The sequence below is a fragment of the Rhinopithecus roxellana genome, chromosome 7 (assembly GCF_007565055.1).
Source record: "Rhinopithecus roxellana isolate Shanxi Qingling chromosome 7, ASM756505v1, whole genome shotgun sequence".
Taxonomy (NCBI): domain Eukaryota; kingdom Metazoa; phylum Chordata; class Mammalia; order Primates; family Cercopithecidae; genus Rhinopithecus; species Rhinopithecus roxellana.
The window spans coordinates 22,469,191-22,757,548 of NC_044555.1; the positions used below are offsets into that span (position 1 = coordinate 22,469,191).

The window sequence follows — 288,358 nt, forward strand, 5'->3', positions numbered from 1 at the left end:
TATTTCCTTTTATTGCTGAGTAATATACAATTGTATGGATATATATACACATTGTGTTTACCCAGTCATCAGTTGGTAGAAATTTGGCGGCTATTGGGAATAATTCTGCTATGAACATTCATGTATAAGTGTGTGAGCCTCAGTTTCTTTCTCTCAGGTATATACTTGGGAGTAGAATTGCTGGATCATGTGATAATTCTATGTTTAACCTGAGAAACCTCCATACTTTTCCAAAGTGGCTGCACCATTTTACATTCCCATAAACAGTATGTGAGGATTCCAGTTTCTCCATACCCTCTCTGACACTTGTTATTATATTTTTACTATAGCCCTCCTAGTGGGTGTAAAGTGATATCTTGTGATTTTGATTTACATTTCCCTGATGGCTAATTATGTTGAGCATATTCTAATGTGCATATTGACCATTTGTGTATACTTTTTAGAGAAATATCTATTCAAATCCTTTGCCCATATATATATTTTTTGAAACAGTCTTTCTCTGTTGCCCAGGCTGGAGTGCAATGGCACAAACATGACTCACTGCAGCCTCAATCTCCTTGGCTCAAGGAATTTTCTTACCTCATTCTTCTGAGTAGCTGGGACTATAGTCACTTGCGACCACATCCAACTAAATTTTTTAATTTTTATTTTTAGTAGAGATGAGGTCTTGCTGTGTTGCCCAGGCTGGTCTCAAGCTCCTGTTTGCACATTTTTAATTGGGTTATTTGTCTCTTCATTATTGAGTGGTAAGAGTTTTTTAATATATATTCTGGGTCATATATATGATTTGGCAATATTTGATTATACCAATTGTCTTGAAAATTTTACCTTCTTCATAGTGTTATTTAAAGCATATAAGTTTCAAATTTTGATGAAATTCAATTTATCCATTTTTAAATGTTTTTACTTTTGGTGTCATAGCTAAGAAACCATCACCTGATCCAAGGTCTTGAAGATTTATCCCTGTTTTATTCTAAGAATTGTATAGGTTTAGCTCTTACGTTTAGGTTTTAAATTCATTTTAAGTTAATTTTTGTATATGGTATGTAGGATTCCAACTTCATTCTTTTGCATATGGATATGTGGTTGCTTCATCACTATTTGTTGAAAAAAACTATGTTTTCCCCACATAATTATTTTGATACCCTTGTTGAAAATTAAATATGAGAGCTTATTTCTGGATTCTCAGTTTTATTCCATTTACTTATGTGATATCTAGCCTTATGCTAGTACTGTAATTTTTCAAAGATTAAAAATAATGACAAATAAAAATTACATTGCTGTAGCTTTGTAGTAAGTTTTAAAATTAAAAAAAGATACGAGTCCTCCAATTTTTTGATCCTTTTCAAGTTTATTTTGGCTATTCTGGGTCCCTTGCATTTCCATATGAATTTTAGCATCAACATGTCAGTTTCTGAAAAGAAGTCCACTGGGATTGTGATAGGGCTTACATTTAACTCATAGGTCAATTTGGGGAGTATTTTCATCTTAACCATCTTAAATCTTCCTGTCTATGAACATGGATATCTCCTTTTATTTGGGTCATGTTTAGTTCGTTTCAACAGTTTTTTGTAGTTTTCAGTATATAAGTTTTGTACTTCTTTTCCTAAGTATATCCTAAGTATTTTTTGATTGACCCATCAGTCTTGAATCAATTTCAGTTTCCTACTTCATTCCCCACAGACATATTTCCCTCTTCACCTATCTCAAGTATCTTTATTTTCTGTTTTAAAGGTTGGACTGACCCACCTGTTGTTCAAAGCAACTCAACTACCTTGGGACTTCTCTCCATCAATTTTTCTCCCTCGTCTTAGCCCTTCCCTTGCTTTTCCCTGCCACCATTTCCTGTACTTTCATCCTCTTCCTCTTTTGTAATCTCCGTTTCTAGCTTAAAAACATGCTCAAGACACTCTTGCCACATGCATACAAAATGAAAAGCAAAAAAAAATAAAACCTTTTATTTTTTTCAAGGTGGAGTCCTACTCTGTCACCCAGGCTGGAGTGCGGTGGCACAATCTCAGCTCACTGCAACCTCCACCTCCTGGGTTCAAGCGATTCTTTTGCCTCAACTTCCTGAGTAGCTGGGATTACAGGCGCATGCCACCACACCCAGCTAATTTTTTTTTTTTTTTTTTTTTTTTTTTTTTTTTTGTATTTTTAGTAGAGACGGGGTTTCCCCATGTTGGCCAGGCTGGTCTCAAACTCCTGACCTCGGGTGATCCACCCACCTCGGGCTCCCAAAGTGCTGGGATTACAGGCGTGAACCACTGTGCCCGGCCAAAATAAAACTATCTGCATCCACCTCCCACCTGCTGTCCAGTTCATCTCTTTTTTGTACTGAACTTCTTTTTAAGTACACTGACTCACTGTTTCTACTTAACTCATGTTCCATTCAGTCCTTTAACCCATTGTAATGTAGCTTTTGTCCCCTAGCACTTCATTGATGGGCCTTTAGCGGAAACATTGTGGTTTGCAAATCTAGTCGACAGTTTTGAGCTTTATCTTACTGGAACCCTTTTGCTACCTTTGACACTGGTGTCTTTTCATTCCTTTTGGCACTCTCTAGCCTCTTGGTTTCTGGGCCATTAGGTTTTTCTAGTTCTCTCATCTTTCTGACCTTTTCTATCGTCTCTGTAGGCTGTTTTTGTACCATCTGCCCTCAAAATTTGGTGTTCTGTTGGTTTCCAGCTTTGGCTCTCTGATTTATCTCCTTGAGTGATCTCAGCTACTCCCATAGTTTCAAGTACCACCAAGCCATTAACTTTTGAGGCTTGGTCTTCAGCTCAAACCTGTGGTCCTAGGTTCAGGCTTATATTTGTCTTCTGTTGGCCATGTCTACCGGAACGTCACACAGTTGCCTCAAACTGAACATGTCCAAAAGTGAATTTTTTCTTTCTGCTAACATGGTTCTATCTTTTATATTCTGTATCTCTATCACCATCCACTTAGTCACCCAAACCAGACACTCAGGAGTTCATCTGGGCTCTCTTTTCCCTCCCTAATAATCTCTTATTCAATCATACTGATTTTTTACCTTCAATTCCTAACTTAAAGGCTGACCACTTATGTCGTAGACTTCCATGTTTCAATTATGGCCTTATAAGAGGGTGCCGTCATTAAGTCTTGCTGATTTTACCTTCCAAATATTTCTTGGATTGGCATTCTCATCATAGAGAATCTCTCCTACTGCTACCCAGGTTTGAGATCTCATTCTACTGCCTGGATTACTGTGGTAGTTTCCTACGTGATCTCCCTATCTTCAATCTTGTTCCTTTCAAATTCACTTTCCATACAAGCACCAGAAAGATTTATTTACAATTCAATTTTAGGATTACAGTTCTGGGTAAGATATTTAAGCATCTGTTACCCTTTGTTTCCCACTGAACACTATCATAAAATCCAGAAAGAATGCATGGCACAGCTATTTGAGAATTCTAAAAAGTAAATAGCAGCAAGCAGACTGGAGAACACCAGAATGTGAAGAAGCAACAAACTCATGGCGAGTTTCCCACATTTTTTTCTCTGGCAACTTAATCCAGTCAGAAACGTTGAAGGGAGCACTATGGTACAGACAGAAAGCTCCAGAAGAAGCTTTCTAGTTCTGGCTTGAGAAGTGAGAGAAGGAATTCCTAAAGCTTGAGGTTGGGGAGGTGGAAATCCCCATCTTTTTATTTCTCTCTTCCTTCACATCCCAACCCTCAGGCAATCATACAGCATCAGCAACAATGATAGCAATGGGAGCCTTCGAAAACCAGTACTCTCAGGGAATGGACCCATGATCTTTATTTGAGGTAGAGATGGGCCCCAAGAGAGCAAAACACATTCTGTTGATTTTTTTCTCTTTCTGTTCTCCCAGTGATTATCTCCAGACGTGGCACAATTGCAGACATGAACAGTTTCTGACTAGTGGGCTGAAATGGAAGTACTAGGAACTGGGGAGTACTGGGGAGAATGTGGAGAAGTAGGAGCTTGGGAAAGTAACCCCATAAAGTTTTTTTAATGTGCTCTTTGGTGTGTATCCTCAACCTGTACGTGTGTTGATCTAGATCCTAATTAGCATACTAAAGAATTTGAGAACTGAGCTGACAGACACCCATCTGGGTTCTAGACTGACCATTTCATGACATACACAGCAGACAGATCCAGATAGCACTGCAAAGGCTTAGAAAACTGAGGTTGAACCCTCAGCCCACGGAAGGCAGATGGAAACCTGTGTCCTGAACCTAATCAAATTGATTGCAAAAGCAAACATACATTTTCCATAAAATTTAAACCAGATCTACAATTTTATAATGTCCATCCAAGATATACTCCAGAATTACTAGGCATACGAAGAACCATTGACATCTCAACTTGCATGGCAAAAGACAACAGCCAAGGACAAAAAGATATAGGTGTTGGAATTATCCAACAAAGCCTTTAAGTCTGCTACCATAAAAACTCAAATGAACAATTACAAACACTTTTGGAACAAATGTTAAAATATAAATGTTAATCCCTTTCTGCCCGTGGACGCCGCCAGAGAAGCATCGTTAAAGTCTCTCTTCTCCCTGCCGTCATGTCTAAGTCAGAGTCTCCTAAAGAGCCCGAACAGCTGAGGAAGCTCTTCATTGGAGGGTTGAGCTTTGAAACAACCGATGAGAGCCTGAGGAGCCATTTTGAGCAATGGGGAATGCTCACGGACTGTGTGGTAATGAGAGATCCAAACACCAAGCGTTCCAGGGGCTTTGGGTTTGTCACATATGCCACTGTGGAGGAGGTGGATGCAGCTATGAATGCAAGGCCACACAAGGTGGACGGAAGAGTTGTGGAACCGAAGAGAACTGTCTCAAGAGAAGATTCTCAAAGACCAGGTGCCCACTTAACTGTGAAAAAGATATTTGTTGGTGGCAGTAAAGAAGACACTGAAGAACATCACTTAAGAGATTATTTTGAACAGTATGGGAAAATTGAAGTGATTGAAATCATGACTGACTGAGGCAGTGGCAAGAAAAGGGGCTTTGCCTTTGTAACTTTTGACGACCATGACTCCGTGGATAAGATTGTCATTCAGAAATACCATACTGTGAATGGCCACAACTGTGAAGTTAGGAAAGCCCTGTCAAAGCAAGAGATGGCTAGTGCTTCATCCAGCCAAAGAGGTCGAAGTGGTTCTGGAAACTTTGGTGGTGGTTGTGTAGGTGGTTTCAGTGGGAATGACAACTTCGGTCGTGGAGGAAACTTCAGTGGTTGTGGTGGCTTTGGTGGCAGCCGTGGTGGTGGTGGATATGGTGGCAGTGGGGATGGCTGTAATGGATTTGGTAATGATGGAAGCAATTTTGGAGGTGGTGGAAGCTACAATGATTTTGGCAATTACAACAATCAGTCTTCAAATTTTGGACCCATGAAGGGAGGAAATTTTGGAGGCAGAAGCTCTGGCCCCTATGGCGGTGGAGGCCAATACTTTGCAAAACCACGAAATCAAGGTGGCTATGGCGGTTCCAGCAGCAGCAGTAGCTATGGCAGTGGCAGAAGATTTTAATTAGGAAACAAAGCTTAGCAGGAGAGGAGAGCCAGATAAGTGACAGGGAAGCTACAGGTTACAACAGATTTGTGAACTCAGCCAAGCCCAGTGGTGGCAGGGCCTAGCTGCTACAAAGAAGACATGTTTTAGACAAATACTCATGTGTATGGGCAAAAAACTCGAGGACTGTATTTGTGACTAATTGTATAACAGGTTATTTTAGTTTCTGTTCTGTGGAAAGTGTAAAGCATTCCAGCAAAGGGTTTTAATGTAGATTTTTTTTTTTTTTGCACCCATGCTGTTGATTGCTAAATGTAATAGTCTGATCGTGACGCTGAATAAATGTCTTTTTTTTAATGTGCTGTGTAAAGTTAGTCTACTCTGAAGCCATCTTGGTAAATTTCCCCGACAGTGTGAAGTTAGAATTCCTTCAGGGTGATGCCAGGTTCTATTTGGAATTTATATACAACCTGCTTGGGTGGAGAAGCCATTGTCTTCGGAAACCTTGGTGTAGTTGAACTGATAGTTACTGTTGTGACCTGAAGTTCACCATTAAAAGGGATTACCCAAGCAAAATCATGGAATTATTGGTTATAAAAGTGATTGTTGGCACATCCTATACAATATATCTAAATTGAATAATGGTACCAGATAAAATTATAGATGGGAATGAAGCTTGTGTATCATCCATTATCATGTGTAATCAATAAACGATTTAATTCTCTTGAAAAAATATATATATAAATGTTAAGCTATAGAGTCTCATCAAATAGGAATTAGAAGAGCCAAATGGACATTTTAGGATTGAAAAATACAGTAACTGAAATTTAAGAACTCACTGGGTGGACTCAACAGAAGAGAGGGGACAAAGGAAAGAGTAAAGTTGAAGGTAGATAAATAGAAGTTATGCAATGTGACAGAAAAAAGATTGCAAAGAAATGAACAGTGCCTCAGGGACTTATAGGACAATAACAAAAGGTCTATCAGTCATGCTATTAGAGCCCTAATAGGAGAGGAGAAAGAGAACAGTGCAGAAAAAATATTTGAAGAAACAATGGCTGAAAAGTTCTCAAGTTTGGTTAAAGACACCAACCTGTAGGTTTAAGAAAACAAGTGAACCTCAAGCAGGATAAATAGATAAATCATAGTCAAACTGCTGAAAAAGACTAAGAAAAACAGAGAAATGATGCATTATGTACTGCATAGGGGAACAACAATTTGAATGACTATAGATTTATCATCAGAAACTCTGTAGACCAGAAGGAAGAAACAAAATTTTTCAAGTATTGAAAGAATGATCAATCCAGAATTCAGTATCTAGCAAAATATAACTTTCAGGAATGAAGGTAAAACTTAAAACACAATTTCAGATGAAGGAAAACTAAGAAAATTCACAGCAAGCATATCTGCTGTAAAATAATTGCTAAAGAAATTTATTCATATAGAAATGAAATGGACATAGAAAGTGGAATGATAGATAGTGGAGACTCGGAAGGATGGGATGATGAAAAAATACTTGGGTACAATGTACGTTATTTGGTCGATGGATACACTAAAAGCCCCAACTTGACCACCGCACTATCTATGCTTGTAATAAAATTGCACTTGCACCCCATAAATTAATACAAATTAAAAAAAGAAATACCAGAAGGGAAATTGGAACATCCAGAATGAGGTAAATATCTGGCTAAATATAATAGACTACTCTTCTCTTAAGTTTTGTAAAACATATTTGTTGATTGAAAGCAAAAATTACATTTTGATGGGATTTTTGATGTATGTAAATGTAATATATAAGACAGTAATAGCATAAAGTGGAGAGAAAAAAGGGCTCAATATGCTGGTAGGGTTTTTACATTGCAATTGAAGTGGTAAAATGTTGATTTTAAGTAGACTGTAAAAAGTATATATTTTGTTATCCCTGGAGCAACTACTAAAAAAATTATACAGAGAGATGTCAAAGCCACAATAGATAAATTAAAATGGAATGCCAAAATTCAAATAATCTTAAAAAAGCAGGAAAAGGGAAACAGAGAAGGAAAAAAACCAGATACCAAACAGAAAATTTTAAAATGGCAAACCCCAATCCGGTCTTACCAGTAATTACATTAAATGGTCTAAACATACAAATGAAAAGACGTATTGTCAGGATGGATTAAAAAAGCATGACCCCATGCTACCTACAAAAACTCATGTCAAATATGATGATATAGGTAAGTTAAAAGTAAAAGGCTGAAAACAAATGCCATTTGAAAACCAAAAGAAGGCTGGAGTGTCTATATTAACATCAGACAAACTTGACTTCACTGCAAAGTGTCAGGAATAAAGAATGATGTTATATATTGATAGTGTCAATTCACCAAGAAGGCGGCAATCCCAAATGTGTTGTAATAACAGTTTCAAAATACTAGAAGCAAAAACTGATAGAATTGAAACAAGAAATGAACAAATCCATAATTATAGTTTCAGTAATTGATGGAAGCTAGCAGACAGAAAATCAGAAAGGATATTGAAGAAATGAACACCATTAGACAACTGAATCCAACTGATGTTTATAGAACACTTCACCAAACAAACGGCAGAATACACATTCTTCTCAAGTGCACATGGGACATTCTCCAAGATAGACCATATCCTAGGTCATAAAACAAGTTTTAACCAATTAAAAACAATAGAAAACACAGAGTATGTTCTTTGGCCACAATGGAATTAAATTAGAAATCAATAACAGATGAATAATAGTAAAATCTCCAAACACTTGGAAATAACATACCTTTAATCCATGGGTCAAAGAAACTAAACCACCCAAAGGACCTCCAGTGGATGAATGGATAAACTGGTGGATCCATGTAATTGAATTCTATTCAGCAATTAAAAGGAACAAACTGTTGATTCACATGACATCTTGAAAGAATATGAAAGGCATTTCGCTGAATTAAAGAAGTCTGTCTCAAAAGGTTGTATCTTCTATGACATTCTTGAAAGCCCAAAACCATAGTGATGTAAAATTGATCAGTGGTTAGAAATAGGGTTAAGGTGTGATTATAAAGAAATAATATAAAGGAGATTTCTGGGGCAGTGGAAACTGTTCTGTATCCTGATAGTGGTGGTGGTTACATGAATGTCTACATGTGTTAAAATTCATGGAACTCTACACCAAAAGAAAAGGGCAATTGTATGATCATTTGAATAATAGACCTAAAATTTAATTCTGATGGTGCTTCACTAGCCTACAGGGTGCAGTACAGACTTCTTAATGTGGCTTACAGGGCCCACCCTGATGGTAGCGCCTCAACAACAAGGCTGTTTCCCTTCATAAAGCCTAAAAATGTAGTTTTTATGGGGGTAGACTGAAATGTGGTCCCGAAGGTCACAGATGTTTTGTCTCTAAGTAAGACACTTTTCAGTTTGAAAAATCAAGGATTTAGAAGACTCAAATTCTCACTCCAGTGTAGCATGTTGTGGAATCCTGGCCTAGTACAGCCTCAGTTCCCTACCTATTAAACATGACTAAGAACTGGCTCCCCTGGGGTCACTATTAGTGTGACAGAAATTAAACTGTATTTAATGCTGAGCCCAACTGATTTTGCATTTGAACAGAATATGCCTTCCCACCTCAAACCCCTCTGGAGAGGAGAGGAGTATGTGATGTATGCATTGGGGGGAATAGATTGTATTGTCAGATTACAAGGTGCCTTATGCATTTTTTTAACAGTCTGGGCTACACTCTATCCCACTTTGCCTCCCCAGTAACTAATGCATTCCACTGAGATTTGTATCTTGCAGAGAATTAGCTCCTGGAACAATTACAGTGGCATGTATTTCCCCACAGGATCATCCAGAGTCGCAGCTAAGTTTTCGAATTCTTCTTGGCAACCCCTTTAGTATCATGATCATCCCTGATGGAGATTCTTGGTTTGCGCTGCTGCTGTCCTCCCTCACCTGCCATCATGACCCGCATGTGGCTTGTTTACAGCTTGGATGACCACCCAAGCCCACCTGCCACCCATTTCCACCACCATCCAACTCCCCTTATGCTGAGGTAAATGATGAGGCACTGGCACTGATTATGTTTATCCATTTATTAAAATATTTCAAGAAGCAATACTTTATTAACTTTGAGGACTGGTGTTCCATTTGGCGGGGGGAGAGGAATAGGCACACTTTGTGGACCTTTTTTTTTTTTTTCCTGCTTTTTCCTGTTACCCTGTAACTACCCCAGCTTCCTCCCCCAACCAGCCCCTGGCCCTGCTGCTTATTTGCAGGGGCCTCTGAGGAAATAAAAAGCACAGAGCAGAAAACAACAATGGATTACAGATTAGCTGACAAATAGACAAATGCAATTCCATAAACTATATACCCAAGTAAGGTCTCATATAGGATGGAATGGTGCTAATGGGTTTGGTTGCTTTGGTATTATTTTCCACCTCTCGTGAAACAAAAATTCTTCCATTTGTGTCCTTAGGGAAGATGACGTTGACCCTGACTGTTTCTTCTGGCCCAGTTTTATTAAGGTAAAAACTCTCTTTCTTATTCTTACCCTGCCCTTATGGACACAGCACGGGGCCTTTCTGGAGAACAGGACCTATAACTGTTTACCTCCTATAGTAATGACACCAGAAGCAGTTGGTGGGAGTTCAAATATATTGGCCTTTACTTCCCCACTATCCTTCTGGTCAGGAATTGCCTACCCAATCAACTCATCAGAAAGTGCTACCAAAGATACAACCAAACCCTAGAGCTTTGGGTCTTAATGATGTCTAACATAATTGAGATGGATATTTGGTGTTTGGTCCCACCACCCAAGCAATTGTATTAATTACTGCAAGCAGTTAACAAAGTCCTTAAAGGAGCTCACACTCCCAGGGCTAAGACAACTCCCTTGAGAGAGGGATCACTTCTTGCTTTGTTTCCAAGTGAGCATATGCAATAACAGGTGCTTGGCAAGCTATCTTCCTTTTTGGGAAACTACTGGTAACTTAGCAATTTAGGAGGTAACTGAGGGATTGAGCAAGCCACACCTGCTCCTGGGCCTTGTCATCTATCAACTCTGCTTCACGAGCTGACTCTAGCCCCAAATACATTTCATTCAATATCATTCTGACTCAGAGTGGGAGGACAGGGTGGGTGAAAGGGAATCCACATGGTACAACAGAGCAACAGCAGCATCACTGTGCACAAAGACCTAACTATTGCAGCAAAGTAAGCACAAGAGATGGAGTCTTATTACAGTTTACTATCATCAGTGATAAAAATAATTACAAGACACTGCCTTGCTTAGTCACTGCCAAGATAAAGCTACCTTCTCCCAGGACTTCCTTCTGTTGTCCTAAATTTTGCTCGTTTGGAAATTTTCCCCTTTGGCAAAAGCTCTTCTGAAGAAAATGCAACTTGGTTCCCACTCTGTGAGTGTGTGTGCAGGTGTTAACACATGCAGCCATGGAGGAGCCAAGTCGGGCTACAATGGTGAGTTTGCTGATTTCATCTAATACCTCCTCCTGGGAAGAAAGACTAATAACAGAGAAAGCCAAAGACACAGCAACAGCACACTCACTACTCAAATATGTACAATAAGCTAACACATTCTGATGCTTAAATAAGTTTTAAATGTTTTCTGTCATCTTTTTCCATTGACTTTCTTCTCTAGTTGTAGAGCTAGGACTTAGTTTGGCACAGCAATCAGACATTTGGGGACTATCCCCTTGTTAATATTTTTCTCCTCACCCCTGCGGAGGTGGGGCACAGGTGGCTGGTTTAAGTGGGTTAGGCTGGTGGAGTTCTAGAGTTGAGAACCAGTGCTTGGAATCTGGATTGTGCACCTCAATGAACCAGCCGTTGGACTGAATTAGGTAATTGAGCACACTAAGTTTGAGAAGTAGGGAGAGGCCAGTTTTCTCTTGATAAGTGGGAAGGGACACTTAACTAAAGGTATGAGTCAAGGGTGGGGTGAAGATGCAAGGCTGACCAGAGAGAACCTCTCTGGGCATTGGGGTTTGATTAGATTTGCCTGACTGGGAGAAGGCTTTTTGAAAAATGTGAATTAGGATTTGGAGCGATTTACGAATAGTTTGTTTTCATGAGAAATTTGCAAGAAGAACCACAGGAAAGTGGAGGCTTCTAGCCTTCATTTCTCCAGGCCCATGTTTTTTCTGATCACTTCAATGCCCCTCTGTACTCAAGGGGAAAGGGCAAGATGGGAGATTTGAAGGTGACTTGAGGACTGACCCAACAGCCTGTCCAGAAGATGAGGCCAAGATGGAGCTTGTGGGGAAGGGCCTAGGCTGTGACTTAATTGTCAGGCAGTCCCTAGTTCAGGCATCTAAGTCACAGAGCTCAAGGCCTGGTTGCTCCATACAGTCTTTTTATTGGGGAAGGGCACAGTTGCTGATGAAGAGTCTAGGACAAATAGAGCAAAAAAAGGCAGCATGCCAGCTTAAACCCCTTCTTCAGGGCATTGGTGTTTTTGTTCCCCTTTCCATGGCCTGGCTCGGAATTTTAAGGGGGCATCAGAATCAGCTGGGCCATAGATCTCAGCCACCTCTAAGATGCTGAAAATGCACCAAAAGATTTAGAAGCTCTACCAAGAAATAGGGCAGTTGGTAGAGGTGTATGTGTTATGTAGAGTAAGGGGGAGTGGGAAGGGATTCCTGGATTAGCACAATAAATTATAGGGTCACTTAGAGGTCGAGTTGTATTTTCAGTTCTTAAAAATATATGTGTGTATGTGTGTATATATATATATATATACATCTTTATGTCTCTATACATAATCTATACTGCAGCACAGCGGCAAAACATTTAGTTAAAAATTCCAGCAAGAATGCAGGCAAACACTCCATGGAGGCATGCAGGCTAGGATCAAGGCAGCAGGAGGGGAGCCTGTATGGTTGCCATGAAGGGTGAGTTCCAACCAATGAGCCCACCCAGCCACCAGAGCACCACCTGGACATATGCAGACATAGAAGCACACATGGAAAAACACAAAGGGTTTGCAGAGAGGGAGAGAGAGAGAGAGAGAGAGAGAGAGAGAGAGAGAGAGAGAGAGAGGTTACCACATCTACAAGAAGAGATTTCACATGGTCATCTTAACAGGAAAGTGGACAAGCCCTCAGGATCTAGTTCTCATTTAAATGAGCCAGCTAGAAGAGATCTGAAGGTGCAAGTTGCAGTTAGCAGGGATTCGGAGAGACACACAACCAAGCCTGGCTGTCCTGCCTGCCCCCTTCTCTTCATCTCCCTGGGAGTCTGTGTGTCTTTTCATTCATTCCTTAGGATTGATAGTTTCTCTGCTGGTCAGAGAAAACCATTCCAAAACTCCCTGAAGAGGTGAACTCCCTTGAATCCTTTATAGATCCCAGGCCATTCATAAAGCGCTTATCCCAATAAATATTATAGTTCCTCAAGATGCACAAAGAGAAGGAGAACTGAACAAGACAACTCGGAACAAGAACCTTTGGCCAATGAGGAAATGTAAACCTCTAAGGCGACCAGATTAAGTCCAGAAAAATGCACTAGTGAAAAGAATTGGAGGGTCTTTCTTGGTGGTGCTCATGTTTGTTCTGAAGTGATTTAGTCTAGCCTGTATTGAGGTTTTGAGAGTTTTTTAAGTAGAATTCTCAATGTTGTGAGTTCTTCCAGCTTTCAAGGGCTACAGTTGAGATCTTGATGGTGTTAGAGGATCATCGCCCTTTGCTTCATCTTCACAATGTCTGCGGTGCCACAGACTTCCTTCAGAGGAAAAAAAATGGTATAGAACTAATGAGGTTAGCACACTGCCAGATGCCTAAGTATGTGGACCCAAAAGAGAGCAAAAAGTCTGTTAGAAGATAGACTGGTTTGTTCCCATTTTACTAACCATCTCTGAATCATCAGAGAAAACCAGCTAAAACCATGTGAGCTAAAGACAAATGGGATGAATTTTCAGAACCTGATAATCTATGGAACTGATATTGACTCCATCAGAGTCTTTAGAAATATTTGCAAACACCATGGTCTCCCAATTGACAGACTCTTAAGGAATCAACCAGTTGGACCATACCTGAGAAAATACAGCTTGATTCAAGAGATTCTCTTGGCATTCATGCAAACTCTTAGTTCCTTGAAAACAAACTGCTACCCTCTGTCCCTTTCTTTGTTTTTTCTTTTTTCTTTCTTTCCTTCTTTCTTTTGTTTCTCTCCCCTTTTTTCTCCTTCCTTCCTTTCTTTCTCCTTCCTTCCTTTCTTTATTCTTTCTTATTCTCCTTCCTTCCTTCCTTCCCTCCTTCCCTCCTTCCATCCTTCCTTCCTTCCTTCCTTCCTTCCTTCCTTCCTTCCTTCCTTCCTTCCTTCCCTCCTTCCTTCCTTCCCTCCTTCCTTCCTTCTTTCCTCCCTCCCTCCTTCCCTCCTTCCTCTTTCTTTCGAGATGAGGTCTCACTTTGTTGCCCAGGCTGAAGAGTAGCGGCACGATGACAGCTCACTGCAATCTCAGCCTCCCAGGCTCAAGCAATCCTCCCACCTCAGCCTCCCAAGTAGCTAGGACTACAAATGCACACCACCATGCCCTATTTTTTTTTATTTTTTGTAGAGACAGGGTCCCACCATGTTGCCCAGGTTGGTCTTGAACTCCTGGGCTCAAACGGTTGGCCTGCCTCGGCCTTCCAAAGTGTTGGGATTATAGGCGTGAGCCTGTTCCTTTTTTTCCATGTCCACTATTACTACATCTCTCAAGCTTCCGGGTTGTCTAGGACCAAAATTTAGGAGGGGCTACCATGGACATCAGAATTGGCACAACTGAAAACTCTAAGAGAACCTTCTTTTGAATCCCACTGATATGTCAATAGTCCTTAAGGCCAATTCTGAAGAAAGAAGAAATGGAACCAAAATTCAAACAATAAAACATACAGATATGTTGCTTTTCTACCACTTACTATAACAGGAACAAAAGTGTTTAGATAGGTCACAGAACCTGTTCCTGACTCTTAAGAGTGAATCAGGCAGAAAAATCACCGCCTGTTAGCATTTTTGTTTTCTGTATATGTCATGGAGACCACACAGGTTCTTCCCTTACCAGTGTCCATATCACTTTCTCTCACCTTGTCCAAGATATGGCTTGGTATCACTTACTGCTGACTCCCAGATGGCCTCCCCCTTCATCATCACTATTCCCACAAACATTTCTAATGGGGGCTTTAAGTTCCTGGGAGGTAGCCAGGCTGTTGGGGGAAGTCTTCATGACCCCTCTGCCTGTAGGGGAGACTTACCAACAAAACTCTGGACACTCTGGCCTGATTTAGGCTTGTGTTCCTCTTCTAGCTTTTTCTTTCCCAATTTGGGGAACTTAATTTTCAGCCTGAGGCTTCTACTGTCAGTGTCCGAAGATTTTTCCTGAGAAACCACAAGAGGAAGGTCAAAATGTTAGTTGCCTAATATTCAAAGATAATTGCTAGCGTCCTGGAAAAGTGGTAAACAAGAATGGCTGCAGAGAACAGGGAGATCTGCTTTCTATCCAGGTATGAGAAACACCCCCATCACTGGTCGCATGCCCTGGGAAAGCAATTGATCCTTACTAAGAGGCTACTTGATGCCAGGTGCCTTGCTAGCATTAATAAATGCTCTCATACAACTCTCAAAGCAACCTTGCAAAGTGGTTATTAACATCCCTGTATCAGAGACGAGGAAGCAGAAGCTTGGAGAGGTTAAATATTTCATCTGAGCTCATGTGGCTAGGGATTAGAAGGATGAGATTGCTAGCGCCACTGCTAGCTCACATGGAATCTCTGCATGAATTAGGAAAAAAACTCCTCTTCCTTCAGGCATATAGTTTGGTGAGCCCTTACTTGCCCTTGGCCAAATACCTTCTTATAGGGAAGACCCTTGCCTGCCAGCCCAGCTGCTTCCCTGTCTGGAATGCAAAGAGGGTTCTCTAAACATAACTCTTAATTATGAATGTGGGCTCTCTGCTGTGCAGATCATGCAGGCTCTGTAATTCCAGCTCAGGCCTGCTAAAGTGTGCTTGTTTTACTACTGGTCTCAGTAAATTACAATTTTGAGATTAACTTTGTTGCCAGAAAACCCAGAGTGGGAGGGATGGAAAGCAGCAGGGAGAGGTAATATTTGGAAGATTTAACCACCAGTATGGCCTGGGCACCAACCATTTAGAACAGGTATTGGCTGTGAACAACTGGCATGGCCATACTGGTATGAACTAGATGAAGTTCTGTCCTGGCAGCAGGTGCTGAGCAGGGAGGGGGAATTTGCAGCCAGGAAAACAACACACGAAAAAACCTATCTTGCTTATTCTTTCTTGATCATCTCTTGTTACAGAATGAGTCTTCTTTCTGGTTATTTTTCCACAGTTGCCTAATTTTTCTACATGTTTTCTGCCTTACCCTATCTATTTATGATGAAGAGATTGGGGGAGGTGGGCAGGGAGGATGCTCCAGTAACCTTCATTTGAAAGCCAGCACTGGACACCCTGTACTACAGTCACCATGTCCTGGCCCACACTGGAAGGGAGGGCACTAAGGAAGAATCCCTCTTTCCCTTTATCTCCCAATTTCCAAGATTACGCACCTCTGGAGCAAAGATTGGATTCATCCAGTCAATCGCAGATAGTTTTTTGAACTCCTTATTCATGGCATCCAGGGTGCTTTGTAGTGCGGTCTCATCCTCAGCACTTCTCAGCTGGTACAGACAGGAAAAAGAGTGAGTGTCCAATGCCTAGCACTTTTGTAGACTCTTACACTCTCCCCACTCCCAGTCCCTGCTAGTGACCAAGAGACCACAAGGTGCCAACTTGCATCCCTTTGGCCCATAGCCAGCTCTTTTCTTTCTCAACAGGAATATCCAGAAAACAACCAAATGATGGGGCTCTCCTTGGGGTGGGGCATGCTTTCAGTTTTGCAAGCAGAGAGGCCTTTTGATTAGTATCAATTAACACTGAACTTCACCCCTACAGTTTAGGGTCCAGGACAAGGGTCCTACTGTTGACCTGAAGTCCCTGGAGACATCCCAGTGTTCCCCTAAGTAAAAGCTACCTAGTTTTGAGCATATACTGTGTGCCAAGCACTGTACATACATAATTTTGTCCCATCTTCCTGGTAGCCTTACAATACCTTACAAGGTACTATTGTTCTCATTCCAAGGGTGAGAAAACAGATTCCAAGAAGTTTGGTGCTCAAGATCACACAGCTAGACAGAATCCAGGTCTGTTTAACTATATAACCTACCCTCTATACAACACTGTCTTAGCAAAGACATGTGGGGAGGCCAGATGCTGAGGGAATCTTTATTACATGCTTACTGTAATTTAAAGGTTGTTTTGTGAAGCAAGGAGAGAGCTACAGAGAGGCTGGCTCAACTTTCTCCTCCTGGAAAAGAGGGTCTGTCTCCCTTGGCCGTGCTTTAGCCCCCAGCTATCACTCTTACTAATTAAGAAATGAGTTCTAGATGGCTTGTCCCACAGGTTTAGGATGCAAATGTAAGTGCTCCCTAGTAACCCCCAGCGCCCACAAGATGAACTCTGTACAGTCCATTAAAGACTTTTGGGACCATCTTCGACTCAGAAGAATCAAGTTCTAGAACATCAACACAGGTGAGATAGTTCACATTCCAGTAAGTAGTGAGCTGGGAGAACAGATGGGCACAGATATCTCCAGCCCTCATATGCTTACAGCCCACCTAACCTGGCCTCACATCTACTCCCCGGTATGCACTTTACTTTCAATCTAGCACTTATGTGGCTTTTTGCTGTGCACGGGCCACTTGCTGCTCCAGCCATAAGTCGAGCCTTGCTGGCTGTCACAAATGGGTGGCATGTGAATGAGAGGAGTACAGGGTAGGAGGTTATGGTCAGTCACGATGGGATACTGAGGGAGGAACAAGTCAGTGCAGATAAATAATTTTTTTTGCTTTTCAACTAGTAACTTAAGAAAACAATTTCCAAGATTACGCACCTCTGGAACAAAGATTGCCCTAGATGGACGGGACATGTGTGTGCCAAGTAAGGGAAGTGGGAATTACTGGGAGGGATTCACTTCGTCATCAATTTACTTCCCTTTGCTAACTCTGAGCTCCTTACTGCCCTCCTTCTTCAAGGGGAGGAATAACACCCAAATGAAACAAGCTGTATCTCCATCTCACCTCTAAGACAGCCTTTCTGGAGATACATGGTCATTCTTAGCTGCTGCCTGCTTCTTGGCCACATTTGGATGTGTGTATGTGTATGTGTGTTGAAGTTCTCACCGGGCCCTATGAGGTGGGAGACTTCTCAAGTGTGGTATGTGCTCAAGTTGCGTTGTTGGTTGGTATGAACCAATTTTCAGGTCATGAGTCTCAGGAAAGTCTGAATGGTGACAAGAGACTAAACTCACCCATTTCCTACTGCCCAAACGGGCAAGGCCATTGAGCTCTGCCTATATATAGAAGGTACTTCTGTTGATGTTGTCTGAGGCTGAAAGACTAGCTTGGGGCTCAGATGTTGGGACAGCCTGACCTGATTGCCTTAGCCACTCTGCCTCCTGTGCAGTGTGCCAATTAGATGAGCAAATGAAAAGAGGAAATAGATGCACTTCTGGCAATATCAACTCAGAAGCCCCTCTTCAAATAAACCTTAATTAGATGAGAGGCAAGCACAGCACCTGCCTTAGGGCCTTACCAGCCAACCCTAAAGTGGGATGATCACAATTAGTCACCTCATCAGAGCACACTCACCAAGTATGCCTATGGGTTTTGCATTCTGAGAAACATGCAACTAGCCTTGTAGTTCAGAAATGGAGCCTCAGTCTGTTCTCCCTGGCAGTAACAAAATGTACCATCTATGAAGCTGCTAGTATGTGCTAGGTGCTGATAGGTACTAATATACAACACCCTGGAGAGGTAGGGATTGTAATTCCTATCTTGTAGATATGGAAACTAGGACCCAGAGAGGTGAAGTCACACAGCTAGTGTTATGGGTTGAATTGTGTCCCTCCAGGAATGATACGTTGAAAACCTAATCCCCAGTACATCAGAATGTGACCTTGTTCGGAAATAGGGTCATTGCAGATGCAATAAGTTGTTGAGATCATATTGGATAGGGTAGGCCCCAATCCAATGTGACCGTGTCCTTATAAGAAGATGGCCTTGTGAAGACAGAGAAACACAGAGAGAACATCATGTGAAGATAGAGGATTGAAGTGATGCATCTACAATCCAAGGAACACCAAAGCTTGCCAGAAAACCACTGGAAGCTAGAAAGAGGCAAAGGACCCCTTACAGGTTTTAGAGAGAGGATGGCCCTGCTGACACCTTGATTTTGGACTTCTTAGCTTCCAGAATTGTGAGAAATGCATTTCTGTTGTTTGAGGACATCTAGTTCTTGATACTTTGTTATGGCAGCCTTAGGAAACTAATATATTAATAGCTAGTAAGTGGCAGATTTGAGATTTGAACCCAGGAATCTCCCAATTTTCCCACTATTCCACACCACCTTCTCATAGGGTGAAAGAGGCATATAGAAACTTGGGAGGCACAGAGCAGTTCAAAAGAGCTCACCTTTTTCTACTGAAGCTGTATCAAGTACGATAACACTCTACTTTTTATTGGCCTGGTCTGAACCCACAAGACATTTACCAAAGGAGAGGTTGAGGCTTTCTCTCAAGAGTATGGTAGTCCCTATGGATTAGCCTAACCCATGAAGTCATACAATCAACAACAATCCTAGGTGACACAGTAGGGAATTCCAGGCAAGCACCTGGTCAAAATGCTCCCATGGGTCTCCAGTGCCCTTGGACCAAGCACAAGACCATGATCATGTTCAGATAGAATACTTTGCCCTCCCGGGTGCCCGCCACTGCTGAGGCTTAGTAGGTAAACAAAGCCGCTGGGAAGCTCGAACTGGGTGGAGCTCACAGCAGCTCAAGGAAACCTGCCTGTCTCTGTAGACTCCACCTCTGGGGACAGGGCACAGCTAAACAACAACAAAAGGGGAAGCAGCAGAGGCCTGTGCAGACGCGAACGACTCTATCGACAGCTTTGAAGAGAGCAGTGGATCTCCCAACACGGAGGTTGAGATCTGAGAATGGACAGACTGCCTGCTCAAGTGGGTCCCTGACCCCTGAGTAGCCTAACTGGGAGACATCCCCCACTAGGGGCAGTCTGACACCCCACACCTCACAGGGTGGAGTACACCCCTGAGAGAAAGCTTCCAAAGTAAGAATCAGACAGGTACACTCGCTGTTCAGCAGTATTCTATCTTCTGCAACCTCTGCTGCTGATACCCAGGCAAACAGGGTCTGGAGTGGACCTCAAGCAATCTCCAACAGACCTACAACTGAGGGTCCTGACTATTAGAAGGAAAACTATCAAACAGGAAGAACACCTATACCAAAACCCCATCAGTATGTCACCATCATCAAAGACCAGAGGCAGATAAAACCACAAAGATGGGGAAGAAGCAGGGCAGAAAAGCTGGAAATTCAAAAAATAAGAGCACATTTCCCCCTGCAAAGGAGCGCAGCTCATCACCAGCAACGGATCAAAGCTGGTCAGAGAATGACTTTGACGAGATGAGAGAAGAAGGCTTCAGTCCATCAAGCTTCTCAGAGCTAAAGGAGGAATTACGTACCCAGCACAAAGAAACTAAAAATCTTGAAAAAAGAGTGGAAGAATTGATAGCTAGAATAATTAATGCAGAGAAGGTCATAAATGAAATGACAGAGATGAAAAGCATGACACGAGAAATACGTGACAAATCCACAAGCTTCAGTAACTGACTTGATGAACTGGAAGAAAGAGTATCAGCAATTGAGGATCAAATGAATGAAATGAAGCGAGAAGAGAAACCAAAAGAAAAAAGAAGAAAAAGAAATGAACAAAGCCTGCAAGAAGTATGGGATTATGTAAAAAGACCAAATCTACGTCTGATTGGGGTGCCTGACAGTGAGGGGGAAAATGGAACCAAATTGGAAAACACTCTTCAGGATATCATCCAGGAGAACTTCCCCAACCTAGTAGGGCAGGCCAACATTCAAATTCAGGAAATACAGAGAACACCACAAAGATACTCCTCGAGAAGAGCAACTCCAAGACACATAATTGCCAGATTCACCAAAGTTGAAATGAAGGAAAAAATCTTAAGGGCAGCCAGAGAGAAAGGTCGGGTTACCCACAAAGGGAAGCCCATCAGACTAACAGCAGAACTCTCGGCAGAAACTCTATAAGCCAGAAGAGTGTAGGGGCCAATATTCAACATTCTTAAAGAAAAGAATTTTCAACCCAGAATTTCATATCCAGCCAAACTAAGTTTCATAAGTGAAGGAGAAATAAAATCCTTTACAGATAAGCAAATGCTTAGAGATTTTGTCACCACCAGGCCTGCCTTACAAGAGACCCTGAAGGAAGCCCTAAACATGGAAAGGAACAACTGGTACCAGCCATTGCAAAAACATGCCAAAATGTAAAGACCATTGAGGCTAGGAAGAAACTGCATCAACTAACGAGCAAAATAACCAGTTAATATCATAATGGCAGGATCAAGTTCACACATAACAATATTAACCTTAAATGTTAATGGACTAAATGCTCCAATTAAAAGACACAGACTGGCAAACTGGATAAAGAGTCAAGACCCATCAGTCTGCTGTATTCAGGAGACCCATCTCACATGCAGAGACATACATAGGCTCAAAATAAAGGGATGGAGGAACATATACCAAACAAATGGAGAACAAAAAAAAAGCAGGGGTTGCAATGCTAGTCTCTGATAAAATAGACTTTAAACCATCAAAGATCAAAAGAGACAAAGAAGGCCATTACATAATGGTAAAGGGATCAATTCAACAGGAAGAGCTAACTATCCTAAATATATATGCACCCAATACAGGAGCACCCAGATTCATAAAGCAAGTCCTTAGAGACTTACAAAGAGACTTAGACTCTCATACAATAATAATGGGAGACTTCTCACTCCACTGTCAACATTAGACAGATCAACAAGACAGAAAGTTAACAAGGATATCCAGGAATTGAACTCATCTCTGCACCAAGCGGACCTAATAGACATCTACAGAACTCTCCACCCCAAATCAACAGAATATACATTCTTCTCAGCACCACATCGCACTTATTCCAAAATTGACCACATAATTGGAAGTAAAGCACTCCTCAGCAAATGGAAAAGAACAGAAATTATAACAAACTGTCTCTCAGACCACAGTGCAATCAAACTAGAACTCAGGACTAAGAAACTCAATCAAAACTGCTCAACTATATGGAAACTGAACAACCTGCTCCTGAATGACTACTGGGTACATAACGAAATGAAGGCAGAAATAAAGATGTTCTTTGAAACCAATGAGAACAAAGATACAACATACCAGAATCTCTGGGACACATTTAAAGCAGTGTGTAGAGGGAAATTTATAGCACTAAATGCCCACAAGAGAAAGCTGGAAAGATCTAAAATTGACACTCTAACATCACAATGAAAAGAACTAGAGAAGCAAGAACAAACACATTCAAAAGCTAGCAGAAGGCAAGAAATAACTAAGATCAGAGTAGAACTGAAGGAGATAGAGACACAAAAAACCCTCCAAAGAATCAATGAATCCAGGAGTTGGTTTTTTGAAAAAATCAACAAAATTGACAGACCGCTAGCAAGACTAATAAAGAAGAAAAGAGAGAAGAATCAAATAGACGCAATAAAAAATGATAAAGGGGATACCACCACCGACCCCACAGAAATACAAACTACCATCAGAAAATACTATAAACACCTCTACGCAAATAAACTAGAAAATCTAGAAGAAATGGATAATTTCCTGGACACTTACACTCTTCCAAGACTAAACCAGGAAGAAATTGAATCCCTGAATAGACCAATAGCAGGCTCTGAAATTGAGGCAATAATTAATAGCCTACCAACCAAAAAAAGTCCAGGACCAGATGGATTCACAGCTGAATTCTACCAGAGGTACAAGGAGGAGCTGGTACCATTCCTTCTGAAACTATTCCAATCAATTGAAAAAGAGGGAATCCTCCCTAACTCATTTTATGAGGCCAACATCATCCTGATACCAAAGCCTGGCAGAGACACAACAAAAAAAGACAATTTTAGACCAATATCCCTGATGAACATCGATGCAAAAATCCTCAATAAAATACCGGCAAACCGGATTCAGCAGCACATCAAAAAGCTTATCCACCATGATCAAGTGGGCTTCATCCCTGGGATGCAAGGCTGGTTCCACATTCGCAAATCAATAAACGTAATCCAGCATATAAACAGAACCAAAGACAAGAACCACATGATTATCTCAATAGATGCAGCAAAGGCTTTTGACAAAATTCAACAGCCCTTCATGCTAAAAACGCTCAATAAATTCGGTATTGATGGAACGTACCTCAAAATAATAAGAGCTATTTATGACAAACCCACAGCCAATATCATACTGAATGGGCAAAAACTGGAAAAATTCCCTTTGAAAACTGGCACAAGACAGGGATGCCCTCTCTCACCACTCCTATTCAACATAGTGTTGGAAGTTCTGGCTAGGGCAATCAGGCAAGAGAAAGAAATCAAGGGTATCCAGTTAGGAAAAGAAGAAGTCAAATTGTCCCTGTTTGCAGATGACATGATTGTATATTTAGAAAACCCCATTGTCTCAGCCCAAAATCTCCTTAAGCTGATAAGCAACTTCAGCAAAGTCTCAGGATACACAATTAATGTGCAAAAATCACAAGCATTCTTATACACCAGTAACAGACAAACAGAGAGCCAAATCAGGAATGAACTTCCATTCACAATTGCTTCAAAGAGAATAAAATACCTAGGAATCCAACTTACAAGGGATGTAAAGGACCTCTTCAAGGAGAACTACAAACCACTGCTCAGTGAAATAAAAGAGGACACTAACAAATGGAAGAACATACCATGCTCATGGATAGGAAGAATCAATATTGTGAAAATGGCCATACTGCCCAAGGTTATTTATAGATTCAATGCCATCCCCATCAAGCTACCAATGAGTTTCTTCACAGAATTGGAAAAAACTGCTTTAAAGTTCATATGGAACCAAAAAAGAGCCCGCATTGCCAAGACAATCCTAAGTCATAAGAACAAAGCTGGAGGCATCACGCTACCTGACTTCAAACTATACTACAAGGCTACAGTAACCAAAACAGCATGGTACTGGTACCAAAACAGAGATATAGACCAATGGAACAGAACAGAGTCCTCAGAAATAATACCACACATCTACAGCCATCTGATCTTTGACAAACCTGAGAGAAACAAGAAATGGGGAAAGGATTCCCTATTGAATAAATGGTGCTGGGAAAACTGGCTAGCCATAAGTAGAAAGCTGAAACTGGATCCTTTCCTTACTCCTTATACGAAAATTAATTCAAGATGGATTAGAGACTTAAATGTTAGACCTAATACCATAAAAACCCTAGAAGAAAACCTAGGTAGTACCATTCAGGACATAGGCATGGGCAAGGACTTCATGTCTAAAACACCAAAAGCAACGGCAGCAAAAGCAAAAATTGATAAATGGGATCGAATTAAACTAAAGAGCTTCTGCACAGCAAAAGAAACTACCATCGGAGTGAACAGGCAACCTACAGAATGGGAGAAAATTTTTGCAATCTACTCATCTGACAAAGGGCTAATATCCAGAATCTACAAAGAACTCAAACAAATTTACAAGAAAAAAACAAACAACCCCATCAAAAAGTGGGCAAAGGATATGAACAGAGATTTCTCAAAAGAAGACATTCATACAGCCAACAGACACATGAAAAAATGCTCATCATCACTGGCCATCAGAGAAATGCAAATCAAAACCACAATGAGATACCATCTCACACCAGTTAGAATGGCAATCATTAAAAAGTTAGGAAACAACAGGTGCTGGAGAGGATGTGGAGAAATAGGAACACTTTTACACTGTTGGTGGGATTGTAAACTAGTTCAACCATTATGGAAAACAGTATGGCAATTCCTCAAGGATCTAGAACTAGATGTACCATATGACCCAGCCATCCCACTACTGGGTATATACCCAAAGGATTATAAAGCATGCTGCTATAAAGACACATGTACACGTATGTTTATTGCGGCACTATTCACAATAGCAAAGACTTGGAATCAACCCAAATGTCCATCAGTGACAGACTGGATTAAGAAAATGTGGCACATATACACCATGGAATATTATGCAGCCATAAAAAAGGATGAGTTTGCGTCCTTTGTAGGGACATGAATGCAGCTGGAAACCATCATTCTTAGCAAACTATCACAAGAACAGAAAACCAAACACCGCATGTTCTCACTTATAGGTGGGAACTGAACAATGAGATCACTTGGACTCGGGAAGGGAATCATCACACACCGGGGCCTATCATGGGGAGGGGGGGGAGGGGGGAGGGATTGCATTGGGAGTTATACCTGATATAAATGACGAATTGATGGGTGCTGACGAGTTGATGGGTGCAGCACACCAACATGGCACAAGTATACATATGTAACAAACCTGCACGTTATGCACATGTACCCTAGAACTTAAAGTATAATAAAAAAATTTAAAAATTAAAAAAAAAAAAGAATACTTTGCCCTCCCATGCTCCAACCCCCTGCACTCACCAGCTTTTCATCCAGGAAAGCTGTGGTGTCATCGTAGAGCCCTTTAAGACTAAATGTGACATCTACAGCATCATTTCTGCTTAGAGTCTGAGAGGAGAAGAACGGAAAAGGAGAGAAAAAGACAAAGACAGGGGAGTTGTTGGTTAGTAAGCATGCAGCTGGCTTCTCCTGGCTTCTCCGTGGGAATGTAGAAGCAGGCTAGTAGGATGTGGCTATAGGTGAAAAAGCAATATTCAAAATATAGCACAACTAGTATAGCATGAGCACCAACCAATCAGAACCAGTGCCAGTTGACAACTGCTGGTACAGTAGTTGTGTAGTACTATGTGAAGTGGCAGAACATGGCTTGGCTTTGGCATCACTGATTCATTGCAGTGGGTATAGGAAAATAGGAAATATGCAAACCAGAGGGTAAATTTAAGGCCACTTGTTGTCCCTAGGCCAAAACAATCATTCCAGGGCAGGTGGAATTAGGGCCTACCATCTCTCTTCTTGCAACTTCAGGACTTGAGTTGCAGGCCTCCTCCAACTGTAATCAGGCCCTGATACAATTATACCTTTTGCCTAGCACTAAAGTTACTTTTTAAAAGCATCAGTTAACAATTCTGGCAGTGGACAAAGCCATGGGGTGACACATTTAACATTAAATGTCCTGCCTAATATGGACCTTTCCCTCAAGAGGAAAACCAAGGCACCCGGAAGTTCTAGTTCCAAAAACAGGTGTCCCCTTATCAGATTATACGGAGATCTACTTGGGATAACGAAGGCCCAAGTACAAGTTTCTTGTCATTCATTGTCCATTTCTCCCTTGAGGCTGGTGGGATGGATGGCAATCAGGGAAGAGGGCTAGCTCTCAGGCTGATGAAATCTGCTGTGGTTTTCCCTCAGCAGCCACCTTGGACCTGTAACAAGTCAAGGAATGCCTGCCTTCCCATCCACTCTATCAATCAGTTTCCTGCCATATTTGCCCAGTTTCTCCATCCAGCCTCTGGCTCCGCTTCTTTCCCTTTCATCCTATTTCCTATCTGGTTTGACGTCTTTCCTTAATTCACTCCTTTTCCACTTACTTCAATGGGAATACAGGAAGCTGCGCCCATCTCATTGCCACTGTCTTGGCCATAAAATATATCATTCAGGATGTTAGCGCTGGCATTCACAGAATCCATGAGGACAGACACATGCTGGTGGACCTTGCTCAGGTCATTAAGTCTGTAATAAAGCAAGGACAAATAGATGAGCTGGGATTTCTGAAGGACTTCTGGCCTGGGGTGCTGGTGAGGGTTTGGGTAAGGGTAGAAGTAAAAGCCCTGGGTACCTGACTTGGACTCATGACTCCCTCCTGTTATTTCTGCTCTTCTGTAGGTAGCCACCTACGCTAGCAAATGTTTCTACTCTTCTCTAGGTATTTACCTTTACCCATCCTTGTCTCACCTGAATTTAGATACTGGGAACTTGGAGAAGGTAGAAGGCTAGAATAGAGGAGGGCAGCTGACTCTAGGAACTCCAAGGCCCTCCTAATATTTAAGGGCAAGGGTAAACAGTCTTAGTTCTGTTGGGTTTGGAGCAGCATCAAAAGATCCAAATTCATCCCTGGTCTAATGAGAGATGTCTAAACTGGCTTATTGCTGAGCACAAAGAATATTTCCTGCCTGGATTGTGAGGGTCCCACTCAATTTTTAGAGCTCTAAGCTAAATTCCTCTCTGAGGCCAGGCTCCCTAGTAGCCAATAGACACAAACTGGCTTCTTCTCCCTATGCCTTCTCGGGATTCTCAACCCTGTATCTAGGCCAGTCCACTTACTTGCTGATGAGGTTTTCTGCAAGCCGAGCTAAGTGCTGCATCTGGGCATACTCCTCATCAGAGAGGCTCTCTTGAGAGTCCTGGGAGTCCAGCTGGGGTTGAGGGGCAGCTTGAATTTCAGTATGCTTGTACTCCCACATTTTCATTGAATTCTCAAAGTCCTGGAGATGAATACAGTGGCATATCCTAATGATTGCTGTAGCTACTAGGGCACATGACAGATCTGTCTGTGAGCCTGAAATTTGTGGGCAATGGGTATGTGGGTGCAGTGGGTAAAGGGGAAGGAGGGTCCCCTGTCCATTCCCCCTGTCATACCCATCTATATACCTATACAAGTATCCATCATTTTATTCCATCTCTTCTAGACTATGCCCTTTTAGTTTTTGTTGTTCTGAGTATGCTGGGTTTTGGGACACCAGGCTTGGATCAGACGCATGTCTGGTTCCTAGAAGCTCCCATATGAAGGCATCATGACTGACAAGAGAGTGGAGCACCTTTCCTGCTCCCTTCTTTGCCAAATGTAGGCAATATGTGGTGATGCAGTTTAGAGCCAGACATATTTAATTGAATTTTGAATCGTGTTTCTGTCATTTACTAGTTGTGTGACCATTAGCAAATTATTTAACCTCTCTGGTTCTCATTTTCCTCATCTGTAAAATGCGAGTAAGTGTATCCACCTCATAGAATTGTGGAGAGAACCTACGTGAGAGAAACGTAAAGTGCCTAGCACAGAATAGGCAGTTTATAAACTGGACTTCTCTTCCCTTCTCTATTGCTGTTTCTATGGACTTTTCACAGGATAGAGTGCAAGATAATCTCCAAGCATTGAATATGTGATCAATAATAGCTCCTTTAAAAGCTTTAGAAAGTTTAGCTGAAGTGGATGACATTTATGAATGCAGCATTTTAAGGAACCTTAGAGACAGCTAAAGACCATATTCAATGCAGAATCTGTTGCTGAAGGAGATTTTTCCATAATCATCTGATGCCTTTAGCTCTCTTTGCAGTGGAGAGAGGAGGATAACCTTGTCCAAAACCAGAGGAGGAAGCTCCTTGTCTCACTCTCTTGGACAGTGTTTGCAAATGTCAGTATATATCAGAATGTCTTGAGGAGCTTGTTGGCAAATTTGGGTTCCTGGAAACTATGCACCCCTATGTGGTTCAGTGGGTCTGGTGTGGGGCCCAAGAATGCATTTATAACCAGCATCTCAAGTGACTCTGATGCCAGAGGCACACAGACCTCCCTTTGAGGAATTCTGCTTGAGTGGAAATATTCAGTACTCAAGTGACTATGGATGAGGCAGTATAGGAGCCCAAGACAAGTTTTTCCCCCTTACCCGATCTCTTGTCAGCATCTGAGCAGCATTCTTGTATCTAATCTTGATAAGGCCTGGTCTCTGAATCCAGGCCTCCCCATCCACCTGCACTGGGATACCTTCTTCACCATCAATGGTTATCATCACCTCATGGCACTGCCAGAGAAAATGAGGAAGAATGGGAGATAAAAATGAGGCAACTGCTCTAACTCTATCTGATAATCTCATAGTTATGGCCTTGAATGTGTATCTGAAGCAGGACTGGAAAGGATGTGAATCAGATCATCCCAGGAAGAAACGCCTGTTTCTTATGGGCTTTTTGCTCCATTGGCTTCTGCCACCTCTACTTCCAACCTCAGTCAGCACTTTAGTGCCCACCAGATAACCTGCTCACTCTACCCTGGCATTCTTATACCCAGTTAATTCCTGGGACTATCCCATATCCTGGGTAGCAGCCAAAAAACTCAGTGCCTTCCTGGTGCCCACCCAGCTCCTGCCTACCTGGGCAATGCGATGATGATGCAGGTTGACGATACGGGACATTGCCATCTGCACAGAGCCAAAGATTGCCACCACCTCCAGCTTCCCATCATCGATTGCAGGAGCCTCATATTCCTGAAGAGGAAGAACTGTGTCACATCTCCCACTCTTGAGAAATCCCACCCTGTCTATAACAAGAAGTCATGTTTAAAGGCTCCTGGTGAGAATTTTTCTAGCTCATGAAGAGAGGAAACACTTCATTATTAAAAGGGAAAAAGATGAGGTCAGGAAACCAATCTGGGAAAAGGGTACTGAACTCTTAGCCAGTTCCCTCATTGTCCAATCCAGCATCATAAACCCCCAAGGCCAGTCTTATTGGCCTTATGACCTTCTTGGGTAAACTCAGAGTAAAGCGGTCGTGGTCAGCTTCCCAGGAGACTTTACTGACAGAATTCCTTGGAGAAAAGAGCATGGCCTTGCCCGGGTGCAGTGGCTCACACCTGTAATCCCAGTACTTTGGGAGGCCGAGGTGGGTGGATCACCTGAGGCCAAAAGTTCATGGTCGACCAGCCTGGCCACCATGGTGAAACCCTGTCTCTACTAAAAATACAAAAGTTAGCTGGGCATGGTGGCTGGTGCCTGTAATGCCAGCTACTTGGGAGGCTGAGACAGGAGAATCACTTGAACCTGGGAGGTGGAGGTTGCAATGAGCTGAGATCATGCCACTCCAGTCTGGATGACAGAGCAAGGCCCCGTCTCAAAAAAAAAAAAAAAAAAAAAAAAAGCATGGTCTAGATAGACTTTAAAGGATCTGTCAGACCTGAGGAATGGAAAATCCAAAGCTCAGGCAACATCTAAGAGTTGACCTTATCCTGCGGTCTTACGGTTGAATTTTCTGCTCTTGGATGGTAATTGCCTAAAAAACTGATCATACAGCTGCTGCTAATAAAGGTTCTCAGCCTCTTCTCCCATTGTCCATTTTTCACTTCAGTTAGCACAATGCTTCCTTCTGAGAGACCTTAGTGGGATCATGCCTTTCTCCCTCCCAATTCCTTGTTCTATACTAACCGTGGTTGCTGTGTTGCTTCCCCAGAAGTTGATACCTCCGGCATAGCTGGTAATGTTGAGCACTACGATGCCTTGCAGGTTTGGCAAGGAGATGGTTTCTCCATCACACTGAAAGAAAAGAGTAGCTCTCATTAGCTGGATCTTTAGATAGCAACATGAAGGAACATTTACAGAGATGGGGAAAGGGCTCTGTCTTCTCTTCCATTACATGGAAATCTATCTTTATGCCTTCCTCCCATGAGCTGTGAGGATCACAGAGTTAAAGCTCAGGAAGAACCAGCATATAGGGTATTCCCAAGGCCATGAGATTTCCTTTCTCCATACCCAGGAAAGACTACCCCCTTTTCCACTAACCTCCAAATGCACTCGTTCTTCCAGTTTCCTGTAAGAGCGCTGTAAAAGTTCCTTGGTTCCCAGAAGGCCATACCACATCTTGTTCTTAAGGCGGCTACTACAGGGAGGTAAGCATTAAGAAAGCAGAGGGTGAATGATATATAGATAAAAGGTGGAGAAAGACAGGAAGGAAAACTATCTTATTTCTCAAATACCTTCTTAGAGAGAGGAGTCATGCTAAATGGTAACTGGACAGCAGTTAATGTAACTGGTATCCCATGCAAACACAGAAATGTGTTCCTGGGCCCCTTTGAAGCCTCAGTATCCTATCAACAGATAAATTTTCCATTTCTCCTTGGTACCAATATTGGTCCAGACTTGGAAGAAACAGGCTATATTCAGACATCAATGCTCATAAAAAGCTATGAGCATAGCTGGCTGGTACACACCAGCTACCCTAGCTGTGCTACTCCAGGAGATTTCAGCTGCTTGGAAACAATTTCATTTGAAACATGTGACTCTGGGGGCGGAGCAAGATGGCCGAATAGGAACAACTCCAGTCTCCAACTCCCAGCGCGAGCGACACAGAAGACCGGTGATTTCTGCATTTTCAACTGAGGTACTGGGGTCATCTCACTAGGGAGTGCCGGACAATCGGTGCTGGTCAGCTGCTGCAGCCTGACCAGCGAGAGCTGAAGCAGGGCGAGGCATCGCCTCACCTGGAAGCGCAAGGGGGAAGGGGATCCGTTTTCCTAGCCAGGGGAACTGAGACACACAACACCTGGAAAATCGGGTAACTCCCACCCCAATACTGCGCTGTAAGCATACAGGCATTCCAGGAGAATATATCCCACACCTGGCCGGGAGGGTCCCACGCCCACGAAGCCTCCCTCACAGCTAACACAGCAGTCTGCCTCGATCTATCCGCAAGGCAGCAGCGAGGCTGGGGGAGGGGCGCCCGCCATTGCTGAGGCTTAAGTAGGTAAACAAAGCCGCTGGGAAGCTCGAACTGGGTGGAGCTCACAGCAGCTCAAGGAAGCCTGCCTGTCTCTGTAGTCTCCACCTCTGGGGACAGCGCACAGCTGAAGACCAACAGGGGAAGTAGCGGGAGCCGGTGCAGACGCGAACGACTCTGTCTGACAGCTTTGGGGAGAGCCGCGGATCTCCCAACGCGGAGGTTGAGATCTGAGAACGGACAGACTGCCTGCTCAGGTGTGTCCCTGACCCCTGAGTAGCCTAGCTGGGAGAAATCCCCCACTAGGGGCAGTCTGACACCCCACACCTCACAGGGTGGAGTACACCCCTGAGAGGACACTTCCAAAGGAAGAATCAGACAGGTACACTCGCTGTTCAGCAATATTCTATCTTCGGCAACCTCTGCTGCTGATACCCAGGCAAACAGGGTCTGGAGTGGACCTCAAGCAATCTCCAAGAGACCAACAGAGAGTCCTTCTGACTGTCAGAAGGAAAACTATCAAACAGGAAGGACACCTATACCAAAACCCCATCAGTTCGTCACCACCATCAAAGACCAGAGACAGATAAAACCACAAAGATGGGGAAGAAGCAGGGCAGAAAAGCTGGAAATTCAAAAAATAAGAGCGCATCTCCCCCTGCAAAGGAGCGCAGCCCATCACCAGCAACGGATCAAAGCTGGTCAGACAATGACTTGGACGAGAGGAGAGAAGAAGGCTTCAGTCCATCAAACTTATCAGAGCTAAAGGAGGAATTACGTACCCAGCGCAAAGAAACTAAAAATCTTGAAAAAAGAGTGGAAGAATTGACAGCTAGACTCATTAATGCAGAGAAGATCATAAACGAAATGACAGAGATGAAAACCATGACACGAGAAATACGTGACAAATGCACAAGCTTCAGTAACCGACTCGATCAACTGGAAGAAAGAGTATCAGCGATTGAAGATCAAATGAATGAAATGAAGCGAGAAGAGAAACCAAAAGAAAAAAGAAGAAAAAGAAATGAGCAAAGCCTGCAAGAAGTATGGGATTACGTAAAAAGACCAAATCTACGTCTGATTGGGGTGCCTGAAAGTGAGGGGGAAAATGGAACCAAGTTGGAAAACACTCTTCAGGATATCATCCAGGAGAACTTCCCCAACCTAGTAGGGCAGGCCAACATTCAAATTCAGGAAATACAGAGAACGCCACAAAGATACTCCTCCAGAAGAGCAACTCCAAGACACATAATTGCCAGATTCACCAAAGTTGAAATGAAGGAAAAAATCTTAAGGGCAGCCAGAGAGAAAGGTCGGGTCACCCACAAAGGGAAGCCCATCAGACTAACAGCAGATCTCTCGGCAGAAACTCTACAAGCCAGAAGAGAGTGGGGGCCAATATTCAACGTTCTTAAAGAAAAGAATTTTAAACCCAGAATTTCATATCCAGCCAAACTAAGTTTCATAAGTGAAGGAGAAATAAAATCCTTTACAGATAAGCAAATGCTTAGAGATTTTGTCACCACCAGGCCTGCCTTACAAGAGACCCTGAAGGAAGCCCTAAACATGGAAAGGAACAACCGGTACCAGCCATTGCAAAAACTTGGCAAAATGTAAAGACCATCGAGGCTAGGAAGAAACTGCATCAACTAACGAGCAAAATAACCAGTTAATATCATAATGGCAGGATCAAGTTCACACATAACAATATTAACCTTAAATGTTAATGGACTAAATGCTCCAATTAAAAGACACAGACTGGCAAACTGGATAAAGAGTCAAGACCCATCAGTCTGCTGTATTCAGGAGACCCATCTCACATGCAGAGACATACATAGGCTCAAAATAAAGGGATGGAGGAAGATCTACCAAGCAAATGGAGAACAAAAAAAAGCAGGGGTTGCAATCCTAGTCTCTGATAAAACAGACTTTAAACCATCAAAGATCAAAAGAGACAAAGAAGGCCATTACATAATGGTAAAGGGATCAATTCAACAGGAAGAGCTAACTCTCCTAAATATATATGCACCCAATACAGGAGCACCCAGATTCATAAAGCAAGTCCTTAGAGACTTACAAAGAGACTTAGACTCCCATACAATAATAATGGGAGACTTCAACACTCCGCTGTCAACATTAGACAGATCAACGAGACAGAAAGTTAACAAGGATATCCAGGAATTGAACTCATCTCTGCACCAAGCGGACCTAATAGACATCTATAGAACTCTCCACCCCAAATCAACAGAATATACATTCTTCTCAGCACCACATCGCACTTATTCCAAAATTGACCACATAATTGGAAGTAAAGTACTCCTCAGCAAATGTAAAAGAACAGAAATTATAACAAACTGTCTCTCAGACCACAGTGCAATCAAACTAGAACTCAGGACTAAGAAACTCAATCAAAACCGCTCAACTACATGGAAACTGAACAACCTGCTCCTGAATGACTACTGGGTACATAACGAAATGAAAGCGGAAATAAAGATGTTCTTTGAAACCAATGAGAACAAAGATACAACATACCAGAATCTCTGGGACACATTTAAAGCAGTGTGTAGAGGGAAATTTATAGCACTAAATGCCCACAAGAGAAAGCAGGAAAGATCTAAAATTGACACTCTAACATCACAATTAAAAGAACTAGAGAGGCAAGAGCAATCACATTCAAAAGCTAGCAGAAGGCAAGAAATAACTAAGATCAGAGCAGAACTGAAGGAGATAGAGACACAAAAAACCCTCCAAAAAATCAATGAATCCAGGAGTTGGTTTTTTGAAAAGATCAACAAAATTGACAGACCGCTAGCAAGGCTAATAAAGAAAAAAAGAGAGAGGTATCAAATAGATGCAATAAAAAATGATAAAGGGGATATCACCACTGACCCCACAGAAATACAAACTACCATCAGAGAATACTATAAACGCCTCTACGCTAATCAACTAGAAAATCTAGAAGAAATGGATAATTTCCTGGACACTTACACTCTCCCAAGGCTAAACCAGGAAGAAGTTGAATCCCTGAATAGACCAATAGCAGGCTCTGAAATTGAGGCAACAATTAATAGCCTACCCACCAAAAAAAGTCCAGGACCAGATGGATTCACAGCTGAATTCTACCAGAGGTACAAGGAGGAGCTGGTACCATTCCTTCTGAAACTATTCCAATCAATAGAAAAAGAGGGAATCCTCCCTAACTCATTTTATGAGGCCAACATCATCCTGATACCAAAGCCTGGCAGAGACACAACAAAAAAAGAGAATTTTAGACCAATATCCCTGATGAACATTGATGCAAAAATCCTCAATAAAATACTGGCAAACCGGATTCAGCAGCACATCAAAAAGCTTATCCACCATGATCAAGTGGGCTTCATCCCTGGGATGCAAGGCTGGTTCAACATTCGCAAATCAATAAACGTAATCCAGCATATAAACAGAACCAAAGACAAGAACCACATGATTGTCTCAATAGATGCAGAAAAGGCTTTTGACAAAATTCAACAGCCCTTCATGCTAAAAACGCTCAATAAATTCGGTATTGATGGAACGTACCTCAAAATAATAAGAGCTATTTATGACAAACCCACAGCTAATATCATACTGAATGGGCAAAAACTGGAAAAATTCCCTTTGAAAACTGGCACAAGACAGGGATGCCCTCTCTCACCACTCCTATTCAACATAGTGTTGGAAGTTCTGGCTAGGGCAATCAGGCAAGAGAAAGAAATCAAGGGTATCCAGTTAGGAAAAGAAGAAGTCAAATTGTCCCTGTTTGCAGATGACATGATTGTATATTTAGAAAACCCCATCGTCTCAGCCCAAAATCTCCTTAAGCTGATAAGCAACTTCAGCAAAGTCTCAGGATACAAAATTAATGTGCAAAAATCACAAGCATTCTTATACACCAGCGACAGACAAGCAGAGAGCCAAATCAGGAATGAACTTCCATTCACAATTGCTTCAAAGAGAATAAAATACCTAGGAATCCAGCTTACAAGGGATGTAAAGGACCTCTTCAAGGAGAACTACAAACCACTGCTCAGTGAAATCAAAGAGGACACAAACAAATGGAAGAACATACCATGCTCATGGATAGGAAGAATCAATATCGTGAAAATGGCCATACTCCCCAAGGTTATTTACAGATTCAATGCCATCCCCATCAAGCTACCAATGACTTTCTTCACAGAATTGGAAAAAAACTGCTTTAAAGTTCATATGGAACCAAAAAAGAGCCCGCATTGCCAAGACAATCCTAAGTCAAAAGGACAAAGCTGGAGGCGTCACGCTACCTGACTTCAAACTATACTACAAGGCTACAGTAACCAAAACAGCATGGTACTGGTACCAAAACAGAGCTATAGACCAATGGAACAGAACAGAGTCCTCAGAAATAATACCGCACATCTACAGCCATCTGATCTTTGACAAACCTGAGAGAAACAAGAAATGGGGAAAGGATTCCCTATTGAATAAATGGTGCTGGGAAAATTGGCTAGCCATAAGTAGAAAGCTGAAACTGGATCCTTTCCTTACCCCTTATACGAAGATTAATTCAAGATGGATTAGAGACTTAAATGTTAGACCTAATACCATAAAAACCCTAGAAGAAAATCTAGGTAGTACCATTCAGGACATAGGCATGGGCAAGGACTTCATGTCTAAAACACCAAAAGCAACGGCAGCAAAAGCAAAAATTGACAAATGGGATCTAATTAAACTAAAGAGCTTTTGCACAGCAAAAGAAACTACCATCAGAGTGAACAGGCAACCTACAGAATGGGAGAAAATTTTTGCAACCTACTCATCTGACAAAGGGCTAATATCCAGAATCTACAAAGAACTCAAACAAATATACGAGAAAAAAACAAACAACCCCATCAAAAAGTGGGGAAAGGATATGAACAGACATTTCTCAAAAGAAGATATTCATACAGCCAACAGACACATGAAAAAATGCTCATCATCACTGGCCATCAGAGAAATGCAAATCAAAACCACAATGAGATACCATCTCACACCAGTTAGAATGGCAATCATTAAGAAGTCAGGAAACAACAGGTGTTGGAGAGGATGTGGAGAAATAGGAACACTTTTACACTGTTGGTGGGATTGTAAACTAGTTCAACCATTATGGAAAACAGTATGGCAATTCCTCAAGGATCTAGAACTAGATGTACCATATGACCCAGCCATCCCACTACTGGGTATATACCCAAAGGATTATAAATTAGTCTACTACAAAGACACATGTACACGTATGTTTATTGCGGCACTATTCACAATAGCAAAGACTTGGAATCAACCCAAATGTCCATCTGTGACAGACTGGATTAAGAAAATGTGGCACATATACACCATGGAATACTATGCAGCCATAAAAAAGGATGAGTTTGCGTCCTTTGTAGGGACATGGATGCAGCTGGAAACCATCATTCTTAGCAAACTATCACAAGAACAGAAAACCAAACACCGCATGTTCTCACTCATAGGTGGGAACTGAACAATGAGATCACTTGGACTCGGGAAGGGGAACATCACACACTGGGGTCTATCATGGGGAGGGGGGAGGGGGGAGGAGGGAGGGATTGCATTGGGGAGTTATACATGATATAAATGATGAATTGATGGGTGCTGACGAGTTGATGGGTGCAGCACACCAACATGGCATAAGTTTACATATGTAACAAACCTGCACGTTATGCACATGTACCCTAGAACTTAAAGTATAATAAAAAAAAAGAAAAAAAAAAAAAAAAAAAAAAAAGAAACATGTGACTCTTAGAGTGCAATGTTTTTGAAGTAGCAACTTTTCTGGCAAAGTGAAGTACTTTTCCAAACACCAGATCCATATACCAAATGCTTAATTCAATGCCATGGAACAGATCTAAGCCTAGTAGGGAGATGTTAGAGGAACAGCCAGTGGAGAAAAATAGGAGACAGGAAAGGATATCAGGTGACTTCAGGTGGAGGTAGGGAGGACAGGGTCTTGCTGACTGTGGGATCTCTGATAGAAATAGGTGGGGTGCTTAAGATCACTAGAAAGGCTGGATATAGTTTACTTTGAGTTTGTAAAGTAGAGCCACAGAAATGAGCCGTCATCACATGGAATGAGTTTTGAAATGTCAGAAGGCTAGCACAAAATTACTGAGACACTGTTTAAACCATTCGTTCTCTGGGCACTTTGATGTTCTCATCTACAAAAATAGGAGTTTAGGTATATGAAAATGCACAATACCTAGAACAAACCAACTCTGAAAGAAAGAATAAAGTCGGGGACTTTCATCTCCCAATTTCAAAAATTACTGTAAAGCTACAGTTACCAAGATAGTGTGGTACTTGCAGAGGATAGACACATAAATAAATAGAACAGAAGTGAGAGTCCAAAAATAAACCCTTGCATTTGTGGTCAATTGATTTTTGACAAAGGTGCCAACACGATTCATTGGGGAAAGGAAAGCTGTTTTAAAACAAGGTGCTAGGAATGTAAAAGAACAGAAATTATAACAAACTGTCTCTCAGACCACAGTGCAATCAAACTAGAACTCAGGATTAAGAAACTCACTCAAAACCACTCAACTAAATGGAAATTGAACAACCTGCTCCTGAGTGACTACTGGGTACATAACGAAATGAAGGCAGAAATAAAGATGTTCTTTGAAACCAATGAGAACAAAGATACAACATACCAGAATCTCTGGGACACATTTACAGCATTGTGTAGAGGGAAATTTACAGCACTAAATGCCCACAAGAGAAAGCAGGAAAGATCTAAAATTGACACCCTAGAATCACAATTAAAAGAACTGGAGAAGCAAAAGCAAACACATTCAAAAGCTAGCAGAAGGCAAGAAATAACTAAGATCAGAGTAGAACTGAAGGAGATAGAGACACAAAAACCCTTCAAGAAATCAATGAATCCAGGAGCTGGTTTTTTGAAGTGATCAACAAAATTGATAGACTGCTAGCAAGACTAATAAAGAAGAAAAGAGAGAAGAATCAAAAGATGCAATACAAAATGATAAAGGGGATATCACCACCGATCCCACAGAAATACAAACTACCATCAGAGAATACTATAAACACCTCTACGCAAATAAACTAGAAAATCTAGAAGAAATGGATAAATTCCTGGACACATACACCCTCCCAAGACTAAACCAGGAAGAAGTTGAGTCCCTGAATAGACCAATAGCAGGCTCTGAAATTGAGGCAATAATTAATAGCCTACCAACCAAAAAAAGTCCAGGACCAGAGAGATTCACAGCCAAATTCTATCAGAGGTACAAGGAAGAGCTGGTACCATTCCTTCTGAAATTATTCCAATCAATAGAAAAAGAGGAAATCCTCCCTAACTCATTTTATGAGGCCAGCATCATCCTGATACCAAAGCCTGGCAGAGACACAACATAAAAAGACAATTTTAGACCAATATCCCTGATGAACATCGATGCAAAAATCCTCAATATAATACTGGCAAACCGAATCCAGCAGCACATCAAAAAGCTTATCCACCATGATCAAGTGGGCTTCATCCTTGGGATGCAAGGCTGGTTCAACATATGCAAATCAATAAATGTAATCCAGCATATAAACAGAACCAAAGACAAAAACCACATGATTATCTCAATAGATGCAGAAAAGGCCTTTGACAAAATTCAACAGACCTTCATGCTAGAAACCCTCAATAAATTCAGTATTGATGGGACATATCTCAAAATAATAAGAGCTATTTATGACAAACCCACAGCCAATATCATATTGAATGCACAAAAACTGGAAGCATTCCCTTTGACAACTGGCACAAGACAGGGATGCCCTCTCTCACCACTCCTATTCAACATAGTCCTGGAGTTTCTGGCCAGGGCAATCAAGCAGGAGAAAGAAATAAAGGGTATTCAATTAGGAAAAGAGGAAGTCAAATTGTCCCTGTTTGCAGATGACATGATTGTATATTTAGAAAACCCCATCGTCTCAGCCCCAAGTCTCCTTAAGCAGATAAACAACTTCAGCAAAGTCTCAGGATACAGAATCAACGTGCAAAAATCACAAGCATTCTTATACACCAAAAACAGACAAACAGAGAGCCAAATCATGAGTGAACTCCCATTCACAACTGCTTCAAAGAGAATAAAATACCTAGGAATCTAACTTACAAGGGATGTAAGGACCTCTTCAAGGAGAATTACAAACCACTGCTCAACAAAATAAAAGAGGACACAAACAAATGGAAGAACATTCCATGCTCATGGATAGGAAGAATCAATATCATGAAAATGACCATACTGCCCAAGGTAATTTATAGATTCAATGCCATCCCCATCAAGCTGCCAATGATTTTCTTCACAGAATTGGAAAAACTACCTTAAAGTTCATATGGAACCAAAAAAGAGCCCACATTGCCAAGACAATCCTAAGCCAAAAGAACAAAGCTGGAGGCATCACGCTACCTGACTTAAAACTATACTACAAGGCCACAGTAACCAAAACAGCATGGTACTGGTACCAAAACAGAGATACAGACTAATGGAACAGAACAGAGCCCTCAGAAATAATACCACACATCTACAACCATCTGATCTTTGACAAACCTGACAAAAACAAGAAATGGGGAAAGGATTCCCTATTGAATAAATGGTGCTGGGAAAACTGGCTAGCCATATGTAGAAAGCTGAAACTGGATCCCTTCCTTACACCTTATACAAAAATTAATTCAAGATGGATTAAAGACTTAAATGGTAAACCTAAAACCATAAAAACCCTAGAAGAAAACCTAGGCAATACCATTCAGGATATAGGCATGGGCAAGGACTTCATGTCTAAAACACCAAAAGCAATGGCAACAAAAGCCAAAATTGACAAATGGGATCTAATTAAACTAAAGAGCTTCTGCACAGCAAAAGAAACTACCATCAGAGTGAACAGGCAACCTACAGAATGGGAGAAATTTTTTTCAATCTACTCATCTGACAAAGGGCTAATATCTAGAATCTACAAAGAACTCAAACAAATTTTCAAGGAAAAAACAACCCCATCAAAAAGTGGGTGAAGGATATGAACAGACATTTCTCAAAAGAAGACATTTATGCAGCCAACAGACACATGAAAAAATGCTCATCATCACTGGCCATCAGAGTAATGCAAATCAAAACCACAATGAGATACCACTTCACACCAGTTAGAATGGCGATCATTAAAAAGTCAGGAAACAACAGGTGCTGGAGAGGATGTGGAGAAATAGGAACACTTTTACACTGTTGGTGGGATTGTAAACTAGTTCAACCATCGCGGAAGACAGTGTGGCAATTCCTCAAGGATCTAGAAATAAAAATACTATTTGACCTAGCCATCCCATTACTGGGTATATACCCAGAGGATTATAAATTGTGCTGCTATAAAGACACATGGACATGTATGTTTATTGCGGCACTATTCACAATAGCAAAGACTTGGAACCAACCCAAATGTCCATCAATGATAGACTGGATTAAGAGAATGTGGTACATATACACCATGGAATACTATGCAGCCATAAAAAAGGATGAGTTCGTGTCCTTTGTAGGGACATGGATGAAGCTGGAAACCATCATTCTCAGCAAACTATCGCAAGGGCAAAAAACCAAACACTGCATATTCTCACTCATAGGTGGGAATTGAACAATGTGAACACTTGGACTCAGGAAGGGGAACATCACACACCAGGGTCTGTCATTGGCTGAGGGGAGGAGAAAGGGATAGCATTAGGAGATGTACCTAGTGTAAATGACGAGTTAATGGGTGCAGCACACCAGCATGGCACATGTATACATATGTAACAAACCTGCACATTGTGCGCATGTACCCTAGAACTTAAAGTATTTTAAAAAAAAATGGTGCTAGGTCCGGGTGCAGTGACTCACACCTGTAATCCTAGCACTTTGGGAAGCCGAGGTGGGTGGATTGTCTGACCTCAGGAGTTCGAGACCAGCCTGGACAAAATGGTGAAACGCCTGTCTCTACTAAATTACAAAACCTTAGTCAGGCATGGTATCATGCACCTGTAATCCCAGCTACTTGGGAGGCTGAGGCAGGAGAATTGCTTGAACCCAGGAGGCAGAGGTTGCAGTGAGCCGAGATCATGCCACTGCACTCCAGCCTGGGCGACAGAGCAAGACTCCGTCTCCAGAAAAATAAAAAGATAAAAATAAATAAATAAAAATGGTGGTGAGATAATTAGATATCCACAGGCAAAAAGATAAACTTAGACTCTTACCTTAGACCCTCACACTATACGTAAAAATCAACTCCAAGTAGATCATACACGTAAATGTATTAATAAGAGTTAAAACAATCCAAACTTTAGAAGAAAACTTAGGAGCAAATTTTTAAGATCTTGGGTTAGGCAAAGATTTCTTACAGATGGCACCAAAAGCATGGTCCATAAAGAAGAAACTGATCAATTGGACTGTCTTAGAATTCAATACTTTTGTACTTCAAAGATACCACTAAGAAAATGAAAAGACCAGCAACAGACTGGGAAGAAATATTTGCAAATCACATATCTGACAAAGTTCTTGTTTCTCAGCCCAGGCCTGCTTTGAGAAAGAGGCTCTAGTGGCAGTGGCAAGGGTGGGGTGGGGTGGGGTATCATGCTTTTTACTTATAGCTTCAATGTACCACAAGAACTCTGAGACTGACTTAGGTCTTGTCTGAAGTATGAAAGTGCGAGAAGGTGCCATGCAGGCTAACACTGGATAGGGTACAATTAACGGGTCCAGGGGAACCAGGTTAGGAACACCAATAACAAATAGAGGGATATTTGATACTTTGCAACTTTGTCTAGTGAAAACAGATCTGAAGCCACTACTGAAACCTGGTTAAACTCTCACAGACAGAACAAAGATGGGCAGTTTGCTAAATTGAGTCAACATAATCTGTTCTCAGTAACAGTAACACAGGTAGCTGTGTTTACACAGAAATCCACAGGTCTGGATTTGAAGGCAGCTCCAAGCTTAGGATGCCAACGCAGTTATCCAACATTTGGCGCACACTGTTCTGCTAGACTAGTCTTGGGACAAATGCATTTTACTTCCAATGGGTCCCTTTCTTTCTGTTGCTTGTCTGAGAGGTAGAGAATGTAGGAATACGTATGTATATTGTGATAGTGTGTTTGCATGTAGGGACGGGAGTTTCTTTTCCTTACTTGTATTGCCCTGGGTGTTCATCTCTTCTGGTGTTGAAGTCCAGAGAAATTTTAGCATCCAGTCCAATTCCGAAGTAGTTGTTCATGACACATTTTTCTTTGAAGCGTCTGAAATTAATCAGAGAAGAGGACAGACATTGGTGCAAGAAAGAAGTGCCGCTATCATTGGGCGTGAAGATGAATCTGTATGATGGAAAACCATTGAGGGAAGGCCCCCTCCACACTGGGCACTAACTATAACATTTTTGAGAGGCACATGTAGATATCCTTTTGTGAGAACAACTAGCTGATTAGCTGTAAGAGGGAGTGCCTAGCCAGTTGGGAAGCTTCAGTGGGATTGGAACTCATAATAAAGAAGCAGCATTCATGATTTTAGTCATCTTCGGAGGCCTCATATATGAGTGGTCCATATTTTCTTCATATGCAGTATTAAGGGAAATACAGTCATTGGCTTATTCCTATAAAGAACTTTTGAATATCCTAGACACAAGCATGCCATGACAGTTAAGTCTGCACAACTGCTCTCAGTGATGTCTGACATCAAAGGGCAAAGTGACCACACATTTGGGAGGAAAGACTGACACAAGAGGGTAGATATGTCCATAACAAAAAAGCCAATTGTCCATCTAGGGTGCCAACATCAAAACCAGTGGTGTGCCATAGCCAGTTGGCACTAGCTCATGTAAACTGATTATGCATAGCTCTTTCCAACTCCGGATTCAATGGCATTGTATCAGTAATTTAAATAGGCCATGGTGGAAGGGTTTACACCATAAATGAATCAGGGCTTTCTCCCCCAAGAGAGCAGGTTGTTAAACACTTGCCAGTGCACTATTCATCAAAATTCATTAGGTAGATCCATGAGACCTCAGACATAAATTTGAGCCAATGGTGAAGTGTGGGGGCAAGAATGCGTGTTGGAGACAGGAATAAAAATTGTTTTCTTAAATTATTTAAGAAGACATAAATAATTGCTAACTGTGTCCTTTTGAGAAATTAAAATGGATACAGTTGAGCTGTTTAATCTTAGATTACTTTTTTATTCATTACTATACTGACCCTACATCTCTCACATGAGATTTGCCTCCCTTAGCCACAGTCCAGAGATTGGAGATTCTCTAACTAATGTCCAAGCTGATCTTCTTAATGGAACTCAGAATGAGTAAATGTGGCAGAACTTGGCTGCTGGGGATATTCTAAAGAGGGAGAACTGGTGAGACAGATGTCCTTAGATTTGTTGCCTAGTCCCCTAACTAATGACCATTTAGTTTTTAATATCTTCAACCTTTTACTGTTAAGGGCAACAGTGAAAAACAGCAAGTCCTCTGTAATAGCAACAACTAACATTTATTAATTGTTTATAATAATAACAATAATAACTGCAAACGCATGTAACACTTAATTATGGGTGCCAAGCACTACTCAGTGCAAGTACTTTTCATATATAAATGTAATAAATACGGCAAACCCATGATGCAAGTTCTACAATGGTCTTCATTTTACATATGAGAAAACTGTGGCTCACATTGGTTTAGTCACTTGTGTAGGTGACACAGCTAGTAAGTAAGAGAAAGGATTTGATTATGGAGATCCTGAGATTGTGCTCTTAACAAGAGAAAGAAAGAAGCCATTAAACGGGGATAGAGTTAAATACTTACATAGATTCAGGTGTAAAATATAAGTGATCCAAGTTAAGGTTGTCTAGGTCCTCACTTTTGAGAGAAGATATAGCAGACAAAGTGCCACGACGAGAACCTAGACACAACAGACATCACTTGGGTGTCGGATACAAACAAAAAAGCCCTTCCCCTCACTTGTATTTCACCCCATTTTCTCTGTGGAGGCAAGGTCAAGCTCAATGACTTTCCCCTAGATAATATTAAGGGTTCTCATTCCAAAGAGGGATCCTCTTGGATGGATAGGGACTTCCACTGAGAGAAGAATAAAGCTGGGCTGCTTGCTTGCTGGCAGTGAAAACAGCTTCAAATCTTGGATTTCATCAGGCCAACCTCTTCAGTGTTCCTAATGAGGTCATTACTCTGGACATTGGCATGGGATCTTATAGTGTGAGTTTCTGGGAAAGAGGGAGGGGTAACTGCTGCAGGAGTATGGCTAAAAGAGGATGCATAAAAAATACATATTTACTCTTTGGGAACTAAACAACAGTGACGAAGGCTAGAATAAGGGAAGAAGACAGAAAGATCCTTACGGCGTCGTGGGCTTGTCTGGTTAGTATCTTCTGGGTCATCTTCCAGGAAGAAAGTTGAACTAAAGTTCTTAACAGATATTGTCTGTCTGCTTTCCTCATCCAGAGCTATAGAGAAAAGTGGGAGGAAGGAAAGCAAAAAAGAAAGGAGGAAGGGAGGGAGGAAGGAAGGAGGGAGGAAGGAAAGAGGGAGAGAAGATGGAAGGAAAAAAAGATTAATTACACTTATTGAACATTTATTGAGCATCTATTTTGTTTAGTTAATGGGTAGATGATGGAGACTCCCATTTGACCATCACGTCTCCTCCATGATACTGTTTGTAGTCTCAGCTTACTTACAGTGTTGCTGTTTTTTCATACTCATGCCTGAGCTTTCTTTGTTTTACTGGTTACTCCTTTTTTCTGTCACCCAGTACATGTGGTTGTGAGTAGAAGTTTGTGGCTGTGGATTGGGGTATCAGCATGGGAAACCCTCTGCTCTTCTACCTCCATTCTATTAGGACTGTGCCACTCTTTCACTCGAATATCTCACTCCACATCTGGAACATTTGGGAAGTCTCTTTCCTTTCACCAGCCTATATGTTGTATAGCTGAGATGCTTAGTCTCAGCCTGTGTCAAAGCTCATAGGTTCAATCTCTACCCCTACCAGGGAGGTCTTTTTTTATCTCATAGCCACAAGCTACACCTCTAAATCTAACATATATGCTGATGGAGCAGACTGAGGGTTGGTTGTGACAGTTATGGCTACATCAGTTTAATCTGATCCCCACTGCTTGGAAACTAATTATAGAAATAGAGGCAAATTGACTGTTTAATCCTTCCACTGTGCAGAAGGGAGATTTTCTTTCTTTCTAGGAAACTTGGCTGAGATTGTACCTGAAGGTACCAAGGCAGGGCAAGGCACCATGACTAAAAGTCAAGGGCCAGCCAAACGGACTTTCTTGCTGCATGGGACTTCTGCTCAGTTCCAATAGCTTAGTTAGAATACACTCAGTCTTATACCACCTTCTGATCTGTTTCTCAAAGTATTGTGGGAAAGAAGTGGTCAGCCAAACATTCAATGAAGAAACTGAGGGAGTTGAAGAGTTTTCATTCTGAGTTGGGAAGTTTGCAGACTGTTGTGAGCTCTGGGCAATGGCAGTTATGCCAGAACTGTCAGGACCACTCTCAGGGCCCTTGTGCCTGATTAATGCTGTGCAACACATATGGAGATGAACACCATTTTCTTTCTAAAATAGTCATAGGCTCAGTGGTTGGAAAGAAACAGGAGCAGGAGGAAAAAAGTCTTATGGCTGGTGGTGGAAGCTGATAGAGCTTTGAACCAGGCTACTTAGCATCTATTAATATAATTATATAGGATGAGTGTCGGTTTCCAAAAATGAATAGCAGGAGTTGACTATCTGGGAGGGAGGAGGAGGCAAAGGGGCAGCTTAGCAGGACTGAGGCTTTTCAAATCAGTAGTCTGAATATTGACTTCGTACGCAATATGAATGCAGAATCTAGACAACTTTTTGTAGCAGAGTCAGATAGCAAACCTGGAGTCAGTGAGACCAGTAAACCATCCTCTGGAACTTTTTCTTTCCCCTACCTCAGTCACTACAACCCTGGCCACCTTACCTTGTTCAACTTGGAATATGATGAGTTTCAAGGATTTCTGGAGATTCTGGGCCTTTGTGGCCAGCTCCAACTTGCACTTGGCTATGTGGTCTATTTGAAGAACGAAGGGCTTCCTATCTGCCTTGCTGCTGTCTGCATATACTGTAGCACTTTTCTCAGAAGAAGTAGTTGCTGCCTCCTCAGCCAGGACATCGATCAGGACACTGAGCTTATCATACATTAAGTCACTCTAGATAGAAAGGAAGGAGACAGATGACATGATTGTATATTTAGAAAACCCCATCGTCTCAGCCCCAAATCTCCTTAAGCTGATAAGCAACTTCAGCAAAGTCTCAGGATACAAAATTAATGTGCAAAAATCACAAGCATTCTTATACACCAGTAACAGACAAGCAGAGAGCCAAATCAGGAATGAACTTCCATTCACAATTGCTTCAAAGAGAATAAAATACCTAGGAATCCAGCTTACAAGGGATGTAAAGGACCTCTTCAAGGAGAACTACAAACCACTGCTCAGTGAAATCAAAGAGGACACAAACAAATGGAAGAACATACCATGCTCATGGATAGGAAGAATCAATATCGTGAAAATGGCCATACTCCCCAAGGTTATTTATAGATTCAATGCCATCCCCATCAAGCTACCAATGAGTTTCTTCACAGAATTGGAAAAAACTGCTTTAAAGTTCATATGGAACCAAAAAAGAGCCCGCATTGCCAAGACAATCCTAAGTCAAAAGGACAAAGCTGGAGGCGTCACGCTACCTGACTTCAAACTATACTACAAGGCTACAGTAACCAAAACAGCATGGTACTGGTACCAAAACAGAGATATAGACCAATGGAACAGAACAGAGTCCTCAGAAATAATACCGCACATCTACAGCCATCTGATCTTTGACAAACCTGAGAGAAACAAGAAATGGGGAAAGGATTCCCTATTGAATAAATGGTGCTGGGAAAATTGGCTAGCCATAAGTAGAAAGCTGAAACTGGATCCTTTCCTTACCCCTTATACGAAGATTAATTCAAGATGGATTAGAGACTTAAATGTTAGACCTAATACCATAAAAACCCTAGAAGAAAATCTAGGTAGTACCATTCAGGACATAGGCATGGGCAAGGACTTCATGTCTAAAACACCAAAAGCAACGGCAGCAAAAGCAAAAATTGACAAATGGGATCTAATTAAACTAAAGAGCTTTTGCACAGCAAAAGAAACTACCATCAGAGTGAACAGGCAACCTACAGAATGGGAGAAAATTTTTGCAACCTACTCATCTGACAAAGGGCTAATATCCAGAATCTACAAAGAACTCAAACAAATATACGAGAAAAAAACAAACAACCCCATCAAAAAGTGGGGAAAGGATATGAACAGACATTTCTCAAAAGAAGATATTCATACAGCCAACAGACACATGAAAAAATGCTCATCATCAGTCGCCATCAGAGAAATGCAAATCAAAACCACAATGAGATACCATCTCACACCAGTTAGAATGGCAATCATTAAGAAGTCAGGAAACAACAGGTGTTGGAGAGGATGTGGAGAAATAGGAACACTTTTACACTGTTGGTGGGATTGTAAACTAGTTCAACCATTATGGAAAACAGTATGGCAATTCCTCAAGGATCTAGAACTAGATGTACCATATGACCCAGCCATCCCACTACTGGGTATATACCCAAAGGATTATAAATTATTCTACTACAAAGACACATGTACACGTATGTTTATTGCGGCACTATTCACAATAGCAAAGACTTGGAATCAACCCAAATGTCCATCTGTGACAGACTGGATTAAGAAAATGTGGCACATATCCACCATGGAATACTATGCAGCCATAAAAAAGGATGAGTTTGCGTCCTTTGTAGGGACATGGATGCAGCTGGAAACCATCATTCTTAGCAAACTATCACAAGAACAGAAAACCAAACACCGCATGTTCTCACTCATAGGTGGGAACTGAACAATGAGATCACTTGGACTCAGGAAGGGGATCATCACACACTGGGGCCTATCATGGGGAGGGGGGAGGGGGGAGGAGGGAGGGATTGCATTGGGGAGTTATACATGATATAAATGATGAATTGATGGGTGCTGACGAGTTGATGGGTGCAGCACACCAACATGGCATAAGTATACATATGTAACAAACCTGCACGTTATGCACATGTACCCTAGAACTTAAAGTATAATAAAAAAAATAATAATAATAAAATAAAAAAAATAAAAAAAAAAAAAAAAGAAAGGAAGGAGACAGGTCTTTGTTATGAGGGACCCATGCTTGAGAGGACAGAATGAGGAGTGGTGGTGATATGGGGAAGGGTAGGGAGGGGTAAGAGTTGTCCATAAATACTGAGCATAGAAAACCACATTTGGGAAGATGAAGTACTTAGAGAAAGAAGTAAGTGGGTAGATGTGATGAGATAACCAAAGTGTGTTAGGAGATCAAACCCATATCATTTGTTTCAGAGTGGCCCCATGCATCAGTGTATATAGCTGAGTCTTTCTTGTGTCAAACTGGCCTATAAAACAATGTGTAATATGCAAACTTGATGAAAGACAAACATTTCTGGATTTTTATGGGCATGCTCCTCTGGATATGCATGTGCCCCTGCTTAGGTGCTTGGTGTGTGTCTTTGTATGTGTGTAGTTTGGGGACCTACATCTGCTGTATGACTTAAGGCCATGATTCTTAGCTCCATCACTTAATAGTTTGTGATCTGAGACAAGTTTCTTAACTGCTTTGTGCCTCCATATTCTAGGGTAGTTGTGAGGATTGAATACATTAATACATCAAAAACAGAACAGTCTTCGACACAGAGCAAGTGTTATATATATAAATGTTGGCTACTGTTGTTAGAGAGGTGAATGTGAATGTATTTGTAGTGTGTATTCGTATGTACATACTTTCAAGCACGTTCTGGTGTACAGCCATGCACATACCTGCTTGATGTACACTTGTGTCTAGTTGTGAGCAGATGTTTGGCATGTACATGGTATGTGTGTATGCATGTAGAGGGCCATCCTTCATTTAGCAAAAGATGGAAGTTCAATGAGGTTGGACCTTCCTCATCAGTGAGGCTTAATAGCTGTTCCTCCTTTCCTTTCTTTTACAATTCCCAGTGAGAGGCATGTTTGTTTTTTATTAAAAAGGGGCTCCTGGCTGCTCCACAAAGAGTATAAGACAAAAGGAATGGAAACTTACTTTCAAAATCACAGACACTATTGCTGTATTGTTCTGTTTTATCTGACCCCAGGCCTTTACAATATCAATCACAAAATCTTCCACGGCTGAACACAGGAATCTAGAAAGATAAGATAGATGGCACAATGTTACATGAACCATGAGGCCCAGAGCCCTTCTCTCTTACGTCATCAGTCCCCATCTTCCTCCTGCTCCTCTCTCTCTTTCCTGATCTGTCCTCTCTCTCTCACCCTCTCCTCCCAACCTTTTTCTCTCTGCTTTTTTTTCTGTACATATTGTGAAATGTGTTCCATCCCCACTTTAGTCCAGTTTCACACCACTTCCCAAGTCAAGTACCTAAGAAAGCTTGACCAGCATTTCTTAGTACTAAATTCTGAATTTCTAGAAAAGAGAATTCACTTGGCCCAACTTGGGTCAGGTTTTCACCCAGGGTCAATCAGCTATGTTTCAAGGGCCCAGCTAATTTAGTACAAGCAATTATATTGGGAGAACTCTCCCTGTGGGAAGTTTTTCTCAAAGGAGAGTGTAGTTGACTGGGCAGGAGCCCCCTAAGAAGTTCCAGGAAGAACAAATGACCCACATATTTAGAAGGGGAAATGTGTTCCTCAGGTTATGAGAAAGCAGCTATAGGTAGATATTACAGAGACCTTTCTTGATGTAAAAGATGGAAAGCAAGGTGTCTATACTATAGGAAGCTATGCTATGTTCTTAAATGGTCCATAATATTGTGTTTCCCTACTATAATCCTCTTTCCAAATCTCTGGCTTGCAATTTTGACTTTTTGGAGCAGCAGACGACTTCACCTCAATGTCATCTTTCTTTCCTAAACTTTTCATTCAGGGGGCTTGAGTTGGGAGAAATCTGATTTGGGAACATAAACATATATTTTCCTTGGCCTCAACACGCCCAGCTATCAAAATGAGCCCCATGTCTGACCTGGGAACAGCCCCAAACGATGAGAGCCAAAGGAAGACTGACCTGGTTGCGATGATCATCTCTGTGGGGTACTTGGCCTTCAGGATTTTGTTCAACTCGGTGGCTGCAGATTCTAAGTGTTGGATGGCAGCAGCCTAGGGGTAAAAGGAGTTCTTAAGCCCTGGAATCTTAGTACAATAACACAATGTGCTGCCCATCCTCATCCCCCGCAGCCTCATTGTTGCTTACTGACTCTATCAGCAACTCAACTTCCTCTCTAGAGATGATAATGATCAAAGAATTCTTGTTGAAGGTCAACAGAGATGATCTTAGATCTATGCTCATTCTAAAAATTTAGATGTATTTCATTTTCTCTTAATAATCACAACCTCTTATGAAGGAGGTACTATTTCTTTCATGTTTCAAATGAACAAACAATCTCATATTACATAGCTAGTAAGGAATAAAGCTGGATTCAAATCTACATCTTTCCAATTCCAGAATATAACGTCTTTAATAATATTACTACCAATAACAACAGCACCCACTTATATAGTACTGACTATGTGCCAGGCTCTGTTCTAAGCTACATGTATATTTCTTCATATAATCTTCATAACAACCTTATGAGATAAAGACTATTATTATCTCCATTTCACAGAAGAGAAAGCTGAGGCCCAGAGAAGGGAAAGACGATAAGTTTAGAGTCAGGATTCAATTCCAGGTAGTCTGGCTCTTGAGTCTGTGTTCTTAATTACAACTTCTACTCCTTCCTCTTTGTCACCCTTGACATTCAAACATCTACCAAGACCTGATAATTCTATTTTTTCAGTATGTCTCAAATGTATCCACTGCTATGCATCCCTGCTACCACTTTACCAGTCCAAATCACCATCATCTCTTGCCTAGACAATTACAACATCTCCTAGCTTTTCTCTTTGCCTTTAGTCTTTTATTCTTTCAATTGTTTCTCCACATACCATGGCACTCCTCTACTTAAACCCCTTCTCTTAGATAGCAGACTGGATAGATGACTGGATATGTGATAAAGCATGCATAGGAAAATGTTAGTAGTAGAACTACCATTTCAACTTTCATCAATGTAGAAATTTTCATAATAAGATAAGAAAAAAGTCCTTCTATAATTTTGATTGCTCTTGGGATAAAATCCAAACTTCCTACTGTGGTTTATCAGGCCCTTCCTGGCCTGGCCCCTGATTACTTCTCTAGCCTCATCTTTAGTCAGTCTCCCTGAATGCCCCCTCCCTGGCCCCTATGCATCAGCCATTATGAATGTACTTCAGTTTCGTGAATATTCCATGCTCTCTCTTGCCTTTGGAACAATACACGCTGTTCCATCTGTGTGGAAACCCCCCCCCCCTTTCTTATTCTCCTGGTTAACTCCCTCTGGATCTCAAGTCTCTTCTGAAACGGCACTCCTCCTGAGAAGCTTTCCCTGAGTTCCCCAGACTCAGATAGATCTTCCTGCTATGTGTTCCCAACCCCCTCTACTTCCTTATATGCTAACACTCATACTACTTGATTAAAACAATTTATTTTTCCATCTCTTCAAGTAGACTATGTCATTCTTCTTTACCCACTAGCATATAAGAACATCTCCTAGAATGATATCTCACATAAAGTAGTTACTCCGTAAATATTTTGAGTGAATAATAAATGGGTGAATGAATTATATCCCCAATGCCTAACATAGTTCTTGGTAAACAGCTGCTGACTGACATGTCACCAACCCTCAATGATATCATCCTCATCCATGGAAAATGCAAACGCTTCTCTCTGGGTTTTGCCAATTATTTCACTGTGTAATAAAGATATTGGTCTGAATTACAGCTGGACAGTAGTTACCTCAAATCGTGGTACATCCATTTCAACCTGTCCTTTTAGCAGTGGGGTTTGTCTGGGAGTCTCACGAATCATCACACTCCATCTGAAATGAATTTCAAAGACGGATATTTAAGGGTCTGTTTCATTGCTGGTAAAAATTAATGCTTCAAAGGTGAAGATAGAAGTAAAAATGTTTATGTGGTGGGGGGAAGTGGTTTGTAGGGGGTGCCCAAGCAATCTCTGGTCACCTGATCTCAAGGTATACCATAAGAGGAACCTCTGTCTCATGACTTCTATAGGCCAGTGTGATGGAAGGAATTCCCTTCCCTTTACAGGGTTCTCAGAGAGCAGTACTTCTTAACCAGAGGTAAGGTAACCATCAAGATCATCTGAGGTGCTTTTGTATAATACACATCCCAGGGCCCTGCTATGACCTACTGAATCTTTGTGGTGGGGCCCAGGTTGATGTTTCTAAAAGGCTCCCCAGGAGATCCTTATGGGCAGCAATAAATCAAATGTTCATATATGCACCAGCATAGAAAGTCTTTTTTTCCTCAGGAGATAGGATGGTAGTACTCGCTCTTCTCTAGAGCAGTGACAATGTAAGCAAGTTATTTCTAAACTCTCCCTTCATCCCTTTTTTAGTTTCTTTGAAAATCTTATGAAATTATAGACTTTTCCCCAAGAGAGAATATGCTTAAACAGATCATTGGCTCTGCAATTTGAAGAAGGTTCACAGAACGCTTGAACTTTATCCATGGGGCCCCTGCTCTAGAATCCTTTAGTTTTTTTTGGTGTTTTTGTTTTTGTTGTTGTTGCTTTGTTTTGTTTTGTTTTTCTGAGATGGGGTCTCACTGTGTTGCCCAGGCTGGAATGCAGTGGCGTGATCATGGCCCACTGCAGCCTTGACTTCCCAGTAGGATCCTTTAGTTTTGAAGAGGGGCTTCAATAATGTTTGAAGGATACATGGTAGACCCTGGCTTCCCAAGAGACAAGCCCAACCCAACCCACAAATTGCTCTGCACTGAAGCCAGAAAGGAAATGAGGCTCTATCAGAGAAGTTAAAGTATTCCTGATTGAGGTGATGTAACTGATGTGGGACAGCAAGAGGCACAAGGGCCTGGTCTTTCGGCCACTTACCTGTCTAGGATCCTCACACTAGCCTGCTCCACTCTGTTGAGGATGTCCAGAGGTGACTTGCTTTTGTTCCAGAATGCACCCCAGCCCAGGACACGAGCCAGATCATTGCCAGTTCCAAGTGGGATGACTGCCAGCTGACACTGCAAGAACAAAAGGAGACACCCTTTTCAGACAGTCTTTCTACCAAGCTTCACCCATGGAAGAACCTAGAGGGTACTCTTAGGGAAGAATTATGGTCTTAAAGTCAGCGGATTTAAGGGACTTCAGATTCTGGGGAAGGTAATGAGAAGATGTTTGCAATTGGGTGAAATTTTCCCTAAGGAGTTGGACCCCAGTGTTAACAACACAGAATCTACTAAGTAAAGGGAAAACTTGCTGGAATATAACAATATTCATGGCCATGCTTATAAAAGAGAAATATAGCTGTGAATTTCTATCTGGGCTGGGCCAAGGAGGTGAAGTACGTCAGGAGACAAAGCTATTGGAGTGAGAAGAGCAAGGGGCTGCCTAGGGACAGCAAGGAGACATAGAGGAAAGTTTCTGCCACTCTTGAGACTCAAGGAAGAAAATCAGTGGGCTCAGGAGGGGAAGGAAATTCGGGGCTGAGTTCTGTCTAAGACCACTTCTGTTTTGTTTGCTCTCCTCTACTTCAACTCTTCACTTTGAAGCCTAGTGAACAGAGCACTGCTCATTCTTTCTGTCAATGTCACACAGATAGACAACCAGAAAATAGTCTAGATGAGCAGGCTTAGATTGGGAATCTACCAGTCAGGCTGAATATGAAACCTGGGGGAAACGTATTTTACAGACAGGGAGGGCAAAGACTTGGGACTTCTTGGGATGGGCAGTTGCACACCCCTACTCTTTCTAGCAATGGCTAAACTGAGTCATCCAGGGACTCACCTTTTCATGTAATCCAAAGGCATCAATCAGAGATAAGACCCAGCTCACGCTGCCATCTCCACCACAAACCAGAATGCGAAAGCGAGCAAAGTTCTTGAACATAGACAGCCTGGAAGGACAAAGAGGAAAGGGGGTCATTTCATGAACAGCTGGGTTTTGTAACTTTTCCCACAATATAGGATTGCTGCTTTGGCACTCTGCTAACAGACTACCTGCCTTCTTTCCCTTAGCCCTTATCTCTCTGTGTATCTAAGACCATAGACAATCCCAGAGATCAGGCTTTGCCTCAACTCATTTTCTTTCTGTGCCCAGCTTTGCTCTGGAAAACACTAGTAACCTAACCAGACCCATTTGCTGAGGCCCAGGAAGATGGCTTGCATGGTGGCCAGTGGGCTCACAGGAACCAGGACTGAGCAGCCAGATGATCCCAAAATAAAACAGGTCTGTAGAGGAGATATATCTATTTGGTCCTGGGAAAGAGAGTGGCAGGAAAAGTAGATAGCAGTGTCCATTTGTCTCTTTCTCTGAGGTTAGGAGGCATAGTTTTACATTTTCCAACCAAAAAAGATAAAGCAAATCTGAGAGGGGCTTGGACCTAGGCTTGAAGGGATTTCTGGGAGAGGGCTAAGAGCCCTTCTACCAGCCAACCCAAAAGGCTCTGGAGTTATGCATTTGTGTCCTGACTTGAGAAAATAGATCTTTCCTGCCCAAATACAAGAACTGATTCCAAGAAACCTATCCTGGTTTAGAATGTATAGAGGGAAGACTCCCTTACATACCCAATCATACTCATGGGGTGCATGCTTACCCTGCTTCAGGTCCACCCTTCAATAGGTCGAACACTTGAGATGGGTTAAGGTATTGCTTGAATTTTCGGAGGAAGACGATCCCCTGATGATCGCCACTTTTGGAGTTGATGAAGATGAGCAAGGGACATGAACAGGCTGATGACCAATCAAGATTCCAGAAGTCCGAAGATACTACTAATTGGCCTGACACAATGAAAAGAAAAAGAAGATAAAAAAGAACAGACACATTGAGATGGAAACGAGACATGACTTAACATCACATTTTGCAATAACTTTTTGAGTATGAGTCTCAGTTTTTTTGCGAATGAGGAGCAGAGTCAAGATACCACCCAGAAGGGCTAAAAGTATTTGTCCACTGTTGTCAGACAAATGACATTTGCTGAGCCACTACTACATGCCAAGCATCATGCCAGATACTGCTAGGGGTATAGTCCCTGCCTTCAAGCTCGGGAGAGAGACTCATACACAACAGTACGTTGGAACATAAGGAATAAAGAAATTGGTGCCACAACCAAGGATTAGTAAAACTGTGAGGAAACTGAGGAAGGAGAGGATTGAGAACCCAGGAGGAAGACCAGCACACAACTAGTCCTTTCTCTGCCCAAGATACCTCAGTTCTTATAGTGAGAAGATACTAGGTCAGGAGAAGGGGGAAGGAAAGGCTGTCATTTAGCCAGGAGCTAAATAACGGAACATATCAATGTGGGATGAAGCAAAGAACTGTAATCACTTCTCTAAGGCTGTTGCAGAGCAATCTGTATTATCTAATCAACTTCCCCGGGGGAAACAAGACTATAGGAAAATTATCTGAACAAGGGAGAGGCTTTTAATAATCCCCAATATTATAGTTACCTATGGAGAAGTGAGGTTATAGCAGTCTAAATAACCAAGGCCTGCCAACTCGTGCTGAGTCTCAGAGCCTGTTGGCAGGGAGACAGGCAGTGTGCAATGGCCCCCTAAGAGATGCTAGACAAATAGTGAGCCCCCAGACCTCGGAGCTGTGGCTTGACAGGGATGCTTCCGCAAAAATAAATACACAGGGCAAAAAGCATGTGGCTCACTCCTCAGTGGGGGTGGGAAGAGGTGGGTTGAGAAGACCCATTTGTTTTAGCCTGGGTGGAAGGGAACCTGAAGGAAATTACTTGAGTAGATTTCATGACTGGTTTGCCTGGAAAAATCAAAGGCAGGCTTCCTCTATGGGCCAATTCCCACTCACTGGCCAGTGGAGCTTGAAGGCATCCTAAGCCAGCTAGCCAGTCATGCACCAAATTTTTAGGACTTGACAGGCCTGACAGCTACAAGGGAGTCTTATAGAAGCTGGGTCCCCTCACTAACATAGCTCAGAAGTAGTTACTTTTCCTGAACACATTATCCAAAAGTAGTACCCCTTCCAACTTATTTTTACTAAAGTAATATGTTGACACAATAGTAGTTAAGACACATTAATCCCTTCATTCAATAAATATGTATGGAGGGCATTCTCTGTGCCTGCTTTACGTCCTGAGAATACAGTGGTGGACAAGATAGAAATAGTCCCTACCCTTGTGGAACTTATATTTTAATGGAGGAGACAGACCATAACAAATAATTATAAAAAAGAATTTGTCATGAAGAAAAATAAAGTAGGAAAAGTGGGTAGAGATTGGAAGGGTGTTATTTTAGACAGAGTGGTCAGGGATGGCTTCTCTCAGGAGGTGACATTTGAGATGAAACTTGAAGGAATGCAGGAGTGAGCAATGCAGATATCTGGGGGAAGAGTTTTTTGCGGGGTAGGAAGAAGAATAAGTGCCAGGACCCTGAAAAGGAGACTGTCTAGGCTGTCTGAGGATCAGTGAAGAGAATAGTATGGTTGTTGTGAAGTGAGTGAGGGGGGAGTGGCAGAAGATGAGGTCAGAGAGGTGACATGGGACAGATTCAATGGCAACAAGATGTTAGAGGAAGTAGTGCAAAAATAAGCGGAAGACTGTTCAGCATGGACTTGAGACATTATGAGTCAGGTCTTCAGATATTTAAATAAAATAGTCAAAAGGTGTTAACTTTTTATGTGCTTGCTCCCCTACCAACCAACAATGCAGGCCCCAATTCATGGCCTAGCCCAAAGCTTACCTCTCCCTTGTTTTAGAACCTGTCTGTGCTCTGTGCTTCCCTTCCTCACTCTGCAACCCTCTATCAACACCCTCTAGGTGAGCATGTGACTTTGGGTATGCACCCTAATTAAAGGACTCGTGGAAGCAACTTCTTGCCAACATCTAGTGGCTCTCTGAGGTGTGCTTGGAAGCAAGCACTTTCCCTGCCAGAGGTCCTGGAGTAAACCTATCTATGCCCCCAGTGTTTTTGTTTTGTTTAGTGTCAAAGGCCCTTTGGGGGCAGTTCCTCTCTAACGGTGAGACAGCAGTGGCAGTGAGACCAACCACTGTGTACTATTTGGGCCTCAGTTTCCTTATCTTCAAAATGAATCATTCAAAACTTAGTTTCTCAGTGTTTAGATGAAAATGGACCTTTAAAAGCCAATCATTATGCTCATGAGAAACAGAAATATAACTTGGCTCCTGAAGATGAGAAGATGGTCAAACTTACTCATAACAAGAAATATGCAAATTAAAACTAGACCATGTTACCATTTTTTTTTTCTTGTCTAGAACATTGGCAAAAAACATACAAAAAAAAAAAAAAAAAAACAAAAAAAAAACACTTGATTGGGGAGGCCGTGTGGGAATAGGCACTCTCATACACCAAGAATGGAAGTGCTGAGTGACACAAGCCCTATGGAGGTGAATTTGACAGTATCTATGAAAACTACAGAGGCATATGCATTTTGACCTAGTAATTCTATTTCTCGGAATTTTTCATATAGACGTGTATGTAAAAGGATATGTATGAGGCTGTTCATTGTGGCATTATTTGTAATAGCAAAAGACTGAAAACTACTAAATTATTCATCATAGTGGACTGGTTAAATATGTTATGGTATATCCATATAGTGGACTATCTTGCAACTGTAAAAAAGAGCAAGGAAGCAATTTGTTGATATGGAAAAATCTCCAAAATATACTGTGAAGGAGAAAAAGAGCAAGGTGCAGAACAATATGCATAGTATTAAAAGGGGTGGATAGGAATATCTATTTATATTTACTAGTATATACATGAAGAACTACTGGAAGGTATTTAAGAAAGTAATGGCAGTATTGAACTGTGAGTGAGGATATGGGGGCTGTAGGAGATTGAGAAGATCAGAGAAAAGATAAAAGATAGCAGCAAGAGTTTTTGTTAAGTATTATGTGTATATATATATTTCTTTTTTAAAAAACTGAACCATGTGAATATATTAACTAGACAAGAATTAAATTAAGAAGTAGGAAAAAAGAATTACACTAATGCTGTCCATAAATGAAATACCCATGAGGGTATAAACTAGAGTGAGCATAGGAAGCTTAGAGAGAAAATTCTGTAATTAAGGCGACTTGAACTTTAGCATCAAACCTTATTTGGTCACAGATGGGAAGACAGTGGGAAGTAGCCCCGACAGGAAGGCAGTCCCAGGAGACTACAGGGGCAGTCCCATCTAGCATTTCCCCCTGAGGAAGAGAATATCTGAATTTGAGCAAGGCCAAGTTTGTCAAGAGAATCTTGTGAACCAGGTGACAAAGATGGGTGCCACTGAGGGCAGGAATATAATAATGTTAAGAAGATTTATAACCAGGTAAACAATCCTTTCCACAAGGTTGCTTTTGAATAGAATGATGTTAATCATAAGGGAGTGTCCAGTATTATTCCACAATTTTAACTGACAATTCACATGGAAACTTAGAAGGCTGGCTTATGAACTTTGAAGTACTCAAAGCTGGAGGAAGAGATACTGGATGACAGAATCAAGATTGAAAAATGACCTTGACAAGCTGACCGGTCAAAGTCCAGGGATGAAATGTAAAGGGAATAAATGTGAAGCTTGCCCTTTAGGCTCAAGGACATAAATTGTACCAGAACAGGACAAGACGAACTTGACTTGGCAGCATCAAGTGTGAAAAGAGCTTAGGGGATTTAGTTGACTTTAAGCTCCTGATGAGTCAACAGCCTGAAAGAACCTTTCGAAAAAAGCTCATGTTTCTTTGAGCTGCATTAATACAACCACAGCACCCTAAACAGGGAGCCAACTGTCCCACTCAAATTTATTCTGTTCACTCCACAGAAAGATGCGAAATTGGCATAGGTTGGCTTACCATTCTCTTCCTGTATTTTAAAAATCCTCCTTTACTAATGTCAACTAATTTAACCTTCATGACACACCTGAGTACAATTATTATTCCTTATTGGCAGAAAACAAATGACAGATTAATCACAGAGAGGTTAAGTAACTTGTCCAGGGACATACAGTAAATGATAGAGTGTGTTTCTAGGACTAGTAGTACCAGCAGCATCTGGGACTTGTTAGAGATGCAAAATCCTGGGCCTCACCCAGATCTACTGAATCAAATGCTCTGGGGGTAGTGTTTCAGACTGTCTGAAACACAGAAATCTGTGTTTTAACAAGCCTTTCAGATGCTTCTGATACAACAACCACTGCACTTCACTATTTTTTCTCCATATGAGCCAGTGCTGCTATCTTAAGTCATCGCTCTGAGCCTTACATACAGTAATACATTCATTCAGTAAATGTAAATTTATTCATGGATTCGTGTAACAAATCTTGGCTGTACGTATACCATATACCCAGGTCTGAGTCAAGTGCTAAGGATACAGAGAGTTCACAGGCTGGGGTGGAAGATGGACACCATTATAACGTCATGTGTTAGGTGCTTTGAGATATGTGTTCTTGGTTTAGAGCCAAAGAAGTAATTGATTTGTTTGGGAGAGTGGGAAGAGGCCATTACAGAAGCTGTTAAACAGAGAAGACAATGTTTGATTTTGAGCTGGACCCTAAAAGATAAGAGAAGGAATTTACCAAGCAGACTGGACAGGAAAAAGGGATAAATTGGAAGGAATTATCAGAAATTAGAGTCTATTGACTGAATAAATACATGTGGGAACAGATGGGTGTGACTCAACGCTAGCAAGGCCTTTCTCAGAAAGTCATGAGCTAGATGCCCTCATGACTTCAGCTGGGTGCTGAAGAAAGGATTCTCTAGCTCAGCCAGGGGGCATTGAACCAGATCATCTTTAAGGATCTTACATTGCTAAGATTCTATGACTGGAAGATGCAAAAGATTCCTCTGGGAAGGGACTTTCCAGTAGGAAACTTACCCATTAAAGGGCATAAGGCCACAGCCAAGAAGCTAGAAAGAAAGAGTCAAGAAGATAGGGAAGTCTTGAAAGACACTTCTAAGAAGTTCCAGGACAAGTAGTGCATGATAGAAAGAAGGGTTGGCAGAGAGGGAGATTCAATTGGATCAAGAATGCAGATCACTAGGAGGAAAAGTTAAAAGCTAACTCATGGGATGTTAAATAAGACACCAAACAAAAAGAATAGATTAGCCCAGATGCTCCTAAGAAATAATATCATACTACTGGTGGAAAGAAAAAGAAAGTAACAGTGCCATCATTTCAGAAGCTACAAAAAGCATAAGAAGTGATATAGGATAGGAAGAAATAAATTTTAAAAACACCAACGCAAGGACAGGAAACACAGAACATGTTTGGCCCAGTTACAAAGGAGAGGTGGCAACCCTCTTAACACGTATTTAGGGTCATTTGTGGCATGCTGAGGTGGGCCATCTGCTTAAAGACATCTTTGTCAGGTCCCTGTGGAGGTGGGCAAAATGTCTCAGATTCAAAACTAGGTTGATTTCACTACCAGCCTGATTTTGCTCAGCTGACCAGTTTGCTACTTTTCCTCTTGTATCAACTGCATCTTCCCTAGTCCCTCATTCTCCTACCTAGGCAAGTATCTCTTATTTACTAAGTCATGAATCTCATCACCTCTTTGGTCAATTACCTGGTGGGTGACTCCATGTGGATAACTATTTGAGTAGATCTGAGAATAATATATGCATGTATACCTGAGTGAATTCAGTTTTTTGTCTTTACATGTTATTATGGGGACATACAAGTATACTTGCCTGCAGAAACCTGTATGAATGGCTCATTCCATGTACTAAGGTCTAGCTATATCTGTGTTAGGGTTGGAAAAATAACTGGAAGGATCTAGAGTGGCTGTGTGTGTGTGCACGTGCATATATATGAGCATGCATATACACATGTGGTATGTCTAGTTCTAAAACTATGTTGTAACGGCTACAGGAATCTTTGCCCTCTTCTGTTCTCTAAGGAAACCATCTACTCTTCTTTCTTTTCCTTCCTCTGCTTCCAGCTAATGCTGGCTCTTCCCTGGCAGTGAAGTGAGCAACTAGCATCTATATGGGGATAATTTTTAAGTCAGTGAAATGAGGTTCACTAATCACTCTTGGACCAGTGGATATCCCATATGTCAGAGGTGGACAAATTAGCAAATTAGAGAAATATAGATTAAAACATTCCAGGAAGAATTTGAACTTTCCTCCAGTAAGTGAAATTGACCATATATAGGGTGAGACTAACCATACACAAATTGAAATTTATGAGCAGTGTATCTCTTCTCTGGCTTAGTGAAATAGTAGCATGTCAGTGGTAACTATATTAGATTTCTAAATTTCTTAGTGTTAGTAAAATAGGTTAGGTCTTTTAAGCTGTGATATGTGATTTTGATCTTGACAGCTCCCACTCTTTAATAATGAGTAATGGGAGAAGCAAATGAACAAGTCAATGGCAAAAAGGAGAGTCTCTCAGAAAAAGCGAAGAAAAAGTAGGGAAGGAGAGGTGAATTCCACAGGCAAGTTCCAAAGAGTGAATCATCCCTGTGGGGTCTGCACTTTTTATTAGGCTAGGAGACTAGGTATTTAGTTGCCCAAGAAGTCAAGGGATTTAATTTTATGGTCCTTTGAGGTTATGTTTTTAGATACTTGGGCCCTTCACATATTATCATCTATCCTCACAACAGATAGCTTCATTCCCATTTACAGATGGGGAAAGCAAAGCTCAGAGAATGTGAGTGACTAACTCAACATCACATATCTAGTAAGTAACTAAAGTTCATAATTGCCTGGCTCTTGTTTTTTTCCTTACATCATGATACCTCCATGTATTACTTATTCTTAAACACAAAAACTGTACAAAATACCCTTCCTCTTGGCTCCTGCTTTCTTTGTTCTAACATTGCTAGACCTCTTGATAGAAGACTCTATACAAAGTTTATTCTTGCTGCATTGATTTCATTACTACCTCCTTTCTGCTCAACCTCCTATAAATGGTTAACATTCCTAAGGTTTTCTCATTTCCAAATGTCTCTACCATTCCCTTGGCACTTAGCATATGACACATTAAATTGTTAATTGTTGTATTATATCAATAGCCCGAATCCACAATAATCAATAGCTCTGGCAATGCCCATGTCTTAGATCTTTCTGTAGCCTTCAGTCACCTTGAGAATAGAGTTCTTAATAAATCACTAGTGTCCAGGAACTGACAAAGCATCAATGAAGAGTGTTGGGGTAATGATCATGTTAGTTTCATATTTAGGAACAACATTGGTGTTAGTTTCCATTTTAAAAGTAACATAACCTGGCCTTCATGAAGTTCTTCCTTGACCACCTGGACACAAACTTATTTCATGACTTATCTAGTGTTTGGAAATCATGAAAAAGCTGAAATCAATTCTGATCAGAAACAATTGTGACCGAGCTACAGAGAACGTGCCCACATACATATACACCAGAAAGAACAACATTCACAATCCCAAAGGTAAAAGAACCAGGAGCTATCTATATACACATGCACATTCCTACTTCCCAAAAATGTTTGACGGTTTGAGGAGAATAATTTAATTGCAGTCCTTCTTCCCAGCCTTTGCACCTTCCCTCCATCCCCAATGTGCTTCTGAGGTTAAGATTTAACTACTCACCATCGCCTTTGGGGTCACTTAGAGCAGTGGGAGGAATGACTGATGAGCGATGGCTTCCGAAGCAACATTCCTTGGAAAACCGTCTCCTACAGTCATCATGCACCTGAAACGACAAGAGAAGAGCAGAGAAAAAAAAGGAGGGGGAGAGAAAGGATACCACTGATCAGTCTTGAGTTCCAATACCAAGATTTAGATCCTTAGTATTTAATCTCCCTTTCTGAGATTTGGTGCTATATATATATCCCTAACTCACCTGAACACCCCCATTCTACTCTGAGCCTACACTGTCCCTCAGTGTGGCCTCAGAACTCTGGTCCTTTCAAAGGTAGCTTTCAGAAGATACCCACCTACAGGCACTGAGAAATCACCAGTCCTAAGGCACAACCTTAGTGGCCTACAGAATGGGGAATTTCCATGCAGTATAAAAGAGTTAATACTAATAATCTAATATTACACTTCAATCCTTATAACCACAGGTGTGTGAGGTAGAAAAGACATTATTGAATTCATTTTAAAAATGAGGATACCAAAGCTCAGAGAGGTAAAGGGTTTTGCCTAAGGTCAAACAGCTGGGAAGTGACAGCTGAGACTTTGCTGCCTTTCCCACTAGTGGCCATTCTTTCCAGATTTCTGACATCTTCAAGTGCCACTTCCTGGAAATTTACACAGTTTCTAGGGGGCATGAACCTGGCCTGGTTATTCAAAAGCAATTGAAAAACAAAACAAAACAAAACAAGAAAAACAGAGGACAACCGGAGTCTTCTAAGAAGAAGCTCATACTTCAATTTCTTCTTGTCTAGAAAACTCAGTTTTGGAAAAGCATCTAAAATGCTAGAAATCTAGATCAGTGTCTCTCAACTTCAGCATTACTGATATTTTGAGCCAGATAGTTCTTTGTTATGAGAGGCTGACCTGTGCATTGTAGGAGGTTCAGCAGAATCCCACGCCTCTACCCACTACATGTCAGTAGCACTTCCCTCCACCCTGAGTTGCAAAAATAAAAAATGTCTCCACGAATTGACAAATACCCCCAGTTGAGGACAGGACCACTGGCTTAGAGGCATGGTAGTGTTGTACTTAAGAGTGTGGTCAGCTGGGAATGGTGGCTTATGCTTGTAAGCCCAGCACTTTGGGAGGCCAAGGTGGGAGGATCGCTTGAGCCCAGGAGTTTGAGACCAGCCTGGGCAACATAGCAAGACTCCGTCTCTACAAAAAAAATTAAAAAATTAGCTGGGCATGGTGGCATGTGCCTGTAGTCCCGGCTACTCTGAGGAGGCTGAGGTGAGAGGAGCCCACCTCACATGAGCCCAGGAGTTTGCGGCTGCAGTGAACTGTGATTGTGCCACTGCACTCCAGCCTGGGCAACATAGTGAGACCCTGTCTCAAAAACAAAAACCAAAACAAAACAAAAAAGAGCATAGTCTTTGCAGAATTATGTATGAATTAAGACTCTTGCTTACTGGCTGAATGACCTTGGACAAATCACTTCACTTTTCTGACCCTCACTTTCCTCGTCTGTAAGATGGGAACAAATGAGGCCTGGTTTAGGCTTATTGGAAGGACTAAATGAGATCATGTATATTAAGCACTCAGTATATAGTGGCAATAATAATGTGTTAATATTATCAACCATTTTTAATTAATAAAGGTTACAAGTTCCTAGGAAATAGTGAATGAGAAAGGGAGAAGGTTTCTCAAAGGCAGACTCAGAACTTATTTTTTAATTGCCCATACTGCCATTAGAGAGTTCAGCTTTTCCCATTTGTTAGTAGGCCTCACCAATTAAGAAGCAACAAAGATGATCTTAAATCTTTCTCCCAAAGGCTCCATAGCCAGATCTGGAAAGGCAGGATACTAAGCTTTATCCTATGGAATCTGTTTAACCTGTTTTGGGATAAGGGTTTCTTAGGTTTCTATCTATGTGTATACATGGTCGAGCTCTAATCCACACCTTCGCCAGGAGTTAAGTTCTCTAAATATCAAGAAGATGAGAAGAGTCTTACCGTAGAATTACACCACAGGCAGCGGAAGTCTTGAAGTCTCTGATAACTGCCACAGTTCTCATGACATACTGCACACTGAGAGCTAACAGGCATATTTCCTTCTACCCACTGATGGGGCATGTTCTGCAGAAGGGTAAAAAGACACAGGAGGTAGAAGTTAGAGATATAAAGAGAGGAAGGGCCAACTGGAATAATTGTACTACTCCATGGAGGACATTAGGTAAATGACCCAGGCTCTTCATAGTCCTGCCCTCCCTACTCCAATGCTAGTGAACAATGACAAGAGGGAGGTTCATTCTTCCAGATAAGTTGGATTGTGAGCCTGGGACTTTGCTTATCTGGAGTTAGGAAGAAGTTTTCCTTCCCCTGTGTATCCTGGTTGAAGGGGAGATGGGAGAGGCCGACTGTGGGAAGACATGGCTGGTACTTACTACTTCATCTGCAGGCAGAAGGAGGTCATCAGTGATAGACAATGTATTCCACTTGCAGTCTTTGCTTGCTCTCAAAGCACATAATCTGTGAGATTTCACTTTGCACACTGTGAGAAGAGGAAGAAAAAAGATGGGTGTGAATCTGGTAACAGTGAGGACTCTAATTCCCTTCCCTAAGCTGCTCTGAAAGTTAGAACACAGATGCATTCTATATAGTTCTAACGTACCTCCAAAAACCTATTTCCAATAGAATCCAGTTCCTTTTTATTCTTACTGGCTAATCTTTTTACTATCCAGCTTGAATGAAAATTGATGGTAAGAATGAGGTGATTTCTGTCTTTTTAACACTTGTGATAATATAGTCCTATTCCCCCATACTCATCCTTCTATTTTCATCCCCCTCATGCTAGTTTCCTCCCTTTTTCTTTCCTCAATCAGGGTTAACCTCACACCAGAGTCAGTGACCTAATGTGAGTTAATGATACTAAAGCCACATGAGTTCCTTCATCCCTATATCTACCCACTGAGCTTCACTTCCTAAAGGAATCAGAAAGGTACCTTCACAGATGATGGCATCTCTGGATAAGGCAGGAATGCTCTCTCGACAAACATTGCAGTGCTGAGTCCGGTGGCTGTAGCTGGAGTACCAATAGTGCATTCCAACAAGAAAAGGGTTGTTTTCTGCTGCAGGTATCTAAAATAAATAAAAGAGAAGAGAGAATGGAGGATGAATCACAGAGACGGATTAAAGAGGGCCTGAAAATCTGCTGCTAAGTCTAAAATGGCCTGCTGTATAGGTGTCAGAGCGTGTGAAGAGGAAGACTGAAAGTTGGAGCCAATACCTGGGACCCGGGATATTTTTTGTGTGTTTTTGTTTGTTTTGTCAGTCATTTTCAAAAAGAAAAATAATAGAGGGGCAGATCCTGGAATAGAAGCTGAAGTGCAGTGGCTCACTGCAACTTCTGCCTCCTGGATTCAAGTGATTCTCCTGCCTCAGCCTCCCGAGTAGCTGGGACTACAGGCATGCACCACCACGCTCAGCTAATTTTTGTATTTTTAGTAGAGACGGGGTTTCACCATATTGGCCAGGATGGTCTCCATCTCTTGACCTCATGATCCGCCTGCCTCGGCCTCCCAAAGTGCTGGGATTACAAGCGTGAGCCACCGTGCCCGGCCAGGAGTAATGATCTTTATACTGCTTGGCCAATCACTCTATTGGCTTAGTTCAAGCAAAAATGTGTTCTGTTAGCCTTGGCCTTGGTTCTCTTTAAGTAGTAAGCAAAAGGAGGCATTAAGTTGGAAATTCAGTGATATCCAAATGTTCTAGCCAGGGAATAAACACAGGAGATAAGGCTCTGACTCTGGGCTAAGGAATATTCTATAAGGCTTTAACTACCTTCTGGAGGTATACACTTCCCTTCCTGGCTGCCAGGTGAGCAGAGCATTGCTTTACCTGGACAACAGTTTCATCTCAGGGGATTCTTTTAGGAATCCCTTGAGTATTCTTTTAGGAATACCACGCTCTGACTGCCTATAGCAGTTTCCTGATTAATCAGCTTAATTCATTCAATAATCCATTAAACAAGTATTTACTGAGTGAATACTTTGTGTTTGGCACTTTTCAAAGCATTTGAGATATAGTGAACAAGACACAACCCCTGCCCACATGGAGTGGCATCCTTTTTGGTGTCCTCTTTCATGGTACTGAGTTTGACATTTTTTGTTAACATGCCTTAACATTTTTTGTTAACATGCCTTAACATTTTTTGTTAAATGCTGCATTTGTATATCACAGTCTGACTTTCATGACTGTAGGGAAGGCACAGGGTATACCAGCAACAGTTCTGAGATTGAAAGAAGGGAAGGGTGAGCACCAAAAAAAAAAAAAAAACAAACAAACAAACAAAAAAAACTCCAAGGATTCTTACACCTTTTCACTAATTCCTGTTAATGTCTGATTTTCTCCTTCTCTGACTTCCCCTGAAGTTTAGACATAGGCATACAAAGAGCTTTTCATTCTTGACATTATAATGAGTTGGGTGTATAAAGGCATGACAAGACTTTAAAAAGAACTATATTTTCTTCCTGACATCAGTTGACAGTGGGGAGAGAGAGAGAGAGAGCACTATTGAGGGCTCTAGCACATTAAGTATTCATTCTTGATCAATTTACAGGAATTAGTTATCCAAGACATAGCCTACACATAGCCCTCTCTGATCACTCCTTCCCACTTCTGGCATGCTGGTTATGTGCTAAGCTACTGTTGATTTGACCTGGAACTTTCTGGAAGGGAAAGCTATTTTGATGAACTCAAGGCTCACATGTTCTGGGATTGCTTTGTGATTGTAATGTTTATTGTATATTAAGGCACTGGAAAGCTCTAGGGTGATTAGAATAGAAGATGGGGAGTCCTGAGGAAGTGACATACTCTTGGCTTTGGCACTTTGAGCTCCTAGAACCTTTCTACTCCCCAAATCACTAGATTGTAATTCTACAAGCATCTTCTTTTTTTTTCCTCCCAGTCTCCTCTCCTCCAATAATTACTAAGAACCTATTATGTATCATTTACCATGGTAGGCACTGGAGATGCAGAGATGAATAAACCATAGTTGTTTCCATCAAGGAATTTATAGTCTACTGGAGGAAACAGATTCTAAAACAGATCATTCCTGTCTAGAGTGACAAGTGAGCTCTTCTAAATGTGCAAGCTTTCACAGGACTGCGTGGAAGAAATTCAGAGCTCTGCCTGGGTATAATATTAAATTTCATGGTCCAAATTGCCTACAGAATACATAGGAATATGTAAAACGGACATTGCTTAGGTTCAGCAATTGAGGTAATGGAATTCATATTCCTTGTGTACATCCTATTCTGTAAGGAAACGTTGATGCTTCCCACCCTGGATGAGTATGTGTGGTGATTGAACTGTGTCCCCTCAGAAATGTGTTCAAGTCCTAACCCTTGGCACCTATGAATGTGACCTTACTTGGAAATAGGGGTTTAACAGATATAATCAAGTTAAGATGAGGCCATATTGGATTAGAATGGGCCCTAATCCAATGACTGGTATCCTTATAAAAAAAGAGGAATTTGGACACAGACACACACACACGAAGAGGAGAACACCTTGTGAAGATACAGAGCACACAGACACAGGGGAGAACACCAGGTGACAATGAAGGTGGAGATTGGAGTGATGTATCTGCAAGCCAAAAAATGACAAAGCTTGCCTGCTATCATCAGAAGCTAGGAAGAGGCAAAGAAGAATCCTCCCCTAGGGTCACTGGAGAAAGCATGGCTCTGCAGATACCTTAATTTGGGACTTCTAGACTCTAAAACTGTGAGACAGTAAGTTACTGTTGGTTTTAAGCCATCCAGTTTGTAGTTATTTTATTATGGCAGACCTAGGAAACTAATACAGATTTTGGTACTGGGAAGTGGGGTGCTGCTGTAACAAATACCTAAAAATGTGGAAGTGGCTTTGGAACTGGGTAATGGGTAAAGCCTAGAAGAATTTTGAGACACATGCTGGAAAAAGCCTAGATTGCCTTGAACCAAGTGTTTCTAGAAATATGAACATTAAAGATGTTTCTGGTGAGGCCTTATGTGAATACGTGGAATATATTGGAAATTAAAGGAAAGGTAATACTTTCATAAGGCAGCAGAGAACATGACTGATTTTGCTCTACTGTTGGGTGGAAAGTAGACTTTATGAGCAATAAACTTGAATATTTGACTGAGAAGATTTCCAAGCAAAGTATAAGAGGTGCATCTTGGTTTCTCTTTGCTGTTTATAGTAATATGTGACAGGGAAGTGATACATTGAGGAAAGAAATTGTGTTAGTCTGCTCAGGCTGTCATAAAAAAATACCATAGACTGAGTGGCTTAAAAACAGAAATCTATTTTCTCACAGTTTACAGCTGGAAAGTCCAACATCAAGGTATCAATCAGTTGAGTTTTTGGTGAGGGCTTCCTTTCTGGCTTGTAGAAGGCCACCTTCTCACTGTGTACTCTTGTAGTTTTTCCTCAATGTGTGCATGTAGGGAAAGAGAGAGAGAGAAGAAAGAGAGAGAGAGAGAGAGAGAGAGAGAGAGAGAGAATATCTATTTCTTTTCCTCTTATTATAAGGCCACCAATCCTATCGGATTAGGTCCCCACCCTATGGCCACATTTAACCTTATTTGCCTCCTAAATGTCCTATCTCCAAAGTCACATTAGGGGTTAGGGCATCAACATGTTAATTTGGGTGGAGGGCACACAATGGAGTCCATAACAGAACTATCAAGCAAAAAGTCACCAGAACTAGAAGATTTAGAAAATTCTCAGCTTATCCATATTGCAAAACACAAGAAAGTGTGCCCTGCAGAGAACATCAAGGGTGTGTCTGGACAAACTTTTGCTGGAGAGATTAGACGTGGGACACCTGGCTCTGATTAACCATTTAAGCAGAACACTGTCAGATTGGACTGAACTTGGACTGAAGGGGACAGATATGGGATAAAATGAAGGAAGGTTATCAGACTTTATAGGCATGAAACATACTGATAAAGCGACTCAGCTGTGAACATGTGTTATCCTTCAAGAAAATGGAAGAATGACTTCCAGGAGTAGCTCAGAGGCCAGCAAGGTTGCCGAGAGAGGCTCAGAGGCCAGAGATGCTGCTATTGCCATTATAGGCCCAAAGCATGTGGGCCCAAGGGGCAGGAGCACTGTCTCCTTGGTTCCAGAGGGTGGAGTTGTCTCTTGGGTTCCAGAAGGTGGGGCTACCTCCTTGGTTATGCAGGGGGTTGTGGGGGGATTGACACTTCAGTGAGCCAAGTGGGTAGGGTCAGAGAACAGAACACCTAGCCACAGAGAATTATTCTCAGGCCTGGAAAACCTGATGGAATTTGCCCTGCTGAGTTGCCAATTTTTTTTAGACCTGCAACCATTTTATTCCTTCCATTTTATCCCTTTCAAAATGGGAATATCTGTCCTATGCCTGCCCCAACATTGTATTTTGGAAGCATATAGCTTGCTTTCTTGGTTTCACAGGTCCACAGACGGAGAGGAATATTGCCCAGGATGGACCATACCCAGAGTCTCACTCATACCTGATTTAGATTATTTACAAAATGATATTTTGGACTTAGATTTAACGCTGGAATGTGCTATGGCTTTTGAGGATGTTGAGATGACAGTGAATGTATTTTGCACATTGGAAGGACATGAATTTGGGGGGACTAGGGGGTGGAATCTTGTGCATTGAATTGTGTCTCCCCAAAGGATATGTTCAAGTCCTAATGTCCACTATCTGTGACTGTGATTCTATATGGAAGTAGGGTCTTTGAGGATATAACAAATTTAAGATGAGATCATACTATATTATGGTGGCCTCAATCCAATGACTACTATCTTTATAAAAAGAGAAATTTGAACATAGATACATAAAGAGAGGAGAACACCATGTGAAGATACAGAGGGAACAGGCACAGGAGAGAATACTAGGTGATGACGAAGGCAGAGATTGGAGTGATGTGGCAGAAAACTAAGGAACACTAAGAATTACCAGCAACCACTAAAAGCTAGGAAGATGCCAAAAAGAAAAAATTCCTCCCCTAAATCTTACAGAGAGATCGTGGCCCTGTTGACGTGTTGATTTCAGACTTCTAGGCTCTAGGACTCTGAGAAAATAAATTTCTGTTGCTTTCAGCCACAAAATTTGCAGTAATTTGTTACAGCAGCCTTAGGAAACTAATACAGTATGTCATTATAGATCTTCTTACTTGTTGACACAGATTAAAAATCCATTTTGAAGACAGATTTAAAACTGTAGCATGTACACAAGCCACGGATCTCTAAATGCTAAAGAAAGAGTCTTCTTTAAAGCTTTCAGTGTGTGGTTCTTGGGTTTTTGTGTTTGATTTTTACCCTCTCTAAAATACTTAGGTGAATACATTCATGCAGTCCATTGCTCCGATCAGATTCTTCATTTGCAATGGACTGAATGCTTGTGTACGCCCTTCATATCATATGTTGAAATCCTAACCCTCAAGGTGATGGTATTAGGAGATGGGGCCTTTGGGAGGTGATTAGGTCATGAGATTGGAATCTTCATGAACCAGATTAGCACCCTTATAAAAGAGGCCCCAGAAACCCACCTCACTCCCCTTTCCACCATATGAAGACACAAGAAGACAATTGTCTATGAACCAGGAAGTGGGTCTTCACCAGACACTGAGTCTGCCAGTGGGTTGATCTTGGACTCTCTGGCTTCCAGAAGTATGAGAAATAATGTTTGCTATTTGAAGTCACCTGGTCTGTGGAATTTTTTATAGCAGCCCAAACTGACCAAGACAGGAATTGGTACTGAGAAGTGAGGAGTACTGCTATAACAAATACTTAAAAATGTAGAAACAACTTTGAAACTGGGTAATGGGTAGAGGCTAGAAGAGTTTTGAGGTACATGCCAAGAAAGCCTAGATTGTTCTGAATAGAATTTTAAAGGAGATTTTGGTGAGAGCTCAGAAAGGGAAAAGGAGAACTGTAGAGAAAGCTTCTATCTTCTTAGAGTATACCTCAGTAATCATGAACAGAATTTTGGTAAAAATATGGACCGGCCAAGAACATGTTACTGGACAATAAAGAAAAAGTGATTGTTGCTATAAAGTGGCAAAGAACTTGACTGAATTGTGTTTGTATGTTAGTGTTTGATGGAAAGTAGAACTTGTGAATGATGAAATTCGATATTCAGCTGAGGGTATTTGGTTCCTCCTGACTGCTTATAGTAAAATGTAAGATAGAGAGTGACATCAGCAAGATGGTGGAATAGGAGTTCTCCAGCTTCTCTCCCTGCACTACAGAAATCCATATGGCAACTATCCACAGGTCAGAATACCATTGTGAATATCCCAGAACTTGGGAGTGAGGCTGAGACTCCCCCCTTGGACCACAGAACTGAGAAAAGCCAGGGTCAAATGGTAAGAAGAATGGTTCTCTTTTACTGTGCCACTTCCCCCTCAAGCTGGTGCAGTGCCACAGAGAATTTCCCTGAAGTTATGGTTTCTAAGTGGGAAATTTTGAAGTTCATCTAGTTTGCCCACTTGAAAAAATCAATTTTCTGTACAACATCTGACAAGCAGTTGTTCAATTTATTTGTTTGTATTACTTCCAATGATAGGGAGTTCTCCACCTCAAGAGCCAGCTGATGCCATTCCTGCAGCTTACAGTGAATGTTAGAAAGTTCTTTCTTCAACTAGGCCAAAGTTTCAGAAAAAAATTTCCAAGATTTAGAGCTTTAAGAACATTAGATGGACTTTTTTGTAAGAAACTTAGTTCCCTACCATTGGAAGAGTTCAAATAAAGGCCACATGACTTACATCTCCAGATGCTCTAGAATCTAGTATCTGGAGTCCAGATAACTTTTAAGGTCTATTTCTGTTTCCACAGTCAATGATTCCATGACAATTCATTAGGAAGAGCAAACTTTTTAATCTAGTCTTCCAAGCAGCTCCTTATTTCTAACTTTCTCCTTTTATTCTTTCTTTAAATCCCCCAGCCTCACACCTTTCATCTGTCTGTGACTTTTCTACTTCATTTGCCTCTTTCTTATATTTAGGTTATCCGCCACCCCTAACTCAGTATCCACACTTGTCCTCCCTTTCTATCCTCATTTTGGGGCTTAACACTGTCTTGCCATAATTAATCATAGCCTCTTCTCTGAACTTCTGGCCTCCAGTTTTTCCCTTGTCTAATCCATCCTGTATTTCTAAGTATCCCTCTTATCAATTCTCTTCCCGTTTGAATCCATCCTTAAGCTTAACTTTGTATACATTGCCAATCTTCCCCACTCTTTATCCAGGCATTGAAAAATCTCCATAGTCAGGCCCCATCTTCCTCTCAAGACATACTTCTTGGACTCAATTTCCTAAACTTTTCTGGTGAAATGGATTCTCCCTTTCACTGTATTCCAAAAAGGTTCTGTTTTCCTGTTATTCAGCTTTTGCTTATACCAGTTCCATAGCCCAGGACCTCCCATTGCCCCTAATTCCCTGCCACCAATAAAATACAATCTATCTTTCAAGGTCAGTCTTTTTTTGTTTGTTTGTTTGTTTGTTTTTGTTTTTGTTTTGAGATGGAGTCTCGCTCTGTTGCCCAGGCTGGAGTGCAGTGGCCGGATCTCAGCTCACTGCAAGCTCCGCCTCCCGGGTTTACGCCATTCTCCTGCCTCAGCCTCCCGAGTAGCTGGGACTACAGGTGCCCGCCACCTCACCCGCCTAGTTTTTTTTTTTTTTTTTTTTTCCCCCGGCTAGTTTTTTTTTTGGATTTTTTAGTAGAGACGGGGTTTCACCATGTTAGCCAGTATGGTCTCCATCTCCTGACCTCGTGATCCGCCCGTCTCGGCCTCCCAAAGTGCTGGGATTACAGGCTTGAGCCACCGTGCCCGGCCTCAAGGTCAGTCTTAAATCTCTCCTCTGTTAACTCTTCCCAGAGGACTCCAGCCCATACTTCTCTCTTCCTCCTCTGAACTCCCATACCACTTTATTGTCTGTTTCATTCATCTGGCAATCAATCATGCATTGCCTTGTAACATCTCTGAAAACTGTCATTTATCTTGGGTACTGTCCTTTAACTGTTTCTTTTGTGTATATAGTGTCTCCCTATTACCTACAAAGCTCCTTGAGGCTGGGAGCAAGTATTGCATTTTTTTTTTCCTACTCTCTATGAAACAGAATTGGGCAACTAGTAGGGGATGGGTTATTAATGTGTACTGACTAGTTTCCAATAGATTATCCAATTATTTTGTCACCACTTTAATAGACCACTAAATCCATGATTAATCTTCCCTTGCCCTATTTGTCAGGCATTGGTGGTGACGGAAGATAGAAGGGACCATTAGAGATAAGGCACATATGGGAGAAAGCATATTTGACTATTTAAGCCTCAAGTAAGACAAATTGCTAAGATGCTGGTGCTGAGATGTTTCACTATTAGCTAAAAGTGTTCCTTAATAGATTTAGGTCCCTGGAGAAGCTCCACAGAGGTTGTGATTACAACCTGATACAACTCTTCCAAGAGAGTAAACAGGGATTTTTTTTTCCTTTCTAGTTTGTGCTGGGTAATCAATACCTAGGTGTTTAATTCAATGAATTCAGGGATGGTGCACCAATTCTCTAGTAGTCATCAGAATTTCTCTAGCAGTTTTTGCGTTCCTAGAACAATAATTAAAATTCAAAATATCCTATGTGACCTTTTATGCCAAATTGAAAATGCTATATGATTCATGAGAAACCCTCCAGTTTGAACAGAGGTTAAGTCACAGGAAGGAAAGATATTGGTCCACAGGGATGAAGATAGGAAAGGAGCATGGAATTCACAACTTTTTATGACTGCCTCTAATGTTGTACTGTAGTGGCCTTATTGGTCGGGGCAGGAGGTGAAAAGGGGATGTGCTTCTCCATTAGGAAAGGAAGAAGAAAATAACAAAGAGGTAAAATTCTGAGTGCTAAATCGTATAAAGATCACCAGCAAATGCTAAGCAAAGGATCTCTCAATTTAAGCATATATAATGTGGGACTGGGGGAGGCCTTAATGATATTGGAGAGGCCTCAAGTCAGCCATCTTGTCATGTTCCCCATCATTGCTATAGGGAGCAGAATGTATAGTTATGAGACTAAGTGGTCAAAAGCTTGAGAAGTCCTCGGGGAGTAGGGATGGATGGCTCTTCTCTATGGCATTAGTTTTATTTCTAAACCGCATTATCCAAACCACTTCACACACTGCTCCATTCAAATTGCCTAGAACAATCATCTATGCATTGCTAGTTATTTAAGACATTAGGTTATTTTAAAGTCTGGATTCACCTTCCCCTTTATCTCTAAGACCTTTACAGCAGAACTTTGCTTCAAGATGAACCATGTATCATTCTCTGTCCAAATCCTGGTTCCAAGATTTCCTGCAGATTCATTTATTCATTCAAAAGATATTTATTGTGCTTTTACTATGTGCCAGAGACTGCTCTAAGTAAATAACTGACACAGATCTCTCTCCTCTTGGAGCTTACATAAATTCTAACTGTGGTAGATGTATAGAAGGGCAGGCAGAGTGTATCTCCTGAAGTTTGATTGAACCAGTTACTGCAGGGAGCAGTGGCCAGATATTTGGTACTGCTAGGTTAAAAAGAACCCTGCTAAGCTTTGGAGAGGATACTTCTTGCTCTTCCCTCTGCATTACTTTTGTAGTAGACAGAAAACAGAAAGGCAAAGAGTATAGTGGTCAAGGACATAGGCTTTGGAGTCACATTGCCTGCATTGGAATCCTAGTTTCACTACTGAATAGTGATTCCACCTTGGACTGGTTCCTACCTCTTTCTGAGTCTCAGTTTCCTTAGCTGTTACTATTGTCATTCAGCAGACCCAAGTCAAGACTGCTGATTCCTGTTTTCCTAACCCAAGGGCATCTACATTAGCTGCTCACATACACCTTGAGTGACTCATCCATTGGGCATACATTTACATCTACATATTAAGTGGATATGTATAGAAGTATCTGCACCACATACTTACAAAGGTCTGAGTCCAAGTGAATTACTCCTATTTATGAATAATTCTAAAGAGGTTTTCTGTCTATAATTCCTAACCAGGTGGTCTCGGCTTCCATTTTATTATTTCCCTGCTGTAAAGGTGGCTTAACTAATGCAATTAATTATTTACCTATTAAGAATTGTGTGGCTTCTCTACTAGTTTCCTTACCTTATAAATTTCTCCCTGTTGGACGGTTTTTATGACGTTAATCCATTCTTCCATGTCTTTCCGGTTGGGTGCAGCCAGAGTGATTTTTCGTTGTGGTGTGATAACCTAAACAAAAAGTCACATTATTAGCTGGTTCTCACTCCATAACTTTGCCTTCAAACAGAGTCTGTGAACTTTCTAAGAAACTACACAGTTGTACCAAGCACAACGTAAGGCACTTCTTGAATATAAAACAGACGTTCCCAGAGCCACTGGTAGCTCCTTAGATACCCATCCAAAATAATAATAATGCTAATAGCAATAATTAACATTTTAATGCCACTCACTATGTGCCAGGAACTATTCTAAAGCACTTTATGCATATGATTTCATTCAATCTTCATTACAACCCTGTGAGATGGGCATTGTTATTTTTCCCATTTCATAGCCCAGAAAACCAAGACAAAAAGAGTTAAATGATTTGCCCAGGGTCACCCAGCAGGTAAAAAACTAAACCAGAATTGAAATTCAGATTCTTTGGCTTCAGAATTCATTCTTTTAAATACTAAACCACGTACCATCTATTACTCAAGTTAGTTTGCCTGAAAACCCTACTTGCTTACTGCTACTCTGTCTACTTGAAGTGGTAAAATTGTATGTGGTTCATTAGGGTGTCCCTGTTTCTGTTTAGTGGGAGAGTGAGATGTCTAAAAATCCAGTTTCTTTCTTTCTTATGGCTAGGGACAACCTGAAGAGAATTTTATAGTTGTCTTTCTTAATCCTGCTTGGCACAAGAACCCAGGCAGGAATAATAAGAATGCCACACTGAGAGTCTAGCAGACATAGACCATGAGCAGGACTTGATCTTTTCCCAGAGGGCAGGAGGGATCATGGATAGCACAGCATCAGTCACTGCTTCCATTGCCCTACTGCCTTTACTATAAGCTCCCCAAGTCTTGAAGCTAGAGCTCACCACACCAACAAGGAATTTATTTCTTCTTTTGCATGTAGCACAGTGAAATTATGTGGTAGATGGAAACAGGAGCTAGTCGGGATTGTGATAACAGCCACTCCTTTGGTCCAAACCCATTCTTGAGTGGGGCTGATGTTCACTGCTTCTGTGCTTTAATTAGGTTAAGGGGCAGCCTAGCCCTTATGATTTGTTTCTTTGTAAAATGGAGACCAAAACATTAGCCTATAGGCTCATCACCCAAAGGCTCAGCTTTTTGGGATTGGTCAACAGAGCCCTCAGCTTTACCCTGTGTCAAGGTGATGTAATGAGAGAGTAACAAAAGCAAAGTCTTCTTCTTAGATCCAGTCACTCTCCTTTCAAGGGAGGATGGAACATGAACCAACCATGGAAGCAGGGTATTGGGTCTGCAGCTCTTTAGTCTGTTGGGTACTATCTCCTACCTGCCTAAACAGGAACTCCAGTCTCCATATTCCACCACTGAGGCTGGGAGAAGACAGTTCTGGAAGGAGGTGGGTAGGAGAATTCCTGGACCACCAAGCTTTCTATTTTTCAGTGAGTTTTCTGGTCTGGATTCACCTGAATGACCAAAGCCATGTGACATTTCAGTCACACCAAGCCCTAGATGCTTCCCTAAAAATCCTCTGCTTTCTCTGAGGCACTTTCATCAGTAATCTCAACATGGGGTAGATTTCACTTTGAATTAGGGCTCTTATCTACTTCATCAGAGGAGAGGATGTCATGTAACTCAATTAACCTGCCATTTTCTATAACATATTAGCAGTCTCTTGAAAGACTCCCAGTGATACGCTTCTAAATCACCTTCACTGGAAGGACTGATTTTTATAAGTCACATACTCCCTTCCCCTTGAAATCAGCTTAGCTTTATACTGGTAATAAGAAAAAGACCATCACTTTTTTCTTCCCTATCAGTGGGCTGCTAGAAAATGTTTGCATGAATGATAACACTTTGGGATCAAAGGAAACTTTGGAAACCTGAAGTTCAAAGAAGTAGGAAGTGGTTATGGAAAGCTATCTTCCCAGCTAGTCCCTACCCCTGCCCATTCAGTCATTCCCAATCTTACTTACACAAAAACTGTGGCAAAGGTTTCTACAGCTGCTTTCTGCCACAGCGGCTTGAGACAGATCAATCGTTTCAAAGTGTGCAAACTGGAAAGATACAAGAGAGAGGGACAAGGAACCGTCTGGTTAATGATGCAAAGAGACGTTAAAAGGTAAACACACACACACACACACACGCATACACAGACTTGCTGACAGGCATTTGTGGCAGTCATGATCCAATCATTTCTTTGGCTTGAGGGCTAACATTTATTTAGCAACATGATTTTTGTTAATATATCATGCAACAAAAAAATGAAATCAAAATAAACTTTTTACAGATATTTATGTGGAATTATAGGAAGGCTTGAGTTGGTCAGTTCAGAATTATTTAAACATAAAGGCTTCTGTTGAAAAAGATAATGGGATGTGGTTTAACTAGAGTCCTAGAGAAACAGATTGTGATTAACTCCTATTTTATTGGGTGGCAGCCTTTGCAGTGTTGCTAGTCCCATCCAGTTTGAGGTCTGTGTCTCCTTATTAACTGGCCATAGTAGATAACATCTAGCCAGCAGCAGGAAATCAGTATCATGGATACAGGCAAGGCTGGTTTCACCGGTATACAAACTGTGCAGTCACACAGGGCCCTGTGTTCAGAAGGGCCCCACACTTAGTTTAATGCTTTGCTGTTGTCATCTTAAAATTCATAATTTTGTCTTTGAGCATGTGTTTCGTAAGTGAAGTCCAATGGGACAACAGATCATGCATATGAGCAGAGTAGATAGGCGCAATATACATTTCCACCCCATGTCTTGTCACTCCATTTGCATTTGTGATGCCCATGAACATAGAATTCTAGTGGACCCATGAAGAGTGGGAGTTTAGCAAGACTCAAAGCAAGTACAAGATAAGTGTGTTACATCTATGACTGAGTAAGCAGTAGGGGAGCTGACAGCCCTGAGAGGTCATACTTTCTGTTGGAACCAGAACTTGCTTCAGGCATAGAAAAAAGACAATGGTTTCTAAGAAACATGAACAACCAAGAAGCCCTATTGTATTCTTCCTTGCTCGTTACACCCCTGGGTTAGCCAACCATTTCTGCTAAAAATGATGACATGGAAGGAAATGGAAAGATAAGGCAATCCATAGTTCTTTCAGTTAGAAAAGTGTTGGTGGAATGTGCAAGTATCGAGAAGTAAAATATGAACAGTTGAGCTAGTTTTGTGCAGTTTTTTATACTGCTGAGAACAAAATACATACACTTGTATGAGCTACTAAACACAAATTGTATAATTTTAGTGATTCTTTATATGAATTAAATGCTCTTACATTTGCATTTAAAACTGGTGTTGTATAGTGTTCAGATGAATAGTGAAATTCATGCTAACTGTTTAAAATTTTATTTTTCTTTACTTAGAATTTACATTAGCAAGTAAAAACACCATGACAAGTCTTTGCTTTATATTAATATTTTAGTATAAACATAAAGCGTTATATGTTAGTAGCTTTAATACAACTTCCCCCTGCTTTTTGAATAAAGGGCACTACATTTTCATTTTGCACTGGATCCCCAAAATTATAGTTGGTTCTGGGTGCAGAAGCTAGCTGGGAAAAATACGAAAGGAAAGGGATACTGAAAAGAGAAAGGAGAGAAAAGTATCCCCATTTGACCCAAAAGGGCAAGTTAAATAAAGCGTAGAGGGCTTCAACTTCCACCCTAATGTTTGCTGACATGTCTTTACTTATTAGTCCATCTTCCCTCACAAATGTTTCCTGGCACCCACCCATTAATCTAGTTGACAATATGCTATACATTACCGCGGGATGGTGTGCAAAGTAGAGCTTCTGTCCTTGAACCAGAAAATATCTAAGCTTCCATCTCTTGAAGGAGTTACAGTTCTTCAGCATAGGTCCTTCCTTCAATATTTTCTGAAAGATAGAAGCATGGTGTTGAGCAATTAGACCAATTCATAAGGTCATATCACTTGTTTTCTCAGATGGAAAGAGCAGATATCTAGAAGGCTCTATCTTGTCACATATCTGAGAAATGACCTGAAGGCCAGGTGAGAACACAGTGAAGCTTGTTCAATCAGAGGAGACATTGGTTACCCTTGGATTACTCATTCAGGATGATATAGGCTTCACGTTTATCAGGCTACATGGCCCAAAAACCATGAAGAATATCTCTATTTACAGTAGAGGGCAGGAACATGAACACACAAGAACAGCATTCCTAGGAAAGAAAGTGTGGTAGAGGAAAAGTCTGTAAAGGCAGATTTTCTGGAAGTCTCCAGATTGTAGCTCTAGACAGGGCTCGCCTGTCAGCTCTTTAAGAGTGTTCCTTTTAGAATATTAAGTTGGATCGTGTTCCTTCCTTGTTCGCAAGCCTCCAATAGCTTCTCAACACTTTTAGAGCCAAATCCAAAGTCTTTACCATGGTTTGTCTTCAGCAGACTCATGATCTCATGAAGGAGCAAGCACATAAAAAGGAACCACAAGAAAACTACCTTCTGATTACTTTCGTTACATCCCAGAGTCTAACCACTGATTTTTCAGTTACCTGCTGAACAGACTGATCCTAACCAAGCATAGAGTCTACTTACCATTTTCATCATTGAGGAAGTTCTCACTTAAGTTATAGGATACAAACCAACATGCAAGACTGCCATTTGGGAGAAGTACTCAACCCCGCTAAGCTGGAATCAAACTCATACTTAATGGACAAAGGGCCAGATTGAGTTTAAAATCACCAGATCAAGGCCCTACCATGAATTCTATCTATCATCTAAAGTAGCATTCACCATTGGGTGGCTGGAGAAGTGTTTTGTTTGGCCTACCTAGTGTTTTTCAAAGTTTTAAATTAGTTGGTAATATTTAAAAGGTGGAAGATTTCATATAAAAATTCAGGTTTCCTGTTTCTTAAAAAAAAAATAGAACATCTGGTAACATTGAATTTATATTCTCACATGGCAACAATCTGCAGAAACTGAGTACCAACTGCCCCCTTCAGATGGGGTGCCTGACTCCAACAGGAATTTGAGTTTAGGACCCTGATCCAAATAATTATTTGTCATTCCTGTTCTCCCAAATACACACACACATACACATACACACACACACACACACGTACTCATACACACACATTTATACACTCTTCAATTTTCTAACCAATTGGATAGTACTAGTGGACAGAGCTTCTGTATCTCAACTGAAAAGTCAGTTCATAAGCAGTCATGATTTACCTGAACCCTCTTCATAGCTTATGGGAGTTTCAAGGTTATTGTAACACCCTTGGGATGCAAAAGAATGGTGCTGAGGAGTCAGAATAAAGAGAACAATAAGATCTTGTGGGAAGGAGGGAGGTTGCAGAGAGAGAGAGTAAGAAATTATATTTAAATTGTTGAAATTGAGTCATCCAAGAAAAAACAACTGCTGTAAGCATTAAGAATATATTGTTCCTTTCCTCTCTCTGGCCAGGTGGCCTAAAATACAATTCTCAATAATGGCATTTGGTTTTTTCTATCCTAACCCTCTCACCTCTATCCATATACTTCTCCACACTAAGTCTTCGTATTACCTAGGCAGTCCTATTTACTTCTTTCTGCTAAAGACTTAAATTCCAAAATTTAACGACTCCAATTCTGTACAACTGAATCTACACCCATTATCTCTGCCCTTTTCCCAACTTGTTCTGCTCTGTTAAAATTATTAAATGCTTCCTTTACTCTTCTTATTTTGTCGTATATAATGTCCCCGTACAAGCTCATTTTACAGTTTTTGGTTGGCTACTTCCCCTTCCCTCCATTTGCAGTTTAAAGTTTTGCAGCTCTGACTGTCAGATATTTACACTACTACATTCTCTTGGCCTGTTCTGAGAAGCATTTACCCTTAAAGAACCATTTTTCAGGCACTGCAAGTCGTGGGCTAGTAAACTAAAATCTCTCAATTTATAACTTGTGAATATGATAGCCCAAGAGGACTCAGATTTTAGCTTATGCATTTGATGAACTCTTTAATGATATTACTATGAGCAAGAAGGAGAATTGCTGTCTTTGTTCAAGTTCCTATTTTATCTGCCTGTAGATCACATCCCCTTCCTCAGCAAGTCATCCTGCTTGGTTATTCAGAGCCTACACCCAACAAACCAGTAGCCACCCTCAACTCAGGGGACCCCAATTAAGCTCTACCACTCAGGGGATCCTTATAGACAATAGAGCTATATAGGAATAAGTTTTCTATATCTCTCCAAAACTAAATTAATACAAATCTGAAATAGATTCTGATAAGATATATAAGTCCCAGAGCAACCACTAGAAAAATAACTTTTAAAAATTATTAATACATCATAAAGCAACAATTAAATACCACTACACGTGGATTAGAATAGCTAAACCCCAATACAGTGATGATACCAAATGCTGGCAAGAATATGGAGCAACAGGAACTCTCCTTCATTGCTAGTTGGAATGCAAAATGGTACAACTAGTTTGGAAGACAGTTTGGCAGTTTCTTACAAAATCAAACATACTTTTACCACGTGATCTAGCAATTGAAATCTTTGCTATGTACCCAAATGCATTAAAGAGTTATGTCCACACAAAAACCTGCACATGAATGTTTATAGCAGTTTTATCCATAATTGCCAAAACTTGGAAGCAACCAAGATGTCCTTCAATAGGTGAATGGGTAAACAGACTGTGGTACATCCAGACAATGGAATGTTATCCAGTAATAAAAATAAATGTGCTGTAAAGCCACAGAAAGACATGGAGGAACTTTAAATGCATATTGCTAAGTAAAAGAAGTCAATCCAAAAAGGCTACATACTATATCAATCCAACTACATGACATTCTGGAAAAGGCAAGACTATAGGGACAGTGAAAAAAACTCAGTGGTTGCCAGAAGCTCAAGGGCAGTTCGGAAGAGATGAATAGGTGGAGCACAGGAGATTTTTAGGGCAGTGATACTATTCTGTATGGTACTGTCATGGCGGCTACATGTCATTATACATTTGTCAAAACCCACAGAATGCACAACACCAAGAATGAACCCTGATGTAAACAATGGATTTTAGTTAAGAATAAAACATCAATATTGGCCCACCAAGTGTAACAAATGCACTGCACTAATGCAAGATGTTAATAATAATAATAATAATAATTGTTTCAGGACCTTGTTCAGTGTAGTAGCCCCAAGCAGGTAATAGGGGAAACTGGGAGGGGGTGGGTATATGGGTACATTCTTTACTTTCCACTCAATTTTTCTATATACCTAAAACTGCTAAAAATGGTCTATTAATTTTTTTTAATAAGCAAGCAAAAACAGACTGGGAATTCTGAAAAAGAAGAGTAATTAAGAGGGAACTACCTCCTATTTAGGTTTTAAAACCTAGTATAAAGCTATAGTAATAAAAAAATAATTAAAGGGACTAAAATGTTAAAATTATTAAAGGAACATAAACATATACCCATGTGATATGGCAGGGGCATAAGTATGTAGAATATTCATTGAAAAATACAACAAAAGCTCTGTCTACACTCTGGCTGTTTTGGGGAGTGGTTGTTAGAGCTCTTTAAGGGAAAAAGAGATGGCAGAAATGAAGTAATCTCTTTTATACCTGATACCCAAGGTCTGAAGGTATGAGAAGGGTAGAGTTTCAATGTGTGTCTACCAGTGGAGATGAGGAAGATTTATTTCTGAAGTGGATGATGAGATTGTGAGCTACTTTCCAATAATAAATTATTATTATTATTATGAACACATTTTAGATTAAGTCTGGAATTACTCTCGTAGACACTATGGCTTGTCAACACAAAGTTTATAATCCTTTGGCACCAGAACAGGGTTGGTAGCTTGTGGAAACTGTCCTTCTTTTGCCTATCAAGTTACTTTGTTTCTGTCAAAAGCCAAATCACCATCTGGAAACTGGAAACAGGAGGACACAGTCAACCATGACAAGAACAGAACGTCAAGGCTAGGGAGTAGGTAAGCTCTGTGGTTCTAAAATTGTTTAGTGAGATAAACCTCTTCACCAAGTTAAAAGACCCAAGAGGGCATTGTTGGAAGGAACCAAACGAAGCTGTATTGCTTTGAATAAGATAAAATGAAATTAAAACCTAGTCTTTGTTAATTAAGTTAGAATGCAAATCTTCTTAGGGGATAGGCAAGGGCTCTCCCTTCAATGCCTCCCTTCGCAGGGTGCACAAGAAGAGCTCCTTAAGTTCTAAACAGAGGCTCTATGTCATAAGCTCTGAACTTCTACAAATGCTCAAACCTGGATCTTGGAAAAGATAAAGGGCCTGTAGTCCTTTCCCTTCTGAATTCTGTCCTCCTTCAGTGAAACTTCCCTACTCACCCAATTACTGTTTCTAAATAAACCATTGTTTATTTTGTTAAAATCCCAAAACCAATAGGCAGCCCCAGGAAGCCAGTTTGAGCAGGCAGAAGCTAAAAATCCCTTGTTTGATTGCCCCAAGTCGATAAAATATGTGCATGCAAAACAATCTTTACTTGCTTGGGGCTACTAAACTGAACAAGGTCCTGAGGCAAAAATTGGAAGAAGCAAGGTAACAAGCAAATGCATCCTGCCAAGGGAGGCGTTGAAGGGAGAGCCCTTGCCTATCCCCTAAGAAGATCTGCATAGTGCTTCCTGGTCCCTGGCCTCTGGCAGATAATATTATCTCATTGCCTTCTCACCACAACTATGCAGTATCACGTCTGACTTCCAGAAAGTATATCTGAGGCTTGGTTTCCCTTACTTTGTTCAAGTACCCATAATTACAAAATGCTAGTGGACTCTGTGCTTCCTGTACCCATGATGAGAAAACTGGGAGGGCCTGGTTAATTAGTATGTACACAACAGGGTGAACACAGACCCCACCCCATCCCACTGCCAAACTTTATCCTGAATGACAAGATCATAGATTGCTAAGAATTAAAAAGCATTCTAGGCCGGGCGCGGTGGCTCACGCCTGTAATCCCAGCACTTTGGGAGGCCGAGGCGGGCGGATCACGAGGTCAGGAGATCGAGACCATCCTGGCTAACACGGTGAAACCCTGTCTCTACTAAAAATAAAAAATGGGTCCCAGCTACTAGGGAGGCTGAGGCAGGAGAATGGCGTGAACCCGGGAGGCGGAGCTTGCAGTAAGCTGAGATCCGGCCATTGCACTCCAGCCTGGGCGACAGAGCGAGACTCCGTCTCAAAAAAAAAAAAAAAAAAAAAAAAAAAAGGAAAAAAATTAGCCGGGCGTGATGGCGGGCGCCTGTAGTCCCAGCTACTCGGGAGGCTGAGGCAGGAGAATGGTGTGAACCCGGGAGGTGGAGCTTGCAGTGAGCTGAGATCGCGCCACCGCACTCCAGCCTGGGCGACAGAGCAAGACTCCGTCCCAAACAAAATTAAAAAAAAAAAAAAGTCTTCTATGAACAACTCTGACTATTCCATACTAGAACTCTTAATGAGCTTCCTTCAAAGTGGCAAATGGTATTCCTTGTTTTTCTAAACACCTAACATTCGTTGGCGGGCGAGAAGGGAGTTCTCCAGTTTTTTTTAAAGTGATACTCCACGATTGACTGGAAGAGTAATTAGAATTCACATATCGACAACACTTTGTAATTCATAAAGTGCTTTTGCTTCTCATCAGCCCTCTGAAGCAGGTAGTGAAAGGCGTTTTCTAACGCAATTCTGTCCTATGAAAGACACCCTGAAATTAGTATCTTCAAGTGGCTTGCCCGAGGAAATAGTTGAAAGTTTTCCTCTCAAAAAAGATTGCCCATGTTTGTTTTGCAGTTTTGAGACTTTGCAACATCTTGGAGTTAAAATATTTGTCAGAAGGACGCATCTCTGATGTTATTACAAAAGGCAATGAGGAATGGGACTCCATATGGGAAATTCTGCTTTGGTGGCCACATTTATAAGCACACAGCTATTTCATAAGAAGGGACACACATGTAGTCCTCTTGGTCCAAGCTGCCACATTTCTGTGGCAATATCTGTGATGCTGCAGATAGAAAGAATTTAGGAAGGGCTGTAGAATCCTTGTACATATTAAAATGTCATGTTACCACTTGATGCTTCTTAAACCACAGCACACTGCAGGCAGGCTTCCTAATCCTTCCTGCCAGCTCTATTAGACATTAAAACCCAAATAACATTATGGTTTCTACTATTAAACCCTCAAGGCTGATTGTTTTGTGGTGAGAGTGAGTATGGTGCTAATTAGTCTATTGTCCTGAATTCAATCACCACAGAGATCAATTGGCTTCATTCAAATTCAAGAATGTAGGACTCCAAGGCATAAGTAATTCAGGTCCTGTGTACAGTGTTCACACAAAATGGTCTTTGTTAAAACCATGGCAGCCCCTGCAGAGAAGGCTAAAGCTTTGGAAAACTCTGCTTCAGTTTCATTTTGAATCCTCTTTGATAAGCCAATACCCAAATCCATTGCTCCCAGAAACTCCCACACCCTGGCGCAGGTAGTATCTCTCTCTGGTGCTCTCTACAACTCAGCATGTGTAAATTAATAAATTAATGAGGATAAACATTTCCCTCACTCCATATTTATAAAATATCTTCTATAAAATATCTCAACAGAGTTTGTAAAGCAGCCCAATTTCCTGTATATAATTAACACCCGCCTGCTGCTTAATTGGGAAAGGGCAAGTACAGCTGCTGCTGTGACCTTTTCCTATGCTTCTCCCAAGTCCCTAAAGCTTCTACTATCTGCTACATCTGTTTTTCTGTCGCTTGGTGGATTTTTTTTAAGAGACAGGGTCTTGTTCTGTCACCCTGGTGGAAGTGCAGTGGCACAATCATGACTCACTGTAACCTCAAACTCCTGGCTCAAGTAATCCCCTTGCTTCAGCCTCCTGAGTAGTCAAGACTACAGGTGCCCACCACCATGTCTGACTAATTTTTTCATCTTTTGGTAAAGACAGTCTTGCTATGTTGCCCAGGCTGGTCTTGAACTCCTGGGCTCAAGCAATCCTCCCACCTCTGTAATCCCATTACAGAAATGAGCCACCATGTCCAGCCTGCTTGGTTCGTTTTTGATGCATAAGGCTTTGGGGAATTCTTTACCTTTTCCCAGCAGAAGGGTCCCCTGTTATACAGCCAAGTTGAATTCCACCCCCACCCACGCAAAAAGTAGGCAAGCATCATGATATGCACCACTACCTGTTATTAGTTGGCTGCTCTTCTGTTTTAATTTCTCTTGTTGCTGTTGTGTAGGAGGCTGGATCAAGTTAGGGGATGAGTAGGCTATCACTCCCCAAGTGAGAACTGAACTATTCTGGGCACAACTGAGAAGGCCAGCTTTCTGTCTATGACTCCTTCAGTCCAAAGACCTGGAACATCTATTCTCTTTGCTTGGGTTAGAGTGCTGGGAAGAAAGCCGCTTCCTAACACTGGCTTGCCAAAGCTGATTCAAAGCAACAGTGTTTGATTTGGTTAAAATGCAACTCCAGGTGCTTTAGGCTTTAAGAAAGGTCAGATCCACTGCTCCACTGAAAGCTTTACACTCCCCAGGGTCCTGTTGACATGGCAGGAGTCAGACAGGCTGGCTCCAACACTTACTAGCTGTGTGACCTTGGGCAAATCACTTAACCTCTCTGAGCCTCAATTTCCTTGTCTGTTAGATGAAGATACCTTACAGAGCATGTGCCTGCCACTCTGTGAGTCCCTTGTCCCTTGTGGATTGTGGAGGCAAGGGCTGCTGCCATTGCTCCGCTCATGCCACTACTGGAATCTTCCCTCCTGGCTAAGGGCTGCAGCAGCAGGATGAGGAATAGGACGACCGACTGTCCTGGTTTTCCCAGGAGTTTCAGCACTACAATCAGGAGGTTTTTGGGCAAACTGGGACCTCGTGGTCACCCTAACACTGAAAAGCCAGATCTTTCTACCACACAGGTCTGCAAGGACTATATCTGCAAATCTCCTCCCACTGCTTCCTGTGCTAAGGAAGAGCTATAGATGAACATCTATGTCCCTGCTCTCTATCAGTGAAATAAAAGAAAGTTGAGCTGCTATACGTATTTATTTTTATAAATAGGCAAAAACTTTAACCAGTTCCTTGAATATCACTATAAAGGTATTTTACACACGTGGACAAACATATATACACATATATTCTTTTTTCTTCCTGTAAATAATAGTATTCTATGTGCAATGTTTTGTTTCTTGCTTTCTACACTTAATATACAATGAACCCTTTTAGATATTGATACATATTAAGTGGTTTCCTTTCTTTTTACAATTGCATAGCATTCTACTAAATGAATGTAATGTGATTTATTTAAACAGTTCCCTATTGAAAGACAGTGCTTTCAAATCTTATTTTATTACAAATGACACTGCAGGAACTCTGTATATACATGTCATTTTGCACTGGTCTGAGTACACTGATAAAATAAATATCAAGGGTTGATGACTTTAAAACTGGTCCACTGGGACCATAAAGCCTAAACACCGATAAGTTTTGGGGGAGCCAAAAACATAGAAACAGGAAACCCAGTGAAAGGAACAATGTAAATGGAAGTTTAGCCTTTAAGCCTGTGTCTTCTCAAATCTCTCTGCCCCTTCCCCCTTCTTCTTTTCTATTACTGGAATTCCTAGGGAGGGTAAGGATCACTAATTGTTTGGGGTATGGGGAGGAGGTGAGCAATCTGAGCCCAGGCTGACAAAGTTCTGAAAGCAGTAACCTGGCTCTTGGTAATTGACCTGGGACTAGCTGCATCCAGGAAGGAGGAAGAGCTTTGCTGAGCCCTCCCAGAACTGCTTATAGGTTTGCATGCTGGCTTTGCTGCCTACTAGCTGTGCAGCCTTGAACAAGCTATTTCACTGCGAAGAGGGGCCACCGTTAAGTTGGTAGGATGGAGATACAAGCTCTGGTCTATGTTAGTTCAAAATCTGTGCTCATGCCACAAAACTGGCCTTTTAACTTTCTGAGCCAATCTTGACATTAGTAACGAGTAATCTTAGATCTCTCCGCCCTGTTATAGATTATGAAAATAATGCTCCAAGAGGGGCTGTGCTTACTCAAGTCAAAGAGCAAATTAGTGGTAGAGCATTGGGCCTCGGGCCACTGTATTTCAGTTGTGTTGGGACTCCTCACCGACCTCCCTAAGGTGAGTGAAGGTGCCCTGTAACTGCAGCCGTTGAGTTTTCTCTGTATTGGGAATGCCTCCTGGAATATGTGCACAGTTACAGGGCTCTAGGGGAATGGCATGTGAGGAAACCAGCAGGAAGATGGCTTGACTCTAAGAGTAGGATCAAAAGGAAGGGCTGGGTAAGAGCTTTAGGAGTTTGAGGAGAAAAGTGGCTTATGATAAACCTTCCTGCAGAGGGTTGCCCTTGCTCCACAAATCCAGGGAAGACTCAAGGTTCTGAGTAGGGGAAAGAGGATTGTTTCTGACCACTGGGGAGCCAAAAACCTAGAAACAGGAAATCCAGTGAAAGGAATAGTATAAGTGGAAGCTTCATGGGAGACCCCTATGGCTACAGCAGTAGTTGCTGCTTGCCTAGAAAAGAAGTTTTTTGGTCACACAAAGTTACCCCCAAAAGATACCAGGGTATCTTGGACCCTGGTCCTCAACCTAAGCAAGATCACAGAGGTCAGAACATCAATTAGCTTATCTAGTGCCACCATCTTATAAAAAGTGACAGTGCCATGCCTGCTTCCGATTGCCTTCTTTTCCATTCTTTTACCTGACCATAAGCTACCAGAGACTACGGTTCTTCTAACATTCCGTGGATGTTTATTCTCTCAGGGACACTTCCCTCACTGCTTCTAACTAACCCTGGGCTCCCAACACCAAGCAACATGCCCTGTTGATCCTAACCATCTACTATGAGAGCAGTGGCTCCTGTTGTGACTCTGGTGATGGCCCTCATTAGAAGTAGCAGGAGTAGCAATTTCTTCTCTAAGTTTCTCTTCAACCCTCCTTCTCCAAAGGAAGAGAGTTGCTTCTGGCTGACAAATGCCTGCTGTTTGCCCTTGCTTTACATGCATTATCTTATTTAATGCCCACAGCAACAGTCCTGTGAGGGAAGTGAAGAAGTTGGGGCTTAGAGAGGTTAATTGTCTAGTTCTAAGTTACAATGAATAGCAGAGCTGGGGTTTGAACACTGATCTTTTTTACTTTACTGTCTCTCCCCACTCCACTCCCATATCAAATAACTACAAGATGACGGTTATCATGATCAGACTTGGATGTCAGATCTAACTTGGGGATCACTTCAGTTCACTTCTTTTTTCCCCCAGGGGCCACTATTTCACCCAGCAGGAAAAGCCATGGACCAGTGATATCTGCAGATTTCCCACTAGTTTAGCTGAATTTCTTGAAGGGGACTATGTACTGCAAACGATTTCACAATAGGGAGGAAAAAAAAAAAAACACAGTCTTTAGAGAGGTACCTGAAATGTCATAATCCCAAATTTTGCATATATACAACTTTGTAACAATATGCTGGACCATGCTTGGGAGCTTCTAAATCTGGAGACTTCAGCCCCCAGAGGTATTTAAAAGTGCTTGCAACCTAAGGCCAAAAAGGAAGCTTGTAAATATGCAAATAGAGACATGCCTCACTTAAAGACAGAGATATGTTCTGAGAAATGCGTCATTAGGCCATTTCATCACTGTGCAAACATCAGAATATGCTTACGCAAGCCTAGATGGTATAACCTACTACGCACCTAGGCTATATGGCGTAGACTATTGCTCCTAGGCTACAAACCTGTACAGCATATTACTGTACTGTAGGCAATTGTAACACAATGGTATTTGTGTATGTAAACATAGAAAAGGTACAGTAAATATACAATATTATAATATTATGGGACCACCATAGTACATGAGGTCCATCATTGACTGAGATATTGTTATGCAGTGCATGCCCGTACGTAGCTTATTTGGTTACAACTCACTCAGAACGGCAAAGCAGAGAAACTCAATTGTGGTAATTTCTGTGCTCTGGTTTTTAAAAGTACCCATCTCTTTCCTATCATGGCTTTAAATGGCTCTTAGAAGTGGGGATGGTGAGCCCACATCACCTAATCACATGTACTTGGGAAGTACATGTTTACTCCTGAGCTGGAGAGATTGTTTTATTACCAAACTGGACCCATGCAGACAGCTATCTGAAGGCCTGAATAATACTTACGAATACATTCACTAAAAAGTTCTCTGGGGAATAAGTGGTTTGATTATAAAGAGGGGATGTGTGGGTTTGGTTTTTACTTTTTCTCAGTTTTATGAAGTGGCATTACCAAGAATCATGAGGAAGGTAGACAGAAATTGGTGCTAGACCAGTTGGTTCTGCTTGCTTCTTGCAGCAGTGGTGGTCTAGGCAAGATGAAATTCATTAATTCATTAGGAGTTGTGTATGAGTGGTGGGAAAATAAGGGGTGTGTGTGTGTGTGAGAGAGAGAGAGACTGAGAGAGAGAGAGAGAGAGAGAGAGAGAGAGAGAGAATGCCCCTGTCCCACCAGTGGTAGGTAAGAGCAGGAGCAAAGTGTCAGGTAAGGGCATCTCAGGGGTTGGATTGGCTTGGGGGTAGAATGGGTGATGACAGAATAATGGGAGCCCTCACTCAATTCCTAAAGCTGTGGATAGCCTTGCTGCCTCTGAGCAGAGGATTGTCCCTGGCTGAACACAATTGCCTCACATGGAGTCAGGAGATATGGTAGTTTGACAGCCTATCACACTTGGAGGGAAGAGAGAGGGAAGAGAATTGACTGCATGAGACACTACTCTGTCAAAGAAGAGACTAAGTTGTGGGCCTTGGTTCAGAGAATTACTGGCCAGGTGACAAAGCTGAAAAGCTGTGCCAATGTGAATGTATTCTTGGTAACAGGAGGCTATCAGGGACAAGCCTCCTGGAGTAATAATAGTGAAATGAAGTGCTAACAGTTGGTGAGTCCTTACTATGTGGGAAGGACTATGCTAATCATGTTACCTTGGTTATCTCATTTGATTTTAGCTACTCTGAAAGGTAGATGCCGTGCTAATCTGAGTCTTGGAGAAATGAAGTAGTTTCCCTAATGAGTTAATAAATGGCAGAGCTAAAATCTCTCTTGAGGTTTCACAAGAACATGAATAACTAGTTATCCCTTCAGTGGAAGGAAAAAAGGAAGGTTTAAACCACTGGTCCTATTGGAAATTATATCCTATTCTAAGTCAATCGACAGAAGAAGGCAGATTTGGCGGGAGTTTGGTGGTGTGAATCACAGCTTGTTGGTTCAGTTTCGTTTTTGTTTTTAATTTTAAATGCTAAAGTAATTAAAGTAATAATTGTTTAATTTACACAGCACTTTGTAGGTTATAAAGATATTGAAGATTCTCACTTGACTCTGAACACATCCCTGAGGGGTAGGCCAGGTAGGTAATGCTATTGGCCTTTCTTTTTCAGGTAATATCACTGTGACTCAAAAAAGCACAGTGACTTGCCCAAGGTCAGTGACTTGCCCAAGTAGTAAGCTTGTTCTGGCCTTCTGACTTCCAGTACAAGGCTCTTTTCACTGTTGTCTCCATACTTTATATGTTCTGTGTTGTTTGATATCATTTTGATTAGTAGTCCATATTTCAAAGCATAGTTTTACCTTTCTTGTTATCCTGCAATAAAATTCTCTGCCATCATCACTGGTAAAGAGTTATGACAAAATCAAGTGTGCCAGTGGCAGGCGTTCTCTTGGTTAACGAAAGTAATACCACGCTGGACCCAAAGGGAAATTCTCCTCTGACCTGGATAGTTCCTGGTAATAAAAAAATTAACTTGGCCATACAACTACTACACAAAAGCATCACACAAGGATCTTACTGAGAAAGACTGAGAGTGCGGCTCTGAGTATTGCCTTCCCTCCCAGGGGGCAACTTCCCACAGCTTGTTCAGATGTTTTACCCTAGAACCTACTGCTACCTTTTTCACAGTGTTTCACCTCCATTTGTTTCCCTGTTGAAACACCATCCAGATCTGCATCATTTTCCAACTTCTCCCTGCAGGCAAAAACAGCATCCAGATCTGCATCCTTTTCTAACTTCTCCCTGCAGGCAAACACCTGGTAAAATTACCACCCCCCCTCCACTCCTCTCTAGCCAGGCTCTGTTTAAAGGATTAAGGTTGCTCAAATCCTAAATGACCACTAACTACAGTAATCAAATTCTAACACCTACCAGCCAGGGCTTAGAGCAAGGCTGACTGTTACCATCTGGATTTTGTGCTGCTCAGTTCTTGATAGCGTATCCAGAAGGGCTGACCATAAACGTACAAATGCAATTAGAGAGAAAGAGACAGGGGTGGGAGGGAAGGAAGAGATCAGTGGTATTATAACTCAATCTGATAGGCCTGGAAAGGGAGGGGGAAGAGGAGTAGATAATAAATAAGAATAGGATGAGCATGTGGCATTGGAGGGCTAGGAGTGGCAGCAAACACTCGTAGACTTGTAGATGACAAGGGATGCTTATTTTCCCACAATGACACATGGGATTCCCACTGGTCCTGGAAAGATCTCTGAGCCACCATTTCATCAACTCTGAGATTGTGCCCTAATCCATATGTGCTGCTCCCTGTTTAAAATTTCTGGGAAGAGGCAGTAGTGGCTACTGGGAAGAGAAGCGTTATCAGCTGCAATCTGGGGGACAGCCAGTCTTGAATCACACACACACACACACAAAAACCAAAACAGTGGGCAAAATTGTCCTGTGGGGGAGGGGACTGTCTTTTAATTGAAAACACAGCCTAAACAACAAAGCTTAATAAAGGGAAGGAGCAAGGGAGATGGCAGGGGAGAGTCCAGTTTGAAACAAACTCACTAACAGCAATGTTCACACCCAAAATTGAAACACAAATACCATGATACAGCTATCCTTCTCTTGCCCCTTCCACCCCTCCATGCATATAATTAAAAAGTAATGTTCTAATTAGACTGGCATCTGATATCTACACCTTTTCTGAAATATTGTGCTAGGCACTTTGTACGGTTAGTGCTAATAGTCACAACAATATGCAAGGTAATTATCATCCTCATTACAGATAAATCATTATCATTATCATTACAGATAAAACACTGAAGCTTAGAATATTCAATAGACTTCTCCAAGACCACACACATTTGCAAACAGGGATGACTTTGAACTCAAGTCTGTCTGATTCCAATACCTAGACACATTTCTACTCATTGTATCACACACACTGCCTCTCTTTCCTGGAAAGTGGGGGGTGGTTTGAGGTGAGAGAGGGTGAATAGTTTGCAAAACCACAAGACACCTGTGGAATACCACTTCACAGAAACATCTGCACACAGGTACAATATGGGCACCAATATGGCACCTGGGAAAGACAGTGGACTTAATGTATTCTGAACTCCATGGAGTTTAGCCACCAGCAGTAATCAGATGTGTGAGCCAGTCTTATCACTTCTCCAAGCTGCCATCTCCTTGCTGGGAACTATGGATAAAGATATGAAAATCTGGACTTGATTTGTCAGGGGAAGCCAAGGCATAACAGAAAAAACAAGCTATTAATATCGCTTAGGTCTGTTGCCATAATGTAGCCTCCTACCTAACTTAACACTGCGGGGATAGACCCTGGGCCCGGGAATAGAGATTATTTCAAAACTGAGCAGGCCAGGAAGGCAAACCTCAGCATAAAACTCTCTTGGTAAATCACAAATATGTATCATAGCCAAGTTATATCTGTCAGGCACAGTGCCCAAAGTGCCACAACTTACCCATAATTAGCACCTGATGAATATTTATAAAGTGAAATTGAATGGGGGAAAACATATCTGGAGAGGACAATGAAAAAGGTGTTCTCAAATGTTCCTGCATTCATTTTTCTATCAACTGGCTTCTAAAAGTCAGTCACTATTGGAAGAAATACACTGAAGATTCTTATATTAATATATCCAAGCACGTATATTTATGCAAAACCAATATAGTACAGCAAAAAGGAGTGTAGATTTGGACTCAGATAAACCTGAATTTGAAACACAGCTTCATCACTTATTAGGTGTGTGTCTTTGGGCAAGTCATTCAACTTAAAAACCTTAGCAATTTTATCTGTAAAAATACACATAATGACATTCAACTCTCAGTAGGGATCAAGATAATGCATTAAAGTGCCTAGTGTAAGGTAGAAATGCAATACATATGTCTTCTTTCTTTCTGTGAACATGGTGGCTATATTTTTGACCCCTAAATTAGAACACAAGTCTTGTCAAGTATGAGTGTATATGTGGTTGCAACATGGTAGTGGGGGCTCGATTTGATATTAGTGTTTTGCCCCAAATTTGGAAGCATAATTTACATATAAATAGTCCAAGCCCAGAAGGACTTTACTACCAGAGGTTAGGGTGCTTTTGATTTGTGTGGATTAGTCCATGCAAGCACAGACTCTTTCCTTCCCATGAGTAACAGAGCAAAGATCACTGGGAAAAAGAAACAAAGACAATAAATAGAAAATCAAATTTATGTCTGTGCAAGAATTTGTACTTACTGTCCCTATAAAGATACTCATAGTACTAGCATTCATGAGGCCGCCAGAGAAAAAAACAGAGCCTATTACATCAGAAGGGCGTCTGATGATAGGTATGAAGACAAGGTACATTGAAAAAAATGCTCTATTGAAGCCTGGAAGAGAAACCAGTGTTAGAATAAGAGGGGATAAGAACAGTTAGCATTAGTGAACCCAAGTGTTTGTATCTCTTTAAATTTAGCACATAGACATTTCGAATCTAATGCTCTCAAATGTTTATTATTAAAACGTCCAGCCAATTTTTGAAAGCCCCAAAAAAGGGCTGAGTTGAAAATATCCTCTTCTGTTGTATGCCACCAGCCACAGTTATGGGAAACGTAGTTTCAAGAGCTGCTATAATCTGCCATAACTGAGGCATCACCATTTACCTGGTGTCAATGTATTCTAGTCATAGTATATCGTAATTCCAGGCCAATAACCTAGGAGGAAAGCAATAGCTTTTAGAGTCTAACCTTGCAAACCCCAAATTAGTTACATGACATAAAAGTAAATATCACAAGGCCATTTTTCCACGAAACCAACAATGACGAGCAGGGTTTTATCACACCAATGAGTAACATCTATGACTTTACTGGACAGGACCTGGAAGTCTACGATTATATACTACGTAATGGCTTCTGCCATGCACTTAGCCTAAAATAAAAATCCAACCCTTTCTTATTATACTTTGTCATTCATGTGCTTTGGGCTCTCAAGGAAAGTCTAAATGTAGAGTTATAAAATGAAAAATGGCAAATGCATCTTCTTATTTACTGCATGCCTTTGGGAAGCTAAGAGAATTGGAGTAGGTGTCACAGTAAAAAATCCATCTCCTTGCTCATGGCTATATGGGATGACTACATAGTTGAGCTATCCCCTCCAAATGGCTGTTCTTACCTTTCTTAGAAGTTCCTCCTCTTCCTTTTATCTTATATGCAGAGGCAGGAAATGCTAATTCTACTTAGCTCTCAATTCTGTCAGGAGTAGTTGAAGATTTGCTATACCAACATGAGGCCAGTGGAAAACCAAGATAACTTTTAATGTGGGGAAGTGAGTATAGAGTAGGTGGACATAGCTTATGCTAATAAACTCTCTCTGGTTATTATAGAGAAATTAGCTACAAGGGAACTCCCCATTTGCCTTCAATCCTCATGGCTTCCTGGTGAGCAGAACTTCCACTGTAGTGTTCCCAACTTGATGAGCTTTTTGACTTCTCCATGTCTTTTCTCACCTGGAGACACGGTGAAACCCTTTTCCAGGCTCATGATTCACTGAGCTATTTTTACCCAGGAGTAGCAAGTTACATAATGAGAAATAACAGGGAAACATGAACTGAAAACCTCATAAACCTCAAGTAAATATGAAAGGGAACAGTCTCTCTGACCTCAAAATGTATAAAGTGTATACACATACTATCTCCTCATTCAAGGACTCAGATGTGCCGTGGAACCGCTGTGGTCAATCGTGGTTACTAATTGATTCCCACATATGATTGTTCTCCAAATAGCATGTTTGGAGGTAAGAGGACATTCTAACTGATGGCCTGAAACTAAGGTGGGTACACAAATATTTGGATGAGAGAAGATAGTTCTGGAGTGAGCCAATAGTAGAATCAAAGAGAGAAGTGGTAAGGGAAAAGCTGTCAGTGAAGGATTTCAGGAAGGCAAAATTCCATGTATAAAACCTTTTACTGTATGGAAAAAAAAGCATCAAGAACACGTTTTCCACGATGTTTAAAATGTTTTCTACATTCTGCCTGATTTGTCCTTTCAACATCCCACAAAGGTAATGAGGAAGTAGGTTATCATTTTCATAACTCATTGCCTCAGTAGATACACTTAGAGAGTGCTTTCTCTTCCCCAAGTTTAAAGTGCAGTAAAATGTCGTATTTTCTTGATAGTATCTATCTAAGAATGTCAAAGTGTGTTACAGACCGTATTCATTTTGTGTTATTGCCATTTATACAGTTTTTAACAGAATGTGTGTGTAGCTTTGTATTAGCTTAAGTATAAACCTTTTAATACATTGATATAAATAAATAAAAATGATGTCATCTTATGTCATTTTCCTGGGCCAAAATGCTTTCAGGGTCTCATTGACACACTTCAACAATGGATCTTGAGAAATTTCATAGATAACATTCCTTGGTCTCTTGTTGAGTTCTGTGCTCTAATGCAACCTACAGCCCCAAAAGAGGCTTCTTGAATCAGAATGCTCAATTAATTTTCTCAAGGTAAATCTCACAAGGCCATTTCTTCACATAACAAACAACCTAGAGCAACTAAGAGCTAAAAAATATGTGAAATGCACATTTTCAAGTCTCATAACGGGCAATCTGCTTAAATTGGGTACTGTGCTTGAGTCCAAGATATAATGCCATCTATTTTCTGAATGGACTATGAAGTCACTCAGGTTTATGTAACTATATTTAAATGAAAGCATAAAACACATTTCAAAAGCCAAATATAAATGTGTTTTGATTAGTCATGCCACAACTGAGAACTGATGATTACAAAATTCTAAACAAGCAAACCTATTAAACTTCTTGATTACAGTTTAACAATGGGGCTGTAAAACCCTGGGCTCAGTTGTGTCAAGGTACCCCCTTGACAAATAAGGAGAAGAAACAACACTATTTCAGTACATGGTCACCAGAAACAAAATGTGTAAAGCTGCTCTTTTTGACCTCTCTCTGTCTCAGGATGATGAGACAGATTACGGGGAGTAGATCTGTGTGGGTTGTGGCCTCAACTGTAAGTGGGACCTTGCAGGGGATTCATGTATGTATTACATTTCTATTGTTGAGTAACAAATTACCAAAAACTTAGTGGCTTAAAAAGTAAACCATTTATTATCTCACAGTTTCTGTAGGTTAGAGGTCCAGGCACAGCTTAGCTGAGTCCTCTGCTTTAGTGTGTCACCAGACTGAGATCTAGCTATCTTCCAGGACTCTGTTCTCATCAGAAGCTTGGCTGTGGAAAGGTATGCTCCCAATCTCCCTTAGGTTGTTGGCAGAATTCAATTCCTTATGGTTACAAGATTGAGGTCTCAGTTTTTTGCTGCAGGCCATGCTTAGCTCCTACAGGCCACCCACAGTTCCTTGCTACATGGGCTTCTCCAACATGGCCACTTACTTCATGGCTGCTTCTTTCTACAAAGCCAGTGAAAGAGAGTCTGACTAGCTCATCTGCTAGCAACATAGAGTTTATATAGATATATATATATAGTAACATTATCACAGGAGTAGCATCTCATAACTTTTGTCATATTCTGTTGGTAAGAAACAAGTCACAGAAATTTACAGATCCTGCCTACATTCTAGGGGAGGGTACTATACAAAAGGGTGAACACCAGGAGGCAGGGATCATTTGAGGTTACTTCAGGGTTTGTTTGCCACAACACACCAAAAATTCTACCCTAGGAAACTTCAAGTCCAGTGGCATAAGTCCTCCCATTTCCACTGTGACATCCCTATGCCGGAGAACTAACATCTTTTACATCAGATGCTGTACTTTTAAATATATTGTACTACATAGTTAAGCACAAAATGACACAGATAGAACCAAAATGTCCTACATATAAAGCAAAAATATTTAGCATCCAAAATATGTTATCACTGGGGTTTAAAAAAACACTATTTTAAAAAAATAATTATAGACTCACAGGAAAGAAATGTGCAACAAAATGCAGAGGGAGGTCCTGTGCACCCTTCACCTAGCTCCCCCAATGTTAGCATCCTGTATAACTATAGTATGATAGCAAAAGCAAGAGAATGACATTGGTACAATCCATAGAGCTTATTTAGATTTCACCAGTCATACGTGCACTCACTTTGTGTGTGTGTGTGTGTGTGTGTGTGTGTGTGTGTGTGTGTATGTGTGTGGGGGGGTGGGTGGATGTATGTAGCTCTATGCAATTTTGTCACATGTGTAGCCTTGGGTAACCATCACCACAATCAAGATACTGAACTGTACCATCAACACAAAACTCTCTCCTACTACCCTTCTATAGCCACACCTACTCCTTCTGGCCCCTCCCATCCCTAATCCCTGGCAACCACAAATCTGTTCTCCTTTTCTGTAATTTGTTAATTCACAATGGTTACATAAATGAAATCATTCAGTCTGTATCCCTTTGAGATTGGCTTTTTACACTCAGCATATTTCCTTTGGGTTCATCAAAGTTGTGTTGCTGAGTAGTATTCCATGATAAGAATGTGCCATGCTTTGTATAGCCTCTGGGTAGTTTCCAGTATTTGGCTATTATAAATAAAGCTGCTATGAATATTTGTGTGTACATTTCTGCATGAAAATAAGTTCTCATTTCTCTGGAATATATGCCCAAGAATGTAATTTCTGGGTCATATGGTACATCCATGTTTAATGTTAAAAAAAACTGCCAAACTATTTTTCAAAGTGACTGTATCATTTTACATTTCCACCAGCAATTTATTTTTTAACTTTTATTTTAGGTTCAGGGGTACATGTGCAGGTTTGTTATATAAGTAAGCTCATTTCACAGGGGTTTGTTGTACAGACTATTTCATCACCCAGGTATTAAGCCTAGTACTCAATAGTTACTTTTTTCTGATCCTCTCCCTCATCTCACCCTCCAACCTCAAGTAGGCCCCACTGTCTGTTGTTCCCCTCTTTGTGTCCATGAGTTCTCATCATTTAGCTCCCACTTATAAGTGAGAACATGCAGTGTTTGGTTTTCTGTTCCTGCATTAGTTTGTTAAGGATAATGGCCTCCAGCTCCATCCATGTTCCTGCAAAAAACAATGATCTCATTCTTTTTATGGCTGCATAGTATTCCATGGTGTGCATGTGCTACATTTTCTTTATCCAATTTGTCATTGATGGGTATTTAGGTTGATTCTATGTCTTTGCTATTGTGAATAGTGCTGCAATGAACATTTGCATGCATGTGTCTTTATGGTAGAATGATTTATAATCCTTTGGGTATATACCCAGTAATAGGATTGCTGGGTCAAATGGTAGTTCTGTTTTTACCTCTTTGAGAAGTTGCCACACTGCTTCCCACAACAGTTGAACTAATGACACTCCCACCAACAATGTATAAGTGTTCCCTTTTCTCCACAACCTCACCAACATCTGTAATTTTTTTACTTTTTAATAGCCATTCTGACTGATGTGAGATGGCATCTCATTGTGGTTTTGATTTACATTACTCCAATCACTAGTAATGTTAAGCATTTTTTCATATGCTTGTTGGTTGCGTATATGTCTTCTTTTGAAAAGTGTCTGTTCATATCCTTTGCCCACCTTTTTTTTTTTTTTTTTTTTTTTTTTTTTTTTTGTAAATCTGTTTAAATTCCTTATAGATGTCGGATATTAGACCTTTGTCAGATGCATAGTTTGCAAATATTTTTCCCATTCTGTAGGTTGTCTGTTTACTCTGTTGATAGTTTCCTTTGTTGTGCAGAAGCTCTTAGGTTTAATTAGATCCCATTTGTCAAATGTTGCTTTTGTTGCAATTGTGTTTGGTGTCTTTGTCATTAAATCTTTGCCAAGTCGTATGTCCAGAATGGTATTGCCTAGTTTGTCTTACAGGGATTTTATAGTTTTGAGTTCTACATTCAAGTCTTTAATCCACCTTGAGTTAATTTTTGTATATGGCGTAAGGAAGGGGTCCAGTTTCAGTCTTCTGCATATAGTTAGCCAGTTATCCCAGCACCACTTATTTAATAGGGAGTTTTTTCCCTATTGCTTGTTTTTGTCAGCTTTGTGGAAGATCTGATGGTTATAGGTGTGCAACCTTATTTCTAGGCTCTCTATTCTGTTCCACTGGTTTATGTGTCTGTTTTCGTACCTGTACTATGCTATCTTGGTTACTGTGGCCCTGTAGTAAAATTTGAAGTCGGGTAACGTGATGTCTCCAGCTTTGCTCTTTTTACTTAGGATTGCCTTGGCTATTCGGGCTCCTTTTTGGTTCAATATGAATGTTTACATAGTTTTTTCTAGTTCTACGAATAATGTCATTGGTACTTTGATAGGAACAGTGTTGAATCTCTAAATTTCTTTGGGCAGTATGGTCATTTAATGATATTGATTATTCCTATCCGTGAGCACAGTATATTTTTCCATGTGCTTGTGTCATCTCTGATTTCTTTGACTAGTGTTTTGTAACTCTCATTGTAAAGATTTTTCACCTCCTTGGTTAGCTGTATTTATAGGTATTTTATTCCTTTTATGGCAATTGCGAATGGAATTGCGTTCCTGATTTGCTCTTGGCTTGGCTGTTGTTGGTGTATAGGAATGTTAGTGGTTTTTCTACATTGATTTTGTATCTTGAGAGTTTGCTGAAGTTGTTTATCAGCTGAAAGAGCTTTGGGGCCAAGACTATGGGGTCTTCTAGCTATAGAATCATGTTGTCTGCAAACAGGATGGTCTAACTTCCTCTCTTCCTATTTGGGTGCCCTTTATTTCTTTCTCTTGCCTGATTGCTCTGGCCAGGACTTCCAATACTAAGTTGAATAGGAGTTCCACCAACAATTTATAAGTGATACAGTTTCTCTACATCCTCTGTAGCATTTGGTGTTGTCATTACTTTTTTATTTTGGCCATTCTAATAGGTATACAGTGATATCTCATTGTGGTCTTAATTTGTATTTCTCTAATGGCTAATGATGTTGAACATCTTTGCATGTGCTTATTTTCTATTGTATATGCTCTTGGATGAAATGTCTGTGTGTGCCTTTTGTCTCTTTTTTAATTAGATTTTTTGTTTTTTAAATGTTGAGTTTTTAGAGTTATTTATAGAGTCTAGACACAAGTCCTTTGTTGGATACGTGATTTGAAAATACTTTCTCCTAATCTGCAATTTGTCTTTTTATCCTCTTAACAAGTTCTTTTACAGAGTAAAGTTTGTAAATTTTGATCAGGTATAACTGATCAATTCTTACTTTTGTGGTTCATGCTTTTGATAGCATATTGTTATATATTGCCTTTGGAGAAACATTCCTCATGACATTCTTTCTGCTGTCTTTCATGCTTTTGGAAGCTTTTACATGTATGTGCATGCATGTGTGTATATGTATATGTGCATGTGTAGGTACATGCATGTGTGCATGTGCATGTATGCTGACTGGTCTAACTAGAAAAGCTTGAGCTTATTGCTCATGCATAATTGCTAATGCATACGTACTACGATGGAATTCATAGAACCATAGCTCCTAGAGCTGAATATAATACTGTAAAAGATATTATCTAGTGAGAGTTTATTTACCATGCCTGATGTGCATGGGGAGGAAACAGCTCACAAAATTACAATTCCTCTTCAAATTATGCTGCTCCATTTATAAAAATTAAATAGGGAAGCATGACTATTGTGTATATATATGAGATATATATTTATATCGATATAAATCTGTGAAATGTCTTGAAAAGTATGTGGTCATACATAAGTAAAAAATCTAAAATTCATTAATGTCTAGGAGAGGTAGTATGTATGTGTGTGTGTGTATATATATATATATATGTATATATATATATATATATACTTTCACAGAAGTTGAGATCCAAGGCCACTGTACAACAAATGTATGACACACCTACTTAATAAGGCACTAACATGAATCAAAATTCATTAAACTGGAACTCACTGCAGAACACTGGTTTTAGGTGTTTCATACAAAGACAGTCAGATTCTATGAGCCTACATTGTCAAACACTGACTAGCTATCATTATCAGCCAACTCTTAAAACCCAACTTGGCTTAAGGTAGGGCTAGATTTCTGACACTTTACCTTGGGTTGTACCAATATTTAACCAATTTCTGTTATTTGCACGAGAATCCTTTGTGTTCAGGGCAGAGTCCAAGTGACTTGCTTGGATTTCCAGTGAGAAATTCCCTTGGGAAGGAGGGGGAGCAGTAACCCAGATCTTCTGTATTCTTTTCGGAAATCTTTCAGGACATAAATGTTGCTTTTTAATTTTTTTTTTAAAGGAGTGAGTTAAAGGTGATATAAAAATAGCAAATACTGAACAAACTGCCCCCACCCCAGTCCACCTCCAGATAAATGTGGTGGACACAGTTTATTTGGGACCCTTAAGCAAAAACATCTGCAAAGATCCTTTGACCCTTTGTTAAATGTCAAATAAATACATCTCCAGCCACCTGGACAACTCAAATGCAAGAGCTATTTGTGTGGTATTTCTAAACACCGAAAGAGAAATTAGGCATCTGGCAGAGGTTACATCCTTTTTTGTGGGGGAATATTTGTAACCCTTTTATTAAAGCTCCTTTCTCTCTCTCTCTCTCTCTCTCTCTCTTTTTTTTTTTTTTCCATCCCATACCCAGTACTTCCATCTTGCGGGCTCTAGCCCCAATACCATTTCCTGGATCCCAAATGGCTGATCTGAAATAGGGCTATTTGATCTTCTGGGAGCTCCCCAGATAGTTCTGATTGATTGATTGATTGATTGATTGATTGATTGATTTATTGTGATCAGCCCAGTCTGCTTAGGGACATCTGGGGGTGGGAAGTGCTTTCTAAACAAATTGCTTTATTAATTATCTGAGAATACCTCTCACAGGACTTGACTAAAAGACGTAATGCTAGACTCCCACACAGAAACACGTAGGAAGAGAAACACACATACATCAGCAGGGGCAAATCCATATGAGTGTGCATAAGTATACACACAGCCACAAATGGACTCAATAATGCATGGAAGGGGTGAGGTAGGGAGTGGTGAGCTTCAGAATAGATTCTCCTGTTTTTCCGAGAGTCTGTAAAGTCTGCATAGCTATCAAGAGCTCACAGTGAGCACTGGATGACCAGTATGCCTTAATAGTGGTGACTCAGAATATCAGACGCCTACTATGAGTCACAGTTGAAGGTGTCCCAACAGTGAGCCAGGTTAAGGGCTTCTATCTGCTTCCTGACCTAGAACTCCCCCTGCAGGATGCCCTAGGAATAATGGTCTTCACTGCCCCAAAGGGACTGCAGGAACCTGTGAAGCAGGGAGGAATGGGGAAGTGCCTCTGTATTCACCCTGATAAAATAATTGCCAGGATATTAGAATGAATTGAGTGGCATCTTTACCTGTGGCGAGTATTGGGGCCTTTTATCCTGGAGCAGGGGCAGGGTAAAGTAGAAGTCATTGTTGTTAGCTTACAGCCTCAACAGCCTGCCCACACTAGCTTGCACACATCAGTTTCCTTCTTTGTTGAGATCACCACTACATTACAGGAAGACCAAGCTCTGGAATGAGAGTTGCATGCTAAACCACATGGTGACACTCCAAAACAAGAACCATGTGTCCCTTAGGGTGGCAGCCCAGGGAGTAGTCAGAGGGGAGATAGTGGAAGTAACAGCATTTGAGATATTACCCACTTGGAGCCTCCTCTTCTCCCTCACTCCTCCTGTTTTTCCCCTCCTTAAGTGGAACCTGGGAAAGACCCACCCAAAGATGATGAAATGTTCAAATACCTCATCAATAGCCATCCCACAGAGGAAGTGTCTGCTGTAGTGGAAGCCTTGATCGAAACAGCTAAGACAGAGTTCAATGGTATTGGGACTAGAAGACACTGAGGAGAGAGAAGGCGGACTACTTTGATTGTTTATTTTTCCTCCTTCTGAGCAGAGATAGAAGCCACATGCCAGAGAACAGAAACTTTATGCTGCCTCTGAGCAAATAATGTAATGGGTCATACAAAGACTCTAGTGACCAGGATCCCTAGAGAGAAAAGGCAATGATAAAGCACAATGGCCTCAAGAGCTGAGCCGGCTCACAACCACCCCTGTGCTACTGTTTACACCACTAGTACCATGACCTTGCTCAGACACACATGGGGTATAGAGGGCCCCAATAGCTCCTAGGACTGAGTTGAAGCTTTCTTGACTGACTTCTCCAGCTACGGTACTTTAACTTTTCCCACAAAAGTCCCCCTGGCAACTAAGAGTCAGTCCCTCAGACTGACTTTAGCCTAGAAAGGATGACTAACTGTACGCGGTGTTTTTAAATATTTTCTGTCTTCTAAATCATAGAAAATGTGTACATTAGCCTTCTGCGAGACGAACTTGAGAAACAACGCACATATTGTCCTTTATGCTGAAATGTAGTACAGGTCAGAGTGATGATTTGTCATGTATACACATGGCTGCAAATAATTGTGAGTGCTCTCTTCCATGCTCTACACACAAACCCTATCCTTGAGGCCAGCCTTATCCACTACTCATGCTAGATATTTTTCATACTTTTGCAACTAAGATTCATATTTGGCTCCATATGTAAAAAGACATTCTGTTTCTGAGAGTTCCTGACTAGAATGGTCTGCACATACACTCTCATTTGCTGGAAGTCCAAGGCCAAGCCATACTGTATTTCAGTGTGTCCTAGAAAGCTTTTCTTCATCCTCTAGGCTTCTGATTACCTCACCACATCATACACTGGCTGTTTAGTTTCCAATTGCCATTTATAAAACACAGAGCACCAACTCAGATCAGTGGAACTGTGATGGGAACTTGGATGTTGCTGCCCTGCCTTTTTTATCTGGCTGACCTTGTTCCGTTGGTGGGCTTCAAGTGGCAGCTTTCCACTGTATACAGAACTTGATCCTGTTACAGGATGACACATAAACTAGCTTTGCCTCACACTTCCCAGAAGGTCAGTGCTGTCTCTTCACAACCATTTATAATCATTTGTCTGTCTTCTAAGGTGTGTGCTTAGCAAACAGTCATTTGACCACAGCAGTGTCTACATGACTATCCCTGGCATTCATGTTATTTTTAGACTACTGAGTCAAAGTACTTCCCAGAGGACAAGAGGCATGCTCTGCCATGAGCCTCCTCTATGAAATCTCAAGGCTACTTGAGACCATGGATTAAATACCTAAATCTGTCTTAATTTCACCTAGAGATGGAGAGTTGATTATAGATTATATCAACTGTGAGGAGCCTTAGGATCTTGGAGACCTTCTCAGGGTAGCCAAACTTGATATTAGAGCTCAGGCCTCTTAATAGTAGCAAATGTTGCAATGTCAGTGCATAAACAGAATTGCCTTGTTCCCTCCAATTCGTCTCATGGATACAAATCCACGCATCAGAAATTGTGTCTGCCATGTTTGTTATGCTGCAATCTCAAGTTACAAGCCCATCCTAGGAAATATAGTTGTCAGTGTTCTCAGATTCAGAACAGCTCTAATCAAGAGGGGTGGCAGGGAGGAAGGCAACACAAAATAGTTTTCTTTTTTCTTTCTTTTTTTTTTTTTTTGAGACAGAGTCTCGCTCTGTTGGAGTGCAGTGGCGATCTCAGCTCACTGCAAGCTCCGCCTCCCAGGTTCATGCCATTCTCCTGCCTCAGCCTCCTGAGTAGCTGGGACTACAGGTGCCCGCCACCATGCCTGGCTATTTTTTCTGTATTTTGTTTAATAGAGACGGCGTTTCACCGTGTTAGCCAGGATGTTCTCAATCTGCTGACCTCGTGATCTGCCTGCCTCAGCCTCCCAAAGTGTTGGGATTACAGGCGTGAGCCACCGCGCCAGGCCACAGTAGTTTTCTTCTCTAAGTGAAAAAATTAAAAAATGGGGCTCTGAAATTTTATGGCATTTTTCTAGTATTCTATGAATGGGAAAAAACTCTATGTAGATATTGAATTAATGCCTCTATCTGCTTGAAAAATCTACCTAGGAGAGACTCCAAGTGAGAAGAGTTTCTTTCAGGACTTAGGTTTCTCCAGCAATTTCTTCAGCGGTTGGAATAAAGTTAATACAAAACTTTGTGAACTCTCATACATTGATTATGAAAGTTCAGCGTTATCTTTGCTGAAGGAAGTTTATCATTTTCCAGAATGATGAAAGTTCATCATCATCCTCAATGATTGAAGGCAGGTCACCCAAGTGTTACTAATATTCTTGCTAGAGACAAGTGTAAATGAAATTGATGCCAATGCTCTGCATCCTGGAAATTATATATTTATATACAATTTATAAGTTTAATATATATATGAGATAGTGATTAGTCAGATATTGGTAGCTCAGATGTCAGGAAAGATTAAAATAATTATTGACTGAAAACTTAGGAAATCCTACAATTACTAATATCAATGAAATATCTGCCACTTTTCTGTGAAAAATTACGGCAAGAGGCAAGAACTTATTATGAAAAAAGTCAAAGAGTCACATACTAAATACTCAGAAATACTTGTTGAATTTAATTGCGGATCTTTCTCTTAACATGCCCCTTTAACCAGAAGAGAAAGAAACAGCAGTAATTAAAGAGGATATATGACTCTGATGTAAAGATGCATTGTTAAGATAGCCATCTTTGTTGTTCTGATTTTTTCCTTATTCTGCATAGGGCACTCATCCTTTTGAAAGAAAAAGGGACCAGAGGTCATGAGGAGTATAGCATTTGTTTGAAACGAAATCAGTGTTCTCCACATTGTAGGGGCTTCCATAGTTTTAAAGAATCAGTTAGGCACAAGGCACTGAACTAAGAACTTGATATGTCATTTGATCCTTAGAACAACCTTACAGGGTGGGAATTATTAGATTGATATCATAAATGAGGAAAATGAGACTCAGAAAGGTGAGCGAGGGTCTTTGCCCAAGGTCACAGAGCTAGGAAATGACAGAGCTGGGATTGCGACCCAAATGTGTCTGACTCTGAAGCCTGCTATATTATACTCTCTCATTTAGCCTCACACCATACTCTCTGTAGGTAGAAGCAAATCTTAACTCCATTTTATAGACAAGGACATTAAGGCATAGGACAGAGAAGTATTATTCCAAAGAGTCTAAAACATTTCTTTTTTCATATAATCTAGGCTCCAAAGCGGGGAAGTGAAGTAAAAAATTCGCCTTCTTCACTAGGCTTCTACCCTAGAAAAATCTCTACCCAGCAATCAGTCTTAGTGATGTACTGCTCTACAGGAGGCAGTATACAAAATAATCCAACTTGCTGTGACAACACCACATTGTGGCAGAGATGGAAGCAGAACATAGTCCTGAGATGCACGTGTTAAAAAAACAGTAGTAGGCAGGCAGAAATCTGGGCTCTAACCCCGTTCCCATGCTCTTTACTGTTATTTGGTGAATGAATTCCACCATGTATTGGTGTCACATTCATTTTAAGGCTGTGCAAAGTGCTTTATAGAATTCATAAGGCTTTAAAATACCTTTGAGCCTAGAATTTTAAAGTGCTTCCCAGATATTCTATGGTGGGAAATACGCTTGTTTGCAAATGAATATATAAGAAGTGAGAGGTTAAAAGATTTATCTCAAATCACAAAGGCACAGCTAGGAATAGAGTCAGCCTGTTAAATTTCAATTCTGGGCCCAAAGCACTAGACTGGTGTGTTTTTAATCTCTTAGGAATTGTAGAAACTTTTGAGAATTCTGATCTCAGGAAGTCTCAAACAGTTTAAATGATGAGTCATCATTATAAGCATTTCATTTTAAAAGTTCTAAGCCTTTTAAAAAATCAATCATTACAACCACCTTAAAATGGTATCTCATCTTAAGTCTATGGATTTGTTTAGCCCTAAAGAAGGTAATTAGTCCTAAAAGGCCGGCAAGTGGCCCCCATTATCCCACTTTGTTTAGAGGAACCTAGATCATTTCTGGGCTCAAAGAGGCTGCTTTGAAAACCTTGGGCTTCAATCTTGACTCTGATCCTTAGTTAAGTTTCCTTTAGCTTTAGTTTTCTCATCTGCACAATGGGAATTAAATGAATATCGCTAACTACACAGGATTGGGGTGAGAATACAAGGACATAGGACTTAGGAAATGTATGTGTATAAGGCAGTAGAGTATGATACAAAAATCAAGTGGTAGTCTAGAAAGACAACTACATTTTTTTGGTTATAACATGCCTGATTGGGAAGGTCTCTGAAGGCTCATTCTGCAATATTATAAGCCTACAGAGAAAGATGTAGTATTCCCTACATGCATGACAAGGCCTTCCAAAAGTATGACAAACAGACATATACAGGCAACAAAACTGAGACTGAAAGATTCTCTTGAATACCAAAGGCTGAATATAGATGTTCCTTCATGTAGAAATTGGCCCTGTATAAAATGCAAGGGAGAATTAGCTCCCTTCTCAGACATGGACATCTCTGAAAGTCAATCAAGATTTGATGCTCTCATGGCAGAGAAAGATGATGCATAGAAATGGGCAACAGAGGGGAAACAAAAACATTGCAGACCCTTGGATGGCAGCCACAAAGAATCCAGATAGCCTGAGAAAAGGGTGAGTTGTAGAGTGGAGAGAAAATGAGACATTATCAACATCCTATGCTATCTCCCCTGACAGTTTCTTTCTCCTTCCACTATTCACTTGTTCTCTCCCACTTCTCTCACATCCTCTGGCTTCCAAAAACAAACAAATGAACAAACAAATGGTTTTCCCATCTCTGTTCCTTTGCTCACACCGTTTTGCTTGCCTAGAATTCCCTTCTTATCACTCCTCTCAGCACCTCCACCAAAATAAGAAAAATTCTGGAATGTCCTTTTACTCATCGCTGAACCCAAGTCTACCCCATCTTGCTAGGCCCCAATCAATTCTTATCTCCTTTAAATTTGAGTTTCTCTTGTGGCCACATTCATTTTCTATTTGAGATTACAGTTATTTGTATACTTGGTCTTATTTCCTTTACTTGACTGTAATTTCCTTCCTTCAGGCAAATTACAGTTATTCGCACAGCACTCAACAGAGTAGGCGTTAAATGAATGATTTTAGATTATCATTGCTTGAGGTAAGCAGGCCACCATCATCTCTCACCTTGATTTCTGCAACAGCCCAAGTAATCTTTCTGCATTCTGTATTGTTCCCTTCCAATCTATCCTTTATGCGATCACAATATATATCTTAAGAACAGTACTTTCATTACATTACTCTCCTACTCGAGAACTTTAATTAATATCCTGCTGTACATAATAAGGTCCAAATCCCTCTGCCTTTCTCTCAGAGCTCTTTGATATCAGCTGAATAGGATTCTTGCTGCTTCCAGGTATTTGTGTACGTTGCTTGCTCCCTTGTAGTGGAATGGTTTCTCCTCTCCACAGATCTAAATTCAATTGATCTCAACTCCATCAGGAAGTCTTCCCAGACTCGAATTTGGAGCTAAATTGTCAGTAGGACTATTCCAAGGCTCTCTTTGTGTGAGGACTGAGAAGCAACAGCTAAGCTCTGATGTTCCTTTGGCAGTTCAAGTTTTATCTAAAATAGCTTTCTACTAATTACAAGAAAAGCCTCCTCCATCCTTCATTGGTCCTCTTTTATAATTCTACAGCATTATTCTCTGTACCGCATATCCTGTAACAAAATCATATCTTTCCTCATATTGTTATGTACCTGTCTCCAATGTATATGTTTTGTCTTTCAAATGAGATTGCAAAATTTGCATCTATTTTGCTCTTTCCACAAACTGGGGACCTACTAGGTCTTCAGTTCAGACTTTCAAACAATTACTGATTTATTCCCTGATTATTCTGTCTGGCCTTCCCTTTGTCTGCAGCCGTTTTAAGGAGCTTATTATTCAGTTGATACCTGAAAGACGATGTTGACTTGGTGAGACCAGTTTTTTTTAAGAAAGTCCTCACTTTCCCTCAACATTTTCAGAGCAAATCTTATAATGCTCTAAGCATATTTTAGCTTGCTGTCTTTGGAGATCTTTTAATATCTGTATCTATCTATGTATCTATTTATCTGTCTATCACTGCTTTGTTGTTCATGTTAATTCAGCAGTTATTAAGTATAGGTACTTAATACTTCACACTATGTGTGAAGGACATTAAAATAGAATTTTTATATAGAGAACAATATATTCTCATTTTTTTAATAAAAGAGAAGTATTTTCATGGTCCTCCTATTAATGACTGGATAAATATTAACCTTCATTACTAATTTCTCTAAACACAGTATATTCCAAGTCTTATAAATAAGCAGTTGTGTAATGAGAGAAAAGGCACTTGCATTCCATCCAATGACAACACATTAACAATATTCCCTCTCCTTTCAAAGCCATTTGGAGAATTTTCATCAACAAAGAGAAAATAGCCAAAGGAGAAATAGAAAAGTTATTGAAAAAATTACTCAGGATCAATCGACCCTTTAAAGGAAAATGTTCCTTAAAAAACTACACATTCTTTTCTTTCCTGATTTACTTTCAATACTTCAACCTCGAATTCAGTATTTTTCCCTCCCCTTTTCCCTAAACATTATTTGCCCACATTTGTCTACACTCCCTTGTTGTCAGAATATACCAACTTTGTCAAAGCGAGGCACTTAACTGCCATCTGCTAGAAAATTGTCAAAATGAATATATACATCTATGGTGTCTACAATGTGAAAGGTGTCCCCTAAGACATGACACCCTCATGTAGTGCACAACCTGTACAACTTTATGTGGTCATCTTTCCCTGCAGCTATTCTAGAAAGGGCAGAAGTTTTCCTTTTCATTTAAAAGGAAAAGTTGTTCCTTCTGATTGGAAACAAGGTGGCTGTTAGGGTTTCCTGCTCTGTGATTGGAGACTTCATATTCTCTTCCCTGACCAGACCATTTCAAGCTCAGGGTGCTAATCTGAACAGAGGCATTGGTAAAACAAGTTAAGGCTTTTCCTGTAATTAGTAGAGAGTTATTTTAGATAAAACTTGGACTGCCAAAGGAACATCAGAGCTTAGCTGTTGCTTCTCAGTCCTCACAAAAAAAGAGAGAGCCTTGGAATTGTCCTACTGACACCTAGCTCCAAATTCAAGTGCCAGGTACAGGAGAGATTTGACACTAAGGTAATGAGGTTTTCAATTAAAGTGAAAAGCCTACCAGAAATAGATTAAATTCTGATTAACAGTTAAGATTAGTGAAAAGGTTACCAAATGGCACTTAGTTATTTGTTTAAACCTGCTCTCCATATAGTACATTTAAATGCAATATTCTTTAGTGTTATTATGCTGGAGTATTTCAATAAATGTGCATTTTGGATTTTTTTAAGAACTGGGTAGATAACTCATCATTCTCACTTTTATTAAAATTAACTATATTCATGACTGAAGACTAGTAATTCAAGACCACACAATCAATATGGGCCTCCTCCTAGTACATATGATGCCTCTGTGTGAGTTAGAAAAATCTATAATCCTCTAGGAAGATATGAGGCAGTCCTGCCTACACCGCCTACTGGTAATGCAAAAGTTTGCAGAGGGTGCTATGGGAACCCTAGGGGAAGGGTGCCTAGCCCAGATGGGATAGCAGTGAAGGCCTTCTGGATGAGACTGCTGAGTTGAGTTAATGGCACATCACTGGCTTCATTTAAGAGACATAAAAGCTAAGTCACAGAAAGATTAAGCAATTTACCCCATATTGCACCACCATCTTTGGAGTCCACCAAAGTAAAGTGACTCCCAATCTAAGAAAGAGTCCAAACTCTTCAACTTCTTGCTACAAGTTACCACGGAGCAAAGATTTTTGTGAGAAAATTCCATACTGACATGCCTCACAGACGTGAACATTGGCATATTAAAATGCAGGCACACCAAAATAACCCAGTCCTGTAGACTTTTAGGGCAGCTCATTAACACCTATACCACAATCCTGGCAACCTTTAGTTCTTCATTTTGTGGTTGCTGCAGCTTGCTACAGGAAGATGTATTGCGTCAGCTCAAACTTCCTTGGACACCAACTTTAAGAGGCCTGAGTCATTCAAATCATTCCCCAAAGTCCTTCGACCACCAAAGGCAGCAAACAAAAGTACTGCTAATTAAAAATGTAATTAGAGTTTATTATAACTAGCATACATTTGTTCTAGGTCTGATTCACTCCTGCTTTGAACTGGCTTTGTCCTGTTTTTATTTGTGCTTAATTGTACTGTTTTATGTGCGTTTAATTTTGTAAGATACTTCATATCTTTTCTGGATGCAGTCAGAGTGTAATTTCTAAATAAATAACAAACAATGGATTAAAGTTATGTAGAATTATCTCTTTTATGTGCTTCATGTACAGTTTATAGTACACTGAGGTCCCTTACAAATTCAATGTGGATGGTACGTTTATGCCTGTTTTATAGGACTTGGAACAATTTTGCTGCTTTAAATGATTACAGAGGCTTACAGTTATATAGTAGCCTTTACCACATATTTTTAGTTATATCTACAGTTTATTTGGTGTAGTGTCCTTGGTCAGGAACACAATCCCCAATAATAATAACGCCCTATAAGCAAAGACAGTGTACATTATGACAATCCACTTTATGAGATAGTTGTAACACATTCCAGGTTAGGAGGAGGGAAGAAAGAAACTTGAAAGAATGGCCATGTTTCCAAGAAAGTATGATCTACCTTCTGGAATATTACAGGCCAAATTTTAAACCCTGACTTGTTTCTTTCTTTTCTTTTTTTTTTTTTTTTTTTTTTTTTTTTTTTTTTTTGTCCCATGTGCTCCTGCATCACCAGCCTCCTTGCTAAGGAGCTAGTCATAAACAGGGAGCACAAACTCACTCTCCTATTAGCCTAAAATAAGCAATTGGGAAGCTAAGTTATTTACAAACTCATTTTAGCATAGAAGAAGACTAATAAAATACTGCATGTTTTATGTTAAATGTCTGACTTTCATTTATTATTTCATTGAGAAAAACATGAGATTCTACTGCTAAAAAGGTTTTAAAACCACTGGACTACCTGATCCCCAAAGGCTCTTTCCAGGGCATTCTATGGGTCTATAATAGTGAAGATAAAAGCCTTCACTGGATTTTCATCATGGTTTCTTACTTCCACTATAGAAAGCACTGAAATGAAATAGGAAAAATGTCATGGAGGAAGCAGATGAGACTTTTGTAACTGTGTAATGTGGATAAAAGAGGGCCCAAAACAGTAGACAAAGGACACTAGATAATAGATTTATTTCTCTCATTTTAGCTTTTGTAGTTTACATTGGAATTTGGCATACAAAGAAATTGAAAGCTGGATAGTTTTTAATTATATGCCCATCAGCCAACCCTGCACTTCAGCCATGTTATACTAATCAACAGCTCTTCAATGATTGCACAACATTAATCAGGTGATATACAAAATTTTGTCGGTTGCATTTATTCGTTTATTTTTCTGAGTCTACTTGCCAGGGAATCTGTTGCCTTTAAAATTTCAATAGGAGTTGCCTCATCTACTTTACTTTTTTACAATATTTCAATCAGTACCCTATGATTCCCTGGCCCTGGCCTCACCTGCCCAATTCAAGTATAACCTCACTTCTGATACTTTTCACTGTCACTGCTTAATTTAATACCAGTTTTCTCTCTAGGTTTGAGGGGGATATATTGTTTCTACTTTCCTCAAACAATTTCTTCATTTTTTCCCCTAAACTTCTTACATCAAAGTGAATTTGCTATCAGGCAGTCTCTCATATCTGCACATAATCCATCTCTGAAAACTTGCTGGATGATGAATTTTGAATTGTAGGAACCTTTGTTCCATTATTTAGGTTGGAAAAGCGATAATGCATTCCCACCACATCTAAAAGTCCCAATATTTCTTCAGTTATTGTAAAACACTGTTAAGTGCCCAAGTAACAATCCTCCAAATATGTATCATATTATAAAGCATTTAAAACACCAAGTACCTAATTATTGAACACTTAACAGACGAGCAGATACTTTGTGAGATAATACCCTGCTATCCTGGGTACAAAGTGCTTCCCACACAAAAAACAACCTTTCAAGCTGTTTGAAATGTTACCTTTGTGTTCCATCATTAGAAAAAATGGCAGAGAAATTCAAAAAGTTCAGTGCCAGTGAGGAATTGTGGAAAGGCAAAGGAAGGCTTTTTCAGGAATTTCTAGAAAGAGGACTCACAAGTGCGAAGGAATATAATAAGAAAACCATGAAGAGAACCACTAATGGGTGTTTTGATTCCATGTGAAACCAAAGTGAGGCTCTCACATCCAAACAAACAAACAAAAAACATGTCACCATGTTAAGTAAATTAAAGCAGAGGAGACCATAACAATGTCAAAATTATCATTTTAATTAGTCTTAACAGTCAAAGAGAGTTAAGTGTGAGGTAGGGAAGAAAGGGACAGCAATATCCGAATTCTGGGTAAGAGAAAAGTTTTACTCAAGCTCGGCAGGAGGGAAATTGTCACAGTAAGCATTAATTGAGGTTAGTGAGAAGGGTACCAACTTGTTAATTTTCTGAAATCAAGAATCTTGTTCTGCAGCTTCATTTACTGTCCTCTTTATTGTTTACGCTTAGCTGTTTTAATAAAGCTACATCATATTTTCCTCTATAGTGCAAGAGACATGCACAGTGATGTGAATAAACCATGAAATAATATGTTAAAGGTACATAATAAATGCAAGTGACACTTATCAAGGGAAAATTAAAAATCAAGTTTATTATAAAATGGAACTGAGAAACTGCTCTTAGAGTTGGGGTTCAGAGGACAGCACCACGACGCTGGAGCTGACTTGAGGACGGTAAGGACTCAACTGACAGAGCCCAGAGTTAACGAAAACTTTCTGGGTTTCAAGTCTCTTCACTGACAGCCAAAAGGAGCTTAACAATTTTTGCTCATCAGGTACCTTTCATTTCCTGCACCAAGCTGCAAAATTCCAGAAGAGAACAGGTAGAGACATTTGCTGCAGGAGAAGGCAAATGAATGAACATCCAGGATTTAGTCCTGCAAGCCGTACTTTCATTCCCCTCTACTCCTGGAAGCAGGGAAAAGGCTCAGTCCTCAGACCCACTGCCTCTTGTTTCAGAAGAACACTGCAAAGCTCTGGGTGTGCGGGTGGTGGGGAGCATTAAGCATATCCCTCAGTATCCTACAGGTGCTTGAGGGAAACAAGGGGTAAGAATCCCTGTCCACAGGGGCCCATATTTCCTTTACAGGCTCTTTAAAGCAAGAGGCTTAAACAATAAATGCCTATAATGCTTTGGAAGATGAAAATCTCTAAAGTGCTAGCGACCAGGCAAGATTCTGATCTTACTCAATAATGCATTACACTTCCCTTTTAAATTACTGATTCAACCTTGGTTGAGTTGTACACAGTTTATTAACTCTCTCAATTTTTGATCACACTTGGTTAATGAAAGCTGGATGAATTGAATGTTCTATTTCCTTACAATTGTGGATAATGTTCTCATATATTCTTATTTCCCTTCTGGGTATGGCATACCCAGTTTAGCATAATGCTGTAACTTCTTGTTAAAGAGACAAAGCCATCACTAATTTTTTTTGGCATATAGTTAAAAGTGACTGAGAGATTTAGATTTTTTCCTTTTGGGAATTTAACAGTGGGAAGATAAGGTTGGTTTTGTTCTGGATCTCCTTCTCCAAGGCCAAGTCACAAAAGCTAGCTGGACAAATAACATCTAAGTGTCCAAAAAAAATGCAGTAAGTAAATGTGAGATCAAACTGCATTTGCATATGGGAGCAACCGCAACAACTGTGTCTACATAAAATCTATACACTTATTGCTTCACACAGCAAATATGTCCCTGAAGGGTTGTGATTCAAGCATATGTTTATCAACCAGATCATATAGGAGTTTGACTAGATGAACTTTAAGCTAAAATCAACAAGTGTTTCCTAAATCCAAGGTAGAATAATGAACACGATCTAATAATTAAGCATATGGGGCTGTGACTGGGGCAGGGCGAAGACCGAGACACAATTGTGCATTCCCCAAAGTCTTACTACAGAAGACTATCAGCAAATACTCAGAGAAAATAAATGAAAAATATAGCAAAATATTAACAGTGATTATCTGAGTGTTGGGGTACTAGATGATTTTTATTTACTTTTTAGGAGCTTTCTCGATTTTCTACATTCTTTGAAATCAGCATGCATTCCTTTATTTTATTACATTGAATTTTAATTTAAGTAGAGGAATGCTGAGAGAATTGACTATTAACAGCGAATACTTTGGCAAAGCACCTGGTAAAACAAATAACCACCATCTGTATATTTGTTTTGGTAATTGAGTCTCTCATTTACCAGTTTTGCTTAAAGGAAGTCTCATCCATGTGACTTTGTTCACTGTAGAATCCTCAGTGCTTAGCACAATGCTAAACACATAGCACATAGAGAGCAGGTATCAGTTTACGTTTTTAAAGAAATAAATGAATTTTAAAATTTGGAAAACATTAATTGAGTCTTACTCTCTGTTTATAAATATGACTTGCAAATTTTATGGGTTTGTGAAAATCAAGCCCTTTTATCACTCTGCAGGAATAGACATCAAAGCCAGCACATAACGAGACATAATGGAGCATGGATCACCTCCATTATTGAGTTGGCTAAGGGTCCTTCCCTGTTAGGTAGGGGTGTCTGACTAATTGGTAGTTAATAGCAAGAGTGTCACTGCTTTTGAGTTTATCATCAATTCTTAATTCTCTGTAGTGTTAGATGGGAACAATGACGCAGCTAATTCCCAAATCATTTGTTTGGTTTGGAAAAGAGGTATGATTTCTTCCCCAGCAGGTTTGCCTCCTAATTCTTTTTGCCTTGGACAGTGCCTTTCTTGGGAGTGTCACCTACCTGGATAATGGGGAAGGTAACCAGAAAAAGACTGGGGCAGCGGGAAGCCAGCCTGGGATTAAAATGTATCATCCTTTAGCCTTAGTGCTGAATGTTAGGTTCACTGGTGCCATTTGAGAGGGATAGTACCTTTTCTTTGTACAAGACTTCAGAGTCTGTGGAGCCGGTGGGAGAAGTGAGTGGTTTTTTTGTTTGTTTTAGAGGTTTTTTTTCTGTGTTTGCTTTTTCTTTTAAAAAATCTCAGGAAGAAAGTTCAATGGTGTTGGAGGGATTATGGCCAACTTGCCTTAGATTAGGAGGATTTCTTCCCTTTTCCTCAAATATTTTTTTCTCCTCTTGGATGTGGAGAGGAATAAAGTTCATTGATTTTAATAAAGTTGAAGGTATCTCCTCTTACAATGGAAGATTTTTTTCTTTAAAAATCTCCAGGGGAAAAGATTCACTGCTTTTGGTAGAGGTGGGGGAGCATCTCTCTTTAGGTCTGAAGGATTTCCATTAAAAAGTAGGTTTTGTGGAGAGGACCTACAAGGGCAACTTGTTTTAATGAGGCTCGGGAGCCCTCCCTAGTAGGATTTTTCTTTCTTTCCTTTTCTTTAAAAGAAACAGTTTATTGGGAAAAATTAGAATGGGGGACATCTCTCCTGGAAAGATGTTCTTTTCCTTTCCTCGTTTCCTTTTTTTGTTTTTTGTTTTATTTTTTATTTATTTATTTTTTGTTTGCTTGTTTGTTTGCTTTTTTTTTTTTTAAATAAAACAGTGAAGGCTGAAAGATAAATAAGGTCTCTGGGATAGGGTGACATTGGGCACATCCCCACCCCCCCGGCCACCCCCCCAACCCCCCCCCCCCCACATTCCCCACCTTGAAGAAGCTTGAGAAAGAGATTTTGTGGGGTTTTTATTTATTTTTTCCTTATTATGGGGGATGGAGAGGGTAGTCATCAGGAATAATATGCAATGTCTGCAGTAAGGTGTTGGCGCATTTTCCTGGAGAGAATTTCTTCCTTTGATCCTTTAAAAAATAATCCCTTTGTTAATTTTCTTCTTCCTCTCTTTCTCACCCCACCTTCTCTACCTCCTTCACTTTATCATAGCTAGCCCTTTTCCCCTTCCCTTCAAATTTCTCTCCCCATCCTCCTTCTTTCTCTCTCTCCCTCTCCTTTCCTCCCTCTCCCCTCTTTCTTTTTCCCTCTATCCCTCTCCTCCCTTCTCTCCCCCTTTCTTTTTCCCTCTCCCTCTCCCCTTTGTCTCTCTCTCTGGCTCCCTCCCTTCCTCTCTCTCTCTCCCTCTTTTTTCCTCTCCCTATCTCAGTCTCTCCCTACCTGCTCCTACCTTCCTCTCCCCTCTCCCTGTCCGGCTTTCCCCTTCCCTCCCTTCTTCCCTCCTCCCTCTCTCCTTCCCTCCCTCTGTTTCTCTCTCTCATTCTCCCTTCTCTTCCTTCTTTCTCCCTCTCTCCTTCTCTTTGTTTCTTTTTTGTTTTCAGAAAAAATATTCCAGGACTTTGGTGAGTGTGGGGGCATCTTCATTCCCTTAAGAAAAGTATTTCTGTTTAATATATACTGTTCGTGTTCTTCTCTCCCCCGCCCCCCATAATTCTAAACTTATTTGCTTGTTTTGAGAAAAAAAGGGTTTTTGTTGAGGCTGAGAATATTTTTGTTTAAGAGGACTTTCTTGGCTTTGTGTTTCTCCCCTACCTATCTTTTCTATTTATTCTCAAATTACAAAAATTCTATATTAAGAATAAAGCTTTTGGTAAATTATACAAACATATTAAATTATCACATGTACCCTGAAAATATGTACGTCTAGTATGCATCAGTTAAAAATTAATTAAAAATAAATAAATAAAATAAAAAGAATGAAGTTTTTGGGTGAATTTTTGTCAACTCCCATTAGAAGGATTTTCTTTTATTTTTTCTTCTTTTAAAAAAATCGGGTTTTTTTCTTGGTTGTGTTTTGACAGAAAAATTCATGGGTATTTGTGACACTGAAGTACTTCCTCTCTTTAAGAGGATTTTGTTTTTGTTTCATTAGTAATATCCTCTTCACCTATACATATAACTTTCCATTCTTAATTTTATTTTAAATCTTTAAAAAACTGTATTTTAAGAATAAGGTTTATGTTCTTTAGTCATGGAGGAGTGGTATTTCTCTTGTCCCTCCTCTCCCCATCCCCCACCCTTCTTGGAATTAAAAATTCAGGAGATTTGGTATAATCAGGGACCTATCCTTTAATATTTATTTCTTTTTTTAAATTAAAATGTGTGTATCTAGAGGGGAGGATTCATAAATTTCATTAACTTTTATGATTTTTGAGAATATCTGCCCTTAAAAGGATTTCCTGTTTTGCTTGTTTTCCTTATTATTTTTTTTTTAATTGAAGGGGTGGCAAATAAAGGTTATTATCCTTGGTGAGGTTAAAGATCCTTTAAGAGGATCTCTCTTTCTTTTAGTTCATTTTTTCAATTTTGTTTGTTTTTTGTTTTGGGGAGAATACTAGGTCTCTTTTCTTGTGGTTAGAGGGATGATATCTTTCTTTTAATTATTTTTTTAAATTGAGATGTAATTTACATACCATAAAATTCATCATCTTAACATACAATTCTGTGGGTTTTAGTGTATCCACAAGGTTGTGCACTCAACACCATTCTCTGATTCTAGAACATTTTAATCACCCTCAAAAGAAGCCCTGTACTCTTTAGCCACCATTCCCTTTTCCACCTCCCATATTGCCCCACTCATTTCCTTTCCATCTCTAAGGATTTGCCTGTTCTGCACATTTTATGTAATTGGGAAAAATAATGTCAGGAAGCTTTGATGAGGTTGGTGGACCTTCCCTCTATTTTTGCCCCCTTAATTTTCTCAAGAGATTGAGCATGAGCTGGAAGTCAAATAAAGTTTATAAATTTCATGAATATTTTGAGGTTAGAAATACTGTTTAACTTACGATGATTTCTCTTTTTTCATTTTAAAATTTTTCTTTGGGGGATATCAGTTCCATGGGCTTTGATGAGGGTGAGGAGAATTTCTTTTTAGAAGCTCTTTCTTTTTTTTTTTTTTTTCTTAAAACAATTTTCAGAGGAGGGGTAAGTTTCATTATCTGGGGTCACTGTCCCTTTCTTTTCCTTTTTAAAATTCATAAATTTGTTTTTATTATTTTGAGAATAAGATCTATTTGCTTTGGTGAGGGTGGGGCATCTCCCTTTAGAATGGCTGCTTGCTTGCTTTTTTTTTTTCCTTTAAATTTATTTTTTTTCCACTGAAAGAATTATAGTGGGTGGGCTTTGGAAAGGTCGGGTACCCTATCCTTAGCAGGATTTCAATTTATTTTCCTTACAAAACACACACACACAAACAAAAAAGGTCTTTGTGAGTAATCGGTTCAGGGTCTGCCTCTTCTCCTGTCTTCTCAGGCTCCTCTTCTATGCTGGCCCCCTCTGGGAGCATCAGAAGAGGAGCAGCAACCACTGCTTTGGAAAAAATATCAGAGCTGATGAAATGTCAGCTAAAAGACTGTTCTTAGACAGATGAGGATCCCATGTATCACAAAATCCTGGCTAACACGGTGAAACCCCGTCTCTACTAAAAAAATCCAAAAAAAAAAAAACTAGCCGGGCGATGTGGCGGGCGCCTGTAGTCCCAGTTACTCGGGAGGCTGAGGCAGGAGAATGGCGTAAACCCGGGAGGCGGAGCTTGCAGTGAGCCGAGATCGCGCCACTGTACTCCAGCCTGGGCGACAGAGCGAGACTCCGTCTCAAAAAAAAAAAAAAAAAAAAAAAAAAAAAAAAAAAAAACAACAACAACAACAAAACAAAAACAAAAACAAAAAAAAAAACTACAATAGAAAATTCAGTCATTACATCCTATAAGCCGTCAAATTTTATTTTTGTCCTCCCCCACCTGCTGCCTTGTTCAAGGAAATAAAAGGGTTAATAATGCAGAGGAAAGCAGTCTGCAAACTGTAAAGTGCCATAGGAGCAGAAGGAATTATAGAATCCTTATTAGAATACCCCTGAATGGTTTCCTGGTTTCTATGGATTTTTTTTTTTTTTTTTTTTTTTTTTTTTTTTTTTTTTTTTTTTTTTTTGCCTTTCCTTGGAGGCACTTTCTGTTTGGGCTGCAGATCTGCAGAATCCCTAGTTGGAGATTTTAATAAATGCATAAGAATTGTACTCTGAGAAACTAAAGACCACTGACCAATACTTCATTATCTTTTCTAGAACATCCTGTAGTGACTGCTTAGGAACTATTAGAATATACCAAATAAATCAGATGGTATCATCAAAACTTGGCAAGGAGGGGGCAAAAACTGAAGAGAAAAGAAAGTAATTCCATTCTGACCTTCAACAGGTTAAACATTTGAATCTATAATCCCAAAGCTGTTTACAGTCACTGCAGATACTCTGTTCACTTAGGAAAAAAATTTATTATCCCCTGAAGCTAACAATATCATTATTAGTCTGCTGCTGGTGGGACTGCATGGGATAAGGGCACTTTCCAAGCCATTAAAAAAAATTGTTAGTAATTTGCTTCTTAATTATTGTTCCAGTAACCACTCTGAAAATGGAAAGATTGACTGTATTTCCTTAAGGGCTATATATTCCATGCCATTTAAATAAGCATTTACTTCTCACTCTGAAACCAATGAGAACAAATTTTTATTCATTCACAGCAGCAGCCAATACATTGCTGGAAATGAATAGGTTTCAAGCTTCAGCAAGTGTTTATTAAGCAAAACCAAGGAGGGCTGCACTGAACTAGGCACTGAGAAAGGCCACCCCTATTTTTGAGAAGCTCAGAAATCACTAAAATATTCTGATAGGAATCACCAGATATCATATAAACAAATGCTTGCTATTTTGCAAGAAAATGTACAAAAATACCAGTTTTGTACATAAAAGCTGTCCTGATATGGTTTGAGGATAATGGTTATTACTGTGCAGTCATCAGGAGGGATACACAGACCCCTTTTATCTCCCCCAAAAGCCATGAAAGTGTATTTCCCCCCAGATTTTCATCAATCACTTGTATGATGTGATTTTAATTTCATAGCTGGTCAAAACCCAATGAATAAACAAAATTTTGTCTTTCTTCAAGCATAGCTGATGGGAGAGAAAGAAACATGGTCTACTTCATATAAGCCCCATCCCTCCCCGGAAGAAAGTTATAGCCTTGCTAAAGAACCAATTCACACATCCTTACTTACACTTGCTGCCACCAGGTGGGAGACCATGGCTTATTTCCTGGGAATTGAAACATTTTAGAAAGGAAAGAAATAGACACGTTTGGTTCACAGACTGACTGTGTTATCCTGGTAGCTGTTTGGAAAGAAAACATGAGCCACCTTTTCTCAGTCTCTACCCTCATGCTTGGCATAGAATTGCAGGTTCTGAAACGTTCCTGAAATCCCAAAAGAGGGCGGACTACAAGGCTGGAAAATGTTGTTTTTTTGCTACAATACCAGTCAACAAAATTATCTGGGAGAAACTTGCAGTCACATTCAAACACTTGGTTTTGCTCATTTCATCCTTTGAGTTATCAGGATAGCTTCACACTTGCTATGGAGGATTTCATTGCATGATGAGACCTGTATTTTGTTTTGTTCCCTGATATTTTGTGCACGTATGTATAGTATGTGCGTGTGTGTGTTAGGGGTGTGTGCACGCCTGTGCGTGTTGCAAGCTTGCCTTGAGGAGGCAGTGTTTGAAAACAACATCACCCCAGCTAAGATGACAACTTGTTTGCCTTGAATGTTAAGATACAAGCCAGCTGGTTGCAGGTGCCATTTGTCTGAGGAAGATGCAGGAGAGAATGATCCTATCACTGAAGATCAGATGTTTCCAGCTGCACCAGAGAGCAACTGCACAGCAACATTGAGGGTGTTGTAAAAGGGTTTGGCTCCAAGCAATTTAATTTGAGCATGTACCTAGATCCTTTGCATCCTTCAAAATTCTCCAGAGCCACTGATTAGTTAATCTGCATGGCCTTCTTAACGGATGGTGGTGGTTCTTAACCCCATTCTACAGATAAGTGATTCAAACAATATCTGGCTCTACTAAGGGCAAAGTCAAACCCCAGGGATCCTGGTCTCCTGCCAGTGTTGCCAAATGTCCATGGGTCAGCTAGCCAGCACGTCTGAGTGGGCACTATGTAGAGGACACTAATCTGATTCCCCTTACCTTAATCCTCCTCATCTGTCTGGCAACGACATTTTCCTGTCAAACAGGTAGGAGATGCTTTCGCATAGGAGCAGGGGATGCTTTTCACTGGGGGAAGGGTCCTGGTCTCCAGTCAGCCTTTCAGAGGCCAAAGAGGAGATGCATTCGCTAGGTATTACGTCCCCACGTGTCAGTTTCACAGCCTTGTTCCCAAAATTTCGCTTAAGATGGTCACAGGTCAGGTGATTCCTGCTTGTCTCTTTCCCACCAGCTTAATGCAAACTCTTCCAAAAAGACAAGAGCAATCACCCGGTGGGGGTGAGCTCCCAAATCTAGCCACCCCAACTTTGCCCTTCTTAAGATCACTTCAGGAAAGGGTATTTTCAGGAAAGGGAGGGATACACCCCCTGGTGTGAGAACTAGGGTGTTGGACTTTTAAAAAATTGTCAGTCTCCCACCGTCCTGTTTCATTTATTTATTTTTAAACCTCTGCACTTTCTTTTCTCTGTGAAACTTTTCGTTTTAGCCTTCTTTTTCAGTCGTTGGTCATTGCAGATATTTTGCAAACTCAAGCCTCCCTACTAACAACTCAGGAAGCAACTAGCGCTTCCATTTCGTGATGCCAACCTCTGCCCCCTCCCCTACTGCATTCCACATTCTATAAGTATGCGGTCCACAGCAGAAGGGTTCCTGAGCCGCGTCCTTATGGTTTGCTAGGCAGCAGGATGGACCGGTATTGTTCGTGTGTTGTGTTATTCGTTTGTGTGTGCGCGCGCGCGTGTGTGTGTGTGTGTGTGAGAATGCGCGCGCGTGTGTATGTTTTCCTGCAGGGGAAGCTAAATTGAGGTGTGTGTGTGCATTATCATGGTTTTCACAGTTTTGTGGAACGAAGTTTAGGGGAACGGAAGAGTAGGGAGAGTGCAGAGAAAGCAGGAAAGACAGGCATACTCGCGCTGAAGAGCAGACAGGGTTTCAGGGTCCAAGGCAAACACGAAAACCTTTTTCCTCCCTACTCCCCCTGGGCGAGTGCCGGAGGATTCTCCACTCATCTTTTCCCGGCCAAGTGTAACGATTTAGAAGGCGTCGCGGTAGACTGGTAGAGATGAAGGTTCCCCTTCACACGTTCTGCAATCCCATCTCCTATTTTCGTGTCTCTAAACGAGGACTCCTGTACCATTCCAACTGGCCCTGGTGCGGGATGCCAGTTGCCCCGTTTGTGACGCTGCGCATCATTGTATCACTGCGTTTGCACCTACCTGCTGGGAAATCCTGCAGACAGATGGAATGGTGGCTTCGACACACGCATGCTCTCCCCCTCCTCCCGGAGAACCCTGCCCTTCCCCTGCAGTGCGCGTGGGCACCGCCCATCCCCTAGTCCCCACCGGGAGTACCGGCTCGCAGCAGCCGGCAGAGGCGCCGGGCACCTCCCTGGAGCGCCGCCAGTTGCTCCCAGCTGAGGAGCCCCCTCCCCAGTGGAAGAGAGGGGGGGCAAGCAGGCGGCGGCTCCGCAGCTTGGGCCTCTGCGGCAGTGACCGCGGCTAAGAGGTGTGTCCCACCGCCCCCACTCAATCCGTCCGCTATGTACTCGGGGCCAGCCCTAAACACTTCTCCAGGTCTCTTGCGCTCCTCGAGGGTACCTTCATCCTCTCTTTCAAGACATTGGCGCTCACTGCACTGTCGCTTCTCCTCACGGGGAAAACTGCTCCCACCCCCCTGCTGTCAGCCCCGTTTCTAGCCCCAAACAGCCCATTCTCGATTCCCACATGTTGCTTCCCGCCTCCCAACCCCTTCCCATTCCCCCGGGTTCCCCAATCCCTGCATCTTTCTCAGCATCTTGGTCAGCCAGTGCCAGACAAGCGGGATGCAAGGGGTACCCGGAGTCCCGCGGGCTCCATAGCCATCTGACTTCGCCTTGCTTCTTTTCCGCGCTCCAGGGGGTCTTTTGCTTACCTTTATTCTGGACCACGACATTGGCGTTCTGGGCGATGGCAATGGCGATGGCGAGGTCTTTAGACCCCTCTCTCGAGTGTCCACCGGACATTGCAATAGACATGGTGCTGGACTCGGACGGGACTCTGGAGGCGCCTCAGGGCAGAACTCTGGGGCCAGCTCTGTCACAGGTTCTGGGGTCGGCTCTGGGGCCGGCTCTGGGGTAACTTCTGGAGTCAGCTCTGGGGCCTGCTCTGGGACCGACTCTGGGGCAGGTTCTGGAGTCGGCTCTGGTGCAGGCTCTGTGGCAGGTTCTGGGGCTGGCTCTATGGCAGGTTCTGGGGCCGGTTCTGGGGCCGGCTCTGTGGCAGGTTCTGGGGCCGGCTCTGTGGCAGGTTCTGGCGCCGGCTCTGTGGCTGGTTCTGGGGTCGGTTCTGTGTACAGTTCTGTGGCTGGTTCTGAGGTCGCTTCCAGACAGGGTCCTGGAGCAGGCTCTGGACAGGGCTCTGGTACGGGTTCTGGCGAAGGCTCGGAGAGCAGCGGCGGAGCCGGCGGCGGAGCCGGTGGTGGTGGCGGCGGCGGCCAAGGCGGCGGAGGCTCTGGAGACTCAGCGGGCTGCTCTCCATCCTGAGGCGGGGCAGTGCCCTGGGCCGCGGCAGCTCCGCGGTCCATGTCCGCACACCACCTCAGGTCTGGGCAGCCTGCGTCCCTAAGCCTGGAGGGCTAAAGTACCCTCGGGCGCCCCGCCCACTCCAGTCTGGCAGCCCCTCGCAGGGTGCCAAACTTTCCCCCATCCCACTCCATGGCTGGCTGGGCTCTGAGGTCTAACCCGTAGGCGCTCAGCCTCTCCCTGTGCTGGAACACGCCCCTCAGTGAGCGCACACCTCTTCGTAAGCAGCCACGGGTCCGATGGGCGGGAAGCAGAGGGGCTTGTGAACGCGGACTGGGCAGAGCGCTTGATGACCTCCTAGCGACGCGCGGGAGGGGAGGGAAGAGACAAAAAGGGGAGGGGGAGTGGAGCGGCGTGGAGGTTGGGGGGCGGGTTGGAGCCTGGCCGTGTTTAACCCTTTAGTAACACGAATGAAGAAAAAAAAAAAAAAAAGAAAGAAAAGCCAGAGGCGAAGTTGAGGGTCTTTGCAATTCCCCAACCACTTAGCCATGAGCTGCTGCTCAGAACAGCTTCCATCCTGTGTCTGCTCTCTCACCTCAGCAGCAGGTGAGCTTAGCCTCGGACCAACCTCTTGCCCCCCATCTCCAAGCCTCGATGGACAAGTAATACTTTTTATCTAAGCCTGGAAAAGAAATTACGGGGGTGGGGCTGTTCAGCCTCCTTTGGATTGAAGTACAATTTGCCCCCCTTCGGTTTTTGCATTTCTGAGCTTTGCCAGATCCAAGCGGTTTGCCGTTGGGTACAGAGTTTGAGGTGATTCGGGAAAGGAGTGTGATGAGGGAGGCTGGAGCCCCGGCATTCCGCAGCCTACAGCCTCCCCGAGAGCAAGGCGAGAGTGCCCCGGCAGCAGCAGCTGTGCTAGCGCTCGGGAGCTGAGGCTACTCTGGTCTCCGCAGCTATCTGGGCATCTGTCTGGCTCGCCTATGCCACAGGAGCCTGCCTTGTGCTTTTAGCTGGATTTCCCAGCCACCGGCAGGAGTTGTTTTTTTTTTCCCCCAAACTTGTTAACGCGCGCGCGCGTGTGTGTGTGCATGTGTGTGTGTGTGTGTGTGTGTGTGTGTGTGTGTGTGTGTGTGTCTTGGGCTGGGGAAATTCACTGCAACACCCACATCTTTTTCACCTCCTGAAGCAGTCTGACATTAGAGATGCGAGATTCTGTTGCGAAGAGAACGGCTGATGCCTAGCGCAGCACCTTTCCCACCACATCGGGAGACTTTAGAAGCTCTTTCTGTTATAGTCACCTACACATGCATACAAACCATCATCTTAGTTAGACCTAGACTTGAGATGCCAATATCTTGCCAATTGTAATTAACATTTGAGAAGACTACCCGTTAAGCCACAGCTGGGTGGGGGGATCGGACGGGGGAGAAATATCTGTAAGCCTGATTTGAAATATGAGAAGTGAATTTATCTCCCATACACATAATGCTGCAGTTGTGGGTAGCAGCCCTCTTTCTGCAGCCCCTTCTCTAGCCATCTACTCCCAGACCATATCCCCCACCGTTCCTTCTTCTTTTGCCAATGGACTCTGACCTAGCCAGAATTTTCTGGAATCTGCAGCATCTTTGTTACCTACACTATGTCTCAGCAATAAATAATACCACAAGAGCACAGTCTCACCTAACTCCCTCCAAAAACCAGAATCTCTGGTGAGGTCTGCATTTCCCAGATCCTTGCTGTAGCATCACAGCCTAAGCCTACCTTTCCAGAGGTATGTTACACTGCTTGGCAGCTACTAAACTCGTGCAGGGACGGTCCTTAAACTCTGGGGATGGGAAGACCAGGAGAGGTGAGCCCTATCCATTCCCTCACATGGTAGTCCTCCTTCCGGTAAGTTCACCTTAGGGGCCCACTCTCTTCACCCTCCTTGGGCTTGTTCTCCTTTCTCCTATCCCACACCTCAAGTAGCCAAGCTGCCTTTAACCTTAAGAGTTCAGGACTGAAATATACGGGTGCCAGATCTCATTATCGGATCTGGCTCATAAAAGTGCCAGAACTGACCAACCAGTAAGCCCAGGATTGGAGATCACTTCTCTGGCTCTCACACCTTAATGGAATCCCTGTCCTTAGAAGGGGCAGATATCTCACATTTAAATTTTGCTTTTTACTAAACCTGACATGTAGTTAGATGGGCTGAAGGCTGAGCAGTCACAGAGTAAGATGGCCTCTTTGGTTACAGATGGCCTCTTGGGGTTTGGCATAGACAGTGTATTGTCAAGTGGGATACCACCAGGGGACAACTTGGAGTTACTGTTTTATGTATGTTTATTGAAGCTCCTGTCTATAATTCTACACTGAATTATAATGAGGCCAACATTTATGATGTAGACTCTTGCTACAAGGTCATTTTGAGGTTGAATGCTAAAATAGTTTTTTGTACATGGCTTTTGCTCCATTAGGGTAGGTTACTGGAGATATACTGCCTGAACTACATTATGATTAGTTTTGAAGGTTTTAGAAAATTATTTTTCAGCACATCATTAGCTACCTTATTATTTCATATCATAGTAAGGGTTTTTGTGTGTGGGGAGGGGGTGGGGGGGTTCCTTAGCCCAGTATTGAATACCATGCTTTACATTGGAGGCAGGGTAGAGGGATGGCCAAAATGGTTTATTGGTACCTGGTTTGGGGAGGCACCTTTGCTGTAACTAAGCTACACCTTCCTCTTTCCCATAACCTGATGGTTTCTTAATAAAGTTTTGCTTAGATGCTTCTGTATTTTCCTCACAACCTAACCCAGGGCTTGAGGTCATAGTCAGGATTCAGGAAATGTCTGTTAAGTGGATGATTCATTGTAGGTTACTGGTTAGGATGTATTTTTCTGCATTGCTTTTTAGCAGTATTTGATATTTCAAATGATTAATGATCTCCTAAGAGGCTCTCTTTTAATTAAACAATACTGATTTTTAAAAAGGCCAAGAGGTACATAAGAATTTCTTTAACCAGACATAAATGGAATGATGACCGTATCCACAGAGGCTTGGATGAACATGGTTCTGGACGTCCCAGGGCAGAAATGGTCCTTAGCCTGGGACTTTTGGGCATGTTATATAAGTTACCTGATTGGACTGGATGAAGGATCGATCAGTACGGTAGACTCATATCTTTTGAATATGCGATGCACTACCTCACCCAACTGCCAGCATTTACTCTGATTCTACCCAAAATACAGTTTATCCAAGCCAGCATGGAGCTCCTTCAATTTCAGCCATGCTCAGAGTTCTGGAGAGGCAAAGGAGAGAAAAGTTGAGAAATGTGACAAAATTAAAGCTCTTCTCCCTTCTTGTTTTCATTTCATTTTCATTATTGAATGAGAGAGTGGCACTGTACTGCTAGAGTGGAAGCCTTTCCCCCCTTGATCAGTAGCTTTAAATTCCCTAAGTCCTCCCTTTTAGAGCAATTTGGGAAGAAATCAGTGTCTCTCCTGAGTCTTAGCAGCTGCCAACCTCTCCTACTGTACTACCTCGGGATGTGCCAAGCCAAAATAGCAACCTTTATAATAATCTACTAAATAAAATAAGGAGATGGGATGAAGAACAGACAGCATTTATGGAGAAGGTAGATGATTCAGACAATTAATTTAGCTGGGATTAAAATGCAAACCTGTTAACCTTTACTCACTGTAGTCTCCTAGGATTAATTGATATAGGATTGGAGAGTTAAAAAGTTAATACCTTGCATTTGTATAATGCCTTTTGATTTCTAAAGTACTTTCACATATATTATCTCACTTCAGCCTCACAACAAATGTGTGAGGCAAGCAAATTCGGACTTCCATCACATACCCCTGCCCTTTACCCTTTAACAGATGAGAAAACACAAGTCCAGTGAGATTAAGTGCCATGTCTTAGGTCATAGAGATAATTAGTGGTGGAACAGACATTTAGAACTTGTGTCACTCAATTCCCAGCTGAGGGAGACCAGAGCACGATACTGAGGGCTGTGAGCTGGGTGCTGTGAGACAGCATCTGTGTAAATCCTCTCCATAGTAGAATGGGAAGGCTGCCTTAATGCCTGTTTCTTTCTTGGGCCTGTCAAAGGAGCAGAGACTCTTCCATTTTTACCTTGATGTTTCTCAGCTCTCACTCTTTCTGGATAGCAGTTAATCTGTAACCAAGCTCACTATAGAAGGTCCCTGTTTAGAGGAACATTTTTGAATATGTATGTAATATAATAATTCAACCAGGGTATACTCATTTTATTGGTTCTGTTTTTATGTTTTCTTGAAGTGAAGCACTCCACAGTTAAGACGTATTTACTGCCAGTCTGTGGTGTATACAGCCCTATTAGCTGTCCTGGGGAAGGAGAAAGGGCAGAAATATTAGACATGATCCTTCCCACAACAATTATTCGAGCTTGGTGGTCAAGATAAACCAAATACAGGTGAAAAGCAATCCAAACACAGACACCAGTTTATGATCATGACACCATACTTTGTACCTTTCTGGGGGCTGGGGGTGGGGGAGGACTAAGTGAGACAGAGCGGAAAGGAAATTGCAAGGGGAGTCAGGAAATGTGGCTTCATATTAAGGTTCTACCACTAAACTCTCAACATGACCTTATACAGATCATTTAATATATTTGGGACTTAAGTTTTCTCCTATGAAAAATGGAGGTGGGAATAAAGTTGGGCTTGATCATCTAGCTCTAAAGTCTGTTTTAGCACAAAATATCAGGAATCCTGTGAATGAATCACGAATAGCTATTTGTAAGGGGACAGATCTTGAAATGGGTCTTGAATGATGCAATTAACATAGATTAACAAAGAGGAAGTGGAAAGGCATTGCAGACAAGGAGAGAAGCAAAGATAGAAACCTAGTGGTGAGAATGAGCCAGGCTGGTTGAGATAGAGGGACCATACCAATGACTGATGAGAGATGAGATTAGAGTGAAGCAAGTGGTAGGGAGAAAGAGGGATGTAAAAGGTTTTCAACATCAGATTGAAGAGTTGGAAGATTTGGTTTTAAAGGTAATGGGAGCAATGCAGGCTGTTTGAATATAGGTGTACGTGGTAAAACTAACCAGTGAGAAAAAAATTGTCCTTGACTCTGTATTTGGTTCTGGAAGCATCTACAAATCTATTTTGTTCCCCTTGAGCTGATATCCAGTTAATTTGAGGTAATTTGTAAAATCATAATTCGTTCTTTACTTTTACTGCAACCTCTAGTTTTGGGTCTGCTTTGCCAAGGCTGCTGGCCCAAATGGCTTAACTACCTGCCTATACATTTGGATTTAGTCCATAATGGGTCGTTTGGCTTCCATGGACTCAACATGCTAATAGGATTTCTAATTTAAAATTCTAACTGATGATGAATGACCAGGGGATGAGAGAAAGGTCTTTGTAGGCAGGCAGGAGTGGGATGGTTGTGGACCTGAAAGCAGATTCGGAGATTGAAAACAGTTTGAAGGAAGATAAGAAAAAAATGAATCTTTGCAGAATCTTTAACTCACTGTGGCTTAGATATGGGGGAAAGCTGATGAGAAACAGCCATCCAGTCTAACCTGCCAAGGATCTAAACTCAGCTTGTATTAATAAGAGAAAACAGATTGCTCTAATGGCATAGAGAAAAACGTGGTGGAAATTGGTGTGGCAGATCACAGGTGTGTGTGGTGGGAGCTGAGGGAGAGAATATAGAGCTGATAGTGTCCCTTAGGTGATGGTGTTTAGAAAGAGTGAAAAAGATTATTAGAACCCTCCTGGTGTGGTGTCAGTAATGGAGGCAGGCAGACATTTGTAATACTCATTATCAATATTTGAATATGTGTATGTGTGTGTATCTTTATCCAAAAAGGAAAAAGATGATGTTAGTAAGAATTGTCTCTGCACAAAATTACTTTGCTACCTTACCACCCTCTACAAATGCTTTGTGACTGACTTTAGGAGGGAAAGTGATGGATATAGGAGGGAGGAACAGATAGAGAAAGGAATTTAGGAAAAAGAGGTGTTGATAGGCAGAACGGCTGTGATGAAAAAGGTTGGGGAAGAAGGTGGCTTTCTTTTCCTCCAAAGAACTGCCAGCAGCCTTTCTGGCTGCCCCTTTTTCTCTTTCTTGTAATTTCCCTTTACTGAGAGTTAGCTCAAAATGCAGAATTAATCAGTTCTGTCATAAGAAGGAATCTGAGGGGAGAGGCTTTACACAATTGAAGCGACTTACAAGGACAAGACATCACATAACTCGGTCATCTTAGACGGAGATTAAAGCATTCAATAGTCATTTCCAGGACCTCCCTTCTATCATTCACCTTTTGGTTTTAAGTCCTCATGCTCTAGTTATGACCTTTGGGCACAGCCATTTCTGGAAGGGCCTATTCCCTTTAACCACACTTCATATGACAAAACTAGGCTCAGTTTTACCCTTTCTCTTTCTCAGCTTCACTGGTCTCTGCAATAACAAGGCCCTTTCCCAACTGGGCCTCAGAATCTTAACGTGACCCTGGGGTAAAACTGCAGCTTCCTGACCCCCAGGGTTTCTAGGGATTGCATCATTCAATCATCAATTCCACAAATAATTATTGAACATCTACTATATGCTTGGCACTCATTTGAATGCTGAGGAATCACCAAAAAACAAGACAGATATCATCCATGCTCAATTGGCATTTATTGGCTAAGGGATGGGGAAATACAAACATTAAACAGGCATACATACATGAAGACGTTGTTTCAGAAAATAAGTGCAATAAAGAAAACAAAACAGGATGATGTGATAGAAAGTGCCTGGAGGGCTACTTTGGTCAGTCAATTTATTTACTCATTTGCTTAATCCTATAGGACATCCAAAATAGTTTGGAATTACTTCACCAACGCTACTACCAACAACAAACCTACTAAATAAACTTCAAGACTTTTTTCCACCAACTTCTGATTTGAAAAATTTTCAATCCTACAGAAAAGTTGCAAGAATAATACAGTGATCACTTACATATTCTTTACCAATTGCTAACACTTTATCACATTTACTTAATATCTATAACTCCATCTATTTATCTACATATCTATCTATTTTTGGCTGAGCCACTTGAACCTTTGTTGCAGACATCATGATATGTCACACGTAAGTATTCAGCATATACATTCAGCATGTATCTCATAAAGAGCAAGGACATTCTCCTTCACACACAATACGATGATCACAATTATGAAATTTAACAGTGATACATTAATATTATCTAGAATACAATGCACATGTGAATTTCTCAAATTGTCCAAATAATGCTCTGTATAGCATTTTTTTTTTTTTTGGCAAATATAGGGTCAAATCATAGACTGCATTTAGTTCTGTCTCTTTAGTCTCCTTTAATCTAGATTAGTCCTAGCTTTCATTTGTCTTTCATGACATTGACACTTTTGAAGAGTACAGACCAGTTGACTTTAGACTGGATTTCAATTTCAATTTGGGTTTGCCTAATTGTTTGAGATTGGATTGTCATGGAAGGCTTCTGTGAAGAGGCAACTTTCAGTTGAGTCCTGTGAACACAAGGAGGCAGCTGTGAAAATATCTGGGGAAAGGGATTCCAGGCAGAGGGAATGGCAAGTAGAAACTCCTGGAGATGGAGACAGGCTTGTGTTTGAGAGAGAAAAAGCAGACCAGAGTGACTGGAGCCTAGAGATCAAGGGGGAGAGGCGTATGAAATGAAATAAGATAGGCGGGATTCAGATCATGATGTAGCATATAAGTCAAGGGAAATAGAAGATTTTGTTCTAATTGCACTGGTAGGCCACTAAGGGTTTTATGTAATTTGGTGACACGATCTGATTTGAATTTGCTTTTAAAAATAGTTTTTATACCGCATGTTCTCACTCATAAGTGGGAGGTGAACAATGAGAACACATGGACACAGGGAGGGTAACGACACACACTGGGTCCTGGGGTTAGGTGGGAGTAGGGAGAGCATCAGGATAAATAGCTAATGCATGCAGGGCTTAATACCTAGGTGATAGGTTGATCTGTGCAGCAAACCACCATGGCACACGTTTACCTATGTAACAAACCTGCACGTCCTGCACATGTATCCCAGAACTTAAAATAAATACAATAAAGTTGAAAAGAAAAAAGAAAAAAATGTAATAAAAAATTTAAAAAAATAAAAATAGTTTTTATTTTCTAAAGAATTTTGCTTTGTATGCAGTTTAAAGAAACAAATAGGTACATGTCACAGCTGTCAGTCTGCCCCCCTCTCCCATTATCTACTCCCTAGAGGGAACTACTTGGAGCTCCTTTAGCTAAATAGCATGCTTGTAAAGCTAATTCATAATTTTTCAGATTAAAGCACTCTATGGAAGAGGAGAGTTTAGCTCATTATCATCATAAGCCCCCGTGCATGCACAAACACAGACTTCCCATTCCACCACTCTACCAGTACAGTTATGTCATAATTTTGACTAGCTCAATATTCAGTGTTTACATTATTATGACTCTGGAAATGCTATTCACAGCTGAGTTACATAGCACACTAGGATTACTTTTCCTTTCTTGCACATCTGCTTGTTTTTAATGGAGCTGATAATTGTCTTGTTTATTCTCTTGCTTATTTTTCTATGTACTTAACATTAGCTCATCCACAACCTGTTCCCCAGTTGACTAAATATTCTCCCAATATGTGAAGATGCATTGGCTCTTCTGTCAGTTTCATCTTCTGTGAGACATCTTTGAATTGCTCCAATCCGGCCCAATTGCTCTCTAGATCTGTAGAACGCTCTCATCCTGCGATATCCCTAATAATTTTGAAGATATTTCTTCATTGTTTTCTAGCTTCTAACTTTTGAGAAGCCTGAGGCCATTTGGAATCCTGATCCCTTGTAATTTTTCTTTTCTGGAAGCCACTGGGATCTTCGTTTTGTCTTAGGGTGCAACATCACATTGATATCCCCTGGTGTGTGTCCATTTTCTTTCACTGTGTTGGGTATTCTGTGGACGCTTTCAATCTTAAAAACTGTCTTTCAACTCTGGAAACTTTTCTTGAATTATTTATTTAATTTTGTTCTCTCCAGTTTTTCTGACCTTCTCCTTCCTGGAACTCATGTTATTCTTATGCTGGACTACCTGAAAAATATAATTTGCTTACATTTTTCTTATATTTTCTATCTTTCCATATGTTTGTCTGTTTGCTCTACTTCTGGGCTGTTCCCTCAGCTTTATCTTTCATTGCTTCTGCAATACTGCAATGCAATTCTGACACTAACGGAGTTAGCAGAGACTCTATTGGTTAAGGGCACAGTCTCCAATGAACTGTTCTCACTTCAGATGCCAGCTACAAATTCAGGGTTACCTGCACTTCTGACCAGGCTACCAACTTGGGTATTCCAATGAGCCCTCAGGTTTGATGATTCCCTAGAATAAGTCACAGAACTCAGAAAAGTACCATGTTTATGATTGCAGTTTTATTACAAAAGATGCAAATCAGGACTAGCCAAATGAAGAGACCTAGAGGATGAGGCCTGGGAGTGCCCTAATTGTGGAGCTTCCATGTCCTTCCCTTGTGGAATCAGGATATGTCACCCCTGGCATATCAATATGTTTGCTAACTAGGAAATTCACCTGAGCCTTGGTGTCCAGGGTTTTCACAGGGGTTTCATTATACAGGCATGACTGATTGAATCACTGACCATGTGATTGAAGTCAGTCTCCAGTCCTCCTTCTTCCCTCCCCAGAAGTCATCTTCGGCTGATATCATCTGGCACAAAGCCTTAACTCTCTAGTAACACTGTTGGTCTTTACAGCCTCACCAACCCCCATCCTGAAACTACCCAAGAGCCCACCCTAAGCCACCTCATTAGCATAAATTCAGTCATGGGTCCAGAGGCCCATCATGAATAAACAAAGACATTCTTATCACTCAAGAAATTTTAAGAGTTTAGAAGCTCTTTCCCAGGAACCTGAGACAAAGATCCTGCAACAAAGACCAGACAAATTTTTCCTTCTACATTTTCTAATAAGTTCAAAGAAGGATTTTAAAAAAATTCAACTTTTATTTTAGATTCAGGAGGTACATGTGCAAGTTTGTTACATGGGTATACTGTGTGATGCCAAGGCTTGGGGTACAAGTGATCCTGTCATCCAGGTAGTGAGCATAGTACCCAATAGTTTTTCAACCCTTGACTCCCTCCCTACCTCCTGCTAAGTAGTCCCCACTATCTATTGTTGCCATCTTTATGTCCATGAGGACCCAGTGTTTAGTTCCAACTTATAAGTGAGAACATGTGGTGTTTGGTTTTCTGTTCCTGTGTTAATTTGCTTAGGATAATGGCCTCCAGCTAAAGCAGGAATTTTTCAGAGCAATTTTTTGCCCTCTGAGTATCATTTTAAATATAATCTTGCTCTTGTTTGATAGATACAATATTTTACCTCTTTGAGCACAATAATGGTTATTAATTTTCATTTCTGTTTCTTTTAAGTTTTTGGTTTATTGATTGGTTTAGGTCTCTATCTTTGATATTGCAGGCTTTCCTCAGATAGCTTGTCATCCTTGGCTATTTGCTCATATTTATGAGTAGGTTCCTAAAAAGCTAATTAAAAGGTCAGAGTATTTAGTGAGACTCATGTGAGTATATCAGTTTTCTACTGTGGCATAACAAGTTGCCACAAACATCGTGGCTTAAAACAACACACATTAATAATCTCATGGTTTCTGTGCATTAGCAGTTCAGGTCTGGGGTAGCCAAGTTCTCTGTCAAGAGTCTTCCCAGATTGTAATCAAGGTGTTGGTCAGGATGTAAACTCATCTGGAGTTTTGACTGGGGAAGAATTTGCTTCCAAGTTTAATCAGGCTGTTGGCAGAATTTATTTTCTAATGGCCACATGACTGGGGCCTCAGCTTTTTGCTAAGTGTTGGCTGGAGGCTACCCTCAGGTCTTAGAGGCCATCCACAGCTCCTTAAAGAGATTGGCAGTTACTTGCCATATAGGCTTCTGCAACATAGCCTCCCATGTCATCAAGCCCAGAGGAAGAGACATTAGCTTCTGTCAGCTAAAGCAGAGCCTTTTATAATGTAGCTTAATTATGAGAGTGACATCCCATCACCTTTGCCATATTCTGTTAGGTTAGAAACAAGTCACAGTTCCCATTTCCATTCAAGAAGAGAGAAGTACACAAAGGCATGAGTACTAGGAGGTGGTATCCACTGGGGACTACCTTGGGTCCGTCTACCACAATGGGTTTCACTGCAAGGTGATCTGGCTGGGTCATTTCATTGGACAACACTTTATATCAACATCTTTAGTTTTTTTTTTCTTTTTCTTTATTATTATTATTTTTTTCTGAGGTTGTTCACATTTCCAAAGAAGAATATTCAAGCCTGGAGGTTGTAAGCCTGACTGTCAGCATTCTAAGAACTAAGTGGGGCCAGGCGCCCTGTAATCCTAGCACTTTGGGAGGCCGGGGCAGGCAGATCATGGGGTCAGGAGTTCGAGACCACCCTGACCAACATAGCGAAACCCCGTCTCTGCTAAATATACAAAAAATAAAAATAAAAATTAGCCAGGCATGATGGTGTGCACCTGTAATCCCAGCCACTCGAGAGGCTGAGGCAGGAGAATCATGTGAACCTAGGAGGTGGAGGTTTCAGTGAGCCGAGATGGCGCCATTGCACTCCAGCCCAGGTAACAATGCAAGACAACATCTCAAAAAAAAAAAAAAAAAAAAAGTACTAAGTGGGATAAGAGGCTAAGGATCTCAACAATCAATATGTAAACTTCTGAATGTCCTTGTTTTCCATATGGTACTTCTTCCTCAACTGTGCTTCCCCAGTCCAGAGACCCTCTGTTTTACTCTCTCTAGAGAATAAACCTCACATCTGATGGGAGTTGGGGCAGAGACAATCAAACAGCTGTGAGGAGTTGTGGAGGAGATCTTAGGATTCAACTGGTTATTAAGAATTTCAACCAATACTCTTGATTTTAGGGTTACTTTCACCTCCACTTCCAGAAGTACTGGTCCTGCCAATTTTTGAGCCTTTTGGAGGTTCTTTGTTGTGAATTGTATTGGTTGTCAGTTTTCCCCAATGCCAGTTTTGGATTCATTTTCTGCAGGTCAGCTGTCAGTTACCCTTGTATGTCTATTTTTCTAGCTTTAAATATTGCATTGTTATCTTCTCTCCCCAAATTACTATAATTTTAATGAGGGTTGGCAGCAAAGTGGAGGTAAATACATGTGTTCAAATTGTCATGGTCAATGGGATGTCCTAATTTACATGTTAAAAAGATTACTGTGACCTTTTTGTGAAGAAGACTATGAGGGAGGGATAACAGTGGAAGTTGGGAGAACAATTAGGTAGCTAGTTCTAAGAGATATTTAAGGGAAGAAATGGATAGCACTTGGTAGTAGATTGAGAGTGGGGAGAAGAGAGAGAGAGGGAGGTGTCACCGATGATTCCTAAGCTTGCGTAGTAGGATGGATGGTGGATTTCACCCATTTCGTATTCATTGTTTTCATGTCATTTTCCAGGGCTGCTATCAACACACTTGTCTCCCTCACTACTACAATTGATGTCACCACAAAACCAGCTCAGAGCAAATCTAACATTGCCAGGAACACAGTTACCATGATAAGAAAGCCCTAATGTAATGACCACCACCACCAACTACTACTACACCAGCTCCCAGTTATGAAGTGATCACTGTAAGCCTGGTTCCATATTAAGTACTTTCCATATACTATTTTAATTAACTTCCCCAATAGCCCCGTGAGGTAGATACCCATCTGTAATTTATTGCCACTGAATTCTCCAAGTGAATTCTTTCTAAATCAATCAAGTTCTGGGGAGTATAGTTTCACAAGAAAGTATGACAGGGACTCTAGAAGTGGTGGGAGGGCACATCGCATAAGCTGTTGCCATTCCTACTCATTTGCTGTCTACTCCACACCCGTGGTAGGATGCATCCACTCTTTACTCATACTGCCTTGTCCCTCTGGTTAACCACCTCCTCCTATTCTTGTCTCAGAATTTTGCTTCTTTTGAAAATCCTCTCTTATAGTTGTATTGCCCAAAGTGGCAAGAACGTCCCCTTTGCCTCAACTGTAGCATAGAACTACAGTCTTATTCTACTCCACAAGCTCTTCATAGGAGAAATGGGGGCTTGGAGTGGAGATGAGAACTTTGCCCAATCTTCAAACTTATGTGGAATTTCAGGAATAAAACACATAAGGATGGAAATGTCTTGAATTGTTCACATGAACGTAGCCTAGAAGAGGACAAAAAAGAGGAACAGGAAGAAGTAATTTTAATGCAATTTGAGACTTTCCCCAAGTTTCTTGAGAAATGGAAGACTTGGGGGGACTGGGAACAGACGGTATAAATTACATTAACTTATTATTAATTACTTGGGGTTGTTACCCCTAGGAGAAATCCTGGAATGATGTCTTAGTTGGCTTGGGTTGCCATAACACAATATCATTAGACTGGGGAGCTTAAGCAACAGAAATTTATTTCTCACAGTTCTGGAGGTTGGAAGTCTGAGATCAGGGTGCCCCCATTGTTGGGCTCTAGGAAGGGCCCTCTTTCTGGCTTGCAGATAGCTGCCTTCTCACTGTGTCCTCACATGGTGGAGAGAGAGAAAGAGAACAAATTCTGTGGTGTCTCTTCTTTCTAATATGGACACTAATCCTATTGAATAAAGGCCCCACCCTTATGGATTCATTTAACCTTAATTACCTCCTTATAAGCTCTATCTTCAAGTCACATTTGGGGTTACAGCTTTAACATACAAATATGGGGGGACACAATTCAGTCTATAGCAGAGATTATGCTTTGCTTTGCCAAGTCCTCTAGTGTTAATCAATACAATTGAGAACATAGGACACTGACAACCAAGTCAATCAGCAAACCTAGGTGAGATTTGCCTAAGCCCCTGTGTTTCCGTTGTAACATTAGCTCTGACAGTTTCTGTGGAGCTGACACTCTTTGTCTCTAACCATTTATGTTCTGCTGAGTTCTGGCTGGATTTTTACTCTTCTGTAAATTTCTTTCTACTGTGTTATATTAAGCTTCATCAAGACATACTTCTATGATAATAAATGAGATTTATTTATTATCTAGATTGACTGACTATGTACTAAAATATCATTGACTTTCCTTCCTTGAAAAATGTTCTTTTTGTATGTGTGACTAGTGAAGGGGGTGATGGTAATTCAGAGGATAGAGTTTGTAAAAGATATTTGACTTCTTTGGAGACAAGAGTGATGAGAGAAGATTTTGTAGTCTTGACGACATCACATGTGTGCTCTTTCTCCTCCACGGAAACGAAAATGTGTAAGTGAGACTGATGAGTCAGCTAATTCTCACTCCCCTCCTCCACTCCCACCTCCACCACTAGCCTAAGGACTAGTGTTTTTCTTCTTCAAGGCCAAGAATGAACATACTAAAGAATAGAAGGGGATATCACAGTGCCATAAGTAACTAAGTAACTTAGTTTCTCAGTTATTATAGTCCTGATTCCTGCTAGAGAGCCTTCTGTTATTGCTTTAGGTACCTTCAGAACAGTGCATTTAGCCATTCACTGTGAACCCAGATGTTTGAGTTTATTATTATTTTTTCTAAGATATCTTGATACAGCAAGAGGTTTGAACTTTAAATATTCCATGGTTTTCAATGCATGAAAGTCTGTTTTGGGGGATTTTTTTTTTTTGAGGATAGGGTTAGTGTCTTTTTATGCAGCCAATCATATTCATTCTTTCACCAAGCATTTATTGAGCACTTATTGTGTGCCAGACACTGTGGTAGATACTGGAGATTTAAAGACATGCAAGATACAATTTCCTGCCTTTGATGCACTTATAGCTCCACATACAGATCTCTCTTCCAGAGACAGTCCCACATGAATCACTGAAATACAGAATAATAAGTGTGATGAATAGATGCCTGGACAAAGTATGGCTTTTTATGGCTTTTTTTTTTTTTTTTGCTTTGGGGAACCAGGGAATGTTCGCAAAGGAGGTGACATTTGAGCTACGTTTCTAAGATGGAGAAGGAGGAAAAAGTTATTTTCAGGCATTAGAAAAAGCATATGAAAAGACGCAGAAATGTAAAGGGGTACAGAGTGTTCAAAGGTCTGCAGGAAGTTCATTTTGATTGAGGCAATGTCAGGTGATCTTGCTAAAAAGGAGAGTTAGAGTGATTGTGAAGAACCTCCTTATGCCATGCTAAAGTACTTGGATTTAGCATTGAACATATTTAGGCAGAGGCATGGCATACTATTATTGGCAATTTATAAAGTTCACTCCAACAACTACATGGAGGACAGTTTGAAAGGAAGCAAGAATGAATGTACAGAGACAGATTAAAAAGCCGTCGCAAAAATCCCAGTGTGAGGACGATAAGCGTCCAAACAAAGGCAGTGACAGTGGAAACAATAAGGAGGGAATATGGTTAAGGGGCGATTCCAAAGAAGGTAAAATAGGACTTTGTAGCCAATTGAACATAGTTATTGGAGAGAGAAAAATGTTTTGTGTGACTCCCAGGTTTCTAATTTAGGTAACTTGATAGATGACAGTGCCATTAATAGAGATCAGTTGGAGACATCCAGGAGACAGTTGCATTTATGGGTCTGGAGTAGGGGAGAGATATGAAAGTCAGAGATAAAAATTTACGTATCATCAATGGAGTAGTTGAAGCCATGGGAATGGAGATTTCCCTGGGCAAGTTTCCAGAATAATATGAAAAGGGCCTTATGAAGAGGGTCTCTGAAAATAGTAACATTTAAGGGGTAGACACAGGAAGAGAATTTTATGAAGCAGGAGAATGAATAATCAGAGAGATAGGAGGAAAACCTGAGAAGAAGGAAGATATGGTCCACAGTGTCAGATACAGCATAGAGGTCAAGAAAGATGATGGCAGAAGCAGGGCCCACTTGATTTAGCACTCAGGGGTGTTAGTGACCTTAAAGAGGGCATATTCAGTAGAATGGTGCCAGGAGAGCTCAGCCCAAGTAGGCTGAGACACAAATGACACAAATGGGAGGGAAGGAATTGGAGACTGAGAGTACAGACTACTTTTTTTCTTCCTTTTTTTTTTTTTTACTTTGACATATGGATTCATAAACATTCTAATAACAATGAACCTCGTACCGAGGGTCTCTTGTGCACTGAAGTATACAGCCAGGATGATCGGCAACAGATACTTTTTAGTTGTATCTAATATTAGTATTTATTTGTGTATATTGTGCTGTGGTTTATATACAATATGTATGAATAAGTATACATGTATGAGGGTATCTTTTGGTTCTGATAGGGTAATGAATCAATCACAGTTTTGGAGATCCCTTCTGGAGAGTAAGGTCTGCAGACCTACTGACCCCTTTGGTTCTGGAAAAGCTCCTAACTGCCTCAAAGCAGCCTCATTCCCAGTGCAGGGGAAATGTTATGTAGGGAATGCAACTCTCCTGGAAGCATTTTAATTTACCCATGCTGGGAACATTCCTCTCTCCATACGCCTTTACTGGGCATAAAGATTTGTGTGCAAATGGATCTGGTAAGCACTCCTGAGTCCATCAGGGTTCCTCAAGGCAGTTACAAAGACTAAATTCTGAAATCCACAGAGGTGCCATCTTGCCATCTCAGGCAGTGATGGTCAACACTTTTTTCACTTTAACACACCTGAGGAGGCTTGACTCTCACTATCAGTAACAGTAATTTCTTGACAGTGAGCCAGGAGGTGAGATAATAAAGATGGACCACTTTTGTTAAACAGTCAGATACTGTCCTCAGCATTTTACATCAATTAAGTAAACTACTATGTCCCCAGGATACAGGTGTGGAAACTGGTTAAGAAGTGTGGTGGTGAAGCAAGAGAGAAAGTAAAAGAAACACATGGAGAAGGCAGGTGTGGTTTGCCACTCAACTGAATTCTCATCTGAACTCTGTCCTCTTCTCTGAAGATGTAGACTGTGTACCTGGCCTTGTGTTGGAGCAACTAGGAATGGGTTAGGAGACGAAAATGGCAATATTCCTAACTTTAAGGTACTTATGTACTGTTTGGCTAGATTTGTTATTTCTTAAGAAAGAAACATATGAAACAATAAAGAATAGGTGGTGTTTTTAAAGCTGGGTTGTAAGGCAGCTGCTTGGAACTTTAAGTTCATTTTACTTTGGGAACTTACTAAAGATATGTACCTTTTATAGGTGGATCCATAAATCCAATTTGTCCATGATATAGCTGGAATGCTATACATTTATTAGGAAAATTAATCTGAAATAATGTTGTTGTGGTACTAATAATTAAGCAAAATGAACTATCAAGTTGAACAAGAATGAGTTTTAAATGACAGTACTTGAAGAAAAGCTGATTTAATTATGAGTGGTGTAAAGTAGATGAAGAAATATACATGTGGAGATTCTGAATAGGACTTTTGGCACTTTCAAGGACTTTAGAGGATACTAAAGTTTTAGAGGATACAAAGTTTCTTTATCATGGTTAATTTTATTTTAAAGCATATGACTCTTCGTTCTTTAATTTGATTGAAACAGCACTGCTCTTATACTTGTCAACCATAATTACAGCTTTTGGTTGAATCATGAATGGAACAAAGAAGAGAACGTTAAGGCCACCATAGGTTCATGGCTACCTAGGAGTGGTCACCTTTTCATCTCTTAAACACTTGCCCCTTAATTTCTGTCCATCTTGTTTTCTCCGTATGAGTTAGGATAAGCAATCATAGCTGTCATAATAAACAATCTTAAAATCTGTGACTTAACACAATGAGGATACATTGCTTGCTCATGCGACTGTCCAATGTGGTCAGAGAGGAGAGAGATTTTCTGGTCGTCATAGTCATTCTGAAATCAAGTTTCTCCCATCTTGTAATTTGGCCATCTTCCACATATGGCCTCTATGGTCGCTATAGAATGGAAAGAAAGGGAGTAGAGGGATTTGTTGTAGATTTTAGTGCCCAGACCTAGAAGTAGAATGTGTCACTTTTATTCACATTCCATTGGCCAGAACTAGTCATACTGTCCACCTGTGACTTCTTGTGTGCCCAGGAGAAAAATAGAGTAGTTTGCTGAACATATAGCAATGTCTCTGCCACAATGTCCATCAATACAAAATGGCTAAATGAACTGTGTATGTCTTTTCTATGGAACATTATTCAGCACTTTCAAAAGAATGAAACGTCTCTATGTGGACTGGTATGGAAAGATCTGCAGAATATTTTGATGATCAGAAAACATAATTTGGGAATGATATGTTACAGTATAGTAACACTGGGATTTAAAAAAAAAAAAACAATGCCCTATGTAAAAAGTACATATTCTGTATATGAATGAACATGTGTAGAAAAAGATTTAGAAGGATACCAAAATTTAAACTGTCAACAATGGTTATTTCTAGGGAGGAGAGGAGTGGATCTTGGTTGTTGATGATATGCAAAATGGACCTTATCTGTAACTTTCAAAATATTTACAAGGAAAATGAATTCATGTGTTATGTGTATAAGTAAAATTTATATAAGAGAGATACATTCAAAAATATGCATATTTGTTATTTGTTCCCAAAACAGATTTCAACTGTGAGTTTAGCTTTTGACTTGTTGAGTTTAAAGAGCTAATGAAATATCTAGGTTGTTGTCAGTGGTGACTGGTCTGGCAGACAGCCACAGATGCACGTTTGGCGCTCTGGGGAGAAGCTGGAGTTACAGAGTTAATTTGAGTGTATTTTCTTTGCATACGGTTGAGTACTAAATCTAAAAGAGTGTAAAGGACCTCAACGGTGATGCTCCTTAAAGCATCAGGCCATGTCAAGAGGAGACACTTGTGGCAGAATGTAATTCATTGCACCGCTTCCTTCACTGAGAAAGCTTTGTTACCAAAAACTACCAGCTGAACTAATCTATGTGTTTAGTGATGTGAGTGATTTACATTCTGGACAAGCTCCTTATCTTGTCATGAACCAATAACTGACAGTTTGCTGATGGGCACTGGTACATGGACTACAGTTTGAGTAGCAGCTCTCTGTGGAAGGAAGAATCTAGCAAGAGAAGAGATTTCAGTTGTGAGCCTTTGGATGTGACCACAGTTGGAGGGGACAAAGGAGAAAGAATTGTCAAAAGAAAAAGAAGCGATAAGGTACTGAACTAATAATGTACAGTGTTCCCGAGTCAGGTGAGAGAAATTTTCGAGTGGTCAGCAGTGTCAAATGCCATGAATAGGTAGTGGATGAGAGAGGGAAAGCCACTGGAGTTAACTCTGTGTGCGTGTGTGCACATGTGTGTGCTTGCTTATATTTGGAAAGACCTACAACGTTATTGAGTTCTTATTCTGTGTCAGGAACTGTGTCATGTGCTCTACAAGTATGACCTCATTTCTTGGGTTGACTGATGAAAAATAAAAGAGTGTATGACAGTGGTAGGGATAGAACTACAGTGCTGGAGGCTAAGGGAAGGGTGGGTGGGTGGATATAGGCAGTCATTGCAGAGAAGAAAGGTGATGCAAAGAAGGAAACCGAATGTTAGGTAGAAATGTAAGAGGAAGGAAAGTCTAGGGAGCTCACTTAGGATGACTTTGATTTCAGTAAGGTGGGAGGCAAGATTGAGTAGAGGGAGCTTGAAAGAGCAAAGAAAGTATGTGACAGACATTGTGGTGAACGTGATGGGGGAGCCAAAAGCTACATGTGTAAAATGATATAATCGAGACCTCTTCTATCAAGGCTCAGAAGGGCAGAAAACACAAATACAGATGGCAGGGGTTACTTGTGTATTCGCAAATGTTTAAGGTGGTTGAGAAACTGGTGCTTCCAATCCCCTATTCACTTTTTCTTAATCTTGAATTTACAATAGCTTGATTTCTTTCAAGATCCTATTTCAAAAAGACAATTGTGACAGCTAAGAATCCCTCATCTAGATTGGGATGTCATTGATGTGTTGTCAGAGAAAGCTTTGGAGGCTTCCAGCTCCCCTCTGCCTTCAAGAAATCTGAAAAGAGCCGGGTGCGATGGCTCACTCCTGTAGTCCCAGCACTTTGGGAGGCTGAGGAGGGCCGATCATGAGGTCAGGAGTTAGAGACCAGCCTGCATGGTAAAACCCTGTCTCTACTAAAAATACAAAAAATTAGCCAGGCATCGTGGCGCATGCCTGCAGTCCCAGCTACTGGGAGGCTGAGGCAGGAGAACTGCTTGAACCCGGCAGGCAAAAGCTGCAGTGAGCTGAGATCGCACCACTGCACTCCAGCCTGGGCAACAGAGCAAGACTCTGTCTCAAAAAAAAAAAAAAAAAAAGAAAAGAAATCTGAAAAGAAAACTTCTCATGTAAATAGGTCTATAGGGCCGTTGTCTCTGCCCCTCCCTAAGTGGCTTTTATACAGAAAAGATAACAGGGAGTGTGTCTGACCTACAAAGAGATAGAAGATTGGTATAGGGTGATGCTGTCACATGACATAGTCTGGGGCTAGGGACAATTGAAGAGATTATACTGCAGAATGAAGACCAAGCCTGGCTGATTAATAGCAATACGAAGATGACAGCCACTGAGCTCAGGGATCATAAAATTCCCAATAGCGTTTGCAGTGTGATTCTCAAATCATTTCTGTGCAGATTCTGTCTGGCTAGTGAGTACTGGAAATTTCAGATATTCATAGGTTCTTATCCCCATCTAAGTCTTCAAATAGTTTGAAATCCACTGTGCTTTCTTTTCCCCTCTCCTTGTTTTTCCTTTATCCCTTCCCTTGAGTTCTTTCTTTTATAGATTTTGCTGGGTACATTTAAGTTTGTAAGCTACACTGAGAAAGAGCAGTTCTGAACAGAGTCATGAGTAAAGGCAATGAGTTGGCTATTTCAAGGGTGAACCAGGGAGTCAGCTTTGCTATTAACTGGCCATGTAAGCTTGGACAAGTCGTTTCCCTCTCTGGAATTTAGTTTCCACATTTTTTAACTGAAGGGCTTAAACTAGATGAACTAAGGGTGTGTATTAGAATGTTTTTGAAAATCTGGATATCCAGGCCCCCTTGTTGGAGCCTCATTAGATATGGAGTAAGTCTCAGGTATCTGTGGTTTTATAAAGTGACTTAATTCCCCCTTTAACTTCTGCCATGATTAGGGGCTTCCTGAGGCCTTCAGCAGAAGAAGATGCTGGCACTGTGCTTCTTGTACAGTCTATAGAACCATGAGCCAAATAAACCTCTTTTCATTATAAATTACCCAGCATTTGGCATTCTTTTATAGCAATGCAAAACAGACTCACAAAAGGGATCTCCAGTTCTAACATAATATGAGGGGAGGGTCAGGGGAGGGGTAGGTAAAGAAAGAGAAAGCACATACACGTTTTACTCTCTGGAAAGGAGGATATCTATTATTTACACAATTGAAAACTGGGGAGCCAAGACAATAATGTATACATTACAAGACAATAATGTAATATTTTCACATTATTAATGTATAGATGTGTTTCGAAAAACTTAGCTGTTAATGCATGTGGACACTCACCTGCCTTTCCCAAAGAAATAACAAAACTGGAAAAGAAACAGGGCAGAATAAAAGCAGGGCCTTCTTGGGGGAATGAATATAGAGATGCACCAGTCATGGGCTCAACCCTCAAGAAGCTTGAATTTTGTGCCCCATCTTTTCCTAACTTTCTGACACTTGGCAAGAACTCCCAGAGTCACTGACACGTAGGTATTCAGACTTACTGTGTTTTGAAGTGTTATTCTGCCAGAGAAATTTGCATTTTGAGGAACCTATGCCAAAGAACTGCATTTTGAACCAGTGTTTATGGGAGAAATGTGGGGAAAGTTTGCCTACCAGGAAGTTGAAATCTGGTTTTTGGATGCCCATGATGATGTGGGGGGAACTAAATTGAAAGTCTATAGTGGAAATGGATGCCTGCAATGGGCATCAGGAATAGGGCAGGCAGGGGGCTTTAAGAAGCAGTGGGGAGTGGGCCTTTGTATGAACCCTACATGGTGCGTTGTTCACTCCAGTAGTAGCTGGACTAGAGATAGGAGGTTAGGGAAATCAATATGGATGCTTCAGGGTGAAGAATTCCTAAGCACAAAATTTGACTTGTGGGACAACTGAAAGGGCACACATATCCAAGTTCCATCCTTTTTGAAATGGATTGTTGATAAGGCAGTATTTCATAGTTGTTCCACTGAAAGGAAAAGTCTATCTCAGCCAAGTGGACTGTAAAATCAGACCTACAGGTTCCTTATCGCCCAGTAACTCCCAAATCTCTAAGGTGTGAGCTCAGGCCTGACCCAGTGCCAACAATGTGGCTTGGATGTGGCTAGAAAAGCCCAAAGCACTCCCCAGGGCTGGCTATTTGCCATGTGGCTCCATTAGCAGTCAAGAGGAGATTCTCCTCTAGGGCCTTCTTGTTGCACAGAGTAGTTGCACAGTCTCGGGATAAAGAGCTGGCTTATAGCTGTTTGTGATTGGAGGGGCAAGTTCTTTACTCTAAAAAAGCGACCCTACTCATTGCCCCTCTCTAGGCAGAAGTGCACTATCTCAGCTTCCATAATTCTCTAAAATGCAGTTGCTCTGCAAGAATTCACACCTTATTATCATCTAAAATCTCTTGAGCTGCTTCTAGATGCTTTTTGAGAGTGAAGCTCTGGGTTAACTGTTTAATGCAGTGGTATTTAGCATGGTCTGCAGACCAGCAGAAACAGTAGCAGCATCACCTGGGTACTTGTTAGGAATGTAAACGCTCAAGCTCTACCCAGACCTAAAACTCTAGAGGTGAAGCACAGTAACTTGTGTTTTAACAAGTGCTCTAGGTCATTCTGATGCATGCTAAGGTTTGAGAACCCCTGGTAAAATGAGAGGAATTCAGGCTTTGGAGCCAGACACACCTGGGTTTGAATCTGATCTCCATACTACCTAGGTAACCTAGGATAATGACAAGAGCTAATATTTATTGAATGACGTGCCGTTTATCAGATAATGTGCTAAGCACATTTAAGGACTTATCATGTACATATGTATAGGGGTGTGTGTGTGTGTGTGTGTGTGTGTGTAGAATTCCTATGGATTAAGATATTATTTTTATCCTCAATTTAGAGGTGAAGAAGCTGAGGCTCTGTAGGTGAGTTGCCTGAGATCCCACAGTGGTGGCGCTCAGCTCAGGTAATCTTGCTCTAGAGTCTGAGCTTTTAAATTTCTACTCAACATGAGCCTCAGTTTCCTAATTTGTAAAATGGGGCTAGTATTACCCTACTTTGGAGTTTTGAAGAATAGAAATAATATATCTTGAGACCAGTTCTCACTAGATAGTCTAGAGCAAGTGCTTTTAGAAATAACCCCTTCTGTAGAATCTACAGCATAGATGGTGCTTTTTCATGAAGATGTCACCCATAGTGTAACTAGGGCAGCAGGAAAGAGACACAGTTGTAGGAAGAGCCACACAAGCTTCAGCTTTAATCCAGGCTAGGCCCCTTCCTGCTTACCATCCCCACCTTTCACCCAGGCCTAGTGGAGTTAAGGGAAGCAGCCCTCTCTATGGAAACTTCTCCTCTGCAGTGATTCAGGTAGACCCCAAGGGATCACCTTACTGTAAAACTGGAGCTGTGCTGCACTCCTCCACCGGTGATCTCTGGTGAGAACAAGATTAAGATTGACAGAGAGGCTTCTCTCCCAGACCTACCCTGCAAGTCGTTTAGAGATCCACACCCTATTAGTGAAAATGAGAAGTGATGTGGGTCTCAGAAAAATGCCTCTTCTTTTCTCATCTTCCTGATAGCTCCTAATTGGCCTGGGGAATCGGTGTAAGAGAGATTCCTTCCTATGCTTCCTATTGAAGGGTTGCTATGGAGACCAGGCCCAGCCTTTGCCTCTGCCCTATTGGCAGTCAAGAAATGGTTCCTGGACTGTTACCCTCATTATTGCAAGCCCCCTTTCCAGTGGCTCTCCCTATCTCAATGTTGCATACAGTAGAATGAAAGTAATTCATTCATTTAAACTTTGTTAGTTGAGCATCTACTATGTGCCAGGCACTGTTCTAGTTCTGGAGAATCAGAGGTGAGTAAAACAAATAAATGCCTCTTGAACTAAATTAAATTGAATCAGATTGAACGGCTCATCCCTGGGCAAGACACTGAACTAACTCAGTAGTGCAGAGGATCCCAATTGATTTCACAATAATTCATTTCATAAATATTTATTAAGCACTTACTCTGGACAAAGCACTATTCTAGCTGCTGAGGATACAGCAGTGTCTAAAGCCTTTGCTTTAAGAGAATGTACTTTCTTAAAGAGGAAGACATACAATAAGTAAATATATAAATAGGATAATGATATTAGATGATGATAAGTGCTACGAAGGTAATAATTTAGAAAATGACTAATGGGATATAAGGCTACTTTAAACAAAGAGGTCAGATCTCCTAATGCATCTGATTTGAGATCAGAAAGATGGAAAGCAACTGGCCATGGGAAGATTTAAGGGAAGAGCACTCCAGGCAGGATAACAGTATTTGCAAAGTCTCTAAGCTGGAAAGACTTTGACTTATTCAAGGGACTGAAAGAAAACTGGAGCAAGGTAAATAGTAAAAAGAGGTAGGCAGAGGTTGCATCATTCAAGGTCTGCTAGATCAAGGTAGTTTAGATTTTGATCTCATGTGATGTGAAGCCATTGGAGAGTTCTAAAGAGTGGACATACATGATATGATTTATGTTTTATAAGAATGCTCTGGAAAGTTGTGTGGAAAATGGACTGTGTGAGGAAATGAGTGGAAGCTGGGAGATCAGTGGAGTAGAGATGGCAATGTTCCATTTAATTTTTTAAAGTTGTGACCAAACAAGTATATGATATAAGCAACAAATTACAAAGACTGAATATGTATGCCTTGAGTTTAAATTAGTGACTTACACAGGTGTCAGGCTATATTCATTATGCTGCCTCTCATCTCAATTAACTAGGACCCTTTCAGTTTAGAGCTGAGACCTAAGGGGTCTCTCTAATTTACAACCCATTTTCCATTTGTAGGTACGTGTGTGTGTGTTTGCATATGCACGTGTGGCATCTCAGTGTCTTCTCATGTAGTTCTCTAAAATTAATTCTGACGCCACCTAATTAATATATACCCTGAAGAACAAAATAAGAAAAATTGCAAAATTTAAAGTGATCACAGGGCTATTCTTATACTTGCAGAAAAAAATCCCAAAACCCAGTTTATGAAATCTTGGACTTACAAACTAGATAAACTAGAAGATAATTATTCACATTACTCGCTATTCTTTCTTATTGTTTGCTTTCCCCAGTCACTAACTTATTCCTTTGAACAGCAATTTCTCTAGCACAGTGAAGTTTTTCATTTACAAATCGTGAACCAATTATTACTGATCATTAACTGTGTGACAGTGGGGCTAGAGGGCAGGGAAATTCAATTAAATTCAACGAACATTCGTTGAGGTCTGCTTTGTACATGTAAGAAAGAAGGTAGGTCCTGGGGAAAATACAAAGATAAATAAGATTAATTCCTTGCCTCCTGGAAGCATGAAACTGTGTGAGGGAAGACAGCCAGCACACAACTAGTTATAACATGAGACAGCCTAGAATAGAAGTCTGTTTAAAAAAAAAGTGCTACGAAACATGGAAAGAGCAATTTGTTCTGACTGGAAGAATGGGGAAGGCTTCATAGAAAGGAATTTTTTTCATGTATTCATTCAACAGCCTTCATCAAACACCCACTATATGCCAGAAACTGTGATAGATACTGGGACTACCATGGTAAACAAGATCCTAGGCAAGCAATTACAATCTAGTGTGATCACATAGGCTATGTGAGGGAGAGTGCAGGGTGCTGTGGGAATACAAATGAATGGCATCAAGGCTAACCTTGGACAGGCTTGGATAGGCTTCTTGGAGAGGTTATCATCTAAGCTGAGATAGAAGAGTACAGGTTGGCTGGTTAAGAGCTGTGGTGGGAATTGGGGACAGTGTTCTAGGCAGAAGAAGCAGCATCTGGTAAGGTTTAGTAGTATACATAGGGAGAGGAAGATGGGGACAGATAATAGTAATTTTGAATTACTGAATGAATGAAAATAGTACTTTCCTGATATTTATTTGAATAAGCCATAGCTTGAATCTACTGCAGGAGATTTTTGTAGACCTGCTCCTTAGAAATCAGATTCTTTTCCACTAGCCACTCTTAATGAATTGTCTTTGATTAAGACAGAGAAATACCCAATAATGAATAGTGCAATAGCTCTACCACCCTTCTATATTCCTGGCGAGTCCTGAGTAGATTGAGGAAGAAGAGTGAGACACCCATTCTTGGGTATTTGTTTCTTCTGCAGCAGGATTGTATCTTGTCATTGGGCTTCAGATAATGTTCATAGGATCATAGAAGACAGCAACACAAAGCTTTTTTTCCCCAGAGATTTGCACCCCAAACCAATCCTTGTGGATCTGCTAGAGGTAACTGCCTTCATTTGGTAGCCCCTTTTATGGGTCTTTTAGATGTTAATGAAGGTCTGAACACTTACTGACATGTTGTTGCAGAGATAATCAAGACAACCAATTGAACAAATTTCAGAAGCACTGTCTGGTAATCATTTATCATATTTAACTACTTAAACAGTCTCCACAAGTACACAACTCATTTCAAAAACTGAAAACAACAGAACTTTAAAAAACTTTTTAAAATAAAATATAACAGATATACAGAAAATACATGAAATATAAATGTACAGCTAGCAAATTATTTTAAAGTGAACAACTGGCTAACCCCCACCCTGGTCCAGAAATAGAATGTTGCCAGTATATCAGAAGCCTTTTGTATGTCCCTGACCAACCATAATCTCTCTGCCCACTAAATATAATTACTATCCTTTTAATGTAATTATTTCACTGTATTTCTTTATAGTTTTACCACCCAACTACGTATTCCAAAACTATATATAATAGTGGATACATAAACAATAAATATATATTGTATATATATAAATAATGTACAATTCTGTTTTCTTTTTGAATTTATAACGTAATATACTCTTTTGGCTTATTTCACTCAGCATTGTGCTGATGAAAGTCATCCATGTTGTTGCATGTAGCTGTACAAGTATGCCATTGTGGGCATATACCACAATTTATTTATTCATTCCATTGTTTCCAGGCATGTGGGTACCTTCTGGTCCTCAGTTATTGTGAATAATGGTGCTTTGAAGATTCTTGTACCTGTCTTTTGATGTATATATGCACACGTTGCTTTTGGGTATGTATCTAAGACTGAATTTGCTGGGTTATAGGATGTATGTAGGTTCATATAATGCCAGTTTTCCAAAGTGGTTGAACCTATTTACATTCCCTTCAGTGGCATATGAGAGTTCTTATTGCTCCACACCTTCACGAACACTTCATACTGCCAGTCTCTTTAATTATAGATATTCTGGTAGATATGTAGTGGTAACTGATTGTGGTTTCAATATGCATTTCCCTGATCATTAATATGGTTGAGCATCATTTTGTGTGTTTAATTGGCCATTGGAATATCTTATTTTGTGACGCACCTGTTCAAGTCTCTTGACCACATTTACACTGAAATAACGCAGTAATACTTCTGAGTGGATGTTAGAGATTATGCAGAAATTTGTCAAGGATTGTTGAACAACCTTATGTGGCTGGAGTGCAAGGTGTATGTGGGAAACCTAAACCGTGGAAGATGGGAGTGATGTGATCAGATTTGCATTTTAAAATACTTTCTTTGGAAGCAGTGTAATGTATGGATTGGAGGGACTGAGACCAGAGACAGTGAAACCTGTTGGGAGGTTCTTTCAATAATCCTTATAAGAAAATAATGATGACTAGTTAGGATTGGGGTAACAGAAATGAGGTTTGAGAGATATTCAGGAGATAGCAATAAGAGAATTTCTAACTGATTTGTTGGGGGGAGTGTTGGGAAATAAAGGGCCAAAAATGACTCCCAGCTTTTAGAATAGGAAACACAGATGGTAGAGTTGAGATGGGATAGACAATGGATAGCATTTTTGACAAGCTAATGTTGAGGTTTCTGTGAGAAATCTGAATGGATCTCTCCAAACGTCAGTTGAAAATATGGATTTGGAGTATGTGTGTGTGTGTGTGTGTGTGCGTGCACATGCATGTGAGCATGTGTGTGTGTATGTGTTTTTCTGTGTGTCACATTTTCTTAAATGAAAAATGGCTGATTACCTAGTCCTAAGAATGACTGTTATTGCTTGGGAATGAAACAGAATATCTGTGCTTGAATGTTTAAGATTTATGGCTGCTTTAAGTCAGGGTTTCTCTGTCTTAGCGCTATTGGCATTTTGGGCTGGATAATTCTTTGTTATGGAAGGATGTTCCGCATGTTGCGAGATGTTTAGCAGCATCCCTGGCCTCTACCCACTGGATGCCAGTGGCAGAGTACTTCCCAGTTGTGACAACCAAAAATGTCCCCAGACATTGACAAATGTCTCCTGTGGGCAAAAGCACCCCCATTGAGAACCAGAGCTTCAAATGTTAATTTGGGTATTATCTGTATGTATTATCCCGTATAAAGATAATAGGTGACAGGTGACATATATATATATATATATATATATATATATATATATATACACACATATATACACACACACACACACACACACACAAAGATAATATGTAGATGACAACTGGGAGCATGAGAATGAATAAAAGAGCCCATTAAAAGCATATAGCAGAAAAAGGAAGTTGGCTAAGGATATAACTTTGAGACCTTGAAAAATGCCTAAATTTAGGGTGTGAGTGAGAAGCTAAGAAAGACGAATGAAGAGGAACAATGAAAGAGGTAGGAGGACAACCAAAAGACACAGAAGATTGGGAGGAAACCCTGTCAATAAGGAGAAAGTGGCTGGTCAACAGTATCAACGGGTACAGATAAGTAGACCTAGTAAGGCCTGGGAATAGGGGAGGCAAGGAATGGCTGTACTTTGGGGGAATTAATTATTTCACATACATATAGGACAGCGCCAGGCACGATACTGTGGAATAGTCATACGTTATCTCCTAAGGGGGAATGCTGCTGCCAAGGGCATTATAAAGGAATAAACTATTAAAATACTTGTCTCATTGTGTTGTAACACTTCGTTTATGTTTATTTATTATCTGATCTTCCTTGTGAGTGTCTAGAGATAGTGACTTAAATCTTATTCATCTTTGTATTTTCAATACCTATTGAGTGTGTGGCTTATAAATGGCTCAATAAATATGGGTTGAGTGAAGATATGAAAGTGTGATTTTCTTCCATTGCATTCCTTTGGGGCCAGAGAAATAACCAGATAAAAAATTTGGCACATAGACCCATGAATTTGGAATAGGCAAAACAACTATGATGAGCTGTTTAATCAAAGGGGCTATGAGACTTTAATCAGATATGGAGACAAAAGAGAAATTGGTAAACTGGAAGTAAGGGAGAAGTTCACCATCTTGATGAGGGTGAAATGACAGAGATAGAAGGATTGGAAGGAGGTTTTAGTCAGAGAAGAGGTTTTCCAAGAGGAAAGAGTCACTGAGTTCCTAATCTGTGTCAGCACTGTGTTGGATTTGTCACTTACAACTTAGTAAATAAATAAATGGACAAATAAGAAAATTGGCACATATTGTTATAATTTATCCTCATAATGGCTCCATGGAGATGAAATGAGGCTCAAGTGATTAAGTAACTTATTTCACATTCATCCACTGACCCGATATAGGCCACTTAGTTGCAGCGAAGTGAAAGACTGGGCTCTCCCAAAGAAAGCTAGTGGGCCAGAGGGATATGCCAGGCTGTGTTTCAGACTCCTCATGGAGAGGACAGAGAAATTCCCTAAGGAAGGAGCTTTAAATCACAGTTATCAGGAGGGTACGGCAAACTGCAGTGGGACTGGGCAGCTAGAATTTCTAGGCAAAGTTGATAACTTGCAATATATGCAGGTTCAAATCCTGCATTTGTCATTTCCCAGCAAGTCACTTCAATTCTCCAAACCTCAGTTTTTAATCTGTAAAATTGTAAACTGAACCTTACAGCTTGCCATGAGGGTTATATGTGACAATAGATATAAGGAACTTTTGCAAACTAGAGTGTGTTATGCAAATGTTACGTGTCATTATCATCTCCTACTTCTTTTTCCATTAAGGCAATTCTAGGGACTCTTTCTATCCTGTGCAAGATGGGATCCATCTCGGCAAACTGCATGTAAACCCTTTAATATAATGTGCAGAGATACATTTATTTTCTTTAAAAATAAAAATAAAAATAGAAATGCCTTAAAATTGGCATTTGTCCTAAAATGTTAGGTCACACTTTGCATGCACCAGAGCTGTCTTCCTAAGTAGTAGGAACATCTTCAGGGGTTTTTCCAGTAAGGTAGGTTTACTAAGAACAGAGTATTCTGATTTCCAGTATGACCTTTGGGGTCAGGACACTTCCTGGGAGGAGAAGGTGGAAGGAGTGAATAAGCAGCCCTGTCTTGTGTTCTCCAAAGTAATAAGCAACCTTCAGCCATCATTGCTGGAAAGTTGCTGCTCTCCATTTCTATCATAAGGCAGTTCGTTGGAGAATAAGATCAAGCCATTATTTATCTGACAAGTACTTGGAATTTCCAGGTATTTAAACCACTCTGTATGTCTTGAACACCTACTAGCTTTGTGCCAGGCAGTGTTGTGAATAACTGCTTTCTACCCCTGATGAATGCACAGAAAAGGCAGAAAATCCTGTCATCAGACTCTTGGAGCAACATGGATCCCACAAGCAGGGCAGCTGGAGTCCTGAGAAGGCAGCCATTATTGGGACTTGATATGATCTGCAGGGCAAAGTCTTCGTGAAGATAGAGATAGGAATAAATTTGGCTAGGTTTCTCATATCTCTGTGGAAATTTTAATTTTTTGCTTTCACCTAGCTTTCTATAGGAGTATGCATGCACATGCATGTACACATTCACACATGCACAACACACATCCTGGATCATACAAATACCTTTCTTGAACATTCAGTATGTGCCAGGCACTGAACTAGGCATTGAGGGCACAATCATGGCCAAAGCTATGCCTCATTTGGCTCTCCACATCAGGCTCTTAAAATAGCTGGACCTCAAGTATTTTTAATCTTCAGCCTTCACAACTTGCTTCTTATTCTTGGCCCCAGCCTCCTTAAGGCTTCATTTTCTGGTTTTCTTTTCCCTATCACTTCTTTTTACCATTTGCCCCCACCACTTGCTTGTCCTTTTTATTTTGAGCCAATTGACAAATAAATGCAAATATCTGCAGCTCAGCTGCATCCATGTCCCTACAAAGGACATAACTATCGCAAGAACAGAAAACCAAACACCGCATGTTCTCACTCATAGGTGGGAATTGAACAATGAGAACACTTGGACACAGGAAGGGGAACATCACACACCGGGGCCTGTTGTGGGGTGAAGGGGGGAGGGATAGTATTAGGAGATATACCTAATGTAAATGACGAGTTAATGGGTGCAGCACACCAACATGGCACATGTATACATATGTAACAGAACTGCACATTGTGCACATGTACCCTGGAACATAAAGTATACTACTAATAAAAAAAATAGCTCAACTTGTAGTTGAGTCATGGACTCACTGAGTCGCCCCTGAGTCGCCCCTTGTAGTCACTCCAGACTGCGTTCTACCCTAGAGCCCTCTTTTACTGCCTTAGCCCTGCAGCAGGCAGAAAGCAGCACTGCTGGTTTTCTTCTCTGTCTTCATCATTGTTACATCAAATGTTCCCAAGTGTCTAAAGTCCCTCTCGCCTCCCTTTTCCCTTCTCCTCCACTCTTCTGCTATGTTTGTTAGTTCTTCATCTCTTCATCAAAACTCTCTTTAGCCTCCATGTCTTATTTTTCAGTGGCAATGAGCTTTCAGGCCATCTCATTCTTTTCTCTGGGTTTTCGTCTAGTTCTCCAATTTCTAGTCTTTTCTCAGCTGGATAGAAAACATGATCTACCTCTGGACAGCATATATATATATATATAGAGAGAGAGAGAGAGAGTGCCTATTGTGCTGCCTGGATTTCATCAGATTACATGTTTATATGTGCCTTAGAGTGCCTTCAGAGAATCAGGTCCATTCTTAATTGTATGTGCTAATTGAGGTTATCATTGGTACTAATAAGCTCAGAATGATGTCCTTTTGACTTAGAGATGTATTTAAGAATTTGTTTTACAGCCACCTCTGTTCCTAATTCTGTTTTTCTTGGGCTGATATTAGAATGAGTTTGCATTTCCCAAGCACACAAGCATTGTTGGCAAAGGGAGGAGGGAGCCTGGTGGTTGAGAGTGGAGGCGCCTGGATGCAGCCTCTGCATTGGAGGAGGGGCAAACTTGGACTCTAAATGACCACAGATAATTCACAAAATAAATGATCCGCAGGCTGATAATCAAGTGGCGAATGTGCTTTAAACACTGCGGCAGGCTTCAAGCCATGATGAAGTGTTTTTTGGAGCTGCTCTTGTTGCAGCTGTGAGGCTGCTTTTCATAACAGAGCAGAGCAGTACTGGGGGCACTAACTAGGCTGCAGAGGCCAGCCTTTGAGGGGCCACTAGCAGGTCTAATGTCTAGTGTCTAAAGGGCAAGGCAAGCCCAGGCCATCAGAAAAAGCTGATTGAGACTCCGAAGCCCAAAGGGTAAAGGGGTTCTCACAGTCAGGGAATTTTGGAAAATTAACTTATTCACTGTAGTCTCTACTAGGAACTGGAAGGTTCAAAGATCCAGGTCCAGCCTTATCCCTATGGACTAGGATTTGGAATAGGGCTTTAGGACCAGAGTAATATTCGATCTTAAGAAGGACATGGAGACAGACAGATAGACACTCTGTTGTACTGCCTGAGTTAACATAGAGAAGTTGGAGAAAGTGGGAAGGAGGATAGGGATTAGGGAAGTGCTGTAACTCAGAGGTTATACAAAAACTTTGTGTTTAGCCCTAGCAGTGCCAATGAATTGCTGGTGGAGCTATTTTAGGTCCCACCAAGTGGTAGGGCTAAGGATGCAAATACTACCGATATTTCATCAAATTAAAGATGCACGCTTCTCTTTTCTTTGAAGACAAAATTGGTCTTGAAATCAATGACATTCTACAATGGCTCTCAGCCATTTTTCACTTTTGGTGTTTTTGAAATTTGTAGGTAACTTCTACTTGATGCCATTTTAGACTTGAAATGCACTACATACCTTGCCACAATTGGCTCATGATAAGGACAAGGCTGAGCTTGCGGTGACTCTAGCTGTGAAGGGTGGATTAATGAGGGTTGCTGTTCCTTTAGAATTTTGACAGCCACATCCAACTGTTGGCTCAAACAGGGGCACTGTCAAACCAAACCACAAATCTATACAGATCTCACAGGATCACAGGCTGATATAAGACACAACTCTTCATTCTGCATTGCACCACTGGTCCTTGGGACCCAGGGGAAATCCTTCACATACATTACTGTTAAATTTCATCTGGTTTCATTTAACTCATCATCTCATTCATTCACTCAGCAAGCATTTAATGGGCCAGGTTTTGAGCTGGGTATCAGGATACAAAGATAGCCCATCACCTCCATGTACTATAGGGGAAAAGGTAATAAAGAGACTGATAGATAAATAGTAAGTTAGAAGTGTGCTTAGAATTATGTGGAAGCACACAAAAGGAATACTCAGTCTAAACTTAAGTTTGGGAAGGATGAGACTAGAGTGATAGATTCACTTAGCCTCTTACTAGTTGTGTGATCCCTCTATGCCTCACCCTCTTTATGGCTAAAATGGGGTTAATAATAGCACCTACCCATGGACTTGTAGGGATAAAATGAGTTAATTCATGTGGATCTTTTAGAACACTTTTTGGAGTACAGTAAGGACTATATAAGTGTTAAATGAATCAAGGAAGGCACTTCAGCAGCTTGATCTTGAGCATTTGAGTGATTTCATAAAATATAAGTTGCTTAAAAAGAGCAGGACAAAACCTTTCACGCAGAGTAGGGATAGAAAGAACATGGTACATTTTGAAAACTGCCAGTTTAGTAGGACAGCATATGAGCTGTGTATTGACAATAATAGGGGTGTTGGTGACAGGGAGGGTATTAACACATGGGACTATGCCTTGTTTGGCATGGTCATGGGTTTGGATTGGATCTTGAAAAAGAGGAATAGCCTTTAAAAAAATTTTAAGTCATAAGAATTCACCCTTCAACCTGTGAAGTAGTTACTATGCCATTTTACAGATGATAAAACAGGTATGCTGAAAAAGTAAATAACTTGCCCATAGCTATGCAGCTAGTAATGAACTGAATTTGGATTTGAATCTAGGTTCCAGAGTACACGTGCTTAATCATTATGTCATACCACCTCTCCAAGAATACAGGCAAAAAAGTCAAGTTTGAGGGGAAAAAAGATGCCTTTAATTTTTGACATGTTAAGTTTGCAATAAATATGTGGTATTCAAGTGTTTATGTCCTGTAGGCAACTGGATATATGGATGGGGAGTTTAACAAAAGGATCTGAGCTTGATATTTAGATCTGAGAGTTAATAATGATAGGATATAAAGTGAGAAATTAAAAATGTGATGGTGAAACCTAGGGAACCTCAAAATGTATCATATGGGCAGAGGAAAAGGAGGCCATAGTGTTGACTAAGAATGAACACCAAGAGAATTAGGAAGAAAAGAAGAGTAAGGTAACAATCCAAAGAAACAGAGTTTCAAAAAGAAAGATGTAGTCAACAGAATCAAATGCTGCAGGGATGTCAAATACGTTAAAGATATAAAATTATCATTTGGGATTGTGGAACTTCTACTTCCAGTATGATGATGTAGACATGTTTTTCCATATCCTGTTTACTAAATACAGCTAAAAGCCCTGGTAGTTATATATACAACAACAATAAGAAGACTGGTGTAGAAGAGAAAGCAGGCCTGCTAGAGACCTTGGGCCCTAAGGAATTAAATGGAGATGAGTCCCCTGGGTTTACTTTGGGCCTCATACATTCAAGACTGGGTGCTAGAGAAGTCAGCAATCCAGAATCATCAACAGATGCAAACACACAAAAGCCCTAGAACAACCTGTTCTCACTAGACAAAGGATCAGGAAAGGGTAAAAGTAACAAGACAGAAAACTGTAACCAAATGCCCCAGGAAAAACTGTGGTCCCACTTTCACCACTGTCATCAAAGACCAGTTGGGGAAGCTAGACTCCCACCTTGGCTAGTCTATTACAAGTAACCCCAATACCACACCACCCCTGCCAGGGTGGTGTCAGAAAATGTTAAGTGCAAAACTGAGATTTTAATTTTCACCAGGAGGTAATGAGACCCTCTTTCCATGGTGTTAGTGGAAACCACATGAAAAACTTAGGTTTTCACTTCCACCTGTGGTAATGAGGGTGATATCAGATGAAGTCTTGTGGAGGGTTGAGACATTCAACAATGTGCCCCCTGAGTGTCAACGAAGGATTATGGAGAACTGGGCTTTAATCTAAGCATGGCAGTAACAAAGCAACATCCTCCCTTCCACACAAGAGTAGAGTCAGAGGAGGCCTGCTAAACAAAAGATTTAAATAAGATACAAAGTCTCATAATAAAATACTTAAAATGTTCAGATTTCAATAAAAAATAACTCATTATACCAAGAACCAGGATGATCTCCACTTGATGACAAAAGACAATCAACAGATACCAAAGACAAGATGGCACAGATGTTAGAATTATCTAAAAAGAATTTTAAAGCAACTGTCATAAGTGTTTCAAAGAGCAATCACAAACATGCTTGAAAAAAATTAAAAAAATAGAAAGCCTTAGAAAAGAAATAGAAATTCTCAGCAAGAAAGGAGCTATGAAGAAGAACCAAATGGAAATTTTAGAACTGAAAAATACAATAACAAAATTCAAAAACAATGAATGGGCTCAATCGCCCATAATGGAGAAGACAGAGGAAATAATCAGTAAACTTGAAAATAGAACAATGGAAAATACCCACTGTAAGTAATGGGCTGAAAAAAATAGCCTCAGGGACCTATGCAACTATAATACAAGATCTAACCCCCATGTAATTGGAGTTCTTGAAGAGGAGGTAAAAAACGATGGGACTGAAAAAGTGTTTGAAGAAAAATGGCTTAAATTTCTCCAAATTTGGCAAAAGACATAAGCCTACAGATTCAAGATGCTAAGTGAATGCAAAACATAATGAAATAAATCCATGCTAAGACGCATTATAGTCAAACTTTTGAAAACTAAAGACAATCTTGAAAGCAGCCATAGAAAAATGATGCATGTCCTATAAAATGACAGCAAATTTCTTATAAAAAACCATAAAGACTAGAAGGAAATGGTACAATAATTTTTCAGCAGCTGAAAGAAAATAACAGCCAAATGAGAATTCTATATCCAGTGAAAATATCCTTTAGATAGGATGGCAAAATCAAGATGTTGTCAGAGGAAGGAAACTAAGAACATTTGTGCCTAGCAGACCTATTTACCTTAAAAGAATGGCTGCAGGGAGTTCTAAAAGCAAAAAAGGGGATTACAAAATAAATCTTGGAAGATTAGGAAGAAAAAAACACAGAAAGAGCAAAAATATAAGTAAATACAACAGACTTCATGTTATGGAATGAATTATGTCCCCCTGAAATTCGCATGAAGTTCTAACCCCTGGTACCTCAGACTGTGACTATATTTGGATATTGGGCCTTTAAGGAAGTAATTAGGGTAAAATGAGGTAATATGGCTGTGCCTCAATTTAGTATGAGTGATGTCCTTATAAGAAGAGCGGATTTGGACACAGATATGTGCTCACACAAAGGAAAGACCATGTGAAAAGATAGCAGGAAGGTGGCCATCTATAAGCCAAGCCAGAGGCCTCAGAAGAAATGAAACCTGCCAAAACCTTACTCTTGGACTTTTACCCTCTAGAGCTGTGAGAAAATAAATTTCTGTTTTTTAAGCCACCCAGTCTGTGGTATTTTGTTATGGCAGCCCTAACAAACTAACACTTTCATTCTCCTTGTGATTTTTATAAATTATATTTGATGGTTGAAGCAAAAATAAAAACACTAAAGTTGTTCCCAATGTATAAAAAAATTAAGGCAATTAAATTACAAGTGGGGGAGTTATATGGTTTGGCTCTGTGTCCCCACACAAATTTCATATCGAATTGTAATTTCCCAGTGTTGCTGGAGGTGCCTGGTGGGGGGTGATTGAATCATGGCGGTGGACTTCCCCTTTGCTGTTCTTGTGACAGATTTCTCAGGAGATCTGGTTGTTTGAAAGTGTGTAGTACCTCCTCCTTCTCTCCCTCTCTCTCCCACCAGCCATGTGAAGATGTGTTTGCTTCCCCTTTGCCTTTGCCATGATTGTGTGTTTCCTGAGGCCTCCCCAGAACCAGAAGCCTGTAGAGTCTGCAGAACCATGAGCCAATTAAACCTCTTTTCTTCATAAATTACCCAGTCTCTGGTAGTTCTTTATAGCATTGTGAGAATGGACTAATGCAGGGAGAGCAAAGGGACATAAAGGGAGGTAAGGTTCTAACACTTACCTCTAAGTGGAAAAATGTTGACACCAGTAGAATGTGATAAGTTAAGTAGGTAAAGTGGAATTTAAAAAAACAATTGCTAAAATGCTATACAAAGAGTTAAAATAAAAACTAAACTGAGCTAAAAATGTTCGAGTAACTTACAAGGAAGAAAACTAGAGAACTGAAAAACAGAACAACAGAAAAATAGATGTTAAAAATAAATTCATAGACTTAGGTCCTAACCTATCAATAATTACATTAAGTACAAATGGTATAAATGCACAAATTGAAAGACAAAAATTGGCAGAATGGATTTTTTAAAAACATGACTTCACTAAATGCTATCTATAAGAAATTCACTTTAATTATAATTATATAGGTAGGATGAACATGAAAGGATGGCAAAAGATATTCCATGCAAATGTTAATCAAAAGAAAGCAGGAGTGGCTATTACGTTATGTAATAGTCCTTCTTGGTCAACCCACTTAGAAGACATAGCAATCCTAAATGTTTTTGGACAAACCAACAGAGCTGGTTTGTAAAGCAAAATTGATAGAACTGAAAGGAGAAATAGACAAATCCAGAATTATAATTGGAGATTCAATACCCTGTCTTAACAATTGATGGAACAGCTAGACAGAAGATCAGCAAGGATACAGAATAACTCAATAACACCATTGCTGTGGTCACATGTTTGTCTTCCTTCCAATTCATATGTTGAAACCTAACCCCACACTGATGATATTAAGAGGTTGGGCCTTTGGGAAGTAATTAGGTAATGAGGACAAAGCCCTCAAGAATGGGATTAGTGGCCTTATAAAGAGGCTCAAGGAGGTTTGTTCATGCCTTTTGTCATGTACGGACACAGTTAGAAGGCATCATCCACGAAGCAGAAAGCTAGCCCTCACCAAACACCAAATATGCAGGTGTTTTGATCATGGACTTTTCAGCCTTGTGAGCAAATATTTCTGTTGTTTGTAAATTACCCAGTCTAACATATTTTGTTAAAGCAGCCTGAATTGACTAAGGCATCAACTAACAGGTTCCAATTGACATTTATAGAGCACTTCACTCAAAAACATATGACTATGCATTACTTTATTTTTAAATTATTAATAATTTGTCTATATATTTTTGCTTCATTAATTAATATATAAAGTAACTTTTATTGTTATGTTTTTCTTCTTCTACTTTAATTTTAGGTTCTGAGGGTACAGGTTCAGGTTTGTTACATGGGTAAATTGCTTGTCACTGAGGTTTGATGTACAGATGACCCCATCACCCAGGTAATGAGCATAGTAACTTCCAACCCATGCCCGCTCCAACTCTCCCCTCTCAAGCAGCCCCCAGTGTCTATTGTTCTCATCTTTGTGTCCATGCATAGTCAATGTTTAGCTCCTACTTCATAAGTGAGAACATGCAGTATCTGGTTTTCTGTTTCTCCGACATTAGTTTGCTTAGGATAATGGCCTCCAGCTGTATCCATGTTGCTGCAAAGAACATGATTTCATTATTTTATATGACTGCATAGTGTTCCATGGTGAGAATACACATTATTTTCAACTGCTTAAACAACATATACCAAGATAACACACATCCCAGGTCATAAAACAAACCTCAACAAATTTAAATAAGGTGAAATCACATAGAGTGTGTTCTATGACTGCACAGAAACAAAGTAGAAATCAATAACAGAGAAACAAATGGTTTTTTTTTCCCTAAGGATGAAAGGCTGCTTAAATATCTGAAAATTAATCAATGGCATCCACCACATTAAGAGGCCAAAGAATAAAAATCACACGATCATATCAATTGATGCAGAAAAACATTTGACAAAATTCAACACCCATTTTTGGTAACAACTCTCAGCAAATTGAGAATAGCAGAAGACATCCTTAAGTTGATAAAGAACATATTCAAAAAACCTTCAGTTAACATCATATTAATGGTGAAAGACTGAAAGAAGGCAAGGATATCCATTTCCGCCACTGCTATTCAACACAGTACTGGAAGATCTAGACAGTTCAATAAGGAGGAAATAAAAAGCATACATATAGGACAGGACAAAAACAATTTAAAAAAAAAACTGTTTCAATTTGCAGAGGACATGATAGTCTACACAAAACAATCCCAGGAAGGTAAAAAAACTTCTAGAACTAATGAATGAATTTAGCAACATCACAGGATAGGATATCAACTACAAAAATAAATTCTATTTATATGTAACAGCAAAGAACACATACAAATTGAAATTTAAAATACAATACCTTTTACTATTTTGTGATGTCTCACAATTTTATTTTGCCTTGTGCTCTATTTGGGAAGAAATTTTTATCACTGAAACTTTTTAAATGTTCTGATTTTGTCCACAGTACCTTTGTATGAATATTAATAGCCACTTTCTGTTCATTTTTAAATAAAATATTTTCCTGGACAGCAATAACAGTTGCAAATAAAATGAAACAAAGTAAAATACCATTACAATCACTCAAAAAAAAGAAAATAAGCACACAGGTGTAATTCTAACAAAATATGTACAAGAACCATATGTTGAAAAAATATATAAATTGAGGGACATACTGTGTTCATGGGTTGGAAGATTTAACATAGTAAAGATGACATTATCCCTAAAGTGTTAGGTAGGTTTAATGTAATCCCTATCAAAATCCTAGCAAGATTGTTGACATAGACAAATTTATTACAACATTTGTATGAAAGGCACGGGTCGTAGAATAGTTAAAACAATCTTTTTGAAATCCTCAAACTGAAAACAACGAAAATGTCCTAAAGCAGATGAATGGGCAAATCATCATATACTCATATTATGGAATACTATTCAGCAATGAAAATGACTGATCTGGCAAGATGTCCGAATAGGAACAGCTCCAGTCTCCAACTCCCAGTGCCAGCGACATGGAAGACCAGTGATTTCTGCATTTTCAACTGAGGTACTGACTTCATCTCACTAAGGAGTGCCGGACAATCTGTGCTGGTCAGCCGCTGCAGCCCGACCAGCAAGAGCTGAAGCAGGGCGAGGCATTGCCTCACCTGGGAAGTGCAAGGGGGAAGGGAATCCCTTTTCCTAGCCAGGGGAACTGAGACACACAACACCTGAAAAATCGGGTAACTCGCACCCCAATAGTGTGCTTTAAGCAAACGGGCACACCAGGAGATTATATCCCACACCTGGCCGGGAAGGTCCCACGCCCATGGAGCCTCCCTCATTGCTAGCACAGCAGTCTGCGATCTAACTGCAAGGCAGCAGCGAGGCTGGGGGAGGGGCGCCCGCCATTGCTGAGGCTTAAGTAGGTAAACAAAGCCGCTGGGAAGCTCGAACTGGGTGGAGCTCACAGCAGCTCAAGGAAGCCTGCCTGTCTCTGTAGACTCCACCTCTGGGGACAGGGCACAGCTAAACAACAACAACAACAACAGCAGCAGCAGCAGAAACCTCTGCAGACGCAAACGACTCTGTCTGACAGCTTTGAAGAGAGCAGTGGATCTCCCAACATGGAGGTTGAGATCTGAGAAGGGACAGACTGCCTGCTCAAGTGGGTCCCTGATCCCTGAGTAGCCTAACTGGGAGACATCCCCCATTAGGGGCAGACTGACACCCCACACCTCACACGTTGGGGTACACCCCTGAGAGGAAGCTTCCAAAGTAACAATCAGACAGGTACACTCGCTGTTCAGCAATATTCTACCTTCTGCAGCCTCTGCTGCTGATACCCAGGCAAACAGGGTCTGGAGTGGACCTCAAGCAATCTCCAACAGACCTACAGCTGAGGGTCCTGACTGTCAGAAGGAAAACTATCAAACAGGAAGGACACCTACACCAAAATCCCATCAGTACGTCACCATCATCAAAGACCAGAGACAGATAAAACCACAAAGATGGGGAAGAAGCAGGGCAGAAAAGCTGGAAATTCAAAAAATAAGAGCGCATCTCCCCCTGCAAAGGAGCGCAGCTCATCACCAGCAACGGATCAAAGCAGGACGGAGAATGACTTTGATGAGATGAGAGAAGAAGTCTTCAGTCCATCAAACTTCTCAGAGCTAAAGGAGGAATTACGTACCCAGCGCAAAGAAACTAAAAATCTTGAAAAAAGAGTGGAAGAATTAATAGCTAGAATAATTAATGCAGAGAAGGTCATAAACGAAATGACACAGATGAAAACCATGACACGAGAAATACGTGACAAATCCACAAGCTTCAGTAACTGACTTGATCAACTGGAAGAAAGAGTATCAGCGATTGAAGATCAAATGAATGAAATGAAGCGAGAAGAGAAACCAAAAGAAAAAAGAAGAAAAAGAAATGAACAAAGCCTGCAAGAAGTATGGGATTATGTAAAAAGACCAAATCTACATCTGATTGGGGTGCCTGAAAGTGAGGGGGAAAATGGAACCAAGTTGGAAAACACCCTTCAGGATATCATCCAGGAGAACTTCCCCAACCTAGTAGGGCAGGCCAACATTCAAATTCAGGAAATACAGAGAACACCACAAAGATACTCCTCGAGAAGAGCAACTCCAAGACACATAATTGCCAGATTCACCAAAGTTGAAATGAAGGAAAAAATCTTAAGGGCAGCCAGAGAGAAAGGTCGGGTTACCCACAAAGGGAAGCCCATCAGACTAACAGCAGATCTCTCGGCAGAAACTCTACAAGTCAGAAGAGAGTGGGGGCCAATATTCAACATTCTTAAAGAAAAGAATTTTCAACCCAGAATTTCATATCCAGCCAAACTAAGTTTCATCAGTGAAGGAGAAATAAAATCCTTTACAGATAAGCAAATGCTTAGAGATTTTGTCACCACCAGGCCTGCCTTACAAGAGACCCTGAAGGAAGCCCTAAACATGGAAAGGAACAACTGGTACCAGCCATTGCAAAAACATGCCAAAATGTAAAGACCATTGAGGCTAGGAAGAAACTGCATCAACTAATGAGCAAAATAACCAGTTAATATCACAATGGCAGGATCAAGTTCACACATAACAATATTAACCTTAAATGTTAATAGACCAAATGCTCCAATTAAAAGACACAGACTGGCAAACTGGATAAAGAGTCAAGACCCATCAGTCTGCTGTATTCAGGAGACCCATCTCACATGCAGAGACATACATAGGCTCAAAATAAAGGGATGGAGGAAGATCTACCAAGCAAATGGAGAACAAAAAAAGCAGGGGTTGCAATACTAGTCTCTGAAAAAATAGACTTTAAACCATCAAAGATCAAAAGAGACAAAGAAGGCCATTACATAATGGTAAAGGGATCAATTCAACAGGAAGAGCTAACTATCCTAAATATATATGCACCCAATACAGGAGCACCCAGATTCATAAAGCAAGTCCTTAGAGACTTACAAAGAGACTTAGACTCCCATACAATAATAATGGGAGACTTCAACACCCCACTGTCAACATTAAACAGATCAACGAGACAGAAAGTTAACAAGGATATCCAGGAATTGAACTCATCTCTGCACCAAGCAGACCTAATAGACATCTATAGAACTCTCCACCCCAAATCAACAGAATATACGTTCTTCTCAGCACCACATCACACTTATTCCAAAACTGACCACATAATTGGAAGTAAAGCACTCATCAGCAAATGTAAAAGAACAGAAATTATAATAAACTGTCTCTCAGACCACAGTGCAATCAAACTAGAACTAAGGACTAAGAAACCCAATCAAAATTGCTCAACTACATGGAAACTGAACAACCTGCTCCTGAATGACTACTGGGTACATAACGAATGAAGGCAGAAATAAAGATGTTCTTTGAAACCAACGAGAACAAAGATACAACATACCAGAATCTCTGGGACACATTTAAAGCAGTGTGTAGAGGGAAATTTATAGCACTAAATGCCCACAAGAGAAAGCTGGAAAGATCTAAAATGGACACTCTAACATCACAATTAAAAGAACTGGAGAGGCAAGAGCAAACACATTCAAAAGCTAGCAGAAGGCAAGAAATAACTAAGATCAGAGCAGAACTGAAGGAGATAGAGACACAAAAAACCCTCCAAAAAATCAATGAATCCAGGAGTTGGTTTTTTGAAAAGATCAACACAAATGACAGACCGCTAGCAAGACTAATAAAGAAGAAAAGAGAGAAGAATCAAATAGACGCAATAAAAAATGATAAAGAGGATATCACCACCGACCCCACAGAAATACAAACTACCATCAGAGAATACTATAAACACCTCTACACAAATAAACTAGAAAATCTAGAAGAAATTGATAATTTCCTGGACACTTACACTCTTCCAAGACTAAACCAGGAAGAAGTTGAATCCCTGAATAGACCAATAGCAGGCTCTGAAATTGAGGCAATAATTAATAGCCTACCAACCAAAAAAAGTCCAGGACCAGATGGATTCACAGCTGAATTCTACCAGAGGTACAAGGAGGAGCTGGTACCATTCCTTCTGAAACTATTCCAATCAATAGAAAAAGAGGGAATCCTCCCTAACTCATTTTATGAGGCCAACATCATCCTGATACCAAAGCCTGGCAGAGACACAACAAAAAAAGAGAATTTTAGACCAATATCCCTGATGAACATCGATACAAAAATCCTCAATAAAATACTGGCAAACCGGATACAGCAGCACATCAAAAAGCTTATCCACCATGATCAAGTGGGCTTCATCCCTGGGATGCAAGGCTGGTTCCACATTCGCAAATCAATAAACGTAATCCAGCATATAAACAGAACCAAAGACAAGAACCACATGATTATCTCAATAGATGCAGAAAAGGCTTTTGACAAAATTCAACAGCCCTTCATGCTAAAAATGCTCAATAAATTCGGTATTGATGGAACGTACCTCAAAATAATAAGAGCCATTTATGACAAACCCACAGCCAATATCATACTGAATGGGCAAAAACTGGAAAAATTCCCTTTGAAAACTGGTACAAGACAGGGATGCCCTCTCTCACCACTCCTATTCAACATAGTGTTGGAAGTTCTGGCTAGGGCAATCAGGCAAGAGAAAGAAATCAAGGGTATTCAGTTAGGAAAAGAAGAAGTCAAATTGTCCCTGTTTGCAGATGACATGATTGTATATTTAGAAAACCCCATTGTCTCAGCCCAAAATCTCCTTAAGCTGATAAGCAACTTCAGCAAAGTCTCAGGATACAAAATTAATGTGCAAAAATCACAAGCATTCTTATACACCAGTAACAGACAAACAGAGAGCCAAATCAGGAATGAACTTCCATTCACAACTGCTTCAAAAAGAATAAAATACCTAGGAATCCAACTTACAAGGGATGTAAAGGACCTCTTCAAGGAGAACTACAAACCACTGCTCAGTGAAATCAAAGAGGACACAAACAAATGGAAGAACATACCATGCTCATGGATAGGAAGAATCAATATCGTGGAAATGGCCATACTGCCCAAGGTTATTTATAGATTCAATGCCATCCCCATCAAGCTACCAATGAGTTTCTTCACAGAATTGGAAAAAACTGCTTTAAAGTTCATATGGAACCAAAAAAGAGCCCGCATTGCCAAGACAATCCTAAGTCAAAAGGACAAAGCTGGAGGCGTCACGCTACCTGACTTCAAACTATACTACAAGGCTACAGTAACCAAAACAGCATGGTACTGGTACCAAAACAGAGATATAGACCAGTGGAACAGAACAGAGTCCTCAGAAATAATACCACACATCTACAGCCATCTGCTCTTTGACAAACCTGAGAGAAACAAGAAATGGGGAAAGGATTCCCTATTTAATAAATGGTGCTGGGAAAATTGGCTAGCCATAAGTAGAAAGCTGAAACTGGATCCTTTCCTTACTCCTTATACAAAAATTAATTCAAGATGGATTACAGACTTAAATGTTAGACCTAATACCATAAAAACCCTAGAAGAAAATCTGGGTAGTACCATTCAGGACATAGGCATGGGCAAGGACTTCATGTCTAAAACACCAAAAGCAACGGCAGCAAAAGGCAAAATCGACAAATGGGATCTAATTAAACTAATTAGCTTCTGTACAGCAAAAGAAACTACCATCAGAGTGAACAGGCAACCTAAAGAATGGGAGAAAATTTTTGCAATCTACTCATCTGACAAAGGGCTAATATCCAGAATCTACAAAGAACTCAAACAAATTTACAAGAAAAAAGCAAACAACCCCATCAAAAAGTGGGCAAAGGATATGAACAGACATTTCTCAAAAGAAGACATTCATACAGCCAACAGACACATGAAAAAATGCTCATCATCACTGGCCATCAGAGAAATGCAAATCAAAACCACAATGAGATACCATCTCACATCAGTTAGAATGGCAATCATTAAAAAGTCAGGAAACAACAGGTGCTGGAGAGGATGTGAAGAAATAGGAACACTTTGACACTGTTGGTGGGATTGTAAACTAGTTCAACCATTATGGAAAACAGTATGGCAATTCCTCAAGGATCTAGAACTAGATGTACCATATGACCCAGCCATCCCACTACTGGGTATATACCCTAAGGATCATAAATCATGCTGCTATAAAGACACATGCACATGTATGTTTATTGTGGCACTATTCACAATAGCAAAGACTTGGAATCAACCCAAATGTCCATCTGTGACAGACTGGATTAAGAAAATGTGGCACATATACACCGTGGAATACTATGCAGCCATAAAAAAGGATGAGTTTTTGTCCTTTGTAGGGACATGGATGCAGCTGGAAACCATCATTCTTAGCAAACTATCACAAGAACAGAAAACCAAACACTGCATCTTCTCACTCATAGGTGGGAACTGAACAATGAGATCACTTGGACTTGGGAAGGGGAACATCACACAACGGGGCCTATCATGGGGAGGGAGGAGGGGGGAGGAATTGCATTGGGAGTTACACCTGATGTAAATGACGAGTTGATGGGTGCTGACGAGTTGATGGGTGCAGCACACCATCATGGCACAAATATACATATGTAACAAACCTGCACATTATGCACATGTACCCTAGAACTTAAAGTATAATAATAATTTAAAAAACGAAAAAAAAAAAGAAAAGAAAAAAGAAACAGATGCAGACTATTAAACCACACCAATTAGAGAAAAGAGCTGTTAACATTTTGGTGAGCATTCTTCACACATCTCACGATGTACAAACACACCCAGAGTTTTAATAAATGCAATCCCGAGATTCAAAAAAAAGACTGATCTATTGTTTTATATATATATACATATATATATATATATATATATATATATATATATATATATATATATATATATAACAACTTGGAGGAATCTCAAAGGGATCGTGCTGAGTAAAAAAGTCAGTCTCACAAGGTCACATACTATATGATTCCATTTACATCACATTCTCAAAATCACAAAATAATAGAGATGGAAAAGAGTTTAGTGATTACAAGGAGTTGAGAATAATAGGGTTAATGGAGGTGAGTGAGATTATACAAGGGTAGCATCAGGAAGTTCTTTACGGTGATGGTACAGTTCAGTATCTTGATTGCAGTGGTTGTTGCAGGAATCAAAACATATGTTAAAATGACATAAAACTGTCTATATACACTGTACCAATGCCATTTTCCTGTTTTGATATTGTACTATAATTGTGTAAGATGTTATCCTTGTGGGAAACTGGGTGAAGGGTACATGGAACCTCTCTCTACTATCTTTGCAATTTCCTGTGAAGCTGTAATTATTTCAAAGTAAAAAGTTAAACAAATTTTGAAGAAAATGACTTTGTGCCCAGTCGTTAGAGTCCTTTGAAAGAGTTATTTTGTAGATTCTGGATATTAGCCCTTTGTCAGATGAGTAGATTGCAAAAATTTTCTCCCATTCTGTAGGTTGCCTGTTCACTCTGATGGTAGTTTCTTTTGCTGTGCAGAAGCTCTTTAGTTTAATTAGATCCCATTTGTCGATTTTGGCTTTTGCTGCCGTTGCTTTTGGTGTTTTAGACATGAAGTCCTTGCCCATGCCTATGTCCTGAATGGTACTACCTAGATTTTCTTCTAGGGTTTTTATGGTATTAGGTCTAACATTTAAGTCTCTAATCCATCTTGAATTAATCTTCGTATAAGGAGTAAGAGTCAGGAAACAACAGGTGTTGGAGAGGATGTGGAGAAATAGGAACACTTTGACACTGTTGGTGGGATTGTAAACTAGTTCAACCATTATGGAAAACAGTATGGCAATTCCTCAAGGATCTAGAACTAGATGTACCATATGACCCAGCCATCCCACTACTGGGTATATACCCAAAGGAGTATAAATTATTCTACTACAAAGACACATGCACACGTATGTTTATTGCGGCCCTATTCACAATAGCAAAGACTTGGAATCAACCCAAATGTCCATCTGTGACAGACTGGATTAAGAAAATGTGGCACATACACACCATGGAATACTATGCAGCCATAAAAAAGGATGAGTTTGCGCCCTTTGTAGGGACATGGATGCAGCTGGAAACCATCATTCTGAGCAAACTGTCACAAGAACAGAAAACCAAACACTGCCTGTTCTCACTCATAGGTGGGAACTGAACAATGAGATCACTTGGACTCAGGAAGGGGAACATCACACACTGGGGCCTATCATGGGGAGGGGGGAGGGGGGAGGGATTGCATTGGGAGTTATACATGATATAAATGATGAATTGATGGGTGCTGACAAGTTGATGGGTGCAGCACACCAACATGGCACAAGTATACATATGTAACAAACCTGCACGTTATGCACATGTACCCTAGAACTTAGAGTATAATAAAAAAAAAAAAAAGAAAAAGAAAGAGCTCTTTCGGTGGATAGGGAGATGTTGATGATCCAGAAGACAGAAAAGACAATGAAGCAAGGTTCTTGAGGAAGCAGAGGATGTGGGATCAAGAGCACAGGCCTTGATCCCACAAGGGTTGTGGCCAACGCGCCTTTGCCTGAGTTCTTGTTCTCCGTCCAGGATGAATAAGGTATGCAGATAAGTGAAGTGAGAAGAAGAAGAAGAATAAGGAGAAGGAGAAGAAGAGTTTAGTGTTAGAACAGCTCAGAGGAGTGGGTAGCTCCTCTCTGTAGGCAGGTCCTCCTGTTGAGTGCTCAGCTCTTAGCAGATAGGTGACCCTGGAGAGGGTGGCTCCTCTCTGCAGGAGAGGAGCAAGTCATTTGGACATCTCTGCAAATCTCTGAAGCTCTCAGCAGAGATGGTAGCTCCTCTCTGCCAGCAGGTCATCTCTGAAGAGCTCAGTGAAGAGGGTACTCCTCTCTGCAGCTGGTTGTCCCACCTCTCCAGCTATCAGCAGAAGGTACTCCTCTTTGCAGCTGGTCACCCCGTTGTCTCTCTACCCTATTCATCCTCTGGCTATCCTCTGCCCTGCTCTAGCTGAGCCCAGAGCTCAGCTGATTGGTTCATGAGTGGCCACGGGTGGGCCGGGAAGAGGCATCATGAGCCCCTACTCCAGTCAGCGGGACTGGCAGCCCAGTCCCCAGCCTTCAGGCCCTCCCTGGTCTGAGAGTGGAGCCTTACCGGGGATCCCGCTCCCTTCCACCTAGGACTCTGTTTGCCTCCCATTGCCATTCATTGCCCTGGGGCTCAGCCCTGACCCCACTCTGAGATTGGAGCAGGTGCTGATAGTGGAGAGAGGCCAGACAGACAACCCTGAGCTTGCAGAAATGGGGGTGGGGTGGGGAGAGAGTTCATCCTGGGGCCCCCAAGGGTGCAGGCTGCAGAGAGACCCAGTTCCGTGAGGACAGCTGCAGGTGCGCCCGGGAGTTCCTACCCCACCAACTCAGAAGAGGCAGGGCTCTGGCTTGTCCCCAGCTCCCGCGTGCTTCATGGAGCGGGAGGCCAAGGTTTGCAGCCGCAGGTCCAGCCACTGCAGCTGCACCCAGGAAGGCAGATCCTGCCTGTTCCCAGCTCCCCCAAGAGCACACGGAGGCTCAGATCAAGATCCACTGCTGCAGTTTGGGAGGCTGTAGCCCCACCAGAAGGGTGGGGCTCCTGCCCATTCTGTAGAGCAGGAGGCTTGGGTCTGCAGCTGCATTGGGCAGCTGCAGTGGGCACCCAGGGAGCTCCGGTCCCAACTTAGAAGGGGTTGGGCTCTCACCAGCTCCAGGGAGTGTGCAGCCCCAGTCGCGCAGCTGGCGTGATGGCAGCAGCCACTGCCATCAGTAGTTATACACGTACTTGTGTGATTTTTCTCTAGTCATGGACAGCCTGGGATAGGCGAGGAAAGAGCAGGTTAAAGTTTGGTTGTGAGGGAAAAGATGGAAACAGAACAGCAGAGAGAGGAGAGTGCAGAGGAGAGGTTATCACTCAGGGGTTCTATGCTGGTTAAGGAAAGTAATTTAAGGTCTAGGTGAGATTGAAGAATTGATGTCCTAGGAGGAAGGAAGTGGGAGAGTTAGAAGGACAGGAAGGTGTGATCAGAGGGTAGGATATTCAAGTTCAAAGTTTCAGAAATGGAGCAGTTCCAATTACCAACAAAGTCCAGGGTGTGGTTACAGTTGAAGCAGAAAAGAGAAGGTCGTCCCAATTAAACAAAGTCAGAAACTGTAAGACCAGGGGCTTGAATGGGTTAATGACCATTGAAAGCCCCCAAAGATGACAGGAGGCTTGAGAGAGAGAGAAAGAGAGAGAAATTAAGGATGTGTTCCACAGTCTTTAATGAGTATGGAAGAATAACCAGGAGGTTTTTACATGGCATTGACCACCTACTTGAAGATACGAATCTCAAAAAAAGAGGGCTTCTACATGAGGAGTGATTTTTTTTTTTTTGAAGCAACAGTGGAGAACTAGAAAGATACTTGATATCTTTCTAGTCAATATCTAGTCTTGATATCTTTCTGTCAAGTATCTTTGCTTGATACTTACTGTAAGGAGGAGTGGAGTTCTTAGATGAGATCTGTTGGTGCACATGTTACTTCATTCATTCAACAAGTAATTATAGATTGGGGACCATATAGCCAGGTCTACCTGGGGACAGTTCTAGTTTATGCTTGTTTTGCTGACATAATTGTTAAAAATGCCCCCTGTTATTCTCAAAACGTTCCAGCTTGAATAATAAATTATACAGCATTTATGGCCTGATTGAGAAAAAAGGTCTCTGTGGCTCCTTATTCTGTTTTCCATCATATTTGATATCCTGTCAATTTGCATGTTTGGGTATGGTCATTCATCCTGTTGGGAATTCATCAAATTCTACTATCATCCAGCCTCATTTCTCCAGTTGTTGAAAAAGACAGCAGGAAAGACCTGCCTGGCACTCATATATGCTCTGCTTATAGGTTTTCTCTAAGTTGGTAAGCCCATAAATAGAGAAAATGAAGTTAGGCTGTCATGGTTAACACTTAGTGAGCTCTGCTTTGCTTTATTTCTTTGCAAAAATCATCTGTTTTTAAACCAGTCCATTAACAATACATCTGGATTAACATCAAACACTATGGTCAACAGTTTGCAGAATCATTCTTTTTCCATTTTCTTGAAAGTCAAAATTACAATCCTCCTCCACAAAAAACTTTTAGCTTCCCCCTGCTTCTGACCTTGTAATATACTTAATGCTTGCAAACCCACAATTTAGCACTTAATTGATCTTGAATAACTTTCATATTTTTCTTTCTTGTTTTTGAAACTTTGCACGTTATTCCCTTTGCTAGGATTATCCTTCCCTCCCCTTCATCACTCTCTTTTTTGCCTACTTGTCCTTCAGTCCCTAGGTTAACCATCATCTCCTTTCAGGAGCATTTTCAGCCTGCTGAAAGCATAAAAGTGTCCCCTTCTCTATGTTCCTATAGTAGTATTCTATGGTTCAGTCCATGATCACCCTTTCCCTTATATCTGTAATTGTGTGTTTACTTGTCTGTGTCTCTCACCAGACTGTGAACATGACAAAACCAGGGACTGTGTCTTGGTCACAGTTGTATCCCCAGTATCTTGTACAATGCTAACACAGAGCAGGCACCCTGTAAATATATATGTTGAATGAATGTGTGATCCAAATTTGTAACCCAAGTGGTTTAAGACATTGTTTTGCAACTATGAACATACAAAGGGGATCACTTGTGCTGGAGCTGTTTTTCCCCATTGACACAGAGATATCCTTTGAGAGAGCAAATTATCATGACTTATTTACATTTCTCATAGCCTCACATAGTATGGAATACACAGAAGTATCTCAAAAACTACTTTTTGATTTATAAATAATGCTAGAGCATTATTTTGACTGCATGTGATTTGATGCTGCTTCCATTTAATCAATTCAGATAAAGAGATGGAGAGCCCATTTTTATCTTGCTCTGATGGCCCAGCCTTTCTTACAGGCATTTCCCCCTTTTGTTTATCACTCATTTCAGGATCTCTCCACTTCCTGACTCCCGGAGATGGGGGTGGGAGGTTGCATTTGGCTTGGGTGCCTTTTTGTCCCAATTCTCCTCAGTCCTGGGCCCACACAGATGGCACCAGCAAACAACTGTATGGGGATGAGCATGGGGTCATGGCCTAAAAGCCCAGGTCCCATAGTAATTTATTGGACAAATGTCTCTTCTTTCTGAGCCATGGTGTCTTTATCTGTCAAGGAGATAGTTCAATTAGGTGATTCTTTAGTTCTGAAATGTATCTGATTCTCTCCTTTGTAGGTTTATTTCTAACACCACACGATATGCAGCTGTCCCTGGAGCCTCCAACTTACATCAAATTCTGTCACGCCTCAGATTCGAATCATAGCAAATAGATCCCTGGGAAGCATCCCAATGTATGAATTATTAATGTTCCTACCACGCAGTCTCCATGTGAATATTTACTTATATTACTGGGTATCTAATTCTGACAACAAATCATCATTTGAATGGTTTACTGATGTTTTCTCTTCCCCTCAGTGATTCTGCACGTGTCTTCCTTTCACCTTGAGGACTGTGCAATTCTTTCTTTCCCTATGAGACTCTGACACTGAACAATAAAAAGAATATCAACATCTGAATCCTACCTTCAATGTTTTTCACTATTCTCTTAGAAATTGTCACATTTCCCCACCTTTATTCTCAATCCCTTTCCATCCCAGACCCCTTCAAGTCATTCTAACATCCAGGATTGTGTCTTTTGCCCTCCCTACTCCATAGCTCTAGCAGGTATAGTCACAGAGCTGCTCAATGAGGTTCTTTTTTATTTGCATTTTAAAATAATTTTTACTGTGTATATTTGAGGTTTACAACATGATGTTATGGGATATATAGATAGTATAATGGTTACCATATTGAAGCAGACTAACATATATAGTTACTTTTTGTGACTAGAGCAGCTAAAATCTAGTTGTTTAACAAAAGTTCCTAAGAGAATACAATTTTATTAACTTTAGTCTTCATTTTATAGTTAGATCTCTAGACTTGTTCATCCTTCATATCTGCTACTTTGTAACCTCTTACCTACATCTCTCTGTTTCCTTTTACCTCCAACACTTGCCCATAGTAACCACTATTTCATTCTCTACCTCTGTATATTTGAGCTCTTTTTAAAAATATTGTGCATATAAGTGAGATCATGCAGTATTTCTCTTTCCAGGTCTACTTTATTTCACTTAGCATAATGTTATCCAGGTCCATCCCTGTTGTGGCAAACGGGAAGATCTCCTTTTTTAAGGCTGAATAGTATTCCATTGTGTACCTATAACACATTTTATTTATTTATTCATCCATTGATGGACATGTAGGTTGTTTCCATATCTTGGCTATTGTGAATAATGCTGCAATGAATATGGGAGTACAGACATCTCTTTGAGCTACTGATTTCAATTCTTTTGAATAAACACCCAGAAGTGGGAATGCTGGACCATATGGTATTTCTATTTTTAATTTTTTGAGGAACCTCCATACTGTTTTTCCATCATGGCTATACCAATCCACATTCCCACCAAGAGTGCACAAGGGTTTCCTCTTATTCACATCCCTGCTGATATTTATTATTTCAATGAGGATCTTAATATGCTCACAGTCCTAGTTATTTCCCAGAGGGGAAAAAAACCTTTCCAGATATCTCAGTTCTGTGATATGGGACTTGATTAGTAGCTGCTGCATCCTTCATTTTCTCTCTGGCCTTGGCTATCCAACATTCCACTCCCTTTACCTTTCCATATGTACCTCTTACCTCCCTTCCTTACCTCTTCCTTCTCCTTCTTTCATTTCCCACAACAGTTGCTGCAGGCTTGGTTTCAGCCAACACTTTTCTCTACCTACAGGTTGAAGAAGCCCTTTATTCCCCTAGACATCCTCTGAGCTAACTGCTCTTTATCACTTCCATTGGGAGTAGGTGCAACCACATTGATTTAATTAAATATATAATAAAGTGAAACTGCAGAAAACACTTAGAATGATACTTCTCTGCCTTGGTACAAACCACTGTCTGTATTGACTTGCAAACTGGAAAATTTTGGAGGGATCATGTGTATGCTTCATTTCTTAATCATGATAGGATTCGAGATTGCCCACTTCAATTGATGTATGCCTTTCTCTAAGCAGGAGTATCCTAGCCACCTCAGTGGGGGCTATGGCATGATAAGCTCAATTCCAACTATGTGGAGGGACCTGAGTTGAATGTCATTGAGTGGTATGTCAGTGAGGTACTGGCATGTCAAACAGAAGTGACTTTAGGAAATACAGTCTGGACCAGAGCCATGATATAGGCTCCTGTCTGCTCTATTTGTCTATCCATGAAAACCAACCAACAAGTATTACCGAAACACATTCACTAAAATGACATTACCAATGTTGATGACAGATAGCCAGCTACTTTGTCAAAAAAACAAGGCAACAGAAATGAAAGGTAAGTTGAGTAGTAAAGGGGTGGGATAAGAGGAGATACTGATTTTGACAACTCATATTAGGACAAATCAAAGGTCTGTTGCTGGAAGGATAGATAATTCTCATGGGGCCTCCAGAATATTCTTTCACTTCTTAAGTTGGGTCCCTGAAGCCCAGAAATAGAAAATTCCATGCCTCTCCTCCCCTAGCCTGTGCTTTACTTCTTAACAAAGAGAAAGCAGGGATCTAAATAAGTTCAAATTTCTCTACCCAAGAGTCCTTGCTGATGGTGGTCAGCCTAGTCAGACTCCCAGCTTCCCAGTCTGAGACTGTTCCTCTCTGAGGCTCAACATCCCTATTTTAACCCTTTTCTGTCCCCACCACATTGAGAGCATCCTTAAACCACACCTACCCAGGAAAGCTAGAGATGGCTACCAGTTTGCCAATTCTTTCCATTCTGGCAGTGGAGATAGAAGAGGCCTCCTTTTGTGTGATTATCCCTGTGTGCTGCTGCAGCTTGACTGTGGGCTCCTGAAAATCATAATTATATCCTGAGAATATTAGTAATAGTGTTAAAGACAGATACCTAACCATGATCCTTAAAGGGGATACCCGTATCACTAGTTAATTCTCTCTGGCTTCCCTCTTTGGCATGATACTCATCTTAGGTGGTAAATAGGGCAAATTGAAGAGAAACTTAAGGCTCTAGCACAGATAAGTGTGCATTTCTCTAGGATAGGGTTGGGAGTTAGTAAGGGGATATCTCCAGAAAGATTGACAGTGCTCTTGTTATACTCAGGGACAGGGATGAGGAAGTAGTTTGTGGCTTCTATGCCCCTATGCTGCCACACATCTACCTCTCTCACCTTGAAATAAATGAGGGAAAGAAAAGAGGCAGTAAGAAATGTTGATTTATTCTGCTGACCCCAGATCTCATTTCCTACTCTCTATCCCACCAACCCTAGCCAGTACCATTGCAGGAACAGTTTGTGTTAATGGCCAGGTAGAAGTAGGAAGGCAGTCTCCTAGCTAACTGGGCCTAACATACTGGGTGCAGTCTAGTGTACATGATTTAATAAGAGACAGATGACTCGTGTCTGAATTCTGGCTCCATCATTTTCTTTGTTGTGTGATTTAGGGCAAATTACTCGATTTTCTTTTGTCTCAGTTTCATTATCTGTAAAATAATATAATTGTGGACTCTACTTCATTGGAGGTGTTAGGAAGATTAAATAACTTAATAAATGTAACACCCAAAGAAACATGCTTGGCACGTAATAGTCTCTATATAATGGTTTGCTACTTATATTCATGGAAAGAGCACTGAAACTAAAGTCGAATTTATCTTCACCATTTGTAAGTCACTTCACCTTCCTGTCTTTAATATTATTACTATAAGATGGAAGGAAATACTCACACGATTCCTTTGGGAACTAAATGAAATAACACACAGAAAACATCTAGCACTTAGCAAGCATGCAATGTCTGGGGATAAAGAATAAATAAATTCTTTTTTAATTCCCCCATCTATTACTTCTTACCAAGTATCTATACTTTCAGCTCTGGTAAATCCCATGCCCTTAGGCCTAAAGATCCTTTCTCTAACATGCTTTCGCTACGAATTCTAAAATCAAGTGATCTCTGCCAACTGTATTCTATTTCCATTATTTATTTAGGTAATGGTATTATTACTGCCATTTGTTATGCATCCACTTATTGAAATGGTTCTGCAGTGGCTGCTGAATGGGACTATGACACCTTCTCTGAGAAACCTTCCTCAATACACCCCCTACCCACCACAACTTACTCATTCAGTTCTTTTCTATATGCTCCCACAACATGCTATGCATACTTTTACCTCTATTATAGTTTGTTGAGTGAATGAATGGTGAAAGAAAGATAGAAAGACAAAAAGAAGCTTATCTCAGGTTCCAGAATATGCACACATCACCCTGCCACCGATGACTAATGAAATTGATGATCAAGCCACACTACTTTGCCTAATTTCATCCATAAACATGATTCATGTTTGTTTCTGTTTGATTTCCAAGGTGAAATTGTGAATTAAGTTGGAAGCTGATTCTTATTAAATAGATATTTATGATACCTATTCCTTGCCAAACACTATGCTACTAGGTACACTGGAACTATAAAGATAAATAAGACACAGTTGTTCCCCTCAATTAACTCAGAATCAAACTGGGGAACTGAAAGAAATTTGTGAAGAGAAGCCTGACGCCAGTCAGTGGAGTGAACTGGGAAAGAGTATGGTCTTGGAGATCACATGGTCTGGATTAGAACCTTGTGTCCTTCCTTCATTTACTAGCTCATATGGTTTGGATCTGTATCCCCACCCAAATCTCATGTTGAAATACAATCTCCAATGCTGGAAATGGGGCCTGGCGGGAGGTGATTGGATCATGGGTGAGGTTTTTAATGGTTTAGCACCATCCCCCTAGAGCTCCTCTCATGACAGAGGTCTCATGAGATCTGGTTGTTTAAAAGTGTGTAGCACCTCCTCCCTCTTCCTCTCTTCCTCCTGCTCTGGCCATGTGAAGTGCTCACTCCACCTTCCCCTTCTACCATGATTGTAAGTTTCCTGAGGCCTCCTCAAAAGCCGAACAGACGGCCAGCATCATGCTTCCTGTACAGCCTGTGGAACTGCTTTAAACTTCTTTTTTGTATAAATTACCCAGGCTCAAATATTTCTTTATAGCAGTGTAAGAATGGACTAATATACTAGCCATGAATAAGTCACTTAGCCTTGCTGAGCCTCGGTTTCCTTATCTACAAAATGAGGCTGATAATAAAAGTACTTGGAGCTGGTCTTGCTGGGAAGATTAAAGTCCCATCCAGTCTTTATATTATAGAAGGCACTGTTTTAAGGATACTATGTGAATGAATCTTTTCAATCCTCATAACGACCTTATCATGAAGGTATTATTATTTTATGTTTTTTATAAGTGAAGGAATGGAGATAGAGAGGGTAATTAACTTAATGTCACACAGATAGTAAATGATAGGCATGATTTGGACCCAAGCAGTTTTTTTTTTTTTAATTTGGAAACCAAGGGGAAAGGAAGCAACATGGCAATATATTGAAATAGAGAAGCTTAAAAATCATGGATGTTTGCTCTTAAGTTTAGGAATACTTTGTTTTGTCTGACATAACCGACTACCCTACCCCGTAGCTAAATGAATAATAATAATTAAAGTTTATTGAACATCAAGGTTCTATGAATTGGATACTGTTTTATGTCATTTATAAACATTTTTTAAATCACCAAAAACCTAGGAAGTATGTATTATTATCACCATTTTACTGAGGAGGAAATTGAGAAACAGGGAGTGAATTCATTTTTTAAGGCTCATGTGGTAAAACTGAAATTTGAATAGAGTAGCCTGGTTCCAGATACTGTTAACTTAGTCATAACACAAGGTAGTTAATGACAGAGGGGCTGGGCTTTGGGGATACCTTACCTTTAAAAAAAACAATATACAATAAAAGCAACCTGAATGATGGCAAAGCTGGTTTCTTATTTTATATGATTATTCTGGTTTTGTAGTTCATTTTCCTTCCCTGTCTACATGTCTGACATTCCTTCGTCTGTATACCTGGGAGCATTTTAGCATGTGCCTCACATGTCAGAACAGACTTATAAGAGACTAGCATGTGGGAGGGGGTCATCTTTAAAGGAGATTGGAAGGTGCAAAAAAATCAATTCACAGTACCAAAGCAGGTCCCTGCTTGACACCTCTTCCATACTCACACGTTGGAGCCATTGTAAATAAGCCTGGCAAGTTGAAGGCTTTGAAGGGTGTATATTGTGGTGTTTGGATCTTTCCCTATTGTAACTGCCTGTCAACTCTATAAAGGCAGTCTGGCAATGCTCAGTTGATGTCTTATCTTTACAAGAATAAAGGAAAATACATCCACTGCCTTGTTGCCATCTACTCCTTTTGTTGAAATAATTTGGAATAATAGCTGGGGTAGTTTAAGGTTCATTTTCACCCAAGAACCTGAAAGTCTGGCTAACTGCATTCTATAGTTATTATTCTATTTTGTTTAAGAAGCTTGAAAGGGAATACAGTCCATGGAAGAGTGAACAAACAAACAAAACTTTAGGTTTGTTAGCTAGTCACCTCAGAAAAGCTGAAAAACTACTTTTAGTCCACTTTGCGTTTGGTCTCTGAGGTTTGAACCACACTCAGGGCCCTGCGACACTGATTAGATGAATTCTAGAGGCCCTTATCTCCGTGATGTGAATTATAAACCTTGCCATAAAGTTGTGAATTGGTTCCATCATTTGTTTCCAGCATATAATTTTAGTTATAAAGTCCACTATCATTAAGATTCATAGGGCAGAAGTCATCGTTCTTTAACTATATTAAGAAATACATCTCTGTTCTATTTCTTTAATATTCTGATTTGTCCATCTGTGGGAAAAAAACAATATTCTTATTCATGTAGGAACACTCAGGGATTATTTCTGAAGCAATCATTGCAGCTCCATTCCCCTCTCCTCATGACTTCCAGTATTTCTGGGAGAAGAAAAGAAAAAGGACAGGGAAGCACTGGTCTTGAAAAAGTAAATATGTAACTTCAGAAGCATTTGCCTAAATGAGGCTCACTCCATGCATTTTGGAAACCACTGAATCTCTCCTGGAGACGAGAGAAAAACATACTCCCTTACCTCTAGGAGTTTATAGTAGTTGAGAAGTTCAAACTAATCCATATGAGAACAACTTTAAAGTCAACGTTAGGCAATTCTGGGAGGAAGATAATATCAGCTGAGACATCCTTCACACCCAAACTTGACAGACTCTCTGAGAAACCTCAAGATGTGTTCACCATTAATATAATCTAAGTTCAAAAGAAACATCAATACCTATATGAGGTTATGGATAATTAGCTGGATTGTAGCAATCATTTCACAATATATATGTACGTCAAAACATGTACACTTTCAATAGATACAGTTTTTATTTGTCAATTATATCCCAATAAAACCAGAAAAAGACTCTCCAATAACTTGTAAATCTGCTAACATTTACTCCTCATACAAATTGCTTTAGATATCTACCCACAAATTCTCCAATGATCTTCATTTTTCAATAGACTTTCATATTATCCTAGAACATACAAATATTTGTTGAGTAGCAACTATTTTCCAGGCACTGTTCTAGGCCTTGAGGACAAAGTAGTGAACAAAACAGATCATCACCCTTGTTCTTATGAAGCTCATATTCTATTAGGGCTGTGTTAATAATCTTCACCATCACTACCACATAGCAGTACTTTGTGCAAGTGTGCATGCTGCAAACATCTGCTCAAAGAAAAGACATTTCTTTGAAATGAGCAGAAACCTGAATAATGTGAAGGGGTAAGCTGGTGGGAGAGTTTTCTAGGCAGAAGGAAGAGCAAGTGCCAAAGCCCCTGCATGGGAGTGTTCAAAGAGCAGGTTAGTGGAGCAGCATGGAGGCTAGTATGGCTGGAAGCACAAAGGAGCAAGGAGACTGGATTCATATTTCTATTGAGCACCCACTGTACACTGTTCATTGTGCTAAGCATCAGTAATATGATAAAAAGCAAAACAAATCCAGTCCTTGCTCCCCTGGAGCTTATAGTCTAGTAAGAGAGACAGTGTATTAGTCTGTTCTCACATGACTATAAAGAAATACCTGAGACTGGGTAATTTATAAATAAAAGAGGTTTAATTGCCTCATGGCTCTGCAGGCTGTACAGGAAGCATGAAGCTGGCACCTGCTTGGCTTCTCAGGAAACTTACAATCATGGCAGAAGGTGAAAGGGAAGCAGGCAAGTCTTATATGGCTGGAGCAGGAGGAAGAGAGAGGTGGGGAGGTGCTACACACTTTTCAAAGAACCAGATCTCTTGAGAACTCACTCACTATACAGTACCAAAGGGGGATGGTGCTAAGCCATTGATGAGAACTCCGCCCCCATGATCCAATCACCTCCCGTCAGGTCCCACCTCCAACACTGAAGATTACAATTTAAGATGAGATTTGAGGGTGGGGGGACACAAATCCAAACCGTATCAGAGAGATATCAAATAATCACACAGGCAGATCCAAAAGTCCAACTTTGAAAAGTGCTAGAAAGGAAAACTTCCACATGCTGTGAGAGAATAATATGAGGGCCTAATTTAGACTGGCAGATCAAGGAAGATTTCTCAGGAGGAATTGCTAGGTAGTAGAAATCTGAAGAATGAAAAGGAGTTAAGTAGGTGAAGCCTGAAGAATAAGAAAAACATTCCAGGCAGTGTGTTCAAAGTCCTTTTGGATGTAGGAAACATGGGAAGGAGGAAGGACTGAAAGAAGGCTAGCATGGCTGAGTGTAGAGAGTAGATGGTATATGCTTTGAGGTGTGACTGGAGATATAGTAGGAGACAAACTATGAAAGGCCATGTTAAGAGGTATGGTTCTCTAAAAGCGATGGGAAACCACTGAGGAGTTTAAATAGTGCATGTAACACAATCAGATTGGCTTCCTGTAAAGGTCACTCTGACTGTGGAGAGGAGTGGGTTGATAGAAAGTGGCAAATATGCATGTGGAAGGATCTTGCGGTAGCCCGGGTGAGAGATGTTGGTGGATTGGACTATGGACTAGCAGTAGAGGCCAGCATGGCTGGAGAGAAGTGGATGTTTGTGGTGTAGAACTCACAAGATTTGCTGATGGCTTGTACGTGAAAATAAAGGGAAAAAGGTGTCAAGGAAAATCAACCAGTTTTTTTTTTTTTTAACCTGGTGTAGATGGGTAGATGGTGGTATCATTCACTGAGATTAGGTACAATGAAAGGATAGACCATAATTTGAAGCGCAAGGCAATGTGTTCCATACGCACATACGCAAAGATGTGTGTGTGTGTGTGTGTGTGTGTGTGTGTGTGTGTGGCTGTGCATTGCTCTGTGCTCAAGTTGATTGAGAGTACTAACATAGGAGATCATATAAATTCAGGTTCCTTGTGTACATCTGTGTCTTGCTGTGACGTTCTAGACCCTCACACATCTCTATAATCTGACTCCATTCAACATTTTCCATCTAAGTCATTCACTCCAGCAATGTCTCCTAAATACTTCCCGGGAAATTCCTGTTTTAATGCCCTAGCTCCTGCTGTTTCACTTGCCCAGGATGCTTTCTTATCTCATCTGTAAAAACTCCTCCCAGATTCTTTAATACAGAGGGCTCTTTCCATCTGAATTATAATGGCATTTATAGGCTGCAACATCATCTGACATTCATCAGTCACAAACAGGTCATAGCTAATTTACAAATGGTCTGAGCTGCAAAGTTCATTTGTATGTCAGGTGTCTGAAGTACGGAATTCATTTTTTCATGTAAAATCTTTTATATATGGTTGTTAGGTTCCAAGGCTAGTCCATAAAACCAATTTACTCTATAATGTAGCTAAAGTATGAGGACATTTGTGATGCAGAAGAGTAGAAAGTAATATTCTTCAATGTAGATGAGAAAACAAAATTGAATAAGAAGTTCTTTTATGTATTTGAAATGCTAGTGCTTGAGAAAAATCAGGTTAATTTCAAGAGGTAGATTGAGAATTTCTTGGAAATTCTGAAGAGGACTTCTGGAAAGTTTCAAGGCAATTAGAGCCCGAAGATGCTAATTCTTTAGTATGTTTAATTTCTCTTCAAAACTTTAAAAAAAGTTATCCTGGTCTAGGTGTGTTTTTACACTACATTGTATGTGTAGCAGCTATACTTAGGGTTGCTTTATTTTTTTCAGTTTGGATTTTTTTCATGGCTCACAACAAAGGCAGCAAATGCATGTAGTTTTTTTTATCCAAGGGGTTATAAAATTTCTTTAATCTGGAAAACACAATTATTTGTATTCTGGCTCGGATTCTTTCTATCTACCCATGGTCCTTCTCTGTGTTTCTGTCTCTCTCTCTCTGACTACTCATGGGCAGTATCATTTACCCTTGGTTTTACAGTCCCACAGCAAGTTGCTTCTTAGGAGCAAGTAGCTAAATAAATGACTAGAGTGAAAATTCAGTTCCATGCGCCTACTTTCTGGCTTGCCTTCACACTGACTAGCTTCTCTTACCTGGCATGGACAGATATTTGCCTGAACAAGAGCACATTTAGATATTAATTTCATTCTTGTAATCTATTCTAAAGTAGACTGTTTTCAAACTACAGTTCTAAAGTAGACTGTTTTCAAATTACAGTTGATTGAATAAGAAGTAGAGCATAGTACTTTTTGCCATCCAGAGTCTATTTTCTTGCACCATTAACTCATGCACAGATCAATATCTACACTATCAAGGTATGAAATGAGAACCTACCAATTATATCATCCCTTTGTGTGTTTCTTTGACTGTGTCTTTTAGCAACTAGATTTTAGCAAAACTTTTTCCAAAACTACAAATTTGGGGCTGATGGTCTGTCTTGAAATTGTTAAAGCATTTCTTCTTCTCTCATTCTGCTATTTCTAATGACCTCAGTCTTATTTTGAATGTTGAACGTGGCTTTTATTTTGTTTATTTATAATTCAGAGGTGAGCAATAAATGTACTGTTCAGAGAGAAATATTTATAATCAAGTTATGGATATCTGTTTATATTACACTTATACACACTTAGGAGGAGACTATCACCAAAGTTGCTGGTTGGGTGAATTTGAATAAGTTGATGCACATTTAATCAACAGATTGAATGAAAAAGGATTGCCACTTGCTAATTGAATGCAATAACAGAGGAGGAAAATTTCAAAACACACCTCTCTTTTGCCAAAGGAGTAAATCTGAAGAAAGCTCTTTTTCTTTCCTTTTTTAGGCTGAAGTAGCAATTTCTAACCCTTATTGCTTTTGTGGCAAGTGACAAGAAAATGCATTTTTGTGTCCAATTCCTGTTTTTCATTGTTTTACTGCCATAAAACTTCTGGGTGCCAACTGGGATGTCTTTTCACCAAGAGAAGAAGGAATTCTTGTCTGATAGGTAATATCAGTGGGGCAGCTATTATTCTGATTTGCTTATTTGGAAAGCTGAAGTTTACCTGTATGCCTCTTGCCAAGCAAAGAAATTCAGTGAAAGGAAGATGAGGACTGAGAAGAGCCAGAGTTGTGTTAAGATACTTAATTCAGCCTGGGCAACATAGGGAGACCTTGTCTCTACAGAAAACAAAATTATCCAGGCATGGTGGCACACACCTATGGTCCCAGTGGTCCCAGCTACTTGAGAGGCTGAGGTGAGAAGATTGCTTGGGAATGGGAGGTTGAGGCTCTGTACTCCAGCCTGGGTGATAGAGTGAGACTCTGTCTTAAAAAAGATACTTAATTGTCTCTGCACCAGATTTTTTTCTAATAGCATGGTTTCAACTGTTTCCAGAAATATCCAGCTATTCTCTGCCCATGACTCCATATCTTCCAACCTCTTTTAATTGTAACTATGTTTTAATAACATTATCAAATTTTGCTCCCTAATTCCCTGTATTATATCCAAATTTCCAAATAGTTTGGGGTGCCTTTTATTCAAAACCTCTAACAGCAGTCTGAACTCATATGAGTCAGAAGGATACTTTGCCAATACTGCACTGGTTCCATAAAAAGCATGCAGTTCTCATTAGTGCAGTCAACAGAGAGTCAGCAAAGGGATTATGTGGACGACCATCTATCAGGCTAACCACCCAAGCCTCTGACCAAGACTATATATCCAAAACGCCCTAGAAATGCTCCTATTTTTTTAAATTCTAAAAACGTTTATTTTTGTAATTATGAAGGTAGTTGCTTATCATTATAAAAGAAAAAAGGTTGGAAAATACAAAATAAAATCAAAAGCACAAAGACGATAATACAAGTTACTTTAGCTTAACACATTATCTTACTTTTGGTCTTTCCTGTGTGCAAGGACCTGTTTCAGCTACTGCTGCAAAACTTAGTGGCTTAGAACAATAGATTATTATTTCTAATGCTTCTGTGTGTTGACTTGGCAGTTTTGTTTCACGTGCTGTCAGTTGCGATGGGATAACTGGAAGGTCCAAAATGATCTCATTCACACGGCTAATCAGTTGGTGCTGGCTGTTGACTGATTGCTCAGCAGGGACTGTGGGCTAAGGGCTTGGGTTTCCTTCATGTGGGCCTCTTCACATAGCTGCTTGGGTTCCCTCACAGCAGCACAGCTGGGTTCAAGAAGGTGTGTAGTAAGTGGTGAAAGCAGAAATTTCAGATATTTTAAGACTCAAGTTCAGAAGTTACAAAGCATCATTTCTGTCACATTCTATTGGTGAAAATTAATCACAGGGATAGCCCAAAGTCAATGTGGGAAGGTGTGAACACTGACAAGTATGGTTCACAGTGGGAGGTTATGTTGGAGACCAGCTTCCACAGAGCTCTTTCCTTCCCTTCTTTCCTTCCCTCTTTCTCCTCTCCTCTCCTCTCTTCTCTTCTCCTCTCCTCTTCTCTTCTCTTCTCTTCTCTTCTCTTCTCTTCTCTTCTCTTCTCTTCTCTTCTCTTCTCTTTTCTTTTCTTTCTTGAGTTTCGCTCTTGTTGCCCAGGCTGGAGTGCACTGGCATGATCTCGTCACAGAGCCCTTTCAATCCCCCTGCCCCAGCCATCTTGTCCCTCTGTAGCCACAATGGGGCAGATTTGTGAAATGCGGATGGTGGTGGTGGTGTGTATATGTAAGGGAGTCAGGTTGAGGGGATCAGTTTAATATGCAACTGAGCTCCTCAATGCTGAATGCCTCCTTATTTCTGGCTTTTGTTCTATTTCTAAGTAACGGACCATTGAAAAGTGTGATGAAAATCAGGGTCTCAGCATTTAAGCTGAGTTGGGGTGGAGAAGTTACAGGAATGGCAGAATAAATGAACTAAGTCATGAAAGAAGAGAAGTTCAACCAATGGCCAATTCCTCAAAAAAGTCTTGAGTGTACACTCTGTTCCCATTTTAACTATGTTATTTTTACCTTTGTTTATCACAGTTTTCATAATTTCTAGCTTATGATTTATTTTTTATGTATTCATGTAATTATTTGTTTTATGGTGTTTTGTTCACAATTCCATCAGCCACATGAAAGCAGGGAATTAGTGTATACTGTTCAGATAAGCACCTAGCACAGAGCATAATGGAGAATAGGTGCTTGCTAAATATTTGTTGAATGAATGGGTGACTGAAAGGAAATCTGAATCTCTGTTCTCATCACACGTTTACTCACACACATGAAACTATAATAATCTAGTCCTGGCTTGTAAATAGGAAGCTCTTAGTAACTATCTTCCTCAAATCTGTTGGAGATAAAGAAAGTGATGCAGGGAAATTTCAATCAAAGTCCTATTGTGACATCTAGTTTCTATAAGAGAAGGCTATTTTCAGGTTCTTTCTATACTGAAAATTGCAGTTTCATTTTCATACTATTTCACACCATTTCCAATGACCCCAGATTGCTACCTGAATGTCTCATGTTTACATTTACTATAACCAGTCCCATTTCAGCATTTGAGATTCAATCTTACCAGCTTTCAATTCTCTGCCATTGATACCATCATGTACCCAGTTATCCCCAATTATCTTTGCCACTTTGCTCATCTCCTCTTTTCTATATACAACCATTTTCCAAGGCCTATTCTGTCTTCTGTTTTCTGTCTCAGCTTCCATACTACTACATTACTTCATATCCCTACCACCTCTTTTCTGGGTAAATCTCCTTCCTCCACTCTTGTCAGCTCCAATCCATTCTCCACACTGTCTGTAAGAGTGAACTTTCTAAAATGTAAATCTAACCATGTTACTTACTGTCAGTATTAGTCCACTGCTACATAGGTTGAATATTTATTGAATGAATGGGTGACTGAAAGGAAATCTGAATGTCTGTCCTTATGGCTGCTACCATAGGTTGTGGCTCTTTTATTTTATATACAGAAAAAATGGACAGCCTCATTCACTCTTTAAGTTCAACAAACACTAATTGAGTACTTACTACATGCCAGACACTAAGAAAACAAAAATTTCATGATCAGGTTTCCATCTTTGAAGAACTGACAGTCTCATTGGAGCATATAATGATTCTGTTATTGGAATCTATTAGTGCTATTAGAGACATTTTATTAAAACAGAAGGCAAAGCAACAAACTGTTTGGGGGACTGGAACTTGGGGAAGAGTTGGGGTGGAGAAGTTGCAGGAATGGCAGAATAAATGAACTAAGTCATGAAAGAAGAGAAGTTCAACCAATGGTCAAGGAGGAAAAATGTATAAAACAGAGGGAGAAGAGCACTTGTAAAGGCATGAGCATATGAGAAAGCAAGACACTCATTATGGCTAGAACTTAGAGTGCACAGGAAAAAGAGGGGGAAGATGTGGCCTTAATAAAGGCCATAATCCTACAAGAGCCATGTACTACCTACTGTGTAGTTCTATATTTGAATTGAAGGGCTTTAAGTAGGATGACGATATAGTTTGGATCCGTGTTCCCACTCCCCGTCCAAATTTCATGTCGAATTGTAATCCCCAGTGTTGGAGGTGGGGCTTCGGGGGAGGTGATTGGATCATGGGGGTTGTTACTTATGAATGGTTTAGCACCATCCCCCTTGGTGCTGTGTTGAAATAGTGAGTGACTTATTGTGAGATCTGGTGGCTTAACAGTATGTAGCACCTCCCCTCTCTCTCTTTTCCTCCTGCTTTAGCCATGTGAGATGCCTCACTCCCCCTTTGCCTTCCACCATGATTGGAAGCTTCCTGAGGCCTCCCTGGAAGCAGAAGCTGCTATATACTTCCTGTACACTCTGCAGAACCGTGAGCTAATTAAACTTCTTTTCTTTGTAAATTATTCAGTCTTATGTATTTCTTTATAGCAATGAGAGAACGGACTAATACAGACAGTAACACGGTTACATTTACATTTTAGAAAGTTTACTCTTACAGAAAATGTGGAGAATGGATTGGAGATGGCAAGAGTAGAGAAAGTAGATTTACCCAGAAAAGAGGTGATGGGAATCTGAAGTAATGTAGTGGTATTGAAGCTGAGAATACAGGACAGAGTGGAAGAGTGACATGAAGGAGAGTACTGGAAACAGAAAGACCAGATAAAATTAGGGCTGAAATAGGATTGGTCAATTTTGTGACCCTAGAAAAAGTGGTATCATGTAGTATTGAGACTGAAACCAGATTTCAGTGGGGGAAGTGAGGAAGTAGAGACAGAATAGGCAAATATTTACAGACATTTGGAATAAAGAGTAACAGGATGATGTTTATGAGGAACAACATGGGTGAAGTTGACTCTTGTTAATTTAATATTGTTCTTTAGCAGATGAGATTTTAGGGTATATATTCATTGAGAGGAAAAAGTCCATGGGAACAGATAAGTTGACTTTACAGGAGAAAGACAGGATAGTTGTTGGAGAGGGACCCTAAGGAGATAGAAGGCAAAGATAAAATGGAACTCAAGAGGAGAGTGGTGCACTCATTGCTCACTCTCAGACTACAGTAGTGATGAGGGTGATCTTGAAATCAAATAGGCCTAGATTCAAATCTCAGCTCTGCCACTTGCTATCTGGGTAAACCTGTCAAGCACTTAATCACTCCAAATGTCCATTTTCTCAGTTACAAATTGAGGATAACTAAACCTTTCTCACAATGTAGTTGTAAGGATTACATGAAAGAGTAACTGATAAAAATGGTAGTTATTACTACCAATGAGAACAGGATGGGGGTAAGCTAGAGATAAATTTGGCAGTAGAAAGCAAAGAATGGAAAGGTATTCCAACCTAAGTCCTCTAAATTTCTCAAAAAAGCTCAGCTGATAAAAATTCAAGCAATGGGGGTGGTTAAAGGGTTGAAGAAAAGTGTTAAAAACTTGGAACCTGCTAAGAGGAAGGAGAGAGCAAGGTTTGAAGAAAAAAAGATTGCTGATCAGCATCAAGGGCCTTGACTTGATTCCTGGTCTTCAGTCTCTTCCCCTCGAATCCATCTTGCACAGCAGCACTTGATTAATATTCTCAAAAGGATGCATTCATCATGTCACTCCAATACATGTCTACTGAATAAAGTTCATGCTTCTCTGTTTGGCATTTCAGGCCATCTGCATTCAGATGTCTTCCTGCTATGGCAGCTTCTGCAAGCCCACAAACCAGCTAGAATATTTACAGTTCCCCAAATATGTCTTTTGTTTCCAATTCTGAACCTTGTTTGTGTTATTCCCTGTACTCTCAACTGAAGTTCATTTCAAAAGTTTATATTGTGCAAGCTTCGGGGTCCTGAAGAGCTGGGTTCCAATATGAACTCTTCCACTAACCAGCCATATGATCTTGGGCAAGGGATTTTGCTTCTCTGTGCCTTAGTTTCCTTGTGTATACAATAGGGTGTCTTAGTCCGTTTTGTACTGCTATAACATAATACTTGAGACAAGGGAATTTATAATGAACAGAAATTTATTTCCTCACAGTTCTGGAGGCTGGGAAGTCCAAGATCAAGGAGCTGGCATCTTACGAGGACCTTCTCATTGCCTCATCCCATGGTGGAAGGTGGAAGAGGAAAAGAGGGTGAGAGAGAGAGAGGCAAAAGGGGGTTGTACTCATCCTTTTGTAACAAATCCATTACCATGATAATGGCATTAATCTATTTATGAAGGCAGTCCCCTCATGGCCTAATCATCTCTGAAAGGTCCCATCCCTCAATACCATCACAATGGCAATCAAATTTCAACATGAGTTTTTGAGGGGACAAACCATATCCAAACCATAGTATAGAGATAATAATAGAAATCATGTAGTGGTATTGAGAGGATTGCATTAACAGATGTAAAAAAAAAGAAAGCAATAGTAGATCACCCTGCACATAATGGAAACTCAGTAAGTGGTAACTATCATTCATTTGTTTACTAAACATTTACAGAATACCTGTTCTATGCTAGGCACTGTGCTAGGCCTCATGGATATGGAGACGAACACTAACTACACTTGAAATCCCGCATGCCTCATTTAGTATAGGGACATCATCATGGCCTCAAGGAAAGGTTAGTATTGGTAATGAATCTTGAAGAACTTGTAGATACTGCCAGGCAGTCAAGAGATGTAAGTGAAATACTCTAACTTTTTAAAAAGCTTATGAAAATACTTGGAAACAATCAAAAGCCTGGTTCATTTGCTGAATAATACAAAGAGATTGAGCATTGGTTGTAATTGTTATTATAAGCAACAGAAACTTAATCTGAAGCTGAAAAGATATTTATTAAAAGTAATTGGGTAGCTTCGAATGCATGATGGGAAGGGATAGAGAAGGACAGGAATTGGTAAGAGATGCAGTCAGATAAGTGATCAGAGACCAGGTCATAAAGAGCTTTATAGAACATAAGAAATTTGAACACTATTCTGTTGGTGATAAGGAACTGTCATAGGGTTTTTGTTGTTGTTGTTTTGTTTTGTTTTGTTTTTTTCCAAAGACAGTGCCATCATCTGTGTGTCAGAGATACATCATTCTGGCTGTTGTGTAAAGAATGGGGAGGTGAAGTGGTTAGACTAGAACATGAAGACCATTATGTCAAGGCCAGACAAGACGACTGCTGAATTAAGGCAGAGAGAGTAAGACTAGAGACACAAGGATGAATTACAGAGATTTTCGGAGGATAAAATCAACAGGACTTAGTGACTTTATTGGATTTAAGGGAAATAAGGGATTGAAATTAAGGCTGATTTACAGGCTTATGTCTAGGGGGACTAGGTGGACACTGGTGTAGTTCATTGAGGCTGATAATATAGACGAAGGAGCAGGTTTGGAGGTAAGTAGATGCTGAGGCCAGTTTTGCAGATGTTGAATTTGAAGAGTCAAGAAACAGCTGTGTGAAGATTTTCAACAGGATTTTGGATGCACAAGTATCAAGTTCCAGGCAAGGTACTATCGATGTAAACTTGGGAGACAGTTTAATATCAGCAGTACTTGAAACCAAAAGGTTGAATTTGATCACCCAGGGAGGGTTTACAGAGTAAGTGCAATAAAGAGAGAAATCTGAGAAAACTCAACATTGAAGGAGCGGGTAGAGAAAGAAGATTCTGAAAGACAGAATATCAAAGCATAGTTTGAGAAGTAGGAGGAGACTCAGGAGATAATGGCATCACAAAAACCAAGATGGGAGAGAGTTTCAAAAGGGGATTGGCCCACAATGTCAAACTCTGCTAAGAGTTTCAAATGAAATCAGGACTGCCAAGCCTGCATTGATTTGATAGGGAGCAGGTCATGAGGAAACTTAACTGTGGGGAAAAGTGAGGGCAGAAGACAGACTGCAATAGTTTAAGGAGGGAATGTAAAGAGGAAATGAGAAACTATGTGTAAACAGCTTATTCTATAAAAGTGACTGTAAAAGGAAAGAGAGTATTTCCAACTTCCAGAAGAGCTAAGCAAGCTCAAGAAAATCACCCCAAAAAGATCTAGTAAGCTGTTCAAAATTGACGAAGTCTCTGGAGATTGATCAAAGGGTTTAAAAGAGTTGAGAAACATTTATTTTTAAAATGTACAGAAACTTGGTAAGAACAGAGGGAGGTCATGGCATATGGGCTAGGGACTGTACCCATCCCCAGCAATTATGTCATGCAGAAAAACTGTTTCAGCAAGCTTGGCTGTCAAGTGGCAATTCTCATCTTCCCTGACTCCTGGGGTGGAATAACTATCTTGTGTACATTTGGCAGTTGGCAAATATCATCATATCCCATTTTCCACAGTTCTGTTCTATGTGAAGCTTATACAGAGTTGTAGAAGCAGCCTGGAGCAGCCTGTTTGCCATCCCCAATTCCCACTCTGTAGGGATAATTCAGACAGGGTAGCTGGTGAAAAGAATAGTCCACTTTTCCCACACATCTCTGTGTTATGGGAAAGCAGCTTCACTGTGTTCACAGTCAAGTGGTAGCTCCAATCTTGCCAAGATTTCCAGGGTGGAAGACCTATTCCTGGTAGAATCAGTCGCCAGGGAAAGTTGAGATCACATCCTCTCCAGCTCTGAGTTGCAGAAGATCTATACTAAGCAGTGTCAGCAGCTGGAGGTGGCACTAGTGCACATGTGCACACACAAACACACATCATCTGCTCCAGAGGAAGGATCTGAGTGAATATACAGTGAACAATGCGTTGCCCATCCCCCATCTCCACACCCCTGCTTCTGATTTGTGATGTAAAATTTCTTCCCAGGGGCATGTCTGAGCAAGCCTAACACCAAGGAACCCAACTACAATTGGATGAGACTGTGGAGCAACTTATGCTGCAGAGCATTGTTGAAAACAATAGAGAAATCAGCTAGAAATTAATAGAAGCTAACAGTTGGTCATAATACTATTAGAATCAGATCAGCCAGAAGCTTAAGAATAACATCAGGTAAAGAGACTGTCAAACAGAGCCAGGCTAAACCACAGTCAAGCCTGGTGGTCTGGAAAACTGTGTGTATGCCTAAGGCTGTACCCTCTGAGGAGCAACAGAAGAAGTTCTGAATTAAGGGGAAATACACTTCATTGAAGTAGTCCAGTTGAGTCATGAAGACGCAATTAAGCAATCAGAAAAAAATCCTGAAAGAGGATCTAGACTGATTTCAATACATTATCTAAAATATCCATTTAACAAAAATTATGAGACATGCAAAGAAACTAGAAAAGTATGAACCATATACAGAAAAAAGGCAATAGAAACTGCATTTAAGGGGACCCACATATTGAGAAAATAGACAAAGACTTCAAAGTAGCTATTATAAATATCTTCAAAGAACTAATCAAAACCTTGCTTAAAAATTAAAAGAAGATATGATGACAATATCTCATGAAATGGAGAAATCGATAAAGAGGAAGAAATTATACAAAAGAACCAAATAGAATTTCCAGAACTGAAAAGCACAATAACCAAAATGAAAAATTCACTAGATGGATTCAACAAGAGATCTGAGTTGAAACAAGAAAGAATCAATGAGCTTGAAGACAGATTAATAAAGATTATGCAATATGAACAGAGGAAAAAAAGGATGAAGAACAATAAACAGAGGTGCAGATAAACCATGTGGGACACAATTAAGCACACCAACATATACATAATAGGAGAACCAGGAGAGGAGAGAGAGAGAGAAATGAACAGAAAAGTATATAAGAAATAATGGCTGAAAATTTCATAACTTTGATGAAAAATATTAATCTACACATGCAAGAAGCTCAATGAACTCCAATAAAGATAAATGCAAAGAGAGACACACGTGGACACATTATAGTTAAAATGTTGAACTCAAAGACAAAGAGAAAAATTTAAAATTAGTGAGGGATAAATGACTCATTATGTACAAAGAAGATGTAGATTACTTCATATCAGCGACAATGGAGTCCAGAAAGCAGTGGTGTGACATCTTCAAAGTACTGAGAAACAAAACAAAACAAAACCACAAAAAGCTGTCAACCAAGATTTTTTGTTTTTGTTTTTGTTTTTTTGAGATAGAGTCTTGCTCTGTAGCCAGGCTGGAGTGCAGTGGCATGATCTTGGCTCACTGCAATCTCCACCTCCAGGGTTCAAGCGATTCTCCTGCCTCAGCCTCCCAAGTAGCAGGGACTATAGGTGTATGTCACCACACTCAGCTAATTTTTGTATTTTTAGTAGAGACGGGGTTTCACCATGTTGGCCAGGATGATATCGATCTCTCGACCTCGTGATCCACCTGCCTCAGCCTCCCAAAGTGCTGGGATTACAGGCGTGAGCCACTGCCCCCAACCCCAAGAATCTGGTAGCCGGAATATCTACCTTTCAAAAATGAAGGGGAAACAAAGACATTTTCAGATCAACAAAACCAGAGAGAATTTGTTGTTAGAATACTGGATTTCTAAGAAATATTGAAGAAAGTTCCTCGGGCTGAAAGCAAGTGATACCAGATAGAAATTCAAATCCACAAGAAAAAATAAGCACTGATAAAGGTAATTGTGCAGGTAATTATAAGTAACAGTATAGCCAACTTAAAAGTCAATCACATAAAAGATGTATGCATGTAATTGTATTTTGGGCTTATATAGAATGCAATCAGTTTGATAATAAAAGGACAAAGCTTGCAGGTAGAAAAAAAGCTGATTTGGAGTAAGAAAATGACACCATATGGTAATCTGAATACAAAAGAAGAAACAAAAAGAATCCAAATAGCTAATTAAGAAGGCTACTAAACTGTTTAAAAAATACTTGTCCTTTCTTCTCTCAGCTTCTTTCGAATACATAAATTCATATAGCATAATAATTATAACACTGCATTGTTGGTTTTAAAATATATATAGATATTATCTATCTATCTATATAACAATAATGGCACAGAACAGGGGCAGATAGAGGGGTATAGGAATAATAGTTTTATATCATACTAGAAATCAGCTAGTATAAATATGAATTAGATTCTGATAAGTTAAGATGTATGTGGTAAGCCCTAGAGAATATAACTCAAAAAATATAGTGAAAAAATAATTAAAGGAATTAAACGCTACACTAGGCATATTCACTTAGTGCAAAACAAAGCATTAAAAAGGAAACAGAAAAGACATGAAATATATAGAAAACCAAAAGCAAAATGACAGACGTAAATCCAATTTATCAATAATAATATTCAATGTTTATGGATTAAACAACTCAATGAAAAAAGAAAGATTATCATATTGGTTAAAAAACACAGGCTCACTAAAAGATAATACCTAATAAGATAACAGGAGGCTTCACTTTCCTCCACATCTAACCACATTAACAGGGTTCCTTTATAATTATAGTGAATTGCAGCTGAAAAAGTCTTGCAGATTCTATTTAGGAAGCAGTTGCTAGGCAAACCCAAAGATATCAGAGAAGATAAAAATAAGGACACTAGAGGAAATTGAAGTTCACCTATATCTACAAAAAACATTAAACAGAGCTTAGTTCCTAGCCAGATAAACATAAAACCTCACCCTAAAGGCATACTTATCTCTGTTCCTATTACTTGATACGTAATATCCGGTTTTCAACAAACAATTACCAGAAGCACTAAAGGGCACACACACAAAAATGCACCAGAATGAGACTCAGATATGGCAGAGATTTTGGAATTATCAGACTGGGAATTCAAAATACTTGTGAATAAAATACTATGGGCTCTAACAGAAAAAGTGGACAACTTGCAAAACCACATGGGTAATGTAAGCAGCGAGAAGGAAATTTTAAGAAGGAATTGAAAATAAATTCTAGAAAGAAAAAAAACACTGTAACAGAAATGAAGAATGCCACTGATGGGCTCATCAGTAGACTGGACATGGTAAGGGAAAAATCAGTGAGCTTGAAGGTGTGCCAATAGAAACTTACAAACCCGCAAAAGAGAAAGAATAAAAAAGACAACTTGGAACAGTCAGAAAAGGTAAAACATAAGTGTAACGGGAATATAAGACGAGAGAGGAATAGAAGAAATATTTAAAATAATAATAGCTGAGAATTTCCTAAAATTAATGACAAACACCAAAGCACAGATTCAGGAAGCTTGGAGCCCCAACAAGCTGGATAAATACCAAAACATCTACATGTAGGTATATCATATTCAAACTTCACAAAATCAAAGACAAAGAGATATAAGATATAAAAGAGATAAAGAAATAAGACCCAACTACGTGTTGTCTAAACTGTGAAAGAAGCCAGAGGAAAAGAAAAGTTGTGAAAGAAGCCAGAGGAAAATAAAAAACCTTACCTACCGAGGAGCAAGTATAAGAATTATATCATTCTTTCTCTCAGAAACCATGCAAGAAAAAAGAGAATGAAGTATAATATTTAAATTTTGAAATGAAAAAAATCCCTGCCAACCTAAAGTTCTGCATCCTTCAAGAGTGAAGGAGAAATAAAGACTTTCAAAAAGCAATTAAAATTGTAGGACTTTGTCACTAGTAGACCTGTTTTGCAAGAAATGTTAATAGTTCCTCAGAGAGAAGGAACATCTTCAAAGTACTAAGAAACAAAACAAAACAAAACAAAACCACAAAAAGCTGTCAACCAAGATTTTTTTTGTTTTTGTTTTTTTGAGATAGAGTCTTGCTCTGTAGCCAGGCTGGAGTGCAGTGGCATGATCTCGGCTCACTGCAATCTCCACCTCCAGGGTTCAAGCGATTCTTCTGCCTCAGCCTCCCAAGTAGCAGGGACTATAGGTGTATGTCACCACACCCAGTTAGTTTTTGTATTTTTAGTAGAGACGGGGTTTCACCATGTTGGCCATGATGGTCTCGATCTCTCGACCTCGTGATCCACCTGCCTCAGCCTCCCAAAGTGCTGGGATTACAGGCATGAGCCACTGCCCCCAATCCCAAGAATTTTGTAGCCAGAATCCTAAAGTGAGATAGATCAGAAACTAAGATTTATATAAAGGAAGAATGTTAGAGAAGGAATAAATGAAGGTAAAATAAAATCTTTTATTTTTCTTATTCCTAGTTGATCTAAGAGATAACACATTGAAATAATAATAACAATGTATTTGGTGATTGTAGTTTATCAATAAGTGAAATAAATGATAACAATGTTATGAGTGATGAGGGGGAATTTGGAATTACTGTTATAAAACATCTGCATTACCTGTGAAGTATGCTATTATTTAAAAGTGGACTTACAGTAATTATAAATTATATTAAATTGTAAATGCATACTGTACACTCTAAGGAAATTAATAAATTATTAATAAAAAGAAGTATAATATGCTACAAAAGGAGAGAAAATGAAATTACAAAATATGTACAATTAAAATCAGAGAAGTCAGAAAAAGAGGGGAAGATAAAAACGAACACACAACAAGTGCAACAAATATAAAAGAGTTACAGACATTCTAGATATTAATCTAACTATATTGTAATCACCTTAAATGTATATGCTATAACTGCATCAATTAAAAGTCAGAGGTTGTCAGAGTAGATTAAAAAATAAGACCCAACTACATGTTGTCTAAATGAAACCTTTAAATATAAAGAAATAGATTAAAAGTAAAGGGGTAAGATAAAGTAAGATATGCCATGCTAACTATAATCAAAAGGAATCTGGATTAGCTATATTAGTTTCACAAAGCAGACTTCAGCACAAGGAAATTTATCAAGGATAAAGAAAAGTATTATGTAATGATAAAGAGGCATATTCTCTAAGAAGATGTAACAATCCTGAATGTATATGCATATAAAGACAGAGCATCAAAATATGTGAGACAAAAACTAATAGACCTACAAGGAGAAATAGATGAGTTCATTATTATAGTTGGAGACTTCACCACCCCTCAATCAGTCATTGACAGATTCAGTTGGCAGAAAATCAGTAAGGATATAGTTGGACTCAACAGCACCATCAATCAACTAAGTTTAATTGACATTTATAGAATACTTCATTCAACAAGAGCAGAATACACATTATTCTCAAGTTTACATGAAACAACATCAAGATAGACCACATTCTGAGCCATAAAATATACCTTAACAAATTTAAAAGAATATGAATAATACAAAATATCCTTAAAGATTACACTGGAATCTTAAACTAGAAATCAGGGATAGAAAAATAGCTGAAAAATGAAAAAAAAATGGAAATTAAGCAATACACTTCTAAATAATACAGAAGTCAAAAAAAGTCCTAAGAGAAACCTTAAAATATTTTAAACTTAATGAAAATGAAAATACAAATTATTAAAATTTGTTGGATGCAGTAAAATCAGCGTTTAGAGGGAAATCTATAGCATTGAGTGCACAGATTATAGAAAAAAAATATAAAATCAATAATCTTTGTTTCCACTTTAGGAAACTAGAGAAAGAAGAATAATATACATCTGAAGCAAGCAGAAGAAAATAAAAATTAGATCAGTAATCAATGAAATTGAAAACAGGAAATCAATAGAGAAAATTAACAAAATCAAAGGCTGGTTCTTTGAAAAGGTCAACAAAATTGATATATCACTAACCAGGCTAACCATGAAAAGAAAATAAAGAGGACATAAAATACTAATATCAGAAATCAAAGAGAGCCCATGGGTGTTAGAGAGGATAATAAAAGAATATTATGATCAATTCTATGCCCACAAATATGATAACCTAGATAAAATGGACCAATACTTGAAAAAAAACTACCAAAACTCAAACAAAGAGAAATAGATAATCTGAATAGGTCTATATCCATTACAGGAATTAAGTCAATAATTCATAACCTCCCAAAACAGAAAGTAGTAGGCCCACGTGGTTTTACTGATGAATTCTACCAAACATTCAAGGAAGAAATGATACCAACTCTTTATAATCTCTTTCAGAAAATATAAACAGAAGAGACCATTTCCTAACTGATCTTATGAGGTCAGCATTATTTTAATACTGAAACCACATAAAGATATTACAAGAACAAAACTGCAGACCAACATCCTTATGAACATAGATACCAAAATCCTCGACAAAATATTAGCAAATCAAATCCAACAATGTATAAAAGTAATTGTGTACCATCACTAAATCAAATTTATTCCAAGTATGCGTGGCTGGTTAAACATTCAAAATTCAATTAATATAATCTACCATATCAGTAGGCTAAAAAGTAAAAATCATCTGATCATATCAATTGATGCAGAAAAAAGCATTTGATGAAATCTAACACAGATTCATAATAAAAACCCTCAGCAAGCGAGGAAGAGAGAGGAACTCCCTCAGCTTTTTAAAAATCTACAAAAAGTCTACAGCTAAGATTAAACTTAAAGGTGAGAAACTGGATGCTTGCTCCCTGAGACTGGGAACAAGGCAAGGATGCTCTTCTCACCACTGCTATTCACCATCATACTAGAAGTCTTAGCTAATGCAATAAGATAAGAAAAGGAAATAAAATGTATACAGTTGGGAAGGAGAAAATAAAACTGTCTTTGTAGATAACATAATTGTCTATGTAGATAATCCAAAAGAATAGGCAAAAAACTCTTGGAACTAACAATCTATTATAGGAAAGCCACAGGATATAAGGTTAATATACAAAAGTCTACTTCTTTCCTATATAATAGCAATGAACAATTAGAATTTGAAATAGAAACATAACCATTTACATTAGCACCAAAAAAAAAAAAAAAATGAAATACTTAGGAATAAAGCTAACAAAATTCCTACAGGATCTATATGAGGAAAACTACAAAACTGATTCAAGAAATCCAAGAAGATATAAATTCATGAGGAGATAGTACATACTCATGGATAGGAATACTCAATATTGTTATGATGTCAATTTTTCCCAACTATAAAAGTTGGAAAAATAACTTGTTAGAATTTAGCAATGGTTACTGACAAACTGATTCTAACATTTATATGGAAGGGCAAAAGATTCAAAATAGTTAACACAATACCGAAGAACAAAAAAGTCAGAGGACTGACACTACCCAACTTTAAGGCTTACTATAAAGCTACAATAATCAAGACAGCATGATACTGGTGAATTGAATAGATAAACTGACCAATGGAACAGAATAGAGAATTACTATAAGACTACAGTAATCAAGATACTGTGGAAGTGAAAGCAACAGAAAGATAACAACAGGAATAGAAATAGGAAGTCCATAGACACACCCATAGAAATATGGTCATTGATTTTCGACAAAGGTGCAAAAGCAATTTAATGGAGAAAGTATAGTCTTCAACAAATGGTACTGGAACAATTAGACATTCATAGACAAATAAATGGATGTTTACTTAAACCTTATATAAAAATTAACTCAGGTCATAGATCCACCATAAAATTTTAAAGATGAACCACAGGGGAGAATCTTGATGATCTGGGATTAGATGAAAAGTTCCTAGACATGATACCAAAAGTGGTATCAGCAAAGGAAAAAAAAGTAAATAAATTGGAATGCATCAAAATAAAAACTTTCACTCTGAAAGACACTGTTAAAGATGAGCTATAGACTGGGAAAATATATTTGAAAATAACATATCCAACAAAGGATTTGTATAGCACTGAATAGTGGCACTTATTCCATGCCTAACTCATTTGGGGCCTCTCAGGTTTCCTGTTTACCTAGCAGAGGAAGATAATAGCACTAGCCATACAATATTTTTCATTCAATGGACTTTATTATAGCCATTTATTCATTCAACAAACATTTCATTATTGACCACAACACTTATATGTTAGGCACTGCAAAACATCCAAATGTGAATAAGACATTATTCCTTCATTCAGGAAGCTTGCAACTTAGTACAGATAATGGTACAAATAGACAAGTGTCTGTAATGCAAAGCAGAAAGTGAAGAACACTATAAAGGAGATAAGATGATAAAGTAGAAATCTCAGCTTCCTCACTTCTCACTTGTTTGACTTTGGACAAGTTGTTTAACCTTACAGAACCATACTTTCTTCAAATTTAAAATGGAAATAACACTATTTACCATACAGTATCACCGGGATAATTGAATATGATAATGACTATCATAGTGCCTGTGCTAATGTTGAGGTAGTCACTCAACAAAGTTAGTTTGCCATGGAGAAACATTTCATGGATAAGGAGACATAGAGATGGTAACATTGGAGTTAGTCATTGGACAATTAGAGAGAACATAGAGAGGCAGAAATAGAGGCAGCCCCCCTTGACATTTACCCCCCCAAAAAATAAGCTACCTCATGTACTCTTCTAGCTACTGAGCAACCCTCTCATTTATTATTATTATTTTTTAAATTTTCTTGTTTTTCGAGACAGAGTCTCACTCTGTCACCCAGGCTGGAATGCAGTGGTGTGATCTCGGCTCACTGCAACCTCCACCTACCAGGTTCAAGCAATTCTCCTGCCTCAGCCTCCCAAGTAGCTGGGATTACAGGCACACACCACCATACCCAGTTAATTTTTGTATTTTCAGTAGAGATGGGTTTTTGCCATGTTGGTCAGGCTGGTCTCAAACTCCTGACCTCAAGTGATCCTCCCGCCTCAGCCTCCCAAAATGCTGGGATTACAGGCATAAACCACTGCACCCGACCCTCACTTCTTTTTGTTTGTGTTTTGTTTTTTGATTTTTAACTGTTTTATAGAGATATAATTCACATATTATAAAATAACCCATTGAAAGTATACAATTCAATAGTGTTAAATATATGTGGAGAATTGTACAATCATCACTAAAATGTAAATTTAAAACCTTTTAATCACCCCAAAAGATAATGTCTGAATTTATGCTTTTGAGGTGATTAAAATGTTTTAGATTTACATTTAAATTTACATTGGAAAGATGGAATAGACATAATTTTCATATTCTTCCAATTAAGTACAGATTAAAAATTCTGAACATTATGTGGGACAGAAATTTGGAAGTACCTAAAGGGTGCAGGAAAAAAAGGTAAAACAGTTAGGGACCTTGAAACCCAAGGAAAAACACCATCGCACTAAATTCCCACCTCCACCCAGAAGTAACAAGAAGTCCTTTCCTGCCAGATATCAACAAATACTGAGTGGAAACCTGGATTTCTACACCCACCTGGAAGTAATAAGGTGGCACCATCTTTCACCTGGAGAGTGGTGTCAGAGGAGGCCTTCTAAAACATGAGATTTAAATAAGATGTAGACTTTCATAATACCCCAAATGTCCAAGTTCCACCTGAAAGTCACTGACGTGCAAAAAAAAAAAAAAAAAAAAAAAAAATGCAGAAAAAAAAAGGTAAAACAGTTAGGGATCTTGAAATTCAAGGAATAACACCGTCTCATTAAATTCCTGCCTCCACCCAGAAGTAACAAGGAGTCCCAGACTCCTTGGAAGTAATAAGGTGGCACCATCCTTCACCTGCAGAGTGGTGTCAGAGGAGGCCTTCTAAAACACAAGATTTAAATAAGATGTAGACTTGCATAATACCTCAAATGTCCAAGTTTCAATTGAAAATCACTGACATGCAAAAAAAAAAACAAGAAGATTTCAACTTGAATGATAAAAACCAATCAGCAGATGCTAACACATTGACAGATGTTAGGATTATCTGACAAAGAGTTTAAAGCAATTATCATAAAAATGCTTCAATGAGCAATCATAACCACACTTAAAAAAGTTACAAAAAATAGAAATTATCAGCAAAGAAATAGAAAAATTGCAGCAAGCAAATAGAATATATAAAGAGAGCCAAATGGAAAATTTAGAAGTAAAAAACACCACAGTTAACTTCAAAATATCAACAATGAACTCAACAGCTGAATGGAGACAACAGAGGAAAGAACTTGAATACAGAATAATAGAAATGACCAAATCTGAATAAGAGAGAAAAAATAGTGTGTCAGGAACCTATGAGACTATAACAAAAGACCTAAAATTTATGTTATTTGAGTTTCAGAAGGAAAGAAGAAAGAAGAGGGAGGGACTGAGAAAGTATTCAAAGAAATAATGGTTGAAATTTTCCAAAATTTGACACAAGACATAAACCTAAAAATTCAAGAATCAAATGAACTCCAAACATAACAAACTCAAAGAAATCCATGACAAGACACATCACATTAAAATTTATGAAAACTAAAAACAAAAACAAAAACTCTGAAAGCAGCCAAAGAGAAACAACACATTGCCTATAGGGGAAAAACAATTTGAAAGACAACAAATTTCTTATCAAAAACTATGGTGGCCAGAAGGAAGTGTGTGCAACATTTTTCAAGAGCTGGAAGGGAACTGCCAACCTCAAATTACATTTTCAACAAAAGTATCCTTCAGGAATGAAGGAAAACCCAAACACTCTCAGAAGAAAAACTAAGTGAATTTGTCACTACCAGATCTACATAGCCTAAAAAATTGCTAAAGGAAACTCTTGGAATAGAAAGAAAATGAGAAAATAGGAATCTTCGACTATCTGGAGGGAAAAAGATCAGTGGCAAAAGAAAATTATATAGGGAAATGCTATAGATTTTGCTTCTCCTCTTGAATTTTCCAAATTATGATTGATGGTTGAAGAAAAAATAACATTGATATTGTTCTCAATGTATACAGAAAAAATATTTAAGACAATTATATTATAAATGGGAGAAGGGCAAAAGGACATAAAGGGAGGTAAGTTTTCTATGCTTCACTCAAACTGGTAGACTTTTTAAAGATAGAGAGATAGACACAGATGTATAAATATATAAAATATAATAGATGGTACAACCACCAAAAATGTATGCAAAGATACACATCCAAAAACATAATATTTAAATAAAAACAGAATTCTAAAAAATGTTAACCCATAGGAGGGAAGGAAACAAAAAACAGAAAAATGAAAAACAGAGAACAAAAAATAAAAAATAAAATGGCAGGCATAAGCCCCAATACATCAATAATTAAAGTAAATGTAAGTGACCTCTATACAACAGTTAAAAGACAGAGATCAACAAAATAGACTAAAATAGGCTCTATTACATACCAACTTCAAGAAAATCACTTCATAATGATGTATATATGTGAAAAGTAAAAGGATGGAAAAAGATACACTATGCAGGCCGGGCGCGGTGGCTGACGCCTGTAATCCCAGCACTTTGGGAGGCCGAGGCGGGTGAATCACAAGGTCAGGAGATCGAGACCACGGTGAAACCCCGTCTCTATTAAAAATACAAAAAATTAGGCGTGGTGGCAGGCGCCTGTAGTCCCAGCTACTCAGGAGGCTGAGGCAGGAGAATGGCGTGAACCCGGGAGGCGGAGTTTGCAGTGAGCCGAGATTGTGTCACTGCACTCCAGCCTGGGCGACAGAGCGAGACTCCACCTCAAAAAAAAAAAAAAAAAAAAAAAAAAAAAAAAAATACTATGCAAAAAGTAATCAAAAAATGCAGGAGTGGCTAAATTAATTTTAGGTAGAGTAGACTTCAGAGCACAGAAAAAAATGAGGGACAGAGACATTACATAATGATAAAAGGATCGATCCACCAAGGAGACATAGAAATCCTAAATGCATATGCAAAAACAACAGAGCTGCAAGATATATGAAGCAAGAACTGATAGAACTGAAAAGGGAATTAGATAAATCCACAATTATAATTGGAGACTTCAATATCCTTCTCCCAACAAACACTTTGTTTGTTTCTTTTTTTAACTTTTATTTTAGGTTTAGGGGTACTTGTGAAGGTTTGTTACACAGTAAACTCATGTCACAGGGTTTTGTTGTACAGATGATTTCATCACCCAGGAATTAAGCCAAGTACACAATAGTTATCTTTTCTGCTCCTCTCCCTCCTCCCACCCTCCACCCTCAAGTAGACCCCAGTCTGTTGTTTCCTTCCTGTTCATAAGTTCTCATTTAGCTCCCACTTATAAGTGAGAACATGTGGTATTTGGTTTTCTGTTCCTGTGTTAGTTTGCTGAGGATGGTATTTTAAAAAATACTAAACGTAGAGTTATCATATGACCCATAACTTTCATTTCTGGGCATTTATCCCAAAGAAACAAAAACTTATTTCCATGCAAACACCTGTACACAATTGTTCATGCCACCTTTATTTGCAATAGCCAAAGAAAATTGGAAATAATTCAAATGCCCAATAGGTGAATGGTGAAACAAACTGTGGTGCATCAATAACTTGGAATACTATACAGTAATAAAAAGTAATTAACCACTGATACATGGGACAACTTGGATGCATCTCAAGGGCATTTCACTGAGTCAAAAAAAGAGACACTCTTAAAAGATAACATACTGTATGATTCCATTTATATACCACTCTTGAAATAACAAAACTATAGACATGAGAAACAGATTAGTGGTTGCCAGGGAATGAGGATTTGGGGTATAGAAGAAGTAGGTATAATCATAAAGGGGTAACATGAGGGAGATTTTTGAAGTGATGGAATAGTTTTACATCTTGATTGAGGTGTTTACAGGAATCTGCACGTGATTAAATGACACAGAACTATGCACACAGTTTGTAGCAATGTTAACGTCTTGGTTTTGATATTGTACTATAATTATATAATATGTAAACATTAGGGAAAACAGAATGAATGATACATGAGACCTCTTGGTACTATGTTTGCAACTTCCTGTGAATCTGTAGTGGCTTTATATATATGTATAAATTTCCATATGCATTAGCAGTCACTCCCTATCTGCAACCTCTTCTCCCTTTCCCCAGCTATAGGCAACCATTAATCTATTTCCTGTTTCTGTAGACTTGACTATTTGGTATATTTCCTATGAATGGAATCGTAAAATATGTGGTATTTTGTGACTAATTCTTTCATGTAACCATGTTTTTAAGGTGTATTCATGTTGTACCAGTACCAGTAGCAGTTCATTCCTGTTTATTGACAAACATGATTCCATTGTAGGCATAAACATTTTTTTTCCATTCACCAGTTGTTGGACATTTGGGTTGTTTCTGCTTTTTGGCTATTATAGATAATGCTGCTATGAACATTAATTTACATGTTTTCGTGTGGACTTAAGCTTTCAGTTCTCTTAGGTAAATACCTAGAGTAGGTTTGCTGGGTCATATAGTATTCCATGTCTAACATTTTGAGGAACTGTCACACTGTTTCTCAAAGTAGCTGAACCCTTTCACATTTCTACTAGCAATGTATAGGTTTTCCAATTTCTCCACATCATTGCCAACACTTGCTATTTTTTTGTACTTTTGATTATAGACACCTAGTGTATGTGAGGTGGTATCTTACTGCGATTCTCCTTTGCATTTCCCTAATGACTAATGATGCTGAGCATCTTTTTATGTGTTTACTGGCCATTTGCATATCTTCTTTGGAGAAATCACATCACTCTCCCTATATCTTCACATCACTTTCCCTCTGTGCATGTCTCTGTGTCCAAACTCATAAGGACACCAGTTTCATTGGATTAGGGTCCAACATAATGACCTCCCTTGATTACTTCTGTGTAGATTGTATCTCAAAATAAAGTCACATCAAGTGTACTGGGGGTTACGACGTCAACATCCATGTGGACATGAGAGACACAATTCAACCCATTTTAAGTAACAGTTTTGAAGTAGGCCCAGAGTGTTATGTTCTCCATAACAAGAGGCTTCCCTTAAGGGAAACTACTTTACCAGGGCCTTATCCAGTATGGGCAAGGGCAGTTAGACCACTCCAACCCCTTCTATTCTTCCAGTCTCACCTAAGAAAGAGGAAAAGCTCATAAGCACCTGTAAAGGTCACAGCCTAGAGGAACAGGTCAACTAAGGCTGACACCTAATCACAGGATTATGGAATACTTCCATCCCCTGCCTCCCACCCCCAACATCGACTGTAGCAATTAGCATTGACTAAGTGCCTACTACTTTTTATGCCAGAACCTATGCTAGAAGCTACAAGTTCATTTTCTCAATGTAATCCTTACAAATACCAAGAAAAATAGAAACTATTATTCACATTTTACAGATGAGGAAACAGACTTATGAAATGACTTGTTTAAGGTCATAAACAATTATCTGGAAGAACTGAGATTCTAACTCAGGTCTGTCAGATGCCAGAGGCCTGTGCTCATTCTATTATACTTAGCTCAGAAAGGGAGTGACACAGTAAGATTTTAATTTTAATGTGCATGCAGAAAAGCACATGGGCAATCAAGTCAATAAATTATCACAAATGGAACACACCAGGTATCAAAAAACAGAACTTATCTTCCATTCTTCCCTGCCCAAAGTCTTCCTGTGTCTCTTTTCAGGCACTATTACTGATCAAGAATAACAAATATCCTGTTTTGATCACCATATATTCTTGTTTCTTTTTCGAGACAGAATCTCACTCTGTAGCCCAGGCTGTAGTACAGTGGTGTTATCACAGCTCACTGTAGTTTTGACCTCCTGGGCAGAAGCAATCCTCCTGCCTCAGTCACCTGAGTAGCTGGGACTACAGGTGTGGGCCACCATGCCTGGCTAATTTTTTATTTTTTGTATAAACAAGATCTCACTATGTTGCCCAGGCTGTTCTTGAACTCCTGCACTCAAGCGATCCTTCTGCCTCAGCCTCCCAAAGTGTTGGGATTACAGGTGTGAGCCAGTGTGCCCACTCTCATAATCGTATATTATTTTTGTCTGTTACTGAACCTTATATAAATGGAATTATATAATATGTACTATTTTATGTCCCAGAACTTTTGATCAACATTTTATTTTTAGGTTCCATCATTTGTTGCATGCAGGTGTAGTTCCTTCATTTTCATAAGCAGTATAATATTACATTGTATGGCTATATCACAATATATGTATCCATTCTACTGTTGATAGATTATATCAACTTTAGAGGTTTTAAAAATATTGCTGCTATGAACATTCTTGTACATGTCTTTTGGTGAACATGCTTACAGTTTTACCTTGAGTAATATTCATTGGGTAGTTGGAATTGGTAACAGGGCAGAGAGGGATGGAGGCAGGGAGAACAACTGGAAGGTTGTTGCACAAATCAAGTATAAAGCTTCAAGAATAAAGAAGAGGATGGTTAGGGTAGGGCTGGAGAGAAACAGGTGGAGAGGAAAGAGATAAAAAAGTGTTTGTATTATAGAGTTTAATTGGTCCTTAGGAATAAAGGCAATAGGGAAGTCAAAGATGACACAACATTTTTAATTCCACTGAAAGAGGAAAGAAAGTTGGGCTGGGCCGGGCGCGGTGGCTCAAGCCTGTAATCCCAGCACTTTGGGAGGCCGAGACGGGCGGATCACGAGGTCAGGCGATCGAGACCATCCTGGCCAACACGGTGAGACCCCGTCTCTACTAAAAAAAAAACACAAAAAACTAGCCGGGCGAGGTGGCAGGCGCCTGTAGTCCCAGCTACTCGGGAGGCTGAGGCAGGAGAATGGCGTAAACCCGGGAGGCGGAGCTTGCAGTGAGCTGAGATCCGGCCACTGCACTCCAGCCTGGGTGATAGAGCGAGACTGCGTCTCAAAAAAAAAAAAAAAAAAAAAAAAAAAAAAAAAAGAAAGTTGGGCTGGAATGCTCACTGAGAGAGGGAGCTCACAAATTTCATGGTGAAATGTTCAGGGGATGAAGAGGAAGTGAATAGCTTATATGGGACTGTTTCTTGGACATCTGGAATTACAGGAACAAAGTGAGAGGAGGGTGGGAAAGGAAATAAAGAGAGGGAAAATTTTCTGGAGAGTATTGATAAAAATGCAGTTGGACAATATTCAATTTGGAGAAGCATCACCAATGTGAGGAGAGGCCAAAGAGACTGTAGCGAAGAAAACAAAGAAGACATGGCCTGAGAGGCAGAAGAATTACCAGACTAGAATCCTATTATGGAAGACTAAAAAGAAGAGAATTTGGGGAAGGTTTGTTCAGGGGGGGATGTATTATATTAGATTCAGGATAGACAAAAGGGGGACAGGCTTCTGAGAAAGTCCCCTTGAATTTGGCAGCAGAAAAGCTTTAAAAAGAGCAGTTTCCATAGAGTTCTAGTAGCATTATAGAGTTCTGAAAGGAGTGGGTAGAGAGAGAATGGCTATGGGGCCTCCAAACACCCACTTAAGAAGGGTGGCAATGAACGAAATGATTGAAAGAGAGTGTCAATAGGCTGAGGAAAAGCACCAATGGAAAGAGACAATGAATGGTGTATGTGGGTTTTGAGGAGGAGTTAAGGTAACTGACAGAACAAGGTCACTGGTGTAAGTATATGGAGATGGGAGATGAGCATAGAGAGTGAGCTGATTCATTCATTCAACAAATATTTACTGAATATTTCTTGCAAGATATGTACTGTGCTAGGGCTGGGGATACAGAGATTAATAAATATAGTCTCTACCTCGAGTTACTTGTAGTATAGTGGGGGAAACACTTGATCACAGTATAAGTATCGAGTAGGGGAAAAAGATACTGTAGAAACTTCCATAATTTCTGCATAGGCCTAAGAAGGCTTTTGGAGGTGCAGATATCTGAGCTGACATTTGAAATTACCAAGGAAAGATGAGGAAATGGTATTCTGAGAGGATGTAGATGTTGAAGCACCATTATTTATAATAACCAAAGGTGTGAACGGTGTAAAAAACCCAAATGTCCATCAATTGATGACAGAGAACCAGTGGTTAAACATTTACCAGCATAGCAGTGCATGGGAACCATTAATATGGAGGCAGTAGTTAAAACTATGTGAATTAATGCTGTTACCCAGGTAGAATACAGAATGGGATGAGAAGAGGGCCCAGGAATTGGACTAGGAAGAGAAGGTTCAGAACCTCAAATTTGAATCCCTCAGTGGTCCTTAGACCAGTAAAAAGGAGGAAAGTTATGCTTTTCCCACTATAAAGCTAAGGTACCTAGTCAGGAAGGCAAAGTGTTAGCAAATTAGTGTTCGTCTGTCTCCTGGAGACCAGCCAGAGAGTGAGAAATGAGCAAGTTGCCTGGACAAAAAAATCCCACCCTGAAATCCAAGTCTTGTTAAGCGAAGTTATAAAAAAGGACAGGAATGCTTGCATTGCCTAATTGGGTGTGTGTGTCTCAGGGTGGGTGGTTGGGAGGAATCTTCACATATAAAAAAGAGCTAGCAACAAGACTCCTTTATTTATAAATTTGTGCATCTCCACAAGCATTTAATGAGCACCTCCTAGGTTCCAGGCTTAGGCTAGGGACAGTTAATACAAAATAAGTGGGTAATATGTCAAAAGTAAGTACTGCAGAGTTGTGGTCAGAAAAATCTTGAGGGAGGTTTGAGCTAGGCCTTGAAGGCTTGCTAAGAAGTACCTGGATGGAAAGAAAAGGATGGGAACTGTTTTCTAAATAAAGCATAACAGAAAAACAGAAATGGGAAAGGAGGTAAGAAAAATAATACTTAACACTTAAAGATGTCTTACTATGTGCCAAACACCATTCTAAGAGCTTTATATATACTATCTCATTTAATCCTCAAAACAACCCTTTGAGATAGGTACATTACCTCAATTTTACAGATGAGAAACAGTCCACACCATAGGTAAATGGCAGAAGAGGCATTATGAACCTAGACAGTCTGGCTCCAGAGCCTACAGTCTTAACTAATATCCCATATACCTCCTGAAGTGTGCAAGGTGTTTTCATGAGGGTGTGTGGTGATAGAGGTTCAATTAGATCACACAGACTGTGAAGCCATGAGTCGAGAGAGTTTGATAGGTAAGAAGGGAGGCAGCTTCAAAGAATCTTGAATTCTAGAGACTTGCATCCAGTGTTGTAGAACAAGCACAGCAGGCCCAACTTTGAATCCTGAATCTGCCATTGATTAGTTATGGGACATGGGCAAAGTCAGTAGTAGCCTTCATTTCCTCATATTTCAACTGGGTGTGTCAATGCCAATTTTGAAAGGTTGTTGTAATTATTAAATTAACAAAAGCATGTAAAGTGTCCAGTACAGGGTAGATCACCATAAATGGAAGCTATGACTATTATTACCTTATGACTTGTAGAGTTCTCAGCATAGCCTTCAGAAGAACTATTTTAGTGTTATTAGTCAGTGATCCCTTAAAGGCCCATCTAAATGGAATTCCTAGTGAAAATACATTTACTTTTTCGGTCACTTCCTCTCCTGGTGGCTTGTGGCTCAGACTACTGGCCCTCTATAGCTTTGCTGGTGTCTTCCAGTTGGCAAATACAATCATAGACAGGCTCGAGTTAGGAAAGCTGTCACACATATGTGGCCACCATTCTTAGGGGGTAGTGTGCCACCATTGGGGTGGGAATAGCTAAAAAGGAGTGAGACTATATCTCAACTACTTTTCCTGCTATTGGTCTATATACCATTGCTAGAATTGGGAGATGTCTGCATTGCCCAGTCTCTGTTATCTACACTAGTCCAGACAATTTGGGGAAGCTATGTATACATGGATGGGATGTGTTATATTAGATTCAGAATAGACTAAAGGGGGACAGGCTTTTCCCCATTTCCTAGTACACTCTGCTCTCTGATGAAGTGTTATGCCTCTCCCTTTCAATTTTTGGATCTGCTAAGAAACTTTTAACCTGCCTGATATCTTCCTGGAAATGTAGTTGTCCGAAGGATGCAATTGAAAGCATGACTAGAATTAGCTGGTATTCTCAAGAATTTTCAAACTGTAAATCCTAGTAGACATGACCCAAAAAACAGGGAGTGGGGAGGAGCAAAATCAATTACTTTTCACATGTCTGCAAATGTTTTAACATACAGCTGTCACCCAAAATAGAAAACCAGAGCTTTCTCTCTTCTAGGTTACAAATGTCTGCCTAGAGATCTGAGGCACTTCTTAAAGGTGACCTGCAAAGGGGGTAGAGTGGATTCCCCACCTGGGGTATTATCTATAGGCTGTAAAGTGAGTCTCTGCTGACTGTCAGCAGGGGGGACCAGGGGAGTCACACTCTTTCCTGCTCGGGCCATAATTGCTGCTCACTCAGCAGGCAAATGGGCACGTATGGCCTCAAATTTCAGAATATCCTTTTTTCTTGCAGTGGTTCTGAGGCAGGTGATCAGATTGGCTTAGGGCACATCAGGGCAAGCTGCCTCACCTTCACTACAGTGGCTCTATGATTCTGCTGGCTTCAGCTCTTTTCTATGATCCTCTAGAGGACAACTTCCCGGAGCACATAGCCAACCTGCTAAATATCTTCAGAACTGGACTGAAACAGGAGAAGATAAGAATTAATGGCAGCTGCCTGATTAAAGCAATTCTTAGGCCCAACAGAGAATGTGATGGAGGAGTCTGAACCAGACATTCTTGATTTTCTTTCTTTTTTTTGAGACGGTCTTGCTCTGTTGTTCAGGCTGCAAGGCAGTGGCATGATCTCGGCTCACTGCAACCTTCACCTCCTGGTTTCAAACGATTCTCCTGCCTTAGCCTCCCGAGTAGCTGGGACTACAGGCATGTGCCATCACGATCGGCTAATTTTTTGTATTTTTAGTAGAGATGGGGTTTCACCGTGTTAGCCAGGATGGTCTCGATCTCCTAACCTCGTGATCCACCCGCCTCGACCTCCCGAAGTGCTGGGATTACAAGCGTGAGCCACTGTGCCCGGCCGATTCTTCTCTTTTTATCACACCCCATAACTGCTCTTTCCTCATAACCAGGTCTACCTTCATAATTTACTCAGAATTTGACCATTCTTTAATCTTTTTCACCACTACCACTTTGTTCTAAGCCACCATTCACTCACTGACCTCCTCACTCATCCCCGTTTCTACCCCTGCCGGTCTAGTTTGTTTTCCTCACAGCAGCCAGAGGGATATTTTCTTTTTTTTTTTGAGACGGAGTCTGGCTCTGTCGTCCAAGCTGGAGTGCAGTGGCGGGATCTTGGCTCGCTGCAACCTCCACCTCCCGGGTTCAAGCAATTCTCCTGCCTTGGCCTCCTGAGTAGCTGGGACTACAGGCACGCACCACCACACCGGCTAATTTTTGTATTTTTAGTACAGACGGGTTTTCACCATGTCACCCAGGATGGTCTCAATCTCTTGACCTTGTGATCCGCCCGCCTCAGCCTCTGAAAGTGCTGAGATTATAGGCGTGAGCCACCACGCCTGGCCCAGAGAAATACTTTCAATGCTGAAGTCAGATATGTCACTTTTCTGCTCCAAATCCTCCAATGACTATCTCATTCAGAGTAAAAGTTAAAATCCTTACAATGGGGGATTCAGGGGATCATGGCAGTCGGGAGACAGGACTAGATTGCAGCTCAAGACAGAGCAGCATGCAGAGGCTGGCACTGTGAATTTTACCTCCATATAGACTGCAAGAACAAACCAGGACTCACAGACCCTCTGAAGGAAGCAGACTGCTCCTGCAAGACCCGGGAGACACTCCAAATACTGTGAGTGCCCCAACGGTGGAAGTGGGAGAGGGACACTCTCTTCTCCCAAACACACCCTCCACTGGAGAAGCTGAAGGTCTGTTTGTGGGAGAAGTTTCCTACTTTACCTGGAGGTGAGTCAGCCTGGAGAACCGAGGGACATACAGGGGTAGAGGAAGCTGCAGAAAGGCCCCGGGAGCTCGTTGGGTCCCCAAGCAGCCCATTCCTGCCTGGCACCACAGGGATTCATCCAGAGGGTGTCCAGAGGAGCAGGGGGTAAAACTCCACAGGAAAAAGAAATTCTCTAGCTGAACTTTGTAACAATTTGAACAGGGCGAGAAGCCTCCTGGCCAGAACTCAGGGGAGGGAGCGAATCAGGTGTGCAGACTTCACAGGCTTGGGAAGAACTAAAGCCCTTTTCTCTCCCAGCTGGGAGGAGGATAGCCTTGGGCAAATTTTCAAGCCCATCTCCCCCTCAGCCTGGAAACAGACTTGGGGCTGTTGGGGGCAGGCACAATGGGAGTGAGACTTCAGTTTGCGTAGGAGCTGGGTGAGGCCTGTGACTGCCGGCTTTCCCCCACTTCCCTGACAACCTTCATGGCTCTGTAGAGGCAGCCATAATCCTCCTAGGTACACAACCCCAGTGACCTGGGAATCTCACCCCCATCCCCCACAGCAGTTGCAGCAAGACCTACCCAAGGAGAGTCTGAGCTCAGACATGTCCAGCCCTGCCCCCACCTGATGGTTCTTCCCTATACTCCTTGGTAGTGGAAGACAAAGGGCATATAATCTTGGGAGTTCTAGAGCCCCACCTACCACTGGTCCCTCTCCACACTACTACAGCTGATAGTTTCTGGAAAGTGCCGGCTCCTGGCAGGAGGTCAGCCAGCATAAAAATAGAGCATTAAACCACCAAAACTAAGGACCCCCACAGAGTCCATTGCACCCTCTGCCACCTCCACCAGAACAGGCACTGGTATCCATGGCTGAGAGACCCATAGACAATTCACATCACAAGACTCTGTGCAGACAACCCCTAGTTGGGTAGACTTGCTGGGTGGCTAGATCCAGAAGAGAGACAACAGTCACTGCAGTTGGGCTCACAAAAAGCCACATTCACAGGGGATGAGTACTATATCAAGGGAACACCCCATGGGACAAAAGAATCTGAACAACAGCCTTTAGCCCTAGACCTTCCCTCTGACAGAGCCTATCCAAATGAGAAGGAAGCAGAAAACCAACCCTGGTAATATGACAAAACAAAGCTCTTCAACACCAGCAACAGATCCAAACCAAGAAGAAATCCCAGATTTACACAAAAAAGAATTCGAGAGGTTAGTTATTAAGCTAATCAGGGAGGGACCAGAGAAAGGCAAAGCCCAATGCAAGGAAATCCAAAAAATGATACAAGAAGTGAAGGGAGAAATATTCACAGAAATAGATTAGCTTAAGAAAAAACAATAAAAAATTCAGGAAGCTTTGGACACACTTTTAGAAATGTGAAATGCTCTGGAAAGTTTCAGCAATAGAATTGAACGAGTAGAAGAAAGAAATTCAGAGCTCGAAGGCAAGATCTTCAAATTAACCCAATCCAACAAACACAAAGAAAATTAACCCAATCCAACAAAGACAAAGAAAATTAACCCAATCCAACAAAGACAAAGAAAAAAAGAATAAGAAAATATGAACAAAGCCTCCAAGAAGTCTGGGATTATGTTAAATGACCAAACCTAAGAATCATTGGTGTACCTGATGAAGAAGAGAATTCTAAAAGCCTAGAAAACATATTTGGGGGAATAATCAAGGAAAACTTCCCCAGCCTTGTGAGAAACCTAGACAGCCAAATACAAGAAGCACAAAGAACACCTGGGAAATTCATTGCAAAAAGATCTTCACCTAAGCACACTGTCAACAGGTTATCCAAAGTTAAGACGAAGGAAAGAATCTTAAGAGCTGTGAGGCAGAAGCACCAGGTAATCTATAAAGGAAAACCTATCAGATTAATAGCAGATTTCTCAGTAGAAACCCTACGAGCTAGAAGGGATTAGGTCCCTATCTTCAACCTCCTCAAACAAAACAATTATCAGCCAATAACTTTGTATCCAGTGAAATTAAACATCATATATGAAGGAAAGATACAGTCGTTTTCAGACAAACAAATGCTGAGAGAATTCGCCATTACCAAACTACCACTACAAGAACTGCTAAAAGGAGTTCTAAATCTTGAACCATATCCTGGAAACACATCAAAATAGAACCTCCTTAAAGCATAAATCACACAGGACCCATGAAACAAAAGTACAAGTTAAAAGGCAAAAACAAAAAAGCAAAACCAAAGTACACAGGCAACAAAGAGCACAATTAAAGCAATGGTACCTCACATTTTAATACTAACATTGAATGTAAATGGCCTAAATGTTCCACTTAAGAGATACAGAATGGCACAATGGATAAGAACTCACCAACCAACTATCTGCTGCCTTCAGGAGACTCACCTAACACATAAGGACTCACATAAACTTAAAGTAAAGGGGTGGAAAAAGGTATTTCATGCAAATGGACACCAAAATCAAGCAAGGGTAGCTATTCTTGTATCAGACAAAACAAACTTTAAAGCAACAGTGATTAAAAGAGACAAAGAGGGACAGTATATAACAATAAAAGGCCTTGTGCAACAGGAAAATCACAATCCTAAACATATATGCACCGAACACTGGAGCTGCCAAATTTGTAAAACAATTACTAATAGACCTAAGAAATGAGATAGACAGCAGCACAATAATAGTGGGGACTTCAATACTCCACTGACAGCACTAGGCAGGTCATCAGGACAGAAAATCAACACACAACAGATTCAAACTATACCTTGGAACAAATGGACTTAACAGATGTATACAGAACATTTCATCCAACAACCACAGAATACACATTCTATTCAACAGTGCATGGAGCTTTCTCCAAGACAGACCATATGACAGGCCATAAAATTAGACTCAATAAATTTAAGAAAATTGAAATTATATCAAGCACTCTCTCAGACCACAGTGGAATAAATCTGGAAATCAACTCCAAAAGGAACCTTCAAAACCATGCAAATTAAATAACCTGCCCCTGAATGAGCATTGGGTCAAAAATGAAATCAAGATGGAAATTAAAAAATTCTTCAAACTGAATGACAATAATGACACAACCTATCAAAACCTTTGGGATATGGCAAAAGAAAAGAAAAGGAAAGAGAAAAGTCATAGCCCTAAATGCCTACATCAAAAAGTCTGAAAGAGCACAAACAGACAACCTAAGGTCACATCTCAAGGAACTACAGAAACAAGAACAAACCAAACCCAAACCCAGCAAAAGAAAGGAAATAACCAAGATCAGAGCAGAACTAAATGAGATTGAAACAACAACAACAAAAAATACAAAAGGTAAGTGAAACAAAAAGCTGGTTCTTTGACAAGACAAATAAAATTGATAGACCATTAGCAAGATTAACCAAGGAAAGAAGAGAGAAAATCCAAATAACCTCACTAAGAAACAAAACAGGAGATATTACAACTGACACCACTGAAATACAAAAGATCATTCAAGGCTAATATGAACACCTGTACGCACATAAACTAGAAAACCTAGAAGAGATGGATAAATTCCTGGAAAAATACAACCCTCCTCGCTTAAAGCAGGAAGAATTAGATACCCTGAATACACCAATAACAATCAGTGAGATTGAAATGGTAATTAAAAAATTACCAACATAAAAAAATCCAGGAATAGACAGATTCACAGCAGAATTCTACCAGACATTCAAAGAAGAATTGGTATGAATCCTTTTGACACCTATTCCACAGGATAGAGAAAGAAGGAAGCCCCACTAATTCGTTTTATGAAGCCAGCATCACCCAAATACCAAAACCAGGAAAGGACATAACCAAAAAAGAAAACTACAGACCAATATCCTTGAGGAACATAGATGCTAAAATCCTTACCAAAAGACTAGCTAACGGAATCCAGCAACATATCAAAAAGATAATCCACCATGATTGAGTGGGTTTCATACCAGGGATGCAGGGATGGTTTAACATATGCAAGTTAATAAATGTGATACACCACATAAACAGAATTAAAAACAAAAATCACATGATCATCTCAATAGATGCAGAAAAAACATTAGACAAAATTGAGCATCTCTTTATGATTAAAACTCTTAGCAAAATTGGCATACAAGGACACACCTTAATGTAATAAAAACCATCTATGACAAACCCACAGCCAATGTAATACTGAATGGGGAAAAGCTGAAATCATCCCCTCTGAGAACTGGAACAAGATGAGGATGCCCACTCTCACCACTCCTCTTCAACATAGTACTGGAAGTCCTAGCCAGAGCAATCAGACAAGAGAAAGAAATAAAGGGCATCCAAATTGGTAAAGAGGAAGTCAAACTGTCACTATTTGCTGACAATATGATCATTTACCTTGAAAACCCTAAGGACTCCTCCAGAGGGCTCCTAGAACTGATAAAAAAAATCAGCAAAGTTTTCAGATACAAGATTCATGTACACGAATCAGTAGCTCTTCTATACAGTGACCAAGCAGAGAGTCAAATCAAGAGCTCAACCCCTTATAAAATAGCTGCCAAAACAAAACAAAACAAAACTTCAGAATATACCTAACAAAGGAGTCGAAGGACCTCTACAAGGAAAACTACAAAACACTGCTGAAAAAAATCATAGATGACACAAACAAATGGAAACACATCCCATGCTCATGGATGGGTAGAATCAATATTGTGAAAATAACCATATTGCCAAAAGCAATCTACAAATTCAGTGCAATCCCCATCAGAATACCACTATCATTCTTCATAGAATTAGAAAAAAAATTCTAAAATTCATATGGAACCAAAAAATAGCCCACATAAACAAAGCAAGACTAAGCAAAAACAACAAATCTGGAGGCATCACACTACCTGATTTCAAACTATCCTATAAGGCCATAGTCACCAAAACAGCATGGTACTGGTATAAAAATAGGCTCATAGACCAGTGGAACAGAATAGAGAACCCAGAAATAAACCCAAATACTTATAGCAAACTGATCTTTGACAAAGCAAACAAAAACATAAAGTGGGGAAAAGATACCCTTTTCAACAAATGGTGCTGCGATAATTGGCTAGCTACATGTAAGAGAATGAAACTGGAACCTCATCTCTCACCTTATATAAAAATCAACTCAAGATGGATTAAGAACTTAAACCTAAGACCTGAAACTATAAAAATTCTAGAAGAGAACACTGGAAAAATCCTTCTAGACATTGGCTTAGGCAAGGATTTCAGGACCAAGACCCCAAAAGCAAATGCAATAAAAATGAAGATAAATAGCTGGGACCTAATTAAAATAAAGAGCTTTTACATGGCAAATGGAGCAGTCAGCAGAGCAAACAGACAACCCACAGAGTGGGACAAAATCATTACCATCTATACATCTGACAGAGGACTAATATCCAGAATCTACAATGAACTCAAACAAATCAGTAAGAAAAAAAACAATCTCATCAAAAAGTGGGCTAAGGACATGAATAGACAACCCTCAAAAGAAGATATACAAATGGTGAACAAACAAATGAAAAAATGCTCAACATCACTATCAGGGAAATGCAAATCAAAACCACAATGGGATACCACTTTACTCCTGCAAGTATGGCCATAATCCAAAAATCAAAAGACAGTAGATGTTGGTGTGGATGGGTGAACAGGGAACACTTCTATGCTGCTGGTGGGAATGTAAGCTAGTACAGCCACTATGGAAAAGAGTGTGGAGTGTTCTTAAAGAACTAAAAGTAGAACTACCATTTGATCCATCAATCCCACTACTGGGTATCTACCCAGAGGAAAAGAAGTCATTATTTTAAAAACATACCTGCACATGCATTTTTATAGCAGCACAATTCACAACTGCAGAATCGTGGAACCAACCCAGATGCCCATCAATCAACAAGTGGATAAAGAAAGTGTGATATATATATATATATATATATATATATATATATATATATATGCGATGGAATACTATGCAGCCATTAAAAGGAATGAATTAACAGCATTTGCAGTGACCTGGATGAGATTGAAGACTATTATTCTAAGTGACGTAACTCAGGAATGGAAAACTAAACTTGTATGTTCTTACTGATATGTGGGAACTAAACTATGACGACACAAAGGCATAAGAATAATACAATGAACTTTGGGGACTTGGGGGGAAGAGTGGGAACGGGGCAAGGGATGAAAGACTACAAATATGGTGCAGTGTATACATGGGTAATGGGTGCACCAAAATCTCACAAATCACTAAAGAATTTACTCGGCCAGGTGCGATGGCTAACGCCTGTAATCCCAGCACTTTGGGAGGTCGAGGCGGCCAGATCACCTGAGCTCAGGAGTTCAAGAGCAGCCTGGCCAACTTGGAGAAACCCTCTCTCTACTAAAAATATTTTTTAAAAAATTAGCTGGGCATGGTTGTGGGCGCCTGTAATCCCAGCTACTTGGGAGGCTAAGGCAGGAGAATCGCTTGAACCTGGGAGTGGGAGGTTGCAGTGAGCCGAGATCACACCACTTGCACTCCAGCTTGGGCAAGAGGATGAGACTCCATCTCGAAAAAATAAATAAAGAAAAAAAAAAAAAAAAAAGAACTTACTCATGTAACCAAATACCCTGTGTACCCCAATAACTTATGGAAAAATAAAAAAGAAAAATTATCCATACATATATTTACTATTAAATATATGATATATGTCCAGGCAGTGGTTGGGAAACTTTAGTACCTGTGAGAACTTGTTAAAACAAAGATTGCTATACTCCCTGCCCCAGGGTATGTGGTTCAGTATGTCTAGGGTGAGGTCTAAAATTTTCATTTTAACAAATTTCTAGGCTTCTGGTAGGAGACCACACTTTGAAAACCACTGATTTGAGAGATTAAATGAAAAACTTTAGGTTTCTTTTTACTTGAAAGAAACCTGAAAAATCATCTAGTTAAATTTCTGTTTGTTATAAGCTTTAAAGAGCAGCTAGTTAGATCTTAAATAAGTATAAATATAAAGAGCATCTAGTTAAATGTTAAGGCCTTGGTAGGCTAAATGGTATGTCCAATATTTCACATACAGGGAACAACAAATTGAGAGCTAGGACTCCTTGTTCACTCATACATTTTGTGGAATTGTCTCCATTGGTCTGGAGAATGTCTCCTTTTAATGTATCAACTGTTTTTGGCATGATGGCTATGTACTTTTGATGTATATAGGTTAAAAAAAATGAGATCTGGGAGTTTAAATGCAAGTACTCAACACAGTATCCTGAGTAATTAGAACTGTGTCTGTTGCAAAATGGCTGATCAATAAATATTTAACAAAATGAAAAAAAAAAAAAAACATCCTTACAATGACTTACAAATGCCTGCATGGTTTGTTCCCTCATTAGCTCTACAACATCATATCCTACGACTTTTCCTCATGCTCACTCTGTTCCAGCCACACTGTTGTGTCTGCCTGGAAAAATCTTCCCCAAAACATTCAAATAATTTACCCCCTTACCTCCTTCAGGTCTTAATTCAAAATATGTCCCTTTTCAGTGAGATCTTCCCTGACTACCCTATTTAAAATTAAAGTTATCCATACTCCTTATGCCTCTTCCTCATTTCATTTTTCTTATAGTACTCATCAACATCTAATACATTTATTTCATTAATTTGCTTATAGTCTTTCTCTCCCTCTACAACATAAGCTTCATGAGGGCAAGGATTTTTGTCTTTTAAAGAAACACTGGATATTCCCAGCACCTAGCACAGGGTCTCCTGTTGGTAGATGCTTAAAATTTTTTGTTAAATAAATTTTCTTAAAAAATGTTCATGGCTCAGAAAAACATTCCTTTCCCTAGCTGGCTCTCAGTTTCACCTACTGATAGCATAAGGGAGTTGGATTGGGTGATGTCTCAGGTCTCTTGTAGCTCTAGGACTAAATCTAGAGATCGGGTGAAAAGTACAATCTCTGGAGCCAGATTTCTTGGACTTCTCCTCCTGCTGCCTTGAGACAGGTCACTTCACCTCTCTGGGCCTCGTTTTTGTATCTGAAAAGTAAAGATGATAAAAATAGACCCAGTCTCAAAGGGTTGCTCTGGAGATTAAATAAGATCATCCATATATAAGAACTTTAACACAGTGCATAGTGTTTAATAAACATTAACTATTGCTTTTAGGGTGATCATTAGCAAGTAGCCACGTTAGCAGCCTTGCTTAGGCTCAAACCCAGCTTCAGTTGCTGATGGTATGAAAAAAAAAAAGCAAAACAACTTCCATAACAACAAATTCACCTGAGGTTCATATGCAACTCATATGCGACTCATATGCATACAGCTGGCCTTTCCCCCTTCCTCCACCCCATTACTAAGACAGAAGAACAGCCTGTTCTCTTGTAACCTGATGTCCCTGGATAAGCGGGAGGGGGAGAGAGGCAACGTGTGATTGCCATGGCCACCCGCTGCATTTCAAGTTCCACAGAGAAGCAGGGCATGGGGGCTTATTCACAATCACCCACAAACCTGGCCATGGGTGCCTTCGACCAGAGTGTGTAGAATACATGTTGTTCCAGTGGCAGAGGCCCATCACAGACGTTCTACTAGGAGGGCAAAGGATGATGTTCAAAGCCATCAGCAGCAGACGTGATTCAGACAGCTGGCCAGGTCTTTGGGGCCAGAGATGCGTGGGCTTGCCAGAGTAAGGCAGGATGTGGATAGGTTACTGGAATGGAAACTAGAAACAGTAACCAATAAAAAAGCCTAATAAAATGATAAGAATATTAATAACAACTTACATTTCTTTTGAATATATTGTGTACCAAATGCTTTGTACGTGCTTTCATTTAATTCTCAGTGAACTCAGTAGTTCTCAACTTTAACTATACGTTGGACAAACTTGAAAAAAATCAGTGCTCTGGCTCCACTGCACCAATTAAATCAGAATGTCTAGCAAAAAAAATTTAATCTCCCCAGATAATTATAACCTGTAGCCAGGGTTGAGAACCCTCTGTTCACCAGATCTAGGCTTAATGCAGCAACAGCGGTGACATTAGGCCATTATTTCTTTAACCATGGTATGCGTACCACTGGCTGTACACAAAATGATTTAGGAGATAAACAGGTGAGCATTTTGAATGTCAATAGTTATGTATTCATCTTGATGTGTATTAGAAATATACATCTATCTACAATACATATAGCCCATGATTTCACAAACATTGCTTAAACAACGCTAAATTGATTTAAAATATTGAAAAGTGACTTGAGTTAAAGAAATATATGAGATAAATAATAATAAGGTGACATAAGAATACAGCTCCAAAAATTCAGAATAGGATAGATGAATGGCTGAAGAGGAATAAACACTATCTGAAGTCATTCATTTTTTCATTCAATCATTTATTCGTTCAATAAATATTTACTGGATAATGATTATGTGACAGATATTATGTTAGACACAATGGAGAGACGAGTAAAGAGTAAGAAATGGTTCTTGCCTTCAAGGATCTCACAGAAAAGAAAATATACAATGGCAATTCAGTATAAATAAGCACAGGGTATAGTGGGAGTGTATGGAGGGGGCAGGTTATGGAGACAGAAACAGTGGGGATTTAGGAATATTTCCAAGAAAAGGTGACTGGTCATGTAAAAGGGAGAGGGAGGAAAAGATGATGTCAGGCTGAGGACAGTAGGAACAATGCACAGAAGTGAGAAGCAGCAGGGTGTAAAGATGTAATGGTTGGCTTGGGGGAGGAGTGAAGAAGGGAGTATTCAGTTACTACAGAAAAACATACAAGGCGGGGAAGTGAGGAGAGAAAAGGCCAGAAAGATCTGCCTGAATTGGATTATTGCACTCCAAGAACAAGGGTTTGAGCTTTATTCTCTGAACAGGCTTGACTTTATATCTGGGCTAGAGGGTTAATATTCAAATCCTAGTTTTAGCACTTTTTTTTTTTTTTTTTTTTTTTTTTTTTTTTTTTACTGTGTGTCAGTGGGCAAGTTGCCTAACCTTTCTTAGCTTCAGTTTTCTCATCTCTCAAGTGGAAAATTAATAGATACCTTTCTTAGCATTAAGTGTAGGAGGTTAAATGAGATCTCATTTATAAATCATTTTTCATGGTGCTTGGCACACAAAGTAAGTCCCACTTCTTGTCTGTTCTTCCCTGGCAGAAAAAAGGAGCATTATCTCTTGTCAGCAGTGTGTGTTTATAATATGAGTCAATCTGTATTACTCTCTCATTTTATCTCTATATTCAATAAACTTTTAAAAAACATCTGCCATGTAGCAGGCCTTTTGCCTATTTTATTTTACTTAATTTGCACAAGGGCCCTGATGACAGGAAGACTGTGCAGTGAAAAGTCCAGTGAAAAGGGCAGGGTTGTTAATGCTATCTTAACTTCAACTAGAGCAGCTATGCTTTGGCTCCACAATGCTTAAGGTACAATGAATTCCACATTTCTTTATTATTTCTTCATAGATGAGGAAACATCAAGAACTGTTTTCCTGACTCTAGGAGAGAAAAAATAGCTGAAGACACAGGGCCTATATGCTGAGAATTTGCCCCAGTGACCTCTACTAGCCTGAGGGTCTGGAGGCACTATTGGTGTCTTCCAGAATTTGGCTGCTTTGTCTCCTGATATTCTATTTTTGTGTTTTATTTATTGTGGTAAAAAAAAAAATACAACATCACATAAAAGTCTAAGATTTGTTCATTTTTTTCTGTAGTTATGTCGTACTTTAAGAAACAGGTTTTGTTTAAAGTAATGACATTGCATAAAACACCAGTGACTGTTCCAGTTAAGTTATTGGTGAATGATCCAGTTGGCTATAGAAATTACAGATGATAAGTTTCTTAAATGTAAAACAAAAACGATATATTTTTAAAATGCCCTATACAATTTAGAAAGGGAAAGAAATTAGTTCAATACTAAGACATCTTAACCAACAGAAAAAAACAGAGAGGTCTTCTAGTTCAGGTAAGATGACATACATAGACTCGTTTCTCATTGCTCCTCTCCTCTAGGTACAACTATAAATTCTGATAATAAACCTTTTTGTTCCTGTGGGCCTGGAGACTCCCTTCCCTACTGTAGTTGGTGGTTAGCAGGTCACCTCTAAGAAGAATCCCTTCAGAACAAGTGACCCAGCCTGGAAGCTTCTTTGTGTCCTTGGGCCCGAGAAGATCCTCTCCCACAGAGACAAGCCAGGTTGCCCTTGGGGTAGGGAGAGTGGATCCTGCACAACATATGGCCAGTTGCAGGAACCCTTCTTCCTGGAGACTCCCTTTTCCCACCTAGAGGCATCATAACAACCTAGCCTGGGGAAGCACCTTCTGCCTCCACAGGCTGAATCAGCACAGACCAGTGAAAGCCTCAAAGACACCACGTAAACCAAGCAGATGAAAACACAGTAAAAGCTCTGAAAATTAAACTGTCATTAGAACCACAGCACACAAGAGTAGGCCAGGACTTGCATGCTAAACCTAAACAAGGAGACTTCCTAAAATAGAAGATTGACGTAGGACTCTCAGACTTTCCTAACTCAATAACAAAAGTGTGGATATTTTGTAGAATATATTTAAAAATCACCTGTCATACCAAGAACCAGGAAAATAAGTTGAATGAGAAAAGATAACCAAATGATGCCAATATGGAGATGAATCATATGCTGGAATTATCTGATAAAAGTTTTAAAGCAGTCAGCATAAAAATGCCTCAATGGGCAATTATGAACATGGTAGAAATAAATTAAAAAATGAAAATTTCAGCAAAGAAATAGAAACTATATAAAAAAGAACCAAATGCAAACTCAAAAATATATTAATGGGAAAAAACACACCCAAGTAATTATGCTGAGTGAAATAAACCAATTTCAAAAGGTTATGTACTGTATGATTCCATTTATATAAAATTGTTGAAATGACAAAAATCATTGAACCTGAGAACAATTTAGTGGTTGTCAGGATTTAGAGTTTTGGTTCAGGAGAGGGAAATGTATGTGGTTATAAAAGGGCAAAATGAGAGATCCTGTGGGATGGAACTGTTCTATATCTTGACTATTGTGGAGGATAAACAAACTTACATATGTATTAAATTGTATAGAGCTAAATACACACACACACTTATACATACATAGAAAGGAGTAATACCAGGGAAATCTGAATGAGATCAGTGGATTGTATCAATGTCAATATCATGGCTGTGATACTGTACTATTTCCCACTGGGGGAAACTGAATAAGCGCCCATGCTCTGTATTATTTCTTGCAACTCTATATGAATCTATATCTCAAATCAAAATTTAATTAAAAATTAATCTACATTTTAAGTGCTTAATTAAAATAAAATCAATTCTCTGATTCACGAAATAGAGAAAATAGTATTTTACTGTGAACTATGGCTTTGCTTTGTTTTATGTAAGTGCTAGCGTTGGCATAAATTTGTAAAACATAAGCTCTGTTAGTATATACATATTTTTGAAAGTTACATTTCGGGGCAATTTTGAGGTGTGGAACCTGAAGTTTAATTGCAGGACTTACTGCAGCTTCAGAATCAGTGCATTTAAAAGCTAGAACAATGTTGGCTTTTAACTCCATATATTAGACTTACCAATTATTAGAAATAAACTGCCATGTATATCCATTTTTAAAAGTGCACTAAAGTCTATGTGGATTCAATTAGAAAACAAATAAATCCTATATGAGCTCTCACTCAGCAGAGTTGGCTAGAAGTCCAATATCAATTGCTTTGTGAGATTCTTTCATTTTCATTTGATTATACCCGAATCTTGGGGTTTAGGCAGTACGGGAAGAAAAGAGCAAAGGTCGTGGTTATTAGGCTGTGGCAACAAAAGTCTCATTGCTCCTCTTCTAGGCTGGTGTGGTCCATTCATTCAAAGGTGAACTTTGCAATTCCCTGCTAAACTCCCTCTATGCTGAGTTCTGCAATGGAGACTTTCACTGGGGCACTTCAGGCTTGCCTAATAACCAAGTCTTCCCAGAGCTACCCACCATCCCAGGCCTGTCACCACCACCGTGTTCTGTATGAACAGAAGCAGAACTAGAAAACTGGTGGTTCTAGTTTGTTTCTTCCCCTGAGGGAAGCTGTACAACTTACCAACTCCCCACTGCTCTATCTTGGCAACTCAGCCCCATCCCCATGATGAGCTTATATGAAACTTCAGTGTGTATCACGATCACCCAAGAGCTTGTTAAATATGCTACAACCTAGGACCTGCCCCAAACCTCCTGGTGCCTTTGTTTATTAATCCACTTCACTGAAAATATAAAGAGCAAGGTATTTGGGCATTAAATTAGTAGTATGTCACCCTGCCATGTACATAAAAATTTTATTTGAAACTGGCTAGCCATATGCAGAAGAATGAAACTGAACCCCCTACCTTTCACCATACACAAAAATTAACTCAAGATGGATGAAAGATTTATTTTTATATTTATATTTACTTTATTTTTCCATAAGTTATTGGGGTACAGGTGACATTTTGGCCACTTTTTCAAAAATTATAAAGAAATTTCAAGGCAGCTACAGCAGCACATTAAACCAGGTGCAAGGCCCTTCTAGGCATGGGGCCCTGTGAGACTGCACAGGTCACATGCCCATGATGATAGTCTGGAACTTAGCAGAGAGGTCAGGGTGGTAGGTGTGGATTTGGGAGTCACTGGCATGTAGATGGTCTTTTACATCATGAGAGTAGAGGAGATTATCTAAGGAGACCTTGTAGAGTGAGAAAAGCAGAGGAGGTTGAAGATAAACTCCAGGGAACACCAGCAGTATAAGAATAAACAGGAAAGAGTTCTCAGTGGTGTGCAGGCAAAAGAGGTGGAAGTTAAGAGAACAAATTTTGGATCTAGACTGCCTAGGTTCAAATCCCACCTCTGCCACTTTTCTTGGTGACCTTTTTGCTGCCTCTATTTCTTTACATGTAAAATGAGTATGATAGCAATGGTATCTATTGTATGGGGTTATATGATGTTTAAACAAGTTACTATATGTAAGTACTTAGAATGTTGCCAAAAACAGAAAAAACTGTCATTGTTAGCTATAAGACATATTTCTTCTTCTTAGTGGCAGTACTAATAGTAGCAAAAGGAAATCCAGGAAAGGAGTATTGTGGAAGCCAATGGTGAGCATTTCAAAGAATTTGATAACTAGTATCAAATACAAGAGAAAGGGCCACAAAGATGACACCTGAAACTTGACCACTGGCTTTAACAATGAGAAAGGAGATCATCAATGAACTTAAAGAGGGTGGGAGGCAGTGAGAGGAAGTATGGAAACCAGATTTCAACTGATTGAAGAGTGAAATGGAGGTAGTGTGTGTGCACATTTATCTCTTAAAGTTTAACTGTAAAAGAAGAAGGTGAGGAGATATGGGGAAAAGAAGAAAAAAAGAAAAATTGCCCAGACTAGATCGTTTCAGCGTATTGATAGGACGAAGCAGTGGAATAAAACAAGTTGAAGATGTTGGAGAAAGAGAATAATTGGTGGTGAAAGGGCTCAGAGGAGACAGAAGAGAACCCTTATGTTTGAGGGTAGGGGGGAAAATGCAAGGATGGGTGTACACGCAGAGGCCAGCAAAGGGGTGGCAAGCTGAGAGACTTTTTATGTCCAACAGCCTCCATTTTTTCTTCTGAGGGATTTTTTAAATTGTGAGATGTAAGTGTCATACAGAAAGGTATATACATCATGAGTGTATAGCTTCATGAATGATCACAAAATAAATACACATATGTAACCATCGCTCAAGAAATAAAACAATGTCAGCACCCAGGAAAGCCCTCTACCAGTGTCTCTTTCTATCACGTACCCTTCCACCCTGATAAAAGGTTAACCGTAATGTGACTTTTGTGGTAATCACCTCCTAGCATTTCTTTATACCTTTATCACCTAGGTGTGCATCTCTAAACACTACAGTAAAATTTTGTCCGTTTTGAAATTTAAGACTTCAGTAGCATACTATGTCTTTTTTTGTACCTGACTTCTCTTGTGCAAGATTACGTTTGTGGGATTCATCCATGTTGTTTTATGTACTGTAATATCTTTATTTTCACTGCTGTATAGTAGTATATTATATGAATACAGAAAAAATTGTCATGCAACATTGAAGGAAATTTGGATTGTATCTAGCTTTTGGCTGTTATGAATAAAGCTACATATCGTTTGGTGTATATGTACACACATTTCTGTTCTCTTTATTACCCATGATATACCTGCTGTGTCATAGCATAAGCATATCTTTAAATTTAATCAATAATGCCAAACTGTTTTACAAAGTGCTTGTATCAATTTACATTCCCACCAATAGTGTATGAAGGTTATTTTTGATCCACATCCTCTCCTATGTTTGCCGTTTGTCATACTTTTAAATGTAGACATATATAAGTCGGTGTATTTTTAAGTTTATTCATCATTTGGATTTTCTCTTTTGTGAGGTGACTTTTCAAGTCTTTTCCTTATTTTTCTATTGGGCTGTTTGTCTCCTATTGGTGTGTAAGATTTATATATATGTATATTCTGGATATGAGTCCTTTATAGGATGCAAATGTTTTTATATGTTTTGCAAATATTTTCTTCTCACTCCAAGGTTATGAAAATATTCTTCTATATTATCTTCTGCAGCTTTATAGGCTTGCTACTCAATTTTAGGTCTATAATCTACCTGGTGTTGATGTGAAGTAGTGTTCAAATCTAATTTTGTCTCCCATATGGATGCCCCATTGTTCCAGCACCACTTATTAGAAAAAAATCTTCTTTCTTCCACATTGCATTGAGTGATCCAATTCATGAATATGGCATATCTCTCCTTTATAAAGATCTTCATTATGCCTCTCAATTAATTTTCATAATATTCCCCAAAGTGTTATTGCACATCTTTTGTTAGATTGATGTTAGGTCTTCAATATTTTTTGAAAGAGTGGCTTTTAAGAATTTTTTTTCTAACTGTTTGCTGATGGAATATAGATATGTAAGCAAGTTTTAGGTTTTATTTTTAATTTGGATACAGTAAAAGTTACTCTTTTTGGTGTAAAGTTCTATGAGTTTTGACAAATGCATAGTATTGCCTTCCCCAGCAACCCTTAACCTCTGTCACTAACTGATCTGTTCTCTATTCCTAGAATTTTGCCTCTTCCAGAACATCATATACATGGAATCATAGTCTGTAGTCTTTTGAGTTTCACTTCTTTCATTTAGTGTAATTCATTTGAGATTCATCCAAGTTGTTTATGTATCGATAATTCTTTCTTTTTCATTGATGAGTAGTATTTCATTATATGGCTGTACTACTGTTCAAATGATGAATGATGTACCATTCATCATTTGAGGGATATTTGGGCTGCTTTCCAGGTTGGGACAATTACAAATAAATCTGCAACAAACATTTATACACAGACTTTTGTGTGAACATAGGTTTTCATTTAACTTGGGTAGTTACCCAGAAGTGGAATTATGGGGTCACATGGTAAGTATATATTTAACTTTAAAATAAATAATTATTGCAGATTTACTCGTAATTCATGCTACCTGACTTCAAACTATACTACAAGGCTACAGTAACCAAAACAGCAAGGTACTGGTACCAAAACAGATATATAGACCAATGGAACAGAACAGAGGCCTCAGAAATAATGCCACATATCTACAACCATCTGATCTTTGACAAACCTGACAAAAACAAGCAATGGAAAAAGGATTCCCTATTTAATAAATGGTGTTGGGAAAACTGGCTAGCCATATGCAGAAAACTGGAACTGGACCCCTTCCTTACACCTTATACAAAAATTAACTCAAGATGGATTAAAGGCTTAAATGTAAGACCTAAAACCACAAAAACCCTAGAAGAAAACCTAGGCAATACCATTCAGGACATAGCCATGGGCAAAGACTTCATGACTAAAACACCAAAAGCAATGGAAACAAAAGCCAAAATTGACAAACAGGATCTAATTAAATGAAAGAGCTTCTGCACAGCAAAAGAAACTACCATCAGAGTGAACAGGCAACCTACATAATGGGAGAAAATTTTTGCAATCTATCCATCTGACAAAGGGCTAATATCCAGAATCTACAAAGAACTTAAACAAATTTATAAGAAAAAAAGGGGGCAAAGGATATGAACAGACACTTCTCAAAGAAAACATTTATGCGGCCAACAAGCATATGAAGAAAAGCTCATCATTACTGGCCATTAGAGAAATGCAAATCAAAACCACAATGAGATACCATCTCATGCCAGTTAGAATGGCAATCATTAAAAAGTCAGGAAACAACAGATGCTGGAAAGGATGTGGAGAAATAGGAATGCTTTTACACTGTTGGTGTGAGTGTAAATTAGTTCAACCATTGTTGGCAATTGTGGCGATTCCTCAAGGATCTAGAACCAGAAATACCATTTGACCTAGCAATCTTATTACTGGATACATACCCAAAGGATTATAAATCATTCTACTATAAAGACACATGCATACTTATGTTTATTGCAGCACTATTCACAATAGCAAAGACTTGGAACCAACCCAAATGCCCATCATTGATAGACTGGATAAAGAAAATGTGGCACATACACACCATGGAATACTATGCAGCCATAAAAACAAATGAGTTCATGTCCTTTGCAGGGACATAGATGAAGCTAGAAACCATCATTCTAGGCAAACTAACACAGAAACAGAAAACCAAACACCACGTGTTCTCACTCATAACTGGGAGTTGAACAATGAGAACACATGGACATAGGGAGGGGAACGTCACACACCAGGGCCTGTCCGGGGGTGGGGAGGGGTAGGGGAGGAATAGCATTAGGAGAAATACCCAATGTAGATGATGGGTTGATGGGTGCAGCAAATCACCATGGCACATTTATACCTATGTAACAAACCTGCACATTCTGCACATGTATCCCAAAACTTAAAGTACAATAACAAAAAAAAAAAGTAATTGCCAAATTGTTTTTCAAAGTTACTGTACCATTTTTCATCCCCACTAACAATTTAGAAGAGTTCCAGTTGCTCTGCATCCTTGTCAGCACTTGGTATTGTCAGCTTTTAAAAAAAGTTTTAGCCATTCTAATAGTGGTATAGTGTTATCTTAATGTGGTTTTAACTTGCATTTCCCTAATGTCTAATAATATTGAGAAGTTTTGCACTTTGCCAAGCACCTTTACATTTTAAATAAGCTTTACTTTTAGAATAGTTTTAGATTTACAGACAAGTTACAAAAATGGTACAGAAAATTACCATATCCCCCACACCCAGTTTTGCCTATTATTAATATTTTAAATTAATAAGGTATATTTGTTACAATTATTGAGCCAATATTGACACATTTTTTTAAGTCTGTAATTTATTCAGATTTCCTTAGTTTTTACTGATTGTGCTTCTCCTGTTCCAGGATCCCATCTAGGAAACCACATTACATTTTGTCATCATTTCTCTGTAGGCTCCTCTTGGCTCTGACAGTTTCTCTTGTTTTTGATGATTTTGACAGTTTTGAGGAGCACTGGTCAGGTATTTTATAGAATGCCCCTCAACTGAGATTTGTCCAGTACTTTTCTAATGACTACACTAGAGTTACAGGTTTCTACAGAAGACCACAAAGGTAAAGTGCCATTCTCATAACATCATATCAAGAGTACATACTGTCAACACAATCTTTCACAGTTGATGTTAACCTTGATCACTTGGCTAAAGTTAGTGTTTGCAGGTTTCTCTACTATAAAGTTATTCTTTTTTACTCCTTTTTATATCATGCTCTTTGGAAAGAAGTCTCTATGCACAACCCATACTTAAGTGGAGAGTGATGTTCCATCTCCTTAGGGGTGGAGTATCTGCAGAAATTATTTTGAATTCTTATGCATAAAAGATGTCTTCCCCCATTTGTTTATTTGGTCATTTTTATCACTATAGACTTATGGATATTTATTTTATACTTTGGCTTATAGACCAATATTACTTTATTTTGTTGCTCAAATTGTTCCAGCTTTGGTCATTTAACTCTTTCAGTTGGTATGTGTGTCCCTTTAGCATGCCCCTATCACTGTGACTTTTTTGAGCACTTCCTTATTTTTTGGAACTACGAGATGCTCCAGGCTTGTCTTATGTCTTTCCTGTCCCAGTCCTAGAATCAGCCATTTCTCCAAGGAGCCTTGGTTCCTTTTATTGGAAAATGATTCTTAAGACTAATATCTGGGTTCTAGGTGTGCCTATTGCTACTACAGTGTCATTGTTTCTAGGCCCTCTCACGGAGCTAGGAAATACATGTATGTATACTAACCATGGATACACACAATTCTTTCTATATCAGTTTCTATGCTAAGCTAAACATGAATTCATACTGATGTCGCGGACACTAATAGCAATACTACATGGTTCATTCTAGCCTTTCTCTCTTGCTTATCTGTAATATCTCACTCCAACAGTGAGAAACCTGTTTGCCACCATCCACTTATTTATTCAATCCTGGTGTACATGTACAGTGGTTCCAGAATTGTTAACCTGTGCCCCTGTGAAAAAAACGACTTGTGGTAAAGTGCTTATGTATAGTTCCCGTGGTCTTTAGCTTTGCAGTTTTCGGCCATATTCAAAGTTACTGAGGTCACGACTTCCTTTTCCCCAACACTTCGGTTAAATTGTGCCATATATTTGTAATACAGTTATATTATTTTGTTACAGTCTACATGCCATCCTAGGATCCCTAACTTCCCAGTTGAGTTTTAAAATTTGTATACATTAAGTTTACTCTTTATGTTGTAAAGTTCTGTGAATTTTGTCAAAAGGGTAGTGTTATGAATCCATCAGTACAGTACCATATATAATATATTTATACGGTACATAAATCTCCTGTGATTCACCTAATTAACCTTTTCTCCTCCCCAAACCCCTGAAAACCACCCAACTGTTTTCAGTCTCTACAGTTTTCCCTTTTCCAGAATGTCGTATAAATGTGTAGTATATAGTTTTCTCTGACTGGCTTTTTAAACTTAGCATATGCATTTAAGATTCATCCATGTTATTGCATGGTATCTCATACCTTTTAATTGCTAAATAGTGTTCCATAGTATAAATGCACTACAGTTTGTTTATCCATTCGCCTTGAGTGACATCTTGGTTGCTTCCAGTTTTTTGTAAGTAGGAATAAAACTGCTATAAACATTTGCATTGAGATATTTGTGTGGACATAAATTTTCTTTCTTTTTTTTTTTATTATACTTTAAGTTCTAGGGTACATGTGCATAACGTGCAGGTTTGTTACATATGTATACTTATGCCATGTTGGTGTGCTGCACCCATCAACTCGTCAGCACCCATCAATTCATCATTTATATCATGTATAACTCCCCAATGCAATCCCTCCCTCCTCCCAACTCCCCCCTCCCCATGATAGGCCCCAGTGCGTGATGTTCCCCTTCCCGAGTCCAAGTGATCTCATTGTTCAGTTCCCACCTATGAGTGAGAACATGCGGTGTTTGGTTTTCTCTTCTTGTGATAGTTTGCTAAGAATGATGGTTTCCAGCTGCATCCATGTCCCTACAAAGGACGCAAACTCATCCTTTTTTATGGCTGCATAGTATTCCATGGTGTATATGCGCCACATTTTCTTAATCCAGTCTGTCACAGATGGACATTTGGGTTGATTCCAAGTCTTTGCTATTGTGAATAGTGCCGCAATAAACATACGTGTGCATGTGTCTTTGTAGTAGAATAATTTATAATCCTTTGGGTATATACCCAGTAGTGGGATGGCTGGGTCATATGGTACATCTAGTTCTAGATCCTTGAGGAATTGCCATACTGTTTTCCATAATGGTTGAACTAGTTTACAATCCCACCAACAGTGTAAAAGTGTTCCTATTTCTCCACATCCTCTCCAACAACTGTTGTTTCCTGATTTTTTAGTGATTGCCATTCTAACTGGTGTGAGATGGTATCTCATTGTGGTTTTGATTTGCATTTCTCTGATGGCGAGTGACGATGAGCATTTTTTCATGTGTCTGTTGGCTGTATGAATATCTTCTTTTGAGAAATGTCTGTTCATATCCTTTCCCCACTTTTTGATGGGGTTGTTTGTTTTTTTCTCGTATATTTGTTTGAGTTCTTTGTAGATTCTGGATATTAGCCCTTTGTCAGATGAGTAGGTTGCAAAAATTTTCTCCCATTCTGTAGGTTGCCTGTTCACTCTGATGGTAGTTTCTTTTGCTGTGCAAAAGCTCTTTAGTTTAATTAGATCCCATTTGTCAATTTTTGCTTTTGCTGCCGTTGCTTTTGGTGTTTTAGACATGAAGTCCTTGCCCATGCCTATGTCCTGAATGGTACTACCTAGGTTTTCTTCTAGGGTTTTTATGGTATTAGTTCTAACATTTAAGTCTCTAATCCATCTTGAATTAATCTTAGTATAAGGGGTAAGGAAAGGATCCAGTTTCAGCTTTGTACTTATGGCTAGCCAATTTTCCCAGCACCATTTATTAAATAGGGAATCCTTTCCCCATTTCTTGTTTCTCTCAGGTTTGTCAAAGATCAGATGGCTGTAGATGTGCGGTATTATTTCTGAGGACTCTGTTCTGCTCCATTGGTCTATATCTCTGTTTTGGTACCAGTACCATGCTGTTTTGGTTACTGTAGCCTTGTAGTATAGTTTGAAGTCAGGTAGCGTGACGCCTCCAGCTTTGTCCTTTTGACTTAGGATTGTCTTGGCAATGCGGGCTCTTTTTTGGTTCCATATGAACTTTAAAGCAGTTTTTTCCAATTCTGTGAAGAAACTCATTGGTAGCTTGATGGGGATGGCATTGAATCTATAAATAACCTTGGGGAGTATGGCCATTTTCACGATATTGATTCTTCCTATCCATGAGCATGGTATGTTCTTCCATTTGTTTGTGTCTTCTTTGATTTCACTGAGCAGTGGTTTGTAGTTCTCCTTGAAGAGGTCCTTTACATCCCTTGTAAGCTGGATTCCTAGGTATTTTATTCTCTTTGAAGCAATTGTGAATGGAAGTTCATTCCTGATTTGGCTCTCTGCTTGTCTGTTACTGGTGTATAAGAATGCTTGTGATTTTTGCACATTAATTTTGTATCCTGAGACTTTGCTGAAGTTGCTTATCAGCTTAAGGAGATTTTGGGCTGAGACAATGGGGTTTTCTAAATATACAATCATGTCATCTGCAAACAGGGACAATTTGACTTCTTCTTTTCCTAACTGGATACCCTTGATTTCTTTCTCTTGCCTGATTGCCCTAGCCAGAACTTCCAACACTATGTTGAATAGGAGTGGTGAGAGAGGGCATCCCTGTCTCGTGCCAGTTTTCAAAGGGAATTTTTCCAGTTTTTGCCCATTCAGTATGATATTAGCTGTGGGTTTGTCATAAATAGCTCTTATTATTTTGAGGTACGTTCCATCAATACCGAATTTATTGAGCGTTTTTAGCATGAAGGGCTGTTGAATTTTGTCAAAAGCCTTTTCTGCATCTATTGAGACAATCATGTGGTTCTTGTCTTTGGTTCTGTTTATATGCTGGATTACGTTGATTGATTTGCGAATGTTGAACCAGCCTTGCATCCCAGGGATGAAGCCCACTTGATCATGGTGGATAAGCTTTTGGATGTGCTGCTGAATCCGGTTTGCCAGTATTTTATTGAGAATTTTTGCATCGATGTTCATCAGGGATATTGGTCTAAAATTCTCTTTTTTTGTTGTGTCTCTGCCAGGCTTTGGTATCAGGATGATGTTGGCCTCATAAAATGAGTTAGGGAGGATTCCCTCTTTTTCTATTGATTGGAATAGTTTCAGAAGGAATGGTACCAGCTCCTCCTTGTACCTCTGGTAGAATTCAGCTGTGAATCCATCTGGTCCTGGACTTTTTTTGGTGGGTAGGCTATTAATTGTTGCCTCAATTTCAGAGCCTGCTATTGGTCTATTCAGGGATTCAACTTCTTCCTGGTTTAGTCTTGGGAGAGTGTAAGTGTCCAGGAAATTATCCATTTCTTCTAGATTTTCTAGTTGATTTGCGTAGAGGCGTTTATAGTATTCTCTGATGGTAGTTAGTATTTCTGTGGGGTCGGTGGTGATATCCCCTTCATCATTTTTTATTGCATCTATTTGATTCCTCTCTCTTTTCTTCTTTATTAGCCTTGCTAGCGGTCTGTCAATTTTGTTGATCTTTTCAAAAAACCAACTCCTGGATTCATTGATTTTTTGGAGGGTTTTTTGTGTCTCTATCTCCTTCAGTTCTGCTCTGATCTTAGTTATTTCTTGCCTTCTGCTAGCTTTTGAATGTGTTTGCTCTTGCCTCTCTAGTTCTTTTAATTGTGATGTTAGAGTGGTGGACATAAATTTTCAAGTCAGTTGGCTAGTACCTAGGAACAAGATTGCTGGATCGTATGGCAAGACTATTTTTATCATTGTAAGAAACTACCAAACTGTCTTCCAAAGTAGCTGTATCATTTTGCATTCCCAACAGCAACGAATGAGAATTCCTGTTGTTCCACATCCTTGCCAGCATTTGGTGCTGTCAGTGTTCTGGATTTTAGCCATTCTAAAAGGTGTGCAGTGAACTATTTTGAGTTTATTTTTGTATAAATAATCTCATTGTCATTTTAATTTGAAATTCCCTGATGACATATGATGTTGAGCATCTTTTCTTATGCTTACTTGTCATCTGTATATCTTCTATGATGATTTGTCTGTTAAGATCTTTTGTTCATTTTTAAATTGAGTCATTTGTTTTCTTATTGATGAGTTTTAAGAGTTCTTTATATGTTTGGATACAAGTCCTTTATCAAATATGAGTTTTGCAAATATTTTATGTATCCTGTCTTTTCATTGTCTTAATGTTGTCTTTCACAGGGAAGAAGTTTTTAATTTTGATGAGGCCCAATTTATCATATTTTTTCTCTTATAACATGCTTTCAGTGTGGTATCTAAGAACTCTTGGTCTAACCTAAGGTCACAGATATTCTATTTTTTCTTCTCAAAATATTATAAATTTTACATTTTAAATTTAGCCTTAGGAACCATTTTGAGTTTATTTTTGTGTAAAAATAATTCGGGTTCATTTAAAAAATATATGGATGTCCAAATATTCCAGCACCATTTGTTGAAAGACTACCTTTTCTCTTAAGTTTCCTTTGAATTTTTGTCAAAAATCAGTTGACTCTATTTGTGTTGAACTACTTCTTGGTCTGTATTTTTTCAGTTGATCTATGTGTCTATTCTTCTGCCAATACAATAATTACCTTGATTTTTTATAGCTGAATAATAAGCCTTAACATCCAATACAGTAATTCCTCCAAATACCACACTGTGTTGATACAGTTAATAGTAAGTCTTGAAATAAGATACTATGAGTCCTCCAACTTTATTCTTTTTGAAAATTATTTTGGATCTCCTAGTTCCTTTGCCTTTCAATATTAATTTAAGAATCACCTGGTTAATATCTAGAAAAAAATTCCTGCTGGGATTTTAATTGAGTTTGCATTGAATTTATAGATCAATTTTGGGATAATTAATATCTTAACAATATTGAGTCTTCCAATATATGAACATGGCTCATATCTCCATTTATTTAGTTTTTCGTATCTTTCCTATATGTTTCATAGCTTTTAGTATACGTATCTTGAACAATTTTGTTAGTTTTCTACTTAAGTATTTCATTTTTTCCGGTACAATTGAAAATTGTACTTTAAAAAAAAATCTTTTGATTTCTAATTTTTCATTGCTAGTATATAGAAATGTAATTAATTTTTGTATATTGACCTTTTATTCAGAGACCTTGATAAACTCATTTATTAGTTTTAATAGTTCTTTTGTAGATTCCATGGAATTTTCCACGAGACAATTTTGTTGTGTATAAATAGAGAGTTTTATTCCTTCTTTTATATTCTGTATGCTTTTTATTTCTTTTTCTTGTGTTATTGCACTAGGTAAGATTTCCAATATGATATTAAATAGGAGTGGTGAGAATAGAAATGCTTGTCTTTTCCATAGTCTTAAAGAAAAAGTATTCAATCTTGCATATTAAGTATGATGTTAGTTGTAGATATACTTTATTAGATTAAGGAGGTTCCTTCTACTCCTAGTTAGCTGTGAGTCATTTTAAGAAACAGTTTGATTGAGGTATAATTTACATTCCATAAAATTTACCTATTTAAATAATTTCTAGTAAATTTATAGAGTTATGAAACCATCAAATCCAGTTTTAGAACATTTTCCCCTACCCCCAGTTCCATGAATCCTCAATCCCAGGAAACCTGCTTTCATTGTCTTTTCCTGGACATTTTATATAAAAAGGAAAACACTGCCTTGTATTCCTGTATTTGGTCACTTTTTGTGGAGGAATCACCCCTTCAGTGGCGCTAGGCCTTCCAGTGTCTTTAGGTGGGCGAATAGAGTTTCCAATCCATAGAGTACAAAATACACTTTCCAGGCAGGACCACTTGCTGTGGTGGGGTCACCCTGTTTGTGCCACTGGGGCCACTGGGTGTCTCTAGGTGAGAAAAGAAACTCTCTGGCCCATAAGAATGAAATGCACTTTCTCTGGTCACTTATCATTACTGGAGCTCCTACTTGATCACCAGTGCCACTGGGCCTAACTGGAGTAATTAGCAGGACTCCCATCTGATCTGGAGAAGGCATGAGCCTGCCTGAGTAGTCTTTATCTGATATGTCAGGGTCAGAAGATGCCAGGCCTAATTGCCTTCTGTTGCTGGATGAGGGGTGGTAAGACACACAACTGCTATGTTGTTCTTCCAGTACTGGGGTCCCCAGCCAGTCCATCTTCCTCTTTCCACCTTTCAGAGTCCTCCTATGGTTGCTTCTTGTGTTATGTTACAGTTATACTTAGCAAAGAGAAGCAGAAAGAGATCAGTTTATGTCCTCTTGTCTGGATCAAAGTCCCTAGACCATTTACATTTTAATGGAACTATATGTGTCAGGATTTAAGTCTTCCATTTTGTTGTGTGTGTGTATGTGTGTGTGTGTGTTCTGTTTGTTCCCTCTGCTTTTCATTTCTGTTTTATTTTTCCTTTGGATTACTTCGATATTTTTTAAAAATTGGTTTTGATTCATCTGTAGTGTTCTTGAGTGTAGCTTTTCATATAAATTTTTTTGGTGGTTGTTGTAGGCATTACGTTATACATACATAACTTATCAACGTCTACAGACATTTTAGCGGTTTGAGTGAGGTATACAAATCGCATATCCCCTTAAATTTCTATTCTTTCCCCCATTTATAATATACTTTTCTCAAATATTTCCTCTGTATACATTAAGAACCACATCAGACAATATTATAATTTTTATTTAAACTATCAAATGTAATTTAGAAAACTTAAGTGGAGAAGGAAAGTCTATTGCATTTACCCATATTTTAACTCTTCCACTGTTCTTTCTTCTTTCCTTATGTCCCCAAATTCATTCTTTTATCATTTTTTTATGCTTCAAGAACTTACTTTAGCCATAGCAAAGGTATATTGGTGACAAATTCTCTTAGTTTTCCTTTGTCTGAGAATGTCTTGATTTCCACTTCTATCCTGAGAAATATTTTCACTGGATATAGAGATTAGCCTATAATTTTCTTTTTTGTCATTTTGTTGTCTTCATTTTCCTTTAAAGTAAGACTTAAAGCCCTTGCAGGGCTGCAGTCTAGCATAACACTAGATTTGTAATTCTCATTATTGTATGTTTTATTTTAGAACTGTTATTCACATATGACAGGGTGCCTCTGAAGTTGTGCAAAAGAAACAGCCAACTGCTGAAAGTAAGAGGAATTGGAGAGGTTTGAGGAATACAACTGGAGATTTTAATAGGCACTGAAAGAATGGGAGAGGGAACTGACAAGTAAAATGATGGCTGAGTGATGTTGAGGGTCCAGCTGAGAAAACAAGCCATCTCTTTGTAGTGGCTTCAATCTGCATAGCTGGGTGGTTTTCTTTTGTAGCCTGAAATAAAGGGTAGTTGGAGGCAGCAGTGAGAGAATAAATTTAAGGAAAGCTTTAAAAACTTTGTTCTTGTCTCTCCTCCAATTGCCTACCTACCTTATGTACCCTTCACTACAGAAATCAGCAGAATTATCTCCAACCACAGTTACCAGTGTATGGAGGGTATATCAGAGTATATCAGGGCAGCAAAAGAGCCCTGCTTGGTTGAGTGGGAGGCTGTTGAAAACAGATAGGGACTCCCCTGCTTCATTGTTCATTCACTCCTCCACCCTTTTCACATCCTCAAAGTTGAAGGATTACAACCTGGGATACTGATACCTCCCAGCACTGCTTCTTTGAAACAGGTTTTAAGATGAAGCCTTGATCATAGCAGTTACTTATAGAGTGGCAGCAAATGGGAATTATTAACATGTTCTGCGCTACCTGGGGCTCTTCTTTCCTCACTCTTCAAACACAATAAGGCTGACATAGACTAATACAGAGAAGGTAAAGTGCATGCACACATACACGCACACACACAATCACAGAAGTTAAACATAAACTTCTCAAAGTTTTCAGAGAGAAAAATCAAGTCCTCTACAAAGAAAGGAATTAAATTGACAACAGACTTTTAGCAACATTGAATACAAGAAGACAACTAACATTTTTAAAGGACTGGACCTATAATGTTTAAAATGACTTTGAACCTATACTTTTATATTCAGTCATTTTTAAATTAATATATTATTTATTTTCATAAATTTTTTGAGACGGAGTCTCGCCCTTTTGCACAGGGTAGAGTACAGTGGCATGATCTCCGCTCATTGCCACCTCCACCTCCCAGGTTCAAGCGATTCTCCTGCCTCAGACTCTCGAGTACCTGGGACTACAAGCGTGTGCCACCAGGCCCAGCTATTTTCTTGTATCTTTGGTAGAGACAGGGTTTCACCGTGTTAGCCAAGATGGTCTCCATCTCCTGACCTCGTGATCCACCCACCTCAGCCTCCCAAAGTGCTGGGGTTACAGGAGTGAGCCACCGCACCTGGCTAATTTTTGTATTTTTAGTAGAGACAGGGTTTCACCATGTTGGCCAAGCTGGTGTTGAACCCCTGACCTCAAGTGATCCACCACCTGCCTTGGCCTCCCAAAGTGCTGGAATTACAGGCATGAGCCACTGTGCCCAGCCCGTTTTTAAATTTAAATGTAGCATAGTAATAAAGATATTCTGTGGCATACACTGTCTCAGAAGGTTTGTCACACAAAAACCCTCATCGAAGACAATTTTGGAGGAGGTCTCCAAATTAGAAAGGAAAAAAATACAGGAGATGCTGCAAGAGACATGGGGAGTAAGGGCAAGTATACACTGGTAGTCTAGTTTATTGCTGACTTGATAACTAAATACTGAGCAGAAAGAAGAAAAAGTGTATATCCATAGTAACTCAGAACAGATATTTTTAAACATTATCAAAGTGATGGGGAAAGTGTGGTGAGACTCAAAGGACATGAGAACATTTTCAAGTACTTGTAATGTTAAGAGAAAAATGTAGATACTGATAAATTTAAGAAACTAATATAGTTAACATGGGTGTTTGTTAGTTAAGGGCAACTACAGTAAGAACCAAAATGGCAGGTATAACTTGTAAACCAGAAAAAGAAAATTCATTCTATTTTGTAGAAAATAGGAAAGAAGAAAAAGACAAATGATTCAAAAATGATTCACAATGTGGATTTTCTCTAAATGTTGAAAACATCCACCGTGTGTCTTGGGTGACAGTGGTTGAAGCGAAATAGAATTGAGGCATTCAACAGAACTGAGAAGTTAAGGTGTTGGGTGACATGTCTGCATGGATACCATTACCAGAGCTGAGAAAAGTTTATCCTCCTTTAAGACTTCTGTCTTTGGATTTTCCTCCCATCTATCCTTTTGATAAAACCCTATAATTTATGGGGAATGAGAAAATTAACAATTTTAATTGGAGAGGGCTGTACGGGAAATAGAATCTTCACTGGAGTGCCAGGTCTCAATTACAGATGTGCAGGAAATGTTCAAATATGAGGGACAACATTTCTGTATATTTTCATAGGCTGAGCTTATTTTACTGTGCAACAGGGCACCAGGGAGAATTGTGGAAAGGGTTAAAAAGAGGGGATTCTGTGATGGAAGATAGCTGGGGAAGGAATTCATGATTATATTATGAGAGTAGGAAGAGGATAGGTGATAGTGTGAGGAGGTGCTTGCCTTTGGGTGGTGTCTAGGGATTACAAGGATAAAAAGCATAGGTGAAATTGGCTGCTCACAAACTCCCCAATATTACTTCACATTGTTTTATACCCAGAATGAGCTGCATTGTTAGAGGATAAACAACCAGCACCCCTAACATTGTCCCACCTCCTCACTGTAGTTTACTTGCTGTATTCAAAGCAGAGATAAAGCCTCCTCCAGTCCTCATTCTTCCTTTCATCTCTTTTCTTCCTCTCCCATCTCTCACTTCTCCCTCACATCCCCATATCACATCACTACTTACTGCCTTTGGACAGTTCAGTGGCTAGACAAGATTACACCTACCGTAACCATTGGATAACTCATAGGACTTTAGACAAAGGTTGCCACCTTGTGGTCAGAGGCAAAAATAACCAAGGGTCTTGGGTCACCAACTTGAGTGTACATCAGAATCAGCTAGAGGGCTTGTTAAAACAGAGTGCTGGGCCTGGATCCCGTATCTGCTGATTTAGTAGGTCTGGGGTGGGACTTAACTTGTATTTCTAACATGTTCCCAGATGATGCTGCCATTGTTGCTTCAAGGACCACACTTTGAGAACCACTGCTTTAGACAAATCTTTTTTAGGATAGGTAGACCTCCATTTGGTCATCCAAGATTGGTAGAATTAGAGTTTGAACACAAACATGTTTGAATTAATTTTTTGCTACCTTATTATTAGGATGTGCATGTAGTACTGCTTGGGCAACAGCCTCTCTTGTTTTCTTTAACCTGGACAAGGTAACCACTAAATAAAGAAAGAAGTAGCATCCATTCTCCCTGTATAGATTGAATATACCATGGTATATGTAACAATTCCAGTGCCAGGCACAGTGCCTCATGCCTGTAATCCTAACACACTGGAAGGCTGAGGCAGGAGGATCGCTTGAGCCCAGGAGTTTGAAGCTGCAGTGCACTCCAGTCTGGGCCACAGAGTAAGACCCCACCTCAAACAAACAAACAAACACAAAAACACCCAATTCTCTTACTGTTGGACATTTAGGTTGTTTCCAAATTTTCACAATTATTAAAAAAATTTAAAGTTAAGCCTCTTGTTCCAAACCCTTCTCTTGTCATTTCCTGAATACCATTGATAGAATAACTTTGATGCAATTTAATGATGCTAAAGTCTCCTGGGTGAGGATGGGTAGGATCAAAGGGAATATGGGAGCCAAAAACCCTATTCCACCAAAAGTGCTACTGTGAGCAAAACTGGACACAGGCTCGTGCTCTCTTGGAGATTACAACCTAGCACAGGATTCAAATATTAATCAGCTATTCATACAAGTAAATATAGAGTTGTGGATGTAAAAATGCTATGAAGGAAAGATCAACAGTGTGGTAGGCAGCATGATAGCACTTGGGAATTTTGTTCCCAGATTTTAATAATAAAGTTTTAAAAATTGGCTACTAACATTTTAATAATAAATTTGCTATGATTAATATTTTGACATATTTCAAATTTATGCCTGTATACTAGAATTTCAATATATAATGAGGATTTTTGGATTTGGCCTTAGTTTTTGCTTAATATTGATTTTGATACCTAGTTCTGGGGGTGTGTCCTGCAGACTTTGACTTAACGATGGATGAATAATGTATACTGACACAGATATTTTGCCTATCAGTCTGGTTGAGGGTCTGGGCCACTTATAGACACCAAGGAGGGTGGTGTAAAGAGTTGCAGCTGCGGCCCTGACTTGCTGGCGCTACTGGCATTTATTTAGCACACATTAAATGACAAAGGCTTTGAGTCAACACCATTAGAGGGTAATTAACCTGGTAGCCTTCTCCCTGAGAGAGCCATCCTGCCCTTGAATGATCAAAGATTAGTTTTAGGACCACATGAGTAAACAAGTTATTTAGATAAACTCCTCCACATTCCTATGTATCTATGCCCTAAGTTTTTAAGAGAATTCAGCTGCCTTCAGCCAAACACTTTACTGAAACCATGCAAACTCCCAGGCCTTCCAAGAGGGTTTGTGTTTATTTCCTATAATTTTACAATTTCTCCCACCATCCTGACTGAACCCCCACACCTAGCCAAGCATCATTTGGCTAAACTGCAGATTAAGTGAACCTCTACCACCTATCTTATACTACTTTGCCTCTCTGTGGGGGACAATTTTTCAGGTGGTCTTTCTGATCCCCACCTCCTGGTATTCACACCCCTGTATAATCCCCTCCCCTTGAGTGTTTAAGCGGGCAGCGTGGCTTGATTCTAAATAATAGAATATGGCAAAGGTGATGGGATGTCACTCCTGTGATTATAATACATGACTCCATCTTGCTAGCTAATTTTAGAGTCTTTCTCTCTCCATTGCTGGTTTGGAAAAAGCAGCCTGCCGTAAGTCTTTTTTTGTTTGTTTGTTTTTTTGAGATGGAGTCTCACTTTGTCACCCAGGCTGGAGTGCAGTGGTGCGATCTCGGATCACTGCAAGCTCCACCTCCCTGGTTCACGCCATTCTCCTGCCTCAGCCTCCCGAGTAGCTGGGACTACAGGTGTCTGCCACCATGCCTGGCTAATTTTTTTGTATTTTTAGTAGAGATGGGGTTTCACTGTGTTAGCCAGGATGGTCTCAATCTCCTGACCTCGTGATCCGCCCGCCTCGGCCTCCCAAAGTGCTGGGATTACAGGTGTGAGCCACTGCAGCCGGCCGCAGCCTGCCATAAGTCTTAAAGCCACAAGGAAAGGAACTGCTGAGAACTGGAGTGAGCTTGGAAGTGGACCCTTCCCCAGTCAAGCCTCTAAATGAGAGCCCAGCCCTGACCAAGACCTTGATTGCAGTCTTAAGAGGACCCAGCTAAACTGTGCCTTGACATGAAAAACTATGAGATAGTAAATGTGAGTCATTTTAAGCCATTTAGTTGTGGCAGCCTAGTAAAGGAATACACCTCCTCAGCACTTCAACCCCTTTCACTTGTATTCAGCATTCTTGGTCTCCCATATGTCACTCCCTCTACCTGGATTGTTCCCTCTCCTTCTTCACTTCACTTTTGCCTAGCTAACTCTTTCAGGTTTTAACTGAATTGTTACTTCCTTTGGAAAGATTCTCTTAACCTCCATTTTGGAGATTTTTCTTCCTTGAAAAATTTGGATTGACAAAGTAGACACATTGGTTTTAAGTCATCCTCATAAGATGTGAAAAATTCCCACATAAGATTTTTTTTCCTAAAGGAATCATGAAATGATTAACTAAAATTTAATATGCACGTAAAGGTTATTTTGGTTACTGTTGTGAATGCTAACACCTCAACCAAGTCTGTAGTTTAAAATGATAATATACTTGAATCTCTATTATTTAAAGTTTTAAAAGACTGTCTCAAAATTGATATAACAATCTCCCTAAGGTTATTTAGTGAGCGTGTGCTCTCATAATTTATATTAACTACCAATCTACTTCCATATTTAACTATCTGGAAGTTAAGTTTTATGGAGATAAATTTAACAGTTCTTATAACCAGCATTATTGTATTTTATTCTTGCAAGAATATACATTTATTTTTCAATGGATTGATAGAACTAAAATATATAGAACGTAAGAGATTTTCTCTCCAGTTTTATCTAGAATGCTTAACTATGTTTTAAAGTGAATATTAAAATATTAATAACTCCAAATGACTTCCATTATTCATATTACTGTCATTATTATGCAGTAGCCTAAGTGATCACCTGATCATTGATCATGCACAAGTTTAAGAATGTCAGAAATAATGGTTTTGGTAGATTGCATTATTTGTTAAAAATTATTCATTTCTTCCCCACCCTATAGGTAGAGTATACCTTACTATCCAATTGTCCTTAGGACTGGCTAGTCAGTGATTTGCTTTAGTCAATAGAATGTAAGTAGATGTGATGTGCAGACTCTAGGATGGTCTCCATGTTCCTCACCTCCTGGTATTCATGCCCTGGTACAATCCTCTCCCCTTGAGTGTGATGGGACCTGTGATGTGCTTCTAAGCGACAGAATATGGCAAAGGTGATAAAATGTCTAATTTGTGATTATATTACATTCTATAAGATATAGTCTTACTATCAGACTCACTTTAGAGACTCTCCTTACTAGCTTGATGAAGTAAGCAGCCATGTTGTCATATTATAAGAAACTGTGGCAAGGCTTCTAGGAACTCTGAGCAGCATCTAGGAACTGCAGGCAGCCACTAGGAGGTGAGGGTGGCCTTTAGGATCTGAAGGTAATCTTCAGCTGATAGTCAGAAAGCAGTGCCCTCAGCTCTACAGTCACAAGAAAATGTATCTGCTAACAATATGAGTGAGCTTGGAAGTGGATTCTTCCACAGTCAAGCGTTCAGATGAGATTGCAGCCTGGTTGACACTCTGACTGCAGCTTTGTGAAACTGTTAAGTAGAGGACACAGTTAAGTCATGCCCAGACTTCTGACCCACAGAAACTGTTAGGTAATAAATATGTGTTGTTGTAAGCTACTGAGTTTGTGGTAATGTTGCAATAGAAAACTAATACAATGGGCATGATACACCCTACATAAGAGCAGCCATTTAAATACCCTCTCATGGTTTGGCTCTGTCTCTCTTGAACTTTTGATTTCCAAAAGTAGAAACATGTGCCCAAGAGAGTGGGAGTTCTTTCATCTTCAGTCCCTGAATTAGAAGATTCATGATGCTACCTGAATCCAGCCAAGGCCAGCAAAGTTGTAGCTAGCCATTAGCCTTCATGTGAGATGAAAAGAAAATGTTTGTTGTTGCAAACCACTGAAAACGGAGGGTCATTGGCTGCTGCAGCAAAAGCGAAGTAATTCAATGCTGAAGAAGATATTTGGCTATTCAGTCTTTAAATATCAAAGCCAAAGCTATAAATGAATCTGAAAAGCAGGTTTGCCCAGATAATGAGGTTGAAGCCGATGTTGATACATCATTAGGCATAGATGGGCATGCACAGTCTCATAGGCAATGGAAAGGGCTTTGAAACCTATTAAAATGACCTAAACAGGAGAAGGGGTGATATAATCATATTTGAGTTTTGGCAAGATCGCCCTGGCTACAGCATGAACAACAGTCTACAGAAAGCAAGAAATGGGATAAGAAGAATAGTTAGGCTAATGATGTAGTTCAGAGGATAATAGTTGTGGAAAAATAAGTGAATAGATTTGAGACATATTTAGGAGACAAAATTGATAGGACTTGGTGATCAATTCTATATGGAAGGGGTGAGAAAGAGGAGGATGTCTGGGATTACTCTAAGACTTCTAGCTTTCCTAGTTGGTTGGAGAGGAGTATTAATCACTAAGATATAAAGAACACTAGAGGGAACCAGGTTTGGGAGGGGAAAATCAAATGTTTAATTTTGGATACATGAATATTTGGGTTTTGGGGTGTCATTGAGCCAACCAAACAGATATAAAGTTTTGGAGCTAAGAAAAAATATGAACTGGAGATATAAATTGGGGGGCCAGCTTTATATAGGAGATAAACTAACCATGGGTATGTATGATTAAGAAAGAGAGAGGGTTGGGCAAGAGCATACAGCAAGAAGAGAAGAGGGGCCTAGGACCAAGTTTTAAGAAAGTCCAACATTTAATAATTGTATTGAGGAGGATAAGCCAGTGTAAGATATCACCAGAAATATGAAGCCTACAGCAAAGCCTCCATGAATTGTTACTACCCTGTATTTCTGAAGTGTTTACTATGAGCTTGGGGCACTGTGCTAAGTGTTAGTGGTATAAATTAGTTTCTGCCCTCAAGAAGCCCACAGCCTAAAGGGAGAGACGGAAAGTATAAACAATGATCATATCCGAATACTATACACTGTTATTAGTATATCAACAGGATGTTTCTGAAGGAGGTGACATCTGAGTTGACACCAAAGGACCCGCTGGAATTGGCTAAATAGAACTCAGGGAGTGGGGTGGTGGATTTTCAGGCAGAGGGACCAGCCTTTGTGAGTGCATAGAGAGATGAGACTGCATGACACGTTTGCAGAACCAGCTAGAGCTAAGGATGACTGTGAGAAGGTGTCAGGGGTCGTAGCTGGAGAAGCACACAGGAGACAGAACATGAAGGGCCTTATATGCAAGAATCAGGACTACAGCCTCTGGGCAGCCAAGCCAATGAGAGGGAGGTGGGCCAGTGTGCAATTTGGAGGTGAAGTTTGGAGCACGGTGTTATGCAGCTAGGCAGGGTGTTTGTTCTTCAGTTTAATAACCACCAAAATATCCTCTTTACAGAACTGATAAAAGAGCACGAGGTCACAGAGTGAGGAGGGCAGAGCTGCGTCCAAGTCTAAGGGTTTTGAGTGCCATTCCAGCAAGCTCCCAGAGACACACTCAGAGATTGTTTCAATAACAGACGTGGTTTGGGTTATCTTTTGTCAAAGCTGGATTTTTTTTTTTAATAAAAGGTTTTAGTAATGGTCTGAGTTTTATGACAGGCTTATTTGATAGAACAAAATATCTACCAGCCTGTGAGAAAGTGACCAAAAGTATGTTCTAAATGCATAGTATTATCTAATTTATCCACAATCTCATTACTCTTTTCTATATGCCTCTCCTCACTCTTAGCACTGCCCACTTTTCTAAAAGAAAACTAAAGGCTCCATATTTGTAAAAGGTGCTTAAATATATAGTCATTTATGAGATTTCTAAACAGTAGCTGTTTAAATTTAGTCCAAATAAGAGTTTTATCTCAATTATAAGTTATCATTTATTGTATCTGCTGAGGTTGGTCTGCTTTTTCATCTTTATCAAATTTTAAAATGAGGAGAAATCAGGGAACAAATTGTTATTTTTTCAGCACTTTGACTTATTCACATTTAATCTAATGCATTTTCAAGCTGGAAAGATTTTTCACCCACGGCCTTTTCCCAGATTTTTTCCTTTGCAAAAAATAGAATCAACTCAACACCCAGGGAGGTGAGTTCCATTAATTATCCTTTTCAGATAGAAAATAAGTAGCTAGGAGGAAAATGGGAATTCAAAGCCATGTTATTTTACTCTGTTAATGGCAGTAAGCAACTCCAGAATGAAGGGTCATATTGAAGAAACTTAAGCAGTTTACAAACAGAATGTGGTCTGTTAAGGTTTACACTGCTCAGGAGGAGAGGAGTTTTTGCCAGAACCCCTTAGTCTTTGGCCATGTTTGAACGTTGCACAGAATGGGCAAGATTTCCATGTGACATGAACTGATTTCTCTATCAACAGTGGAATTCAACCTTTCTGTCTAAACTACTTTCAAATCCTACCTCTTCAGTGATAGTTTATCATCTTTTGCTAGACAATTTTTTAAAAATCTCATTGCAAATCCTATTGAGAAAATATCTTTGGTGTAAATCTTTTATTGTATGTATTTAACGTGTACAAATGATGTTTTGACATCCATATACATAGTGAAATGATTGCTACAGTCATGCAAGTTAAATATGCATTTCCTCACATCATTACCCTCTTTTGCGGTAAGAGCACCTGAAATCTACTCTTAGAAAATTTCCAGTATACAATACAGCATTATTAACTATAGAACTTATGCTGTACATGAGATCTCTAGATTTATGCATCTTATGTAACTGCAACTTTGTATGCTTTGACCAACATCCTTATTTCTTCCACCTCCATGCCCCTGTGTGTTTGACTTTTTTAGCTTCTACATATGAGATTATGCAGTATTTTTCTTTCTGTGTCTGGTTTATTTCACTTAGCATAATACCCTCCGGGTTCATCCATTTTGTCATAAATAGCAGGCTTTTATCAAAAAGACAAGGGATAACAAATGTTGATGAGGGTATGGAGAAAAGGAAACCCTGGTACATTGTTGGTGAGAATGTAAATTAGTACCCCATTTTGGAAAAGAGTGTATATTACTCAAAATATTAAAAATACAAAGACCATATGATGTAGAGATTCTTCTTCTGGGTAAATACCCAAAGGAAATGAAATCAACATCTTGAAGAGATATCTACACTCTCATGTTCACTGAAACGTTATTCTCTGGCAAAAATTAATGCAAAAAATATTTTAGTTACTGCAGTAGCAAAGAGATTCATGAGTTTAGCCTATTGCACATAGCTGAGGAAATCAAGGAAGAATGTTTTGCATTGCCGTACCAGGGTAAAAAATGATTGTGTGTGTATTTCTGTATATAAAGTATTATGTAATTGTATATTTATACTTATCTATCTCTTCCATTAGGATAAAAGCCCCACGAGAGTGGGGACTTTGACTATCTTGTCCAATTCTGAATCTCTGGAGCACAAAACAAATTATTGGCACATTAGTTGAATGAATGAATGGCACTGTGCACTTAAAATCCATTTGGTTTAATTTACAAACAGCAAAAATGCTACCACGATTCTGAATTTTGATAAAATAGTGCTTAAAAATCACAGACCTGTTTTAAAGATTAAATGAGGATTTCTGCTTTTAAAACGTACATTTAGATAGAAAAATAGTGTAAGCAAAGATACGTGAAAGTGCTTAACCCAGGGTAGGAAACTCAATAACATTTAAGTTGACTTTAAGTCTAAAGATAGGTTTGAGGAGGAGTAGATGTTTTGCCTAAACCAGCCTCAAATTGGACCTTAAGTGGTCCACATGCAAAACAGTTCTTTCTCTACTGCTCTGAATGGGGTGTTTTCTTGGGAGTATAGACAGTCATCTTGAAAGCAGCCAACAGACTACATTGTTCTCATCAGATGGTAGTATTGAGCTTGCCAGAACATTTTACTTCAGTGGGGAACTTCTAAGGCTGAAACATGTTATCTGCAGGTCCAAAAATATCTTGACCTGGTGCACACAGCAGGTTAGGTAAGGAAAGGAACCGTCATCTATAGAGAACCTACCATATGAACAGCTCTACCAGAGACTTCATTTGATTCCTACTTTAGCTTTATAATAAAAGTTAACATTCATTGAGTACTTATTGTCCTAAGTACTTTGCATGGATTAACTCAATAATTCCTCACATCAACACAAGGATGTATTTTTGTTTCCACCATTTGACAGAAGAGGACATCCAGGTACAGGGAAGTTAAACATGCTCAATGTTACACAACGTGTAAGTGGTGGAGCCAGTGTGAAAACTTACATGGTGTGGGTTCCAGTGTCAAGGCTTGGAACTGCCTCCATAAGAGAAGGGTTACTATCCTCATTATTTGCTAAGGCTCAACAAATAAAGTGACTTTCAAGGTCACATTAACAGAGCTGTCTGACTCCAAAGATGAAGATGCTTTACTTTTCCTTATACTGTTCTACTTCAGTTTCACCTCAATAAAAATAAATCTAGCAGCTAACATTTATCAAATACTTACTACATGGCAGATATTATTTTAAGTGCTTCTTAAATTGAGTGAATTATGTCACTTAATCATCATAGTAACACTCTGAGGTGGGGCTTTTATTAGCCCCCTTCTGTAGATGAAGGCATTAAGGTTGAGAGGAGTCAAGTAACTTATTAAGGTGACAAAGTAAATTGGTAGAATCAGGATTTAAAACTTGGTTTATTTGCCCAGTGAGCTGAAGCTCTTATCCATTCTACCACAATATTTGCCTAGAAAGATTGCCCCTCCTTCCCAATAGTAGTCCCTCTCATCTCTCTTATTTTTGCTGAAGTCTTAGTACAAGGCTGAGACTACTCTTTCTCCTTATGTTGCTGGGTCTTCCAGGTCTTCAAGGGGAAGGTTGTAATAGTAAAGTCACTCCCAAATTCAAATGGTGTAAATATTGTACCCTTTGGAGTCAGGAATGAAGTACATGCTCACCATCAACTCAGATTTTTGTCAAGGGGAATGAGACTGATGGAAATAATCAATAGCTTTTTAAAAAAAAACAAACACTTATTGAGAAATAATTCATATACCATTTAGCACACCCATTTAAAATGTATACTTCAATGGTTTCCAGTACATTCACAGAGTTGGACAACCATGATGACAATCTAATTTTATAATATTTTCATCATCCCCAAAAGAAACCCCATGCCTATTGTCCCTGAGCCTCCAGCCTTGACAACCACTAATCTGCTTTCCACCTTTATAGATTTGCCTGTTTGGGACATTTCATATAAATTAAGTCATATAACATGTGGTCTTTTGTGATTGGCTCCTTTCACTTAGCATATTTTCAAGGTTCATCAACATTGCCTGTATCAGTATTTTACCAATTTTTATGGCTAAATAATACCCTACTGTATGGATATATCAAAGTTTGTTTATCTGTTCCTCAGTAGATGGACATTTGGGTCATTTCCACTTTTTGGCTATTATGAGTAATGCTGCTTTAAACATTCATGTTCATGCTTTTGTTTGAACACCTGTTTTCGGTCCTCTTGGGTATATAACTAGGAATGGAATTGCTAAGTCATGTGGAAATTCTACGTTTAACATTTGGAGAAACTGCCAAACTGTTTTTCAATGAGGTTGCATCAATTTACATCCCCATCAGCAATGTATGAGTTTTCCAATTTCTTCATTTCCTCACCAACACTTGTTATTGTTTGGCTTTTTGATTATAGCTATTCTAGTGGGTATGAAGTGGTATCTCATTGTGGTCTGATTTGCATTTCCCTAATGAATAGTAATGCTTGAGAATCTTTCCCTGTGCTTGCTAGCCAGTTGCATATTGCTATAAGCTGAATGTTTGTGTCCTCTCCAAACTCATATGCTGAAGCCCTAATCCCCAATGTGATGGTATATAGAGGTGGGGCCTTTGAGAGGTAAATTGGTTTAGATGAAGTCACAAGAGTAGGCATTCATAATGAAATTATAATGCCCTTATAAGAAGGGGAAGAGACCAGATCCCTTTCTGTCTTTGCTGAGGACACAGCCACAAGGTAGCCATCTGCAAACCAGAAAGTGGGCCCTCACAAGGCATTGAATCTGCTGGCATCTTGATCTCAGATTTCCCAGTCTCCAGGACTCTGAGAAATAAATGTTTGTTATTTAAGCCAGTCAGTCTATGGTAGTATGTTATAGCAACCCAAGCATAGTAAAACACATATTTTCTTTGAAGAAATGTCTATTACAATCTGTTAACCCATTTTTAATCGGTTACTTTCATCATTGAGTTGTAGGAGTCCTTTTGTATTTTGAAATATCTGATATGCAAATATTTTCTCCCATTCTGTTGCTTATCTTTTAATATGGTATATCTTTAGCACAAAAGTTTTTAATTTTGATTTACTCCAATTTATTTCTATTTCTTGTATCACTGGTGCAAATTGTCTTAACATTAGGAAGACTCACTACAATGTTTTCTTCTAAGAATTTTGTAATTTTGACTCTTACATTCTGTGATCCATTTTGAGTTGATTCTTGCATGTGATTCAAGGAAAAATTCATTTTTCCCATGTAGATACCCAGTTGTCTCAGCACCATTTGTTAAAAAACTATTTATTCTCTCCTCAATTTCTCTTGGGACCCTTGTTGAAATTAACTAGCCATATACATGAGGATTTATTTCTGGACTCTCAATTTAATTCCATTTATACATCTATCCTTGTGTCTGTACCACACTGTCTTGATTACTGTAGTTTTGCAGTAAGTTGGGATGTATAAGCCCTCCAACTCTGTTCTTTTTAAAGATTGTTTTGACTGCTCTGGATCCCTTGTAATTCCATATGAATTTTAGAATCAGCTTGTCAACTTACGCAAGGAAGCCACTGGAATTCTGATAAGCATTGGATTGAATCTGTAGATCAATTTGGGGGCACATTTCATCTTAACAATCCTAAGTCTTCCAATCCATGAATATGGAGTGTCTTTCCATTTATTTTGATCTTCTCTAATCTCTTTCAACAATGTTTCATAGTTTTCAGTGTAAAAGTTTTACACTTCTTTTGTTAAATTATTCCTAAGTTTTTTTTTTCTTTTTGATGCTATTGTAAATGGAACTGCTTGCTTGCTTGCCTTCTTTCTTTCTTCCTTCCTTCCTTCCTTCCTTTCTTTTTTTTTTTTTTTTTGAGACAGAGTCTCACTCTGTTGCCCAGGCTGGAGTGCAGTGGTGTGGTCTCAGCTCACTGCAATCTCTGCCTCCCAGGTTCAAGCAATTCTCCTGCCTCAGCCTCCTGAGTAGCTGGGACTACAGACAGGTGTGTGCCACCACGCCTGGCTAAGTTTTTGTATTTTTAGTAGAGGTAGGGTTTCATCGTGTTAGCCAGGATGGTCTCGATCTCCTGACCTCGTGATCCACCTGCCTTAGCCTCCCAAAGTGCTGGAATTTCAGGCGTGAGCCACTGCGGCTGGCCAGAACTGTTTTCTTTTTTTTTTTTTTTTTTTTTTTGAGACGGAGTCTCGCTCTGTCGCCCAGGCTGGAGTGCAGTGGCCGGATCTCAGCTCACTGCAAGCTCCGCCTCCCGGGTTCACGCCATTCTCCTGCCTCAGCCTCCCGAGTAGCTGGGACTACAGGCGCCCGCCAGGTCGCCCGGCTAGTTTTTTGTATTTTTAGTAGAGACGGGGTTTCACCATGTTAGCCAGGATGGTCTCGATCTCCTGACCTCGTGATCCGCCCGTCTCGGCCTCCCAAAGTGCTGGGATTACAGGCTTGAGCCACCGCGCCCGGCCTCAGAACTGTTTTCTTAATAACATTTTAGGATTGTTCATTTGATCTCGTGTTTTAACCTTGTATCCTGCAACTTTCCTGAATTCATCTAGGTAGGAAGTTGTGAGCAACATGAGAAGAGCAAGAATATACCTGGGATAAGGAGAAAATGAATCGAGTAGATCAGGACTATAATAATGGTTACCACGTACCGAATATGTTTTCAATGAGTCAGTACTTCCCATGCTCTAATATGTTCATGAATCTCCTGGAAGTCTAGTTAAAATTCAGACTGCTATCACTGGGTTTGGGGTGGGCCTGGGATTCTGCCTAATAACTTATTGGATTGTTAGTGGCTTTTATTTATTATTTTCAAGTTACAATAACTCTGCAAGCAAGATAATACTGTTCCCATTTTACAGATAAGAAAATGACCTCAGAAGTTGAGCTAGTAGCCCAGGTTCATTGGATAAGTGGCAGAACCAGGATTTGAACACAGTTCCTTCTAATGCTAAAGCTGGACTCTTTCTACTCTACCACACTGGATATCTTGAGTAGAAGGAGGATAGTTGGAATGTGAACAGAATATGGATCAGGAAAAAAGAAAGCTTTTCAATGTCAGAGTTGCTACCTGGAATATATTTGAGTCTAATCTTTGAGGTTGCCTTGGAGAGCAGATCAGCAAGGCCCTTGCTTTCCAGGGAGCCAAGCGTGAAGGTGTGAGATTGGACTATCAGCTAGAAGTAAGATGAAACTACTAGACAGAATTCAAGATTGGAAGAAGTCTAGAAAGAACATGGCTTACCTTCGATCAGGCTAGACTCCAGAACTGGACTCTGTATACTGCTTAGGTCTATACCTGAGATTACACCCATTGTTGACTTTTTCTGCATTCTAAACATGGGGTTAGACTGGTTGTGATGTCACTGAGTAACCAGAGAGGAAGAAATATATCCGTAAGCTAAAGGGCAGAGCTGTGATCCTGAGGTCCTTCTAAGTAGAAAAATACCATGCTTCAATACTGTGATAAAACAACAGAAATATCCAATGGCTTGAACTCTGTGCCCTCTACTCAGGATGCTCTTGAAATAGATGTCTAAAAGCTGGTCCCCTGAAAAGGCTATGGCAGATCCTGCTACTTAATTGGGGATGATGAATGGTGCAGCATCAATACCATCCCTCAGAGGCCAGGGAAATGGTTTAGGGATGTGGGTAACGGTCTGGTCATATGTTTATCTGTGAAGGACTATGGATAGGTGACCAAATTCCTTTCCAGTATTTTCCAGCAGAATCTTTAGACTTCCATCACCTGAGTCAAAACACAGGATATTTTTTTTTTTGTCCTTAGCACCTTTTATTGAAATATGACCCTTGATGACAATCTGGCAGGCATATCTATGTCAGCCAAGAAGGGAGTGGTGGAGGACACAAATGCAGAAACAATAAGATTTGGAAAAAGAATAGCTTCACATGGGATAGATGACCCCCAACAGCTGTACAACCAACATTGGTTCTTCATCTATAGAAACTGCCCCCTGCCCCACCCCCCAAAAAGATCTACTAATCTTCAAATAATATAATATGCTGTTGCAGAAATATTATTGGCATAGAAAACTCCTCTGGCAAAGACAGTGGGAGTCACCAAGCTCCAAATGGGTTCAAGTGGCCAGAAATGGGCCCAGGTTCCTCCATCTGGGGCCTGCTAGTGGCAGAGCAGCACTGTCAGGGAGGGTTGGGTTCAGGATGTGGCTCTGGTGTGCCTGGGCAGCTTTTTGGCACATGAGGTTAAATGGAAAACAGAACCTGAACCTAACCTTGAAAGAGGCTTTTTAACTTTTCACCTCTCCTTTTCTCTGCTTCCAATTTCTTCCTTTCTAGGGCTTTATTTTCAGTGTCTCTGTCTTATTCTGTCAGATTCTACTTGGGCATTTACGCCTATATCCTGGCTGAGTCTCCAGCTGTGGGACTCAGGGAGATTCAATTATCCAGAGCCCTGGGAGGTGGCAGGAGGGGTTGCGGGGACATGTGATAGTAACTCATGCACTGACTTCTCTATCAACCATCATGCTTGCCTATTACCCATGGGACCTATATAAGTATTTGAAGGGAAAGAGCAGAAGTCAACACCAATAACTGTCTTTGGGGACCTCCCTTGGCCTGCCTTCCAAACTGCTACTCACCGGCAGGCCGTGGAGGAGGGCTGAGTCCAGGAACTGAGAACAGGGGAGAGACACTGCATTTCAAGTAATACTGGCAGCTTTGCAGCACTATCACACACAATGAGATTGCCCTGGCAGGATGTGGCACGCCAGTGTCTGTTTAGCAGTTCACCTTTATCTACCAAGCTTCACTGCAAGGTATACTTTTGGGGTTATTTTTTAAGGGCTTTGGCAACTTTCCCTCCATGTGAAAATGAGCATCCTTGTGTTCTGATTCCAACTATAGAAAGTAATTTGAGATGGAATTAAGAACAAAAATAATAGAGTTAATAGTTTTTTTTTTGTTTTGTTTTTGTTTTTGTTTTTTGAGACGAAGTCTCACTCTTATCCCCCAGGCTGGAGTGCAATGGCACGATCTCGGCTCACTGCAACCTCTGCCTCCCGGGTTCAAGCGATTCTCCTGCCTCAGCCTCCCGAGTAGCTGGGATTACAGATGCCTGCTAGCACGCCTGGCTTATTTTTGTATTTTTAGTAGAGACAGGGTTTCACCATGTTGGCCAGGCGGGTCTTGAACTCCTGACCTCAGGTGATCCACCCGCCTCAGCCTCCCAAAGTGCTGGGATTACAGGCGTGAGCCACCGCACCCGGCCTGGAGTTAATAGTATTTTTGGTGTCATAAACTTAAGGTGCAACCAATCACATGCTGACTAGAAAAACTCAGACCACGGCCATAGTGTCCAGGTAAGTGACCATTCTTTTCCCTAGGCCCATATTCCCAAAAAGGTGTTCTAGCCAACAAATCTGAGAATGATGAAACATATCGGCCTCATCCTCCCAATAGAGGACATCTCAATTTGCTCATTCTTTGTCCTAGAGCCTGCTCAGAAGAAAAGATGACAACTATGGCCTCCATTGAAAGCACTCCCCTACCTTCTCAATCTTGGCTGGCTTGTGTAAGCCTCGCCCTTGCAAGCCACCAGCCTTCCTGAATAAAGTAGAATCTTCCACTGGAGGGGAGAATGGCAGGGTTGCCATTCTAACAGTGTTTCTGGCAGCAGTACTAAGAGCAAACCCAGGGCTCCACAGAAAGTCTTACCCCACCCCCCACCTCAGGACACCCTGCTGGCCAAGATTCTCCCATTGTTTTCAAACACAATGAAGAGGAAATGGAAGCTAATGACAAGTATTTGTAACAGCAGCAAAAGTTCCTTGGCAAATTCTTTGGTTGAATGAGACATCCCTGCTGCTACAGTTGACCTTCAAGGACCCTGAGGAACTCAGCAGTAACTAGAAGAGATGCCAGGCCTTGGCTGGGTTGTGTGATACCAAGGATTGGCCCCAGTTAGTGAGGAACAGGGAGCTGAGCTGGATAACAGGGCAGCATTTGGCCATAACCCCCTTCTTGCTATCATCCACCTGAGGGCTGCTTTTCCAGCAGAGAAACTAGCTACTGGTGTCAGGGCCTTGGCAACAGCAGCAGTTTTAGTTGTTTGTATGCCTAAGATCCTGGCTGGGTCATCAGTTGCTCTGGGGAGCTGGCTCTGGCTGGAGCTCCCAGCTACCTTGGGTTTTGGTTCCCTTGAGCCAGGTCACAGGCTGAGAAAGCAATGGTTAGAGGAGTTTCTCCTGAGCTCACCTCTACTCATCCCATAGCTTGGAGATGGTAGAGAAATGGCTGAATCTTTCTCCGTTTCAGGAGATTTCTTTGGTTTCAAAAAGAAATCAGTAAGAAAAACTTGAACCCTGCTGGGGAATGCTAAACTCACAGTCACTTAGACTTTAAAGGAAGCACAAGACCAGGCCACAGTAGGGAGGCTCTGAGTTCAAGGGGAGAACTCCTTCCTAGACATTGGTAGCTATGGTGGGAACAATTCAATGCCTTGGCACTTGCTTACCTAGCCACGGTGGATTCAGGCTGATCTGCAGAAAATGCTTTCCTTCTGGGCTAACTTTTCCCTCTCCAACTCCCCTCTTCTCGCCTTATTAGTTAAAAAAGAAAAAAAAAATAATCAAAACATAAAAATAAATAAAATCAAAAGGCCATTTAAAATATAACAATAAGAACCCCCTCCCCCAGTAATGAAACCTATATCTAGAAGTCAGTTTTAGTAGAGCTATTAATGGCCCATATGGTGAAGCCCTGGGGTAGGCACCTGGGCTAACCCCCAGCAATGTAAAGGAAAGATGAAACAAGAGGTGGTAGGACCAAAGTCTTAGGACGGGAAGAGGGTCACATTAGCCAGGGCTAAGACTAGGCCTCTTCCCCTGAACTTGCTGCTGGGAAAGGTAAGGGTAGAGTTGATTTAAAACTGGTTCCTTCCTAAGGAGCACCTGGGGGTACTCAACCTTTGCTTTCATTTTTTTCAGTGTAATTCCTCCCTCTGTGCTTTCCCCTGCAAAGCTTGGGTGAGGCCCTGAAACTGGTGCCAAGTGAATGCCCTCAAGGCAGCCAGCTCTCCGTGAGAAATGGCTGGGCCACAAGCCCTGGGGCAGAGTAGAGCTGCAAGGCAGCTTCCCTTTGAGCCTTTAGAGGCTGTTGATGATATGGGTGGGTGATAAGCACTTGGTGTCTTTGGTGTCCTAGTACAAAGCAGAATGAAGGCACTTCCTTGGTTCTCTGTGCAGCAAGTACTTGCCCTTGGCAACTGTGGGAAGGAGAGTGTGGTTGTAAGATCACACCTTGCTGCAGCTCCCTTGGGTAGAAGCTTGTGGCTTCCCCAGGGTCTCCTAGCTGGTTAGGACCACTGCTAGGGAAGGGGCAGTGAGAGACATCCAGGGTAGAGGGCTGGAACAAACTGCTAATTGCTATCTACTTGCTGAGAAACTGCTAACAAAGATTGAAAGCACTTCCCACTGTGGCTGGGCAGGGATGCTGTGGCAGAGTGCTGGTAGAATTAGAAATTGCTGGGCCCCAGGAGTAGACTCTCCCTGAGACATTTGAGCTGCTCTTCCCCAAGCTTGATCTTCTCCTCCAGCTCTCGCTGTTCAATGATGAGAGCAGATTTCATCTTGACAAAGTGCTGGTAATCTTGGAGCTGGTCCTGAGGCAGGTAGCGGGAGACCATGCCAAACACCAACTTCTCCCGGCGGTCCACGTGCTCCTTCAGCTCCTTGGCATCTGCCAACTGCCCTGTCAGCTGCTGCTTCTTCTCTATCAGCACCAACTGGGGAAGCAGAGGACCAATTAAGGGCTCTCCCAATTACCAGACATCTGTCCAACAGTGCTGCCTAGCAGTACTCCACCAGAGATGCTGCCACAAAGCGGCTACACATTCTGCTAATTAGTCAGTCCTAGATTTTCTGCCCTTAAGTCCACCTCCATGCAAAAGCCTTTGTTTCCTGTAGCAGGAGGGTAAACATGAAAACAATTCTGGATAGGGGGTGTGAAATCACCTCTTTCCATCCCTTTAAGGCTGTCTTCAATGTAGGGACCACCACTGGGTTCGGGGTAGAGGAAGGCTCTGACAAAGCCAGCCTGTGTCCCTTTCATCTGGTGAACAACTGTCACTGTGGAGGTACTTTCTGTATGGTGTGTGTGTCTGTGTGAGTGGATATGTGTGAGTATATGTGTCCATGTATGTATGTATATGTATGTGGATATGTGCCTCTTGTTGTGCATTCAAAGGTATATCCAGAGCCACTTGTATAGGGAAAGGTGAGGCAATTTTGTTTCAGGAGCATATGCATAGTGACCCAACCTGTGAAACGGATAGCTTTCCAATCTCAACTACTTGATGAGACCTCCCCCTCCAACTCTAGAGTGAGGCAAAACTGCTGCTGCTACTACTACTACTGGGAGCTAGCATTGATTCAGTGTTTACCCTGTCCCAGGCCCTGTTTTATGTAATTAACATAAACTAATTTAATTCTCACAATAATCCCATAAGGCAGGTAGTATGTTCATCTCATTTTATAGATGAAGAGATTGAGGCAGAGTGACGTTACGTGAGTTGTCCACAGTCACACAGCTAATAAATGGTAGGGCAAGAATTTCAGGGCACTTAAAAGCCAGTGTTCACACTCGTGTTTTTTCTTTTCTTTTCTTTTCTTTCTTTCTTTTTTTTTTTTTTTTTTTGAGACAGGGTCTTGCTCTGTCACCCAGGCTGCAGTGCAGTGGCACAATCTTTGCTCACGGCAGCCTCCGCCTCCCAGGCTCAAGCAAGCCTTCCACCTCAGCCTCCGGAGTAGCTGGGATTATAGGCATGCACCACCATGCCAAGCTAATTTCTGTATTTTTAGTAGAGATGGGGATTCACTAAGTTGCCCAGGTTGGTCTCAAACTCCTGGACTGAAGCGACCTGCCTGCTTTGGCTTCCCAAAGTGCTGGGATTATAGGCATGAGCCACCGTGCCCCTCCTCAGTGCTCACACGCTTTTAACCCTATGTTCTACTGTTTCCCATAGTAGCCCAACTTGAAAGAGGGAGCCCTGAGAAGAAATAAATGGCATTTCCCTCTACCCACACCCCAGAGACCCCAACTCTACCTTCTCCTGGTTGGCTTCTGAATCGATGCTGTTGAGAGCATTCTCCACCCGGGCCAGTCGTCCAGAGAGTGACAGCAACAGGTTGACCACTTTGTCCAGGTCCCCAACAAACGAGCGGTACTTTTCAAATTCATTGGATTTGCAGACGGCTTTTAAGTTGGCCTCCACCTCCTCCCCAAGGGCAGAATTGGCATTGATGTCCTCTAGCAGCCCTCGCTGGGCCTCCCGCAAGACAGAAAGTTTTCTGCTGATGCTTTCAATAAGCTGTATCTAGGGGAATTAAATAGGAGAAGACAAAGGATGAGAATGGGGATCAACAGAAACTGATTTGTGCCTGTAACCTCTGTTTTGGAATCCAAGGAACACATGGTGGGCTCTATCCTAGTAACTGGAAACAAAGGAAACTTGGGCAAGTCATGAGCAACTCCAGTCTTTTGGGCAAGTGCCTTCTATCCATCTGGTAGGGATCTCCATGTCACCACCAAACTTTTTGGCATTGGGTAAGTGGTACCCATGCACTAAGTTTCATTTACCAAATGCAACTTAATAAATACTTGCTGGGACTTTTTTTTTTTTTTTTTTTTTGAGATGGAGTCTCGCTCTGTTGCACAGGCTGGAGTGCAGTGGCACCATCTCAGCTCGCTGCAACCTCTGCCTCCCAGGTTCAAGCGATTCTTGTGTCTCAGCCTTCTAAGTAGCTGAGGTTACAAGTGCACGTCATGGATGCCAGGGCTAATTGTGTGTGTGTGTGTGTGTGTGTGTGTGTGTGTGTGTGTGTGTGTGTGTATTTTTAGTAGAGATGGGGTTTCATGATGCTGGCCAGGCTGACCTCAAGTGATCAGTCCCCCTCAGCCTCCCAAAATGCTGAGATCACAGGTGTGAGCCTCTGCACCCAGTCCCTTCCTGGGACTATTTAATAAATAGGAGCTACAGTCCTTGTGAGAGCCTAGGATGGAAAAGCATTTGCCCTAAGGTATTTGCCTATCACTTCATTCATTCTCCTTCAATCCATTTAAGTACCTCTCAAGTTCATGGCACTTTGCTAGATCTTTGCTTCCTTAGCTTGGCTTTTGAGGCCTTTTGGTAGGACTGTGAGTTCTGGAGTTATAACGACTGGGTTTGACTTATAGCTTTGCCACTTCGTAGCTGTGGGACTTTGGGTAACTTGACATTATTCAGCTTCACTTTCTTTATCTGTAGGATGGGGATAATTGCTTTACCCACTGCCTTGAGTCATAATAAGGAGTCAATGAGATTACGCATGCAAAGTGCTTGGCCTATAGTAAGTGCTGCATAAAAGCTAGGCTGCTATTATTTATTACTCAGTCTGGCCCCACCTTGCCATTCTAATGTCCCTCCTCAGAGCCTTTCAGAATTAGCTCCCCACTCTCCTCTGTGTTCACAATGCTCATTCTGTGTTCCTGAGTAGCTTATGCAGTTCCACCTACTCTTTATCCTTTTTTTCATTTTGGTTATTCCTAAATTTCTTCAGGGGACAGCTCTGCCCCTCCCCTCCCCCACAGGAAGCCCTCCTCTGTAAGTCTTCTCTCAGTGATCTTTTTTTGTCTGTGCTTTTAAGTATTTTAGAATTAGAACCCTATAGTGTAACTTGAAGTTCCTCACTTTCTATTCTGTGTGTGTGTCTGATCCCTCACCTGCTATTGATTGTAAGTTTCTTAAGGGAAGTGCTGTCTGTGTCTTCTGATCTGTCTCCCCTATAGGTGAGTACAGTCACAGGGAAGTACAGTGGAGTTTTAGAGTCAGGGACATCTGAATTCCAATTCCACCTCCAAACCCTATGGCCTTAGGATAGATACCTAATCCCACTAAGACTTGTGTTTCCTCATCTGTAAAGTGGATACCTCCCCAACTCCAGAGATTTTCTGATGGTTAAATGAAACCACATAAGTAAAAGACTTAGTATTATGACTGGCACTTAAATGCACAATGCATGTTTACTAATGCTATTATTATTACTATATTAGTTCTACAACATACTCCAAACTAATAGATACTCGTCTAGCTGCAAGGTTATGACAAGAATGGCCCTGTCCTAGGCTGCCCATAGCCTCTGTAGCCAGTATTGCTTTGTGGTTAAGAGCACAGAGACTCCAGTGCCAGACTACCAGAGTTTGAACTCCTGCTCTGCCGCAAAGTAGTGGTATTATATACAACCTTGAGCAAATTACTCAACCTCTCTGCACATCAATTTCCACATCTAAAAACTAGGAAAACAAGAGGACCTACCTCATAGAGTTGTTGTGAGAATTAAATAAGCTAACACATGTCAAGTGTTTAGAATAGTATCTTGTACATAGGAGTATGCTTCAGCATATGTTTTAATCTTATTCTAGCCCAAGCACTGGGACCACAGGCTTGTAGTTTTCTGGAATGTATTCCTCTCTAGTAGTTTATTTAGAGATGTCCAAAGTGACCAAGACTAAGAAAGCCTCCCCCAGGTTCCAAGACCTGTTGTCATATTTCAGAATTCTTCAAAAGTCAGGAGATCACCATGATCTCAGTCTGAAGTATAATAGGTTTGCATCTGGGGAAAATTCCAAAACCCACTGGGAACTGGGGATCAGTGATATGAATAAGGCAACACAATTAGATGCCAAGAGGCTGCCAGTTATATTCCCACCATCTGCTCTCCCAAATAAAAGTCAATGCTGGGGACAAAGGATGGCTGGGGGCCATCTGGAAAATGATCCACTTGGAAAATCACCTTCCCACCCCAGTTCCCAGGCTCCAGGGATAGATGGAAGGATAAAAGTGGAGAGAGCCCTTTATTTCTTGGAACTTGTGCTCTATAACCTGAACCTCAATCCTGGGGAAGTATGGTAGATAGAGCTGTGGAGTCATCACAGATCCAGCCAGAGCTGAGTTGTTTTTTCTGGGACATCGCAAATTGGTGACATTCCTCACCTTTCTTCCTCAGAGACAAAAACTGCCATAACCCACCCACAATCACTTGAGTTCACTTTCTGTTGTTCTGTGCTCTGCCATTTCTGATCATCTTTCTCTTTTCCTGGTCAGACTTCTTTTATTAGGTTTGTCCCCGTAGAGGCCAAGCCCTGAGTAAGCTAGGAGTACCCCTGCTCAGGGAACATGAAATCCAAGGAAGCAGACATCTGCATCAATAAAACTTTAACACCACCGTGCTGCCAACTCTTCCCCTGACATTTTGCTTCAGATGGGAAATTGGAGGAAGGACTCTTGCAAATGGCCCTTTACCTTCCTACGGGTCATGTCCTGAAAGAAATATGGGCAGAAGAACAATTTACAATGAGTTCAGATGTCCACAAAGAGGTAAATTGAGCCTTTGCGGTTGCCATGACAACCCTATTTGCTTATGAAATACAATAGGTAAGTGCAGGGAGGGGAAAGTGATTCCAAGAATTCGATTAGAAAACCAGACTAGTGGTACTTAGACAAAGAAAGGAAAGCTTTGGAACAACAACAACATCATCATCTCCACTTAACTATTTTGTACTTTTAAGACATAATTGACTATCCTTGCAAATAAATACTAAAGTTTGCCAGCCTATAATTTGTCCTTATTTTAGTCTCTTCTGTCTCTCAGAAAGTTGCACAAAGAACAAAAATCAATGGCACTGCCATTGGTTAGAAGAGCCCACTGGCAGAAACTCTGATGTGCTCTGGGTAGTGACTTACTTACAAGGCTGGCTTAATTCAGAGAGACAGCATGTACTGTAGAGTAGAAATTCAGACAGTCCTGACTTCAAGTGCTGGATCTACCAGCACTTTAGCACTTTAGTCTGTAACCCCTGGGCAAATTAGTCCCTTCAACTAGTAAAAAAGGGATAATAATATCTGCCTTGTTGGGCCGTTCTTTTTTTTTTTTTTTTTTTTTTTGAGAAGGAGTTTCACTCTTTGTTGCCCAGGCTGGAGTGCAGTGGCGCGATCTCAGCTCACTGCAACCTCTGCCTCCCGGGTTCAAGCGATTCTCCTGTCTCAGCCTCCTGAGTAGCTGGGATTACAGGTGCCCGCCACCATGGCTGGCTAATTTTTTATTTTTAGTAGAGACGGGGTTTCGCTGTGTTGGCCAGGCTGGTCTCAAACTCCTGACCTCAGGTGATCCACCCACCTTGGACTCCCAAACTGCTGGGATTACAGGCATGAGCCACCGTGCCCGGCCCTTGTTGGGTTGTTCTAAGGATCACAGAGACAATAATGATGATTATGACTGTTATTATTATTATTGACTGGATCAAAAATAGACTGGAATTGGATCTGTGAGAAACCCAGAGAGGCTGTATGATTTCCATACTGAAAATATGGGAATGCAAGATGTTCTAGAGAGTGTAGAAGGCTGGTCATCCTCCAGACACATTCAAGCTAAATTCTGAAAATCTCTAGGGCACATCAAAACACTTTACCTTTTTTTGAGCCAGTTCATGGTCAACTTCCTCCTCTCCTAGGCCAATCTCTGCCATCTCAGGTTGGTCTTTCAGTTTGTTCAGCAGCTCTGCCTTGGCCACAGAAATATTGTAATAAGCCGAGTAAGAGGTAGGGATTCCTGGGGCCCCTGGAGGAGGCGAAAAGGGCTGAAACTCTTGTCTGTGGAAAGAAAGAATGACCATTTGAGCACCTCTGCTGAGAGATTGCTGACATTTCTGCTTTTTACTTTCTCCACCTGAAAAATGGAACCCTGCTTCACCAAGGAGTTGAGAAAAATGGAAAAGGCACTGTTCAAATGTAAACAGGCCACATGAAGGCAAACTGGAGTTAAGTAAAGGCAAGTTTTAAGAACTTAGAAGGCTACTTCCATGCCCCTGACTTCATCGGCTAGGGGGACTTCTTTCGAGATCATATGGTTTGGTCATTAACACTCAATTAAAATCCAGAAAAACTGGCAGGCCCTAAAAGTTCTGGACTTCTGATCACCATCCCTTTGGTGCATGGCCCCAGTATGTGGATCCCAAAGTAGGAGCTAGGTGGTAGAGAAGTATCTGAGACCTTAGCTATTGGTTCTCCAAGCCTGTTGGCCTCCCTCAGACCTACCCCTGGATCTCAACCCATCCTGGCTCTATCTAGTCTTCTTGCTTACAAAGGCACCCTATGGCTTTCCTGGACACTCGCATCATTTTCTCTTTTCCAATGCCACTCCTACTTGAAATGGACCCTCTGCTGCAGATCTCCCACAGCAAAGAGGTCACCCATGACCTCAACAGTGGCCACCACGTTGGAGGCTGTGGTTAGCACCCTGTCAGGGACTTGTCACCGCCCAGCACATATCTCATGAGCTCTTCTGACACTGCCTGCTGTAGGGCAGGCCTTCAGCCTGAAAAGGGATAGCATCTCTCCACTTCTGGCATATTCCCAATGGCTCTTGCCTCCTCCATGGTTGTAGAATGAAATGGGGAAAAAAATGGAACCAGTTGGCACCCAGGGGCTTGACAAGTGTAGCAGCAGACCCTGTTGTCTTGGGTTCACCAAAGCCTGTGGGGCTGAGGCATTGCTTCTCAGAGCCCCAGCTCATGAAATAGAACTTCTCCTCAGGAAAAAAAGTAGTTCTGGTTCCATGCTGGCTTGGGTTTGGCCTCTTCTGCCATCAAAGCTTCCGGTCTGGTATGAGGAAGGAAGTAGAGAGAAATGCTACAATGTCAGGTCTCAGCGACGGAGGGGCAAATAATTTCGCCCATGGTTTATGCTAGGGAGTGGTCCACCCTCATTATATTCTCACTGCCTGCTAGCCACTCCCATCCTCCATCTGTCTGTGTCACTACCCCTTCACTAACCTCTAGCTGTTTGAAAGGGAAAATAGGAGAAACTCATTAGTCATTTTTGCAGCTATTTGCAGTTCTTAGATAAAGGTCAAAAATAATGGTTAAAAGGCTCCACAGCTATTTACTGATTCATGTTATGCTGTCTCCTAATTCATCACACAAAAGAAAGTTTGGCACACCAATATTCTTTATCCTAGGTAAATTCATTTATATGTAAGTTTCAAGCTTGTAACATTGATAAAAGAACAATACTAGTTAACATGCACACCATACTTACCATGCCCCAGAAACCATCCTAAGATAGATACACACACATACAGGTATATAAATATATAATTGAATGTTCATGAAAACCATTATACAGATAAGGAACATGAGGCAACAAGAGGTAAAGTGACTTCCCCAAGGTCACCAGACATTAAATGACAGACCTGCAATTTGCACCTGGACCACCTGACTCTAGAATCTGTGCTTCAAGCCACTATGCCATCCTACCAAAGGGACAACTTGAGATCATATAAAAGCCTACATGTAAGGAATTTTCTGGCTGGAGTATATCTATGTTAGCAGATAATAGAGAATATTCTGGAGGAAATATGAAGGTCTGAACTTAGGGAATTCCTATCTACAAGAAAAATATCTAGGGTGCGTGTGAAAGTTCTGTGTCAGAAGGCGTTATAAAGGAAAAAAAAGGATGTGCTACTTGGAGACTCAGTTCCCCAGCATAAACATCCCTGCATCATATTATAGTATATCATATTAGGCACTATGTTCTAGGGATCCTTTCCTTATCACTTCCATTAACAGGGAAGGGATTATAGGTGATCTATGAGAACATAATTGGAATTTGATAGTAAACATCAAAGCAAAAATCAGATTCCTTTCACAGGGCACTGAGAAGAAATGCATAGAGTCCATAAAGCAAGCTATACCTATACCTGAATCAGAGTTATTAGACTTAAATAATACTTGATTATTCCACTAACTGGCTTCTGTGTGTACCCAGCATTTTTTAATGGAATAGTATGTAGGTTATAGAGGTACTAGAGTTTAACTTGGCTGAAATTAGGATGTCTTTGTTTGCATTTTAGATTCAAAATATTATGCATCTATATGTCCCTTACAAAATCTTAAAGCTGCTTCTTTCTGGCTAGGGCACTGTCCTCTCCTAGGGTCTGGAACAGAATCTTCTTCAAGAGCCCAGAGATCCTGGGATGATGCAGCAAGCATAGTGAGCTACCTGAGATCTTGTGATAAAGTTACTTTATCTCCCTAGGCCTCGCCTTTGTCATCTAAGAAATGGAGAAGATGAATGGTAACTATTTCATAGGTTTACTTTGATGATTAAATCAATTAATACACAAAGTGCTTAGAACAATGCACGGCACATAGTAAGCAATCAAAAAAATATTAGCTATGTTGGGAATGATGCTGTTCCTTAAATTTCCGTCACTCAAAGGAGCATCTAATTGATTTTGTAGCCACAAGCAGAGCTGTGTGCAAACAAATGTTTTCCCTTACATCTCATAGTCATTAAAAATAAATCTCTGGAGCAAGTTACAAGATCTCTAGTAATAGTGATTTCTTTCTGTCTGGCCAAGGTGCTAAGGCAAAGTGAGCTACATAAAGAAGGAAGAACCAGGGTGTGTAACTGCTGCCTCTGGTACACCTTGCCCTACAGTAGAGAAGAGGACCCTGTGACTCCTGGCCTATGGGAACAAGATCTCTCTGGGAGTGGCTGCCTAGAAAGGCAAACTAAGCATGGGCTTTGGAGTCAGACAGCCCTGGCTTTGAATCTTTGCTGTGTAACTTGGAATTAGTTAGTTTCCTCATCTGTCAAATGGGGATAATAATGGCTAATAGGGCTATTGGGAGGATTAAATGAAATAATGGACACATAACATCTAGCAGTATCTGGTATATAATAAATACTTAATAAATGTTCATCCATTCATTTATTTGTTCTTTCTTCTTAAATATTTGTTAAGTGCCTACTATTTGGAGGTCATTTTCCCTTTTCCCTGCTATGATAGATAACAATCACAGGTATTTTTCACAAAATGTTTTCTAATTACAATGAGAATGCTCCCCAGGTAGAAGAACAGCTTGAGAAGCAGCCACACGGGATCTACGGACGGATTCTTACACAGTGCCTGGGAGCCAGGCCCTGTAAATGCTGTGCTTATGGCATCTTGGGCTGGAAAACTGATCAACTAGCTCCAGATAGCCAATTCACAGATTTGTCTGTCAATAAAAGACACGATAACAAGGTACTTCTAACCGCAACAAGTCTCAGGCAAATTCCTGCTATAAAGAGAGTTAAAGAAAGCACTCATAAGCCACCTGCCTCCCGAACCTCAGCCCTAGCAAAGAATGGGCTGAGATCTCCACAGGAGAGCAGGCAGAGCCGGTGGCAGCCAGAGCACTGAGCAATAATAGCAATGATGGTCCTGGAGCTTTTGCTTTGGAGCAAAATAAATTTTAAAAAAACCAGTCATGCACTATAGGGCATGCAGATGACAACTGGCTCAGTGGAGTGAACAAACCCTGGCAGTTCTGCTGCCAGAACACACTCTTGCTTTGGCCTCCCTGCCCAGGCAGCTCACCCTGTCAAATACCACCTATTACCCACCCACGTGAATGCAAAGAGGCAGGTAAACAAGGAGGGGGAGAAAGTGGAAGAGAAAAAGAATGTCCTTAACGATTGTAAGGAATTATCAAGGCATAAAGCACCCAGTCCCAGGAATACCTGTGATGCTGGCGGTTGTTGGGGGAAGAGTTTAGAAGCCCAGGCTACTTGTCCTAGAGCAGAGGCAGGTCAGGTTGTGAGCTGGCCTCTTATTCTGGAGGGCAATCAGAAGAGAAAGACAGAAAAAATGCCCAAGCCAGGTTTCTGGGAAAGACCTAGTACAGGCAACAAGTGTTCAATGCCTTTGAGATCAGGGGCCAGAAATTGATGGTGATGGATACTGTGAAGACACACTAAGGAAAAGTACAGTATTTTAATAAAGATATTTAGGGATAAGAACACGATATTTACTGAGTATCTACTATGTGCTAAGCATGGAGCTATATCCTTTATGTAGATTATCTTAATATTCACAACAATCATGTGATGCAAGTATCATTATACCCATTTTCCAGGTAAGAAAACTGAGGCTGGGAGCAGTTTAATTGGCCAGCCTGAGGTCATCCAGTTAGTAAATGGTGGAGGTAAAATTCAAACTTCTGTTGCCTGCCTCTTCAGGGGCCTCGTATCTTTCATATATACTTACTTGGTGGATTCAGTGGCTTCCTGTTCCGATGTCCTCCAAAGCCCACCAATGCCATAGTAGCAAGGGGGCTGAGCCTGCTCAGGTTGAGATCCCAAGTGACCCCTTATTGGAGGCAGGAAGTCACTGGAATGGAGTGCAAATGATTCTTGCTCTGCTGGGACACTTTGTGAACCCTGTCCCGAGCCCTCCAGGTGGCCAAGGCTGAGGGGCTGTGGCTGCTCCAGGACCTCCTCAGGATTGAGAGCACAGGAACCAGAGGTTTCTGAACTGAAATACTGGGGTGGCAGCTCCTCTTCCTCCTCCTCTGCCTCCTCCTCCTCCTCTTCCTCTTCTTCTTCTTCTTCTTCTTCCTCCTCCTCCTCCTCCTCCTCCTCCTGTTGCTTCTGCTGCTGCTGTTGCTGCTGCTGTTGCTGCTTTTGCTGCTTTTGCTGCTGGGCTGCACGAAAGAGCCTGTACTTCTCCCAGTTGGGAGGAGGAGGGCGAGGAGGAGGAAAGGCCTTCTTCCTGGCTCCGAGAAGATCTGACTGGGTCTCATCGCCTTTGCTAAAGAGCTCCCTCCTATGCTGCCCCCAGGCCCGGGTGCTTTGGGGATCCAAGCTGATGTGACTCTCTGAGAAGGCACGGCTGCGCAGTGGGTGGGGCATGGAGGCAAGGGAGCTTCCCTCCTCATAAACTGAAGTTTCTTCTGATTTTTTCAAAGCATGTTTGAAGTCTCCAAGGAGGTCAAGAGAAGAAATTGCTCGGTAGCTTGACAAGTCCAGTGCTGGGTTCTCAAGGCAAGGACGGAAAGGGGTTGCCCATGAAAAGCTATTCTTGGAATGAGCCATTTCCCTGCAAAACATCAGATGAGTACTGAGAAAAACAAGCAAGTTTCAGCTAGGCCCATAGTTTGGATGACAACATTTATATAAAATTTAAAATGTCCACAAAACAATGTAGTATGTGTAGTAAATGTAATAATAATAATAATAATAATAATAATATAATAATGATAGCTAACACTTACTGAGCATATACTAAATACTAGGCACTGTTTAAGTGTTTTCCATGTCTTCACTTATCTAATCCTTACAATAACCCTAGGAGGTAGCTATTACTATTGCACTGATTTACAGTTGGGGAAACTGAGGCATAGAGCATTTAAGTAACTTACCTGGGGTCATAAAGCTAGTACGTGGTAGAGCTTGGATCTGAACTTGAAGAGTTTAGCTCCAAAGTCTGGATACACACACACTACCCCAGTCTGTTTATGAGTCAGATTGCATATGCTGTTTCCTGGGGTGTACAAGCCTGGTTATCCTGCCTCATCTATTGTTTTTGTTTGTTTTTCATTATAAAAATTTCGAATATTTGGCCGGGTGTGGTGGCTCGCCCCTGTAATCCCAGCACTTTGGGAGGCTGAGGTGGGCGAATCACTAGGTCAGGAGATCGAGACCATCATGGCTAACAAGGTGAAACCCCATCTCTACTAAAAGTACAAAAAACAAATTAGCTGGGCGTGGTGGCGGGCACCTGTAGTCCCAGCTACTCGGGAAGCTGAGGCAGGAGAATGGCGTGAACCCGGGAGGTGGAGCTTGCAGTGAGCTGAGATCGCGCCACTGCACTCCAGCCTGGGCAACAGAGCGAGACTCCGTCTCAAAAAAAAAAAAAAAAAAAAAAAAGAATCGAATATTTAGAAATGTACAGAGATTGATTGCTATAATACCCATGTTCCTACCTATCACCCAGACTTAGTAAGTTTGAACACCTTGCCATTTGTGTTTCATGAATTTTTCTTAAGAAATAAGAAATAAAACCCTTCACATAACTCTCCACTTCCATTCCCCTACTGTCTCTCTAGATGCAACCTGTATTATGAATTAGATATATATACTTTCTATATTTTTATACTTGTAACAAAAAACACCAAACAGGTCATTCATGGTTATCTGCTATTTTGGATTTAAAATATCTCCTTCTGGCCAGACACAGTGGCTTATGCCTGTAATCCCAGCACTTTGAGAGGCTGAGGTGGGTGGATCACTTGTGTCTAGGAGTTCAAGACTGGCCTGGGCAACATAGCAAGACCCTGTCTCTAATTTTTTTTTTCTTGTAATTAGCTGGGCATGATGGTGTGTGCCTTTAGTCCCAGCTACACGGGAGGCTGAGATGGGAAGACAGCTTGAGCCTGGGAGGTTGAGGCTACAGTGAGCCATCATTGCACCACTGTACTCCAGCTGGGGTGAGAGAGTAAGATCTTGTCTCAAACAACAACAACAACAAAAAAAACTCCTTCTAATGCAATTCCAATCAGAATTCTCAATAGGAATTTTTAAACTACATTTGACTACAGAATTTTTAGAAAATTAACTTGTAATGAAAGCAGGATATAATATTAAAGAGTATTCTGCTACAGAAGAAATGGGGGAGGGTGTAAGTAAGGGATAAAGTATATTATAAAATAATTGTAATTAAAACAGTGTGTTATTGATCAACAAAACAGAATAGAAAATTCAGAAACAAAGCAGACTACCTATAAAAATGTCATATACATAATCTTCCCCCAAAAAGGAGATAAAGAAATATTACTTAATAAATCTTTTTGAGATAACTGCAAAGCAGTGCTTTTTGGAGCTGCATCATATATTATATACCAAAATAAATTCCAGGTCAAGAGTCATGGATATGTGTGTGTGTGTGTGTATATGTGTGTGTGTATATATAATTTTAATATATTATATATGTTATATGTGTATATATTATGCACATATATAACATAAGAAAAACTATCAGAAAATTAAAAAGACTATCATTATGAGGTGAAATAAGATTCTCATAAGCAATAGAAGAAAATCTCCAAATAAGTCCAGGTTTATTGGAATATACATAAAAATTCAAACTTCTGTATAATAAAGACTGACTAAAGTTAAAAGACATCTCTTTAGTCTCAGAGTATAAAGAGTTAAGCCCTCTAAGCCACCGGATCTGGTTTCCTGCTGTAGCCTGTGAGCAATCAGCATCATGCTAAGTCCTGCCCAGTGACAGGAAATTCCAGGGGTTCAATTAAATCATCATACAGAATATCCATTCAATAATCATGATGAAGACTGGAAATATTTCTTTAAAAAATAAGAATACACATAATGATAGCCAAACTCAGACAGAATGGAAGGCAAAATGTCCTTGATTCTCCTCTTATCCCACCCCCATTCTGGTCAGCTCACCACTCATGTGGACCAGAAATTCATATCCAGACATACCCACTATTTTCTTATTTGGGCCTTTGCAAACCTATAGATCATTAAGATTGTAACAATCCCTTTTGTGCAAACTGTTCCACCTGGCATATTCTCTCTCTCTGTCTCTCTCACACACACACACACACACACAAAGGTGATGGACAAGTGGAAAGTAAAAAAATGACAAATGTGGCCGGGCGCGGTGGCTCAAGCCTGTAATCCCAGCACTTTGGGAGGCCGAGACGGGCGGATCACGAGGTCAGGAGATCGAGACCATCCTGGCTAACAAGGTGAAACCCCGTCTCTACTAAAAAATACAAAAAACCTAGCCGGGCGAGGTGGCGGGCGCCTGTAGTCCCAGCTACTGGGGAGGCTGAGGCAGGAGAATGGCGTGAACCCGGGAGGCGGAGCTTGCAGTGAGCCAAGATCCGGCCACTGCACTCCAGCCTGGGCGACAGAGCGAGACTCCGTCTCAAAAAAAAAAAAAAAAATGACAAATGTGTACCGGGCAGAGAAGGCTTTCCTGACTAGTTTATAAAAAATAGAGGCAACTTATATTTAATTATCCTTATTCTACTTCATTTTTTGAGTATTCATCTTCATCCCCACCTAATATCATATCACATACCTATTTTTACTTGATTATTTTCTGTTCCAATCTCTAACTAAAATGTAAGCTCCATGAGGGCAGGATCTTGTCTGTGTCATTCATAGGTTTCTGGTGCCTGGCACAGAGTAGGTGTTCAATAAATATGTTTAACAAAGGAATTATGGTCAAGATTAAAGAAAAAATAAATTATGATACTCATTTAATACATAAGTTGAATTAAAGGCAAAATACAACAAATAAGACAAAGATGGGCACTATAATGTTAACAACTAGAACACATGATGAAGATCTACCTCCTCTGATCTTTTATGCACCAAAAAACATAGCATAAAAATTCTTAAAGCAAGATCTACAGGAAATGCAAAGGTAGAAAACAAGTAGAAACAAATATGAGACTGTTTCAGCTGATGACAGATCATGACAGTCAAAAACTAAGATAATGAGAAAGTCTAAATTTCTTCATATACTGAAACAGACTATATTTTTTTAATCAAGGGTCCATTGAGCATATTTTTAATTGGCTATATACTGAGCCAGAAAATGGAAGTAATACAGACCATATTTTCTAATGACAATATGGTAACACTAGAAATTAATAACAAAATGAAAATTAAAATCTTTACCATGTAGAAAATAAAGAGGGAAAAAATTCTTCCACTTTAGTCAAAGAGAAAATCTAATCTGAAATTGTTGAATACCTAGAAAATGACAACAAGGGAAATATCAGAAGCTAGAGGATATGGTTGACTAAAGCAGTAGTTAAAGAAAAGCTTGTAGACCGGGTGTGACAGCTCACTCCTATAATCCCAGCACTTTGGGAGGCTGAGGTGGGCGGATCACTTGAGGCCAGGAGTTCCAGACCAGGCTGCACAACATGATAAAACCCTGTCTCCACTAAGAATAGAAAAATTAGCCAGAGGTAGTGGCATGCGCTTGTAATCCCAGCTACTCGGGAGGCTGAGGCAGGGGAATTGCTTGAGCCTGGGAGGCGGAGGCTGCAGTGAACTGAAATCATGCCAATGTACTCCAGTGCTCCAGCCGGGTTGACAGAGTGAGACTCTGTCTCAAAAAAAAGAAAAAGAGAAACTTGTAGCCTTAAATACTTATATTAGTATGTAAGAACGAATTAAAATACATGAATTAAGCATTTAACAAAAGAAGAAAAGAATCATAAAAATAAACCTAAAACAAAGCAGAAAGATAATAAAACTAATGGCAGAAATTAATATACTAGAAAACAAATGATAGAATAATTAAAGCCAAAACCAATTCCTGAAAAGAAAATAAAAAACAATGAAACAGGTTAATCACTTGCTAATCTAATTTAAAAAACACCCAAATGCACAAAATTAGAAATTAAGAAATAACCACAGTTACAGAGTAAATGAAAAGGGTAAGAAAATACTTTGTTGCATCCCATAAAACAAATTTGAAAACTTAAGGTATTTCTCTACAAAACAAATATTACCAAAACTGATTGCAGAAAAATGAGAATATATAAACCCACCAGTTACCATAGGGAAAAAAAGTATAAATTTGACCAAAAAAATAGCACAATCACATAGTGTTGTGTTAATTCTACCAACCTTCAAGGAAAAAAAATCAAACCAATGTTATTTACACTTTCTAGAATCTGGAAATCTAGAGAATAGAGAGAGAAGAAAAGATTCTTGCATTATATTGATACTAAAACCCAGCAAACAGAACAGAAAAGCAAACTAGAGACCAATCTCATCTGAGAATACAGATGCAAAAATCTTAAATAAAATATTAGCGAACAGAATCTAAGAGGATGTTAAGAAATATAATACACCATGATCAAGTGGGGTTCATCCTAGAAATGTAAGACTGGTTCAGTAATAAAAAATCTACTGATATAATTGACAACATTAATAAATCAAAGGATAAAAGGTACATAACAATTTCCCTAATGCTAAAATGTATTTGATAGCAATTCAACATCATTTCCAGATTAAAAAAAAAAACCTAACAGAAAAAGATGTCTATTTCCATAATACCATCATTATCATCAGACTTTTTTTTTTTTTTTTTTTTTTTTAAGTCAAAAGCCCATATTGTGCTTAATGGCAAAACACTAGAGGTATACCTATTAAAAACAAGAACACGGCAAAGGTGCCCACTTTCCCCACTAATATTTAATACTGTTCTGAAAGCAATAGTGCAATTTGACAAAATAAAGATGTACACATTGGAAGAAGGGGATATCTTCTCATTATGTATAGATGACACAATTATTTATCTGGAAAATTCATCAGAAACTTTTTTTTTGAGACAGAGTCCAGTTCTGTCACCTAGGCTGGAGTGCAGTGGCATGATCTCCGCTCACTACAACCTCTGCCTCCCTGGTTCAAGCGATACTCGTGCCTCAGCCTCCCAAGTAGCTAGGACTATAGGCATGCACCACCATACCCAGCTAATTTTTGTATTTTTAGTAGAGACAGGTTTTGTCATGTTGCCCAGGCTGGTCTCAAACTCCTGGCCTTAAGCAATCCACCCACTTCGGCCTTGCAAAGTGCTAGGATTACGGGCATGCACCCCTGAGCGCAGCCTCATCATAAACGATTTAAAAATGAATACCAACAACAGGAAAATTCAGTAAGGCGTCAGGGTACAAAATTCATATATAGAAATCATCTTTTCTATATAGATGCAACAATTAGTTAGAATATATAATAGAGGGGAAAATCACATTTACTGCAGCAAGTATAAAGATAAGATGCGTAGAAATAAACCTAACAAGATATATGCAGGATCTATACGCAAAAACTTTAAAACTTATTGAGAAACATAAAACTAGATGCACATAAATGAAAGGACTCACAATTTCCTAGTGACGATGACTCAACATTGTTAAGATGCCAACTCTAAGTGAATCTATAAAATTAATAGAAACTCAATAAAATTGTCAACAGATTGCATTTTGGAACATTATTGTAAATTTCACATGGGAAAAATAAAATCGTAGGAATTATTATGAACAGTATGGAAAAAGTAGAGTAATGAAAGAGGGAAGACCAGCCCTACCAATTACTGAAATAATTTCTAAAGTCAGCAGTAAATAAGGCAGTCTCACAAACAGAAAGGTAGATCCATGGCATAAAACAGAGAACACTAGAACACTGAAGTCAACTCAAATGCATAAGGGAAGTTAGCTTGTGATGAAGCATTTCAAATAGTAGGGGAAGGATGAATTATTCAATACATAGTTTTAGAACAACTGGATAGCCATTGAGACAAAAATAAAGCTGAATCATCATATCACTTGTTACACTGAAATGAAGTTTAGATGTATCAAGACTCAACTGTCAAAATAATACCATAAAAGTACTAGAAGAAAACATTTAAAAAACTATAAAATAATCTTGGCAGGACAAGTTCTTTCTAAGTAAGACACAAAACATAAAAGTAATAAGGGAAAGTTGATAAATTTGACTTCCTAAAACTTAAAAAATTATGTCCAGAAAAAACACCATAAAGTCTAAAAGTGAAGATATACTGGGAAAAATATTTGTAACATATACAACTAAGACTAAATATCCTTAATATGTGAAGTATGCTTACCAATCAATAAAAGGGACCAATAACTCCATAGGGAAAAAAAGGTATAGTTCACAGAAAAATACAAATGACTTACCAATTTACCAAAAGGTGTTCGATCTCACTTAAAATTTAAAAAATGCAAATCCAAACAATAATGAAACTTTTTAAATAAAAAAGTTAAAGAATTAATGAGGATATAAGGAAACAGGTGATCTTATACGCTGTTGGTGGGAGTTGAAATTAGCATAACTCCTAGGGAGGGCAATTTGGAAGGCAAAGAAGGTAAAATGTGCATATCCTTTGACCCAGTAGTTCTACTTCTAGGGATTTATCCTACAGACACATTCCAACAAGAACACAAAGAGACATCCATAAGGATATTCACTGTAGATTTGTACGTAATCACAAAAGACTGGAAACCATCTAAATGCCCTTCAATGGGACTAGTTAAATAAAATAGGGAATATCTATATATGGAACACTATGTAGCTGTTAAAGGTGATGCAATAGATCTATGTGTAACATAGAATAATCACTAGAATAAAAAAGCAGGATGTAGAATAGAAAAGATGTGCAATATGTTCCCATTTTTGTAAAAAAGAATGTATACACATACACACATGTTGCTTTTCTGGAAGGATACACAACAAACTGCCAGTAATGTCTCTTGTGAAGAAGAGTTGTACTGATGGTTTGGGGTGAGATTCTCTTATTGTGTGTGTGTGTGTGTGTGTGTGTGTATACACTAAATGCATTTATTACTTTTTCAATTAAAAATTAGTAAACAGAAAAAGCAGAAATTTGATTTTGTCATACATTTTTCTGCTTGAAGCCTACATTATTCATAAAATACAGACCCCTTACTAGGATTTGTAAGGTTCCTTAAAATTCTGCCTTTCCTACACCTCCCACACTTCTTTTTGCCTTTACATGCTCTGTTTCCTCTTTATCCTCTCTTTCCCCGTCTTTATCTGACTTACTTTCAGATTTCCACTGAGATATCATTTCCTTCAGGAAGCCTTCCCTGATTCCCCCAAAGGATGGGATAGGTGCCCAGACTCTCCTCTAACAGCACCCATTAATTTTCCTAGCACACTACTCCTTACTTGTCTGCCCCTTCCACATAACCATATTGAGGGTGAAGGCCATGTAAAATTCACCACTATATCACCAGTATCCAGCACAGTGCCTGGCACACAGTGGGTGCTCAGTACGTATTTCTTCAGTGTGAAATAAATGCAGGTTTGTGTGACTATGGAAAAGAAGAAAAGTTAGATCTCTTTTACTGTAATCTCGCAGCCCAGGTTGCCAGGCAATGGGAACAATGAGTAGCAGAGCAGGTAAAGCAGTCAGCAGCTGTCCAATTGCTCCAGAATCTGATTGGGGTTTTTGTGTGGTGGAGGGAGGGGGAGCGGGCTGGGATTTATCTCGAGGCTGTGTTTGCATAGCACGTCTGTTGTTTTTACCTAAATTGCATATTTCTTTGGGGGTAGCGCAAGCTAATGGAAATTATTTGTTTTGCTCATCCTTATCAAACTTCCTAATTCTATTACTGGGCTGATTTACCCTACGGTGCTTAAAGAGCACCACACTTCATGAGCTGCATGGAGCTTTGCTGCTTTGATCAAAGCTGGTGCCTTGTCAATGCTGTCCTTAGCTGCACATCTCAAAAGATGAGGTGCTTGTCTCATGTAGGTGCTTTCATAAAATGCTGCTTTCTACTTCAACTGGGTGCCTGGCCAATGCCCTTCAGCCTTGTCCAATCATTTTTTCACTTTTTGGTATCCAAAGATTAAGGATTAATGGGTTATTGATATTCACTTTGAAACCTTTACGGTCAGTTCCCTTTTTCTTCATTCTGGAGGAGTTCTGGGTTTGTAGAAAAATGAGGTCAAGTTTCCACTCTACTGGGCTCTTACCATTCTTTTTTCCTTCTCCCTGAAATGGGATTCCAACCACCTACCCTTTTTTTTTTTTTTTTGACAGGTCATTTATTTTTTAGTCTAGGGTAGTTGTCTTCACAGAATTTCATTTATATTTGTTTTTTTCTATTTCTTGCATTTCAAAGCATAAATATGAGGACATTAGCACATATAAGAAATTAATAAATATATTGCCAACATATGCTGAGGGTACATGCTTAAAAAATCTTTCTGAGAAAGGTACATGATCCAACTTTTATTGGAAACCACTAGTCTGGGAAAACAGCTCATAATCAAAGTGGCTCCTCATCAGAATTACCCAGGAAGTTGTTTAAAATGCAAATTCATAGGCCCCAACCCTAAAACTGGGATTTCATACCTCTGTGGTGGGCTCCAGGAATCAGCATTTTAAGCAATTCACCTAAAGGATTCTAACACAGGTGGTTCAGGGACCATATCATGGAAACAAAGGTTCAGAGTAAAAGGGTTGGGAGTGCTATGATTTGGGGGCAGTTATTTGTTCCAATTAGGTTGGTTTCCAAACTATACATTCTGTCCCTCACCCCTCACCACACACACTTGGTTGCCCATTTCTATCTCCTGTTCCTGCCTCTCTCCCGACCTTCATCTCCAATCTAGATTTTATGAAATGCAGCAATATCCTCAAAGGCAACAGTTGGGCTAATGTATTGCAGCTGTGATGAAAACAACCCTGCTCCATGATAACAATCAAATTTACCACATTTTCTTCTTCCCTAACCAGGGCACAGGACAGGCAATAGAAAAGAACACAGTGTTAGAAAGACTTGGGTCTGAATTTCAATAAAATTTAAAAATCTGGCTCTATAACTCAAAAGCTGTATAACCTTGAGCAAGGTATTTCACTTACCTCACTTTCAACAAAATACCTATCTTACAAATAAGCAGTCATGAGGATGAACTATGTAAAAAGGACCTAGAAATGATGCTAGGAACATGGAAAGTTGCCTTCACAGCTATATGCTTCAGCCCTGCTCCTTGTTCCCATCAAAAGAATTGGACTGCACTCCCTGATGAATGTCCAACCCTGCTCAATAGCCAAGAAACCAGGAGACCTCAAGTCTCAGCCCAACCACATGGCTGACTAGCCAGGAGGCCCTAGTTTACTAAGGATTTTCAGCCTGGACTCATTCACTCACTTTTCTTATCTACTAAAAAGGCAGATATAATAAAAGGCAAGTTTAGGCTTAAGAGCAGTGTGACAATCAAAAGGACTGGATATTCAAAGGTGTCTTGTTTAAGTACTAACTATGTGTGTTAGCCTTAAAAAATCCCTCCCACCCACCCCACCCCGGTAATAAACTCCAGAAACAGTTGGAAGAAAAGAACATGCCCTTCTAGGGACATCTGGTGCCCCAAGTCATGGAACTGTGGCCCTATCTGGAGGTACTGGGCACAAGGCAACTTGGGAATTGCTATTCTCTGTGTCAGCCCTCATTTTAAAAGCACTGCTCTCCCACTCACCTGCCCTGTGTTGGGGCAACCTGAGACTTGCAGAGTCACTTACTTCGAGCAGGCAGAAGGAGACCAACTCCAGAAGGGGAAGGGCTACCCTTAATGGGATCATCTGGGCCAATGTGCGTATTAGTCATTCCTTCAACAAATCCTTGCTGAATATTACACTGTGCAAGATGACCAGATCAAAGGGGAGCAAAACTGATATTGCTCCTGTCTTCCTGGCTTTAACAATTGAAGCAAAATGGTGATGGTGAAAGGGAGGCTTCCACTGAAGGGTGTCAGCCTCAAGCCAAGGATATTGGTTGGCCTCTATTTTCAAGGGGATCAGGCCTCCTAAATGTACAGAAATTTGCAACTCTGCTTTGAGACCAAGTAAGGATTCTTTCCTTGGAGTGGAGGGCAAGGAGCTTCATTAAGGAAAAGGAACTACTTGGTTTCTTTCCTTTTTTTTTTTTTTTTTTTTTTTTTCTGAGACAGTATCTTGCCTAGTCTGGAGTGCAGTGGTACCATCTTGGCTGACTGCAACCTCCGCCTCCCAGGTTCAAGTGATTCTCATGCCTCAGCCTCCCCTGTGCCACCATGCCCGGCTATTTTTTGTATTTTTAGTAGAAACTGGTTTTTGCTATGTTGGCCAGGTTGGTCTCAAACTCCTGACCTCAAGTGATCTATCCACCTGGCCTCCCAAAGTGTTGGGATTACAGGCATGAGCCACCATACCCAGCCGACTACTCTGGTTTCTTACTTCTTGCTAAGTGTTGGGCCCCGTGTTAGGTACTTTCATGTATGTATTTCCATTAATCTTCACAACAACCATTATTATCAGTTTGCAGATGAGACTCCTGAGGCTTAAAAAGGATAAATCATTTTCCCAGCTAGTAAAAAGCGCAGTGTCCAGAACTGCCTTGTCTGTCTCTGAGAGAGAATCGCAGGGAAGCAAGGACTCCTGGGGTAGAGCAAAAGGTACTTGCACTACATTCATCCTCAGGCGCCCATGAAGGCTTTAGCTCCTCGCTGAGGAAAGGAGAGGAAGCATGAAAGCAAACTATGAGAAAGGGCTTTGTTGACATCAGCAAGGAGACTATATCTCAAAAACAAAAGCAAATTGCCTGCCAAGACGAGGGTTGTTCATCTCTTTTCCTCTTCCATGGGTTGCCTTTTCTTCTGAAGAACAGATTTTGCCTTTTTGTTAAAATATATATTTTTTTTGCCTAATAGGAATTGAAAATGAAAACCAGTATTTGCAGAGATTGAAAAATCTCCTCCTACCTCTTCCTCCGCCCTTTTGAAGTTTCTTGTTTGGAAACTTTATTTTTAAGCTCACCACAATAACTTGGCATTCCAGAATCTCAGTAGCAACAGCACACAGGTCCAAAGCCTCTCGCCTTTCCCTTCCCTCAGCAGCCGTGTTAAGACTGCTCCAAGAGAAACAGACACTCCCAGGTTATTGCTGAAGGAAATATTTGCAAGATCCAGGAAGTAAGACACAAGGAGGATATACTGGGAGGGGAGAAGGACCCAGAGAGCTTGTTGCTGCCACCCCTGCTTGCCCCTGGGTCCACA

At 40.2% G+C, this 288,358-nt stretch overlaps 3 protein-coding genes across 8 annotated transcripts in view; 1 reads left to right on the plus strand and 2 right to left on the minus strand.

The window, feature by feature from the left end:
* The first annotated feature begins 4,502 nt into the window (after positions 1-4,502).
* On the plus strand, positions 4,503-6,236 carry LOC104662071 (heterogeneous nuclear ribonucleoprotein A1-like). Its single transcript, XM_030933541.1, has one exon. It carries the CDS (start codon positions 4,559-4,561, stop codon positions 4,976-4,978), a length of 420 nt encoding a protein of 139 aa, XP_030789401.1. The 5' UTR covers positions 4,503-4,558; the 3' UTR covers positions 4,979-6,236.
* A 6,873-nt stretch (positions 6,237-13,109) lies between these two features.
* Positions 13,110-126,832, minus strand: DGKK (diacylglycerol kinase kappa). The gene is made up of 28 exons (XM_030934435.1): positions 126,122-126,832; positions 79,825-79,935; positions 78,034-78,114; positions 75,996-76,100; positions 65,823-65,958; positions 65,265-65,371; positions 64,834-64,956; positions 62,831-62,933; positions 54,900-55,083; positions 54,092-54,200; positions 53,189-53,328; positions 52,070-52,151; positions 50,267-50,358; positions 49,289-49,388; positions 46,071-46,299; positions 44,456-44,560; positions 43,905-44,001; positions 42,247-42,354; positions 30,125-30,221; positions 29,771-29,878; positions 28,724-28,837; positions 28,244-28,378; positions 26,907-27,067; positions 26,174-26,315; positions 25,107-25,193; positions 16,055-16,165; positions 14,739-14,866; positions 13,110-13,227 (listed from the first exon to the last, which is right to left on the minus strand). Exons 1-28 carry the CDS (start codon positions 126,770-126,772, stop codon positions 13,152-13,154), a joined length of 3,822 nt encoding a protein of 1,273 aa, XP_030790295.1. The 5' UTR covers positions 126,773-126,832; the 3' UTR covers positions 13,110-13,151.
* Positions 126,833-207,494: 80,662 nt separating this feature from the next.
* The window catches only part of SHROOM4 (shroom family member 4), a 289,985-nt gene continuing 209,121 nt past the window's right edge, over positions 207,495-288,358 (minus strand). For 3 of the 6 annotated variants that reach the window (XM_030934160.1, XM_030934162.1, XM_010382310.2), the window contains 4 exons: positions 275,991-276,821; positions 271,366-271,546; positions 266,966-267,235; positions 263,014-265,645 (listed from right to left, as the gene is read on the minus strand). In XM_030934160.1, coding sequence (XP_030790020.1) covers positions 265,376-265,645; positions 266,966-267,235; positions 271,366-271,546; positions 275,991-276,821 — 1,552 coding nt within the window. In that variant the 3' untranslated portion in view covers positions 263,014-265,375. Of the gene's footprint in view, positions 207,515-245,300; positions 245,586-263,013; positions 265,646-266,965; positions 267,236-269,898; positions 270,218-271,365; positions 271,547-275,990; positions 276,822-288,358 lie in introns of those variants that run through there. The other 3 variants (XR_004058384.1, XR_004058383.1, XM_030934163.1) reach the window with 3 other exon arrangements.

What these genes read in the sequence shown, in the direction of transcription:
- LOC104662071 (XM_030933541.1), top strand. Translation starts at nt 4,559, where the DNA reads ATGTCTAAGTCAGAGTCTCCTAAAGAGCCCGAACAGCTGAGGAAGCTC.
- DGKK (XM_030934435.1), bottom strand. Translation starts at nt 126,772, where the DNA reads ATGGACCGCGGAGCTGCCGCGGCCCAGGGCACTGCCCCGCCTCAGGAT. An exon ending in GAGATGATCATCGCAACCAG is followed by an intron (nt 49,389 to 50,266) that starts GTCAGTCTTCCT and finishes TTATCTTTCTAG; the next exon opens with ATTCCTGTGTTCAGCCGTGG. An exon ending in GAAGCAACACAGCAACCACG is followed by an intron (nt 28,838 to 29,770) that starts GTTAGTATAGAA and finishes CTTCCTCTTCAG; the next exon opens with GAATATGAGGCTCCTGCAAT.